At 40.5% G+C, this 215,119-nt stretch overlaps 2 protein-coding genes, 1 long non-coding RNA gene and 3 pseudogenes across 11 annotated transcripts; 1 reads left to right on the top strand and 5 right to left on the bottom strand.

Annotated features, from left to right (window-relative positions):
* Window positions 1-35,103: 35,103 nt before the first annotated feature.
* On the bottom strand, window positions 35,104-88,704 carry MPHOSPH8 (M-phase phosphoprotein 8). Of its 5 annotated transcripts, none has more exons than XM_036455592.2 (14): window positions 88,331-88,703; window positions 74,011-74,166; window positions 61,304-62,146; window positions 60,141-60,234; window positions 57,341-57,598; window positions 52,225-52,350; window positions 52,059-52,147; window positions 48,290-48,430; window positions 47,616-47,702; window positions 43,043-43,197; window positions 39,712-39,866; window positions 37,565-37,692; window positions 36,487-36,570; window positions 35,104-35,534 (listed from the first exon to the last, which is right to left on the bottom strand). In XM_036455592.2, the coding sequence occupies exons 1-14, from the start codon at window positions 88,544-88,546 to the stop codon at window positions 35,493-35,495; spliced, it is 2,574 nt and encodes an 857-aa protein (XP_036311485.1). In that variant the 5' UTR covers window positions 88,547-88,703; the 3' UTR covers window positions 35,104-35,492. The 5 variants fall into 5 exon arrangements, 4 of the variants coding, with proteins under 4 accessions (XP_036311485.1, XP_045444459.1, XP_045444461.1 ...); XM_045588503.1 differs by having other exon boundaries at window positions 61,352-62,146; window positions 88,331-88,702; XM_045588505.1 differs by lacking the exon at window positions 57,341-57,598.
* LOC118728472 lies at window positions 77,016-77,932 on the bottom strand (annotated as a pseudogene).
* An 8,610-nt stretch (window positions 88,705-97,314) lies between the features above and the next one.
* PARP4 (poly(ADP-ribose) polymerase family member 4) lies at window positions 97,315-204,030 on the bottom strand. 5 transcript variants are annotated; one of them, XM_045588508.1, is made up of 34 exons: window positions 203,933-204,030; window positions 201,437-201,569; window positions 193,724-193,925; window positions 192,829-192,895; window positions 191,950-192,025; window positions 189,705-189,818; window positions 187,952-188,101; window positions 187,268-187,405; window positions 185,811-185,984; window positions 180,538-180,698; window positions 178,674-178,811; window positions 171,680-171,775; window positions 167,514-167,697; window positions 167,169-167,325; window positions 161,624-161,748; window positions 158,449-158,580; window positions 155,309-155,395; window positions 144,886-145,050; window positions 143,888-143,934; window positions 143,653-143,731; window positions 137,027-137,164; window positions 128,724-128,919; window positions 127,142-127,209; window positions 126,363-126,550; window positions 123,008-123,107; window positions 120,793-120,963; window positions 120,228-120,308; window positions 118,171-118,251; window positions 117,070-117,165; window positions 115,964-116,086; window positions 106,486-107,538; window positions 104,496-104,595; window positions 99,168-99,297; window positions 97,315-97,524 (listed from the first exon to the last, which is right to left on the bottom strand). In XM_045588508.1, the coding sequence occupies exons 2-34, from the start codon at window positions 201,566-201,568 to the stop codon at window positions 97,347-97,349; spliced, it is 5,127 nt and encodes a 1,708-aa protein (XP_045444464.1). In that variant the 5' UTR covers window position 201,569; window positions 203,933-204,030; the 3' UTR covers window positions 97,315-97,346. The 5 variants fall into 5 exon arrangements, with proteins under 5 accessions (XP_045444464.1, XP_036311472.1, XP_036311476.1 ...); XM_036455579.2 differs by lacking the exon at window positions 203,933-204,030 and adding an exon at window positions 203,387-203,537; XM_036455583.2 differs by lacking the exons at window positions 185,811-185,984; window positions 203,933-204,030 and adding an exon at window positions 203,387-203,538.
* LOC123653234 lies at window positions 123,791-125,183 on the bottom strand. The gene is made up of 2 exons (XR_006742911.1): window positions 124,775-125,183; window positions 123,791-124,227 (listed from the first exon to the last, which is right to left on the bottom strand). It is a non-coding gene; the product is annotated as an uncharacterized LOC123653234 (long non-coding RNA).
* Window positions 176,144-177,364, bottom strand: LOC118728751 (annotated as a pseudogene).
* On the top strand, window positions 203,898-205,173 carry LOC118729579 (annotated as a pseudogene).
* The last annotated feature ends 9,946 nt before the right edge of the window (window positions 205,174-215,119 follow it).

Below are 215,119 nucleotides of genomic sequence, written 5' to 3' on the forward strand. Positions count from 1 at the left end.
AATATATTTTATTGATTTTTTGCAGAGAGGAAGAGAGAGGGATAGAGATTAGAAACCGATGAGAGAGAATCATCAATCAGCTGCCGAGTGCCTCCAACCAAGGTACATGCCCTTGACCGGAATCGAACCCGGATCTTTCAGTCTGCAGGCTGTAGCTCTATCTATCCACTGAGCCAAACTGGTTTCAGCTGTTTCTGGATTTTAGAACTGTGTAAACAGTCCTTATCACGGTGAATAAAATTTTCTGTGCTTAATTAAGTTTATTTTTTTTCCAAATTATCCATATTATCATATGTGAAAATAGAGAACTTTATTTTATTGTATATTTTGCCAGAATAATTTTCATTAATTTTCCCCCAGGGTATACAGATTATTAGATAATGTCAGTTGGTATATGTGAGACATTGCTTAGATTTACATATCTTTTTTGTAATGTAATGAGAAAAAGTAAATCACACATGAAGTGATTCTCTTAATAGTTTCTGACCTTTTTAGTTTTGAAGGCAGTAGTGACTTCCTGAGTGATTATAATGTTAATGCTTTAATTTGGTTAGAATATTTACATGTTCTTGGACTTGGTTAGAATATTTTAAACATTAGGATCACTATGGTGCCAATAGTTGGGCAAACTGAACATAATAATTGGAGTAATTGTGTACAAAGTGATACTTTCTCAGCCATATAGAATATTTGGGGTAGCCATGCCATTCAGAACTTCCCTTTATGCTTTTATTGATTGTACTAATATTTACCAAGGGGCCCTATTGTGTGACTGGATACTTTCCTAGGGTTGATAGCAAAGCAGTGGGAGAACAAAATCCCTAACTTGTTTGTTCTCTCAGAATTCCCTGGAGGGCTCATTAAAAAATAGACTTCTGTGCTTTACGAAGTAGTTTTTCATTCAGCCGGTCCTAAAGAGGGCTAAACAATGTACATTTTTAACAAGTTCCCAGGTGATACTGATAATAGGTTTAGGGACCTTACTTTGAGAACCTCTGTTCTGGTGTTACTCAAAATAGGCAATGTTTTTGTTGGTTGATTTTGTTGCATAATGACTATCCTGGTATATTATGTGTTGTTTTAGACAAAAAGGGGCCACATGGTAACCTGAGAAGCTCAGGGAATGCCTGCATAACAGCCTTCAAACTCGGAGATCTAAAGCAAGCATGTTAAACTCAAAGGCTAACATGGGCCAAATAAGGTTTAAGTTTATGTGGGTTGCAAAAAAACACAAAAGTTTCAGTTTTCATGGAAATGTAGGTTTATTTTGATAGAAACATATTGAAAGCGAAGGACTGAAATGAGTGATGGTTAAAATAATAGAACATTTTAATAAAAATATTTTTTCCTTGTACACTAACTTATTGGACACTGAACAACTGCACAAAGTAATAAGCATAATACAAATAAACTTATTTTGCTTGTTCTCAAAAAGTGAAATAGTTCTCTGTTATGAACACCAAACAAGTCAGTCCAAGACTAATGACGTGGCAATCAACTGCTAAAAGATTCGCTGATAGTATTAGTGGAGAGAAATGGTGCGTAGGGAAATGAATGCAACATAATTATAGTAATCAGTCATTAGAGAGCACTGTAGTTCATTATTAATAGTTATTATGTATAACAGGATATTATAAAAATAGTTACAAAATTTTTATTAAAAAGTTTCTCACCTACTGTTACATTGACTGGGCCACAAAAATATTCATTTTGGGTTGCATGCAATCTACGGGCCATGAGTTTTACATGCTTGACCTTAAGTAACTACAAAAGATGGTCTGAATTTAAAACCTTTTAACTAAAAGCAGTTTCTGGCCGAAGCCGGTTTGGCTCAGTGGTAGAGCGTCGGTCTGCGGACTGAAAGGTCCCAGGTTCGATTCCAGTCAAGGGCATGTACCTTGGTTGTGGGCACATCCCAGGTAGGGGGTGTGCAAGAGGCAGCTGATCGATGTTTCGCTCTCATCGACGTTTCTAGCTCTCTCTCTCCCTTCCTCTCTGTAAGAAAATCAATAAAATATATTAATTTTTTTAAAAAATAGGTACAAATAAAAGCAGTTTATGGCAGGTCTTCATGTCCTAGGCAGAATCTTCCCAGACAGATGTCTATCTTTACTTGAAGCCTGTCTGTTGTCTTTTGCAATCCAGGATAACATTCTTTTGGGATGTCAAGGTAACTCCCCCTTTTCCAGACCCCTACAGACACAACCAGTTCACCAGGCCAGAGACCTTAAATCCTCTCATTGCTATTGTTAATTGTGGACTGTTAACTATCCTGTGTCCACCTGTGTAAAAGATGTGTCTATCATTTTACCTTTTCATCCAATCTCAGAGGTTTCCCCTGCTTTGTTTTCTCCCACCTCTCCAATCTATCAGTGGATTTCATGTTATGCACTTGCATCTTTTTATTGTCAAGTAAAAAATAAGGTGCAAAACTGCCATTCTCTGGAGCATTATCCTAATCTGTTGAGATTTAGCTTCTGGACAATTGTTGACAATTTGGCTCAAATAACAAAAAATTCTCTACTTTTGAATGTTTCTTCCTTTGACATTGTCTAGGATTCTTGGCAATTTATATATAGTGCCCGCTCCCCCACACTCCTGCACCCTGCCCCAATTCTTCCAGCTATTGTCACCTAACAAGTATTACTTTTGACTAGACAGTATCATTGCCTTGGTAGAAATAGGATTTTCTTGTGCTCACAAGACTAGTTAAGTCATGAGGTAATAAAAAAGTGCATTTTGAAAATTTTATAAAGGGTTTATAACTTACTATCTTGGAAAATATGATACCATTTTGATAGATTAAGTGATGGCCTGACCCATTTTATCTTTGTTAATCACTTTAGAAAGGAATGCCCTCTGAGGAGTTCAATAAATAAGGATTAAGTGGTTTTATGGTAAAAAGTTATAGGCTCCTTGTCAGACCTTGTAAGGATTGTACTACATACAGATGCGATTCAATGTTTTTTAAATTATGCAATGTATTAAAGTGCTTAGCTGCTATATTGACAGTAGTTTCTTCCGAAAATTTTAAGAAAATCACCTGGTTTGTAGCCTTCTAAGTTATCTCAGTAGGTAGTTTCTAGAACATGGTGGTAGATGTCTGCTAAGAATAGCTCTACATAAGAAGCAAGAATAGATACTTATTTCTACTAGAGGCTTGTGCACCGGAGACAGGGTCCCTCGACCTGTCCTGTGCCCTCAGAGGCGGTGCTCTCGTGGCCTAGGACCCCTGGCTCCTTACCGTGTGCCTGCAGTGGAAGTGGGAGAGCTCCTGCCAGCGCCACTGCTCACCAGCGGTGAGTCTGATTTCTGGCTGAGCCATGCTCCCCCTATGGAAGCACACTGACCAGCAAGAGGCAGCTCCTGCATTGAGCGTCTGCCCCCTGGTGGCCAGTGTGTGTCATCTGACTGGTCGTTCTGCCATTTGGTTGACTTGAATATTAGCCTTTTATTATATAGGGTTTTAATCTAGATGTCATCTGTGTGCCTCTCCTACTTCCCAAAGTTACAATAGCTTACTGCTTGTGCTTTCAGTTGCCCAGGAAGTTCTCTTGTCCACGCTTTTCGTATTTTTTGTGTGCGGTGAAAATGTGTTTGGCTTTGGGAGGGTATATCTGTGATCAAGGGAGTCCTCTTATCAATCCTTTTATCTTTCAACTTTGCACCAACCTTCCTCTCCCTCGTTTTTTTAAATTGAGTCAAGATTCCTTGCTGCTTCTAGCCCAGGACTTTGAGTCTGCTTTACCATAAGGGGCTTTTTAACCTATTTTCCAACTGAGCAATTCTTATGAAGGCTAATGAGAGTAAAATAGTTTGTTTTATCTACTAAAAATACTTATGAGGCTAGGTTCTTCATAGATTTATTTTTATGTTCAATTATTCTAATCAAGAAATCCTGTGATTACCATGTGTTAGTCATATCTCTACAGAAGTTAGTGCTTAACTTTGTTTTTAGACAAATGAATGCAGAAAAATATAATGAATTTTGAGTTTCTCATTTGAGATAAAGGGGCAGCATTCTGTTTACTTTAGTCTGTTGGCAAAACAAAGCTGTGGTGGTATAAGTGGGTGCAGTAAAGTGCAGTGTGGAAGCAGTGCTATCCTGTATGGCGGCCTTGTGTGGCTGTTGAATCTTAGCAATAGGACCAGTGCAACTAACTTAAATTCAGCTATCAAATGTAAACAAACTTGTAATGACATGGGTGTGTGCATCTAAATTTAATGAACTCTACAAGTATCAAAGAAATTTTACCACTTGAATTAGAGGTGTAAAATAAACACAATTGCAAATGTTTTGGTGTGAAGAAATGAATGTGAAATATCTTAATTTTTAATTGGTTACATATTGAAGCAATAATTTGACTATATTAAATAAAATATGTATACTTAATAGTATATATACTAATTTTATCTTGCTTTTTACTTTCTTTAACTTAGCATTTAAGAAATTTAAAAATTTCTTATGTTTACACTTTTCTTTTGGGTAGTGCTGGTTTAAAATAATAAATTTTTATCTTTTCCTTGCATGATTGTAATCCCAGAATCTCATTATGTGGTCTGTACTGATTATAATTCATTTATTTTTAATCTGTATATCTACCTATCTATTATTTTAAAAATATTTCTATATGTATTTTATTTCAGAGAGGATTGGAGAGGGAGAGAGAGATGAGAATCATTGATCAGCTGCCTCCTGCACACCCCACACTGGGGATTAAACTCAAAACACGGGCATGTGCCCTGACCAGGAATTGAACCGTGACCTCCTAGTTCATAGGATGTGATGCTCAGTCACTGAGTCATGTTTGTCAGGCTATTTTTATCATAATTTTAAATAAATAATTTGAGGTTGAACTTTAAAGTTTGTTAAGTACATACCATTAGGATGAGACCAATTTACTCGGTGCTTGTGCAGAAGTGCGAGAGTTATTGGAACACCCAGTTCTCATTTTATTACTTTCACTTTTATTTTCCTTTGTGTTTTATATCTACTTGGTAGTCTTCATAAAATATTTAAGTAAACATAAGTCCTGAAAATTTTTTGTCATCAAGATTCTCTTTAAAAAAAATTCTCTTAAAACCTTTGTGTGAAGTTTCCATATTTATTTATTTGTTTATTTCATTTCAGGATGTCGGCTCTAAGATAGAGATATGTTTTTTGTCATTGAGTGATTTATCTTCATTTTCTAGCAAGTCTTTATTAAATGTTAAGTGAATGAATGATACTTAACAAACATTTGGACAGATGATGTTTACTAATAAGACAAAAATGAACAAAATATGGTCCCTGTGCTCTTCGGATTTGGAGTCTATTGAGTGTCTGTACAGCTGTAAGCATACTGACCATTTTGTTGTAATGAAGTGAATTGCAAATGCTCTGAAAACATACACAAATATATACCTATGTTGAGAAGACTTCAGTTAGATAACTTGAGCTGATCTTAAAGGTGAGTATGCACTTGCCAGTTACTGATTTAAAAATAATTTTATTTTATTTTTTTTGAGAGGATAGGGAGTGTGTGGTTAAAGGTTAATAAGAACATGCTGTGGAGAAGGCAGAAATTTTACATCAACTGTGATTGATCTAAGTTAAGGAGTTTTGTGCTTTATCTTTTAGGTAACTAGGAGTCAAGTGAGTTATTTTGTTTTATTTTTTTAAATATATTTTTAATTGTTTTTTTACAGAGAGAAGGGAGAGAGATAGAAACATCGATGAGAGTCATCGATCAGCTGCCTCTTGCACGCCCCCTACTGGGGATGTGCCCGCAACCAAGGTACATGCCCTTGACTGGAATCGAACCTCAGCCAGTTATTTTACATACAATAGTAAATGGAGGAAATGGAAAGCAGAGGGACCACATAGAAAAGTGATCAGCAAACTCATTAGTCAACAGAGCCGAAAACCGACTTCTGTGCATGGGCCACGAAGTTTTAGTCGCACCATACATGCATGCCTGCACCTGGTATTTTGTGGAAGAGCCACACGCAAGGGGCCAAAGAGCCAAATGTGACTCATGAGCCGAAGTTTGCCGACCACTGACAGAAGATCGACTACCCCACCCCCAGTGTGATATTCGAAAGAACCTTTAGTGTCAGGTTTGCTCAGATTCCAGACAGGAATAAGTCAGAAGTAAAATGAATTTAACATTTTTATTGGTGTGTAGATGGGGAAGAGGGAAATGCGGTGGTCTGTGAGTTTCTGGTTTGAATGGTGGAGTGAGGTGATACCGTTAACAGACATGGAAGGTAAGTATGTTCAACATTGTAGTTGGGATGTGGGTGACTGCCTGAGGGTGAGGAAGATTGATGTTGGAATCTGTTGGATTTTATATATTTTGGTTTTGAATACCTATGGTTGTTGGGATTTTAAAAACTAGACAACTTGTTTGCCTGTAAAAGCATTCTCTCTCAGGGCACTAACGTGTATTGCTGAAAGTGACTGGTGCCCTGATTGGTCCTGCTTTTACTTTTGCTCTTGCAATTTATTTTCCGAGTAATATCTGCTGCTTCCTTTAGAAATGTGAGTTAGACTATTGTTCCTTTCCTTCAGATGCAGTCACTTTCTGTCTATCAAAATCCAACTGCATTGGAGGGCACAGGGCTTTATTTGATCTGCTCTCAGTGGAGCTTTCCAACCTCATACACCTTTCATTTCTTGCTCCCTAAACACTCGGGTGGTTCCTCTGTCTCCCCGGGTATTTTGATAGGTTTCTAAAGAAAGAGCTCCCCAGTAGAAGGACATATTATCTCTTCTCGTTCTTGTCACTTTGTCAGCATGTGATATTTACTTTTTGTGCCGCATTTTATTAATCTTTTATTAATGTTCTCAGTATCATAGCACAATGTTTGGCAGTATTTTTTGACCAGGCTGAAGGAAAATTCATGAGAAAAATACCAAGTTTTGGCACAGATTTATTGTTTTCACTACCAGTTGGAAGTGTGTGGGTAAGAATTGCAGGTGGCTTATGTATTCAATAGTCATTGAGCATTTTTATGTAAACTCTTTAGAATTGCTCCCCGTCTTTGAGCTTGGGACTCTCGTGGGCGGCAGGAGGAATACGGGAAACAATAATGAATTCTCAGACAACTGCATGTTTGTGACATAGCAAGAAGAGCCAACAGAGAATATGAATCCAGTTTTTAATAAAATTGGGATGTGTTCTCCTACATATGTATAAATAGAGATATGTCTAAAAAGAAAGTACTAAGAAGTGTAGAGAGAGTGAATATGTAAAGGGATAATTTGGGATAATGGATGGAAGTCCAGATCTCTGTCTGAGGCTGGAGAGGGGATAAGTAGAACACAAGTTCTTAAAAATTGGAACAGTAATCTCAGTTTGTTTAAATTTTTAAACTTTAAAATCACAGAATATCTTTTGTGTATTGGCTATACTGATAAAACGTTTGGTGTTGGTGGAACCACAAACAAGGAGAATAGAGGAACTATAGTAAGTTTAAAATGCTTACCTGAAATATCCAAATACTTCTCTTTAGGAAAATAATTTTTTTTTAGTTGAGTGTAAAATGAAGACTGCTGGTTTTAAAAGTTTACATGTTTTTTCCCTCTTTTATCTTACATGGGTGTACATTGAAGAGATTATCAGAAGCAGCAAAAGTGGGGTAGGTTAGCAGTTTAGAGCAACTTATTAGGAAATGTTCAGAACTATCTCATTAAAATGCAACAACTTCTCATTGATGTTATGGCTATTAGTATATACTTCTTTCTGATCATCATATACACTTGTACAGACACTGAAGGTCTAATGATGGTAACCCTCCTAGTAATTGAACTTTAAAATGACAAAGTGACCAAGAGAAATAATTCAGTAAACCTTGTATGTTGTTATAAAGGGTACACCTAATCCTCTCAGAGGCTTTATAAATAAGTTGACTATTGCCCCCAAAATCATTGAAAAATCATTTTGCACAAATACTGGGAGGATGAAAAGCATGTAATGCTTAGTTTGAAGAAACATTTCTCTGACTTGTTTTTTTTTGTGTGTGTGTATTAATAGTTCCAATTTGAAAGTGGATAATTCTAATATTCTAAGAGGTTCTTAAATGTGACTTCCCTTACACCTGTCCTGTTTTATCTTGCTGCTTTTATTATGGTCTTTAAGTTTAAAATTTTCAATGTTCAATTGAATGGATTGTAGAGATTTTAAAAATTACTCATAAAATAATCATTGTTAGTTTCTCAGGATTGCCTCTAAAATTACTTGAAATGTTTCCAAGGGAGAGGTTAAATTAAGATTTTCTTAGCCATTACTGAAGTTCCTATGTTTTCAGTTTTTCTTTTACTAAGTACTAGAGGCCCGGTGCACAAATGTGTGTACCAGTGGGGTCCCTGTGCCTGGCCTGTGGGATCGGCCAATTCTGCTCTCCTATCCCCTGAGGGGGTCCCAGGCTGTGAGAGGCTCAGGTTAGGCCAAGGGACCCACAGGTGCACCATGGGGGCCAGGGAGGGGTGTGGAGAGACCACCGGAGTTCTCCAGTGCCTGTCCGGCCCATTTCGCTGAACCCCAGCAGCAGGCTAACTGACCAGTCAGAGCCTGTGCCCCTGGTGCTCAGTGCACATCAGAGTGACTGGGTGACCAGTTGACTTTCTGCCCCTGGTGGTCAGTGCATGTCATAGTGAGCAGCTGAGCAGCCTTAGTATATTATTAGCATATTATGCTTTGACTAATTAAATGGACCCCTGGACAGTTAGCATATTAGGCTTTATTATATATACGATATTTAGCATGTTTGTGTAAGTATCCTGATCTACCCTGTTTCTCCGAAAATAAGACAGTATCTTATATTAATTTTTGCTCCCAAAGATGCGCTAGGTCTTATTTTCAGGGAATGTCTTATTTTTCCATGAAGAAGAATACGGTACACATTTATTGTTAAATGAAAATAAAGGAAATTTATTACCTGTATACGGTACGGTAGTATGGTAGTTGTCAACACAAACCAGACAAACTGTGAATCCTACAGTATCAAGAATTTACTCATTTATTCAATGACAATCATGTCGTCATCTTCTGGAACATCATCCTAACAATCCAATTCCTGAATTTTCTGGTGAATTTCTTGTGACTCCATTTCTTTCAGAATCAGTGGACCAAATCTCTCATGTTTAGCAATAGCACTGTCTTTAAATGAGTACTTCTTGTCAAGGTAGCCTGCTCGCAGTGTATTTGCAATGCAACTGTCAGTGATTTTCTCCCATGAATTCTTCACCCAAGTCACAACTTCTTGCAGTTTAGGTTTCACAAAGTTTCCATGCTGATTTCTCTCCATTCTATTTTCAATGTAGTCATTAATTTCCATGTGCAGATTGTCTTTGAATGGCTTGTTTATTGCAGTATCAAGAGTGCGGAGATAGGCCGTCATTCCTGCGGGAATCATTATCTGATCTATTTTTCTTTTGTGAAGAAATGTCTTCATGTCTTTAGCGTGGTGATTTCTGGCTGCATCCCAGACTCGCAGACCTCTTTGGCTCCCTCGCATAGCAAGCGGCAGCATTAAATCAACCCACTTCCTTATAACTGCTTGTGTGGCCCAGGCTTTTTCAGTTTCAAGAATAAAAACGCCCCAAACACGTTCAATCTTTTCCTTCTTGCCCTTAGAAATGATTAAAGTGGGATTTTAGTGCCATCCAGACGAATTGCCAAAATACAGGAAACACGTGCCCTTTCGTAAGCAGTGGAGGGAATGTACACTAAGGAGGCACCCCGCTGTTCAATTGTTGTTTGAGATGATTGGCCCATAAACACTGCAGTTTCATCCATAGCAATCATGTTGGAAAGATTGTATTTAGAGAAGTCAGCATCATCAATAAAGGACTTGAATGCAAGTGCTCGCATAATAACTTGAGTATCTTCCAACCTAAACAATGTTGTACCGGTAGATCTTCTTAAAGACAGTTCACTTCTCTGAAGGAAATTAGCCAGTGTTGTGATGCTTTGAAATCTTCGGGGGGCTATGTCAAACTGTGGTGCCATTGCAAGGGCAAATTCTTGAATCTGAGCCCTATTCACAACCAAAGCCCCTGCTCTCCTGTCAACAACCCATTCACAGATCAGGTCTTCCAGCTCAGAAAATAATGGTTGGCGACCTGATCCACTCTTGCGCTTTTTAGCATTTCCCTTGTCCACTTGTTCAATGAGGTTACCATACTCTGCTCACCATTTTCGGACCAATCGGATACTCAACATCTTCTCTTTGCAGAAAGCAGTAAGATTTTGGCCCCAAGAGTTTTCCACGATTCCATTCTTTTACTCCACGGAGTACCCTAGGGGGGGGCCTTATTTTCGGGGGGGATGCCTTATATTTCACTCAGAAGGAAATCTGTAAGTAGGTCTTATTTTCGGAGGATGTTTTATTTTTGGGGAAACAGTATATATGTTACAATAAATGCAAATTAGTATGAGCAGGTCAAGAAGAATTGGAGTGCCACCATATTTTGGGTAATAACTTGTTACAGTGGTACCATCTAACTTCTTTTGGAGGACAAATGGAATGAAGTCAGGTTAGCCAAAGTTCTAATATAACTTGTTTCTATATAGCTAATATATAGTATATGAAATATAAATATATTTTAATACATTCATATACTCAAGTCATGGTAAAATTTCTATCTTTACACTTAATTGGGTAGAAAGAGGATTGTTTGTTTTTTCTCAATACTTCCCCCAATGGGTATTTTTCTATTGATTTTTTTAAAATACATTTTTTATTGATTTCTTTACAGAGAGGAAGGGAGAGAGAGAGCTAGAAACGTCGATGAGAGAGAAACATCGACCAGCTGCCTCTTGCACACCCCCTACTGGGGATGTGCTCGCAACCAATGTACATGCCCCTGACCGGAATCGAACCCGGGACCTTTCAGTCCGCAGACTGACGCTCTACCACTGAGCCAAACCGGTTTCGGCTCTATTGATTTTTTTTAGAGGGCGTGGAAGGATTGGTGTTTAAGACCATTAATTAGCTGATTGAACCCATTTGTGTAAGTTTGTCATAACATTTTTTACCCAGCATCAGTACCTTTAACATTTCCTTCCTTTTCCATGCCCTTCATAATCCTATCTTTATTTAGCTCCTTTCTGTATTACACACTTCCTTCTGGAAGCCCATTTTTCTCTGTGCTAATCTGAGCTGGTACTGTGTAGAATAAAGCAACAAAAACAAATCCCTTAGGATTCCATTCTCTCATAGACTCCAAGTGCTTTTTGCTGAATTATCTTTAAAGACTTGGATTCATTTTGACAGTTAACTATAATTCTTTCATGTTTATCTTTTAATAGTTCATTTCTTTTGCATAGTACATAAGTATGCACACATACAGTAGCATGGGTACCAGTACTACAATGAGTTCTGCTTTTAAAACTTTTACTACATTGTTGAAAGTAATTAAGGTATTAAAGTGTTAATTTAATGCACTTTGTTGCTGTCACATGATACTTGACTATATACTAACATGTATTTGGTCAATAAAATGGTTTAAAAACAATATAAAGGGCACATGAACTAATTGTAAAGGATTATAGCATTGTTATATTTGGAAATAGTGTAGATTAATGTACACCAGAACTGGTCGTCAGTTATAAATGACTAAGTAGTTCTATAGTAGGTATGGGTAACCTGGAATATGAGCTCCATTCAGTAAGTAAGTCTTTCATTTACAATTAAGGCAGGCAGTATGAGTTGGGTTCAAGGTGCTTTTCTTCTTGAGCAATTCCACACTCAGAGATAGAGGTGAGAATACAACACAGCAGTTACAATCCAATGCAGCAAAAGCCCAAAGGAAAAACCAAAGGATACACCTCTTAATAATTTATCTTGCACCACATTTGGGAAGGATTGGGAAGCGAACAGAAAGGAAGGAAAAGTTCAAGAAAGTACAGGGGGACACAGAATAAATCTTGGATTCCTGTTACTAAGAATGCATTTTGTGTGGTTGGCTTATTAAAGCATCATTTAATTGGTTATCTATTACCCATTACCCATTTGAAAAAAAAAAAAAAATCACTGGCTGTGTCCAAATCAGTAGCAGTGCCGATAAATTTGGTAACTTGACAAATGAAGCCTGTTGTCCAAAATTGAGTGTTACAAGGAGTTCAGACAAAAGTGCAGAGAAGACAAACCAATTGGGGGAAATTGCATAGGATGCGTGAAAATGTTCTCGGGTGGAGAGGGTGAGAAGGCTACTTAGTGCAATAGGATACAAATCATCTTGAAGGTGTGTTATCTTTTTTTGTAAAGTGTTTTTCTTGATTTCTAGAAAGAGGAAGGGGGAGAGATGGAGAGGTAGGAACATTTATGAGAAGAAAAAAACATCAATTGGTTGCCACCTGCACGTACTCTACTGGGGATCAACTCCACAACCTGGGCACGTGCCAGTAACCTAGGTTCATTGGTTCAGCCTCTGGCCACAATGGCTGGTAGAGTTATAACTTGTTTGGTGGTAGGTGCTATCAGACAGGAGCCATTATGAATGACGCTGAATACTAATAAATGTGCATGAAGCCGTAGTTACCTACCTGAAATGAGACTGGAAAAAGGGATCAGATCTTATTCCATGAGCTACCGGGTGTTTTCTCAAAGGAGAGCATTTGTGGGAAGAATGCATTTACAGTAAGCCAGAATGTAGAAAGGGAAGCAATTGATATGTGGTGTTAGGGTTGGAGGGGTAAAGTAGAAATCAGGATATATTTGTGATGAAAATATTAGGACATGGTGGTTAGTTGATGTGGGAGATTTATGTGGAGGAAATAAGGCAGGGATGATTAATGTTAAGGAAATGGCAGGTACTTTTGGTTCTACCACCTTTTTGGAATAGTTAGGCAGCAAGATCAGAATGGAAAGCATCAGTCAAGTTCTTATGACATCAGGTCCTTGAGCATAGAAAGTGGTGCTTAGGAAAAGGTCTTGAATCAAGAACTTGGAATGTCATCAACAAAGTAAGCAATAGTGGATAAATGAAAGTATGACACACGAGTAGTTCACCAATGCAAAGTTTATATATATATTTTATTGATTTTTTTACAAAGAGGAAGGGAGTGGGATAGAGAGTTAGAAACGTCGATCAGCTGCCTCCTGCACACCCCCAACTGGGGATGTGCCCGCAACCAAGGTACATGCCCTTGACTGGAATCAAACCCGGGACCCTTCAGTCCGCAGGCCAACGCTCTATCCACTGAGCCAAACCGGTTTTGGCACCAATGCAATATTTATATAGGGCTGGAGGCTGATATCCCCCTAAACATCTGAAGACAAGGCTGTTTGTCACATTCACTGGTTACAGAAGAAAGCATGTTTTAGAAAATGGCATTTATTGGAGGTTATTTTATTCATATTTGGTAAAAGCATGAGGAAATGTGGATAACAGAGATGGACTTACCACTATTCTTACTTCTCAAACTTAAAAAAAGTACCTAAATAGGGCCTATTTTATAGAAATCATCCAAATCCTTGAGATATAGAAATTATTTTTATCACATCATTGGACATTTACTAGCCTTCAAATACTGTTGATGCATAAACTATAGTTTTGAATTCTTTGAATAATATTTATCTGATACACAAACATAGAAATACAAATTGATATGTAATAAAAGTAAGTTTCTCTGTTCACCAGTTACCCAGCTTCTCTATCCAGGGGCGACCTTTGTGAATAATTTCTTTAAAAGTTTTTTAAAATGCTGCTTATTGTAACCATGGACAATGAAAACTTAACTTTGTTCCTTGCATTCCCAACCAAATGTATAAAGTAAATAAGGTCAGATATTGATTTAAAAGATTGTTTTAGGTAATAGTAAAAATTAGGTATAGAAATTATATGATTTTAGTAAATAAACATTAATATCTCAGAAAGTTACATGTTTGGTATATATGTGTGTGTGTGTATGTAACACACACACACACACACACACACATACACAAAATTCATACACGGTTAGAGTCCCTAGGCCTGGCTAGTGATCAGGCCTGCCTGCTGTGGGTTGGGGCCTGCCTTCCACCTGCTGGATGGGTCCTCCCTCCATTCCATGCTGCCCCCTGGTGTCAGTGCACATCATAGCAAGTGATCTAGCTCCCGGTTGAACTCCCGAGGGGACACTTTGCAGAGTAGCCTTTTATATATTATACTAGTATATAGATATATATAGGTGTGTGTGTGTGTGTGTAGCCAAGTGTCAGTCTCAACCAATAGCTATGATGTGCACTGACCACCAGTGGTTAGCTGCTCAATGCAGGTGTTGCCATGATGCACACTGGCCATTTAAAAATAAATGGCACCACGGACCTGGCACCGACAAATCAACACTTAGCTTCCCCAAGTGGGACACAGGCTCCCCCCCCCCCCCCCCACCAGAGTGACACCAAATCGCAGCCAATGCTGGCAAGACCCCATGGCGCAAATGTGGCTCACAGTCTGTCCCGGAAGCAGCCACTGTGGGCGCCAGTTAATGATGCCTGGCTTTCTTTCCCTAACGATTAGCCTCCTTGGAGTTTCTTCAGCCCAGGAAGACGACTTGCTTTATATCTATAGCCAGGTGCAAACACTGCACAGTTTGACCAAATGTCTGTGAAGGGAAGTGTTTTCCCGTGCCTCACCTCATTTGGTCCTCACAGAAATCCTGAAATAGGTAGATAGGAGACTTGGTGGCATCCTATTTTCTTTTCATTAGCCGGAAAACAGAGATTTAGAAAGCTAAGAAACTTGACCCGACTGAGAAGAAGTAAGAAATGGACCTTGAAAATGACTTCAGGTTTTCTCACTGCACAGAATATAGTCAAACACTATTACAGGTAAATATTTCACCCTTTGTTCTCCCTTCTTGCAGGAGATTTCAGGCAATATCTACAATAATAATCTGCTTTGTGTTAATATTTACTGCTGTGTTGGTGACAGTTATATCAAAAGAGAAGTTGGGGTGCTTCACTGGGCTAGAAAAGTTTAGCTAAATCAGAAAGCAGGTCTAATTAAGCAAGTTTATATATATATATAAATGGCTAAGTTGACTTGTACATGTGTGATACATATATAGCTCTCACTGGTGCAATCACATGTGTGTTTCGATCTGGCATTGCCAATTGTGAATTTGGTTGACCTAATATAAGGAAAGGGCAAATAGCAATATTTAAATATTCTAATTCCCTTTCAATGTGCATGAGTCTGTGTGTGTATCTATATAAATAAAAAATGTAAATGTTCGTTTGTTCAAAGTCTTAAATCTTCTACAGTTCTTCACTGATAGCTTTGAAATTTTGACACAACATTGCTTTAGAATACGCGAGTGTTTTTATATACCTTACACCTACTATTATATAGATGTCACACCTGTGACAGGTAAAAACATGTTTGTTTGTTTTTTTAAAAAACAGTGCCTGTTGGATGTAAAAGCAACATATGCTATACTAAATATTTTATGATTCCATTTCATTGTTTCTGATTTATGATCCATTTATGATTTCCAAATTTCCAATTTTACAATTTCATTTCAATGTTGATAATGATAGATTTGTGCTTAGAAATTGTGAACAAAGTAATCAATTGGGAATGCCATCACGGAATCGATCTGCTGCTGCTTCGTTCGATGTAGAATTGTGTCGTGAACTAAATTAAAACACAGGTGATCTTTGTCATATGTGCAATCAAATATTCCTAGGCTAACGCTTGAGCAAAAAGGCATTTATGATCAAATAATGCAAACTGTCAATGACGGGGGTGGAGAAATCTTCTTTGATGTGCCAGGTGGAACTGGCAAAATGTTCCTAATTAGATTCATTCTGGCAGCAATTCGATCCCAAAATGACAGGTTTAACTCTTGTGCGTCGCCCGGAATAGCTGGGACATTGCTACCAAGTGGAAGAACTGCTCAATCCACTTTGATATTGCCATTTAATATGCAATTAATTGGAACTCCCACGTGCAACATTTCCAAACATCCAGCATGGCAAAAGTATTGCAGAAATGCAAACTTACTGTTTGAGATGAATGCACAGTGGTGCACAAAAATTCGCTTGAGGCTCTTGATTGATCATTGCAAGATTTGCGTGGAAATATCAGACCATTTGGGAACGCATTAATATTGTTTGCAGTAGATTTCAGGCAAACATTGTAATTCCTTGATCGATACCAGCGGACGAAATAAATGCTTGCCTGAAATACTCTACTTTGTGGCGACATGTAGAGATGTTAAAATTAACTACAAATATGTGTGTTCAGCTGCAAAACGATCGATCAGCTGATATATTCTCACATCAATTGCTGGAAATTGGGAACAAAAAGGTGCTGGTTGATCTGACCTCAGGACGAATTGCATTGCCTCATAACTTCTGTAATTTAGTGATGTCAAAATAAGAATTGGTTGAAAAGGCATTTACCGTTATTAAAACCAATTATAAGAATCAAGATTGGCTGAGTAAATGAGCTCTTCTTGCGGCCAAGAACAAAGACGTCTATGAACTTAACATTATTCATTCTAACATTCAAAGCGAGGCAGTCACATACAAGTCAGTCAACACTGTTGTGGAAGCAGATGAAGTGGTTAATTACCCAACAAATTTAAAATATATATATTTTATTGAATTTTTACTGAGAGGAAGAGAGAGGGATAGAGAGTTAGAAACATCCATGAGTTAGAAACATTGATCAGCTGCCTCTTGCACACACCCCACCGGGGATGTGCCTGCAACCAAGGTACATGCCCTTGACTGGAATTGAGCCCGGGACCCTTCAGTCTGCAAGCAGACGCTATATCCATTGAGATAACCAGTTTCGGCCCAACAATTTTTTAATTCACTTGATCTGCCAGGGATGCCACCCCACATACTGCAATTGAAAATTGGCATGCCAATTATGTTGTGTAATGTCAACCACCCACAGCTTTGCAATGACATGCTGCTTACAGTAAAAAATTAAAGATACACTCATCTTTTACTTGAAGGAAGCACTTTATGGCTTCTTGTGGCCTTTGTGAATTGCCAGCATTACTGATCTTGCACCTTCGGACCATTATTAAGTAAAGTAGTGTTATTTGAACACATGTATTAGTGTTCCTGGGATTCCTCAACAGGTGTACTGATAACCTTGGCAGCTGCCAGTGGGCGGGAGCATATACAACCAGGTATATGTGGGATAAAGATGAATCCCGTTCCAGAGGGATGGAGTGGGATAGCATGAGATGTCATCATGCTACTTAGAATAGTGCATCACCCTAGCTGATGTTGCTAAATGATTAGTGCACATCAGAGGGTTTCAGGTACGGTCCCTGGTCAAGGGTATGTGACTGTGGTTGTAGGGTTTGTTTAAAAAAATATATCTATATCTATCTATCTATCTATCTATCTATCTATATATATATCTATATCTATCTATCTCTATATGTATATATATATGTATATGTATGTATGTATGTATTTCAGAGAAGGACAGAGAGAGAGAGAGAAACATCAATGATATGAGGGTATCATTGATGGGCTGTCTCTTCCATGCCCCCCCCCCCCCCCTGGGGATTGAGCCCCCAACCCATGCATGTGTTTATTTCCAGAACATTCCATTTAGTGTTTCTGGACCACTAAACACTTGTGTTCATGCCCAGTGAATTGTGGTTTGTTATTTTAGTGAATTATTACATAAATGTGAAGTCTTTGTAGTAAAGTGAAATGAGTTTTTAATTTAAAAAATTGTATCTTAGGCTAGTTATAACAATAATTAATACATTTATACGTAAGGACTTGAAGGGGTGCAGTTGGCTATTTGAAAAACAAATCTCCATATTATACTTTAATGTTCATTGTAATTGTGAATGTTATTTCCAAGTTATGAACGGAGAGTAAACATTTTTCTTCATCATATATTGTACTTACTAGTACTATGTTTACTAACAAGTATTTATTGTGCATATTCTGTAACAATACTAGGGACTGTTCTAGGCACTGGGAATATCTTCTGGTATTACTGTGGTTTGGGAAAACAAATACATCCATTTAGGTAGGATGGTCGGGGAGGCCCCTCTGAGGAGACATTTGAGTTAATATCTATAGGATCAAAAAAAAGGGCCTTGCAAAGTTGGAGGTGTTGAATTCAACCCAGTTCAATGTGAGGGGATTACCATGTAATACAGGAAGAGGAAAATTTCTAATGTGTCTGGAATTGAGAGAACATGGCAAGAGTTTCTCAAATTTTTTTTCTTTCTAATTGACCCAATTCTCTAATGAAATATTAACACCACAGACAGTTGTTTCAATTTCATCTTTTTTTCTTTTTTTAATCTGTGCTTTAAACATAAGGGATTAAAGTTTAAGATTTTTACCCTCTCCTATTCCCACCTCCAACTAATTACAATGTAGAGAATCTATGCCCTAACAAATAGTTAAGATTTTTCTTTTTTAAAATTATTTTTATTTTAAAAAAATATATTTTATTGATTTTTTTACATAGAGGAATAGAGAGCTAGAAACATTGATGAGAGAGAAACATCAACCAGCTGCCTCCTGCACACCCCCCACCGGGGATGTGCCCACAACCAATGTACATGCCCTTGATCGGAATCTAACCTGGGACCCTTCAGTCCGCAGACCGACGCTCTACCACTGAGCCAAACCGGCTTCGGCAAGACTTTTCTTGATGAAATAAAAAATGGAAAGGCTTGGGCCACATAGGGATGTGATCTAATTTATGTTTTAGAAGAGAGTTTTAACTACTCTTGGAGACTTGGCTGAAAGAGAACCAGAATAAAAGCTGGCAAACAAATTGGGCCAATAAGGTGAGGTGGTATGGTCTACAAAGACTATTGATAATGTAGACACAGAAGAGGAGAAAGGGAGGGAGAGAGAATCCTATATAATAAAAGGCTAATATGCAAATAGAACCAATGGCTGAATGACTGGTCGCTATGGCGTGCACAGACCACCAGGGCCCCTGTGTTCACCGCGGGAGGCTGCTCAGCCGGAAGCCCTGAGCCAGGCCTGTGGCTCTGGCGGGAGCCTCCTGCCTCCATGGCAACAGTAAGGATGTCCAACTAAAGGCAGAGGCTGTCAGTTGGACATCCCCTGACAGCTCCTGGACCGCGAGAGGGCGGGGCTGGGCTGAGAGAACCCCCTTACCCCCAATTACACAAATTTTGTGCACTGGGGCTTCTAGTAATTAGATATAGCATTAACAGTAATAAATAAGGTAAGTCTGCACAATATTGAGGAAAGCTTAGGGGAAATGCCCTTGGAGACCCCGAGTTTGCCCTGTGCGCACACGTTATTGTGGTAATGAGACTCGCCTGACTTTTAACCTTGGTATAATTTTCCTATTAGTTATTTGTATGCAATTAGATGATTACACACAACCTTCCCTCCCACCCCCTGATAATTTAGAATGTAAAAACTCTAGGTTCATTTAAGTTATTTTGTAGGAACATGCCCCCACCCCCATATTTTGTGCCTTCCATTCATTCTATGCCTTTTAATGGGGAATTTGTTAAAAGCCTGCTATAGTAGTAGTGATTATAATTGCTTCTGTTAGAATCAAATAATCTTTTTAAAAAAATATATTTTATTGATTTTTTACAGAGAGGAAGGGAGAGAGAGAGCTAGAAACATCGATGAGAGAGAAACATCTACCAGCTGCCTCTTGCACACCCCCTACCGGGGATGTGCCCGCAACCAACGTACATGCCCTTGACCGGAATCGAACCTGGGACCTTTCAGTCCGCAGACCAACGCTCTACCACTGAGCCAAACCGGTTTTGGCGGAATCAAATAATCTTTTTATAGTTCTTGGACCTTCTGAAATACTGTGAGTTCCACAGAACATCAGGACTCTGTTGTACATGGTGACTGCATTTTTGTTGAATCAGGAGACAAGACAGTTTTTCCAAGGTCGCACTGGAGTAATTGGAGTCAAACAGCCTGGCTAATGTTGCTGAGGGGCTGAGAATTGACCCAGGAACTAAGAGATCGCAGTTCAGTTGCCTGGCATGTCCTGGATTGAGGGTTTGATCCCCAGAAGGGGGTGTGCAATAGGCAGCCTACTGATGATGTTTCTCTCTCCTGGGTGTTTTTATCTCTCCCTCCTTTTCACTCTAAAAATCAATAAACATTTTAATTGGTTTTAAAATCAAATGAGATTTATTTATGCTACACAGTTTTGTCTCAGTTCTATGTAATCAATGCAGTGTTTTATTGTGAATATTTTAATAAGCCCTGGTGGTGACTGAAAATGTTAAAAGCATATATGGTCTACAGGGATTTCAAAGGCTCACACACCGTTTGGAGAGAATATTATGCTTTGTCATGGGAGGCATGGCATCCTATTGGGTTCTGATGAGACGTAGTGCAGATGTTGTGTTTGGAGTTTTTCATGATGGAAGTTTCTTGAATTTACTGATGAAGTGGAGGCACAGAAGTTTGAGAAGTGAGATTTATGACTGTAGTACTTTGTGTCTTGTTTTTTTCTTCTTTCAAAAATATTTTATAATTTCAAGTATTACATATGTCTCCCTTTTCTCCCCATTGGCTCCCTCTAACCTGTCCCATCCCTCCACCCCAGGCCTCCACCACTCTATAGTCTGTGTCTAAGGACTAGACATACATGCATACAAGTTCTTTGGTTGCTCTCTCCCCGCCCATCCACATCTGCCTTTCCCCTGAGTGAGATTCAAGAGTCTGTTTCATACTTCTAATATTTCTGATTCTGTTTTGTTTATTAGATCCCACATTTTTTTTCATTAATCCCCCTCCCCAATTCTTATCCAAGGATATTGATTTGAGAGAGAGAAAGGAAGGGAGAGAAAGAGAGGAACATTGGTTGGTTACCCCTCATACACACTCTAACCTGCAATTGAATCTGCAACCTTGGTATGGGCCCTGACCGGTAATTGAACCTGCAACTTTCCCGTGTATAGGACAACACTCCAAAACAACTGAGCCGCCAGCCTAGGCATTTTGTGTATTTTTAATACCTTATTTTTCTTTTAATCCTGTTTTTATGCTCCGAATTTCTCTCGATAAAGCTTAAGTCTTGTGACATCTAAAAATGTGAGTTTTTGATTGACTTGTAATAGAGAATAGGCTGATAGCTGTTGAGGGAGGGAGCAGAGAGTATTGAGCAAAAAACCCCAAACGACTTATGGACATGGTAACTGATGGTTGCTCGGGAGCGGGAGAAGGGCAAAGGGGGATAAATGGTGACGGATATAGACTTGACTTGGGATTGTGAACACACAATACAGTATACAGATAATGTGTTTTGAAATTGGGCAGTTGAAACACATAATTTTGTTAACCAGTGTCACCACAGTAAAATAAAAAAAAATAAGAAACTATATGGGAACATTGGTAATAATCTGAACAATAAAGATTTATTTAAAAGAAAAAAAAAGTATATGGGGGAAAAAATAAGTAAAAATGTGTTTTTTAATTCTCCCCCCTTTTAAATAAATATATGTTGGCAACTTGTTCTGGATAAAACATTAACACATTTAACAAAGTGCACTGGTTAGTGTTGCTTAGTGGTTGGAGCATACATCTGCCTTTACACCAAAGGGTTGTAGCTTTGATTATCAGTCAAGAGGATGTACCTGGGTTTTAGGTTCGACTCCTGGCCCCAGTCCATGCTTGTGTGGAGGCAACCATGGTTATGTCTTTCTCACACTGATGTTTCTCCTCCCCCTTCCACTTCCCCTTCTACTCTAAAAATCAATGGAAAAAAACCTCATGAGGATTAACAAGAAAAAAATTGATGTTAATGTATTTTTGTGTTTTCATGTAAATATAGTTTGGTGATACATTTCTAATTAGAAATAGGGTACCCCCACAAATTGAGTATCCCAGTGAGGACTTGCTAAATGAAGCACTAGATAAAGGAGGGTTGTGATTGATGTTCACCATCTTGTGTCAACACTGATTTTGTTTACCACCTGCTTTTACCCTATTTTTATTTTTTGTTTTTGTTAATCTTCACCCAATTACTTTGGTGCAAGGGTGAACTAACCATTGAGAACACTGATCAGAGCATGCCATCCTATTTTTATTTATTTTAGTTTTAAAAATATTTTTATTGATTTCAGAGAGGGAGAGAGTGATGGAAACATCAATGATGAAACAGAATCATTGATAGACTGCCTCTTGCTCGCCCGATACAACCTGATTATGTCCTGACTGGGAATTGAACCGTGACCTCCTGGTTCCTAGGTCAGTGCTCAACACTGAGCCACGCTGGCTGGCCACACTTGATTTTAATAGGTAGTCAATGCTGAGCAGCCAGATTGTGCTTGTTGGATATCTGAGTAATTTTTTCCACATACAACACTGTGATATTATTTACTGCATACCAGTAAGTTCATTTCATGGATTCTGCAAAAAAATGTTTTTCCTAGTAGTTACATGGGATCTTCAAAGTAAGTAACAGTGGATGCTATTTTTAAGTGGTTTTAACTATATGATCAAAAATAAGGTGTTGACTATCATTTGGTAATTGTTTTCTGTGTTGCTTCATTAAATATGAACATGGTTTTTCATTAAGTAACTAACAGGAATTATTTGATGTAGCAGTAATTTCCTAGACATATTGAACTTGTAAAGAAAATAGTGAAGGCTATACAGGTAGGTTCATAATAATCATCTGTTATCTTGAACTAGAAAAGTATTTTATTATAGTCTAAATTTTAAAAATTATTTTTTGTTAATCCTCTCCCCCCGCTTTCCATTGAGTTTTTAGAGAGGGTGAAAAGAAGGAAGTGAAGAGAGAGAGAGAGAGAGAGAGAGAGAGAGAGAGAGAGAGAGAGAGAGAGAGAGAGAGAGAGATTGATTGGAGAGATTGATCAGCTGCCTCCAGGAAGCACTCAAAGGACCTAAACTGCAACCCAGGCTTGCGCCCTTGATCTGGAATCAAACCTGAGATCCTTCTGTGTGTGGGCTGATTCTCCAACCATTGAACCACCGGCCAGGGCCCAACTTGCCTTTAAACTTAACCTTAATTATGCAGTGACCAAGGGATTTTTTATTTTAACCTTTTGAGAACTGGTGCTTGATAAATCTTAGTTTATCACAAGACCATAATACAGATTTTTAAAAATTGCAATGACTTTAAAAGAATTTGGGGTCAGGTCAAAATTAAGTTTGAAAAACTTCAGTGTTCTCTTTCACTCCCAGGTCTTGGTTTACCATCTCAATTGCTTTGCAAATATAGCACATAGAGGTCTGGACCCTTGACTCTGAGGTAATACTAACTTTTCTTAGAAGTTATTAATTGAATATGTTTGATCAAGTCATCAATTTGTACTTTATTGGATTTCATTTGAGTCCTTGCTGAACTATGATAACCACAGTAAATGTTATTTATGACCTTAGGAGGAGGAGATTGTATATATATCAATAAATTATTTTCCTGAAAAACATTTGCCACCAATAAAACTGAAAAATGTGCCTTGTGGCTTAAATAAAAAGTTACAATCTTTTTTCCTTCAGTATTTTCTAGGTTTCAATGTTGATATTTACAAATGCTGATTCTTATTTCTTAAATAGAACTTTATGTACTTGTTTCTTAATTTTGAGTTGCTTCTTGAATTTAAAATGACCTCTGATTCGTTAGTTCAAAACTTAAAATTCTGCTTTTTAAAAGTTTAGACTTCCTTGTCACTCAGAATTTGTGAGCTTGCTTGATTTGACAGTGTCAGTTTTCATATATTTCAGATCTTATGAGGTCCTTCTCAGTCCACCTCCCACATCAGAGGTAACCATTATTTTATTCTGATCATCATGGGTCAGTGTTTGCTGCTTTTGAATATCACATAAATGAAATCTTACTCTTTTGCCTGTGGCTTCTTTCACTCAACATAATGTTTTTGGGATTCATCTGTATTGTTGCATATGTCAGTAGCTGTTTCTATTTTAATTGCTGTCTATTGTAACCATTAAATATACATGCCATGTTTTGTTGTCTAGTCTTTTATTGATACTCCCTTGGAATAGCTTCCAGTTTGGGGTTATCCTATATAATACAAACTTAATATGCTAAGTGTCCAGTCATCCAGTCAGCTGTTCAACCAATCAAAGTGGAATATGGTAATGATATGTTAAGGCCACTCAACCGCTTGCTATCATGTGACTGACCACCAGGGGGCAGACACTCTGACTGGTAGGTTAACTTGCTGCTGGGGTTTGGCTGATTGGGACTGAACGAGATGGGCTGGATAGGATACACCCTGCAGCCCTCCTGGGGTCCCTCCCCAGCTGATCAACCTCCCGTGTCCCTCTCTACCCCCAGTTGTGCACCAGTGGAGTCCCTTGGCCTGGCCTGCACTCTCACTATCTGGGACCCCTTGGGGGATGCCAGAGAGCAGTGTTAGCCTGATCCTGCAGGCCAGGCAAGGGACCCCGCTGGCACACAAACTTGTGCACTGGCCTCTAGTTGTGAATAAAGCTGCTATGAACGTTACTGTACCAGTCATTTACATGTTTCATTTTTCTTTGGAAAAAAAGTGTAGGAGTGGAATTACTGAGTATAGGGTATAGGTATGTTATATATTGTCAAACAATTTTCCAAAGTTTCCTGCTTTACACTCCCATGAGCAGTGTATGTGGATTCTGTTGCTCTGCACACTTGTCTATACTCAGCATAGTCAGTCTTACTGGTTTTAGACATTGTAGGGAGTGTGTAGAGGTCTGTCATTGTAGTTTTAGTTTACATTGCTCTAGTGACTTCTCATGTGATTACCATTTCATATGCCTTTCCTATTCATCATACCCCCATTGCTATTTATAGTTAGGCTGTGTGGTTTCATTGCTCTCTGATGCAAAACATCGGCATATGTATAACCCATGGTGTAAAAGTAAAAGTGGCTTTGTTAAAATTCTGGAAAATCATATGCTGATGAGAATCCAGAATTAAATGTTCCTATTATGGATTTTTGTTCATATTATGGAAGTTATTCATTATATAATTGAATTTTCAATTCAGCAGTCTTGAAAATTAAAGTGTTCACAATTTTTTAAAAATTTCTAATGATATTGTTACATAATTTGTTCACCAGTTAAAACTATTGCTTCAAAGAGAAGAATAAACTTATTATGTTGTCAAGTATTTTACAAATTTGCTTCTTTCATGGGCATTTTCTCAAGTTCAGTATGAAATTATGGCTTTTGAGTTTTTTGCCTTAATCTTTTTGATATTATCTCCATAGACTATTTCTCTAAACTGTTGACATTCTTTGCTGCATTTAAATAGAATCTATTAACATTGTAATAAGAGTACTTCAGTGGAGAGTATCCTGCATATTTTGCCTGTTGTGAACCGCCTGTAATAATAGCATTTGGCTTATTTATTGCTTCAATCTTCGTCTTTGACATGAAGGCAAATGATCATCAGGTGTGAATACCATGATGTAGATCTTTCTGACATGATTGATAATGTGGAGCCCCGGTTCTGTTGAGCTTGTGGATAACAGTACAATTCCTTTATGGTTCCTATGATGGGTGTCTGCTTGAGAGAAAGCCTGCCTTTGAGGTTGACTCTGGCAAGTAGTCTTTCAACACGAGTCCTTATTGAAATCCTATTTCTTGGGTTCTTACAAATGTTGTAATTTGAAGATTTGCAGAGCATTGTTCTTGCCTCTGTGCATGTTGAATCCTGTATGTATTTCTTCCTTGTAATGCCCTGTTCTCAGTAGAAAAGGATACCATTTGTAAATTATAAAAGAGGGGAGAACAGTAGGTGCATTATTACTATTAAGAATGGGACTTTGTATCTTCGATGCTTTATTCTTTATGGAAAGTCTTCAGAAAAGTATATGTAGTATTGGCTGTCTACATTTCTAACTATATGAAAAAACCTTAGGGTGTGGTTAGAGATGCTTCTTCACTGTTAACAATTCAAATGTCTTGGCATAGGAGGGTAAAATGCAACATTAACTTGCACATGGTTTTCATTGATGCAGTTTTATACTAAAATTAATTAAAAATACTACTTTTGTCCAAAGTGGTGTCACACAGTCTTGTTACAGTTAAGCTTTAAGATTTTAATTAAAAGACTTTTCCTTTAAATGCAGTTATTTTTCCCCCCCATATTTGACAGTATCATTTTGATATAGAACTATTCCTTAAGATTAAAGTGCCTCTGTCTTTGTGTATGAACTGTCTCACAGATTTTAAAATCCCAATTACCAGTATCACTGGAAAGGAGGATGCACATGTGAAGGAACTCCACGTGAGGTTTCCTTAGTGTTGATTCTATTGCCTGTACAGGAGACCTGGCCACAGGACTTGACTGGCTTTGAACATTATGTTCAAATAATAACATAAGTCTCCCTTTTAAAGTGTAAATATTGGCAACTAGACTTTGGCTAAATTCTAGAGATAAGAGTTGTGGACTACCGTACTAATATTTTAGGTACCTTATAAGACACACATTTTAAAAGGATATAAAACATAAAACTGTGCCCCAATGAAAAGTGTGGGGTACACACTCTTTTAGGAGAACATTGTTCCAGGGATTTTTAGTAGTGTACGTAAAAGTCTTTCTGATGGAGGGCAACAGACATTTATGTGCCCTCCCTCGCTACAAGAATAAAGTTTTGTAAATATAGTAGAAGCCAGGATTCTGTGTAGGATTTTGGATAATACGCCTTCAAGAGAACCTATCTAAAGAAAACAAAAAGGATTTAGCAAAATTGTCAATATTTTGAAGATGTAGTGTTTAGAAATTAATAGTGTTTAATGCCAAAATGTAAAAGTGAACTGAATTTTAAGTCAGTTGATCTTTGAGGAAATGAATTAAAGAAACATCATACTGAATGGAAATAATCAGATGTGGTATAGACTTTAAATAGCATTTTAATGAAAACATTACTATTAAGACCTCTAAGGAATGAGTTAAAATCAGTGCTCGCCAACCAGTGGTCCATGGACCACTAGTGGTCGGTGAGGTCCGAAAGCTTGGCAACCACCGTTTTAAGTTATTACTGAAACTGGTATGTAAAAGGCTAAATCTGATTTTATTGCTTCCTAGGATGGAATAACACATGGATGAAGCTACCTGAAATTCTACTTCCAGCATGAATCAAGTTTAGAGATGATGTCCTGAAGTCATTTATTTTCAGGTGTGTCTCTGTTGTAATTGTTTATTCCTAACTTCCTAGTTTTTTTCTTTTTATTTTCTTTATCGATTAAGGTATTGCATATGTGTCCTTATCACCCCATTCTTCCCCCTTCCGCGCCCCCCCCCCCCCACTCATGCCCTCACCCCCCTGGTGTCTGTGTCCATTGGTTATGCTTATATGCATGCATGCAAGTCCTTTGGTTGGTCTCTCCCCCTTCCTAGTTTCTTTGGTAATTTTCCCTTCAGCTTACAGTTGACTTGGTGAACATTTCATGTTCTCTGAGCAAGGATGGAGGTTATTTTTTTAAGTTTTTGTGTTTAGTCCTTACCCAAGGATATGTTTATTGATTTTAGAGAGAAAGGAAGGGGGTGGGAGGGAGGAGAGGGAAAGAAACAAAAACATCAATTGCCTGTCTCGTTTACATGCCTGGACTAAGGATTGAACCTTCAACTTAGTTATGTGCCCTGACCAGGAATGAAAACCATAACTTTTTGGTGTAAGGAAAAACGTTCCAACCAGGTGGGCCACCTGGCCACCACTGGAAGTTATTTTTAGCTCCAAATTGCCCTTGTACTTTTCCTCAGTGGTAGTAATGTGCCTTGATTTGTCTTTATGTAAAACTGGACTGAGAATAGAAATTACATATTGTCTTACTAAAAGGAAAAAAAAATTTCCTCTTGGTGTTCAGTGATCTGAAGCCTAAAATTTTAGTCTTACGTTCCCTTGGAGGGACTGTAATCTTAAAATGGTTTACTATAAAAAATCTGATCAATGGTAGGAGAAAGGTTCCTTTCTCCCTTGTTGCTTTCCAACCTTTGTAGAGGGATCACACTTTTTCTATTGTTTTGTTAATTCACACACAAAATTTTATGTTAACATTTGTAATTCTGTGATTTTTATGACTAGAATTTGGATAATGTTGTAGTCATCCTGTCATATTTATCTTATCTGCTGACAAATTTCATTCTCTTGGGACCCAAAACACAAATATTACCTGAGCCTCTTGAAAGTGCAGAATCTCAGGACACACAGTGGAACTACTGCCATTTCAACAAAACTCAGATTGCCATGCACACTGAGGAACACTGATGTAGCACACTTGACTTTTGAGAAGTTCAACCTTTTAAAAATATCTGACACCTCATGCAGCCCCAAAATGTGACAGCCACTTTGCGTACTAGAAAATTAATGTCGGGCAATGATTCTCAAAGCTAGTCCCTAGTAGTATTATCACCTGGGAACTTGTTAGAACATGCTCGGATCCACCCTTGCTTCACTAGAGAAAATCTTGGGATGGGCAACGTTTTTGTTTTTTTGTTAATCAGCTTAACAATGACCCACAACCTTCGGACCAACTTTTTTTGTTTTTTTGAAAAGCCCTACAAATAGCCCAGCCATTGTGGCTGAGTGGTTGAGTGTGGACCTATGAACCAAGACATCACTGGTTCGATTCTTGGTCAAGGCACATGTCTGGGTTGCAGGTTCCATCTTCAGTAGGGGTTATATAGGTGGCAGCTGACCAATAATTCTCATCATTGATGTTTCTCTCTCCCCCCCCCTTTTCCTTTAAAATCAATTATATATATATATAAAATCAAGAAAGCCCTACAAATCTGGTTTCTACTAGAGAATCACCTACGAGTCAAGAAAAAAAAAAAAATCTAATATATGTAGGCTAAATGCACCACACACAAAAGCATTTGTTATTGGAACTTCGGGATTTTAAAGTTAATTTTGGTTTAAAAAAAAGGGGGGGGGGGTGCCAGCATTGCTCAGTTATTGAATGTTGACTTATGAACCAGGAGGTCATAGTTCAATTCCCATCAGGGCATGTGCCCAGGTTGTGGGCCTGATCCCATGTGGGACAGCTGAAAAATTCTCTCTCTCATCACTAATGTTTCTCTCTTCCTCTCTGAAATCAATATCCTATACCTCATATGCTAAGTGTCCAGTCATCTGGTTGGCCATTCAACCAATCAAATTATAATATGCTAAGGCCTCTAACTGCTTGCTGTGATGTGCACTGACCACGAGGGGGCAGACGTCAACTGGTCAACCAGTTGCTATGACATGCACTGACCACAAGGGGCAGACTCTCCAACCAGGTTAGTTTGCTCCTGGGATCCAGCAGATTGGAAATGAGCGAGATGGGCCAGACATGCCCGTCCATAGCCCCTCCCTGACCCATCATGACTGGTGGGGTCCTTGGCCTGGTCTGCACCCTCTTGCAATTCGGGACCCTTTGGGGGATGTCACAGCGCTGGTATTGGCCTAATTCTGCACGCCAGGCTGAGGGACCCCTCAGGTGCCCAAATTTATGCACTGGGACTCTAGTGTGTGTGGGTGTACACACACACATTACAGTAACTACTTTTCATTACAGAATTTTATTTTCTAGTCAGTGAAGATACTGGTTCATTCCAGGAAGATAATAAAATAACTTTATGAACATTAAATTAGTAAAATATCAAATACAAATTAAATACTCATAGAAGGAAGTGACATGGCAATTTCCTCTTATTTTCTTTATAACAGAATGCTTGTAATGACATGGGAGAAAAAGACGTAAAGCAACTGAATTTCATTTGCGAGTTTATTACTCCATATAAGCAATGTATACATATAGGAGCAATAACACTTAAAATTTATTTATTAAATATATTTTATTGATTTTGTACAGAGGAAGGGAGATAGTTAGACACATCGATGAGAGAGAGTCATCAATCAGCTACCTCTTTGCACACCCCCTATTAGGGATATGCCCACAACCAAGGTACATGCCCTTGACCAGAATCGAACCCGGGACCCTTCAGTTCCCAAGCCGACGCTCTATCCATTGAGCCAAACCGGTTTCGGCAGTAACACTTAAAATCAAAAAAATTAGGCCTTGTGGACAAATTCTCCATGGTTTAAATATCTATAATAGATCTAACATTACATTTTTTGTTCAGTTTTTGGTTTTATTTTATTTTAAAGATGTGTACCTACTCCTTGTGTGGTCTTTCTGGTTAAAGTTCGAAAGTATGGTAGCAGCCCACACTGAATAACTGACAATCCACCTTTTCAACTCTTTGTGAATAGGAACCATTGGAGGGATTTTTACCCCATGCAATTTTGGGTCAGTCTCCAGGATAAGGAGCCATTCAAGTAGTTTGTCATTGTCATGAGAAAAATCATGTTTTTACTAAAACATGTATCTTGGCCGAGGAAAGTAAATGGGCAATATGAGTAAGGCGGAGATAATATATTGTAGGATAATGGAAATCATTAGATTCCAACTAGGAGTCCTCTGGGAGCTCAGGATGACAGACATAACTATTTCCCAATTTTGTTTTAATTTGTTCCTGATTTAATTGTGAACCCTCTTTCATTATAATTTCCAGCTTATTACTAGGGTTCCTATGTACAGGGAGGTAGATCCAGACTGGGTTGGAAAGAAGTATTACCTACATGTTAGCACAGGATGGAGGAAGCAAGGTGTATTCTATCAGCCATCCTCTGAAATGAGCAACATTTAGTTTTAGGTGTTTATACAGTATTATGCTAGGAAACATTAATTGTATGAAAAATTTCAAAGTTCTCATTTTTGAAGTCAATTTTGGCTATTATGGTATATAAAGTTTGGCGAAAGTAGATTTACCCTTTTCTGTTTCTCCCAGTTTTTACTCCAAGTCTAGACTTTCATGGGTAAATGGCTTGTGAGGCCTTCTCACCGTTAATACTGTGTCAGCACTGGTAAGGTATCCTGTGACTTAATGCTAACAGTGTAGCTGGTTGGCATGGCTTAGTGGTTAAACCTCGTCCTATGGACTAGGAGGTCATAGTTACCAATCAGGGCACATGCCCAGATCTCTAGTGGGGTGAGTGCAGGAGGCAGCAGATCAATGATTCTCTCTCATCAATGTTTTCATCTCTCCCTCTCCCTTCTTCTTTGAAATCAATAAGTGTATTTAAAAAAACACACACAATAAACCTAACAGTGTAATGCTGAGAATTTTAAAAGCAGCACCTGAGTTTCAAATTGCAACCTCCTGACATTCCACTGAGTAAATTCTACAAATTTAATAATTCAGATGGAATTACTTGAGAAGACAGTGTATGAAATTAAGTAATTTTATATCCTTGGACTGAAACCAAATTATTTAACTATAGTCCATCATTTAGTGAGTATTATTTGATACTTCTTTTTGGTACTAGGTATTGCAGATAAAAGAATGTGAAATGTGCTGTCTATAAGCTATACTCAGAGCAGATCTGAATGGTGCAGTTAGGAAGTTAAATTGACTGAATAAACCAATTATGTGTCCTTATGTCATTATACATTGGAAAGGAGTAATGGCTGAAGAGTGATTTTTTTTTTTTTTAAGATAAAATTGGAGCAAAAAGCTATTACTTATTTTCAGTCAGTCTGGCCAAGGAAGAATGCATCCCATTTGTGATGACCTGCTTAATCATGAGATCACCTGTGGTTGAAATGATAAGCTCAGGTATGTGTTCTGTATTATTTATACATTTTATACAAGATTGTTTTGTTTTGACCTGTAGTACTATGCCTATCTGAATACCTTTTGGTAAGTTACTAAGTCGAAATTGATTTGGATTCCTAGAGAAATCATTGTTCATACCATCCTACATAATAAAGAGCTAATATGCAAATAGTTGAAAGGCCCTCACAGCATCATGCTGTGATGTCTGACAGCACAGGGCAGAGAGGAATGGGGACCAGCCAGGTTGTGGCCTGGGAGAGGGACAAGTCGCCTGCCACAGCGTCCTGAGTGCCAGCGGCTGCGCTCCGGGAGAGGGACAAACTGCCCACCCACGGTCCCCGGCAGCTGCGGCCGGCCTGGGTCCTGGGTGCCTGCGACCAGCTGGAGGAGAGAATCCCAGATCATGAGTGTGTGGCAAGGCAGAGGCGGGTAGGGGTGATCAGGCCAGCAGGGGAGCAGTTAGGCTTAATCAGGCAGGCAGGTGAGCAATTGGGAGACAGTGGTACTGGATTGTGAGGGGGATGTCCAACTGCCAGTTTAGGCCTGATCCTGGGGCCTAAACTGGCAATTGGACATCCCCCGAGGGGGTCCCAGATCAGAGAGGGTCAGGATGGCCTGAGGGGCACCCCATGCATGAATTTCATGCACTGGGCTTCTATCGGGTCTAGTAATAATTAATGTCGTTTTTAAACATTCGTTTAAAATCTTGCTTGGCGTTGACTTGTATTGACATAACCTTCAAACACGTGGTATCTACAGAACCTGTGAAGTGCAATTAACAAGTTTTGCTTGAAAAAGTTTTGTGTTGGTTTGGTTTTTGTTGCAAAACTAGGGCTAAGAAGATGGCGGATGAAGAGCATATTCGGCACTGCATGCTTTACGAGTTCCAATTAGAAAGAAAAGCAAGTGAGGCTGCAAAAAACATCTGTAGTGCTCTTGGTCAAGATGCAGTTAGCGCCAGAAAATGCCAGCGTTGGTTTGAGAAATTTCGCGAGGGAAATTTTTCGTTAGATGACAAGAGTGGTCGAGGCCGTGTGTCCAATTTTGATCAAGAAGCTCTTCAAGCTCTTTTGGTGCAAAATCCTCAAATTACCCAACAAGAGCTTGCGACAACTTTAAATTGTTCACAAAAACAATTTCCAATCAATTGCGTGCACTTGGCAAAGTCCTAAAGTTTGGAAAATGGGTTCCTCATGAGTTGACCGACAACAACCGTAATCAAAGAGTCACAATTTGCAGTTCGCTCCTCTCTCGTCAAAACCATTTGCCGTTTTTAGAGCAAATTGTTACCGGAGATGAAAAATGGGTGCTGTATGTTAATTTGAAAAGGCGGCCTCAATGGTTGGACAACAATGAGGCTCCGCAGCCCACGCCAAAACCTGACTTGCATGCGAAAAAAGTGATGTTGTGTGTTTGGTGGAATTTTAAAGGAATTCTTCATTATGAACTTTTACCATCTAACCAAACCATTACAAGTGCAGTGTATAGTGCCCAATTGGAAAGATTAGCCCAAGCTTTAAGAGAAAAAGAACCCGTGCTGATTAATCGGAAGGGCGTAATTCTTCACCACGATAACGCACGACCGCATACTGCAAGAATCACTGCTGAAAAACTGCACCAGTTGGAATGGGAAGTTCTCCCTCAACCTGCATATTCTCCTGAATTGCCCCTTCCGATTACCATTTGTTTCGTTCTTTGCAAAACTTTCTTCTTGGAAAAAAATTTAATAATGAAGAATGCCTCAAAAATGCATTGACTGAATTTTTTGCATCAAAATCACAAGAATTTTACAACAGAGGAATTAAAATGCTTCCTGAGCATTGGGCACAAGTAGTAGAAAACAACGGCAACTATATTGTTGATTAAATTTTGTTGTATTGTTTAAATAAATTCGATTTAAAGAAGTATTAGAAAACGACATTAATTATTACTAGACCTAATAGTTTACATACAAGAAACTAAAACTTTCAGTATTTTCCACTCAGGGACAAGTATGCTTTTGGAGAAGCTATAGTTTTGAGCAACTGTAGTAAATTATGTATCTCTAGATATATTCCAGTAGACATACTGTTCACATAATTTACTAGCACATCTGTTACAATGTGGGTAGAAAACTGACTCACACTTTCATGTCCTCTGATCCTGGTTCACTTGAAATAACTGACCCATTTTTCCCTCTGATGACTTTTCATAGCTCATTCTTATTTCTCAACCTAAACTCCTAAAGGAACTGTCTTATTTTCTACCCTAGATAGCCATGTCTCCTGATAAGTAGAATATATTTGTTTAATATGTTTTTGCAAAGTAGCTATGACCTAATAGAAATTTTCTTAAAAAGCCTATTCCTCTTATTTCTCTTATATGTACTGGACCAAAGTACTCTTCCCCCTTAATGTTCCTGATCTTTTGCACTGTTGCTAACTGAAGTCTCAAGTTTTTTCAAAAGCTATGAAATCAGATACAGTACTAGTATAAAATTTAGCTAAAGCTACACATTTGGTATCCCCTTGTTTTGTGATACAAAGAAATAAAGACCAGCATTGTGGTACTTTAATGCGAAAACTGGGAAAAGACAGTTTTAATCTGTGAAATAAAAATGGCTGTCTGAATTATAAACACAATGTATAGGGTCTAATATGTGACATTCTGAAAAACATGTAATTAAAATTATTAGAGGCTCGGTGCATAAAATTTGTGCACAGGGTGGCGGGGGTGTCTCTCTCAGCCCAGTCTGCACCCTCTCAAATCTGGACATCCCTCTCACAATCCAGGACTGCTGGCTCCCAACTATTGTACTTGCATGCCTGCTTCCCTGATTGCCCCTAACTGCTTCTGCCTGCCAGCCTGATCACCCCCTAACCTCTCCCCTGCCAGCCTGATTGATGCCTAACTGCTCCCCTGCCAGCCTAGATTGTCCACAACTGCCCTCCCCTGCTGGCCATCTTTTTCTTAAAAAAAAAAAAATTTGATTTTTTTTTTACAGAGAGGAAGAGAGAGGGATAAAGAGTTAGAAACATCGATCAGCTGCCTCTTGCATACGCCCTACTGGGGATGTGCCCGCAACCAAGATACAAGCCCTTAACCGGAATTGAACCTGGGACCTTTCAGTCCACAGGCTGACACTCTATCCACTGAGCCAAACCGGTTTCAGCCCTACTGGCCATCTTGGGTCCACATGGGGGTGGCCATCTTGTGTGTTGGAGCGACAGTCAATTTGCTTATTACCTCTTTATTAGATAGGATAACACAATTATTAAACTAATCAGGAACTACATTTTAAACATTTCTTTAATCCAGACTGAGCTTGATTTATCTATGGAAAAGTCCATAGGAACATTAACCCCACATGAGGTAAAAGCTGGCAAAACTGGTCTGGCCTCCCAGTATTCAAAGTAAGGGCACATGTAATATTTCTATTTCTTAGGCTCTGATCTTTTCAAATAAAGGATAACTGGAAACATACAAAGATGTCTTCTTCCAACTTGGGATGTGTGGCAACTTCATGTCAGAAATAGATCAGACCTTTCTGCTCAAATTTCAAGGGGGGGGGGGGCATATTCACACTTTATTTACAGAAATTCACCTGGGGTAGTAGAAAACTTCAAGGTAAAAAGAAAATTTCAAGTTAAAAAGTAATTTTCTTAAATAATCCTGTACCATTCCACATTGTGGAAAAGTAAGTATACAGTTCAGACACAACACCAATTTCATAGCATTGGCACAAATACTTACATTTCTGTATTTTATAATATATTACAAAGAACAAATTATGTCCCACATATAACAGATGATAGGCCTTAAAACTGCATGAGATTTACAGATCATACTTTAGATTTGGAAGAGTTAACTGTTCCAGAATTCCAAACTGCTTGGGAGTATTTAAAAATAGGTCTGAAAGCCATTCCATCCCAATTCTTTATCATTGCAGCTGCACTCTGTACGCACCTATTAGCAATTTCACCTGTAGGAAGCAAAAAAAATCATATGGATGAGCACAGAGATAGTTATCTTTTCTTAGAAGAGGGGAAAACATACATGTCCAAGACTTGTTCCTGTTATTTGTAGTATTCTCAAATCGGTTATCAATTTAAGTGGCTAGATTATCACTATTTTATTTTATTTAAAAAAAAAATATTTTATTGATTTTTCACAGAGAGGAAGGGAGAGAGATACAGAGTTAGAAACATCGATGAGAGAGAGTCATGGATCAGCTGCCTCTTGCACGCCTCCTACTGGGGATGTGCCCGCAACCCAAGTACATGCCCTTGACTGGAATCAAACCTGGGACCTTTCAGTCTGCAGGCCGACACTCTATCCACTGAGCCAAACCGGTTTCGGCTAGATTATCACTATTTTAATAAAAAAATCCAAGCGCTTATAATTTGATTTTGTTATTATATTTAATACTTTTATTTATTTTTACAGACACCAGCTTCCTTTTACAAAGAGAGTTTAGTGATTAGCCTAGAGATATAACATATGTCAATTAAATACCAAAGCCAAGACTGCTATAGAGATGCAGTGTATTTTGAATTTAAAAAAATATATATTTTATTGATTTTCACAGAGGAAGGGAGAGGGATAGAGAGTTAGAAACATCAATGAGTGTCATTGATCGGATACCTCCTGCACACCTCCTATTGGGGATGTGCCCGCAACCAAGGTACATGCCCCTGACCACAATCGAATCTGGGACCCTTCAGTCTGCAGGCCGACACTCTATCCACTGAACCAAACCGGTTAGGGCAAGATGCAGTGTATTTTATATCTGCCATATTTTACATTCATATTGCACTGACTTCTACCCCAGAGAGCACAGGTCTATAGGACAGGCATATGAAGTAGGCACAACATAATGTTGTCTAGCATAACAATTTGAGTAGGAACAATAAATATGCGGAAAGACTTCTCACCTTAGCAGAGGGTGCTTCTGTCAACCTTATAAAGAGTTTATTGAGGCCTGCAACAGGGCTGAATGAGTAAACAAAATGACTATCCTAGGGAAAGAGACAAAAAAAGGGTCAGTATTTCTTCCAAAATCTACATCTAGAAATAGCTAGAATAGCTAGCCTAGTTGTCAGCAAACTCCTTAGTCAGCAGAACCAAATATCAACAGTACAACAATTGAAATTCCTTTTGAGAGCCAAATTTTTTAAACTTAAACTTCTTCTAATGCCACTTCTTCAAAATAGACTCGCCCAGGCCGTGGTATTTTGTGGAAGAGCCACACTCAAGGGGCCAAAGAGCTGCATGTGGCTCGTCAGCCGCAGTTTGCCGACCACGGAGCAAAGCCAAATCTGAAGAGACTAGAAACCTTTAAGATTCTAAGTTTTGTATTAGAATTCATGGGATAGTAAACTGTGATTTCTTTAAATTTCCCTTGACTTATTGAAAAATTACAAATAAAAAAACACACCAATATCCAGGGAAATCTTTATGATTAGAATGCACTCAGTAACATACAGCATAAATGTTAGAGATCTTAGTAACTATGTAATTTTGCTTCATTCAGCCTAAGGAAAGAGTTCCTAATGTGCCAAGGAATTATGCATTAAGATTCTTCAAGGGCATTTTTTTTATATAAAAAAGAAAGGTCTACAGCCACTATATATTATTATTTTAAAATATTTATAATAAAAATATAAATTTTAGCATAACAAAAGCTAAAATTAAGCATAAATTAAGCACAAATACAACCAATGTCCTACAGTAGGATACTGGTTGTATTTGATTATTTGAAGCATAAACAGGTATAGTTTTCTTCTTTGTTGAATTTCCTGTAAGTGAATGTTTACAATTATGATGGGAAAAGTCCACCATATATTCTGTATGTTATTTTTGACAAAATTTAGAATGATTACAGATTATTGCCTCATTTCCAACAATAAGTTTACTGAATTATAATTAACATTTTATTAAAACATAGCCATTTAAATCATCTTTTGATTAGAAAAATGTACTTTTCAGTAATGAACTACAGGAGAGTCTTACCAGAAAAACAGGAAGTTGAAATTTGTCATTTAAAATTACAGCTTGTACACTACATGGGCCGCAGAGTCGAGCAATAACATCTTTACCCAAAAAATTCGCATGGAAAATGAACAGCAGGATGCCAGAGCCTAAGCAGGAGAGATGCACACACAGATTTTTAACCCAGTCCTTGAACCTGCACCTTCCAGTACCCTACGGGAGGAGTTGAGGGCAGGGGTAGGTAGGGTAGAAGGACAGACACAACTTGTGTGCCATGTCCATTCTCTCCTCCCTAGTGAAGGACTCCTTCAGATTTCCAATGGCTATTGTTATTTTTTTTGTATTTGTAATAGTTCCTATTGATAGCTCATGGAACAGACTTTTAAAAATGTGCTTTTCTACAGTAAAATTATTATTTTGTTTGAAAAGAAATGGCATTTGCTGAATACATAGATATCTCTGGAAGTAAAACCACTGGCATTCTATGGTAGTTGTGTTTGGGTGTGGGTTTGAGTGATTTTCTGTTTTCTTCCACATACTGGTTTTGCCTTTTCCAAATTTTGTGATTAATAGAAAAAAAAATCTCATTTTGGTGGAAAAAGAAAAAAGAAAAGCATGAGATTTAAAAAAACCTCAAGAATCTGGCAAACTGTGCGGGGTGAGGGCAGGAGGCGGAGGAGGATGTAAAGGCGGTGGATGGAGGCTGGGGTGGTGGATGCACAGTGCAGTATGTAGGAGATGTGCTGTCGAGTTGTGCGCCTCACACCTGTACAACCCGATAGATTCAATGAAAAGGAAAAGGAAGTTAAAATTAAAACAAATATTCTACAACACTAATTTTGGAGAAAGCTGTACTTTTTAAAAGAATAGTTTATTGATTTTCAGAGAGAGGGGGAGGGAGAGGGAGGTTGTGGGAGTGAAATACCACTGATCATCTGCCTCCTGCCCACCACAGTGGGGATCAAGCTCACAAGCGCATGTGCAACCCTTCAAGGCATGGGACTGTGGCCAACACAGAGCCACCCGTGCCAGGGCCCTTTGCTTTCCTGATCCTGGTCCCAGGGAGGAAGGGCACAGTCAAACTACGGTATGACAGTGATTTTGTTTTCCAGCTCTATAATGCAAACTGACATTAATAGTCAAAACTACAAATTATAATTCTTCAATGCCAACTTCACCAAATAGTGAGTAGTTATGAATGGCTGTCAATTATTGATAGGGCTAGATTTTTTAATTTTTTTTATTGGAGGGGCTAGATTTTCTTGAATACATACATTTTAAAATTGGTGATAGGGTTTTACTTATTTAAACAAAACAAGAAAAAGCCAGGAACCAGCTTTCTGTGTGTGTGGCATCTGGGTCCTAGAGAAGGCACGGTGGCCAGGAAGCAGAACTGAAGTTTCTATTTTCTGCTTTTAAAATTATTAAAGGGCAGACATTTTTTCTTTATAAAAGGCCAAGAGACTATTACCAATAATAAACCCAGAAAAGAAATTGATTCTGGGCTCAGAGTGTAAAAATTTAAATAAAAACTAGTACAATTAGCTGGGACCGGTTTGGCTCAATGGATAAAGCGTCGGCTTGGGGACTAAAGGGTCCCGGGTTCGATTCTGGTCAAGGGCATGTACCTTGGTTGCGGGCATATCCCCAGTAGGGAGTGTGCAAGAGGCAGCTGATCGATGAGTCTCTCTCATCGATGTTTCTAACTATCTCTCTCCCTTCCTCTCTACAAAATCAATAAAATATATTAAAAACAAAAAAAAACCAAAAAATTAGTACAATTATTAAGACCAAACTTCCATACTTTGTAAACAAAACAAGTTTTATAACATGCTCTGTGGACCCATCAAAGTCACCTGGGATGGTAGATATCAGCTGGTCTTTTTTTTTTTCTGCCAGAGCAACTCTGATGATAATTATTATACTAATACCCTGTTTCCCCGAAAATAAGACAGTGTCTTATATTAATTTTTTCTCCCAAAGTTGCACTAGGTCTTATTTTCAGGGGATGTCTTATCTTTCCATGCGCTAGGTCTTATTTTTGAAGGATGTCTTATTTTCGGGGAAACATGGGTAGAATTTTTTAAAAGATTAGTTTAAAGAATGAGCTAAATTAATCAGCTAACAGCTATAGGGTCACATTTCAAACTGAGAAAATGTAGGCTTACCTTCTGTTATGTTCTGAGGAGGTTTATAATTGAAATCCATTGAAAAATCTGGCCCCTCACAGAGACGATGACATGCTATTGGAAAAATTGGTTCTAGAAGCGCAAGGCGTGCTTCAAAGTAATCCTTTATGGTTTCTTCTGCTACTCTTGAAAGTCTTAACAAAAAAGTATGTAGTAAGAGTTTAAATATTAATGTAAAAAAGATCAGAAGCCATAAAATTATGAAATTGTTGAATCCATATCAACCTTAAAAATAACATGCAATTCCCTTATCCCACTACTCTGCACTCAGCATCTGACATGCCATTTGTCCTCTCCCAAGCATTCTGGTTTCATGAGCGCAATCCTTACCCCCACTGCTCTCTCCACCTCCCCATCAGTCTGGAAAGTGCCTGGCACATAGTGTTCAATAAATATGTATCTAATAAATGAATGATCAATTTGGAGAATCAGAAATGAGAATTCTGTTTAAAAATAAATCTAAGAATTGACACATACACACAAGCAGTCAAATAAAATTAGTGCTAATTTAGAAAACTTTTCTTAAAGTTTTTAATGAAAGCTGTATATAAGATTATTTTATTCCTGTGTTTTCTCAATTGTTTCTTTCTTTTATTTAGCCCCCCCCCCTTTTTTTAAACTTGGTTTTACTCTCAAGGATCTTTTTGTTGTGCTTGTCCAGATTTAGTCTAGTGATAACCATCTTGCTGGAATGAATGGACTATGAGATTTCTACAGATGGCATTTCTTCCTGTAAACCTTGAGTATTTTGCCAATTTTTAGATGGGCATGAATTAAACATTGTACATCTGCCTCAGCTCTTTGAAAACAGGAGATTTATGTGGGAAAATGCATTGAAATGATCTTTATGGGTTTTGTTCCCAACAGAAGTCTCAAAGGAATTAAACTTCATTTTTGGATGCTGCTGCTTCAGTGAAGGCCACAAAAGGGCAGAAACTATCTCACTAAGAAGCTAACCAACTCATCTGGTTTGCCCAGCATCCCAGGAATCCTTCCCTCTATCATGCAAATCAGGATGGCTGGTTGACCTACTTGCAAGCTATCTTGATCTATTACCCATGTGAACAAACTGAGATGAGCTGGCTTTCCAGAATTCCATGCTGGTCAGTCACACAAATTATTAGTTGGGCCTTGGCCAGTGTTGCTCAGTGGTTAGAATGTTGGCCCACACATGGAAGGTCTTGGGTTTGATTCCTGGTCAAGGGCACTTACCTGGGTTGCAGGTTCAATCCCTGGGCCCGGTTGGGGTGCGTGTGGGAGGCAGCCAGTCCATGTGTCCTTTCACATCAGTATTTCTCTCTCTCACTCTCCCCCTCCCTTCTACTCTCTAGAAATCAATGGAAAAATATCCTTGGGTGAGTATTAACAACAAAAATCAATGCATTAACAAAAAAGTTCTGGAAAAAAAAAAATAAGTTCTGGGTTGGGTGAGGCTCTCCTCAAAGTCTGTTAAAGGAGCACACTCACTAGGCACATAGTCCTTTATATTGACCTTTGCTGCCTTTTTTGTCTCCAAAACTGACCTTACTTTCTGCTTAGAATATAGATCTCCTACACCTGGAATTGGAGTTACCATCTTGTAGACCTGAAGATCCAAGTCAGATTCTAACTATGGTGGATGAGAAAGAGGCTATTCCTGCCTAAGACCGCCTACCTCTATACTTGGTTATATGAATAATAAACCTTACTTGTGTTTAGTTAGCTACTGTCTGTGATGTTTCTGTTATGTGTTGCCAAAATAAATGTCTTAGAATTCATTTGAAAAAGAATGGATAAACTGTGAAGCATCTAGTCAACGGAATGATTCAGCATTAAAAAGAAATGAGCTATAAAGCCAGGAAAAAACACGGAGGACATTTAAATGCATATCAGTAAGTAAAAGGCCATCTGAAAAGGCTACCTACTCTATGATTCCAACTACGTGACATTCTGGAAAATGCAAAAATATGGAGACGAAAAGATCAGTGGTTTTCACTGGTTAGACGAGGGAGGGAAGAATAAATAAGGGGAGCCGGGGACTTTTAGGGCAGTGATACTATTCTGTGCGATTCTATGATGGTGGGCATGTGTCATCTATCAAAATCCACAGAATGCACAACACCAAGGTGTCTACGCAGGTTTGTTAACCGCACAGCTTTGGCAGAAGAGGTGGGGGAGGCTGTGCATGTGTGTGGCAGGTGTTACATGGAAAATCTCTTTATAGGTACTTTCTGCTCAATGTCACAGAAAGCCTGAAAGTGTCCTAAAAATTGTGTCCATTAAAAAACAAAACAAATCAGGAATGAACTAAAATTTAAGAAAATGTTTGTGAGCCAAATTAAGAGCCTAGTCATGATTTTAAGGAGATGCTTCTAGACTAAGCCTAAAAGTTTCTAAACCTGTAAAAAAGTAATTCATATGCCACTTAAATCTGATTTTAAAAAACAAAAACAAAACCCTATAGTACATCTACACAATGGAATACTACGCTGTGGTAAAAAAGGAGTTCTTACCATTTGCAACAGCATGGATAGAACTGGAAAGCATTATGCTAAGCGAAATTAGCCAGTCAGAGAAAGATAAATATCACATGCTCTCACTCATTTATGGAATATAATGAACAACGTAAACTGATGAACAAAAACAGGTCCAGAGACCGAAAAGCATTAATCAGACAGTCAAAATTCAGATTGAAAGTAGGGGAGGGTGGGGAAAAGGGGGAGAGATCAACCAAAGGACTTGTATGCATGCATATAAGCCTAACCAATGAACACAGACAACAGGGGGGTGAGGGCATGAGTGGGGGTGTATGTGTGAGGGGGGTAACGGGGAAATGACATCTATATAATAGCTTAATCAATAAAGAAATTTAAAAAACACACACAAAACTGAAGAGAAGCCCACTGGGACCTCTACTTGACAATCTTCTGAGCAGTTACATTCCAGTGTGTGTGTGTGTCTATATGTTTAAATAATTTATATAGAGGACCTGCTTCCAGAGGGAGATAAAGTTTGATAGACAGAGGAACATAGCAAGGTGTTTCTTTCTTAATCCTCATGAGGATATGGTTTTTTTATTTTGGGGAAGGAAAAGGGGTGGGGGGAGAGAAATGTGAGAGAGAAACATCTATCATTTGCCTCCCATACACACCTCAATTGGAGATCGGACTCACAACTTAGGCATGTGCCCTGACTGGGAATAAAACCTGCAGCCTTCTGATGTTTGGGATGATTGTTTAACCAACTGAGCCACTCTGCCAGAGCTAGGCCATTCCTGTTTTGATGTGTCCAGCCCTGTAACTTAACCATGGCACAGTCACCACACACTTACGTGTCTAAATGATTCTTTAGCAAGTCGTACACCAACACGTTGTTACACTGCTTTGCAAAATACATTGCGCTATTTTGGTGCTTTGACAAAATATTACAGTCAGCTCCACATTCAATTACAAGTCGTACAATATCCAAATTTCCTCTTTTACAGGCCTAAGACAAAAAAAAGGGGGGGGGTAATAATTAGCTAAAAATAAGTTTACCACTCAGTGTTTGCCCCTTTCTTCAAACATGAGCCAGCCTGGGAGCTCTTTGCAAGAAACCTAGAGTTGGGTCTCCCCGGGTATTGGAAACATTTACATAAACAGGTGGGGTACGGTACACAAATCTGTGTGCTACTTCAAAATGATACCTCTATTCCAACACACAAGAAACACCAGGCCTTTCTAAGCTCCACTCTCCATTCCATGTCCTGTTGTCCTATTAACTAACACCTCAGGTGGCATCCAGAGGAGAAAGCCTGCTCCTCAGTCTTGGAGAGGGTATTAGCCCTGGGAATCTAAAGCACCTCTTAGCATCACAAAATCTCAGAATTTTCCTAGTAGTTGCTCTGAAGAGACTAAACAAGCACGGATACACACCTGAATTTACCAAATCCAGAATGGCCCTGACACCACTCTGGAGTGTCTGTTTAGAACTCACTTGGTGATTTCTCAGTAAGATGGTTTTAATTAATTCTTTGAATGCCCCCTCTGCTCTAAACATTGGATAATTAATTTACAAACATAATGGAAAACAAATTCAAAAGTAGGGCTCCTGAAAAAAATATTACCATGATCCACTAATGAAAATGGAAACACACGGGCCCGGGGCAGCCAGGCCCAGAGCAGCCGGGTTGGGAGCAGCCAGGTTGGGAGCAGCAGCAACCATGCTTGGAGCAGCCAGGTCGGGAGCCTCCAGGCTTGGAGCAGCCGGGCCCGGAGCAGCCGGGTCAGGTGCGGCCAGGCCCGGAGCAGCAGCTGCCAGGCTGGGAGCGGCCAGGCCCAGAGCGGCCGGGCCCAGAGAAGCCGAGTCGGGTGTGGCCAGGCCTGGAGCAGCAGCAGCCACGCCCGGAGCAGCCAGGTCGGGAGCGGCAGTGGCCAGACCCAGAGCAGCTGGTTGTGGAACGGACCAGAGCAACAGAGGCCAGGCCCAGAGCAGCCAGGCCCGGAACAGCTTGCTCCTCGCCTGGCCCCGCCCCAAGGCTGCCTCTCAGACATGGCTGGAAACTTTTGGGGGAACTTGAGGGTCTGCTGAATCAAATGAGGAAGGCTTAGATCTGGATGTGTTGAGTTAGTATAGCGCTGGGGTGTTGATCTGTGAGTGCTTGTGAGTGTTGATCTGTGGGGCCTGGATGAGGTTGGTTGATCTATTTGGAAATGTCTTTTGTATGAAGTGTATCTCTGGGCATGTGGAGGTATTATTGATTTGAGAAAATGCTAAGTAACTGATTTAGTATCTGAAAATTTTAAAGTTCTGAAAGTTTAAGGTCTCTTGCCAAAAAGAGGTTTTAAAGCTAACACCTTAATTTTAATGGAGAAAGGGAATGACAAGCCCTTCCCACCCAGAACAGGTAATCCAATTCCAACCAGCAGCTATGTTTAAACAATGTGTCCATTTACACTTGAATGGCTACATGTTTTGATAACCTAAGGGCAAGTTTACATGTAAACAAGTTTGCTCTTAATTCCCAGGGCAGAAAAAAAACAAGGTTTAAAATTATTAGATTTTAAAACTTATTCTTAGAAGTGTAAAAGTTTATTAATTAAAAAAACAAAACAACAACAACAAAAAACACCCAACAACAACAAAAAAAGGAGATTGAAAAACCTGATGAACAATAATAGCTGTTCATTGTAGTAGAGTTGGCGATATGGGAGGGGAGTGGACTGACTGTTCTCGGGGAAAGGGAGGGAGGAAGAGACTGAACATAAAATGTGCACCTATGGATGAGGACAATGGGGGGTGGGGAGGGGGCGGAGGATGGGGTGGGAACCTGGTGGAAGGGGGAAGAAATGAGGAACCTTTGCAATAATATGAACAATAAAGATTGATTAAAAAAAAAAAAAAAATGGAAACACAAACAGTGAGCCGGGTTTAAACCCTAAGTGTAAAAGCCTAAGGCTGAAGCAGTAGGTGTGCCAGGCCTTGAGTATAACGAATTAGAAAGCAGATTTAGGCAGAAGGAAACCAAGATGGCAGCATAGGTAAACACCTAAACTGCTGCCTCGCAATTTCAAAAACTACAACTAAAAGACAAAACGGACATCATACAGAACCACAGGAAGGCTGGCTGAGTGAAAATTCTACAACTAGAAGCAAAGAGAAAAGGACACTGAGACTCAGAGGATCTGTGGAAGACAGAGGTACTGAGGTACACACATGGAGAGGATGGGCGACTGAGTATGTGGCGCTGGCTTTCTCAAGAGGGAGGAAGACAAAAGCTCCCGACTGCACTAAACTCCAGTTTCAGGCGAGACTCTGGGGACCCAGACTCATTCTGACAGCAGGCTTTCAGAGGTGCATGCAGCTATTACCATAAGACACTGAGACACAGGGACCTATTAGGGCAGGGCTGACAGGAAACCAATGCTGTCTGCTCTGCCCTGAGACTCCGCCCCATCCAAGCTGAGCACAGAGGCTCTTGCAAGTCTTGTCTCATAAGAGTGTTCCTAACACAGAAGATCTCTCAGTGTAGACACAGCTGATCCTCACAGCCAATTGGCCTGGAGGTCAATTCCTCCCAGTTATACCAACAACAGTCAAGGCTTAACTACGACAAGACTGTGCACACAGCCCACAAAGGAATGTGCCAAGAGTGTCTACATCAGGTAACTGGGGAGGCTGAGCCACTGGGCCCTATAGGACACCTAACACAGAAAGCTACTCTATCAACTCAGGGAAGCAGTGAAAATACAGAAACAAAGAAACAGATCACAAATGAAAGAAATGGAGGAAAGCAAATGACTGGATATAGAGTTCAAAACCACAGTTATAATGTATTTTAAGAATTTTCTAGAAAAGGCCGATAAATTTAGTGAGACCCTCGAGGATATGAAAAAGGACCAACTAGAAATTAAGCATACGCTGATTGAAATAAAAAATAATATACAGAGATCTAACAGCAGACTAGAGGATCACAAGAATCAACTCAAAGATTTGAAATACAAAGAAGCAAAACATCCAAACAGAAAAGCAAAACAAACAAACAAAAAAAATCCAAAAATATGAAAATAGTGTAAGGAGCCTCTGGGACAACTTCAAGTGTACCAACATCAGAATTATGGGGGTGCCAGAAGAAGAGAGAGAGCAAGATACTGAAAACCTACTTGAAGAAATAATGACAGAAAACTTCCCCCACCTGGTGAAAGAAATAGACTTACAAGTCCAGGAAGCACACAGAATCCCAAACAAAAGGAATCCAAAGAGGACCACACCAAGACACATCATAATTAAAATTCCAAGAGCAAAAGACATAGAGAGAATCTTACAAGCAGCAAGAGAAAAAACAGTTAGTTACCTACAAGGGAGCACCCATACTATTGTCAGCTGATTTCTCAACAGAATATAAGGCCAGATGGGAGTGGCAGGAAATATTCAAAGTGATGAATAGCAAGAACCTACAACCAAGATTACTCTGTTCAGCAAAGCTATCATTCAGAATTGAAGGGCAGATAAAGAGCTTTACAGATAAGAAAAAGATAAAGGAGTTCATCAACAGCAAACCAGAAATGCTGAAAAGTATTCTTTAATAAGAGGAGGGAGAAGAAAAAGGTAAAGATAAAACTTATGAACAACAAATACATATCTATCAAGTGAATAAAAAAATCTGACAAACAGAATAAACTGGTGAATATAATAGAAATTCGGGGCATAGAAAGGGAGTGGACTGACAATTCTCAGGGGAGGAAAGGGAATGGGAGGTGTGGGAAGAGACTAGACAAAAATTGAACACCTGTGGATGAGTACGGTGAGGGGAGGGTGGTAAGGGCACAGGGTGGGGTGAGAACTGGGTTGAGGGGAGCTATGGTGGAAAAAAGAGGAACAATTGTAATAATCTGAACAATTAAGATTTATTAAAAAAAAAACAAAAAATCTCCTGTATCCTAATAGCATTTTAGGCCAGGAACCCAGAACTGCCCCAGGAACAGACTAGAACATGCAGAATTTGCCCCATAGATGCAAATGCAAAACCATTAACCATGGAGGGGTAATACAGGAGGCTTTAACCACCTTCCCCTTAAAACTATCTGCAAACCACAATTCCTACCATACAAAGGATGAAATGATAAATTTACCAATAAAAACTAGAGTACAGTCTCCATTTCTCCATTCCTTGGGCTACTGGAAGCCATAGGACTAAATCTTGTCTGGACTCTGATGCTTAACTCCATGCTTACTCCTCTCACGTCACTCATTACACTACATGTTAAGTGCTTCTTTGATGGTCTACTTTTCCCACTTATCTATCATGTGCAAGTCCAGAGATTATATCGTTCCCTATTATATCCCGAGACCCCGGCTGTCAGAGGCCCCAACATGCACATCTGAGACATAGAGGGAGGGAATGAGCAATCATGTGAGACATTTACCTTCATTAAAGCGGTCTCACCACTGCTCTGCTGGACATTTACAAAAGCTCCTGCTTCCAAAAGAATAGCCACTGTGGTTAAAAAGTTCTATTAAAAAAAAGAAAACAAATTTAATTTTTGAAATTCTTACATTCAAAAGTAAGGTATTTTGGGATATTTTGAAACTTTTATCCATTAGAAAAAAGACAGATTGTATCCCAAGCAGTTAGGTGAAGTTTCCTGGTTCTTTACTACGCAGATGCAGGGTCGTGAGAGAACCAGAGGTGCTGGGTGGGTTCAGTCCTCTGCCCAGCCACACTCCGTTTGTCCAGTAAGTTCAATCTGAGGGTTAACACTGCTTTCTACATAAGACCCTCTGCATAGCAATCCTTTAGGTAGATAATATATTGGAACATTTTAATTTATTTTTAATTGGAAATGATTTTTTTAAAAGACCCAATTGATTGCAATTGAAACTGATTTTAATAACTTAGAGGTCCTGTTGAATATAAATCACTTCCAACTAGATAATTATTTTGAAAGTTCAACATTCATTCATAACAAGTCATAGATAAACTGAAATATAAAATTAAGTTTCCTGTATGACTTATATTTCACTACAGAAATAGATTTTGTCTTAGTTCAGGCGCATGAATTCCTGCAAGACTGAAATGGCTGCACTGTGAGTGACCGACCTTTTCAGCTGCATGAATGAGTGCGGTGGTCCCATTCCTCTGTCTGCTGTTCACTCTGGCTCCCTTTCTGATGAGGAGCCGCAACAGATCATCCTGACCTCCAGCTGCAGCCAGCATCACCAGTGTCATCCCACTTGAATCCTTCATTAGTTTGGTTTAAGGAAAAAACGTCAATGTTTAGTCAGAAAAATTTTATAACTAAGTTCTTTTCATCTAGATTGTTTCAAAGTGAAATTATTAAAGTACATTGATTTAAGCATCTATTTAATTTTTTTTCACTAAAATATTCTTATATAAAAAATAAACTAATATCCTTTGGAATTTTATATATATAAATGTTACCCTAATCAGAGTACACAGCATGTTCAAGGCCAATCTAAGCAAGGACATAGCAATCCTAGTATATTCACTGAGCAGGTGTACTTTTCTGTAGCCCAAATACTGATGTCACTATTTGGCAAGAAGTCTCTCTTGTCCAAGTTAGTATAAAGATGTATTACTGACCAGGTGGTAGGAGGCTGTTTTTATGTAGGGCTGGGCTGCTGTGTGTGCAATGGCTCCTATGTTTGCTGAGTCTGCTTTGTGCAGCTACTACTTAGTAAGCTGCTTTAAAGAACTGCTTTGTCTAATGGCTACTTAGCAGCAATGGCTACTTGGTCTGCTTCTCATGTCTGCTCTGTCTAATACTCGGCATCCATGAAGGTCCAGTTCCTGGTAGAGAAGAACCTGTGCTCCCACTGTTAGCGTAGTCAAGCAGGATCAAACAGTAAGTACTCTGACAGTTACCATAAAACTTTACGACTTCGATGCGTTAAGTTCTAAAGGCACATCAATACTTTGCACAAATCTTGAAGTTATCTAGATGGCAAAGGTATTTATCTCAAATTTCAGGTCTAAAAGTTTCCTTGTGTTCTAGGCAAAGCTCAAATACATAGATTATATTCTTTTAGTTGCTGCAAAGATGTAAGGCTAGAAATGACCACTGGTCACTTAAGTCCACTGTATTGAGGATACAATGAAATGAATGTTATCTGGATTAAAAAACCATTGCTAACTGCTGGGAAGTTAAGAGTTTGAATGCTCTTAGGATAAAAAAGATTCATAAGTAGGGAACAACATCATATGAAAAAAGTGAGTAAAACAATTGCTTTGAATAAGATAAATAACATAAAGTTGGTGAATAATAAAAAGGTAACTATTAGCTAAAATATTTCCAATTGCTAGTTAAAATGAACAGCAGAGCCAAAACCAGTTTGGCTCAGTGGATAGAGCATCGGCCTGCGGACTGAAGGGTCTCAGGTTTGATTCGGTCAAGGTCATGTACTTTGGTTACAGGCACATCCCCAGAAGGGGTTGTGCAGAAAGCAGCTGATTGATGTTTCTCTCTCTCTCCCTTCCTCTCTGTAAAAAATCAATAAAATATATTTAAAAAAATAATAAACAGCAGATGAGAAAACAAAACTATTAATTACCATCCAATACAACCAAATTCCAATAGTGTGAATTTGGTTATAATCTGAATGTTTTAGCAGAATTTGCCAGTATGAGTTATCTGAAGAAACACTAATGTAAGAAAAATTATTTCTAGCAATAACACTTTCTCTAGATTTGTAAAAATCTAACTTTATAAAGTATCCTGCATGCATCTCACAAAGACTGGGTGAGCTGAAGAATAGGGGCCACAGGGTGGTGGGAGGAGGAGGCAGCAAATAAATGGCTCTGAGGCAGGACCAAAGCCTGAATTTCAGGAGGGTTAGTGAGTGCTGTACTTTCATAGGCCTCACTTTTTTTTAATCCTCGCCCGAGGATATATTTAGGGACTGAGGGAGAAAGAGTGAGAGAGGGAGAGAGCAAGAGAACGCTTGGAGGGAGGGCTGAACCCACCACCTAAGTATGTTCACTCATCAGGAATTGAACACTCTACCTTTTGGTGTGACCAACTGAACCACCTGGCCAGGGCAACAAAGCTGCTTTTGAATGCTGGCGGTTCTATTCCTTTGACAACTGCTCACTTTTATAATATGTTTCTGTTATATGACAAAATTATCTAATTCCTAATGCAAAAAAGGTTCAATTTAGTACATATAACTGAAGACTTATCCACTTGTGTGCTTTTAAATTGGCGCTTAAAGAGTCCATCCTTTGCAAATCATCTATATTGTTCCTTAGGCATTTAATCTTTGCTCAAATTGTTGAAAAGTGGTAGAATGTTTTATGTGTGACTAATGCACATTTTACCTTGACAGATGCAACGCACATGTAGCTGTAATTTTCTGGAAAAGTAAATCTTTTAGGAATTTTCAAATCTTCAAAGAAAACATCTAATAAAACCCGACATGTATCTCCGATACTTAAGCAGCTTAAAAAAAAGGGCAGAGTATAGGAGGTAAACCACCAGCAAAACAGAAATCAAACCTGATGCCAAGATCTTAAGGAAAAGTGCTACTCAGACCAAAAACAGAACAGATTACTTCCATTACCACTGTTGTTCAGATATCACCAATCTCACCAGACCAAAGAAAAAATACTGAAAATAAGGAAAACAAAATAGATATTTTTAGCAAGTGGTCCAACTCTCAATCCAGAAAGTAACTTAAAAATTACCACAGTAAGAGAATTTTCTAAAGTGGCTGGAGATACAAACACAAACAGAAATCAATAGCTTTATCAGTTAGAAAACAAAATGTGAGAAAAAAGATCCCAATGATAATAGCAAGATAATTACAAAATTATAACATATTTAGAAATAGATCTATAATAAATGTATAACTATGAAGAGAAAAAAAAATTTTTGCTTAAGGAAATAAAATGAAGAGCTGAATATGTTCTTAATGGAAGACTGAAAATGTAATCATGTTAATTCTCAGCCAAAATAATCTGTATATTTCATGCAATTTTAATCAAAATAATTTTTTGAAGTTTACCCCAAATGATTAAATCCAAATCTCCACAACTACAACAAGAAAACGAAATATTTTCTAAGCAAGACAAAACACCCAAAAGCCATAAAGGAAAAAAGATCAACCAACGTGACTACATAAAATATAAACTCCTCTGCCCTAGCCAGATGGCTCAGTTGGTTGGACCTTTGTCCTGTACACCATAAGCTGGTGGGTTCAATTCCTGATCAGGGCACATACCCAGTATGCCAGTTCAATTCCCAGTCTGCTTGTGTGCTGGAGAAACAACTGACCAATGTTTCTCTCTGTCTCAAGTAAAGACATTCTCAGGTGAGAAGAAAAAAATAAACAGAAATCCTCCAAGCAAGAAAAGATTAAAAAAAAACAAACCAACAAACCTAAAAACCAGGGGGAAAAGGGGTTAATATGCTTCCATATTTTAAAAAGTAACAAAACATTCAATCTTCTCTCTTCTATTTTTTTCTTGGAGGCAACCAAATTTTTGGTGGCCTTGTTTCAACAAGGCTGAAAAAAATTTTTCATAAATCAGTATAAAACCCACAGCAACAATAGGAAGTCAGACAGTTGCTGTTAATAGACAGGTCACAATGAAACACAGTAACATGAAACACCCCTAATAGCACCAGAGATTAAACTATTGACAAAATCAGAAGGATCACAGCTAAACCAAATGGTTACTTTAGGGGTGGGAATACAGGGACTAAAATTTTCTACATTCTACAGTTTTTGAATTTTATAAAATGAAAATGCATCACTTTTCTAGCTAAAATAAAAAAGTAAAACAATTATTTTATAAGAGCTAATTTACATATTCCTTTCATGAGATTTTACAAAGATGTATTTATTACCTCTTGGTCCAGGTTATATTCTTCATTTGAATTAAGTGCAACCTTCACAGTAATATAATCCCCATTTTTTACAGCATCTCTCAATAAATCTAAAATGAAAGAAAAGATATTAGGATTCTGTATCTAGATTCATGAAAAGAATCCCCATAATTCCCAAACTACTCACTAGTTGGAACAGCATCTGTTACAGAAAAGTTCTCATCTTCCCCATCAAGATGCTTTTGAAAATCTTCTAGTTTCATCCATTCCAGCTGCAGGTCCATGCCCAGACTCAAAATCTGCTGTCTGCCATCTGGAACATAGAAGGACTTTAAGATATTTTTCTTTGGTACTGACTTAACCAAAACTTTATATACACCTTTAATATATGTCATTAGGTAACTGAGTCTTCAATGAAATTTCTGATTTTCTTTGGCAAGTAACATAAACTATCCATATTTAGAAGTTACAATGCTTCAAAAGCTTGAAGATAAATTGGTAAACTATCCTATGTAATAAAAGGGTAATACGCAAATTAACCCTAACAGAGGAATGATTGGAATGACCAGTTGCGATGATGCGCACTGACCACCAGGAGGCAGACCTTCAATGCAGGAGCTGCCCCCGGGAGGTCATTATGCTCCCACAGGGAGAGCTCTGCTCGGCCACAAGCCGGGCTAAAACGTTAGTGCAGCGGCAGCGGTGGTGGTGGTGGAGGCCTCTCCCTTCTCCTCCTCCTCCGCAGCGTAAGGATGTCCCCACGGGCTCCCTGGCTACCAAAGGACTGTCTGACTGCCAGTTTAGGCCCGTTCCCCTGGGGAGCAGGCCTAAGATGACAGGTGGACATCCCCAGTGAGGTCCCGGACTGGGAGAGGACGCAGGCCGGGCTGAGGGAACCCCTGAGTGCACGAGTTTCCGTGCTCCGGGACTCCAGTTAACTATAAAATAGTAAAATATTAATTTAAGTATAAGATTAAGTAGCTCAAGGAAGAGAAAAACTAGAGAGAGTCAGAAAGAGGAATTGCTAACATTCTTTCTTTGGCCATTCTTGTACATTGCTTTCAATCATTGGAAATGTGTAAATCACACCTGTGTGTAAATAAAAGTAAGTGCCCTTTGATCCTTCCAGATTCAGCTCACACTTTTCCTCCTGAAAGCTCTCTCTACTAAGTGTACTCCAAGCCCTACCACCACCATGAAGCAAATTGCTGGTCTCAGCTGTCTGGTCCCTGGATTCAACACTAGGATGCTCATCCTCTATTGACAGTGTGGTGAGTCTTAAGCATAACTCATTCGGGAGAAATTCAAAATGACTGAAGAGCACAAACAGTTAAAGGATTTTTACCTAAAACTAATTCCTCAAATGACACAGATGTTAGGCAGTTAACCTTGCCATAGAAATGGAATTTGTAAAAGCCACGCAAATACATTTTCCCCAAAGCTCTCAACTGGAACCAGCACTGAGCATGGAGACATGACAGCACAGCCTCCAGAGTGACATACCTGGGTCTGTACTCCAGCTCCCTGTTAGTTGTATGACTTTAAGTCACAGTACTCATTGTACCTCCCTTTCTGAATAGAAAAAGCAGCTAACACTCCATAAAGATTGTGTAATTATTTCTGTGAATTAATGCATTTAGACTGTATAATGACCGGTGAGGTCATCGACGAGGAAAGCAAGCCACCTCCTCCCACAACTGTGGGAAACTACAAACCACAGGGAGCACTGGGGAGGTCATACAAATGAGAGTCCTATTAACGGAGACAATGCCATCTAATCCACAGCACTGTTAACAGAACACAGAGCTCCAAATCAAGAGCTCTCTTCCCCATGAGTGCGTCTATCTGGTTTTTAGACCCGAAAGGACATGATTCTGAGGTGTCTGAACACACTCAGTTAAGTGCTGTTATCTCCTGCTATAGTTTTATACAGCAGCCTCAATAGAACACGGGGCGATTACCACTGATGCCCGATACATGGATGGTCTAGTTACAGCTGTTATTCACGACACTGTCCGTGTGGAAACAGAGGGTCTGCAGCAGCCACTGGGCTGAACTCAGTAGTTTGGCTGATGATTAGCCAGGAGCCCTGGCCATTAATACTTTGCACTAACAGAAGGGAAAATCTAAAGGGATTGACCCTGTGGCAAAAAGTGAGCTTTTGTGGGGTCAGGGCATGTAGAAATGCATTTGAGTCCACCTGCAAGAGCTTAAGGCTCCTTCCTTTCCCACATCCCAACACATGAGGCACTGACACCCCCTGGCAATCAGGAAAGGGAGGTCCTGACAGCTGACTCTTCAGTGGATGTAACAAAGGGGTACATCTGAGTGGCCACCACAGCACCTGGGTAGGATGGGAGTATCGCTCCAGAAACAGTGACAGTATTAAACAATTCACAGGGCAACTGCACAGGCGTTGGGGACCACACACTCACTGTAGCAGAGCCACCCTCCAAGTGGGGCAAACCGAAGCTATGCAAACCAGGCTGCCACTACTAGAGAATTAGAGAAGTTGAGAAGACAGTGAGGGGGTCACGTTTCAGAGATCATAATGTGCTAGATTGGGCAAAAGAACATGACATGATTGGAGGCCCATACCCCTTATGATCTACAGGCAACAGGGCAAGGAGAAAGGAATGAGTAGTAAAGCCTCAGATTACGTTACTAACAGGTAATCCACTTTGCCAAGGCGGGCTAAAGCAGTGGTTGGCCAACTCATTAGTCAACAGAGCTAAATATCAACAGTACAACGATTGAAATTTCTTTTGAGAGCCACATTTTTTAAACTTAAACTTCTTCTAATGTCACTTCTTCAAAATAGACTTGCCCAGGCCGTGGTATTCTGTGGAAGAGCCATATTCAAGGGGCCAAAGTGCCGCATGTGGCTTGAGAGCCAGTTTGCCGACCACAGGGGCTGAAGTACTATCCCAAGCTTTCATACAGTTGAACGATCAGCCAGTAGGGCCCATTGTCCATATGACAGACTAGGGACCCCTACTGAGGCACCTAATGCCATAAAGCAGCGGTGGAGAAAGCCTGCCCTGGCTGGAAAATCTTTTGGTCTGGCTCTGCCAAGGCATTAGGGGTGAGTTAATTAAATGCTAGCAGGCTAATTTTTTTAAGTTAATAATTTTATATGGCTGGCAAATGATGTTATAAATATCCCAATAGCCCTAGGCAGAAGGGACAGTCATTGCCCTGACTCACATTGTGGACCAAAGTGCGGTGCTGCTGAGAACACGAAGCCCCCTCACACCTGGGAAAGGCATCCATCATCTCTAGGCATTCACAGTGAGATGTCCCACCAGGATGAGGGTGACTTGGCATCCCAGGTGAGGGGAATCACACAATCTCCACCGGGACCCTCCAGTCCTGCAGCTGACCAGTGGAAAAGCACCTGGAATGAAACATGCACCACTGGGAGAGAAGAGCTGGGGGTCCTGGTCTGGCATGTTCTACTCCCAGCAGTCCATCTCCTCCCCCTGTGTGCCCCAGCAGACATGGATGTTATACATGTCCTGGTCAAATTCCTAAAGTTTCCACACACCCCCGCCCCCAAGGCCAGAATCGGTTTCCCATCGATGCCATAATTCAGCTGCCATCTCTGTTTCCTCCATTGTCCAGGAGGATGTCACAACACAAAAGAAAGACACTACACTAAATTCACCCAAGCCTTGAATGTTAGCCAACAAAACCCATCTTCAATGAATACTGAAATGTCCCTAAAAACAAAGCTATGGCCTTGGACACTATTACTGCTTCACAAGGAGGCAGACCTGTGCCACTGTCCAAAGAAAATATGTTCATACCATAAGTCTGTTAATGTTTCACACTGAGCACACGAGTGAATGCACTGAGTGACCTGACCCCTAGCCTAGCAGACTTAATACGTCAGTGGTTCTGATCTTAGGGCTTAGTGAAAAAATTATTACTTGTTTTGGGGATCATTATCTTAACCTGCTATCGCTTGCATATGCCTGTACTGTTGCTGTGATGTCTGTCTCCAATGCAACCAGACAGAAGCCAAACGAGCCACCTCCATGCTGTGAAAACCCATGCTGACCCCTCAGGGCACAGTGCGGAAGAGGAGCACGTGACATTTTAAGAGCCAGTAATAAGGGCAGAGTGTTGGAGGAGGTCATTCAGAGGACATGACTATCGATTGAACAGTGAGGTGGACATAGGCAAATGGCTCCCTCAGCCCTCCCCTCCCTGGAATGTATGTCCTCACCACCGTTCCCCACAGGAGGAGCCACTTCAGGGATGCAGCCTTGAGAGCAGAAGGTGTTGTGAGACCACCTGGACTGAACACATGACTGAACACCATTTACGCCTTTCTATAAAATGTAAGACTTGGCAGGCAGTTTGGAGATGTACTTGCCTCACAGTCCCCCAAGATGAGCCTCGTAAGTTAAGTTCCTTTGCTTATTTCACTTGCCAACTACCAATATGGGATGGCAGCCTTCCCGTCTCTCCCTACCCTCTGTGTAAGAGTGATTCAGATGTTACCTGGAGATGCCCAAGGGTGTGTGTTCACTGCCCAGCCTCCCGAACAGCAGAGCTGCTATTTGACATCTGGCCTCGGGGCAAGCCATCTCCTCCTCCCCCTTGTCTATTGGTCCTAGCAATGTCCCAATTTCCTACAAGCTAAGTGATGCATCTAAAAGCATGATTTACCGGATACCCAGGGCCTAATTGTTTTGTAGTAACAAGGCAACCCAGATTATCCACTCTGTCATATATTCTGTAACATTAATTCTCTTCAACCGTTTCATGATTCAAATAATAGTTTTATCAGATTCATTCTGTCCTAGTTATAAGTGTATATATATATATGCACTCTTTCTGTTACCCTCACAGCCGGTGTGCCCAATATTCCACACATTTACCTCCCTCCTCAGCCAATCCCAACATCCTCAGGAGGGCATTTACAAATATGCCATTTAGGATGTGCCATTTACTGCAAAGTTAAAAGGACAGAATACAAGTGAGTCTGCATTTGATAACTTTCTGAAAGAAACCCATTAGATATACAGTCAGGCTATTTCACAAGAGTGGTAAAACAGAACACCTGAAATTTGTACAATTTTAAAATGTGCTGGTCACATCACAGGGTCTTATAAGACATTTGTGTGGTCAACTTAAAAACCACAGAATGGCCTCAGTCTTCAATATAAAAAGCTGTTTATTCAGGAAATTGAAACAAAATTGTCTATGCCTTTATTTTCTGATGTGAGTTACAAGGGGTGAGTGAAGTCATACTGCCCTGAAAAATCATGCAAACGGACTGCAAACACACTCACCAGTATTCTCGTCGGCTGGGCACATACCGTCTAGAACATCCTGATCACCTTCTGCAGCTATATATGCCCAGGTGTCAGCCTCCTCTCTTGTATTTCTCCTTTCTTTAAGTACCTGATTGCTTTCCTTGGCTTTGTGATCTTCTGCAAAATTACAATCCAGTAGTGTTTCTTCTCTTTTCTGATTATTCTCAGGAAGATCATTTTTTCCTTCTGGAGTTAATTTAAATAAATCAAATGCATTTCTGATGTCCTTAAGTGCTTGGAAAAAAAAATAAAAATGGCAATGAATAGGAACCACAATTTCTTTTTTTTTTTTTTTTTTTTAAATATATTTTATTGATTTTGTACAGAGAGGAAGGGAGAGAGATAGAGAGTTAGAAACATCGATGAGAGAGAGTCATCGATCAGCTGCCTCTTGCACACCCCCCACTGGGGATACGCCCACAACCAAGGTACATGCCCTTGACCGGAATCGAACCCGGGACCCTTCAGTCCCCAAGCCGACGCTCTATCCATTGAGCCAAACCGGTCCCGGCAGGAACCACAATTTCTATTGCAATCAAAAGAAAATCTGTGTTTGTGTTAAAGAAACAGGTATTTTCTTAATTTTTACCAATATCTACCTTGATTCTAAAGCATCATTAGGTTTGTACTATCAAACCCATGAAGCTGTTTCAGTTGCTCTTTCTATTGGCTGCTCAATGCTTAGAAAAGGGTTTACATCCAAAGTGAATGGCTGTTTTCCACTGTTATGAACCATTCCCAGTTTTGACAAAACAGCTTCAAAATAACCTCAGTCATGCCACCAACTGTCCTGCTTAGACAACTGCCTAAAACTGTATCCTGAAGCTAACCTTATACACAATGACCTCTGGGGGGAGTGGGGAAATAGGAGGGTACCATGCCAGCACATTGACTGTGCACTTGGTAAAATTTAGCTGATGTATGTGACACTCCACACAACTTTAAAAATATATATTTTTATTAATTTCAGAGAGGAAAGGAGAGGTAGAGCGAGACAGAAATATCGATGATGAGAGTCATTGATCAGTGGCCTCCTGCATGCCCCACATTGGGGATCGAGCCCGCAACCCAGGCATGAGCCTTGACCAGGAATCAAACCCTGACATCCTGGTTTATAGGTTGATGCTCAACCACTGAGCCACACCAGCTGGTTCAACTTTTAACTAAAGATAAAAGTGAAAAGAAGACTGGCAAAGCACTAGATCTGACATAATAACTGAAAAAGGGGCAGATACATGGAACAGGCTGGGGCCACACCCAGCTATGGCGGTTTAAAATTGTCTCTCTTGCATCAATGTTTCCCTCTCTCCCTCCTTCCCTCCACCCCCCTTCATCCCTTCCCTCTGTTCCACCCTCTAAATATCCTCTGGTGAGGATTAACAGCAGCAGCAAAAGATAGAAAATATCCCTAACCTGGTGCAAGTTCAGGAAGCACTGAGTCCCAAACAAGATGATCCAAAGAGGCCCAAACCAAGACACATCATAATTAAAATGTTCAAGACAAAGAAAGTGTCTTAAAAGCAGCAAGAGAAAAACTTGGTTACCTACAAGAGAGCTCCCATAAGACCGTCAGTTGATTTCTCAACAGAAACTTCGCAGGTTAGAAAGGAGATTGAAAAAAAAATAATAATAAATAAATAAATGAAAAAGAAAGGAGATTGCAAGAAATATTCAAAGTGACAAATAGCAAGGACTTACAACTAAGATACCCAGTAAACCTACCCTGTTTCCCCCAAAATAAGACAGTGTCTTATATTAATTTTTGCTCCAAAAGATGCGCTAGGTCTTATTTTCAGGGGATGTCTTATTTTTCCTTGAAGAATATGGTACACATTTATTGTTAAATGAAAATAAAGGAAATTTATTACCTGTATACGGTACAGTAGTACGGTAGTTGTCAGCACAAACCAGACAAACTGTGAATCCTACAGTATCAAGAATTTACTCATTTATTCAATGACAATCATGTCATCATCTTCTGGAACATCATCCTAACAATCTAATTCCTGAATTTCCTGGTGAATTTCTTGTGACTCTATTTTCTTCAGAATCAGTGGACTAACTCTCTCATGTTTAGCCTACGGGGGGCTTTATTTTCAGGGGGATGCCTTATATTTCACTCAGAAGGAAACCTGTAAGTAGGTCTTATTTTCGGAGGATGTCTTATTTTTGGGGAAACACGGTACCAGTTAGAATTGAAGGACATATAAAGAGCTTTCCAGGCAAGAAAAAGTTAAAGGAGTTCACCACCAAACCAGTATTACATGAAACGTTAAAGGGTTTTCTTTAAGAAGAAAAATAATTTTAAAAATGAACAATAAAATGGCAATAAATATGTACCTATCAACAGTTGAATCCAAAAAAACAAAACAAGCAGAACAGAAACAAACTCATAGATACAGAGAACATTTTGAAGGTTGCCAAGATGGAAGAGGGGTTGAAGGAATGGGTGAAAAACATAAAGGGATTAAAAGTACAAACTAGTTTTTACAAAATAGTCTTGGGGATGGAAAGTACAGCATAAGGAATATAGTCAATAGCATTCTACTAACAATGTATGGTGTCAGATGGCTGAGATTTATTGGGATGATCACTTAGTAGTTATATAATATCTAATCAATGGGGTACACCTGAAACTAATATAATAACTGAAAAATTAAAAAATAATAAAATCTCCAATTCTGTGACATTGCAGATTAGAAGAAAAAGTATCCCACAGTAAATTTAATTCCTTGTATAAAAGATGAAAATGTTAAGTAGTAGTATTAACACTCACTGTTTAATCCCTTCGGCTCTTTGCGGCCTTCCTTGTCCAAATCATGTCTTTTTTGATATTTTTCTTTGGGTTCGTTTTTTTTGGTCTCTTTCTCCTGAAAGAGAAACATGTAAGACCCAGAATAGGAACATGTAAGAGCTCAGACCACTTGACAGTGCCATCGTACCGATCCTCATGATTCAAATCTTGTTCATATAAACTGCTTCCCCAAGCAAGATTATGTCTCAACAATAATTTACAAAACGTCAAATTTAAAACCCAACACCAATTTCCTCAAGTCTATCTTAAGAGGTTTTTTTTTTTTTTACTATAAAAAATAAAGAAAATTAAAAAAAAAAAAATGGTGCCCTACAATCCTACTAACCAAACATGATTTTTTATTTCTGCACATTCTTACTTTCTGAGCATTCTAATTTTGCAGATAACTTTGTTGTTAGAAATTAATTTTAAAAATTTACATTGCATAGATTTTTTTACATCACTATGTTCATGTACATGTATGGTTTTCTTCACCATAAAATTTTGTACTTTTGATCTAATGATTAATATTTCTGGATATAATAGTTCTCAAATTGGTACAACATTTTCTTAATCTTTTATTTCCTTTATAGCTAGAAAGACTGGTATTAATAGTAAAGATAACTACTATAAATATATTTGTCTGTATAACTCTTTCTCCCTTAAAAATAATTTCCTTAAGTCTATAAAACTGGGAATAATGAATGAAAAAAATTTGCCATTTTTATAGCCCTTGATATGTGAATGCCTTCATAATGTATAAAATAGTTTCATTTTGAAAACCCCTATGAAAATAACTTTTTAAATAAGGGGGCAAATTATTTAATATATTTTTGTAAGAAAGACTTTTGTTAGTGTACTCTGCACTATTATTTGAGTAAAAAGTGGTAGATTCTTAAAACGGGGGGAAAATATGAAGTAGGATCTGAAAAGCTAAAAGAGACAACTAATGAAGCTGTCAGCTTTACAATACAATAATGCTGCTAGGCACACCAATAGGAGAAAAATTGTTCCTATAGTTCCATTGCTTCATCATTTATGAAACTTCCTGGCCACTCAAAAGAGTGCTAGCTAGATGGGAATATTGCTTCTCCTATCAGATTTTAACACACAGTCCTTCAACCAAACAATCCCGGACTACTCACTTCTCCAGCAGAGTCAGTGGACCGAAGGCCCTTCTCTTCCCCGCCCACCCTGGAGCTCTTTTGTGTCTGGGCCAGTCCCGATGTCAGGTTATCGGACTCAGTAATACTTCTGCTTTTGTCTTGATTCCTCAGCTTTTTATGTGCATTTTTTCTGTCTAAAGAAAGGTTCTTGTTTTCTAGCTTTTTGCTCTCTTTAAGCTCCTCAGCCTTTCTGGGTTTCTTTTTGTTTCTCCTTCCTCTGACATCAGCATCTTCATCAGCACTGCCGGAGCTGTCCGGGTGTTTGTCTAGAATAGCATCTTGAGCTGCATCTAGCCCTGCTTTGTCTTTTCCACTTTTAATCTTTAGTTTCTCTTCTCTGTTGTCAGACTGTAAATCTTCACTGTCCCCCTCCTGAAAGGAGAGATCATTAAGTACATCTGATTCAGAGTCCAACTGAGATTCAACACATCTCTCTTTTCTTGTTTTTCTGTTTTCTTTGAAATCTTCTTTTATTTTAGTCTTTAAATCTCTTATTTCACCCTTTTTAACTTTCTTTAGTTCCTTAGTTTCTTTTATATCATCTTTTTTGAGCTTTTTGGATTCCTTTAATTCTTCTTTGGCTTCAAAAATTCTTTTCTTTGTCCTTAAATCAAAAAATGAAATTTCAGAGTTCTCCAAGTCTGGTTTGGATTTCTCTTTTAGTTTCCCAGGCTTTGCTTTTTTCTTCTTCAGATCATCTGGACTTTTCTCTTCTCTCTGCCTTAATTTTTTCTTTTTCTTTTTTGGAGAAGTATCTTCTTTTGTCTCACTTTGGTCGCTATCAGAGTTTGCCTCAAATATGTCATTATTTAAAGATAATCTCTATAAAACAGAAAATATTTAAATACTCATTAACATAGTAATTCAGAAGGTATTGGAAAGTAGTACTAGTTATATATGGTAGAAATGTCTTTTTTCTCCCCAGCAATTTCTCAACTCCTTAAAATTACTTATCTAAACAGAAGTTGTTTAATATTACTTATATCTCTGATTTAGCAAGTCAGACTTGGTAGTAATGATGAACTTCAATTTAAGAAAATAGATAAACACATACAGAGGAACAAAACTGTTAGCATTGCTGAAGATCTGAAGCTAAAGGTCAATCTTATGAACTAAGAGTTCAAGGTTTGATTCTCGGTCAGACACACGCCCAGGTTGAGAGCTCATCCCCAGTGTGGGGTGTGCAGGAGGCAGCTGATCAATAATTCTCACTTACCATTGATGTTTCTATCTCTCCCTCTCCCTTCCTCTCTGAAATCAATAAAGAAAAAATAATAAACAATAAAGCAACTTCAATGGTGATGATGATGGTAGGGAATGGGGTTGTACATGATTTGAACCTCAAAATACTCTAAAACATCAAGTAATTTGTACAAACTTTCTTAGTTGCCGAAAAAGTATTTACCAATCCAAACAAAATTTTGTTTTATTTTTTTAAGATTTTAGAATGGTCATAAACTTGTTGTTTAACTTCACTGTTGCATAAGGAATGAGCTAAGATACAGCATCCAAATCTCACCTCCACAACTGATTTGTTATATAAGTTGATCCTTGAACAACTCAGGAGTTGGGAGTGGGGCCACAGACTCCTGCAAATTAGAATATAACTTTGAACCCACCAAAACTTTACAGTCTTGCTTCAGTATCCAGGGTACCCATCTCCACAGATAAAAAGATCCATGGATGCTCGTCCATTATATAAAACTAGAGGCCCGGTGCATGAATATCCATGCACTGGGGGGAGGGGGTCCCCTCAGTCCAACCTGCCCACTCTCACAGTCTGGGAGCCCTTGGGGGCAGGAGGTGACCCAGCAATCAGGGGAAGGCAACATCTCCATCACACCTCTGCTGCTGCTACAGTCAGCAGCGCAAGCCTCGGGCGGCCCTGGTTATCTGAGCCTCAGGTAGCCCTGGGAAGCTGCCATCTGAGGCTTGCCTGTGCCTTGGGCCCGCCCTAGGTGGCTGGGGAGCTAAGGGCAGGTCCAGTGTGCCTGCTGCTCTCCCATCCCCCCACTGGCAGGGCTGAAAGGATAGTGTGCCACCATTTTGTGGCTGTGGGTGCCACCATCTTTGTGACAGCATGATGGCCAATTTGCATATTCCCTCTTTATTAGATAGGACTAGGGGCCAAGTGCAAGAATTTGTGCACCTTGAAAGGAACTGTGGGCTGCCAAGCTGTGGTGGGCACAGGGGCAGGTCTCAGCCCATCCTCTGTGCCCCCACCGGCTCCTCCTGCCATGGACCCCAGTCCCCTCTCTGCTGGCAGCCCTGCTCCCGTACCACCACTCCCACAAGCTGACAGCACCAGCCCCCCTTGCTCCTGCTGATGTGTGAAGCAATTGGGGCTGGTGCCAGCAGTGGGTGCAAGCAAAACCAGTGATGTCAGCAGGTACAAGCAGTGCCTGCTGCCCTGATTATCCCTCAGGAACAGGGGGAGGTGGAGAAGCCCTCAGGGGCAATCGGGGACAGCAGCTGCCGCTCGCAACCACTGTTGGTGACAAGTGATTGGGCCGTGGGACCCAGCATCAAGTCCCACCGGTGCCTTGGGACCCATCAATGCATCCCCTGGTGACCGGTCTTTGGTCATTACGGTGTTACGACCACTGATTTTTTTATTATATAGACTAGAGGCCTGGGACATAAAATTCATGAATGGGGGAAGGGTGTCCCTCAGCCCAACCTGCACCCTCTCCAATCTGGGACCTCTTGAGGGATGTCCGAATACCCAGTTAGGCCCAATCCCACTGGGCAGTTGGACATCCCTCTCACAATCCAGGACTGCTGGCTCCAAACTGCTCACCTGCCTCTGCCTGATTGCCCCTAACCACTTCTGCCTGCCTGCCTGATCACCCTCTAGCCACTCCTCTGCCAGCCTGATCGACACCTAACTGCTCCCTGGCTGGCCAGATTGTCCCTAACTGCTCTCCCTTGTCATCCAGGTCACCCCTAACTGCCCTCCTATCAGTCTGGTTGCCCCTAACTGTCCTCCCCTGTAGGCCTGGTTGTCCCCAACTGCCCTACCCTGCTGGTTAAGTCCCCCTGAACTGCCCTCCCCTATAGGCCTGGTCCCTCCCCCCAACTACCTCTCTTGGAGGCCTGGATCCCCCACAACTGTCCTCCCCTGCAGTCCTGTCCCTCCCCCCAACTGCCCTCCTGTGCAGGCTTGGCCCCCCTCCCCCCAACTGCTGTCCCCTGCAGGTCTGGTCCCCCCCAACTGCTCTCCCCTGCTACCCTGGTCTCCCCCAACTGCACTCCTCTGCTGGCCTGGTCACTCCTAACTCCCTTCCTTGCTTGCCTGATCGCCCAGAACTGCCTTCCCCTGCAGGCCTGGATCCCCCACAACTGCCCTCTCCTACAGGCCTGGTCCCCCCAACTGCTCTCCCCTTCAGGCCTGGTCTCCTAACTACCCTCCAATTCAGGCCTGGATCCCCCCCAACTGCCCTCCCTGGCTGGCCTGGTCTCCCCCAACTGCCCTCCCCTGCAGGCCATCTTGTGTCTTAGAGTGACAGTCAATTTGCATATTACTCTTTTATTAGATAGGATTTATTATCTTTATATTTTAAAAGTAAAAAGGTATTTTTAAAAAGGGTGAAAAAATGGGCATGATTATCACATAATTTATAATCAGCAATAAATTAGAAAACTGACATCACAATCCTTTTAAAAAAATTCTCACCTGAGGACATGCTGAGAGAGGAAGAGAGAGAGAAATATCAATGTGAAAGAGAAACGTCAACTGGATGCCTTTCATAGGTGCCCCAACCAGGGATCAAACCTGCAACCCAGACAGAACATGCCCTGATGGGGAATTAAACTAGCAACCTTTCTGTGCAGGGGACAACTGAGCCATTACATCTTGATGTAATTAATATACACCACACTGAATCTAATCAAGAGAAAACAAATCATCTTATCCCAATTTTAAAAAATACTGTTTATTTGTGATTTAACATTAATATTCATTTAATTCCAATTTAAATGACCTATCAAACAACTGGCCTCGATTAATAAAAAACTGTCCACAACATGAAAGACAAAAAGCTATGGATGTTTTCTACACTAGGACAGGAAACTAGAAAGACATGAAGCAAAATGACCTGCATAACAGGAAGCAATAAAGGACCTTCAACAAGGACAATGCAGAACACAGCAATGTGTCAGCTAGACATTAGACAACAGTGTTGCTGATGTAATGCTACTGATAGGTACAGTGAATTTTCCTGAGGATGTCTCTGTTGTTATGAGACACATGCTGAGGATTCAAGATATAGTTTGCAATGTGCTCTGAAGTTATCATGTCCTCATCCTACAACGTACTTGTTTTGTTTTGTTCTTTTAAAAGGATGTGTTTTTTATTTTATGTATTTTTTTTATTGATCTTAAAAAGGGAGGGGGGCGATAGAGGAATAAACAATCAACTAAGCCACCACAGCCAGGGCAACAAATACCATTTTCTGTAACATGTGTATTTTCTGGTAAACAGCATTAACAATGATTTCTGGATTATTTTAAGAAACCATTTCCAACTTTTTGTTATACTTACTAAGTCCTAAGTAGGCAGTGCTCTCAGAATTAATGAAAGTGACAAATCAAATGTTCTTATAGATGCTACTTTGTTAAAACCTCTCCTTAAGACAAAAACTTTGGTGATTGGGAAATACCACAACATTCACAGGCAGCATATATGCTACTTATATGAATGCACACAAAGAGATGAATGAAGGCTCTGGCCAGGTCGCGCACTTGTTTGGAGCATCGTCCTATACAACAAAAGGTTGTGGGTTTGAGTACAGGAGGCAACTGATCAATGTCTGTCTGCCTGTCTCTCTCTCAAAAGTCAATTAAAAAAACATTTTCTTGCATGAGGATTAATAAAATAAATAAATAAAAAGAGAAGATGAACAAAGCAATTTCCTTCTACTTTTTGTTGTTAAACCTCACCTAAGGATATTTTTTCTGCTGATTTTTTTAGAGCATAGAACAGAGGATGGGAAAGGGAGAAGGAGGGGGAAAGGGAGATGGGGAGATGGAGGGAGAGAGCAACATCAACTGGCAGCCTCCGGTAAGTGCCCTGACTGGGGAGGGGATTGAACCTGGAACCCAGGGATGTGCCATTGACAGGAATCAAACCTGCGAACCTTTGGTGCTTGGGCCAATTCTCCAACCACTGAGTAACACCAGCTACAGCTCTCCTGACTCCTTATTTCTCTATCTACAGTCAAAGAATCACGAGAGCTTATGAATAGCAAAACTAGCAGGTCAACAAATAGTTGCATTTTTGCCATATTCCTGTTTATTGACACCACTTCAATAATTAGACCAGAGAGTCATAGCAATATAAATATTGGAAATACACTGTAAACAACAATCCATGAGAAAGCTGGCCTGATACAGGAAATTGAGATTTCATGCTTATAAAGTTTCAAAATGTTAGTAGTGCCTAAAATTTTAAAATATTTATGAAATAGGAAGGATAACTCACAAAAAGATTCTTTAAAGTGAAGAAAGTAGCTTTCTAAAATTAGGACAAAAATTTTTAAGCTTAAGAATATGCCTTATACATCAAACTAAAAAGTTTTTGCACAGCAAAGGAAACCCATTAACAAAACGAAAAAACCACTGAATGGGAGAACATTACTTTCGGACACATCAGATAAGGGACTAATTTTCAAAATTTATAAGAATGTATAAAATCCGACACCAAAAAAAACCCATAATCCAATTTAAAAAAAGGTTAAAGGATCTGAATAGACACTTCTTTAAATAGGACATCCAGATGGCTTATAGACATATGAAAAGATGCTTAATGTCACTAATTATCAGAGAAATGCAAATTAAAACCACAATTAGCCAAGGTGGTGTGGCTCAGTGGTTGAGCAATGACCTATGAACCATAGTTAGATCCCTGGTCAGGGCACAAGCTCGAGTTGTGGACTTGATCCCCAGTGGGGGAGTGCAGGAGGCAGCTGATCAATTATTCTCTCATCATTGATGTTTCTAGCTCTCTCTCCATCTCCCTTCTTCTCTGGAGTCAATTACACACACACACACACACACACACACACACACACACATTTTAAACATACTGGGGGGATATCACCTCACAACTGTTAAAATAGCTATCATAAATAAATCAACAAACAAGTGTTGGCAAGAATGTGGATAAAAGTGCACTGTTGAAGTGAATGCAAACTGGTAGAGCCAATGTGGAGAACAGTATGGAGTGTCTTCTCAAAACATTAAAAATGGAACTGCTGTAAGACCCAGCAATTACACTTCTGGAAATTTATAAAAAACAACAAACACCTGGTACACTAATAAAAAAGAATATGTGTGTCCCTACGTTTATTGCCAGTCTTATTTACAATAGCCAAGATTTGGAAGCAGCCCAAGTGTCTATCAATAGATCAGTGGATAAAAAAAGCTGTGACACGTTTACATAATGGACTACTACTCAGCTGTAAAAAAGAAGGAAATCTTGCCTGGCCAGGTGTGGCTCAATGCTTGAGCCTATGAACTAGGAGGTCAGTTAGATTCCTGGTCAGGGCCCATGCCTAGGCTGATGGCTCAATCTCCAGTGGGAGCTGTGCAGGAGGCAGCTGATCAATAATTCTCTCTCATCATTGATGTTTCCACCCCCCCCCTTCCTCTCTGAAATCAATAACAATATATCATAAAAAAGAAAATGCAACTTTTAAAACAAAACAAAAAAGTCTTAGCCGGTTTTGCTCAGTGGATAGAGTATCAGCCTGAGGACTGAAAGGTCCCGAGTTTGATTCCGATTAAGGGCACATGCCTTGGTTACAAACCTGATCTCGGTCCTGGTTGGGTGTGTGTAGGAGGCAACCAACTGATATGTCACTCTCACATCAAAGTTTCTCTCTGTCTCTGTTTCTCTCCCTCCATTGCACTCTCTCTAAAAAAATCAATGGAAAAATATCCTCAGGTGAGAATTGACAACAAAAAAGAAGTAAAAAATTTTAAAAATATGCTTTTATTGACTTTTACAGAGAGAAGAGTGAGGGAGAGAGGTAGAAACACTGATGAGAGAGAAACATTATACCCTGTTTCCCCGAAAATAAGACAGTGTCTTATATTAATTTTTGCTCCCAAAGATACGCTAGGTCTTATTTTCAGGGGATGTCTTATTTTTCCATAAAGAAGAATATGGTACACATTTATTATTAAATGAAAATAAAGGAAATTTATTACCTGTATATGGTACAGTAGTACAGTAGTTGTCAACACAAACCAGACAAACTGTGAATCCTACAGTATCAAGAATTTACTCATTTATTCAATGACAATCATGTCATCATCTTCTGGAACATCATCCTAACAGTCCAATTCCTGAATTTCCTGGTGAATTTCTTGTGACTCCATTTCTTTCAGAATCAGTGGACCAAATCTCTCATGTTTAGCCTAAGGAGGCCTTATTTTCGGGGGGATGCCTTATATTTCACTCAGAAGGAAACCTGTAAGTAGGTCTTATTTTCAGAGGATGTCTTATTTTCGGGGAAACACAGTAGACCAGCTGCCTCCTGAGTGGCCCTGATGGGGAATCAAACCACTGTTTGGTTAACAGGTGGAAGCACAATCACTGAGTCCATACTCATAGGGCAAAAAAAGAAGGAAATCTTACTCTTTGTGACAGCATGAATGGACCTGGTGAGCATTATGCTAAGTGAAATAAGCCAGTGTGAAAAAGACAAGTACTATATGATTTCACTCTTATGTGAAATCTAATGAATAACAGATTAACAAGCAAAATAGAGTTACAGACTCACAGGTAGAGAACAGGCTGACTGCTCAGTATGTATGTGGGGTGAGAAGGGGGCTGGGTGAGAAGGAGGTGGTGAAAGGATTGAGCCAAAAAGAGAAAAAACTCATGGACATGGACAACAAGTGGTAATTGCTGTGGGGAGGGGAGGTGGAGGAGGGAATAGGAGGAATAAATGGTGTTGGATGGAAACTTGATTTGGGGTGGTGAATACATAATACAGTGTACAAGTGATGTGTTGTAGAATTGTGCACCTGAAACCCATATGATTTTATTAAACAATGTCACCCCAAGCCTACCTAAGAGTAATATGCAAATTAACCATCACTTTGCTCCACAAGACACGTCCACCAGCCAATCAGAGCGAGTATGCAAATAAACCCAACCAAGATTGCTACAACCACAGAGAGCAGGAGGGAGGTTTCCCTGGCAACGGAGGAAGCCAAGCTTTCCACCTGCCCTGTCTAAGCCTCCACTCAAGGCTACAAAGTTTCAATTATAGAAGGTAAATAAATCCAAACAGAAACAGCTGCCATCACTGAGTGAGCAGAAGGCTTGGCTCCGCTCCAGGCTACAAAGTTCCAATTCTGGAAAGTAAATATATCCCAGATACCAGGGCCTCCACTTGGGTTGATTGGGGGGGGGGGGGGGGTAAGAGGGTGGCCAGCCTGCAAACCACCACAGGCCCCTCGCTCAGGCTGCCCCACACCCCAAGGGAACCCCCACCCTGATCCGGGACACCCTTCAGGGCAAACCAGCTGGCCCCCCCACCTGTGCATCAGGCCTCTATCCTATCTAATAAAAGAGTAATATGCAGCCAGGACTGGTTTAGCTCAGTGGATAGAGCATCGGCTTGGGGACTGAAGGGACCCGGGTTCGATTCCGGTCAAGGGCATGTACCCTGGTTGCGGGCATATCCCCAGTAGGGGGTGTGCAAGAGGCAACTGATCGATGACTCTCTCATCGATGTTTTTAACTCTCTATCTCTCTCCCTTCCTCTCTGTACAAAATCAATAAAATATATTAAAAAAAAAGAAAAAAAGAGTAATATGCAGATTGACCATCACTCCAACACACAATATGGCTGCCCCCATGTGGTCAAAGATCCTGCCCCCATGTGGACACAAGATGGCCAGCAGGGGAGGGCAGTTGGGAGGGACCAGGCCTGCAAGGGAGGGCAGTTGAAGGTGATCAACCCTGCAGGGGAGGGAAGTGAGGGGTGACCAGGCTGGCAGAGGAGGGGAGTTGGGGGCAAACGGGCTGGCAGGGGAGCAGTTAGGCATCAATCAGGCTGGCATGGGAGTGGTTAGGGGCGAGCAGTTGGGATCCAGCAGTCCTGGATTATGAGAAGGATGTCTGACTGCCCGTTTAGGCCCGATCCCACTGGGACCAGGCCTAAACAGGGAGTTGGACATCCCTGAAGGGGTTCCAGATTGGAAAGGGTGCAGGCTGGGCTGAGGGACACCCTCTCCCGTCTCTAGTAAACTCAATATAGATGGAGGGGGAGTATGCCTCAAATACTGTACCAGTCATCATCAATCATTTTAAATCAAGAGAGTTGATGTTGGGTTACACTGAAAGTTTAGTAAAGTGAAATAAAGGGATAAGAAAGCCAACATTGTGCAATATAAGATTTCATGGGAGAAATGTGAGCAAACATCTTACTAATAAAGCAGGAAAGTGAGAAATTGAGAAATATACATTAGGGTGATTTAAATCACAATATCTAAATTTTGGGAGTAATATGAACCAAATCACTTATTAGAACATGTGCATCCCCCTAGCCGGTTTGGCTCAGGGGATAGAACCTCTGCCTGAGGACTGAAGGGCCCAAGTTTGATTCCGGCCAAGGGCACATGCCTGGGTTGCAGGCTCGATCTCCAGTGCAGGGTGTGCAGGAGGCAGCTGATTAATGATTCTCATCATTGATGTTTCTATCTTTCTCTTCCTCTCTGAAATAAATAATATATATATTTAAAAATATGCATTTGTGTGAATATTTAGGGAAAGAATTAGGGATGGAGGGAGTAGGCACCCATTCTAAAAAAATGAAATATATTTCTAGAGCAAAAAAATTGGGCAGAAAAAAGTTTCTCCCTTAACCTGAACTCATTTTGGAAAAAGTTTCATTTATTTAAAAAATTTAAAGTACTAAGCAGAATTTAAAAACCATATTTATTAAAGGCCTTGCCACAGTAGCATAAATTTAAAACACTGATATTCCACTTCTCTAAGTAGATTTCAAGATATTGCCCAAACCAAAAGGCAACCTACAGTGGTTGAGAGTGCAGTAGCCTGGCTGCCATTACTAATGAATGAGTTTGGGCTAGTTGCCTTATCAAAGCATCAGGTTCTCATCTTAATTCATATAAAGTTCTGATCCAGTGTTCAGTAAGTAAAAGCTGCCTATGTTGTTGCTGTTATTATTATTAACAACAGTACACATAGTCAAAACTGAGCCTTTGGACACAGAGAATAGGGGGTGAGGGCATGCGGGGGGGCTGGGAAAGTAATGGAGGGATGAGGATAAATATGTAATACCTTAATCAATAAAGAAATTAAAATGCAAAAAACATACATACACACACACACACACACACACACACACACACAAACAAACCTGGGTCCTAATATTGCTTTGGTAATTTAAAAAAATACTAAATATTTTTAAAAATGCGGCTGAAAATTCAAATTTTAGGGAGAGAAGGGATCAATATTCAGTCCTTACATAAAGACCTCAATAAATAAGAATCCATTTCTTGTGAAAATTTTCACTACACAGTTCTAAGTTCAAGAACCTTTGCCAGTATTAAAAAAAAAAAAAAAAAAAAAAAAATTATTCTTGATGAAAAAGAAAACTCAAAAGCAAGTGAGTTAGAATTTAATATATAAATAGAAGCTATAAATGAAATTTATATCATAAAGAGAAACGGGAAATTCTTCCAAGACTCATAAATAAAGCCAATTCAATTATTTGTGAAATAAGAGAATCAAGGATAAAACAGTGTACAGAAACCAGTTTGGCTCAATGGATAGTGTCGGCCTGTGGACTGAAGGGTCCCAGGTTTGCTACCTTGGATGCGAGCACATCCCCAATGAGGGGTGTGCAAGAGGCAGTGATCGATGTTTCTAACTCTCTATCCCTCTCTCCCTCTCTCTTCCTCTCTGTGAAAAAAAAAAAAGAAAAAAGAATCAATACTAATAATAATAATAATAAAAGGATAAAAAGTAGACACATCATTAAACCAAATTTATGTGTTAGGGGTTTTTTCGTGATTTTTTTTTTTTTAAAATCCTCACCAGAGGATATTTTTATTGATTTTTTTTTTTTAGAGTGGAAGAAAGAGGGGAAGACAGAAACATTGATGTGAAGTAAAACACATCGACTGGTTGCCTCCTGCACATGCCTTGGTCAGGGCCTGGGCCAGGGAGTAGCCTGTAACCGAGGTACATACCCTTGATGGGAATCAAACCCAGGGCCCTTCAGTCTGCAGGCCAATGCTCTATCCATTGAACCAAACCGGCCTGGGCTGTGTGTTAGTTTTAACATTATTCCTCTGTAGCCCACAATAAAACATTTTTCCAAATTGCTGATGAAAAAATTTAACTTCATTGAGTTCCTTCCATCTTTTTATTCTTCCTTACCACCAGGAGGAGCTACAAAAAGCAATAAAGTAACTAAAATTGAAGTGGGAACAGAAGCGAAAAACAAAGGATCTGGATAACCAGACCTGTGAATAATCTGAAATGGATTAAAATTATAGTTTTATAAAAAGATTTAAAAATTGTGCTATTTTAATTAGCAGTAAAATCAGATGTAATATGCAAATTGACCGTCACACCCTCGACCAAGATGGCCACCCCATGTGGTCACAAGATGGCCACCACAAGATGGCTGGCAGGGGAGGGCAGTTGTGGGTGACCAGGCTGGCAGGGGAGGGCAGTTAGAGGCAAGTGGGCCAGCAGGGTAGGACAGTTAGAGGTGACCTGGCTGGCAAGGGAGGGCAGTTAGGAGTGACTGGGCCAGCAGGGGAAGGCAGTTAGGGGCAATTGTGCCAGCAGGAAAGCAGTTAGGCATTGATAAGGCTGGCAGGGGAGTTGTTAAGGGCAGTCAGGCAGGCAAGTGGTTGGGAGCCAGCAGTCCAGAATTGTGAGAGGGATATCCGGTTTAGGCCAAATCCCAGGGACATCCCCCGAGGGGTCCCAGATTGGAGAGGGGTACAGGCTGGGTTGAAGGACACCGTCCCCTGTGCACAAATTTTGTGCACCTGGCCTCTAGTATGTTAATAATGCGTATTAGCTTATTAGCTCTGGCCAGGTGGTTCAGTTGGTTGGAGTGTCATCCTGTGCACCACAAGGCTGTGGGCTCCATTCCCAGTCAGGGGTGAATATGGGAGGCAACCGATCAATGTTTCTCTTTCACCCCCCCCCCCCCCCCCCCCCCCCCCCCCCCCCCGCCTCTCTCTCTCATCAATACAGAAATATATTCTCAGGTAAGGATTTTTAAAAAAATATAGAAGTATGCATTATATCTGTAGTAATAATGTGAACAACATACAAAATATTCCTTAGGTATTCAAAAATAAGATGCTCATCTCATGGATAGTTTTGACATGTCTTTTCCCCACTTTCATAGTACTCTTAACTTAAAGGAAAATATTAACAAGTCCAAACTATACCTGTTTGTCAACTGCAATCACAGGTTGGCTACAAATAGTTTGGCAGAACTCAATGAAAGCATTCTGTGAGAACTAATCAGCTATATAGAGTCTGCAATAAGAATATTATCTATTCCATTATTACTTGTAAGTTCTTTACTGTATTCTCTATATCAGTAAAATTTATAAAATTATTGTAAAAAAAAAAAAAAAAGGAAGAAAGAAAGAAATGAGATAAAACACGATACCTGAATATCTTTCTTGACCAGTTTAGCTTTGTTATCCACAATTTTATTCCTAAATTCAAGAAGAACTTCTTTACAGTCTTCAAGATGAACCTCAGGCTCCCAGGTATCATCATCTGAGGTGTATCCTTTCCACCGAACTTTGTACAGGATTTTACCCTGTTACATAAATTAAAAATAAACAAATAAAAGACATTACTGACTTGATCAAATTTCCAAAATAATACAATTACTGAGAATACGAGAACAAAACTTGAAAGAGAGATTAATATCATTATAAAGTATGTCCATCTCCTTTAGTGGCTTAAGAAAAAAACAGGAGCACATCAAAAGCAAAAACAAAGCTTCTGCATAGCAGAGGAAATAACAAGATGAAAAGGCAGCCCACTGAATGAAAGAAAATATTTTCAAATTATATAAGGGGCTAATATTCAAAATATATAAAGAACTCATATAACTCAACAGCAAAAAACCAAACCAATCTGATTCAAAAACGAGCAGTTCTAAATAGACATTTTTTCAAAGATCTACAAATGGCCAACAGCTACATGAAAAGATGTTCAAAACCATTAATCATCAGGGAAATGCAAATAAAAACTATACAGGTATCACCTCACATATGTTAGAATGGCTGTTTTCAGTAAGACAAAAAATAACAAGTGTTGGTGAGGATGTGCAGAAAAAAAACCCTATTCACCACTGGCAGGAATGTCAATTGGTGCAGCCACTGTGGAAGACAGCATGGAGGTTCCTCAAAATATTAAAGTAGGTTTACAGTTGTACATATGGAAAACTAGTGGCCTGGAGCACAAATCCATTCACACTGAAAGAAAATTAGAAGAAATATTTTAATACTGCTATTCGCCTTTTCTCTATAATTGAAGGATCAACCAAATTCACCATGGATAATGACAGATCAAAACACGTGTATGACTACGGTAGCTCCAGTGAGAGCTTTATACGTATGGTGCATGTGCGAGTCAACGTAGCTTTTATATAAATTTAATTGGACTTGCTTTCTGATTTAGCTAAACTTTTTCCAGCCAATTGAAGCACTCTGTGGTGGCAGCCATTTCTGTTGGAATTTATTGAATTTGCATCTCTTTGATGATCAGTGATTTAGAGCTAAAGATACATAAATTTATAGAAGATACATAAATTCCAACAGAAATGGCTGCCGCCAGAGTGAGCAGGAGGCTTGGCTCCATTCTAGGCTACAAAGTTTCAATTCTGGAAAGTAAATATATCCCAGATACCAGGGCCTCATCTTGGGTCTCTGGGGGATGTGCCCCGCCTGCAAACCACTGCAGGCCCCTCATCCAAGCTGCCGCACACCCCAAGGAAACCCTCACCCTGATCCAGGACACCCTTCAGGGCAAACCAGCTGGCCCCCACCCATGTACCAGGCCTCTATCCTATCTAATAAAAAAGTAATATGCAGATTGACCATCACTCCAACACAAAAGATGGCTGCCCCTATGTGGTCAAAGATCCTGCCCCCATGTGGACACAAGATGGCCACCACAAGATGGCCAGCAGGGGAGAGCAGTTGGGAGGAACCAGGCCTGTAAGGGAGGGAAGTTGTGGGCAATCAGGCCAGCAGGGAAGGGCAGTTGGGGGTGACCAGACTGCCAGAGGGAATTTGGGGGCAAATAGGTCGGCAGGGGAGCAGTTAGGCATCAATCAGGCTGGCAGGGGAGCAGTTAGGCATCAATCAGGCTGGCAGGGGAGCAGTTAGGCATCAATCAGGCTGGCAGGGGAGTGGTTAGGGGTGATCAGGCTGGCAGGGAGAAGCAATTTGGGAGGCAGGCAGGGCAAGCAGTTTGGAGCCAGCAGTCCTGGATTGTGAGAGGGATGTCTGACTGCTTGTTTAGGATCGGGCCTAAGCGGGCAGTTAAGACATCCCTGAAGGGGTTCCAGATTGGAAAGGGTGCAGGCTGGGCTGAGGAACCCTCCCCCACTCCATGCACAAATTTTATGCACCATGCCTCTAGTTTAAAATGCTCAAAGTCACTTATCATCAGAGCTGAAAATTCAAATGACAGTAAGGTGTCACCTCACACATATCAGATGGTTACCATCAACAAATGAAAACTGCTGGTGAGGATGTGGAGAAAAAGGAATCCTAGTATATAATTAAAAAACTTTGTAGCCTGGAGTGAAGGCCTGAGCCGCTGCAGAAGCTTGGCTTCCTCCATCATCCAGGGCAACCTTTGCCTCCTGTTCTTCCAGCTCCTTGGATGCTGCTATTTATGTTGGAATTTATTTACCTTCTATAATGGAAACTTTGTACCCTTGAGTGGAGGTCTGCCAAGGTGTGTGGAAAGCTTGGCTTCCTCCATTGCCAGGAAAACACAAGTCTCCCTTCTGCTCTTTGTGGCTGTAGCCACCTTAGATGGGATTAATTTGCATACTCGCTCTGGTTGGCTGGTGGGCGTGGCCGAGTGATAGTTAATTTGCATATTACTCTTTTATTAGATAGTATGTCTGATGGTCATCTGTATGTGCACTTTGAAGAAGTGTCTATTTAGATCCTTTGCCTATTTTTTAATTGGATTATTTGTCTTCCTTTTGTTATGTTGCATGAGTTCCTTATATATTTTGGATATTAACCCCCCCCCTTTTTTAAAAAAATATATTTTATTGATTTTGTACAGAGAGAAAGGGAGAGAGATAGAGAGTTAGAAACATCGATGAGAGAAAGTCATTGATCAGCTGCCTCTTGCACACCCCTTACTGGGGATATGCCCGCAACCAAGGTACATGCCCTTGACCGAAATCGAACCCGGGACCTTTCAGTCCCCAAGCCGACACTCTAACCATTGAGCCAAACCGGTTTCGGCGATATTAACCCTTTATCAGATGAATCATTGCCAAATGAGTCCAACAGGGGTTTCCCCTTTCATGTTTTGTTTTTATAGAAAATCAAACATTAAAAACACTTTATTTCTAGCCTAACAGCGCCAGGTGTGATGTCTGTGGACTCTGGGTACACACATGGCTCCAAGAAGGCTACTGAGGGGGACTTACCTTCAGAGGGCTGACCCAAGAAGAGAGAAGGCCCCCAGACATGGAGTAGGGGCAAGCATGGGGAAAAGGTGCTAATTCTTGGCAAAGGAGTTCTTAATGGTGTTGTTCTGGGTGATCTTAAAGCACTGTAGGGCACTGCGAGCAGCCCCTGCCTGAACCTCATTGTCAAGCTCCACAAAGGCGATATTGTGCCACCCTGGAACCAGGTGAACCTCCTTGAAGCCAGGGAACTGAATGAAAAGCATGGACAGCATGAGCTCATTGATCTTCTTGCAGGTTGGTGAGGAACAAGATGTGATTTGGTGGGTTTTCTAAAAGAGGTTGAGCAGGTAGCATCTGCCATGCCATAAGCTGTTGTGGGGGCATGGCCCCCGGTGGTATCTGGCCAGGAGCGAGGCCTAGAGATGGGATGTTAGGGGGCGGCATGTAGAGAGACTGGCCTGTCACGTGGTACATGATTCGGGCTGCCTGAGTCATCGGTGGCATGCCCGGAACAGGCCTGGAACGTCCCCCACTACAGGGGCAGCTGCCCCACCCTGCACGGCCTTCTTTGCAGCTGGAATCTCCTGGCTCTTGGGATTCCTCTTCTCCCATTTACATTCATGCTCCATGAAAGTGTTCTTAGTTTTGACAATGATATCTGAGTCGGTGTTGGCATACCGGATACGCATGGACTTGTCATAGAAGAGAAATCTCTGCATGGAAAAGATGACAAAAGCCAGGCCCTTCATCTTCAGGGTCTGTGGCACCAAGATATCCAGAATCTGGCCAAACTGGGAGAAGATAACAGGGACTTCTTCAGCTCACCCTTCCTGACCTTCTCGTTGAGGTTGTTGATATAAATAGTACGGTTGGGATGGGTCTTTGGGAACTGCCATGGAGGAAGGTGCTGCATTTCTGAATGCCAATCACCTTCCTTTTCATTTTGTTGATTGTTTCTTTTGCTGTGCTGAAGCCTTTTATTTTGTAGTACCATTTATTTTCTCCTTAGTTTCCTTTGCCCTAGGAGATGTATCTATAAACATATTGCTATGAGAGATATCCGAGTTTTTGTTGCCAATGGTTTCTTCCAGGATTTTTATGGTTTCATGACTTACATGTCTTTTATCCATTTTGAGTTTATTTTTGTTTACGGTGTAAGTTGGTGATCTAGTTTCTTCCTCCTTTCTTTCCTTCCTTCCTTCCTTCCTTCCTTCCTTTTTTTTTTTTTTTTTTTTGGCATGTATCTGTCCAATTTTCCCTGCACCATTTATTGAAGAGACTCTCTTAACTCCATTATAAGCTTTTTCTTCCTTTGTCAAATATTAACTGACCATAATGATTGGGTTAATTGCTCTGCTCTGTTCCATTGATCTATATGCCTGTTCTTGTGCCAGTATCAGGCTGTTTTGATTATGGTGGCTTTTTAGTATATAACTTGATACCTGGTACTGTGATTACTCCAACTTTGTTCTTCTATCTCATTTGCTGTAGCTATTCAGGGTCTTTTTTTGGTTTCATAAAAGTTTTTGGAGTATTTGTACTAGATCTGTGAAAAGGCTATTGGTATTTTAATAGGATTGCAATGAATCTGTAGATTGCCTTTGGTATTGACATTCTAATGATGTTGATTCTATATGAATCTGTGCTCCCTGGACTTGTGTGACTTTTTCCTTTATCATGTTAGGGAAGACTGCTGACAATATTTCTTCAAATACATTCTCTATTCCTTTTTTCCTTTATGTCTCTTCTGATACCCCTGCTATTTGAATAGTTGCATTTCATGTTGTCCCACAGCTACCTTAAGCTGTCCTGATTTTTATCAGAAAGTATATATGCAACCCTATGTTTACAACAGCGTTACTTACAATATATAATATCTGGAAACAGCTCAAGTGCCCACTAGTAGACAAATGAATAAAAAGGCTGTGGTACATGCCCTGGTCAGTGGTTAAGAGCATTGGCCTGTGGACTGAAGGACCACGGGTTTGATTCCAGTCATGGGCATGTACCTCAGCTGCAGGGGGTGCATGCAGGAGGCAATCAATCAATGTGTCTCTTCCACGTTGATGTTTCTCTGTATTTTCCCCTCCTTTACACTCTCTCTGAAAATCAATGAGAAAAAAAATGTCCTCAGGTGAAGATTAAAAACATTTTAAAAAGCTGTGGTACATATACACAATGGAGTATTATGCAGCTATAAAAAATAAAGATCTCATACCCTTTGAGACAGTATGGAGGGACCTGGATATTATGCTAAGTGAAATAAGCCAGATAGAGAAAGACAAGTATCACATGATCTCACTTATATGAGGAATCTAATGAACAAAATAAACTGACAAAATAGAATTAGAAACATTGAAGCATGCAACAGAGTGAGGGATCTCAGAGGGAAGCGAGGGGGCAGAGGATTATGGGTGGGAAAAGATTAATCAAAGAACTTATATGCATAACACATTGACAGAAACAAAAGGATAGTGAAGTCCTGGAGAGAGGCCAGAATCAAGGTGGAGTGAGTCAGTGGGGAGAAAAAAGGGCATCTATAATACTTTCAATAAAGATAAATTAAAAAACAAAACAAAACACCAACAAACAAACAAACAAAAAAAAAACCCAGCAAACTTTTGGTACATGGGATGACTCCCAATCAACTGAGCCATACTGGTCAGAGTGGTAAATATTTTTAAGTAAACAAAAATAGAAAACAAAAATGTAAATATATTACATTTATTAGGGTAACATTGGTTTCAGGTGTACAATTCTATAATACATCTTCAGTACACTGCATTGTGTGCTCACCACCCAAAGTCTAGTGTTCTTCCATCACCAAATATTTGAAGCACTTTACCTTCTTTCACCTCCCCCCAACCCCCTTTCCCTCTATTAACCACAATTTTGTTATCTGTGTTTCAGTTAGTTTCGTTTGTTGCTTTCTGTTTTATATCAAAATTGAGGTCTGGTGCACCAGTGCGGTCCCTCAGCCTGACCTGTACCCTCACGCAATCTGTGACCCCTTGGGGGGTGTCAGACTGCCGGTTTTGGCTAAATCCCTGCTGGCCTGAGGGATACAGTAGTGTGTGAAGCAGCAGGCAGCTGGGGAGGAGCCTGAGCCCAAGCTGAGAGCCTGGCTGAGAGCCGCACCGCTCCAGCTCATCCTGGCCTCACTACCACCGCTGCTCGGTAGCAATGCTGTGGAGGCGGGAGAGATTCGTACCCCTGCAGCTGCACTTGCCAGCCATGATACTGGCATCTAGCACCCATCAACTGAGCAGCACTCCCACTCTGAGAGCACACTGAACACCTGGGGGCAACTCCTGCGTTGAGCGTCTGCCTGTGTTGGTAAGTGCATGGCACAGCGACTGTTCAAACAGTGAACCAGTCGTTTGGGTTTTATATATATAGATAGAAGTGAATCATAAGGTTCTTGTCTTTTCCATCTGACATGTTTCTCTTAGCATGATATTCTCAGGATCCATCCATATTGTTGCAAATGGCAATTTTTATGGCTGAGTTGTACTTCATTGTATATATGTACCACAACTTCTTTATCCATTGAAGGACACTTAGCATATTTCCAGGTCTTGGCTACTGTGAATAATGCTACAATGAAGATAGGGGTATATAAAAGTACTAGAGGCCCAGTGCAAAAAATTTGTGCATGGGGGTAGGGGGTGTCCCACAGCCTAGCCTGCACCCTCTCCAATCCCGGACTGCTGGTTCCAAACTGCTCGCCTGCCTACCTTCTTCTTCTTCTTTTTTTGAATAAACAATTATTGTTCATATTATTACAATTGTTTTTCTGTCCCCCTCCCCCACCATAGCTCCCTTCCACCTGGTCCCCACTCCACCCTCTGCCCGTACCCCCCCCCCTTCCCCGCCCCCCGCTGTCCTCATCCATAGGTGTATGATTTTTATTCACTCTCTTCCCATACCCCTCCACAGCCACCCTTTCCCCCTGAGAATGACAAATCCCCTTCCATTCTATGCCCCTGATTATATTTACCAGTTTATTTTGTTCCTCAGATTTTTAATTCAGTTGACTTTTAGATTCACTTGTTGATGGATATGTATTTGTTGTTCATAATTTTTTTAAAATATATTTTATTGACTTTTTACAGAGAGGAAGGGAGAGGGATAGAGAGCTAGAAACATTGATGAGAGAGAATCATCAATCAGCTGCCTCTTGCACACCCCCCACTGGAGATGTGCCCGCAACCAATGTACATGCCCTTGACCGGAATCGAACCCGGGACCTTTCAGTCCGCAGACCAACACTCTATCCACTGAGCCAAACCAGTTTCGGCTGTTGTTCATAATTTTTATCTTTACTTTTTTTTTCTTTTTCCTCTTTTTAAAGAACACCTTTTAGCATTTCATATAATACTAGTTTGGTGGTGATGTACTCCTTTAGCTTTTTCTGATCCGTGAAGCTTTTTATCTGCCCTTCAATTCTGAATAATAACTTTGCTGGGTAGAGAAATCTTGGTTGTAGGTTCTTGCTATCCATCACCTTGAATATTTCTTGCCACTCCCGTCTGGCTTTCATAGTTTCTGTTAAGAAATCAGCTGATAATTGTATGGGTGCTACCTTGTAGGTAACTGTTTTTCTCTTGCTGTTTTAAATATTCTTTGTCTTTTGCTCCTGGAATTTTAATTATGATGTGTCTTGGTGTGGTTCTCTTTAGATTCCTTTTGTTTGGGGTTCTCTGTGCTTCTTAGACTTGTAAGCGTATTTCTTTCACCAGGTGGGGGAAGTTTTCTGACATTATTTCTTCAAATAGGTTTTCAGTATCTTGCTCTCTCTCTCTCCTTCTGGCACCCCCATAATTTTGATGTTGGTATGCTTGAAGTTGTCCCAGAGGCTCCTTACACTATCTTCAACTTTCTGCATTCTCTTCTCTTCTTGCTTCTCCAGAAGAGTGTCCTTTGCCTCTTTGTATTCCAGATCTTTGACTTGAGTCTTGCGTTCTTCTGGTCTGCTGTTGGATCTCTGTATATATTTTTTATTTCAGTCAGTATATGTATAATTTCTAGTTGGTTTAATTTCTTTTTCATACTCTTGAGGGTCTTGTTAAATTTATCGGCCTTTTCTAGAAAATTCTTGAAAAACCTTATAACCGTGGTTTTGAACTCTATATCCAACCTTTTGTTCTCCTTCATTTCTTTTGTTTGAGATCTTCTTCCTTTTCCCAGCATTTTTGCTGCTTATGCAGAAGTAGCTGTGTGGAGCCTGGGCAGGTTTCTAGAATGTGCAGAGCAGGGCCTCAGGGCGGGATGGAATCTTAGGACGTCACTAGGCTGGGGCATGGCAAACAGCGATGGCTGCAGTCAGCCATCTCTGCCTTTCAGCATTTCCAAGTCTCCATGCTCCAGTGCAGTAAACAATGATTGCTGCGCGCACCTCTGCAAAAAAGTCACCCTCACTTTCAGACTCGATGGCCAACAGACCAGCTTCTTCCCGTAGGCGTCTGTGTCTCTCACGTGACCCCAGAAAGTGGATTTCAAAGTGATCGGGAGCTTGTTTCCCTTCTGGTTGAATAAAAGCTGCCCGCCCAATTGCCTGCCACCAGCCCGATTCATGTGCCTCCGTACCTAGGCTTTTCAGCGCTTGTGCTCCTTTCTCTTTCAGCCAGCTTCCCTGTGGTTTTGGGTGGTAGACATTTTGTACTTTAGCTGTAGTTTTGAAATTGTGCTAGGCTGCAGATTAGTTGCTCACCTATGTCGCCATCTTGGTTTTCCTGCCTGCCTTTTTGATTGTCCCTAACCACTTCTGCCTGCCACCCTGATCACCCTTTAACCACTCACCTGCCAGCCTGATTGATGTCTAACTGTTCCCTGCTAGCCTGTTTGCCACTATCTGCCCTCCCCTGCAGGCCTGGTCCCCCTCTAACTGCCCTCCCCTGCAGGCCTGGGTCCCCTCCAACTGTCCTTCCCTGCAGGCCCGGTCACCCCCAACTTCCCTCCTCAGCCTGCCTGGTCATCCCTAACTGCTCTCCCCTGCAGGCTTGATCGCCCACAACTGCCCTCCCTTGCAGGCCTGGTCCCTCCCATCTGCCCTCCCCTGCTGGCCATCTTGTGTCCACATGGGGGCAGGATCTTTGACCACATGGGGGTAGCCATCTTATGTGTTGGAGTGATGGTCAATCTACTTATTACTCTTTTATTAGATAGGATAGAGGCCTGGTGCATGGGTGTGGACCAGGTGGTTTTCCCTGAAGGGTATCCTGGATCAGGGTGGGGGTTCCTGAGAGAGGGGCCTGTGGTGGTTTGCAGGCCGGCCACACCTCTCAGCGACCCAAGGAGAGGCCCTGGTATCTGGGATATATTTACTTCCAGAACTTAAACTCTGTAGCCTGGAACGGAGCCAAGCTTCTTGCTCACTCGGTGATGCCAGCCATTTCTGTTTGGATTTGTTTACCTTCTATAATTAAAACTTTGTAGCCTTGAGTGGAGGCTTAGGCCGACAAGGGCAGGCGGAAAGCTTGGCTTCCTCCGTTGCCAGGAAAATGCCTCCCTTCTGTTCTCTGTGGCTGTAACCATCGTGGTTGGGTTTATTTGCATACTCAGTGTGATTGGCTTGTGGGCGTGGCTTGTGGAGCAGAGTGATGATTAATTTGCATATTACTTTTATTAGGTAGGATTGGCAAATACCAACGACAAAGTAAGAATCTTAAAAGTGATCAGAGAGAGACAGAACGTTACCTACAAAGGAGCCCCCATTAGATTAGTGACTAATTTCTCAACAGAAACACATCAGGCAAGAAGGGAATGGAATGAAATTTACAAAGTCATGCAAAGGAAGGGTTTGAATCCAAGAAAACTGTACCCAGCAAAGCTATCAATCAAAATTGAAGGTGAAATCAAGAGCTTCACTGACAAAAAAGGACTAAGGGAGTTTATTACCACCAAACCAGCAATGCAAGAAATGCTAAAGGGTCTGCTGTAAAAAGAAGAAATAGAAAGTGAAGAAGGAACACAAGGGTAAAGAATAAAAATGGGCGACAAACAATACCTATCAGTAATAACTTTAAATGTAAATGGATTAAATGCCCCAATCAAAAGACACAGGGTAACGGATTGGATAAGAAAACATGACCCATATATCTGCTGTCTACAAGAAACCCACCTCAGAAAAAAAAAGACATACCCAGACTGAGGGGGAAGGGAAGGAAATAGGTTTTCCAGGTGAATGGAAATGAAAAATGTGCTGGGGTAACAATACTTATATCTAACAAATTAGAACTCAAAGTGAAGGACATCAAAAGAGATAAGGAAGGCAACTTAATACTAACGGGAGCAATCAAACAAGAAGAAATAACTCTGGTAAACATATACGCATTCAGTACAGGAGTACCCAAATACATTTAAAAAACTCCTGGGAAATATCAAGGGAGAGATTGACAGCAATATAATAATAGCAGTGCCTTTAATACCCCACTATCACCATTGGACAAATTCTCTAAGCAAAAAATCAGCAAAGCCAAAACCAATTTGGCTCAGTGGATAGAGTGTTGTCCTTCGGACTCAAGGGTCCCAGGTTCGATTCTGGTCAAGGGCATGTACCTTGGTTGTGGGTACATCCCAGTAGGGGATGTGCAAGAGGCAGCTGGTCGATGTTTCTCTCTCATCAATGTTTCCAACTATCCCTCTCTTTTCTTCTCTGTAAAAAATCAATTAAAAATATTTTTAAAAATAATAATAATTAACAGGATAACAATAATAATGAGGGGCTATGTGGACTCCTGTTCTGATGGGAGATTGTGCTCTGAGGAGTCTGGAAAAAGAAAATTACCCTGACATTCCAAAGGTAGGTTATTAGCTGATACAAAAAGACAATAGACAGGCTCAGTTAAGTAAAGACTGACCTTTGTCAAGGAAGATACCAGGACATGCCTCCCTGCCATGACTGGCTTTTAGTTAGGAAGTTTTAATTTCAGATTATCCTATGTGGTTATTTTACTAGTAGGTTTCTGAGTTTTGTAAGGCTCACCATACAAGACTCCCCTGAGCTTGTCAGGTTTAGTGTGTGTATCCTTTTTTGTTCAGAAGTGTACAGCCAGAATGGTTCTCTGTAGTTCATGTAGAAAACTATTTGCTGAGTTTTCTTGCTCCTCAGTAAGATTGGGTGTTGAGCAAAAAAGTAAACCAGAAATCCTGAGAAGCAAAAATTTGTAATACATATGACAAAGATTGAATAGCCACAAATATTTAAAAAGAAAAATTCTTATATAGTGGAACCTTGGTTCTGGAGCTTAACTCATTCTGGAAGGCTGTTCTAGAAGCAATTTGTTCAAAAACTGAATCATTTTTCCCCCATTAGAAATTATGTAAATTTAAATATGTTTTTATTAATTTCAGAGAGGAAGGAAGAGGGAAAGATAAAAACATCCATGATTAAAGAGAATCATTGATTGGCTGCCTCTTGCATGCTCCCCACTGGGGATCGACCCCCAAACCCAGGCATGTCCCTTCACGGATTCGAACCTGGGACCTGTTAGTCTGCAAGTTGATGCTCTATCCATTGAGTTGAACCAGGTAGGGCTGGAATAATGTAAATTTAATTAATCCATTTCAGACACACAAATGATTGTTTTAACCTTTCTTATATACAGTACATATCTAATGTACTGTTTAATCTATAATTAAACACTTCTACTAGGCTTAAATCACTTTCAGCACTCATTTCAAGGGTGTTTTTCAGGTCACCATTTTTGTTTGTTCATATATCATTGCCTCTGAAATGCTATCCCTGGCTAACTGCTTTTTCATTTATCAAAATCTACAACCGTTTTTTCTATCTTTTAAATTGCCTGTGATAATTATGTCTTTCACACCCTTAGCAATATTAGCACTCCAGGCCCTTTTTATGTCTTAAAATTGACTTCCCCAACAACAGAAGCATTATCTCATTTGTTTGTGGCCTGAGAGCTCTTTGTTACACTGAGCTATCAGCACAAAAGGGTTGTCAGTTCAAAAATCTGGGAGAGGGGGGGGAACAAAGGGAGACATATGTACTACTATTTGTAATATTTAAACAAAAACAAAACAAAAATACAACTTGGAGAAATTTTTTTCTGTTAACAACTTGGTTGAGAACTAAATTATTTGAGATGGGAGACATTCAAAAAAGAAGACTGGCTGTAAATGAACAAGAAAAGGGCAAAGAGTACAACAGGTAACTAAAAATAATTTAGTTTTATATTTTTTTATATATGTATCTTAACATTTGCTATTTAGCCATATTCAAATGTATAGTTCAGTGGCATTAAATACTTTCACATTGATGTGCAACCATTACTACTGTCCATCTCCAGTACTGTTTTCATCTTCCTCTTGCCAGTGGAAGTCATGTTCTTTCAGAGTCCCAAGGAAAGCATTTGGAGAGACCTACAGTGGGAGGTTGTGGTGTGGTAAGAGTAGAAGGCTGCCCTGGGTTCCCGGTGACCAGAAATTTTGCACCATTGGTTCAGTTCATGTCCTGTCCCAATGCAGCTAGTCTGTTTCTGGCTGTGCTACTGCGGGCTGGTACTGCTATATCCAGTACCCAGGCTCGGCTTGAAGTCCACCCAATTGTTGGCCAGGGAAACTAACCAGGTGAGTGTGTGTTACTAAAGTGGGTGAGCCGGAGGGAGGTTTTAGATATACTGCCTACAGTTCTTTGGGGCTTACAAAATTAAGATTGCATGAAAAGATGAATTCTCTTAATTCTAAAGATACTACCCTCCTAGCCAAATATTTTCTAAATATTTACTATGTGCCAAGCACTGTGTTAAATGCAGGTGATGCAAAATATTTAAAGACTGGCTCTATCTCTGACCTCAAGGCATTTACAGGGGGTGTGGGGTGGCGGGAGGGGTGGGGCTGAAGGAGGGGATCTCCTTTTCTGGTCCAGCACAGAAAGAGAGATGAACGAACGGGTTCTAAGTGGAGGCGGCCAGGGATTGAGAAATACTAGAAATAAAGAGAGAAGACACAGAGATAGATTTTAAGCTGAGAGCTGGGAGGGCCGCTGACCTCCTCTGCTGGAGAGAGAGACGACTTCCTGAGCCACACAGCACATCTATTTATACTCCAATCCAACAAGGGGTTTCACAGGAAAACAAGGAGCCTGGGAGAGCCCAGGTTCCACCCACTCCTTCCTCCACAAGCCAGGAACTCAGAACATGTCTGCACTCCCAGGGCGGGAGTGCAACTGACATGATTCTGTCAATACCCCAGGCCCAGTCAGCAACAATCTATAGAATGTCCAGGCGTCTTCCCATTTGGCCCTCTACAATTTACAATGTATTTGGGGAAATTATACCTAAAAATGTTCCTATCTTTACTGTATTGTGCAACTAACAATAGTATTAATGGCACTGGACTTCAATTATTTACTGGACAGAACTGTTCAATGTCAGCAAGTGTGTATCTATAGTTCATCTCCATATCCTCAGGAACCATCACAGCCCCTAGCACACAGGACATGATTAAAAAGTTTGTTGAATGACTGAAAATAATCAAATCAAGGGAGTACAAGACGAATGGGAAGTTAATTGACAATGAAAGAATCCATTATATGTGTGGGGCCTTCGGTTATCTCTCCCCTTCACCCTGGCCTCCAGCCCACAATTCATTTCCTCATTGAATAAAGGGATATACACTAAGCGCTAACTGCATGCTGGGCACTAGATTAAGTAACATGAAACCAAGATTAACAAAATCACATTCCAAGGAGCAGGAGAACAACATAAAACGGAGCGCTGATGCTTTAAGCGCGGAAACAGCCCCGAGAGGGCCGGCTCACTGCGGAGGCGGGAAGAGGAAGCGGCAGCAGGGGCTCCGGCTGGGCCGGAGGGGCGGCGGGGGGCCGGGCGGCTGGGGGGCCGGCGGGGGGCCGGGCGGCTGGGGGGGCGGCGGGGGGCCGGGCGGCCGGGCCCGGGGCGGCCTCAGGTGATGCCCAGGAGGCGGGGTGACAGCGGGCAGTTTCGGTAAACCTTTACATGCACCCTCTAGGGTTGAGGATGCAGAAGGCGACTGGACGTGTACATTTTTGTTTACTTTTCAATTACAGTTGATAATCCTGAAGATTTCACACCGGAAAGTTGACTACAGTTTCGAAAAAAACTGAAACAACAGCTCGGACACGGACTCTGGGCAGCGGACTAATTTCAACGTCCCGTCCCCCCTCTCCAGTAACATGGTCCCAACTAGGTGTGTCAACACCCAACACTGCGAACCGGCCACCGACCCTCACCCTCCGCCCGAGGCGCCGCCGGGCCCCACTCCCACCATTCCCGGGACCCCGCTCGCCGCCGCCCCGTCGCTCACGTACCCCCTCGGTCTTCATGTCCAGGATCTTCTCCACCTCGAACACATCCTCCCCGTCCTCTTCGCTGTCCCCCGCGGCCTCCGCTCCTTTCTGCCCCGGGTTCTTCTCCTCGCCCGCCGCTTCCTCGCCGTCTCCTACAGGCGACGTGCTGGGGCTGCGGGCGCCCGGCGCGGGAACCGCATCCATGCCGGCGCCCTCCACCCCCACCGTCGCCGCCATGGCGGAGCGGACACCCCGAGGGCGGTCGCGACGCAGCCCAACGCCCTCCGCTCTGCGCGCCCTGAGCCCGCGCGGCCCGCGGACGCCGCGGAGGCTCAGCAATGGCGGCCTCGGAGCCCCGCGAGGATTCTCTCAGCAGCCAATCCCGTGGAGGCGGGCGCCGAGCCGCCGGGCCGCGGGAAGTGGGTGGGCGGGCCGAGGGGCGCGCTGGGCGGAAGAGGAGCCGGGAGGGGGCGGAGCCGGGGGCGGGGCGGGGCGAGGTTACCGCGCGGGAGGGCGGGGCGGGCTGTGGGCTGGCGGAGGCCTGGGAGGGATGGCGAGCTCCGCCGGCCTTACTGGTGGGCGGGCCAAGGCTTTCCCCACCCCCCTCACCCCTTACGCCCGCCATTGAGACCCAGCCTGAGCTTAACAGAAATTCAAGTGTAAGACAGCTGTGTGAGCTAACGCCTGCCAACAATGCAGAGTTCCGGACACTCTAGCGAGTGTACACAATTTTTATTATCTGGCTGAAAATCATGTTTCCAGATTCCATTTGGGTGTTTTATATTGGAACTATCTGATGGGGTGGGGTGAGGTGGGAGCTGGATGAAAAGATGGGAGGATTGAGAAGTACAAATTGGTAGTTACAAAATAGTCGCAGGGATGTCAAGCACAGCATAGGGTAAAGATTTTCAAAAGGGTGGCAGAGTTAGTGGATGCCGCACAGACATGCTCCCAGAAACAAGCTGGGATTACAACTAAAATACAGAAAAACTTCCTACATGATCAACAGAAGTCTCGCAGGAGAGAACCCTGATACCCACAGACAGAAAATGGAGTTTGGATAGAGATTGGTAGCGGGGGCAGGGCCTGAAACAGCTGGCTAGGTGCCCACAGAAGTTCCAGAAAGATATCTTTGCTGTGGGGGGTTGCCGCTGAGCAATCCAAGATTTAATACCCAAGCTGGATGCCCCAGCAGAGAGCACCACAACTGAGAAAGATACACACATAACATCTGACTGTGAAACGCAGAGTTGCTATCTGCCAGGGAGAGATTGCTGGAAATTCAGACACCCTCTTAAAGAGCCAATGCACAAAATTCCCTGTGGAGCCACCTTTTGCTCTGGCAGAGGGAAGGCAGAGTGGATTGGAGCTGTGTGAGCAGAAGCCAGGATTGAGGATTTGGGGATAGAGCTCAGAAGGCAGACACACCCCCAGTTTCCTGGCCTGAGTCATTCCCTCACACAGCAGAGGACAGCTTTCCCACACAGACATTTGCCTCATGAGGGGTTGACAGTTGACCCACCCTATTGGTAAACACCTTGCCCTAAGGACACTTAAGAAAGTAAAAATAACAATTAGCTTCCAGGCAGACGCAACTGCCCCAACCTGTTGAAAAAAAATTCTTGCCACACCTGAGGATGATTGCTTGGGGTCATTCAAATCAGAATCCTATCAGTCTGTAGGCAGAAGTGCTCTCTGGAGGCTATGAGTCTTTGCCTGATCTAATAAGAAACAGCATTTGATAGTGTCCTATATTAGAGATTGAGAAGTGTATAAGATCTACTTAATACATAGTCACAAACTCAAGCATACAGCCAAAATGAGAAAACAACCCTCAAATGAAAGAACAAGAGAATTCTCCAGAAGAAGAGATAAATGAAGCAGAGATAAGAAATTTATCTGAAACAGAGTTCAGAGTAATGATGTAAAGATACTCAACAGTATGAAAAAAGATACAATAACTAAGAAAAAAGAATAGTTGGAAATAAAGAATGACATAACAAATAAAGAATACATTGGAAGGAATCCATAGCAGATTAGGGGAAGCTGAGGATCGAATCAGTAAATTAGAAGACAGCATTGAAAAAAATCACCTAATTAGAGAATAAAAAAGAAAAAACAATAAAAAATTAAAAAAAGCAGGAAGACAGCTTAAGGGAGCTGTGGGACAACATGAAACGTAACAATATTCAAATAGCAGATGTGCCAGAAGAGGCAGAAAGAAAGAAAGAAAGAAAGAAAGAAAGAAAGAAAGAAAGAAAGAAAGAAATAGAAAAAAGTGTTTGAAAAAATAATGGCAGAAAACCTCCCTACCTTGGTAAAGGAAAAGTCACACAAGTTCAGGAGGCACAGAGAACCCCAAGCAAGATAAACCGAACAGGCCCATGCCCAGACACATCAGAATTAAAATGCCAAAAATTAAAGACAGAGAATCTCAAAGACAACAAGAGAAAAACTGTTACCTACAAAGGAGTTCCCACAAGGCTGACACTGATTTCTTATCAGAAACTCTACAGACCAGAAGGGAATGGCATGACGTATTCAAGTAATGGAAAGCAAGGATCTGAAAACAGATTACTATATTACTATATCAAGCAAGACTATCATTCAAAATATATGGTCAAATAAAGTGCTTCTAGCATTCATTCTAGATTTGAGATGCTACACTAAAAGGGACTGCTGTATGAGAAGATAAAACAGAGGGAGAAATCTAGGCATACAGAATTAAAATGGCAATAAGTACCTATTAATAATAACCCTAAATGTAAAGAGATTAAATATTCCACTCAAAAGGTATAGGGTTGCCTAATGGATACAAAAACATGAGCCAACTATATGCTATCTACAAGAGACCCACCAAAGACACACACAGGGTGAGAGTGAAGGGATGGAAAATTTTTTTCCATGCAAATGGAAAAAAAAAAAAAAAAAAGCTGGAGTACCAATACTCATATTCGACAAAGTAGACTTTAAAATGAAGGCTGTCACAAGAGACAACGAAGGTCACTACATAATACTAAAGGGAATAGCCCTAACCGGTTTGGCTCAGTGGGTAGAGCATTGGCCTGCAGATTAAAGGATCCCTGGTTCGATTCCAGTCAAGGGCATGTACCTTGGTTGCGGGCACATACCCAGTAGGGAGTGTGCAGGAGTCAGCTGATTTATGTTTCTCTCTCATCAATGTTTTTAACTCTCTATTCATCTCCCTTTCTCTCTGTAAAAAAACAAAGTATATATTTTAAAAAATACTAAAGGGCCGTAACCGGTTTGGCTCAGTGGTAGAGCATCGGTCTGCGGACTGAAAGGTCCCAGGTTCGATTCAGGTTAAGGGCATGTACATCAGTTGTGGGCACATCCTTGGTAGGGGGTGTGCAAGAGGCAGCTAGCTAGTCAATGTTTCTCTCTCATTGACGTTTCTAGCTCTCTATCTCTCTCCCTTCCTCTCTGTAAGAAATCAATAAAATATATTTTTTAAAAATACTAAAGGGATCGATCCAACAAGAGGATATAACCCCTGGTAAACATATATGCACCCAATATAGGAGCACTTAAATATATAAAGTACAGCATAGGGGATATAATCAATCATATTGTAGTAACTACATATCAGGTAGGTACTTGAAATATCGGGGTCACTTTGTAAAGTATGTGATTGTTTAACCACACTAAGCTGTACACAAGTAATCAATGCAAAATAATATTGAATGTAAACTATAATTAAAAATAAAATTTAAGAAAACACATCAGAATATGTGTTAAAAGTATCTTCTATGGTTTATAAATGACTGACAAAGGTAGTCACCCAAAGTTGCTGGAAAAGTCCACTTAAGAGTAAATATTTTTCTCATTTTGAATCACAAATAGTCATCATGATTTAATTTACAGGATTAACTTTTTAAATTTAACTCAGAGGTTAACTAAAAAGTACTCTATGATTGGCACATCCCTATGGAGAGGATCACTAGCTTTGAGTTGGTGCATTATTTGAGTTGGTGTCATTTGTTGAGCTTACTAAATGTACTATGATGATACTAGGCATTAGAAATACAGCAAGCATAGTCTGCCTTCCAGGGATTCAGTCTATAAAAGACAGACATACAACAATTCTAATAATTAGATATCTTTTAAAAAATATTTTAAAAATAGCCTGGCTAACATGGCTCAGTGGTTGAACATGGACCTATGAACCAATAGGTCACAGTTCAATTCTCAGTCAGGGCATATGCACCCAGGCTTGATTGCCAGGGTGGGGAAAGCAGGAGGCTGCCGATCAATGATTCTCTCTCATCATTGATGTTTCTGCTTCTCCCTCTGCTTTCCTCTCTGAAATCAATAAAAAATATTTTTAAAAAAGTCTAACCAAATAACATTTATTGAAAGGAGAAAGCTCATTAGTTCAGAAGAATTCCAGTTAATATGTATAGGAGAATCATAATATTTCCTGAAAAGGATTCAGGCAACAAAACTGGTGAAAGATGGATGAGGAACTGGATGCCAAATATCTCTCCACAGATTCAGAGGAAACACACCACCACTGTGGAAACTCACTGATCAATGTAAACATTATTAAAAGTAGAACAATAACCAGACTCAATGGCTTTGTACAAAAATGTTGATCCTTAATCTGCTCAGTCTATAAGAAACATGGAAAAGAGAAAAGGAAGTAATTGGACAAGTCCAGAATGTGCATCATCCTATAGGACAAATAACCCTGTTTCTTCAACAAGTCAGCAGAAGAGGAAACAAAAGAAGGTTCTAAATTTATAAAACCGTGGCAAAAATATTTTTAAAAATTTTTTAGAGAGAGAGAAAGGTAGAAAAAGAGCAAAATGTCAATTTTGTTTCACTTATTTATGCATTCATTGGCTGATTCTTCTTTTTTTAAATATTTTATTGAATTTTTACAGAGAGGAAGAGAGAGGGATAGAGAGCTAGAAACTTTGATGAGAGAGAAACATCGATCAGCTGCCTCTTTCACACTCTCTACTGGGGATATGCTCACAACCAAGGTACATGCCCTTGACTGGAATTGAACCTGGGACCTTTCAGTTCGCAGGCCGACGCTCTATCCACTGAGTCAAACCAGTTTTGGTGGCTGATTCTTGAATGTGCCCTGACCTGGGATTGAACCTGCAACCTTGATGTATCAGGACAATGCTCTAACCAACTGAGCTACCTGGCCACAGGTAAAAAAAATTAAGTATATATATTCATGGAAAAATTTTTCACTTAACCCAAAATATATAAGATAGAAATAAAGATCCTACTCCTCAAAGGTAACCAGTTTGTAAGATGACATGACAGATTTTTATGTAGTACATACATAGGCACCCATTTATATAACTTTTAAAGTGAGTTTTATTGCACTTTGTTCTGTGTGTGTCCATATTTCCGTAAGGTGAATTTCTAAAAGTTGAATTCCTTTTAGTGAAATTTATAGTTCAAGGAGGGCATGATTTAAATTTTGATAAACACCTATCTTGCAAAATTTTGTTTTACTAGAATGTTTCCAGTAACAATGTAAGGAATTATCTATTTACTCACTTATTCTGTGTTACCGGGTATTACCAATCATTTAAATCCCTTAATCTAATAAATAATGAAAAGACTGTTTATCAGGCAAAGATATGTATGTCAGGCCACTGTAGATTTAGGTGACTTAGTAGGTGATTTATATAGGCAAGAGGACGCGCCTAGCCAGTTTAACTCAGTGGATAGAGCGTCGGCCTGTGGACCCAAGTGTCCCAGGTTTAACTTCGGTCAAGGGTACGAACCTTGATTGCAACATCTTCCCTGGCCCAGGCCCTTGCCATGCAGGAGGCAACCAATAGATATGTTTCTCTCACATTGATGTTTCTCTCTGTCTTTCTCTCTCTCTTCTACTCTCCCTAAGAATCAATGGAAAAATATCCTCAGGTGAGGATTAACAAACAAAATTAATACATAAATAGCCAGAGGAAGAGAAGTCAAAGACCACCTCTCCTTGCCCCACACTTCCAAAGCAGCTAGATATTGCTACATGAGTTGTGGTACACATCATTGTTGAGGAGCCAATTCTAGACGCAGATAGGAGGGCGGGGTGGGGAGGTAGTCTGCAGCTGTATCCTGAGCTTCTTACCTCACCAGAACTAGGAAGTGATGAGAAACTATCTCATGACGGCCTCCCAGGGAGACATGGAGGCAGGTGGGAGCTCCTTACAAGCCTCTCATTCTTCTGGTTACCAACTTGATCACAAGGCCTTCTACCAAGATTCAATAAGCTGCAGTTCAAGCTCAAGGAATTAGGATGGGTCATACAGCAGGATGTTGGAAGTTACTCAAGATGGCAGGACTAGCAATAGAAAAGGAAATCCCAAACCATGTGAACAAGGGGAGAGATTGGGCAGTTGGTGAATAGCAGCAATGAGGACAGGTAGGAGGTAGCCAAAAGATTGTATACCAGAGAAACCAAGGTTTTATGAAAAGGTAGAGAGTAAATGGCCTAGGATGGGGTAGTGAACCTTATACCTTTCATAAAAAATAACTGAAACTGGCATAGACCTAAATGTAAAGTGCAAAACTATAAAACTTCTAGAACATAGGTGAAAATCTAGATGACCCTGGGTTTAGTGATGAGATTTGAGATGCAACACCAAAAGCAAGAGCCTTGAAAGCATTGCTTGGGAGAGAGATCCAAGATGGCTACGCCCAGGTGAACACCTAGCTGCAGCCGCACACAACAATTTCAATAAAATACAACTAAAATATAAAACAGACATTGCCCAGAACTACAGGAAGGTTGACTGACTGGAAATTCTACAGCGAGAAGCAAGGAGAAAACCAGAAGGAGGTGCGGAGGAGCTGGAAAAGCCAAGGTACGGAGACGCGGCCTGCGAAGAGGAGGGACCTGAGAGGAGGGAGGCCGAGTGCCTGGCGGGCGTTCCCCAGCGGAAAGGAGATAAAACTCCGACTGTGCTGGGCCCCCGACTGCTCTGAACCCCAGTTCTAGGCCGGACCCCGGGGACTCAGGCTCAGCCATAGGGAGCCGGGCTGTAAGGCGGAACCCCGGGGAAGCGGCGAAAGGAGGTCCCGGAGGCGCGCACACTGAGCGCAGAGAAGGGACGGTCGGCTATGCCGGGGGATTGCCCTGACGGGAAGGAGACTGGGGCTCCAGACTGCTGTGAACGCCACCTCCTACTCCACTTCCAACTGAACTGAACCCCAATACCGGGCTCATTGTGGGAGAGCATAGACTGTTTGGCAGCAGGCGAAAATCGAGGGCACCTTTCTCTCAGAGGCGCTGGCAGCGAGCACTGACGGGCCCGCATAGGGCGGGGCTGACGGAAGCCAAAGCTGCAGGCTCCACCCTGGAACCCCGCCCCATCTGTAACTGCGAAATGCGACAAAGAAATAGATCACAAATGAAAGAAATGGAGGACAAAAAGCGTCTGGATATAGAGTTCAAATCTACGCTTATAAGGTTTTTCAAGAATTTCCTAGAAAAGATGGATAAGGCCTATGAGGATATGAAAAGAGATCAACTAGAATTAATAAGGAGTCAACAAGAAATGATAAGGGATCAACAAGAAATAAAGAATACATTGTCTGAAATAAAAAATATTTTACAGAGTCCTAAAAACAGGAGGGATTATCGCAAGAATCAAGTCAAAGATTTGGAACATAAAGAGCCAGAAGACACTCCTCCACAGAAGCTAGAAGGCAAGAGAATCCAGAAAATTGAAGATAATGTAAGAAACCTCTGGGACAACTTCAAGCGAACCAACATCAGAATTATGGGGGTCCCAGAAGATGAGAGAGAGCAAGATATCGAAAACATACTGAAAGAAATAGTGACAGAAAACTTCCCCCACCTGGTAAAAGAATTAGACTTACAAGTCCAGGAAGCGTACAGAACTCCAAACAAAAGGAATCCAAAGAGGACCACACCGAGACACATCATTATTAAAATTCCAAGAGCAAAAGACAAAGAGAGAATATTAAAAGAAGCAAGAGCAAAGAAGGTAGTAACCTATAAAGGAGCACCTATACGATTGTCAGCTGACTTCTCAACAGAAACCATGCAGGCCAGAAGGGAATGGCAAGAAATATTCAAAGTGATGAATAGCAAGAACCTACAGCCAAAAATAATCTACCCAGCAAAGCTATCACTCAGAATCGAAGGCCAGATAAAGAGCTTCACTAATAAAAAAAAGCTAAAGGAGTTCATCACCGCCAAACCAGAATTATATGAATTGCTGAAGGGAGTTCTTTCAGAAGAGAAAGTAAACAAAGATAAAAATTATGAACAACAAATACGTAACTATCAACAAGTGAATCTAAAAACCAAGGAAATTAAAAAAATCTGATGAACAATATTAACTGTTGAATATAATAGAATCAGAGGTATGGAAGGGGAGTGAACTGATGATTCTTGGGGAAAAGGGGAGAGGGGGGAGTGGGAAGAGACTGAACATAAACTGTGCACCTATGGATGAGGACAATGGGGAGAGGGGAAAGGGCAGAGGGTGGGGGGGAAAGGAACATTTGTAATAATATGAACAATAAAAACTTATTAAAAAAAAAAAAAAAAAAAAAAAAAAAAAAGCATTGCTTGGGATACCAAGTTTCTCTAAGTAAAAGAAATATATCAGGGGATCTACAGACGAGGACCCACACCAAGGAGAATGCATACTGGAGGATACCTAGGACCCTGGAAATGGAATTGTGGACATTGACCAAAGACCTTGTTTCATCCCAGCTTGCTTAGTCCAACTGGACCAGTCTGCACCAGACTTCTGAAAGGGGAGAAAGCAATGACCATCCAGGACCATCCAGATGTGTACTTTACCTCCTAAAATATTTGAACACAAGAAATCTTAACACTGTAATTTTTATTTTACTATTGCTTTTTCATTAAAATAATTCTGCTTCCATTTATTTTTAAGGGACATTGCTACATTTGATAAAATCAAATTAAATTTCATTATAGGTATTAATTCATTAATGTTATTATTTTATTGATAGAAGCATGAAAAAAGTATAAAGGCCTTGACCCTAATTAAGAACTCTGAAGAAGAAAGGTGGTATTCATGGGCTGGATTCCCAATAGTTGTTTAGTGGCACAGTCCCAGTCTTTACCCAATTCAAGCCGTTGGCAGATAGATGGATATTGTCTTTCAGTTCTTCTAACCCATTCACTTGCTTTCTTTATTTTCTCAAAAGCCCAGGGAATATTCCTAGATTTAAAAAAGAATGTTTACATCAATTTCAGAATATAAGTAGATATAAAATTTAATGTGGTATCAAATCTAGCACAGTAGCTTAGACAAAATAATTCTGTCAGAAATTATATTTAAGAAAAACAGTTCTCTTTAACACTTGATTAAAGTTCTTCTACCAGCCTGACATGCTTTAACTTATTAAGTATATTTTTAAGTATATTATACCCAGCACATCCCAGCTTCCACTGTGCACCACAACTTCCTTGCTGACTCCAGAATAACTCTTCTAGCCTTTATACATCTGTTTATTGTCATTCTTTTCCACTCTTCTCCATTTAAATCCTACCCATTCTTCACATACAAGCAGAATTGTATTTTACAAACTAGGCTTCCAATTCTCTCTCCTTTCACTGAACCAGGAATTCTCAACTTTCTAGTTATTTTTGCAAAGTGTCTGAGAGTCACATATGAAACTGAAATGGGCATATATTTAATCCTATCACATAAACTAACAAGTAAAATGTGCATATCAAAGCTTCAAGTTTGTAACCATTAAATGCTATTGAATACTTGAGACTATCAAATACTTAGGTCTACTTAATTCTGAATTTTTAAATTAATATTAGCGGTTTCCTCTTTTGTCATCTTCTCAAACTTATTACTAATATATATTACAAGTAGTAATATATATTAAAGTTTTAAAGAAAATTCTGTGGGGGGAGACTAAAAATTTGTAAGATCCTCTTCATCTTCCTGATTTTCCCACCTATAAACTGGGAAAGGATCATCAGAATAGTGTGGTGGTTAAGACCTGGGTTCAAATCCTAATTCTGTAATTATACAGTGGTGCCTGTGTGATATTGGGCAGCTTTCATTCCACACTGGAAATCTGTTTCCTCAGTTATGATAATGATATGAGGTGTTGTGGGGATGAACAAAATGTATGTTTTACAGTCCCTGGCACAGAATAGGTATTCAATAAATATTTGCTGAATATCATGATGCCATGAACATACCAAATAGCAACAGGCCTGAAGTGGTTAAAAGATTTGTTTCTCAATAATTATTAGTCTACTTATAGTTACTATGGAAAGCAGCAACACTGACTTTAAATGTTCTCACTAATTCAACTAGCTTTCATTTAATCCAGATGGCCTTGAGACTTCTGACTGACCCTCCTGATAGTGTGAAAATTTTGTTCATACACCTCCATGCAATTATGTACATCATGAAGTAGGAAAAAGAGAAATAAAAGTTTTAAATAGGCAATAAATAGGAAATAAAAATTATAAGTTTTATTTATTACAGTTTCAACAAACCATTTTGCTCTCACAGTAATAGTAATACAGTAATAGCCATATTTTACTTTTTTATTTTATTGATGTTTTTTACAGAGATAAAGATAACCTTGGTTGCGGGCACATCCCCAGTAGGGTGTGTGCAAGAGGCAGCTGATTGATGATTCTCTCTCATTGATATTTCTAACTCTCTATCCCTCTCTCTTCCTCTCTGTAAAATATCAATAAAATATATTTTTAAAAAAAGAAAATATAAGTCATTTGCTTAGTAATATAGTTACATGGAAAAATGCTAGTATAGTTAAATGTTAAATAATATTTAAAAATAAAAAAAGTATATATAATTAAGTGGAAAAAAACCTGTAAATTGAGGTGTCCAATTTCATCAGGGATTTGAAGGCCATTCCAGCTTGTTCCAACCTGGTACAAAGAAATTGCAATACCAGAAATGTGGCAATCAGGTCCAGAAGTCGTTCTCTTCCTTTTATACCTAAAAGTGGAAAACTTGGTTATGTTTGCTGGAAACTACACCTCAAACTATGCCCATTTATAAAAGTTCTATAAAAGAATTATAAAATTATAAAACCATACCACAATAGCAAGTCATAAAACTCACTGTTACTTTTCAAGGTCCTTAATTAGTCTGCTATTTAAATAAAAAATGAGGATGATTTGGAACATGTGCCTGTCATATTATCCAGAAGGTTATCAGGAAACTGAATAAGATCCAGTCCTCCCCTTTCTTGACACCTATTCTATATAATAAAGAGGTAATATGTAAATTGACTGTCATGCCCTCACACAAGATGGTTGCCCCCATGTGGTCACAAGATGGCTGCTACAAGATGGCTGACTAGGGAGGGCAGTGCAGGTGATCAGGCCTGCAGGGGAGGGCAGTTAGGGGTGACTGAACTGGCAGGGGATGGCAGTTGGGGGAGACCAGGCTTGCAGGGGAGGGCAGTTGGAGGTGACCAGGCCAACAGGGAAGGGCAGTTAGGGCCAATAAGGCCCACAAGGAAGCATTTAGGCATCGATCAGGGTGGCAGAGAAGTGGTTATAGGGGGTGATCAGGCTGGCAGGCAGAATCGGTTAGGGGTAATCAGCAGGCAGGCAGGTGAGTGGTGGGAGCCAGTAGTCCCTGATTATGAGAGGGATGTCTGACTGCTCCCACAGACATCCCCTGAGGGGGATTGGAGCGGGTGCAGGCTGAGCTGAGGGACACCACCTTCCCCAGTGCATGAATTTTGTGCACCAGGTCATATATTGTGTGTGTGTGTGTATATATATATATATATATATATATATATATATATATATATGCCTAAGCAACCATCTGAAGTCTGACCAGTAACTATGACATACAATGACCACCAGGGGGCAGATGCTCTGACCAGTAGCTACGGCATGTACTGACTACCAGGGGGCAAATGCTCAACACAGGAGCTGCTGAGTTGCAATGACTTGGCAGCTGTGTTTCTCAGGTGATGACCCAGAATTAGAGAGGAGGGAGCCCGATTCTGGGGTGTATTACCTGAGAACCATCCTCTCACAATCCAGGACCCCTCAGGGGATACTGGAGAGCCGGTTTTGGCCTGATCCCCGCAGGCCAGGCCGAGGGATCCCATCAGTGCACAAATTCAGGCACCAGGCCTACTAGTTTTAATAACCAGAGAAGCATGAACTAAGCAGAGAGAAATTCAGTTTCTAGGCTTCAGCTACAAATAGCTCAAGAGAAAACCTAAATACACAATAAATAAACAATCAATATGGCAGACCAGTGTATCAATTTATTTCAACTTCTGGACTCTATACTTTGATCTTTCTAAATCTGGTAGGATATACACCTCCAGCCAAACAAAGTACTTCTTTCTTGTGTCCTGCTTGCCTCTTTCTATAAAAGCCTGCAGCTCTTTCCCTTACTTTTTTTCCCCTGAAAAGTCAGTTTTATTTCACACTTGGCAGGGGTGTGGTAGCATCAGTACTTACATTACATGAGATCACAGAAAACATGTAAAATAAAATCAATCCCAAGTTAGACCAAGCCCACACCTTCCCAGGGTCCCTCATGGACATCTTGCCTAATAATAGACAAACATGTAAGTTGACCATACCTTCACAACGCCTATAGCCAATCAGAGTGACTATGCAAATTAACCCAAAAAAAGATGGCAGTTAATTTGCATACATAGGTGCCCAGGGCCTGTGTCCTAGGAACATCCTGGCACCCACGTCATTGTGAGGTAAGGGCTGCACAGGAGCGGACCTCATGCAATTGATCCCAGGGAGCTGGGGTTTTTGATCTAGGGTTTTTCCACCACACTTCGAGAGAAAAAAATGAAGGTCCGCTGCTGGAGAGCTATCCTGCCCTAGTCGGTTTGGCTCAGTGGATAATGCCTCGCCCTGCAGACAGCAGGGTCTGGATTCGACTCTGATCAAGGGCATGTACCTAGGTTGCAGGCTTCTCCCTGGCTGGGGCCCAGATCAGGGCTCATGCAGGAGGCAACCAATCAAAGTGTTCCTCTCACTTTGATGTTTCTCTCTGGCTTTTCCTTTCTCTTCCACATTCTCTAAAAGTCAATGGAAACATCCTCAGGGAGGAAAAAAGAAAGAAAGAAAGAAAGAAAGAAAGAAAGAAAGAAAGAAAGAAAGAAAGAGAGAGAGAGAGAGAGAGAGAGAGAGAGAGAGAGAGAGAGAGAGGGAGGGAGGGAGGAAGAAAGAAAGAAATGCATATCCTATGAAAGACACATCTTGAAAATGCCTAAAGAAAGTTGTCATTTTTTCTTGGTGAAGGGACTGGAGTCTGTGTTGATGAAAACACTTTGGTGATGGTGGTGACGGGCAGTGGCTGCAGCAGTGGGGTGATGGGGCTGGTGCCTTCCCCTGTGGGGTTCGGGCCTAAGCCGTCAGTAGGACATCCCCTGAGGGCTGCCAGTATGTGAGAGAAGGCAGGTTGGGCTGAGGGATCCCCCACCCCCAGTGCACAAATTTTGTTCACCGGACCCCTAGTAATACATATATTACTGGAGTTAAAAACAACAACACAGCAGTATAAACAAAATATCCTTAGGCCAAATATATATCACGTACTTAATACTGTCCAGCATGACATTTTAAAGTTATTTAGTTTAGATTATTCCAGTAGTGAATAAGCATTAAAAATAAACAAACCATTAAACATAACATTGATATTTACACCATCAAGTAATATGAACATTTCCCAAATTCCTAACCCTCGGGAACAATAATTTTATTTGTATTACTTGTGCACATTCTTCAACTAGAATAAAGAAATGAAAAGAGCTCTGTGATATCACAGGTTATGAGTCATGCTGATTGGGTAAAGACTAGAGGCCCAGTGCAAGAAATTCGTGCATGGGGTGGCAGGGGTGTCCCTCAGCCCAGCCTGCACCCTCTGCAATCTGAGATCCCTCTCACGATCCAGGACTGCTGGCTCCCAACTGCTTGCCTGCCTGCCTTCCTGATTGACCCTAATTGCTTCTGCCTGCCAGCCTGATCACCCCCTAAACACTCCCCTGCCAGCCTGATTGATGTGTAACTGCTCCCCTGCCAGCCTGTTTGCCCTCAACTTCCCTCCTCTGCCAGTCTTGTCACCCCTAACTGCCCTCCACTGCTTGCCTGATCACCCACAACTGCCCTCCCTTGTAAGCCTGGTCCCTCCCAACTGCCCTCCCCTGCTGGCCATCTTGTGGTGGCCATCTTATGTCCACATGGGGGCAGGATCTTTGACCATATGGGGGCAGCCATCTGTGTGTTGGAGTGATGATCTGCATATTACTCTTTTATTAGATAAGATAGAGGCCTGGTGCATGGGCGGGGGCAAGCTGGTTTGCCCTGAAGGGTGTCCCGGATCAGAGCGGGGGTTCCCTTGGGGTATGGGGAGGCCTGATCGAGGGGCCTGTGGTGTTTTTCAGGCTGCCCCCCCCCCCAGGTGTCCCAAGTGAAGGCCCTGGTATCTGGAATTGATTTACCTTTACAATTGAAATTTTGTAGCCTGGAGCGGAGCCAAGCCTCCTGCTCACTCTGTGGCAGCAGCCATTTCTGTTTGGATTTGTTTACTTTCTATAATTGAAACTTTGTAGCTTGGAGTGGAGGCCTAGGCTGGTTAGGGCTGCAGAAGCTTGGCTTCCTCTATTGCCGGGGAAACCCAAGCCTCTCTCTTACTTTCTGTGGCTGCAGCCATCTTGGTTGGGGTTAATTTGCATACTTGCTCTGATTGGCTGGTGGGCATGGCTTGTGGGTGTAGCAGAGTGGCAAGAAATATTTTAAGTGATAAATAGTAAGGACCTACAACCTAGATTACTTTGCCTAGCAAAGCTCTCATTAGGGTCAGAAAGATCTTCACAAAGAAGAAAAAGCTAAAAGAGTTCATCATTACCAAACCAGTATTATGCAGTGTTAAAGGTTATTAAAGAAGTAAAGAAGGAAGAGGAGGAGAAAATATGAACAATAAAATGGCAACAAATATATATCTATCAACAATTGAATGTAAAAATTATCAAAATTAACAAACAAGAAATCTAATGAACAAAATAAACTGGTCAAATAAAATAGAATCAGAGGTATGGAAGCATGGAACAGACTGATGAATCTCAGAAGGACGGGGGGAGGGAGGGCTGAGGGAGATTAATCAAAGATCTTATCTGTGGACACAGACAGGAGGGTTGTGAAGGCCTGGGGCCTGTTGGGAACCAGGTGGAGAGGGACAATGGGGGAGGGGGATAGAAGGGACATCCGTAATATTCTCAACAATAAAGATTAAAAACAATAATAATAAACAAATCTCTTAGCCCAGCTAGTGCGGCTCAATGGTTGAGTGTTGATCCATGAACCAGGAGGTTATGGTCAATTCCTGCTCGGGTTGTGGGTTCAATCCCCAGTAGGGGGCATGTAGGAACCAGGCAATTGATGATTCTCTCTCATTATTGATGTTTCTATTAACCTTTCCCTTCCTTTCTCTGAAATCAATTATAACATAGGAAAAAATAATTTAAAACTCTCTTAATCTAGGGCTAGCATTTGGCCTTCAAACTACTTTCGGGTTTGAGGATGTCCAGGATCTTCTCATCCATCCAATTCATTGTCATAAAAAGAATCAGGTCCAGCTGAACAAGCTGCTCTGGCAGAGACTGACTGGCTGCTTATTCAAACTGTTTTCTCTTCCTGGGCACAAAGTCCTACATCTGGGTGGGGCTCTGTGACTAATTCTTGCCACATTTTCACTCTCTTGCTGATGTCTACCTGGTAAGTGATGCCAGAATCATTCTTTTTTCTTATTTTCTTCCACCAGAGTAATTTTAAAGACATGTTGATGATAGCAGAGCCACAATAAGGAAAGGGCCTGGGTCTCTAAATGACTATGTGGAGTGGAACTTCCCTGCTTCCTGATATTTGACTGTGATATGGGCAAGAAAGTAATCTTTGTGTTAAGTGACTTAAAATTTGAATTTTTAAAAATAGTTATTGCTACTTATGCCAATAAATTTGCACAGGTGATACCCTAATTAGTGATAAAGATATAACTAGCAACTAGTCCCCTATTTCCTTTTATGATTAACAAATATAATTCCATTCATATATATCTTATGTAATTATTAATTAATACACTAGTTTACAAAAATTATAACAATTAGACAATGTGATTTAATGAATAAAAAAATAGTGACTTACCTAGAGATTGAATGCCTTTTTGTTCAAGAAAACTGTTCAAAATAGTTGTATTCAGATTTAATATGAGTCCCAGTGCTGGTGTAAGTTTCCAGAAGCCATCCTAAGAAGTTCAGAAAACAAATTTAAGTAACATTCTTGAAATTTCATCACATAAGAAGTTATGTGATGAGTAAGTTTCCAATTATTTCAATTTAGTTTATTAAGACATGTCTAAAATGTTTATTACTGTATAATAGTGACATAATACATACTATAGATACTAAATATGTAGTGGCATTTATAAAAAGTCTGAAAAAAGGCACATGTTAGAGATATTTTAATAATGGTACTATATATTTTTTCTTCTAACAATGCATTATTTCTCAAAGCAATGTTTTTCAAACTTTTAAATAGTATGATTCCTTTGTTAAATGTTAAAAATGTGCCCTTATGATAGCTGAAACATGAAACTAACAAATTTTTACTAAATATAAAATTTTTAAGTTGAATATGCTCTTTAAAATTACTTCCTTATGTTCACTATCCCCACCCACCCTAGCAAAGAACCACTGTTTTTCAGGCTACCCTTTGTCACATTCTTATGGTACTGAGGTAAGCTTCCATGTGAGGATTTGACAGACTCTAGGTCTCAGGGGAACCCATACAAGGAGCAGAAAGGAGGGTGAAGTCACAGGCAAGTGCATATGCTAAAGAATCTATGGCTGGCCCTGACTGGTTTGGCTCAGTGGATAGAGCATTGGTCTGTGGACTGAAGGGTCTCAGGTTCGATTCTAGTCAAGGGCATGCACCTTGGTTGCAGGCACATCCCCAGTGGGGGGTGTGCAAGAGGCAGCTGATCGATGTTTCTAATGGATGTTTCTAACTTTTTATCCCTCTCCCCTCCTCTCTATAAAAAATCAATAATATGTATTTAAAAAAACTTTATATAAAAAAAGAATCTATGACTATAATTTGAAAATAATAGCAGTGATAATATGTGCCAACCAGTACTGAACAGGTGCTAGGTGGTATTTTATCTTTTCAGCCATTCTTTGTGGATGTATTATTATTATAGCCACTTTGCAGATTGAGGACACTGCAGCACAGAAAGGTTAAGGTACTTGTTCAAAGTTACACAGCTAAGAAGTGGCCAGGATTTGAGCCCACACAGTCTGGCTCCAGGGACCACAGATAGCAGTGACTGCTATACTGCGTTTATGTACATCCTTTCAGGTTAGGGCAGCTGGGCGCTGTTATTATCTTGTTTAATCCTGAAACCACACTATGCTGTAGATACTATTATTATTCCCATTATATGAGTAAGGAAACTGAGGCTGAAAAAGGTTATCTGACTTGCCCCAAATCACCAAGTAGCAGCCTTGGGACTCAACGTAGTCTTATACTAAATCCAGTTGTTTCTGTTACTAAACTACATCAAAAGAAATAATTACAGATGTGAAAGAGGGCCTAGGAACCTGTGCAGGAGGTAAATCTCCTTAATCATTCCATTTGAGAAGCTAATAAGCACAATCCTTGATCCTGACACATGTTCTAACACAATCTTACATATTGAGTTACATTCCCAGGATCTTCTGCAGAAATATTTAGAGTATGCTTCCTAGTATAGTGTCTATGCTTAACATGACAATGGGAAATTCATGTGACTTGCAGATCATCAGTCTTAGAACCTAGGAAATTAAGGTCTTATCCTTGGCCCATTAAGGGATGCTCATTGTCAGCTGAGAAATATTATCATTCACTAGCATGATATTCTGGCCGAAGAGTTATAAGTAGAGAGTCAAACAACAGTCATCATAGAGTAAACTGTTTTGTGCAATTGCCTTTTTTAAAAATTTCTCGGTAAGATTCTCAATGAAGGAAGCAGTGTGTTGCTACACTCTGGCACAAGTCCCTTCTTAACTCACTTGGACTGGTCACATACAGTTCGATGACCAGCTACTTGATTTATGAAGCACATTAACAACATATGTAGGTGAAATAAAACTAATACCTCGGTTTGCAGACTGAAGAGCTCAGTCCCAGGGATGAAGTTCATCCAGCTTTCTCTGCAGTCTGTGACATCCTCGTCATTTAGTACCAGAAAGCTTTCAGGAAAGTCTCTTCTTGTTATATCAGATTTTTCTACCTTTTTAAAAAGCCTACTTGCCAAAAATCCTGGTGTTTCATCACTTTCTGTTTCAAAAGAACTTAATCCTGGTGTTTCATCACTTTCTGTTTCAAAATATGTATGTGGGAGAGAATCTGATGATGCAGAAACATTTAATGGAGAAGCCTCATACGTTGGAGGAGCACCATAGTGAGCAAAGCCAATTTGATGCATTGGCTGCTTGTAACTGGTGCTCAAAGGAGCTGAGGAATTTGGAAAATGAAGAGGAGAGGAACCAGGAAGAAGATGAAAGCTAGATCCTCCGGGTGGACCAGGGGGAGGAAGTCCAGGAGAAGAGAACAAAAGATTCTGCTGAGGGGGAGAGTCCAAGTCAAGGGAATTGTCAGTACAAGCACAGAGCTCTTCATAAGCTTTAGGTGCATCAGACTTTCCCCAGCCAAGTAAGCCACCTGAGAAAGCAGAACCAGTAAAAGATCCAAAAGGTGGGTTGTGGTAAGGCAGTCTTGGAGGAGAAGCCTGATCAAGGAAAATGCCAGTAGAACAGTCCATCTTAAGGTCTTGTTCATTATTAGATGGACCAAACTGTTTGGGACCAGCAGGAGAACCAAAGAGAGAGCTCTGAGGATAGAGGGCAGCAGGACCAATAGAGGAAGCAGGTAGGGAACTGGCTGAACCAGGGGGAGCAAAGGAGTTGGAAAGAGCCATTCTTGGTGAACTGGCTTTTGTAAATACTCGTTTAATTTCTGTATATTTAAATGAATCTATCTGACTTAAGTCCAATGGCCTTTCTGCATCTCCACATTCATAACTGAATATTAAAGGTTTTTCTGGTATGTGGGAACCTTCAAAAACTTCCAGCTTAGATGATTTATGTTTTTTTTTAGTTAAACATTTAAGTCGCAGTTCTTCGTGCCATTCAGAAGATGCTGAAAGAGTCTGCCCAGAAGAAAAAAATTATGATGTCAGAGAAAATGGAATAAAATCACCAATCAAGCCAATGCCCTTCTTAGTAGCTGACTTCCTTGTAGTCAAGCAATTGCTTATCCCAGAGCATTGAAATCATTTAAATGAAACACCCTCATTTTATAGGTATGGAATATGAGATTTGGGGAAGATATCAGCAATACATTACAAATCTTAATCTCTTTTAGTTCTCAGAATCACAGAATTTTAAACACCCCTTATTTTTACACAAGAGAAACTAAATACCATAGAAGTAACTTACCCAAGATTTTACAAATAGCAGTATCATATGTGTAAACTAGCCCTAAAATAAGCTGGTAATTTGAAATAAAAATTTCTAGTACTTTGTTTTACAGCACTATTCAGAAAATGAGAAAACTGGAAACAAACCTCAAAAGCTTTAAACTAACTAAATGAATATATCTTTATACCAGAATATAAACAAAATATATAACAAAAGGAATTGAAAGGTGCTATGTTATTAGTATTGTTTGAATATAATTTAAAGAGTATTCCTTAAATAGTTACATGTAAATAAAATGCAGTTTTATATTAATTACAAGCCCTGAGGCATTTTGGAATTGTCTAGCCTCTAATTTTATCAATGTAAATGAGCTATTTAGAATTTTCAAGAATCAAGATGGTGGTACCTCCCACAACTACATCAAAATTACAACTAAAATACAGAACAACCATCATTCAGAACCACCTGAAAACTGGCTGAATAGAAGTCCTAATGAAGCATAGAAATCCCTCCTTTGGAAAACTGCTGTTTGAAACTACTGCTTGAACTACTCTGTTATTCTTAGACAGTCCCTTGTGCTATAGGTGAACTATATTATTTTTAGATAGTCCCTTATTCTGTAAAATAACTATTTTAGTTTGAATAATAGAAAAGATAAAAACTTAACTGTCTGACCTTGCAAGCTAGTCATCTAATGTAATAGGCTTATACTGATAATATTCCCATGCAAAGTGTTTGTTCATTATGTATCCAGGTCACAAACTGTTTGCAAAAATAACTTACACAGAGCTCTTTGTAAAATCTGCAAAGAACTCAAAGGGTATAAATAAGTAAAACTTCCTCTATGTGTTGGCTCAGAATTTGACAGAGACATTCTGCTCTTAGCCTGAGCATAATAAAGACTCCTAATTAATTGGCTTGTTAAGGTGTCTTATTTCTAGCTCGCTGGTTTATGATACAAAACTGCAACTAGAGAAGTAAAGAAGAAAGCACATTGAGATTGGTAGGAGACACCTAACAGGCTGGTCCCACACCCATGTTTGCCATTTTTTAAATTAGGAATTTAAAAAAAAGAGTAGTCCTTTCCCAGCTCAATCAAATTTTAAGTATAAATTTAAGTAATTAACACGGAAGAATATAGGACAAGACATACATTCTAAAATAATAGTTAAAAATAATGTTTATCTGTTAAAAAGCTTTTAATCAGATAACTAAAAATGAACAATTACAATAGCAATGGGCTAGATTTATTAAAGCATTTTGTTAAATTGCAATAATTATAACAGACAAATCATTAGGACAGAACACCTGGTCCAGCAACAGATCCTAAAGCATGTGGGAATCTAATAGATGATAAAGATGGCACTTCAAGTCAATAGGAGGAAAGGGAGAATTATGCAATAGCTAGTGTTAGAAAACATTGGCAGCTACCTGAAAAAGAATGAAGTTGGTTTCAGACTTCCTATCTTATACCAGGATAGATTCCGACTGGGTGAAAAATTCAAACATGAAACCATAAAATGCTTTAAATATATAACTAAGGGGAAATTTTAAAAAAGCATAATCTCTGAACAGGAAATTTATTTCTAAGCATGAAAAAAAAAATGATACAAAACAACACCACCATAAATGAATTTTAAAATTTATTGTGCATATAAACTGTTTGCTCCACATAAAACCACAGCACATTTACTAGTAAATAGTTATCCATTTTGCCTGGCTGGTATAGCTCAATTGGTTGGGCTTCGTCCTGTGTACTGAAAGATTGTGGGTTCAATTCCATAAATAGCTACCTGTATGTTTTGTTTTGTTTTTAATGTTTAAAAAGCTTCCTTTGGAATCTGAAAGGAATGATTCAAAACCTGGCAAAGATAACACACAAAAAAGAAAACTATAGACCAATATTTTTATGAATACAGATACAAAAATCCTAAAGAAAATACTACCAAATCAAATACAACAATACATTAAAAAAAATGATACCTCATGATCAAGTGGCATCCATTTCAGGGTCACAGGATGCTCCAGCATCCACAGATCAATCAATGGAATAAATCACAGTAACAAAGCAACAGATAAAAATCCTCTGATCTTATCAATAGATGCAGAAAAAACATTTGATAAAATACAACATCCACTTATTATTAAAACACTCAATGAAGGAAAGTACCTCAACATAATAAAGGCCATGTATTACAAACCCTCAGCCAATATTATACTCATGGTAAAAAACTATAAGTTTTTCCTCTAAAATCAGGAACAAGACAAGGGTATCCACTCTCACCATCCTTACTCAACATAGTTCTGGAAGTCTTCAGCAGAGCAATAAGCAAAAGGAAAAAATAAAAGGCATTCAAATAAGAAAGGAAGAAGTAAAAGTATCACTTTTTGCAGATGACATGATTCTGTATATAGAATACATTAAAGACTCCACCAAAAAACTATTAGAAATAGACAAATATAGTAAAGTTGCAGGATACAAAATCAATGTACAAAAATCCAATGCCTTCCTGTATCTAACAACAAAACATCAGAAAAAGAAATGAAAAAAAACAAACAAAAAACACACACAATACCTTTTGCAATTGCAACCAAAAGAATAAAATACCTAGGAATAAACAAAGGATGTGAAAGACCAAATACCAAAAACTACAAAGCATTTTATTAAGAGATAAAAAAGACACAATAAAATGGAAAGATATTCTGTGTTCATGAATTGAAAGAATCAACATAGTTAAAATGGCCATATTACTCAAAGCAATATACAGATTTAATACATCCCCATAAAAATCCCAGTGTCATTTTTTAAAGGCATAGAACAAAAACTCATCAGATTTGTATGAAGCCATGAAGCCAAAGGTATCATCCTACCTGACTTCAAATTATACTGCAGATCTATGATAATTAAAAACACCATGATATTGGCAGAAAGACAGATCAATGAACAGAACTGAGAGCCCAGATATACAATCACATGTATATTGGCAGATAATTTTCGATAAAGGAGACAGAAACATACAATGGAGTAAAGAAAGCCTCTTCAATAAATGGAGCTGGGAAAAATTGAAAAGCCACATTCAAAATAATGAAACTAGATTATTTTATCCCCATGTACAAAAATTAATTCAAAGTCCATCAAAGACTAAATATAAGATCTGAAACAATAAATTACATAGAAGCAAACATAGGTACTAAACTTATGGACAATGGTCATAGAGAAGGTTTTGTAAACTTGACCTCAAAGCAAGAAAAGCAAAAGTAAAAATAAATGAATGGGAATGTCCTATCTAATAAAAGATAATATGCAAATTGACCATCACTCCAACACACAAGATGGCTGCCCCCATGTGGTCAAAGATGCCTGTCCCCATGGGACACAAGATGGCCACCACAAGATGGCCAGCAGGGGAGGGCAGTTGGGAGGGACCAGGTCTGCAAGGGAGGGCAGTTGTGGGCAATCAGTCATCAGGGAGGGCAGTTAGGGGTGTCCAGGCCCGCAGAGGAGGGAAGTTGGGGGTGACCAGGCCTGCAGGGAAGGGCAGTTCAGAGGGGCCAGACCAGCAGGGGAGGGTAGTTAGGGGTGATGAGGCTGGCAGGGAAGGGCAGTTAGGGGTGACTGGGTTTGCAGTGAAGGGCAATTGGGGGGGACGCAGGCCTGCAGGGGAGGCCAGTTGGGGAGAGCAGTTAGGGACAATGAGGCTGGCAGGGGAGAGCAATTAGGGATAATCAGGTCAGCAGGGGAGAGCAGTTGGGGGAGACCAGGCCTGCAGGGAAGGGCAGTTAGGAGTGACCAGACTGGCAGGGGAGGGCAGTTAGGAGTGACCAGACTGGCAGGGGAGGGCAGTTAGGGGTGACCAGGTCAGCAGGGGAGGGCAGTCGGGCTGGCAGAGGAGCAGTTAGACATCAATCAGGTTGGCAAGGGAGTGGTTAGGGGGTGATCAGGTTGGCAGGCAGAAGTGGTTAGGGGCAATCAGGAAAGCAGGCAGTCCTGGATTGTGAGAGGGATGTCCGATTGCCTGGGATAGGGCCTAAACAGGCAGTCGGACATCCCTTGAGGGGTCCCAAATTAGAAAGGGTGCAGGCTGGGCTGAGGGATACCCCCCCCCCCCCCGCACGAATTTCGTGCACTGGGCCTCTAGTATAAACTAAAAGCTTCTGCACAGCAAAAGGAACTGACAACAAAACAAAGAGGCAGCTGACAGAATGGAAGATGATATTTGCAAACAAAAGCTCTGATAAAGGTTTGATATCCAGAATATGTAAAGAACTCATAAAATTTAACACCAAAGAATCCAATTAAAAGATGGAGAGAGGACCTGAACAAACACTTCTCCCAAGAAGACATGCAGATGGCCAATTCATATATGAAAAGATGTTCAATCTCATAGTAATTAGGGAAATGCAAATCACAACTACAATGAGATACCATTCACACCTGTTAGAATGGCTATTATCAACAAGAAAAATAATAGCAAGTGTTGAAGAGGTGGTGGAGAATGTAGACTGCTGTGGGAATGTAAACTGGTACAGCCACTATAGAAAACAGTGTGGCAATTCCTCAAAAAATCAATAACAAAATTACAATATGACCCAGCAATCCCTCTCTTGTGTATAAACCCAAAAAAGTTGAAAACGTGTATTTGCAAAGACATGTGCACCTTTATGTTCATTGCAGTATTATTCATGATGGCTAAGACATGGAGACAATCAAAATATCTTTCAATAGAGGACTGCATAAAGAAGATGTGGTACATATATTACTTAGCCGTAAGAGAGAATGAAATACTGCCATTTGCAACAACATGGATAGATCTTGAGAATATTATGCTAAGTGACACTAGTCAGAAAAAAACTAAGAACCGTATGATTTTACTCACATGTGGGATACAAAACTGAAAGTTGTAGAAACGAACAGCAGTGTGGTGATTGTCAGAGGGAAAGGGGTGAGTGGATCGAGAGTGAGAAGCCCTAATGTATGGTGACAGAAGATAGTTTTTAAAAATATATTTTATTGATTTTTTACAGAGAGGAAAGGAGAGGAATAGAGAGCTAGAAACATCAATGAGAGAGAAACATCGATCAGCTGCCTCCTGCACACCCCCTACTGGGGATGTGCTTGCAACCAGTGTACATGCCCTTGACCGGAATTGAACCTGGGACCTTTCAGTTCACAGACCGATGCTCTATCCACTGAGCCAAACCGGTTTCGGCAGACAGAAGATAATTTGACTTTGGGTGGTGGGCACATAGTGCAAGGTACAGAACTTGTATAATAGAAGTGTACACAATAGGGGAGTGGGGGCATGAGTGGGGGGTGGTGGGGGATTGGAATGGGGGTTGAGGACAAATATGTGATACCTTAATCAATAAAGAAAAAAAAAGTGTACATTGGAAACCTATCTCATCAACCAATGTCACCCCAATAAATTTGCATTTTAAAATTAATTAAAAAATTTAAAATAATCTTACTTAATAGAAGAGAAACATGCAAATTAATCATCACTCTGCTATGCCCACAGCCAATCAGAGTGAGTATGCAAATCAACCCAACAAAGATGGGGTTAATTTGCATATGCAGGTGCAGAGCAGAGTGAAGCCTGCTATGAGGGGAAGGGAGGCAGTGGAGGGAGTTACTGGAGAGGTGCTGCAGACAGAAGCCAGGACTTGCCAGATCTCAGGGAATGGAAAAGTGCCTGCTCCAGGGCAGCCAGCGAGCGGGGAAGTGCTGGCTCCCGGTAGGAGTGATGATGTGCCGGCTCCAGCTGCCCAGGAACAGGGAGGGACTTGCTGGCTCCAGGTGGCCTGGGAACGGGGATGTGCTGGCTCCCTGGAGGCCAGGACTTGCTGACTCCCTGGAGGCCAGGACTTGCTGGCTCCCTGGCAGCTGGGCGTGAAGCCAGGGGCCTATTCTTGCACGAATATCTAGTATGCTTATAATACCTAATTTAGTGTCCTTGTTTACTACCTTTATTATATTTTAACTAGTAGCCCTACACATGAATCTATGCACCAGTAGCTCACTGTCACCCTCCAGTAGCTCTCTGCCCGCTGCCCTGCCCTACTGTAGCTCCCCCTCAGTCCTCCCTTCATAGCTTGCTGCCCTGCCCCCTCCTGTAGCTCTCTGCCACGCCCCCCCCCCCCCAATAGCTCACTGCCCCACCCTCCTGCTGATCTGTGATCCAGTAGTTGTGCAGTTGATCATTACACTTCATGGCGTAATGACCATTTTCATATTACATCTGAAATTGTTGATGAAGATGCAGAGAAAAAGGAGTCCTCGTGCACTGCTGGGGAGAATGCAGACTGGTACAGCCACTTGTAGAGAACAGTATGGAGTTTCCTCAGAAAACTAAAAATGGAACTTCCATTTGACCCAGTGATCCCACTTCTAGGAATATATCCTAAGAAGCTAGAAACATCAATTAGAAAGGATATATACATCCCTGTGTTCATAGCAGCACAATTTACCACAGCTAAGACTGGATTAAAAAATTGTGGTGCATCTACACAATGGAATACTACGCTGCAGTAAAAAAGGAGTTCTTGCCATTTGCAACAACAGGGATGGAACTGGAGAGCATTATGCTAAGCGAAATAAGTCAGTCAGAGAAAGATAAATATCACATGATCTCACTCATCTATGGGAAATAATGAACAACATAAACTGATGAACAAAAACAGATCCAGAGACAGGAAAGCATCCACTGGATTGTCAAACCTCAGAGGGAAGGTAGGGGAGGATGGGGGTAAGGAGGTGAGATCAACCAAAGGACTTGTATGCATGCATATAAGCCTAACCAGTAGAACAGACACGAGGGGGTGAGGGTAGGAGGGGGGGGAGGGGAAGGGTTGGGAAGATAATGGGGGGATAAAGACAAATATGTAATACCTTAATCAATAAAGAAATAATAAAATAATAATTTGCATTTCTCTTAATAATTTGCATAGCCACAATGAGGCTGAGCATCTTCTCCTATTTAAGAACCGCATTATTTTCTTATTCATGATCAAACCCTTTGCCTGTTTTTCAATGGAATGACTGACTGTTCTTAATTCATAGTTCTTTATATATTAAGTAAATCAATCTATCTTTGGTGAAAATATATTTTTTTTTCTCAGTTTATCGCTGTTTTAGGATTTTTTTCTATCATATGCCTAAATTGCTTTCATTTTTTGGAAACAAATTAAAAAAACTCCCTCCATGTTAATTTTTCAGTACTGTGTTGGTTTATTTACCCACTGCCCCTCTCCCTCCCCCAACTCATACAAGGAAATATTTGTGGTTTTGTTGATGTTGTGATTTATTTACCATCTTAAAACATAGTAAACATTAGTAAAATGTATAGTACCAGGTGGGTACTAAACTTGTCAGGGTGATCACTTCATAAGTTATGTAAATGTCTAATCACTATGTTGTACTCATGAAACTAACATAATATTGTTATGTTAGTTTTTTTTAATGTCAACTGTAATTGATAAAGATATTTTTAAAAGTTATAGTAAACATGATTTTATGAGCAAAGTAAGTGACATCTCATGTGTTTTAATGTTCTTAACTGACATCATAACCTTAAAATGAATTCAAGAAAATGAATGTTGCCTATATTGTATTTTCCAAAAATTCCTCTCCTCACAAATTTTATCCCTTAGATCTAAATTCCTAAAATTTGTCTATTTTATTTCTCTAAGCTAGATACCTGGAAGCACTGTCTTGTTTCTTTGATTTTGAATATGCCTTTCAAATTTTAGTTAAGTAACATTTGTCAATTTCTAGTATATCTCTGGCTGTAATGCTACAGTATAATGCACTATAAACTTTAAAACACGTTGGTGGTGAATTTAGATTATTAGGTAAGACTTTATCACTATTATCAGGCAAATTTACTGTATTAATGAGAGTAAGTGACTTTAGCTTTCTATGTGAGAGTTTATTTGTCTATGAATGAAGCAGAACCATACTTGTTCCCTTTTTTGTACTTTATAGCTATATCTATATATAGTGACTTCCTCTGTAATTAATAGCATTTTTATAAATATACAAATGTTTGTATATATATTCTGCATACACAAGTAATAAAGTTACTATTTTAGCTAAGGGCTCCCCTCACCACCATAAAAATATGGAAACATAATACCAATCTATGTGGTCATTACCTGTTTTATACTGGTGTTGGGATGCTCTTCCTGCCAACTCATGTACGGCAGAAAATCTACGTCTTCTTTGGCAATAAGTTCCAAAATATTTGGAGTATTAGGAAAAGGTGACTCATTACCATCCTATATTGAATCACAATTAGATAAAACAAAACAGCCATTATGAAATGAAATGATTATTATACGTCCTAAAGACCTGAGAGTGTTGGTTTGGAACATGTATAATTGTCAGACTGGATCCCATGTCCTGGGCCACAGAGGGAGAGAGGAAGAGGCAGAGAAGACACGTCCTTAGTTGAGTGGCTTTTCTCTTTCTCTCTTTTTTAAAATTCTCACCTACCGATATTTTCCCATGGATTGTTATTTTTTATTTTTTTAGAGAGAGTGGGAGGGAGGGGGAGAGACACACAGAGAGAGAAACATCGATGTGAGAGAAACACATCGATTGGTTGCTGGGGATTAAGCCGGTAACCAAGGCATTTGCCCTTGACCAGGCCGATGCTCTATCCCTGAATCAAACTGGCCAGGGTGAGTGGCTTTCCTCTTTACTAAAGCTTTCCTAGGCTCGAGTGCTGAACTAAGTGCCTTATATTTATGGAGGAGAAAGGGCTTTTCAGAGAGGGTAGGGAAGCCCAGGCCTTTTCTATGTTTTGAAGGTCTTAGATTAATAAAAAATGAGAAATGCCAAAAAAGTGACAAAATTGTAGTAAATCTTAAAAGTACACATGTAACTAATTGATAATTATATCATCCATAATAATAAAAGTAAAATATGCTAATTAGACCAGACAGCTGACCGACTGTCTGGACGTCCTTCTGGATGAAGCCGGGGCTGTGAGGGCCGAGGCAAGCTGGCATAGCTGTCGGGGCTGAGCCCCTGGCATGAATTTTGTGCAACGAGTCTCTAGTTAACAACAGTAAAATATGCATCTCATTTAGAGAGGTTACCATGAGTCCTCACACTGAGGCCCTGGCTTGATAACCCTCTACCTCTCTTCTCCCTGTTTGTCACAGGCCCAGGACATGGATATTGTCAGTGACAGACTAAGAGTAATTTTGTTAATATGTATACACAAAGAAAATAACCATGAGTTAACAATACGTACCCTTTTCTCAATCGCCACAAAGCTTGTAAACTCTGTTATGAGAGAGTTTTCTTTACTGAGTTGAATAATGAGAGATTTTAAGATTTGCTTCTTCATCTATAATAGAATAAAATAAGTGCAAAGAGTCCTGTTTTATTTTTCATTAAGTGAGTATTAATTAATCTAAAAGACATTTTCTATAAAAAGCAAATCATACCCTAACTAGAATTTCAAACTAAATATTGAGTCAATAGCCCTATCTAAATATCTCAAGTTGGTGACTAAACGTTCTCTACTCGACTGAGCAGCCAAGTCATAGAAGGAATAATTCTACTTATAAAGCCCTTTGTAGACTACAAAGAACTCTCACTCTGGAGTGTGCTGAGATTCTGAAATCTTTTATAGACTGTCTGTGCCTCCTGTTTTCTACATAAGACTCTCCAGTGTGGACTCGTGGAGTGACTTGCTCAGGACTGTCTGTGGCAGAGCTGGTCAGTGACCCCAGAGATAATTGGGATGTAAGCAAAACAAAGCTCAAGGCTGCTCATGGAAGGGCAGTAAAGAAGAGCAGTGAAGGCACAGGCCACTTATCACAAGCTGTAATTGCTTGCAAGGAAACCTGGCCCCTGTGTGGCATACTGGTACTCCCTTTTGGGGATGGCACTGAGTCCTAATGCTCTTAACCTCATTTAAGATCAGAACTTGGAGGGGCCAGCAGGGCCATGATGGTGGGCTCGCTGAGAGGGATCCCCAGCCAGGTGCCTCATCAGCTCAGCCAGGAGGGAGCAAGGCAGCTTTGTCTCTGCTCTGTGTCCTTAGGCAGGTCGGTCTCCCCTCCTGCACCTGGTTCTTCATCAGGAAGAGGGGAATACGACCATCACACTTGAGAACTCCAGTGATAGACACCCTCGAAGCCTTCTTCCGGCCTTCCTGATGGGTACAATTACCAAAGAGTTCTCAGGAAGTTACCGAGCACCCCGCACCCCAGACCTGACAATGCATGCCCCCAATACTGTGTGCACCTCCATCCAGCTAGCCTCGCTCTCCACGTCCATGGATAAGTCAATTTCTAAAGAGCCAGCCATGAACAAAACAATGGTTTTCGTTATGAAAAGAGCAAACCTCATGATCCGTTTCATTTTCGTGGAGAATGCCATCTTCATAATCTCTAATCAGAGCTCGTGCTGTCAGCTTGTGAATCATCTGTTTAAGCAGCAAAGGAGAAAGAATTCAAATATCATATATATTTTTAAAATCCTCATTCTAAGGATATGTTCACCAACTTGGGAGAAAGAGAGAGAGAAAGAGGGTGAGTGGCATCGATGTAAGAGAGAAACATCGATTGGTTTCCTCCCGTACACATCCCAACCAGGGATGGAACCCAGAACCGAGGAATGTGCCCTGACCCAGAATTGAACCACAAGCAACCTTTTTGGTGTATGGAATAGCACTCTAACCACCAAACAATGGGCACCTGGCCACGGCTCATTTGCCTTTAATCCAAAGGTAGAAAAAACTAACATAGCCTCAATAAATAATGTTTTATTTAGGCTACTACTGTTATTTACTATTTTAAAATAACATATTGGGTCGGCAACTACGTAATTGCGGGTTTCGCACATATATGGCTTCAGTTGAATTTTTAGGTTTGCAGACGTAGTACAAATGTAAAACACATTTTGTTATTTGATAGTTGGCTATTCAGCTGTTAATCAGTAAAAAAAAGTTTTTTGATCTGTTTTGTAGTTTTCGTTTGGCGTTCGTTGAAAAATGGAAAATCAAAAGGAACATTTTCGTCATATTTTGCTTTTTTATTTCCGCAAAGGGAAAAACGCATTGCAAGCTCATAAAAAGTTATGTGCTGTTTATGGTGACGAAGCCTTAAAAGAACGGCAGTGTCAAAATTGGTTTGCCAAATTTCGTTCTGGTGATTTTTCACTCAAAGATGAAAAACGCTCTGGTCGTCCAGTTGAAGTTGATGACGCCCTAATCAAAGCAATAATCAATTCGGACTGTCACAGTACAACACGTGAGATTGCAGAGAAGCTTCATGTATCACATACATGCATTGAAAATCACTTAAAACAACTTGGCTATGTTCAAAAACTCGATACATGGGTTCCTCATGAACTGAAAGAATCACAGTTAACGCAACGCATTAGCAGCTGCGATTTGCTAAAGAAACGTAATGAAAATGATCCATTTTTAAAACGACTGATAACTGGCGATGAAAAATGGGTTGTTTACAACAATATCAAGCAGAAAAGATCGTGGAGCAGGCCAGGTGAACCAACTCAAACAACATCAAAAGCTGATATTCATCAAAAGAAGGTTTTGTTATCAGTTTGGTGGGATTACAAAGGAATTGTCTACTTTGAACTCTTACCACCCAACCGAACGATCAATTCTGATGTCTACATTGAACAACTAACGAAATTAAACAATGCAGTTGAAGAAAAGCGGCCCGAATTGACAAATCGAAAAGGTGTTGTATTCCATCATGACAATGCAAGGCCACACACATCTTTGGTCACTCGGCAAAAATTAATGGAGCTTGGTTGGGATGTTTTGCCACATGCACCATATAGTCCTGACCTTGCACCATCTGATTACTTTTTGTTTCGATCTTTACAAAACTCCTTGAATGGTAAAAATTTCAATAATGATGATGATGTCAAATCGTACCTGATTCAGTTTTTTGCTAATAAAAACCAGAAGTTTTTTGAACGTGGGATTATGATGCTGCCTGAAAGATGGCAAAAGGTCATTGATCAAAATGGGCAATACATTACAGAATAAAGTTATTTAGTTCCATGAAAAAATTGTCTTTGATTTTCTTTAAAAAATCCGCAATTACTTACTTGCCGACCCAATAGATAGTCCAGTTGTACTTAACTTTTACTGAATCATGGACATCTATGAGAAGCTCCCTAAAAGTCTTTCATGCATAAAATTCCAAACTTAATTAGTTATTCATGTCCATATGGACACATCTAAAATCAAGAATCCCAGGTGAAGAACTGCTACATTAGAAACTGACAGGAAGTGTCCGCTTTGTACTGAAATGTCAACATAGAAAAACAGCAACAACAAAGGAAACACACTGACCATTCTATAAAAATGTAAAATTATTATTAGCTTTCAAGCACTGGGTCCACAGTTTAAGTTTGGAATCTTACAGTTCCAGTTGTCTTCTGTAGCTCAGTAGTTGAAACTATTGCAGAAAATTCTTTCTCTTGAATCAATGCACACAGAGTTGCCTGAAACAGGAAAAGAAAATTCCTTCTTAGCTTGTTTTGGGTTTGGGTTTGTGAATCCTCACTGGGGGTATTTCTTCCATAGATTTTTAGAGAGAGTGGAAGGGAGGGAGAGAGGGAAACATGAATGTGAGGGACATGTGGGTTGGGTGCCTCCCACACATGCCCCAACCAGGGCCAAGGATTGAGCCCTCAACCCAGGTAGGTGCCCCTGACCGAAATCAACCCAAGACCCTTTAGTCTGCGGGCCGACGCTCTAACCATTGAGAAAACTGGCTAGGGCTCTACTCCACAGTATTTTGGTCAGTGATTTCCTCTCTCCTTCCAAGGGAAATTAAAAGCCTCTCCAGGGCCCTGGTTAACTATCAGAAAGAGAAAATTTGTCAGCATATTTTGATTTAGGGGAGAAAGAAAGGGGTAAAAACAGAAAAATTACTAGCAAAATACATTGCTCTTCCACAGTAAAACAAATTGTGTGCCTCTTTACCTGAGTACAATGCGGAATGAAGCTGTAGACCAGAAGCCGGTCACTGTGGAATAAGGCTTGCACCTGGGCCGGGCCCTGCAGAGGCTCAGGTGCATCAGGACTGAGCTGCTGCCACTTCACGGAGATCGAGTGGCAGCTCGGGGATCGTGACCGAGTCATCTGGTCTTCTATCTATTTGTAAAAGAAGAATTATTTCTCTTTCAATGCTGTATCCAGAAAATAGTTCCTGAACACTTAAACTTTACATTCTATTCTTTGAGACCTATAGCTCTTCCCTCCTCCTTCCTGCTGGAGGATACTTTCCAAAAAGATTTTTAAGTAGAATTTTTAATAACAGCATTAACACATAATTTAAATCTACATAACAGCCTAAAATTATTGCATTAGGCTGAAACCGGTGTGGCTCAGTGGATAGAGCATCAGCCTGCGGACTGCAAGGTCCCAGGTTCGATTCCGGTCAAGGGCATGTACCTTGGTTGCGGGCACATCCCCAGTAGGAGGTGTGCAGGAGGCAGCTGATCCATGTTTCTAACTCTCTACCTCTTTCCCTTCCTCTCTGTGAAAAATCAATAAAATATATATATTTTTTAAAAAGAAAAAAAAATTATTGCATTAGTTAATTACTAATATATAGCTCCAGCTTAGATTCCAGTTATAAAAATTAATCCTACAAAGACTTGGGCAGACAATCCTCCAAAAAAGAGACATAAATAGCTAATAAGCCTGTCCAACATCATGAGTCATTAGGGAAATGCATGTCAAAACCTCAGTGAGATACAACTGCACACCCATTAGCATGGTTATTATAAAAACAAAAAATGGAAAAAGAGGATTGACCAAAATATAGAAAAATTGGAATCCTGGTACATTGCTGGGGATGTAAAATGGTGTAGCCACTGTGTGAAAATGGTGTGGCAATTCCTAAAAAAAATTAGATATAAAATTACCATATGATTCAGCAATTCTACTTCTGGGTACATACCTAAAATTGAAATCCAAGTGTTAAACCATACTTGTGTACTAATACTCATAGCAGCATGGTTCACAATAGCCGAAGGTGAAAATAACCCAAATGTCTACTGACAAATGGATAAACAAAATGTGATAGATATAGACAATGAATATTATTCAGCCATTAAAAGGGAAGAAAATTCTGACACATACTAGAACATGGATGAATCTTGAGGACATTATGTCCAATGAAATAAGCCAGGCATCAAAGGACAAATACAGTATGATTCCAATTATATGAGGTATCTAAAATAGTCAACTTTGTAGAGACTGATAGTACAAGGGTGGTTGCCAGGGGCTGGGGAGGAAGAATCAGAAGTTATTATTTTTTGTTTGTTTTTTAATGTTTTTATTGATTTGAGAGAGAGGGGAAGGAAGAGGTACAGAGAGATAGAAACATCGATTGGTTGCCTTCTACACACCCGCTATTGGGGGTTGAGCCTACAACCCAGGCATGTGCCCTGACTGGGAAACCAACTGGTGACCTTTTGCTTCATAATCAACGCTCAGTCTCTGAGCCACACCAACCGGCAGCAGTTGTTTTATGGGGACAGAGTTCTGTTTGGGAAGATGAAAAAGTTCTGGAGATGGATAGTGGTGATAGTCGCAAAACATTGTGAATATACTTAAATCACTGAACCGTACACTTAAATATGGTTAAAATGGTAAATTTTATGTATCTTTTACCACAATACAAATTAATTTAGGCACTCTCCCTGCAGGGAGCATGCCCACACCTCTCCCCTCTGTTCCACTTCTCCACCCAAAGCAAGTTTCCTTTACTCTTTCTCTTAAGCTCCGTGGCTCTTCTTTTGCCTCTGTGGCTTGTTTCCTGAGCCCAGTTTTTCTGCCACTCACTTCTACCTCTGCGACCTTCTAAATAAACTTTATCTTATAGTTTAAAAAATTTTTAATTTTATCAAAACATGTTTAATACATCACTTTAAAAAGTTAATCTAGGACACTCTACAGAGCAGAAATCAAACTATTAGCTGGGGGAATAACCCTATTTTGCTCCCACTATTCTCCTGCCAGGTGGAAGATCAGTGGTCACCAAGGATGGGGTGCACACCTCAATGTCTCTGCTTCTTTCCAGCTCCCATTTCCATGAATGAAAACACAGTTTACTGTCAATAGATCTGTGCAAAGATAACATTTCCACAAGTAAACATAAGACTAGAAATAAGATGTTTGAGAAACGTACCTGTTTTTTCCAACTATGCTTGGATTTTGTGTTAAAATATTCAAACAGTCCAGCACCATACTGGGACAGAGTCCTTAAGAGATGACGATTTGCTGTAGAACTGATCACAATTCACAGGTATTATTTAAAAAACAAAATTGGAAACATTTTAGAAGTTCATGTAGTTAAAAAGGTCAACACAGTTCAAAACTCAAAAGAAGACATTACATGCAGAAGAATTTACTCTTCTTTTGCCAAGGCTCAGGAGACAAAATAGATGGCAGACAGTGTGAAAGATGGGAAACTTAAGCCCCCACACATCAGAGGGCTTATTTCTCTCTTACAACAGAATAAAAGCAAAAATTCTTCACTTGATTTACTGAAGGAGGGAGCAGATGATTTTGAAAACCCTCCAAAAGGTACCAGAATACTGACAAAGATCAACCTACTTTCAAGGAGTGTCAAAGCTACCTGAATTAGTTTCAAAGGCCTAGAACTGGCAAAAGTGTTAATCAAGTCTACATCTTGAAATTTGATCCACATCTAGATAGCAAAAGCTATAAAGAAGTGACTCTCATTCTAGCACAGATAATCTGACATTTACATGACAACGTCCTATTAAATTTCTCTCAATAATAATTCTACACCTATGAAGAATGATTTTCTTATAGTTTCCTCCTGAAATATTAAAGAAATGATCAACAACTTTTCAGAAAAAGAGCTTAAGAAAGTTCTCTCTGAAACATGTTTTAGGGCCAGGCGTTTTCAAACTACGGCCCGCGGGCCACATGCGGCCAGCAGAGGAGTCTGATCCGGCCCGCCAGGTTTTTTGGGCAGTGAGCGCAGCCGAGGTGTTACAGTAGGAATTAGTAGTTCATATAGTCCGGCCCTCCAACTCTCTGAGGGACCGTTATCTGGCCCCCAATTTAAAAAGTTTGAGGATCCCTGTAAATTTAGGCTATGATAACGATCAGATTTGTCTTCAGCCCTCAAAATTAACTGGTGGTGATTACAACACTGATTAGAAAATCCTTCAGCTGGAGTTTATCTGTATTTTATAAATTCCATCAGTTAATGAGGCTACTTGGAACCTTTCCTGTAGGTGGACTCTGAGATAACGTGTTACTATGGCAGGCGGGAGGGTCTCTACGCCTGGAGAACTCACAGCATCTTGCTGGAGTTTTTGAACACAAGTGGGTATGTATAAAATGAGGCAGAAACATTTAGAAAGATCCTAAAAACTAGAAAGTCAGTAACAATTCCAGCTCCCTCAGTTTGGGTCTTGTCAACCAGCACAAAGTCATCCCCTCAAAACCCCTTTCTTTCATTCCTGGCACTTAGGACCCCACCTCCTCTTGAGGTTCTGGATTGCTATCTGTCTGTATGTATCCCACACACAGTACTGCAGCCTGTGCCGAGCAGGGTCTGTCCCATGACAGACCCTCAGCAAAGACATTGTGCTTTCTGCACTGAGGGTCTGAACCCGACCACAGCACAGGGGCCCAACACACAGTTTGGGGAGCAGGCAGGTATTGCTGGGACTAGGCAGATGAAATAGGGTGCTGACTAAGGCAGGAAGAAGACACCTCCCTGTAAGTTATTCAGGTAAAATCCTGTTAGAACAATTCCTAGAGGAGTTCGTTATGGTTGCACACATTTCCTAGTTGGAATGTGATGCCCTGTTGGGCCTCAGATGACAGAGAACAGGACTAGGAGCTGGGACTGAGGAAGGGCAGAGAGAAGAGCCCTCTGTGCAGGCAAGAAGGGCCATCCAGGGGCATTGAGGACCCCGATCACTGCAGAAGCTCAGGGGCCTAGGAGCACAGTGCGGGGAAGGGTAGACGTGGTGACCGCTTGCCAGGATGGTGACTGCAGGGGGAGAGCACAGGGAGGTGCAGGTCATGCATGTTCCGTGCAAACACCAGTCCAGCCCCTTAGTTTGGTGTTTTCCTTGTATTTACACCATATTCCCAGTTCAACCAGGAAAGCTACCGTATTTTCCGTCATATAAGACAACTTTTGAAACGAAAAAAAGTCAACAGAAAATCGGGGGTCGTCTTATATGCCGAGTATATCCTGAAAAACGTCTCGATATGCCTTTAAACGAATTTTCCAACTCAATCCCGAAAATCATCTGGATATTCACAAAAGGAAGAAACATGCGTGCGCCACAATTGGATGTTTTGTGTAACTTTGTCATAAAAGCCTGGAATGATATTACTGAAGAAACAGTAATCGGGTCTTTCAAGAAGTGTGGCATATCAAATTCTTTGGATGGTATGGAGGATGACTTCTTGTGGCAAGATGAAGGGGAAGCCGAAGCTGAAGCGACACCATCTGATTCGGAATTTGATCCATATGATGACTGTCTTACAAATGTATCACAAGAGGTCATTGATGAACTTATGATATCAGAAGAAGAACATGATGAGGATTTTGAAGGATTTTAAGCTCACAATGCTCCTCTGCCTAGAAAAACCTCTTATCATCCCAGTCAGTCACAAACAAGCATTTTCTGCAAATTTTTCATGTAATTTTCTTTCCAGATGATGCCATCATTGTTAATGTTCTCTTTTGGATTTCTTGTTTCTCGGTCAAGTTCATGGCATTGCCATTTGTGAAGAGACCTTCCATTTATCGTATCAATGTACGGTATATTACGGTATGTTCAAAAATGTCATTCATTAAAAATTTAATTTAAAAAAGAACTAGTGTTGCCTCGGAAGTGGGGGGTAGTCTTATACAGCGAATATAGGCCTAAACCTACGTTTTAACTGTAAAATTAGGGGGTCGTCTTATATGCCGGAAAATACGGAACTAATGGAAGGGGGTTAATTCCAACACTCAGGTTTAACCTTCCCAGAGATTCTCTGTACAGCTCAGGGTTTGACAAGGCAACCCTCACAGAAAGCTCACCAGTGAGGTGTTGTGAGGAGCAGGGCAGCTAGGTGGGGCCTCTGAGGCAGCAGCCCCCCTCAACCCCCGTCAGAAACTGCCATGGGCTTCTCAATAAGTTGGAAATTTGGATTTTTATGCAAAATAACACTAACATTGATGTGGGGCTTGCCATGGGCCAGTCCAGTCTAAGTGCTTTCTATATGTGAGTTCATTTACCTTGATAAAAAAAAGTGGTGTTTGCATCAATACCTTAATTGTATAGAGATTAAGCAAGTTGCACAAGGTCACAGCTAATTAGTGGCCGGCTTGGGGTGAGACCCAGGTAGTCTGGCTCACAGCCCAGAGCTCCATCTGTACCCTAAACACCTCCTACTCACACGAGTCAACTTCACACCTGCCAAGAACCCTGCGCGGGCCACCGAGACGCCTGCAGGCAGGCTGCCTCCCTGAGGCCTCACAGCGACAACCTCGCACTCACCCGACGCCGCAGGAGAACAGCCGCGTGTGCTGCACGTGCCTCTTCACAAGCCGCAGAGTCAGGCTCTGCCCCTGGAGGTGACCGTCAGAAATGAGGAGGACGTTCCGCATCCCTCGAGAAGGGGGCAGTAAACTTAAATATCGGAGTGTTTTCCAGAAGTCAGTGTTTCCCATGGTAGGCGAGGCAGACTGCAAGAAATGAGAAAAATTACCTCTTTTTGGTGATATTCACTATTTACTCTAGTCATTCACTGAACAAGTCTTTCAATGAGAGTTTAGAAGTATTGTCAGTGAAAAGGTATTTTTCCCTAATTACACATTTGTAGAACAACTACATTTACAACCTTTGAGTTTATTTCATGTTACAAAGTAACTACAATACTATTAATTGGCACTTATCTGCTTTTTTAATGGTTTTCAAAGAACTATTCATCAAACACCCCTGGGCCTGTCATCCTAGACTGAAGTGGTGACTGGTTATTCTGAGCTTGCTCCACTTAAAACAAAGAAAAAAAGGGACAGAAGAAGACACTGCAAAACTGTTAATGCTGGTTGTACCTGGGTGGTGGAGCTGAGGTTTTCTTTTTCTTTTTTCTTTTTACCCTTTTTAATTTCCAAATTTTCTTTAATGAGTTCATATTGATTTTATTCGTCAAATAAAAGAGCCCACCAACATACAAAATGGAAGGACGGGGGGCGTTCTGATAGTGATCTCCAGGGCAATACCACTAGAACTGGATAGAAACGGGCTCAGAGACAAAGGAAAGTGGGTTTACTCACCATGATGAACTCAGCTGGCATGTTATTGCTTGTGATATACTTCGGAAATGAAAATAACTCCTTGTAACCTGTATAATAAGATTGGTGTGAGGTGCTACCATTAAATATTCACTTTATTGACCACCAACAAACAATAATATTTGATAACTTAAACATCGATGAGAGAGAGTCATCAATCAGCTGCCTCTTGCACACCCCCTACTGGGGATATGCCCTCAACCAAGGTACATGCCCTTGACCGGAATCGAACCTGGGACCCTTCAGTCCCCAAGCCGACGCTCTATCCATTGAGCCAAACCAGTTTCGGCAATATTTGATAATTTTAATTTTTATTTTATTTTTATTATTTTTTTATTAAATTTTGATAATTTTTAAATTATATAAAATATAAAAACTCACCACAATATTTCTTTAAATAATAAAATTCTAGTGCGAACTTAGAACTGTGCAAAAAGTTCTGAGTCAAACTATGTGTCTTGTAGCAGATTGCTTATGTAAAGCCTGATGCAAGTATCATTGTAGCACAGGCAGCTTGGCCACCAGAGGTACACCTTCTCTCTCCATGACCTATGCCGCCAGCAGGAGCAAATCCTGGCTCCCTCAGGTAGCAGGGGCTGGGCCTTCTGCTACATGACAAAGAGGAACCAATAGGACATGATATCCTCTCACTCCACTCTGTGGTCCTTCTCTCATCTCAAAAGTGTCTTCTTCTGGTGGTTAAGATGGCCCTGGACCCCTCACCTGCAGATGGCATCACTTGTCTTCTAATAGGCTGACCTGCTTCTTGCAGAGATTATTCCTTATACATTTTCTACTACTGTGCTAATTTAAAATGTTCTGTCCATATCCTTGGGACCCTCATACTATGACAACAAGGGTGCTGTGCTTGGTTCAGCTGATGACTGTTATATTTATACTAGTGGCCCGGTACAAGAAATTTGTGCATGGGGGTGGGAGTGTGGGGGGGTGTTCCTTCAGCCCAGCCTGAGGGAACCCCCCCAATTGGGGACCTCTTGGGGGATGCCCAGCAGTTGGACATCCCTCTTGCAATCTGGGACCGTTGGCTCCTAACCGCTTACCTGCCTGCCTGCCCGATTGTCCCCAACTGCCCTCCCTTGCAGGCCTGGTTCCCTAACAATTGCCCTCCCCTGCTGGGCTTATCACCCACAACTGCCCTCCCCTGCAGCCATCTTGTGTGTTGGAGTGATGGTCAATTTGCATATTACCTCTTTATTATATAGGATAGCACTTGAATGAGGCCCTGTTTCAAATCCTTTACATGCATTAGTTTACGCCTTATAAAAACACTGTGAAGTAGAGACTATTACCTTCAGAATACAGATAAGGAAACAGAGGCATGAAAAGTTTAAGTAATTTGCCCAAGGTGACACCTAGAGCTAGTAAGTGGCAGAGCTGGGATATGAACCCAGGGTCCTGGGTCAGAGTTCTTGAACACTGTGTTATGCTATGTGAGAACACACCAAAGGTGAAGTCAGGGATGCTGAGAGATGTTGCCTCTACCCATGAATATGCTGATATTGAGGAGGAAGCATACTGTGGACTCCAGTCAAAGAGCACTCACCTGAGCCAAACTTGACAACATTTATCTTCTGTTTCTCATCCACCAAGGACAGTGCATATAAGGCAATTTGCTTGGCTTGCAAGAATGTCACACCCTCCATGGAATTGGAGCAGTCGAGACAAATAATCACTTCATTCTCCTCAGCTATGTCAGGATGGGTGATGCCAAGATCTGGATGGAAAACAAGCATGCAGGCCTAAAAGGAGAAAAAGGTGCTGGATTGACACTTCTCATAACTTAAACTGGTCTGACTTTTCAAATTGGGAAGCATTTATGTGTCAAAAGACCACAACATTTTGATCCAAAAACCCATTCACATAATCTCTCTAAACACTGGGCATGTGACTGGTAGAGTAACAGAGGGTAAAGAATGGCCCCCTTGCCGGGACCAGTTTGGCTCAGTGGATAGAGCGTCGGCCTGCGGACTGAAAGGTCCCGGATTTGATTCCGGGCAAGGGCATGTACCTGGTTGCGGGCACATCCCCAGTAGGGGGTGTGCAAGAGGCAACTGATCGATGATTCTCTCTCATTGATGTTTCTAACTCTCTATCCCTCTCTCTTCCTCTCTGTGAATAAATCAATAAAATATATTAAAAAAAAAAAGAAAAAGAATGGCCCCCCCATAGACCAGAGGAGACGCCCTGGGCTGAGGCATAGTGCTTCTTCTAGGTCTCCGGCTCCATGGGAAGGGGCCACTTGCCATGGGAACAGCTGGCACAAAAATCTTACAAGCCTCATAGGGCGAAACATAAACACACTAATGCAGACACGTGTGCTTTTAATTTAAAACCCATGTACAAAAACCCACGTTTACAGAAAAGATGAATTAAATTGTGCTTATTCCTGTGACTAAAGGGGTTATTGGTTTGCCATGATCAACTGTGACATTTGGAAGATAAGTTAGTTTATATGCTACCAATATTTCAGGCACCTTTCTCAGTTACAAAGCAAGATATATACTGAGCTAGGGCTTGCAGAATTTGGCATAAACACGTGTCATTTTTATTGGAAAAGTTCTTGTAAAATTTTAAAACTTTAGCTAAGTAAGATAATACTATAAAACAAAAAGAGTAAGATTTATTCAACAATAGGAGTTCAAATAAAAAATAGAATGTGAGAACTGGAGTTTCCAATATATAGTCAGTCCATAAACCCCTGAGAGGTAAAAAATAAATATATAATTAATATCTAGAAATTTATATGGTATGAACACTGTCTGCAGAATGAATAAATAATATGTGTTTTCTCACATATATACTATTTCTCACATATGTACTATTCTAAAAGGAATATAGATACTATTGTGATTACTAAAATATACATAATTATCTTTTATTTTATTAATCAATCAATACTTAAAGTACAACCACTATCATGTAAATTTCAATTTTTAAAAATTTTCCCTTAGCTCAGTTAAAGTGTCGTCCCAATAAGCCAAGGTTGCAGGTTCCATCCTCGGTCAGGCAGGGCACATGCAAGAATCAACCAATGAATATAAATAAATAGAACAACAAATTGATGTTTCTCTCTCTTTCCCACTCTCTCCCTCTCACAAATCAACTTTAAAAATTAAAATAAATTTCCGTTAGCTTTATTGAGATACAGTTGATATATATAATACTGTGCAAAATGAAGATGTATAATGTGATGATTTCACAATACATACATATATTGATTGTGAAATGATTACCAAAATAAGGTAAGTTAGCATATCCATCACCTCATTATATATATATATATATATATATATATATATATATATATATATATATAGAGTTTGTTTTTGTAGTGAAAACATTTAAGATCTATTCTCTTGGCAACTTTCAAGTATATAATTGAAAGTTGCCAAGTCACCATGCTGTATATAAGATAGTGAACTTATTCATCTTATAATTAGAAGTTAGTACCATTTGACTAACATTTCTCCATTTCTACCCTCAACAACCACCATTCAACTGTTTCTATGAGCTCAGCATTTTTCATTTCCATATATAAGTGTTTGTCTTTTTCTATTTGACTTATTTCATTTGGCATAATAAATGGCAGGATTTCCTTCTCATTTATGGCTGAATAACTTTTATCTAACTATCTATCTCACTTTTTCTTTATCCATTTATCAGTGGAGGGAGACTTAAATGGTTTTCATATCTTGATTATTGTGAATAATGCTGCAATGAATATTGAGATGCAGATTATAAAGTTCTCCCTCCTCCCAACTGGTTATGACATTACTGACATCTGTCACAGAGACATCTCCAAGACATTGAGCCACCAATCAGCGCATGCCAAAGTGTGCTGGAGCCCACCCTTTCCTGTTCTGCCCTGGGTCCAACCCTGTCCTGTTCCTCCCCTTAAAAAGACCCCCAGACCAGCCACATTCTGCTTATCCTCCATGTCCAGGAGGCAGCCCGGCTGGGTCCAGCCCCCCTCCCAACTCCTTCAATTCTGATTTCTCTACCTCCGTAATGAGTCCCGCTCATTACTGGGGAATAAAATTTACTTTAAAATATCTTGGTGGTGCCAAAACCGGTTTGGCTCACTGGATAGAGCCTCGACTTGCGGACTGAAAGGTCCCTGGTTCAATTCTGGTAAAGGGCATGTACCTTGGTTGTGGGCACATCCCCAGTAGGGGGTGTGCAAGAGGCAGCTGATCTATGATTCTCTCTCATTGATGTTTCTAACTCTCATTGATGTTTCTAACTCTCTATCCCTCTCTCTTCCTCTCTGTAAAAAATCAATAAAATATATTAAAAAAAAATATCTTGGTGGTCAGTTTCCTGCGCCTCAAACCTTACACAGATATCTCCTGGAGGTAGTGATTTTATTTTCTTTGGATATTGATAGATCCTCCCTTCCCCCAACTGATGGACGGAGAATGACATAAACTCCACCTGCAGCCAGACATTCTTGAGCACCTAACCAGGCACCTTATATGGACTGTATATTGAACCACCAATCAGCACCTGCCAAATACCCTAAGCCCCCGATTCCTAAGTCCTTAAGCCCCTAATCATGTGCCTTACATGAAACCACCAATCAGCGTGTGCTGAGTGCCCTAAGCCCTGTCCCTTTCTTTTCCTCCCTTCAAAAGGTGTGTTCACCCCAGAACATATGCTCTCTCCTTGGAAGGAGCCTGGCAGTGGTCTTCTCCACAAATAAAGCCTGTGTCCTGCTCTCTGTCCCTCTGTTTCATCTTTCACATATATGTCCAAAGTATGATTGCTTCAGACAGTAGTGCTATTTTTTTTAATTTTTTAGAAACTCCCAACTATTTTCCTTAGTGGCTATACCAATTTTCTTTCCCACCAATAATGCACAAGAATTCCCTTTTCTTCCACTTGTCTTTCCAACACTTGTTGTCTTTTGTCTCTTTGCTGATAGCCATTCAAACAGGTGTGAGGTGGTACCTCTTTGTGGTTTTGATTTGCATTTCCCTATTGAATGGTGAAGTTGTGCATTTTTCCCCCATGTACTTATTAGCCATCTGTATATCCTCTTTAGGAAAATCTCTATTCAAGTCCTCTGCCTATTTTAAAATCAGATTATTAGTGTTTTTGCTGTTGAGTTGTATGAGTTTCTTACATATTTTAGATATTAACCCCTCATGAAGTATATAGAGAGTGAAACAACGGTTCTTGAACTTAATTCATTCTGGAAAGCTGTTCAAAAAGCAGATGTGTCCAAAAACCAAATCATTCTTCCCCATTAGAAATAATGTAAATGGCATTAATCAGTTCCGAGACCCACACGTGATGCTTTGTTTTAATCTTTCTTGTTTTCTTTCACACATCACTGCTTCTGAAATGCTGTCACAAGTTAACTGCTTTTTTCTACCTTCAATTGCCTGTGATTGTTGTTTTGTGAGTACTTTCACACCCTTGGCTACATTAGCACACGTGATGGCCTCTTTCTATTTAAAAATTGTGCTAATGATTTCACCAGCAACAAAAACATTCTCTCCTTTGTTTGTTGCCTGAGAGATACTTTTTGGCCATCCTGAGGTATCAGCATGAAAGGGTTGTCAGGTCCAAAACTGAAGTTTTGGTCAACAACTGAGACATTTTTTTCCCATGAAACCAAATTGTTTGACATGGAAGAATTGGAGAACTGAGCAAATATTTTATCCCATAGCATGGCTGCCTCTTCATTTTGTTGATGGTTTCCTTTGTTGTGTAGAAAAAAATGTTTTTGTAGTTCTACTTGTTTATTTTTGCTTTTGTTGCTTGTGTTTTGGTGTCATCCAAAAACTTGTTAGTAAGACCAACATCAAGGAACTTCTTCCTGTTTCCTTACAGAAGTTACACAGTTTAGAACTTACACTTAAGCCTTCAATCCATTTTGAGTTAGTTCTATGAGTGGTGTGTTAGGAGTCCAATTTCAAAAGATACGTAGATATCTAGTTTTCCCAAAAACCATTTATTGAAAAGACCCTTTCTTCATTGAGTATTCTTTTTTTTTTATTTTTTTTTATTTTTTTAATAAGTTTTTATTGTTCATTTTATTACAAATGTTCCTTTCCCCCCCCCCCCACCATTGCTCTCCTCCACCAGGTTCCCACCCCGCCCTCTGCCCTTTCCCCTCTCCCCATTGTCCTCATCCATAGGTGCACAGTTTATGTTCAGTCTCTTCCCACGCCCCCCTCTCCCCTTTACCCCAAGAATCATCAGTTCACTCCCCTTCCATACCTCTGATTCTATTATATTCAACAGTTAATATTGTTCATCAGATTTTTTTTAATTTCCTTGGTTTTTAGATTCACTTGTTGATAGTTATGTATTTGTTGTTCATAATTTTTATCTTTGTTTACTTTCTCTTCTGAAAGAACCCCCTTCAGCAATTCATATAATTCTGGTTTGGTGGTGATGAACTCCTTTAGCTTTTTTTTATTAGTGAAGCTCTTTATCTGGCCTTCGATTCTGAGTGATAGCTTTGCTGGGTAGATTATTTTTGGCTGTAGGTTCTTGCTATTCATCACCTTGAATATTTCTTGCCATTCCCTTCTGGCCTGCATGGTTTCTGTTGAGAAGTCAGCTGACAATCGTATAGGTGCTCCTTTGTAGGTTACTACCTTCTTTGCTCTTGCTTCTTTTAATATTCTCTCTTTGTCTTTTGCTCTTGGAATTTTAATAATGATGTGTCTCGGTGTGGTCCTCTTTGGATTCCTTTTGTTTGGAGTTCTGTGCGCTTCCTGGACTTGTAAGTCTAATTCTTTCACCAGGTAGGGGAAGTTTTCTGTCACTATTTCTTTCAGTATGTTTTCGATATCTTGCTCTCTCTCATCTTCTGGGACCCCCATAATTCTGATGTTGGTTCGCTTGAAGTTGTCCCAGAGGTTTCTTACATTATCTTCAATTTTCTGGATTCTCTTGCCTTCTAGCTTCTGTGGAGGAGTGTCTTCTGGTTCTTTATGTTCCAAATCTTTGACTTGATTCTTGCGATCTTCCCTTCTGTTTTTAGGACTCAGTAAAATATTTTTTATTTCAGACAATGTATTCTTTATTTCTTGTTGATCCCTTATCATTTCTTGTTGACTCCTTATTAATTCTAGTTGATCTCTTTTCATATCCTCATAGGCCTTATCCATCTTTTCTAGGAAATTCTTGAAAAACCTTATAAGCGTAGATTTGAACTCTATATCCAGACGCTTTTTGTCCTCCATTTCTTTCGTTTGTGATCTATTTTGTTGTCGCATTTCGCAGTTACAGATGGGACGGGGTTTCAGGGTGGAGCCTGCAGCTTTGGCTTGTCAGCCCCGCCCTATGTGGGTCCTTCAGTGCTCGCTGCCGGCGCCTCTGAGAGAAAGGTGCCCTCGATTTTCGCCTGCTGCCAAACAGTCTATGCTCTCCCCTAATGAGCCCGGTATTGGGGTTCAGTTCAGTTGGAAGTGGAGTTGGAGGTGGCGTTCAGAGCAGTCTGGAGCCCAGGTCTCCTTCCCGTCAGGGCAATCTCGCGGCACAGCCGATCGTCCCTTCTCTGTGCGCAGTGTGCACGCCTCCGGGACCTCCTTTCGTCTCTCCCCGGGGTTCCGCCTTACAGCCCGGCTCCCTATGGCTGAGCCTGAGTCCCCGGGGTCTGGCCCAGAACCGGGTTCAGAGCAGTTGGGGGCCCAGCACAGTCGGAGCTTTTCTCTCCTTTCTGCTCGGGAACGCCCGCCAGGCACTCGGCCTCCCTCCTCTCTGGCTCCGTCCTCTCCGCGCGCCGCGTCTCCGTACCTTGGGCTTTTCCAGCTCCTCCGCGCCTCCTTCTGGTTTTCTCCTTGCTTCTCGCTGTAGAATTTCCAGTCAGTCAACCTTCCTGTAGTTCTGGGCAATGTCCGTTTTATATTTTAGTTGTATTTTATTGAAATTGTTGTGTGCGGCTGCGGCTAGGTGTTCACCTGGGCGCAGCCATCTTGGATCCACCTCTTCATTGAGTATTCTTGACTCCCTTGTCAAATATTCATTGACAGTATATGCATGGGTTAACTTCTGGGCTCTCAATTCTGTTCCAATAGCCTATGTGTCTTTATAATTATTGTAGCTTTGTGAAATCAGAAAGTGTGATGGTTCCAGCTTTGTTCTTTTTTCTCACGATTTCTCTGGCTATTCATGTTGTTTTGTGGTTCCATCATGGGATATCTTTTCATTTATCTGTCTCTGCTTCAATTACTTTTATCAATGTCTATAGTTCTTAGTGTACAGATCTTGGTTAAATTTATTTCTAAGTATTTTATTGTTTTTGATGCTACTGCAAATAGATTGTTTTATTTCTTTTTTTCTTTTTTATATTTATTTTTTCTTGTTTAAAGTAGTACATATATCTCCCCCTGCTCCCAATCTCCTTCCCCCAGCCTCCCCTATACACTGTCATATGCCCTCATCCCACCCCTTGTGTCCATTGGTTGTGCATACAAGTCTTTCAGTTGATCTCTTTCTCCCCCTCCCCAACACTCCCCAGCCTTCCTGCTGTAATTTGACAGTCTGTTCATTTTATCTCCTTTTCAGAAAGTTCAATGTTGCCCTAACCATTTGGCTCAGTGGATAGAGTGTCGGCCTGTGGACTCAAGAGTCCCAGGTTCGATTCTGGCCAAGGGCATGTACCTTGGTTGTGGGCACATACCCAGTAGGAAGTGTGTAGGAGGCAGCTGATGAATATTTCTAACTCTCTATCCCTCGCCCATACTCTCTATAAAAAATCAATAAAATATATTTTTTTAAAAAGAAAGTTCAATGTTAGTGTACAGAAATATGACTGATTTTTATATATGTTGACTGAGTGTGGCGGGCCTTATCTCCAGGGGGGTCCCTTAGTGCTTAGAGCCAGTTCATTGGCCACATCTGGGTCCACAGCTGGGACCAAGTCTTATATGCTTATTACCTGATGCACAGATGGACCTGACTTCCTGAGTCCCACGGCATAGGGTGCTAATGACAGGTCCAAGCCAAACCAGGCCATAGCTAGTTTCTCAGGGACATGAAGCTTCTTCTGTTTCATCAACTGGGACCAAGTCAGTGAGTCACTACCTGGGTGGGGCTGCCTGGGTGCAAAATGACTCTCTGCAGGTCTTGGACTGCACTGGAATCTCACAGTCTCCTACCTGGATCTCAAACATTTACACAGGCAGGATGGATAGATAGATAGATAGATGCCAAATTATTTTTGGTGGGGAAATATATGCAAGGGACATTTTATTCAATCATCTTGCTGATCTCTTTTACAAATTTTATTTTAATAAGAAGAGATTCTTTGTCTCAGCCATACAAAATGATCATATGGCCCTAGCTGGTTTGGTTCAGTGGATAGAGCGTCGGCCTGCGGACTGAGGGGTCCTGGGTTCAATTCCAGTCAAGGGCACATGCTTGGGTTGTGGGCTCAATTCCAAGTAGGGAGAGTGCAGGAGGCAGCCGATCAATGATTCTCTCTCATCATTGATGTTTCTCTCTCTCTCCCTCTCCCTTCCTTTCTCAAATCAATAATAATAAAAAAAAGATCATATGGCCATAAATAATTTTGTATCTGTTTTTATAGTATCAATGTTTAAAAGCTATAAAAACTACAAAGGCAAATCAGTGTAATATGTGAAGGCAGATTTTCCTTTTTGGGGGATTAAGGTAAAAATTACAATCTTTACAAGGAACTGAGCCATATCTGAGGTTGTCTATCATGCTTGATATCATCAGTATTTTTAGTTGCAGAATCTTGGGGTGGGAAGAGCTCATTTAGTAATGCTAGTTTTCAAGATTGGCAATAATTTATAAGTTTAAATAATTTATTCTGAAATATTTTTTCAATAATTTCCTAGTTTTAAGTAAAAAGAACTATACCTCGCTTTCTTTTTCTGGATGTTTTTCAACCCACATTCTTGGAAGATATGCATCAGACAAACCGATGTGAAGAGAAAGTCCACTGCTGTCTAAGGAGCTCCCGTCCACAGTGCTAATCACAGCTTTGCAGTCTGTAACCTACAAACAAACAGCCAAGACAACAAAGTAAGTAATGGAATAATACTATACTATCAATATGCACTTATTGTCAAGTAGCAAAGCCTTGCATAAGTTATATAACTCCACTAAGAATCAACAACGTAGTAATAAATTCTAAAATTATGAATTGTAATTTTAGAAGTGTGACAATTATCTTATCACTTATCCTCCTGATATTCTAAGGTTTATATAAATAGTCAAATTTAGGTAAGTTTGAAACAATCTCAAACCCTGGGTCCAAAGATGATAGATTTGTGAATTCAGTTAGACTTCTCTGGAGATAATAGAAAGTATATCAGATGGTCATAACTTAGAATAGCAAAATGGAACATTCAACAGAAATCTTAGAATTATATCTTCTTTAAAAAATATATTTTTATAAGTGTAAAATATTTTTTTATTGATTTGAGAAAGAGAGGGAAAGAGGGGCGGAGAGAAAGAGGGAGAGAGAAACATCTACAGTATTTGTTGTTCCACTTATTTATGTATTCATTAATTGCTTCTTGTATGTGTCCTGAATAGAGATCAAACCCACAACCTTAGCATATCAGGATGATGTTCTAACCAACTGAGCTACCCATCCTGGGCCAATAAAAAATTACTTTAAACTTTGGTCAGCATGGCTCAGTTGGTTGGGTGTCATCCTGTGCACCAGGAGGTTGTAGGCTTGATTCCTGGTCAAGGGCGCATGCCCAGTTTTCAGACTTGATCCCTGGTAGGGAGTGTGCAGGAGGCAATCAATTGATGTTGCGCCCTCACATCAATGTTTCTCTTTCTCTTTCCTTTCCTCTCTCCCTAAACATCAATAAACAATTTAAAAAACCACTTTAAAAATGTAGATGTTAGGATTTAAAGTCATAAAGGCAACATGGTAACTTATAAAATGGTCACAGAGTCTTTCCATTCTGGTGTGCTTGCCCCTTTGCAATGTGATTTTCAGTTCCTCCTGTCAAAAGGTGGCATTTCTTCCTCTGCCCTAGAGTCTAGAGTTTGCCATGTGACTTGCTTTGGACAATGGGATATCAGCAGACATGAGGCAGACAGAATCTTGTAAAGTGTTGTTTGTGCTAGGGCTGTGAAATCTTCTGTTACTATATAAATGAACCTGAGCTCACCTGCTGGGTGACAAGAGACACATGGCTATCACCCCAGCTGACACCTGGCCAGGTATGTGCGTGAGACCATTGTAGACCATTGTAGACCATCTAGTTCCAGGGAAGCCAGCCCAGCAGAGAACTGCCCAGCCACCCCAAAAACTATGAGAAATAACACATGTTTGTAGTGTTGAAACACAAAGCAAAAGCTATCTGATGCCAAGGACTTCTTCTTCAGGATGGATTAAATCTATGTGGCTACCTCCATTCCCAAATGCAAAATCCTAAAATTCCCTATTATAAAAGGGAAACAATAAAAAGTGTGTAAACCCATAAAGATATTGATAATAGGAGCAAAGATAATAGCAGACAAGCTATGTCAATACATTTAAGAGGATGGGAAAATCCATAGCGGCATAGTAAGTGACCTAGCCAGTGTGGAGGAAGTGACCACTGAGTAAGAGTGACGGCAGCAATATCTGAAAATATACTTATTCTAAATGCTACTCTTGATCCCTTGGTGGGGTACTTAGTCCTGGGTTGGAAACCATCTTTCATGACATGGAAGGGCATGACCTCAGCAGTGGACTCAGTGGTCCTGCAGCAACCTGAGTGCAGATGAGGTACTGTAGGAACCAGTGTTCGTGAACACGCTGTGTACTAAACTGTTGAACTTTCAGGCCCTCTAAAAAATCAAGTAACTGGCACCAAGAAGTAGCACCCTATTCTCTCACAGATTTATTACTCAGAGAAATTCAATAAAATGGAATCCAGACATGGGTATAATAGTGGAGCATAGGAATATAGGGCTGCAAATGACATTGCACTGAGAGGCAGCATCCCAAAACATAGGACCCTTAGTTGCCCTCCCTGCCATACTTTATAAATATCCTAGAGGTGTTCTGAATAACCACAGAAATGGCTAAAACACCTCCACAATACTCACACTACACAGCTGCCAGTGGCCTTTGATGCAAGCCTTGGTACACTCACTTCACTCACCTAAGAGCATCTAACTGGCTTTCTCATGTCTCAATTAAAGATGAACACAGACAAGTCATCCACACATTTGAGGAAAAGCCTCTAACCCAGGGGTGGGGAATATCCAGCCCATGAGCCGTATAAGGCCCTTGAAATCATTTGGTCTGGCCCTGCCAAAGTATTAGGGGTGAGTTAATGAAATGTTTGACCAAACATAGTAGGCTCATTTTTAAGTTGATAATTTTGTATGGTCTACGAATGATTTTATAAACATCCAGGAAAAAGTTGTTTGTTTTTTTTTCCTGGATGTTTATATATCCCTGCTCTAACCTGACATATGTAGACCAAACAAACAAAAAGCCAGAAGGAACTAAAAGTAAAAGAAAGGAGACACAATACAGAAAATAGAAGGGGAAAAAAGTTGTAAATGCTTTCAGAGAGATGAAAGAGATTCTAATGCATCTGCGAAACACACAAAAATTCTATAAAAGAGAAATAAATACAAAAGACGTCCTATAAACAAAAATATATGAGAACTAAAATAAACATTTCAGTTAAATTTAGAATTTAGAAAAATCACCCAGAAAAAAACAAAAAGACAAGAAAATGGGCAATAGAAGATAAAACATAAGAAAATAAGGGTCTCAATTTAAGGACATCTGACTGAAAGGTATGCAGAATGGTGAAAGAGAGAGAACCAACTTACTTTTTAAAACTATAATAAAATTTCCCAGAACTCAAGTCCATGAGTTACACACAATGAATGAATATCACATTATTGTAGAATTTCAGAATACAAGAGATAAAAAGATCTGAAATTCTTGCAGAATTAAAAACACTCACACACACACACACACAAAACATAACAGACTAAAGGCAAAGAATGGGAGATACAAATATCATTTAACTTTTCAAAAGTAATGTTACCGTGTTTCCCCGAAAATAAGACATCCTCTGAAAATAAGACTTGCACATGGAAAGATAAGACATCCCCTGAAAATAGATCTAGCGCAACTTTGGGAGAAAAAATTAATATAAGACACTGTCTTATTTTGGGAAAACAGGGTAGAAGCTAGAAGACAATGTTTGCAATATCCTAAGAGAAGATGATTTCCAACCAGGATTAAGCACCTCACCAAGAGCAGCACAAGGGATAAGGATATCTCCCAACATTACTGCCCATCCTTCTCTTTTAAAAAAAATATTTTTTAAATTGATTTCAGAGAGGAAAGAAGAAGAGAGAAAAAAACCTGCTGCCCATCCTTCTTACTCAGGAAAGAAATGAGGTTGTGCTCTGCCAAATGGAGAGAACAAAACAAGAAAGAGGATAAAGATAAGACCTGATAACAGCTGTGCCACAGTAGTCAAGCTGGGTGGAGTGAAGAGAAGAGGCAGGATGTCTATTAGAGGGGACATAAATTAATGGATTCTTTGAAGCATTCAAGAGGAGTTTTAATCTATGTGTTAGCATATGTGAAGAATTGTCCTAGATGTCTAAGCAAATGAAAAATGCAATTTTCCCTAGGAAACACTATATAAAGAGGTAAAAACAAAAAAATCTAACCTAGGACAATCCAAGATGGCTGCTCGGGTAGGCAACTAGCCGCAGCCGCACACAACAATTTCAAACAAAATACAATTAAAATATAAAATGGACATTACCCAGAACTACAGGAAAGTCGACTGACTGGAAATTCTACAACGAGAAGCAAGGAGAAAACCAGAAGGAAGCGCGGAGGAGCTGTAAAAGCCCAAGGTACGGAGACATGCAGCGCGTGCGGAGAGGACAGAGCCGGAGAGGAGGGAGGCCGAGTGCCTGGCTGGCAGTCCCAAGCGGGAAGGAGAGAAAAGCTTCGACTGTGCTGGGCCCAGCTCCAACTGCTCTGAACCCCAATTCTAGGCCAGACCCCGGGGACCCAGGCTCATCCATAGGGAGCCTGGCTGTAAGGCGGGACTCCGGGGAAGTGGCGAAAGGAGGTCCCGGAGGCGCGCACACTGCACGCAGAGAAGGGCCGGCCGGCTGTGCCGCGGGATTGCCCTGACGGGAAGGAGACAGGGGCTCCAGACTGCTCTGAACGCCACCTCCAATCCCACTACCAACTGAACTGAACCCCAATACCAGACTCATTGGGGGAGAGCATAGACAGTTGGCAGCAGGCGAAAATCGAGGGCACCTTTTTCTCATAGGCGCTCGCAACAAGTACTGAAGGACCCTGAGTCTCAGGAGTCGCATAGGGCGGGGCTGACGGAAGCCAAGGCTGTAGGCTCCACCCTGAAACTCCGCCCCATCAGGAAAGCTGCCTGTGAAAATGCCTAAACCAAATAGATCACAAACGAAAGAAATGGAGGACAAAAAGTGACTGGATATAGAGTTCAAAACCACACTTATAAGGTTGTTCAAGAATCTCCAAGAAAAGGCCGATAAAATAAACAAGACCTATGAGGATATGAAAAGGGATCAACTAGAAATAATAAGGGATCAACAAGAAATAAAGAATACATTGTCTGAAATAAAAAATATTTTATGGAGTCCTAAAAACAGAATGGAAGATCGCAAGAATCAAGTCAAAGATTTGGAACATAAAGAGCCAGAAGACACTCCTCCGCAGATGCAAGAAGGCCAGAGAATCCAGAAAGTTGAAGATAATGTAAGAAACCTCTGGGACAACTTCAAGCGAACCAACATCAGAATTATGGGGGTCCCAGAAGATGAGAGAGAGCAAGATATTGAAAACATACTGAAAGAAATAGTGACAGAAAATTTTCCCCACCTGGTGAAAGAATTAGACTTACAAGTCCAGGAAGCGCACAGAACTCCAAACAAAAGGAATCCAAAGAGGACCACACCAAGACAAATCATAATTAAGATTCCAAGAGCAAAAGACAAAGAGAGAATATTAAAAGTAGCAAGAGCAAAGAAGGTAGTTACCTATAAAGGAGCACCTATACGATTGTCAGCTGATTTCTCAACAGAAACCATGCAGGCCAGACGGGAATGGCAAGAAATATTCAAGGTGATGAATAGCAAGAACCTACAGCCAAAGATAATCTATCCAGCAAAGCTATCACTCAGAGTCGAAGGTCAGATAAAGAGCTTCACTAATAAAAAAAAAGCTAAAGGAGTTCATCACCACCAAACCAGAATTATATGAATTACTGAAGGGGGTTCTTTCAGAAGAGAAAGTAAATAAAGATAAAAATTATGAACAACAAATACGTAACTATCAACAAGTGAATCTAAAAACCAAGGAAACTAAAAAAAAAAAAATCTGAGGAACAATATTAACTGTTGAATATAATAGAATCAGAGGTATGGAAGGGGAGTGAACTGTTTATTCTTGGGGAAAAGAGGAGAGGGGGATGTGGGAAGAGACTGAACATAAACTGTCCACCTATGGATGAGGACAATGGGGGGTGGGGAAAGGGCAGAGGGTGGGGTGAGAAGGGGGGGGAAAGGAACATTTGTAATAATATGAACAATAAAAATTTATTTAAAATTAAAAAAAAAGTGGGACTTAAAAAAAAAAATCTAACCTAATAATAGAGTAATATGCAGATTAACCACCACTTCGCCATGCCCACAAGCCAATCAGAGAGAGTATGCAAATTAACCCACCAAAGATGGCGGTTAATTTGCATATGTGGAAGGAGGAAGGGAGGAGTGAAGACTGAAAACAGCATAGAAGGAAGAGGAAGGGAAAGTGGAAAGCAAGGTGGCTGGGCTGCTAGAGGAAAAGCTCCGGTGTGCGCGGCCATGGAGGCAGGAGGTGGCAGTGGTGGAGGCAGTGGCGAGAGGCAGTGGGCGTGGCGGGTCATGTGGGAAGGGCGTGGCCCCAGAAGCGGTGGGCGCTGCGGGTTGGGCATGAGGCATGCAGTGGAAGAGTTGGGGGGGGGGGGCAGGAGAGCTGGCAGTGACAGAGGGAAGCCCACTGGAAGTCTTGCAGGAATATTCCTGCAACAGGTGCCTAGTATACTTATAATCATAATACATTTCTTGGTTCAATAGTGAATATCATTTAACAGTAATAATAATGTAAACATTGACTTGATTTAACCAAAAATTTTAATATAACTTTTGGAATGAAGGGGAGAGAAAAAGTGGGGAGTGAGGGGAATGCAGAAGGTAAGGGACTTAAATTTTCGTATACCATAAATTTTCCTGAAACAGATGAATCAAGAACAAACAGAAAAAAAAAATATTTAAAACTTTGGAGGCCACCAGGAAAGAGCTAAAATATGAAAGTATCATAGTTCACTGTCTTGGGACTGCTGCTGCTTGTAAGAAGCTATCTTCAGTATTTCACTTTTTAGACCTTGTACCTGCCTTCTTTTATAACACAAAATTAATGTTAAAATAAGAGCTTTTAAGAAATAAAGCAAAGATTTACTGACCTTTTTTTTCAGTTCATGTGTATCACTAGAAATGAATTCAATCACATATGGCATCTCAATAGACATACTCAGAGAGAAGCTACCAAAAACGAAGAGAAAGTTGTCTTAGTCTAATAATATCTTAATGTTAAACAGCTACTTGTGTTTATTTTACATAATTTTAAATGAAAAATTAAGCCATAAAAAAACTAATGCCCACTGTATTATTGTCAGGTTTTATATTTTAGATACTAACCTTTGCTGTGTTCCTATTTCCTTTATACAAATCTTCTCTACTGTATCCTATTAAAAAAAAACAACCCACACACATATGTATAAGTATCAAGTTTTACAGTAAGACTGAACTGAATGTAATGTCATCAACGCCACAACCTATTGCAGCAATGAGACCTGGTCTCACTTTGCAGTAGGGAGACATTGACCATTTGTTCATGAAATGTCAGTGACTTCTAAAAGATAAGTGATAATCAGGATAATTTATGACCTTTCAACTATATATACACACAAACACACATGTACATACACACACAATTTATAAATACATACAGAATAGGAAGTCTGAGTAGATAAAAACCAAAGTGTTAATCAGTAGCTTTGGGCTACAATGTCTGGCGATGGAATTAAGGATGGTTTGAATTTTCCTCTTTGTCCTAGCTGGTTTGGCTCAATGGATAGAGTGTCGGCCTGTGAATGAAAGGGTCCTGGGTTCAGTTCCAGTCAAGGACACATACGTGGTTGTAGGCTCCTTCCTGGCCCGAGTCCTGGTCAGGGCTTCAACAGGAGGCAACCAAACAACATGTTTCTCTCACTATCGATGTTTCTCTTGGTCTTTCCCTCTCTCTTCTACTCTCCCTAAAAAAATCAATAGAAAAATATCCTTGGGTGAGGATTAACCAAAAAAAACAAAAACATATTTTCCTCTTTGGCTTATTTGTATTCTGTGGGCTTCTCTGAATTCTTAATGATAAACGTATAACATAGATACAAACTTGTTAAAGTGACTAAACAGAATTAAAAATATCCCCATTAAGCATATTTGTCTTTATTCTTTTTGTTTTATAAACATTATATGGATACTTTGCATTATATGCATTTTTTCTTCCTTGTGCATAAATCACACACTCAATAGATATACTCAGAGAGAAGCATAGACACACACACACACACACACACACACACACACACACACACACAGGATCCTTTAAAATTAAATCTTATCTTAAGCACACGAACCTGGGTGTTTTCTTTCAAAGCCTTGTCCTGTTGCCAGGGTGCGACGGAGGCGGGCATGAAGAAGACGGCCACAGTACCTTGGATGCTGAGTTCCGTGATGTAGGTTATTTTGATAAGAACCTTAGCCTTGGGGGGTAAGTTTCCAACACTTACAGTAAAGACATCCTGTGACAGAAATATGTTACTTAGCTTGTGGCTCAAATGCAAATCCACTCTATGCTAGTTAACCCTATTACATGAACTACTGGAATTTCATCCTGCCAGATTCTTCCTCAGGAAACAAGAATAGAGCCTACAAGCCAAGCACTGGTGGTGCAAAAGGGGACTCTTAAAGCCGCGCCCTAGTGGTGGGACAGGGTGACGTCTAAAAGGAGCACAGGGAGAGAAGGCCCCCAGGCAGCAGGACCTGTCTGGACTAGGGAACTTCACTCAGTGGCCTCTTCACCCCAGAGGCCTCACAGACAGGGCTCTGAGCAAGGACCCCTCCACGCTGCCCTTCCTGAAAGAACCTTCCAGGTTTCTCTGCCCTATAGCCTCCAATACCAGTTCCGCCAGTGGCTGTGGAACCAGAGCAGTTTTCACTGAGTTTGGCCTTCACATAATTCTTTTCCCCTATAGTAAATTTATCACTTTATTTTTTTAGAGAGAGGTATTTCACTTTCTTTCAATAAGATATCAATAATCCTACCTAATAAAAGAGTAACATGCAAATTAACCATCACTTTGCTCAAACCATGCCCACCTGCCATGACCATCAACCGAGTGAGTATGCAAATTAACCCAACCAAAATGGCTGCAGCCACAGAGAGCAGTTGAGAGGCTTGGGTTTCCCCAGCAGCAGAAGCCAAGATTTTCACACACCCTGGCCGGCCTAGGCCTCTGCTCAAGTCTACAAAGTTTCAATTATAGAAGATAAATAAATCCCAGATTCCAGGGCCTCCACTTGGGTTGCTGGGGGGCGTGGCTGGCCTGCATACCACCACAGACCTCTCACTCAGCCCACCCCACACCCTAAGGGAATCCCCACCCTGATCCGGGACACCCTTTAGGGCAAACCAGCTGGCCCCCACCCATGCACCAGGCCTCTATCCTATCTAATAAGAGTAATATGCAGATTGACCATCACTCCAAAACACAAGATGGCTGCCCCCATGTGGTCAAAGATCCTACCCCCATGTGGACACAAGATGGCCACCACAAGATGGCCAGCAGAGGAGAGCAGTTGGGAGGGACCAGGCCTACAAGGGAGGGCAGTTGAGAGGGACCAGGTCTACAAGGGAGGGCAGTTGGAGGCGATCAACCCTGCAGGGGAGGGCAGTTAGGGGTGACCAGGCTGGCAGAGGAGGGAAGTTGGGGGCACCTGTTGCCAGTGTGTGAGCTGCTGCTCATACCCCTGCTGTCACTGGCCTTGCTCACACCCACAACTGGCATCAGAACTGCCACTCACACCCACTGCTGTTGCCCAGCGCTGGTCCCAATTGCTTGGTGCCATCTGCAGATGTGAGCAGCAGCTGCAAGCCCTGATCGCTCCTGAGGGCTTCTCCACCTCCCCCTGCTCTTGAGGGGCAATTGGGGCAGCAGATGCCACTTGCACCCACTGGCAGAGCTGGCCCCATCACACCTACTGCTGGTGCCAGCCCCAATCTCTCCACGCCTTCAGCTGGTGCAAGCAGGGTCAATGCCATCAGCATGTGAGAACTGCAGCAGGAGTGGGGATGCTGGCAGACAGGGGCTTGGGGCAGTGGCAGGAGGGGCCGGGTGGGGGTTCAGAGGATGAGCTGCAGCCTCGTGGCCCACAGTTCCTTTCAAGGTGCATGAATTTGTGCACTGGGTCACTAGTGATAACATAAAATTATATGTTATACCTATTATATACTATATTCTTACAATTAAGTAAGCTATAGAAAAGCAAACATTAAGAAAATCATAAGAAAATATATAATATAGTATGATATAGTATTTATTGATATTGTAAGTTTATGTCAATGTTTTTTTATTTCACTAAAATTGCTTTCATATAGTACCAATCCTTCTACTGTTGCTTTAGTTCTAGTGCCTATATCATAGAAGAATCTATGTCATAAAAGAAGCCAAAAGCACTCATGAATAATTGAAACTTACACCTGACAAAATAGACTTCAAAGTGAAGACTATAACAAGAGACAAGAAAAGCCACTTCATAATTCTAAAGGATAGTTACAATAAGAGGATATAACTCTAGTAAACATTTATGTACCCAATGCAGGAGCACTCAAATGCATTAAAAAACTTCTGGAAGATATGAGGGGAGAGATTGACAGCAGCACTATCATAGTAGGGGACTTTAATATCCCATTAACATCACTGGATAAATCCTCTAGACATAAAATTAGCAAAGAAAAATCAATCCTAAATGACTCACTAGATCAGATGACTTAATTGACATCTTTAGAACAAACATTCCAACCTAAAACTGCAGAATATACATTCTTCTCAAGGGCACATGGGACATTTTCAAAGTTAGACCACATATTGAGACACAGGCAAAGTCTTTCCAAATTCAAGAGCATTGAAATAATATCAAGCATGTTCTCTGATAGATCACAATGGCATAAAATTAGAAATCAACTACAGTAAAAAAAAAAAAATCACAAAAATTCAAACAGTTGGAGGCTGAATAGTATATTTTTAAACAATGAGTGGGTTGCCAAATGTTGGGAACCATCAGAGTTGATACAAGCAACTCTGTCTTAAGAAAATACAACTCCATCTTAGAATTAAGTTCCTTCTAGCAGAAGTTATGCGGTGCCCTGCAGGTTTGGCCAGAAGCTAAAGATTAACCTGCTGCTTAGCACATCTTGCTCCGGAGGATCTCTGCAACATCCCCTTCCTGATCCTCCCCCATAGCTAGCCCAGCCTTGGAATGTTACACCTTGGAATGTTACACCGCCCTGGCAGTTAGCCAATCCTGTGTTGCCAGATATCTTACCACCTTGTCACTCAGTGCCTAAACCAATTATACACTGTCAAAGACCCCGCTGCGTAGGCAACCCTGCCTCCCTTTGTTCCTGCTGTATATATACTGCCATTTCAAAAATAAAGTTTGAAGCTTGATCAGAACTTTGTCTTGTCTCCATTTCTCCATGTCCCTGTCCCTTCTTTTCATCCTCCACAGGTCCTCCCTCTCCCCACATTGCTGTGCCCTGTGGGTTGGGGCAGCCAAAGAGATCAAAGAAGACATAAAAAATATCCTGATATACAGTGAAAGTAATCCTGAGAAGAAAATTCATAGCATTACAGACCTACTTCAAAAAACAAGAAAAACTGGTAATAAACCATCTAACTCTGCAACTTGAAGAGAATTAGAAAGAGAGCAACAAGAAAAGCCCAGTGTGAGCAGAAGGAAGGAAATAGTAAAGATCAGAGTGGAAATAAATGACATAGAGACAAAAATAAAAATTAATGAAACCAGGAGCTGGCTCTTTGACAGGATAAACAAGATTGATGAACCTCTAGCCAGGCTTACCAAAAAGCAAAGAGAGAGGACCCAAATAAACAAAATCAGAAACAAAAGAGATGAAATAACAACAGACCCCACAAAAATATGAAGAATCGTTAATAAATACTATGAGCAACTTTACTCCAACAAACTGGTTAACCTAGAAAAAATGGACATATTCCTAGAAAAATATGACCTTCCAAAACTCAACCAGGAGGATTAAAAAATCTGAATAGGCTGATAACTATGGAGGAAATTGAAGAAATCTCCAACAAACAAATGCCCTGGACCAAATGGCCTCACAGGAGAGTTTTATAAAACATTCAAAGAAGAAATAAACCTACATTCCCCAGACTATTCCAAAAAATTCAAGAGGAAGGAGCAATTCAAGCTTTTTCTATGAAGTCAGCATTACCCTAATCCCAAAACCAGATAAAGACACTACAAAGAAAGAGAATTACAGGCCAATATCCCTCATAACATAGACACCAAAATCCTCAACAAAATTCTAGCAAATCAAATCCAGCATTATAGTAGAAAGATCATACACCATGACCAAGTAGGATTTATCCCAGGGATGCAAGGATGGTACAATATCCGCAAATCAATGAATGTGATACATCACATGAACAAACTGAGAGATAAAAACCATATAATCATATCCATTGATGCATAAAAAGCATTTGACAAAATCCAACACCCTTTCTTGATAAAAATGCTCAGCAAGGTGGGAATAGAAGGATCATACCTCAACATACTAAAAGCCATATATGATAAACCTACAGCCAACATCATACTCAATGGGCAAAAACTAAATCCATTACCCTAAAAACAAGAACAAGACAGGGATGCCCACTCTCACCACTCCTGTTTGACATAGTACTGGAAGTACTAGCCACTATGATCAGACAACAAGAAGAAATAAAAGGCATCAAAATTGGAAAAGAAGAAGTAAAACTGTTCTTATTTGCAGATGACATGATATTGTACATAGAAAACCCCAAAGACACCATAAAAAACTATTGGACTTAATAAATGAATTGGGCAATATAGCAGGATAAAAAATCAACACCCAGAAGTCTACAGCTTTCTATACACCAATAATGAACTCACTGAAAAATAAATTTAAAAAGCAATCCCATTACCATAAAAATTAAGATACCTAGGAATAAATTTAACCAAGGAGGCAAAGGACCTGTACTCAGAAAATTTTAGGATGCTGAAAAAGGAGGTAGAGGAAAACATGAACAAATGAAAGAATATACCATGCTCATGGATTGGTAGAATCAATATTAGAAAACTGTGGTACAGGGAGAAACCCAGATGGCGGCATAAGTAAATAGCTAAACTGCTGCCTTGCACAACAATTTCAAAACTAGAACTAAAAGACAAAACATATGTCACCCACAGCCATGGGAAAGCTGGCTGAGTGGAAGTTTTACAACTAGAAGAAAAGAGAAAGAGCACTGAGACGTGCACAAGTGCTGGAAAGCTGAGGTATGAAGGCGCACGAATAGGGCTGGCAGTGGGCTTCGGGGTGTGCTGTTTTTTCAACCTGAATGGAGACAAGCTCCCAATTACTCTGAACTCCAGTTTCTGGGGAGACTCTGGGGACCCAAACTCCTGTGGAAAGAAGCTGGATTGTCTGCCATCAGGTTGGAAAGTGAGGGGGCTTTCTTGCAGAGATATGCCCAGCAATCATTGTTTACTGTGCTGGGGTGCGGGACATGGGGACTTAGGAACGCGGAGATGCAGAGACGGCTGACTGACAGCCATCGCTGTTTGCCATGCACTAGCCTAATGATGCCCTGAGACCTCCCCCTCACAATCTACAAACCCACCCAAGCTCCTCACAGCAGTTTTTGCATATAAATGGCCTGCCCTATTGCAGTTTATCCAAACAAACTGCAGCTCTGGTCAGACAGCTCCAAAACCTCCAAACCCTAAGCAAAGAAGAGAAAACACAGTTCTCGCTGTAACTCCTGCTGGTGGCCTCAGACAGTAGCTGACCTGCACCCCATTGGAGATCAAGAAGCTAGTGTACCTAGTGGTCAGTGTGAAACGACACCAGATTTCAACTCTCACATAAATAAGTGACACATTTAAGAGGCAGACTCAGTGATCACCAAAGCCCCACTGAAGCAAGTCCTGCCCCATAAGCGAGTCTCCAGTGCAGCAGTTCTTCCATTATAGACACAGTGGGTCCTCACAGCCAATTGGCCTGGAGGTCAATTCCTCCCAGGGACACCAACAACAATGAAGACTTAACTACAAGGGTGTACACACAGTCCACAAAGGGGTGCACCAAGAGTGTCCACCTCAAGTAACTGACCCACTGGCCCAAATAGGACACCTAGCATACAAAGCCACTCTACCAACTCAGGGAAGCAGCGAAAATGCGGAGACAAAGAAACGAATCACTAAGTAAAGAAATGGAAGAAAAGAAATGACTGGATATAGAGTTCAAAACTACAGTTATAAGGTTTTTCAAGAATTTCCTAGGAAAGGCCAATAAATTCAAGGAGACCCTCAAGGATATGAAAAAGGACCAACTAGAAATTAAGCATACACTGACTGAAAAAAAAAAAAATATACAGAGACCCAACAGCAGACTAGAGGAATGCGAGAATCAAGTCAAAGATTTGAAATACAAAGAAGCAAAAACAGTCAACCGAAAAGCAAAAAGAATCCAAAAATTTGAAGATAGTGTAAGAAGCCCCTGGGACAATTTCAAGGGTACCAACATTAGAATCATGGGTGTGCCAGAAGAAGAGAGAGAGCAAGATACTGAAGACCTATTTGAAGAAATAATGACAGAAAACTTCCCCCACCTGGTGAAAGAAATAGGCTTATAAGTCCAGGAAGCAGATAGAACCCCAAACAAAAGGAATCCAAAGAAGACCACACCAAGACACATCATAATTAAAATGCCAAGAGCAAAAGACAAAGAGAGAATATTAAAAGCAGCAAGAGAAAACAATTACCGTGTTTCCCCGAAAATAAGACATCCTCCAAAAATAAGACCTACTTACAGGTTTCCTTCTGAGTGAAATATAAGGCATCCCTCCGAAAATAAGGCCCCCCTAGTCTCTGTCTCAGAATGCTATTGCTAAACATGAGAGATTTGGTCCACTGTTTCTGAAAGAAATAGAGTCACAAAAAATTCACCAGGAAATTCAGGAATTGGATTGTTAGGATGATGTTCCAGAAGATGATGACATGATTGTCATTGAATAAATGAATAAATTCTTGATACTGTAGGATTCACAGTTTGTCTGGTTTGTGTTGACAACTAACATACTACTGTACCATATACAGGTAATAAATTTCCTTTATTTTCATTTAACAATAAATGTGTACCATATTCTTCTTCATGGAAAAATAAGACATTCCCTGAAAATAAGACCTAGCGCATCTTCGGGAGCAAAAATTAATATAAGACACTGTCTTATTTTTAGGGAAACAGGATAGTTACCTACAAGGGAGCACCCATATGATTGTCAGCTGATTTCTCAACAGAAACTATGCAGGCCAGAAAGGAGTGGCAAGAAATATTCAAAATGATGAACAACAAGAACCTACAACCAAGATTACTCTACCCAGCAAAGCTATCATTCAGAATTGAAGGGCAGATAAAGAGCTTCACAGATAAGAAAAAGTTAAAGGAGTTCACCAACATCAAAGCAGGATAACACGAAATGTTAAAGGGTATTCTTTAAGAAGAGGAAGAAGAAGAAAAAGGTAAAGGTAAAAAATTATGAACAACAAAAAGGCATCAAATACATACCTACCAACAAGCGAATCTAAAAATCAAGAGAATAAAAAAAAATCTGAAGAACAAAATGGACTGATGAATATAATAGAATCAGGGACATAGAAAGGGATTGGACAAACAATTCACAGGGGGAAGGGGTCTGAGGGGTGCGGGAAGAGATTGGTGGAAAATCTTACACCTATGGATGAAGACAGTGGTGGAGGTAAGGGCGTGGGGTGGGTTTGGGAATCAGGTGGAGGGAAGCTAAGAGGGGGGGAGAGGAACACCTGTAATAATTTGAACAATAAAGATTTATTTAAAAAATAAAAAAATTATGAACAACAAATACATATCTATCAACAAGTGAATCTAAAAATCAAGTGAATTAAAAATCTGAGGAACAGAATAAACTGGTGAATATAATAGAATCAGGAGCAAAGAATGGGAGTGGATTGATAATTCTCAGGAGAAAAGGGGTGTGGGGGGTACGGGAAGAGACTGGACAAAAAGCGTACACCTATGGATGAGGACAAGGGTAGAGACTGGGGTGGGAATGGGTGGAGGGAAGCTATGGGGTGGGGGGGAGGAGAAACAATTGTAATAATCTGAACAATAAAGATTTATTAATTTTTAAAAAAAGAAAAGAAAACTGTGGTACATCTACATAATGGAATACTGAGCTGCTGTAAAAAAGAAGGAATTCTTACCATTTGCAAGAGCATGGATGGAACTGGAGAGCATTATGCTAAGTGAAATAAGCCAGTTAGTGAAAGAAAAATACCTCACTCATTTATGGATTACAAAGAACATTATAAACTGATGAACAAAAATAGATACAGAGGCAGAGAAGCATCAAAGAGATTGTGAAACTACAGCGGGAACGCTGGGAGAATTGAGAGGGAGGAGGTAAGAGATCAACCGAAGGACTAGTTTGCATGCATATAAGCATAACCAATGGACACAAGACACAGGAATAGGGGAGGGCATGTATAGGTGGGAGGAGGGTGGTGAGGGGAAGGTCAATGGGGGAAAAAAGGAGACTTATGTACTACTATTTGTAATACTTTAAATTCTAAAAAAGTTACTTATGTCTCCTGATGGCTTAGAGACTTGTGTCTGGGGAAAGTAGACTACGCTGACACCGGCCGAACACATGGGGTTCTAGGTGGCCAAGGGCGTTGTCTGTCAAAAGGACTTTAAAGGCAGCCCCTTTGTCGCTGAAGCACGGTCCTTCCCGACTTCAGAGACAAAGTGATGAAACCAATCCAGAAAGGAGTCCTCATTATCCAGGCGTTTTTTTTCTTTTTCTTTTTTTTCCTGTTTTAAGAGCAAAAACTGGCAGGTGGGTTTTATCTTTTCCCTTCAAGGCTCATGGTTAAGCAGCTTTATAGCTAAGGGCAGTCCTTATCATAAACGCGGAGGAATTTGCACAAAATAGTAGAGTTAGCTTGCTGTCACTTCTTCCGTAAGTCCTGCTGTTTACTCACTTCTCTTCCTCACCTACATATACTTTATGCATTCATGACATACCTAACTTTCTTTTCTTTTTTCTGTGTTCTAGGCTACATGGTTCACCTGTGAGTTTTTTCAATTGTCACAAGCCTCCAAAATTTTTTCAATATATTTACTAAAAAAAAAAAATCTATGTATAAGTGGACCTGTGCAGTTCAAACTCATCTTGTTCAAGGGTCAACTGTATAATAATTTATAATGTTTATTTGTTATATATATTATGTTATTAATGTAATATAGTATGAGAACATTATATTCACTGGATGGCAAAATACACTCTACAGTAACCAAAGGCTTGGGTTAGCAATGGTTCTGATTAAACTTTACCTATAAGAAATATCCTTTGTGAAAACGTTTTTTTGTGGGTCATATTCCTGGGGAAATATGTTAGCATCAAGGAGGAAACATGCAGACCAATCCATTTGTGACAACCCCACACTGTTCAGTGGCAGTCTGTCAAAAGAAGCCTGGCTTTTTAAAATACATGCACTTCAGCAAGGGGACTGTAACTGGTTAACAATTATCTCTTCCTTGCTTACCCTCCATTCTGCAAACGGATATCTTAGATGTGAAAAGTAGTCATTTATTCCTTAAATCTATTTTAATCTTAATAACTTTCCCTCCCAAACATCAAATTTTCACAATACTATGGCAATGTGCACTACTCAGAAGTGATGCCTAAAATCTATGGCCTATCTTTAAAAACTATCTATCTACTCAGGAGATACTAGTTAGAAGCTGACTGCTTGCAATCTAGTATCTCCCAAGGGCACATTGAAAACATTTTATATATAGGAAAAGAGACCCAGTGGACACGATAGCAGTTTCTTCTTCCAGATTCTCCATATTTAATTCCTATGAAAACAAATAATCAGAAAGAACAGAACCTGGACATATCTCAGGATCCTGCAGAAATGCCTCCCTGGGTTATGATTTAATGAAAATAGAATAAATTACTCGTGAGCTTAGTTCTAGGAAATGTGTAAATATATTAGAAATTTTATAAATTATTATTTTTAAATGTATATATGTAATTGATTTCAGAGAAGAAGGGAGAGGGAGAGAGAGATAGAAACATCTATGATGAGAGAGTATCATCAGATGGTTGCCCCCTATACGCCCCTCACTGGGGATCAAAACCCCAACCTGGGCACATGCCCTCCAGGTTCAAAGGTCAACACTTTAATTACACCAGCCAGGCTTTCTCACTTATTTTAGAAAAAGAAGAAGGAAGAGAGATAAAGAGAGAGAAACATCAATTTGTTGTTCCACTTACTTATGCATTCATTGGCTGATTTGTGGGGATCAAACCCACAACCTTGTATTACATGGGTCAATGCCCGACTGAGTTGCACTGGCCAGAGCTATATTACACTCTTTTATCAGAAGGTGAAAATTATATATCTCAAATGTGTGTGTGTTTTTTTTAATTTTCACTTCTGGGAAATTCAGTTCCCAATGATAGAAACGGCTCTTATTTGTTTGGTCACATTATTTAGATAAGTCCAATGGGTATGATCAGCTTGACCTCCCCTTGCTAATAGCATCTGAAAGTGTAGAGTGAAAATAATTTAAATTATCCTAGTTTCTAGTATGAATTTTATATTTCAAATAATTTTCCAACTCATTTTCCTTTTCTAGTAAGTGTGCTAGATTAATGGGTGAATGTCCAGCCTTACAGGTGCATCCTGGTCCATCAGGTAAGCGCCATGGCCTTGGCTGATGGCTTCTCGGTATTCTCGGTGGGCAGCCTCCTTCTCTTTGATCTGTAAAAGATTATTTTTATACCAGTCATAATATGAATAACGACTTCAGACTTTGCTAAGGAAAACTTCATCATTAAAACCTATGCAAAAAGAGAAAACTAAGTGTTTGTCTAAGATGAAGGGAAATATATAAAATGATCACTGATATTTCTTTTTTGTTTGTTTTGTTAATCCTCACCCAAGGATATTTTTCATTTATTTTTAGAGAAAGTAGAAGGGAGGGAGAGAGGGAAAGAGGAGTGAGGAGAGAGAGAAAGAGAGAAAAAGAGAAAGAGAAAGAGAGAGAGAGAGAGAGAGAGAGAGAGAGAGAGAGAGAGAGAGAGAGAGAAAGAGAGAGAGAGAAAGAAAGAGGGAGAGGGAGAGGGAGAGAGAAATGGAGAGGGAGAAAGAGAAAAACATAGAATAAATGTGAGGGAGACACATCAATTGGTTGCATCCCACATGTGCCCTGACTGAGGCCAGGGATTGAACCTGAAACCCAGGCAAGTGCCCTTGGCTGGGAACCAAACCATTGACCCTTTGGTGGATGGACCAATGCTCTAACTCCTGACCAGGCAATGATCATCTTTATCTAATAAGAGTTTGAATCAGAAAAGTCCAACTAATGAGAATTCTCTTTAAGTTGGGATCCAAATATTTAAGTCAATAGTGAAAAAAAGAGTTTGGGACTTTATGTTGGACAAAAAGGTAATAATTGAACATCTTAAATTTAATGAAATGTTTGTTACTATTGCAACTATGAGCTAAAACTTTACAATAAACAAAGAATGAATCAATTGTTACTTCTTTTGTTATAATTTAAAAATATATATATATATATATTTTTTTTTATTGATTTTGTACAGAGAGGAAGGGAGAGAGATAGAGAGTTAGAAACATCGATGAGAGAGAGTCATCGATCAGCTGCCTCTTGCACACCCCCTACTGAGGTTATGCCCGCAACCAAGGTACATGCCCTTGACCGGAATCGAACCCTGGTCCCTTCAGTCCCCAAGCTGACGCTCTATCCATTGAGCCAAACTGTTTTCGGCATGTTATAATTTTTCTTTACAGTTATAACAATAGTCTTCACTTGAGTTTGACTTTTTTTTTCCCCCTGCAAAAAATCATTTCCATTTAGTCCAAGGCATGGGAAAGAGCTCCAGGGTGGTTATAGGGATTTTAGTGGTTTCACGGAGAGACTCAGGCAGAAGCCAGACACCAGTAAGATGCAGAGTGCCCCCTGAAAGTCCTCTGGCAGTGGCTTCTAGTCATGTTTGAAAGTGAGCCTTCAGAAGAGATATTTGTCCAACCCAGCCTGGGGACCAGCCAGCCTACAGAGATAGGTCAGATGTTGTCTATCTTTTTGATGAGTTTCACCTCCTCATCCAGGTTCTCCAGGAAACTGAGGGTGTGTGCAGATAGAACCCAGAGCCCAGGGCATGGCAAAGGACTTGGTTCTGGCTCTTCTTCATGGCCGTGCTCTCATAGCATCCTGAGTCTTGGGAAGGCTTCTGCATGTCCTGGGAGAGGTGAGGCTGACACTGGTTATGGATCCTAAAGAGGCACTTGGTGTGCTCAGGCTTCCTTTAGCCAACTCCTATGCCCCCCAGAGCCACATTGTTGGGGTCGAATTAGAAGCCCAGAGAGAAGTATGTGTAAGAGATACACAAATGCAGGTTGACCAAGCAGTTGACAGTGGCTTCCACCTCAATAGACTGATGAATTTTGGAGCTCATGGTTGCTTAGCAATAAGTTAAGCTCAAAACACAGTGTAGGCTGATTTCAAAGGCCAAGAATGGCTGAAATGGTTCTAAAGGTGGTGACTGGAAAAGAATTTGGAGGGTGCGTGGAGGCTGAAAGAAGGGGTGTCCTGGGTCTGTTCTGTCCAAATACTATTGAAGCAAGAAACAGATGTGTGAAGGGAACTGAGAGCCCAGCTCAGTTTGACTTTTTATTTATTTGCTAGAGGCCAGTGCACAAAATTCATGCACTCAGGAAATCCCTCAGCCCAGCTTGCACCCTCAGTCCAGGAGCACTCAGGGGATGTCCGACTGCCGCGGAGGTGGGAGAGGCTCCTGCCACTACTGCTGCACTGGCCCGCTGTGAGCCTGGATCCTGGCTGAGGCACTCCCCCCGTGCGAGCACACTGACCACCAGGGGGCAGCTCCTGTATTGAGTGTTCATCCCCTGGTGGGCAGTGTGCATCACAGTGACCAGTCGTTCCTTCATTTGGTCTATTTGCATATTAGCCTTTTATTATATAGGATGCTTCATTTTACCACTGAGCAAGTTTGCATCTGCTTTAAATATATATACATATATATATAATTTAAAAAATATATATCTTAAATATATATATTTAAAGCAGATGCAAACTTGCTCAATGGTAAAATGGTAAACTTGCTAAATGGTAAAATATATATATATATAAATTGCTAAATGGTAAAATATATATATACACACACACACACACAAAAGTATATATTGATTTCAGAGAGGGGGAGAGAGAGAAAGAGAAACATCAATGATGAAAATGCTTCAATGGGCAATCTGATGAACAAAAAGATAGATACAGAGGCAGTAAAGCATCGAACAGACTGTCAAATTACAGCGGGAATGCTGGGGAGTGTTGGGAAGGGAGGGGAAAGAGATCAACTAAAGGACTTGTATACATGCATATAAGCACAACCCATGGACACAAGACACTGTGGGTTGGGATGAGGATATGCGATAGGGGGTAGGGGAGACTGGGGGAAAGTAAAAAAAGGTAATATATATATATATATATATATATGTAATACTTTAAACAATAAAAAATTTAAAAAGTGCCCAGGCAAACAATTTGCAAGGCACTGACTAATAAAGAGTGGACAAGTTCGAGTGAAACGAGGTAATCAAGGAGGGATTAGTGAAAAGAGGCTAATTGCATAAGTACTTAGATCTTCAAAGATTCCTTTTGTTTTATAAGGCTGCTACTCAGTCACACACTCTAGAGATGCAAATAAAGATTTGGGTAAATGGAAAACTGACTTTAGAACCAAAGAGCAGCCACATGCATTTTCTCCCCTTACCTCTCCCACTATGTGTTTGTCGTTGATGAATGCTTGGAAACCACATACGGCGGCCTTCTCATCCAAAGGAAAAATATACTTTGCCTCAATGGATACAGGGCTCTGATTTGTGTATGTCTGAAAAACAATGACCTAAAGAAAAAAAATCCATAAACTTGATGAAACCATATGAAACCATTTGCAGAACAACTATGAATGAAAACTATTATACATATCTTCTTCGTATGCACAGGCATTCAAAAAGTAACTCATTTTAGATAACATTGACAACAATATTTTTACTAAGACTGAGAACTAGTATACTGTACAAATTTGTGAATTCTTAATCTTTCTCCCTCAGATAAAATTATTATATAACTAAACCAAAAACGCTGAACTCATTCCAAGAAGAGTCAATTATGTGAGCCATTGAACACACAAGGACTGTGCTGCTGGGCTTCTGCCTGGAGATTCAAGGTCATCCTACCGGCCAGCTGTCTCATCACAAACAGTGAAAAAGCCACTGCTACATAATTAGTTTATTTTGGGGCAAACTTCCCTGAGAAAAAAGCCTTATGGGGTTTGAAATATCAGATGGTACAAGTTGTCTAATCCACAGTAACAAATGGAGGGCACACATCTCTCCTTGTAAAATAGTCACTGTTGCCGAAACCGGTTTGGCTCAGTGGTAGAGCGTTGGTCTGCGGACTGAAAGGTCCCGGGTTCGATTCCGGTCAAGGGCATGTACATTGGTTGCGGGCACATCCCCAGTAGGGGGTGTGCAAGAGGCAGCTGGTCAATGTTTCTCTCTCATCGACGTTTCTAGCTTTCTATTTCTCTCCCTTCCTCTCTGTAAAAAATCAATAAAAAATATTTTTTAAAAATAGTCATTGTTTGTTTTGCATCTACTGAATATGAAAAAAAAATGCCCTGGGTACTTGTATCTAATAGTCATTGACAAATATTATTATTTCCATTTTATACATGAGGCAACTGAGGCACAAAGAAGTTAAGTAACTTCCCGCAGGTTACAGTGCTAGAAAGGAACAATCAAGGATTCACAGCTAAGCCTTTCAAACTCCAAATCCTTTGCTTCTTACTGTCCATACAAAGCTGCATTATAGCACAGTGGTTAAGGGGAGGAAGATCTGGGGGAGATAATAGATCAACCGAAGGACTTGTGTACATGCATATAAGTACAACCAATGGACATAAAACTCTGGGGAGGGAGGGTATGTATGGGAGGGAGGGAAGGGGCAAAAAAAATCAATAAAATATATTAAAAAAAAAAAAAAAAAAAAAAAGAAGAAGCTGGACTCCAGAAGGAATTCAGGTTGGTGACAGGGTTCTACCTTAGGGAAGGATGGGGGCACCGGGTTGCTACCATCTCAAATTCACCCATAACGTCTTTTCACTCTTTCCCACCCAATCTCTTTCAAACAACTGCCCAAAGTTAGAACTCAATCTTTCCATGTAAGGCTTTGACTCTTGTTAAAATGTAGAATACTTGCACCGAAGTCTAAACAATGATCAGTTGTTTACACCTTGGGAGAAAAATACAACCTGGATTCTAGAATCAGTTCAAATCTGTGCTTTATCATATCATGAGCATCTGCATCCTCAGTATGGATCAGAGTGGGACCAGTGTAGAGGTCAGAGAGATGCAAACTGGCATACATATGGGTAGCATGCTCTGCCTATTCTACTACATCTCATTTTCACAGGTCAAAGCAATAATTAAATTTAACTTGATTCCCTTCTGAAATGACAGTAATACCACAACCCTGGACTAGGTGTTCTTATTCTCCTAAGATGTCTTTAGTGTTTGTTCAGTGTAATCTTTAGTGTTAGGAGCCAATGGTTAGGTCAACTCTTAAAAAACAAATTATTTTAGAAAATTAAGCACTTTCAGAGCTCCACCATGACACTTGGCCAAACTATGTCCATGTTCAATTTCTGTCTTTCTCTCAATCAGCAAATCTTATTGGTTCTACCTTTAATCATTTGTCATGCCCAATCACTTCTTACCATCCCCACTGCTAACATTTTGGTCCAAATCACCATCATCCTTGACTGAATTACTCAATAGTCACCTACATTTGACACTGTGGTGTGCCCCATGGTCTTCAGGACCAAGGCTGCAGGGAGTGTTACTTGTGTCCCTCCCCAGTCACGTCCTGTTCCAGGATGAACTGCCTCACTCAAGAGAATGACCCCTCCAGAAGGGGCAGCCACATCCAATGACTGGTCCCTGTGGGATAGAAGGTCTGTGCCCCTTGCCTCATCTCAGAACATCTCAGAGCTCCCCCTGAAACTGTCTGAGGACTCTGGTGTTCCTGTGTCACAGTCCACGCCTCCTTCTGCGAGGTTCTGCCTCCCATGTTCTCTTACAGGTGTTGCTCCAGAGAGCACTTCCCAACAAGCTTCCTGAAAACAGATTTCCATCAAGAGTCTGTTTTCCAGAGAATCTGACCTAAGTTGTCTCCAGTCAATTGTCAACCAGGTGGCCAGTGTGATCCCAATCATATCCTCTGCCAAACATCTTTGAAAGGTTTCCATTTTACTCAGAGTTAAAGATAGTATGTCCTGTGTCCTGATGTGAGCTGCCCTCCCCAACCCAACTCTGATCCAATTTTCTACCATGCTTCCCCTTTCCACTAGGCTCCAGCCACCGCGGAACTCTTTGGTGTCCCTTGACTACATTAGACCCACTCTTACCTCAGGACCTTTGCACATGCTGCTTCCCCTGCCTGGAATGAGCACCCCTCAGAAGTCCATAGGCTTTAGTCCCTCATTTCCTACAGATCTGTGCTTAGATGTCATCTCAGTGAGGCTGTTCCTGGCCATGCAACTTGCAAGTTGAAATCCTTTTAATCTGTACAGTTCCCATCCCTACCTGCTTTGATTTTTGGCTCTAGCACCTACCACCATCTAACAGGGCATGCATCTTATTTACTGATCATGTTTGTTGCTTCATCCCCCAATGCAATGTATGCTCTGTGAGGGAAGAGTTTTCATACTGTTTATTGCTGTATGCACAGAGCCTAGAACAGTCCCTAGCATGTAGTAGATGCTCAATTAATAAACAAATTTGGAAAATGTACATGTTTTGTTGAGTTCATGCAACTGTAATCCAATGCTCATTTATGATTGACATCCATTTGGCTTAAGTATCATAAAACTACGAAGAGCTCACCTGGGCTACAAAGTCTATTATTTTCCCCTTGATGTGCAGGTCCTCAAGGGGAACTGAATTCCCACAGGTGTCCTGGAGACCAGCCTTGATGCTGCCAAAAGGTTTGGTGTCTGGTAACTGGTAATCTACACATTAAAAATATTAATCTTACTTTTAAAGCCATTCTTTTTAAAAATATATATTTTATTGATTTTTTACAGTGAGGAAGAGGGATAGAGAGTTAGAAACATCGATGAGAGAGAATCATCAATCAGCTGCCTCCTGCACACCCCCCACTGACGATGTGCCCACGGTACATGCCCTTGACCTGAATTGAACCTGGGACCTTTCAGTCCGCAAGCCAACGCTCTATCCACTGAGCCAAACTGGTTTTGGCTAAAGCCATTCTTGAACTGTATTTTTACTATCTTGATTTTTAATCCTCCTCCTCCCCTTCATATTAATACATGATACTTCAGGAGAAATGGACAAACAGCATTTTATGATTTTCAGTAGGCAATGAAAAGAAAGAGGTCAGCATTGTCAACAGATGCTCTGCCTTTTAAATCTATAGATGTTGAGAGATCATCTTGAAAACCTAGTCATGCCACTACTTGAAAGGCATATGTTTAAGCATACACACAAGTACATCAAGGTCTTAAGAAACTCTGAATGAGAGTAGCTTAGGCTAACTCTAGACAGCTGCACTCCCCAGCTTGTACTTTTGAACTCATCAGTCACTATTATTTATTGTTCTACAAAAATGTGTTGGAGAAATGGGAGATTCCCTAGACTTTTGATCCAAGGAAGACTAAATCAAACTCCTAATACAGTATATTGAAAAACTGTTCATATACTATATTAGGTAGTACAAAAATACAAATATAGTTAGAAGTATATTCTCTTCCCAGACTCATTTTTCCCCCCTGTTTGTTTTTAATCCTCACCTAAGGATATTTTCCCATTGATTTTTAGAGAGAGGAGAAGGGAGAGGGAGAGACACACAGAGAGAAACATCTATGTGAGAGAGGCACAATTGGTTGGTTACCTCCTGCACATGTCCTAACCAGGCTGGGGATTGAGCCTGCAATCAAGTAAGTGCCCCTGACTGGGAATCAAACCTGCAATCCTTGGTTGGCAGGCCAACACTCTAACCATTAAGCAAACTGGCCAGAGAATCGAGCATTGAACAGACTGTCAAACTACAGTGGGAAGGCAGGGGAGATGCAGGGTGTGTGTGTGAGTGTGTGTGTGTGTGTGTGTGTGTGTGTGTGTGTGTGTGTAAGAGATCAACCGAAGGACTTGTACACATACATATAAGCATAACTAATGGATACAAGAATCTGGGAGGGGGGCATGTACTGGGAGGTAGGAAAGGCCGGGGGGAGGTCAATGGAGGAAAAACAGGAGACATATGTACCACTATTTGTAATACATTTTAAATGCATTTTAAGTGGCTAGTTCTTAATCCTTCAAAAGTACACTCTATTCTGTTTTTTTATTTTATTTTAAATAAACTGTTTCCTACAATGTATCTTTTTTTGTTTCCAAACATAAGACATTTTCCTTAACCTACAATATGCATCAGCTGTTAACTTTCAAAAAGGAGGGAGAACGTTATTTACCTTTCATTTTTGTTATCATTTATTCCATCCCTAGTAACCCATCATTCTAACATGAAAAACTCATTCTTTCAGTGTCCTGGCCTACTCTGTTTTCTAATAATCTGGAAGAGTAATCCTTTCCTGTGATCATCAATGGAAACCCTCAGTCATACCAAAAATTTAGAGAAGAGGCTGTGACCACAAAATGCACTATAATTTAGATAACAGTTTTACATTTATGCTCTGCCAACCGCCAGACTCTCAAATTTATATAATTTTGTATCTTAGAATTAGTGTTATAATTTTACCTAGTTATGTGGATCTGAATAAACCTCAACTGATGAAGCAGGTTCTTTCATTCCTAACCTTGAGGCCATCCTAGTGAAATTTGAAAAGCATGTAATAAAAGCATAACATCAACAGATTTCAAACTTTATGTTGTAAGTCATCAATAACCATGTAATCCTTCCAAGAAACCTCAAGTAATTGAATAAAAACATTGTATAAACTCAAAATAATTATACATTACCACAAATTTTCTTGCTCTAAATTGACAGACAAAATTCTAATGAGTTTGACTTTTAAATAATTTTAACTTTTAATTCTCTCTGGAATTTAACATCTGATATTGGTTAATTTTCAAAAGTAATAGAATTAATATGATTTTTTTAATGTAATTCATTGAGAAAATTTATTTAAACATATCACTTTCATTACATTTGTAATGTTTCTGTCCAGTAAGAATTCTTTGGTGTATCTAGTTCATTGCTAAAGGTCTTGACATATTTGTTTAGTTTCAAACTTATGTGAATTCTGTCTTTACCATAGGTTGTAGATTTTTTATAAGCTGATCACACTCAATACATTTGTAAATTTTTTTCCACATAAGAATTCTGTTATATTCTATAAGGCTTAAAGTTTGATAAACATTGTCATATATTTATGTGCTTTCTCTCAAAGATGTATATTCATCAAGTGAGGTTATAGGCTTTGATTATAGCCCTGGTTATAGGCTTTGTCTCATACATGAGTTTTACAAGTTTTCTCTCCACAATGGAGTCTATGGCTTTGAATAAGGCCATAGTCTAAGTCTATGGCTTATGCATAGACACTTGCATAAGTTTTATTAATATTTCAATAATATGTATAAAGGTTTCCTTTTACTTTTAAAAAATATTTTTTTATTGATTTCAGAGAGGGAGAGGGAGACAGATATCTTACCTAATAATACACAAACATGTAAACTGACTGTACCTCTGCTACATCCACCAGCCAATCAAGAGAAAGTATGCAAATTAACCCAACAAAGATGGCAGTTAACTTGCATACGTAGGCGTGGAGCAAAGACTGAAGACAGTGGAGAAGGAAGACAACCCCCGCAGAAGGGAGCGAGTGAAGCAGCAGAGAAGGGAGCGAGGCAGAAGACACGGAAGGAAAGCGAGGCATCATGGAGATAGGAGGGAAGCGAGACAACAGAGACAGGAGGGAGAGAGGCAGTGGAGAGGGATCAAAGCCTGCCTTGGCTTTCCTCCAGCCACAGGAAGCCCTATTCTTGCAGGAATCTTCCTGAAACAGGCCTCTAGTAAATATCAATAATGAGAGAATTACCGATCAGCTGTCTCCTGCATGCCCCTGCAAGCCCACAACCCAGGCATGTACCCTGACTAGAAATCAAACCATGACCTCCTGGTTCATAGGTTGATGCTCAACCACTGAGCCATGGTGGCTGGGCTCCTTTTACTTTTATTCACAGCTTGAGCTTGAGCTTTGAATAAAAGCTTTGTCACATAAATTAGTCTATAATGTTTCTATTTAGTATCTACTTTCTGATGCTCGGTAAGGCTTGCAAATCATGTAAAAGCCCTGACACATACACTACATTTGTGAGATATCTCTCCGGTATGACTTTTCTTATGCTGAGTAAGATTTGACCTCCGTGTAAAGGTTTTACTACTCTCACCACATTTTTAAGTTTTCTCTCCTATATAGATTCTCTTATGACTCCAAAGTTGTGAATGTCTGGAAAAACCCTTATCACATTTCTTACATTTTTAAGAAATAAATGTATGAGTTCCCTGATGATCTGTAAGGCCTTACGTTCAATAAAAGTCGCACCGCACAATTACATTTATGTGGTATCTCTCCGGTATGTACTTTCTGATGCCTAGTAAGGCTTACAAATTGAGTAAAGGTTTCTCTCCAGTATGGATTATCTTATGTCTAGTAAGGATGGAACTAACAGCAAAGGCTTTTATGCATTCATGATATATATAAGGATTCTCACCTGTATGAATCTCTCACAAGTCTAAATTTATGAACATTGAAAAAAAAAAAAAAACACCTTATGACACTCATTACATTTATAAGGTTTCACTGCATCATGCATTCTCTGGTGAATTGCAAGGCTTGAATGTTTACTAAACAATTTGCTACATGCTACATTTATATGGTATCTTGCCAATGTGGATTTTCTGATGTGTATAAGGTGTGAGCACTGATTAAAATCTTTGCCACTCATGATGTTTGTATGATTTCTGTCCAGAATGAACTGTCTCATGATTCTTGATGTTTGAACTTTTGCTGAAAGTCTTCCTATAGTCCTTCAGTTGATAAGACTTTCCCCTAATGTGTGTTCTCCTGTACCATTTAAAAATCTTCCTACATGTATTAGACATATTTTTGATACTGAGAAAAAAATTTTTTGTGGTGAAGCTGAGGAATAATTGTTGACAGTTTTCTCAACTTTATTGCAGTCACAAATTTTCTCCTCATTTTTAAACATTTGCATTCACAAGGTGTACCTGCAAATGTAACCCAATTCTATTTTCCAAACACTTTATATACCTGTTTCCTGCATTACTGATGTTATTCTTCAGTTTTAACCAATTCCTTGTAAATGGCTCGTCATGCATAGAATATTATGTATGTATTGTTTCTTATAAAAACACTGTGCTTTTGAGGAAAATTAATTGAGAGCTTATTATATTGATCTTTTGTACAACTGAAATTTTTGCTATAAGTAAAAGACACCCTTTTGTAATTTTCTACATATACTACCACTCACTCTCAAACTCATGTATATTTTCCCAGTTTTTCTTGAGTCAAAATCCTTGGTGCCATAGCTTTCATTTTTTTTCTAATATCAATGGATTGTATAGCTCTTCTTTATTAATTTCCAGTCTGGGTAATAGCTACTTTACTGCAAATCAGCAGGAAGTTGCCAGTAAAAGAGTCATTCCTTTGCTTCTGTCCTTTTCCTCTGGAATTTTTTTTCAGGAAAGATTATTCTCACTAGGCCTGTTTCTCCCCACTCTGAAGCCATACATTTCTGATTAAAAAAATACTTTGATCACAGTTAAAAATGTCTGTGTGTTTTACAATGTCACTAAGTAATGTTATAGTAGTTAGGGCTTATGATTTCCTAAAAAGCTTTCACCCCCTCAGTTACTTGTACTACTAACAGGTAAGCTGCACGTTACATTTTGCGGGTGCCTTCGCGTGTTTCATGCAATCCTCACAGCAGCACTGTGGCATGGACATTGGTCTCATTCCCCTTAGAGAGAAGCTGATGCCTGGAGATGTTATATGGTTTGTCACAGATCACACAGCCTAGTAAGTGACACGAGCCCAAGCTTCCTGATTCTAAAGTTGAACCTTCTGTCTATCCTATCAGCCCCCATTACACTTTTTGCACACTGACATCTTAAATGTACCAGTGGGTTTTTGTGGCTATCCTGAGGTGGATGAGCTCAACTTTGGTGTGTCAGTGAAATAGCATAATTTTGAGATCATTTTAAACTCTCACAAGCATCCTGGTTTTCATTTTTACAAAATAAAAAAGGAAATGAACATTTATGTCTGAGGTCATAAGTAGCTACCAAACATGAATATAAATTCCATTGAAAATATAATATTAAGCTCTATAATATTACATGAAATAGCATTCAAGAACATTGTCTTACCTTCAACCTTTGAAAAATTCAAAACCTCAGGTGTGTGTTCCTCTAATTCAATATTATTATCAGGGTGAAAGTCCTTTACTTCATCTCCAGGTATGCAAAATTTAATAATATATTTCATTTTAACCTGACTGGTTTTATATACAACAAATTCATCATCCTAGAGCAAACATAAATAGATGGGGAAATAAGCTTTATTGGTACATGTCTTTATAAAAGCAGAGTTTCATGTTTGCTAATTATTGAATGTGAAAATATTGAATCCAGAGATTAGATATACAATAATTATTTAAACTCAACCATGTTTAGTAAAACAGAAGCCTCTCTGCCTGTTTCTCGATACAGTACCTGGAAGTCTGTGGGGACAGTGGCTGTTTCAGGAACCCCATGGACACTGTCATAACCTGGTGGCGCTTCTTTTAAGGAGAAATCTTTCTTGTGTAAGTCCATGAACTTCCCGAGGGCGACATCACAAATGACCAAGAGTCTACTGCCATCTGTCTCTCCTGGGTGTGAGTACTTAATACTTGTACTGCAGGTGAAAGGAATTAAGTACAAATTTACAGTTTATAGTAACATGACTACAACATTTTATTATATACATAGAAGACTAAAAAAAAACTTTGCTTGTAGAACATTCAAAATTTTATCTCTGAAGATTCATTTAGAATTGTATTACTCATTTATTTATTTAAAAATTTGATGTAGCCAGTGTGTTCATTGGTTAGAGCATCAACCCACACACCAAAGGGTCACAGGTTTGATTCCCAGTCAAGGGCGTGTACCTGGGTTGCAGGTTCAATCCCTGGCCCCAGTTGGGATGTGTGCGGGAGGCAACCAGTCGATGTGTCTCTCTCACATCAATATTTCTCTCTGTGTCTTATCCCTCCCTTTCACTCTCTAAAAAATCAATGGAAAAAAATATCTTTGGGTGAGAATTAACAAAAAAATAGGACTACTAAAAAAATAAAAAGTAGGTTAACTCTCTGCACTAAAGCTCAGAAAGGACATTAAATACCAAGTATTACTAAGAACTAATTATAGAAAAACACAGGTGCTATATTCTCAGGAGCCATCTGAATCTAAAATAAAAACAAAAATTTCCAATGACACCCAAATGAATGATTCTGTAACTTTCTTCAGGAACCAGCAGGTTTAATAAAGCACTTTTTGCTATGAGGAACACAGGTTGGGACATTGGGGACAGCTATTTTTTCAAAGATCAAGACCAAAATGTAAAAGCATTGCCTAATGACCATTTGTTCTATCCTCTCTAAGACTTGCACTTTACAAAATGAATTTGCCCCATTCCTCTTATTCACCTCTCCTTTCCGAGGGCTCTTTTCTTGTAGCTACAAACATGCTAGCTCCTTCCCATGGAACCTGGACCTAGACTTTGTCTTCTAGACCTTCTCCACATTGCCCCTCTGTCTCCTCCCTCCAGTCAGGGACCATCTCTACTGGCTTGTTTGCTGACCATTTCTCAGTCCACTTAGTTTGGCTCTATTCATGTGTCTACACCAAAACCACTCTGTCAAAAGTCATGAAGGACTTCATTAAATTCAACTGAATGTTAATTAATTTTTGAATCAAATTTCTTTTATTATTATTTTTTAATGTTTAAAATTAAATTTTAAAATGGGCAGAGGAGCCCTAGCTAGTGTGGCTCAGTTGGTTGAGCATTGTCCCATGCACTGAGAGGTTGCTGGTTAGTTGCGGGCTCAATCCCCAGAAGTGGGTGTGCAAGAGGCAATTGATCAATAGTTCTCTCTCTCTCTTTTACTCTTTTTTTCTCTGTCCCTCTCCCTGCCTCTCTCTCTCTAAAAATCAATTAAGCATCTTTTAAAAATGGTCAGAGGACCTGAACAACACTTCTCCAAAGAGGACATAAGGGAGTTCCATTTTCAATTAAAAAATATTTTTTATTGATTTCAGAAAGGAAGAGAGAGGGAGAGAGAGAGAGAGAGAGAGAGAGAGAGAGAGAGAGAGAGAGAGAGAGAGAGAAATAACAATGACGAGTGAGAATTATTTATCAGCAGCACTGTTTTCTGGTTCACAGGCCAACCTATAGAATTCCTGAATCATGCCATCAACTCTGTTCTTCAATTATACCAGAGAATACAAAAACTGAAGTATAAGTTTATAAATTATACTCTTATTAGCAGTGTTTGAGAGTTCAGATTGTTCTAGACAGAGACTGCTACCTTGAGGTGTTAAGCTTTTTTTCCCCCCCCCAAAGTGATAAGAATAAAAAAAGATAGCATTATGGTTTACTTTTCATGTTCTTGATTACTTATGTTACCTTTTATACATGTTTTCTCTTCTGTTAAGTTCCTATTCATGTCTTTTGCCCATTTGCTTACTAGGTTGTTTATCTTTTTCTTAGTGATTTGTAGAAACTCTTTACATATCCTAGATCAGGCGTCTTCAAACTTTTTAAAGTGGGGGCCAGATCACGGTCCCTCAGAGAGCTGGAGGGCCGGACTATATGAACTACTAATTCCTACTGTAACACCTCGGCTGCGCTCACTGCCCAAAAAACCTGGCGGGCCGGATCAGACTCCTCTGCGGGCCGCATGTGGCCCACGGGCCGTAGTTTGAAGACGCCTGTCTAGATGATTAAATATCCTGGATAATTATCTTTAAATATCCTGGATAATTATTCTTTATCCCAGGTTCCATCTTTAACTAGCTCAGTGACCTTAGGCAGGTTACTAAATCTCCACAACTCTGTTTCCTTTTTATAAATGATGTGCTAATACCAATTGTGAGGTTTACAACAATATGCATGAAGCATTTAGCGTGGTGCCTCACACAGGGCAGGCACACAATATATCGTGGCTATTATGAGGACAGATTTAACTATTAACAAGTATATTCAAGATGAGATATTATTCCAGGCATATAGAGTTCATATAAAATAAATCTTTTAGAAGAGAGGTCATGTGCTGTAGAAGTTAAGATTCCTGGCTCTGGAGACAGACAAAATGCTGTGTGACCCTGGGCAAGATATTCTCACTGGCCCTCAATGTTCTCACCTGTGATAAGGTGATAATAATTAGACAATCAGGAGGTTTTTAAGGATTAAGTGGGTACGTATATGTAAAAGTTCTTAGGGTAGTGAAATCACTAAGATGATTTCAAATATAATTTTCCTGCCTATCCACCACAAAAGACATGCTTCTACAGTATACTGAGAAAACTGGCTGCTTTTAGTGACCTGTTTCTTTCTTATTTTTTTAAGTTTTCATGAATTTTAAAAATTGAATTTAGCGGCTAATAACATTATATAGGTTTCATGTGTACAATTCTATAATACATCATCTGTATATTGTGTGTTTACCACCTTAAATCAAGTCTTCTTCCACCACCATTTATCCTCCCTTTATCCTCTCCTACTTCCTCCCATCCCATCCTGCTTTCCCTCTGGTAACCACTATACTATTGTCTAAGTCTATGAGTTTTTGTTTGTTTGTCATGTTTGTTCATTTGTTGTTTTCAGTTTTATAGCCCACATATGAGTGAAATCATATGGTTCTTGACTTTTTCTATCTGACTTATTTTGCTTAGTATGATATTCTCAGGATCACCCATGGTGTTGCAAATGGAAGTATTTCATCCCTTATGATGGCTGAGGAGTATTTAATTGTGTATGCGCCACATCTTCTTTATCCAATCACCTACCTAAGGCAGCAGGAGTCACGGACCGCTGGTGGCCCATGAGGTCTGAAAGGCTGGCGGCTGCTGATCTAAGGACACTTCCGATGTCTCCACCTCTTGGCCACCGTGAATAATGCTGGTGCATGTGTGTTTGCGAATAAATGTTTTCAAACATTTCAGGTAGATACCCGGAAGAGTGGTGAGGCAATCAGGTGAGGGTCATATAGTAACTATTCTTAATTTGTTGATGAACCTCCATGCTGTTTTCCATAGTAGCTGTACCAGTTTACATTCCCACCAGCAGTGAATAGGGTGCCCTTTTATCCACCTCTCCAACACTTGTTATTATTTGTCTTACTTGTAATAGCTATTCTATCAGGTGTAAGTGGTATCTCATTGTAGTTTTGATTTGCATTTCCCTAATAACTAGTGAGATTGAGCAACTTTTCATATATTTTTTTTGGCCATCTGTATGTCTTCTGGGAAGAAATGTCTGTTCAGGTCCTCTGCCCAATTTCTAATTGGACTGTTTTGTGTGTTTTTGTTGTTGTTGTTTGTTTGTTTGTTTGTTTTTTGTGGGGGTGTGTGTTGAGTTGTTTGTGTTCTTTCTATATATTGAATATTAACCTCTTGTCAGAACTGTTGTTTGCAAATGTCTTCTCCCATTTCGTCCGTTGCCTTTTTGTTTTGTTGGCAGTTTCTCTTGTTGTGCAGAAGCTTTTTAGTTTGATAAATAAATGAGTAACCTGTTTCTGGGTGAGAAATCCCTCACCAGGGAAGACAGAGGAAAACATATAGCAAGAATTCAGCAATGATTCCTTGAGTAACATGATTAAGGATATAATAATACTAACCTGAGTGAATTGCTGAAATATATTCCACTCCCAAGATTTCCAACATCTGTTCTTTTCACACCACGATCTTCAACTACTTTGGGCAAAAGCAACCCCCTAGAAAGAAAAGAACATTATAATGTTTACTAGAAAGAAGTAACTTTTTATTATAGCCTCATAATTCTAGCAGAAGCAGGTACTATTTAAAGGATATTATGCTAAGTGAAGCAATCCAGACACTGAAATACTGCATGACCTCCTTATTAGTATATGTGGAATCTTAAAGAGTCGAATTCATAGAACCAAAGACTAGAATGGCTGGGAGACAGTACAGAGAGACAGCATCTGTGCATCGCTGAAGGATGCCTAGGACCAAACCGGAGACAGTTGGACCTGCATCACCACCATTTGTCCACCATCTATTGATAGAACTGAAATATCAGTGTTGACATCTACACATAAGGAACTGTTTGACATTGAAATTGGGACTCAAAAGAACTGTTGGCCCAGAAAGAAACTCACTACAGACTGATTCATTTGTCTCTCAGTATAGCCATTATGGCTGGTCTCCTTCTCGGTCCTTACAAGTGTATTTCTTGTAACACATGATCTCACACATCTAGAGGAAATAATGAGCAACATAAACAGACTCGGAGACAAGGAAGCATCGATCAGACTCTCAACCTCAGAGGGATGGTAAGGGAGGGTGGGGGAAAGGGGAAGAAATCAACCAAAGGACTTGTGTGCATACATATAAGCCTAACCAGTGGTCACGGACAACAGGAGAGTGGGGGCATATGTGGGGAGGGGTTTGGGGTGAGAATGGGTGATGAGGACAATTATGTGATACAATAATCAATAAAAAATAAAATAAAGTAAAAAAAAAATAGAATGGCTAGGAGAAATGAGAAGAATTTGGTCAAAAGGTACAAACTGCTCTGGCTAATGTTCTCAGTGGCTACAGCATCAGCTCCAGCACCACAGGATCATGGGTTTGATTCCTGGGTTGCAGATTGCATTCCCAGCCAGGTTGGAGCGCTTGCAGAGGCAACCAATTGATGTCTCTCTCTCACATCAATGTTTCTCTCTCTCTCTCTCCCCTCCAGCCTCCCTCTTCCACTCTCTCTAAAAAATAAAAAATAAAAACAATGCAAATGTTACAAAATTTCAGTTATAAGATGAATAAATTCTATATTTGCAATGTACAGTATGGTATCTATCTATCTATCTATCTATCTATCTATCTATCTATCTATCTATCTATCATCTATCTATCTGCCTATGTGACCATCACAACCGAAGTGATGACAGAACAGACTGCATGGGGCGACCGGGCCAGCAGGGGGGTTAGTGAAGGATGACCAAATGACTGGGCAGCAGGCTGCGTGGGGCGGCAAGGGCAGCAGGGGCAGGCAGTTGGGGGCAACCAAGCCAGTGGGGGGAGGCAGTTGGGGGTGATCAGGCCAGCAGGCAGAGGCATTTAGGGGTGACCAGGCTGGCAGGGGGCCAGTGAGGGGTGATCAGGCCAGCAGGCAGAAGTGGTTAGGGATGATCAGGCTGGAAGGGGGGACTGTTAGGGTTAATCAGGCAGGTGAGAGGTTAGGAGCCAGCAGTCCAGGATTGTGAGAGGGATGTTCAATTGCTGGTTTAGGACTGATCCCTGGGATTGGCAGTCAGAAATCCCTTGAGGGATCCCAGATTGGAGAGGGTGCAAGCTGGGCTGAGGGAACCCTCTCACCCCCTGTGAATGAATTTCATGCACTGGGTCTCTAGTATATACATTGAGTGGCCTGATTATTATGATCTCTGAATGCATAATAATCTGGCCACTCAGTATATATCTTCATGCACTGGGCCTCATATATATATATATATATATATATATATATATACACACACACACACACACACACACACACACACATATATATATATACACACACACACACACACACACACACACACACACACATATATATATATATATATATCTCCTACCTAATAAAAGAATAATATGCAAATTAATCATCACTCAGCTACACCAACAAGCCATGCCACCAGCCATGCCCACCAGCCACACCTACCAGCCAATCAGAGTGAGTATGCAAATTAACCCCTGTGACCACAGAGAGCAGGAGAGAGGCTTGGGTTTGGAAGAAGCCAAGCTTCTGCAGCCCTGGCCAGCCTAGGCCTCCACTCCAGGCTACGAAGTTTTAATTATAGAAGGTAAACAAATCCAAACAGAAATGGGGGCAGCCACGAAGCAAGCAGAAGGCTCGGTTCTGCTCCAGGCTACAAAGTGTCAATTGTGGAAGGTACCAGATACCAGGGCCTCTGCTTGGGTCGCTGTGGGGCGTGACCAGACTAAACCAACACAGGCCTCTCACTCAGGCTGCCCCACGCCCCAAGGGAACCCCCACCCTGATCCGAGACACCCTTCAGGACAAACCAGCTGGCTCCCACCCATGTACCAGACCTCTATCCTAAATAATAAAAGAGTAATATGCAGATTGATCATCACTCCAACACACAATATGGCTGCTTCCATGTGGTTAAAGATCCTGCCCCCATGTGGACACAAGATGACCACCACAAGATGGCCAGCAGGGGAGGGCAGTTAGGAGGCACCAGGCTTGCAAGGGAGGGCAGTTGTGGGTGATCAACCCTGCAGGGAAGGGCAGTTAGAGGTGACTAGACCAGCAGAGGAGGGAAACAGGCTGTCAGGGGAGCATTTAGATATCAATCAGGTTGGCATGGGAGTGGTTAGGGGGTAATCAGGCTGGCAAGCAGAAGTGTTTAGGGGCAAATTAGGAATGGAGGCAGGTGAGCAGTTGGGAGCCAGCAGTCCTGGATTGTGAGAGGGATCCCAGATTGAAGAGGGTGCAGGCCAGGCTGAGGGATTCCCCCACTCCGTGCAAGAATTTCGTGCACCGGGCCTCTAGTTATTAATAACGAACTACAATGTTCACTAATGACTGATTGCTATAATTGTGTTGCATTCATTTCCCTTATGCACCTTATGTGCAGGTGCACCATTTCTCTCCACTAATACTAGCAGTGAATATTTTAGCAGCTGATTGCCACATCACTAATCTTGTACTGACTTGTTTGGTGTGTACAACAGAAGACATTTCGCTTTCAGAGAAGAAAAATAGGTTTATTTGTGTTACTCTTATTAATTTGTGCGATTATTCAGTGTTTGGTAAGTTTAATAGAAATATTAATTTTTATTAAAATATCTATTATTTTTTTAAAAATAAAAACATACTGCCGAAACCGGTTTGGCTCAGTGGATACAGCATCAGCCTTCGGACTCAAGGGTCCCAGGTTCAATTCCAGTCAAGGGTTTGTACATTGGTTGCGGGCACATCCCCGGTAGGGGCTGTGCAGGAGGCAGCTGGTCATTGTTTCTCTCTCATTGATGTTTCTAGCTCTATACCTCTCCCTGCCTCTCTGTAAAAAATCAATAAAATATATTTAAAAATAAATAAATAAAATACAATAAAAATAAAAACACTAATTAAAGACAACAAATAAATAGTATAAAATGAAAAAAAATACATTTTCAAAGTAATCCCACAGTGAAGTTCCAGGTGCCATGAAAATGACCCAGGGTATGGCCTGTTCACTGGTGAATGGTTCTCATCACTGTCGTGAGTAGCCCTGATTTGCTGGCCATGTTTCCTGTCCTTGGTTCAGCATCCTTCAGGCCCAGCCCCTCAGTGCTCAGCCAGACCATGTGTAAGCCCAACACAACCTGCACTTTCCCCGCTCAAGACCATGTAGTTACTATTGGATTTGTGGGCATTCAGACAGTTTACATTTTTCTCTGGGAAAGTGGGAAAAGGAGATGTCTGCTTTTTATTATACAAATACCTACAGTTTGAATTTTGTATTATGAGAGGGAATTAATTTTGTATTAATTGGTTAAAATGGATTAAATGGATTAATTGGATAAAATGGCTTTGAGTTTTAGTCCTCCTTAGAAAAGCCATTCCCACTCAAAGATTAATATTTTTTATATTCTCCTGTTTTTCATTTAGTATCTTTACAATTTTATTTTTAATATGTAAATCTTTACCCCATGTGGAGTTTATTTAAGTAAGAAATGAGATAAGGATCCAATTTTCTATTTTTTTTTCCAGGTGGTTATCCATTTATCTTAATACATAGCATTGAAGAAATGATGTTTCTTCCACAGAAATAAAAGCTACTTTTATCATACACTAAATACTCTGCTTTTGTATATTTGTGGACTCTTTATTCTGTTCATGCATCTATTTATACACCACCTCATATTTTAATTAATATAGCTTTATAATGCATTTTTAATGTGTAGTCTGGTTAATCCTCCCTCATTTCAATCCTGGCAATGTCAAATTTTTATTGGGTAAATTTTGTTGTTGTTGTTGTTGGAAAACAAATATGCAACTTAGAATGGATTTGAAGCAAATTGTGCCATAAGCAGATTATTTTTAAGAGGCAAAACAAAGTTTAAAAAGCAAGTAACAACAAAAGAAAATGTTTCTGGTACAGGACCAGCAGCACAAAAACATAGTGTACGAGTACCTGGATAATACACCCGTTTTGCAATAGTGCAGCTTTTAAGTACATATTGTTGACTGTCCATAGTCCACGCAGAGTTACGACTCCACACTTCAACAGCATGCTGACAGTTCCTACAGAAAACTACTTAAGAAAATGCATAACCAGATGTTCCCTTATTTGACCAATTCCATCTAAGTTTAGATATGCAGAAGGGGTTAGATATATCCAGAGCAAGCCACATGCAACATGTTACTTGATCAATTTTCTAAAATAAGGTTTCAGGACAATAACAGTAAAATAAGGGAAGAAAACATGGAGGAATGAAGTCCGAATTATTATATGTGCATATATATTTTTTAAATAGGTGGAACCTTTTACAGATAAGTTACAAAGAAAAGACAAATAAACAATTTTGTACAAGAAATTTAACACATTCTGTACACTATCTTCACTTTGCTGTCATCATTTGTACAAACTCTTCATAGTTTACTTGACCATCACCATCAATGTCTGCTTCCCTGATCATTTCATCAATCTCTTCATCTGCTAACTTCTTCCCAAGGTTTGTCAGCACATGGGAAGCTCTGCTGCACGAAGATAGCCAGTGCCATCCTTAGCAAACACACAGAATGCTTCTCGGATTTCTTCTTCACTGTCTGTGTCTTTCATTTTTCCTGCCATCATTGTCAGAAATTCTGGGGAGTCGATTGTGCCATCACCATCAGAATGCACTTCATTTTTCACGTCCTGTAACTCTGCTTCTGTGGGATTCTGCCCAAGAGACCTCATTATAGTTCCCAATTCCTTTGTTGTTATAGTTCCATCACCATCCTTGTCAAATAAGCTTCTTTGAATTCTGCAATCTGCTCTTCCATCAGTTGGTCGGCATGCTGCAAGCGCTACTGGTCTCCGAGACGCAACTACACAACCAGTCAGCTCGCTCGCTCCACTCAGACTTAACAATGTCAAATTTTTAGAAAAACATGTGCTGTAGAATCAGCTTTTTATTTCTTCTAAGGAAATCTTGTTAATACTTTTATTGTGATACCATTAATTTTACAGGTTAATTCAAGAAAAATTGGCATCCTTCTGGTAAGTGCAAGTGTCTTCTGGATCCCTCAAAGACTGTGGAAAGTTTTTTCCTGATGGATCTTGTATGTTTCTTTTCTTTCTTTTTTTTAATAATATATTTTATTGATTTTTTACAGAGAGGAGGAGAGAGGGATAGAGAGTTAGAAACATCGATGAGAGAGAATATTGATTTAGCTGCCTCTTGCACACCCACCACTGGGGATGTGCCTGCAACCACAGTACATGCCCTTGACCGGAATCGAACCTGGGACCCTTCAGTCCGCAGGCTGACGCTTATCCACTGAGCCAAACCGGTTTCGGCATCTTGTATGTTTCTTTTTAAGTTTCTTATTACGTATTTAATTAAGGATCCAGATTAAATCATATTTTCCTTTGCTTCCTATGATTTCATTTAAGTCTTAATATAAAGTGTTTATTCAAAGCAAACAGAAAACTATAGTGGTATTAAGTAGTATCTGGACATTCTAATTAGGTCTTTCTCTTTAAGTTTTGGATTATCCTTAGATTAGATACACATGGAAAACTCAATCATTTTTATTTTTTTAAAATTTCATTTATTGAATTTTAGACAGAGAAGGAGGAGGAGGAGGAGGAGGAGGAGGAGGAAAAGAAGGAGAGAGAGAGAGAGGGAGGATATGGATTTGTTGTTCCATTTATTCATGGGTTGATTTTTGTATGTGCCCTGATGGGGATCAAACCCACAACATGGGCATATATTAGGATGACACTCTAACCAACTGAACTACCGGCCAGGGCTGATAATTACCTTTCTTTAATGATACTGTCTTCAAGAAGCAATTCCTATCCATACACTGTACTTAAAGTATACTGCATAGTAGAGTTAATTGTCCCCTTAACCAGGAGTTTGACCAGGGGGCAGGGCTGGCCTGCCAATTGCCCGCAGCCCCTTCCCCTGGCCATCCTGCCCCTGATTGGCCCCCAACCCTGATCGGGGGTGGGGCTGGCCGGCCAACCACCTGTGTCCCCTCCCCACCGCCGGCTGGACCCCACCCCACCCATGCACAAATTCATGCACCAGGCCTCTAGTATATAATAATAAACACATTATTTAAAATATAGACCAGGTACTTATAATGCAAAATGTTAGCTGGCTGATTTTAACTGACAAGACCCATGTCATATATTTAAAAAAATGAGACCGACCAGTGTGGCTTAGTGGTTGAGTGTCGACCTATGAACCAGGAGATCACAGTTCCATTCTCTCTTATCATTAATATTTATATCTCTCTCCCTCTTCTTTCTTCTTTAAAATCAATAAAAATATATATTTTTAAATTTTGCTTAAAAAAAAAAGTAAGACACTCCACGTTTGTGAGGCTGAAAAGCTTGGCAAGTGAGGATGGTGCACTCTTACCGAGACAGGATTCCCACGAAGCTTCTCACAGGAGAGCCATGCAACAAGGGCTTCACGTTGCCAAGCTGGCTCAAAAACTCTGTGGCTTCATTCACTCTGCCAACTCGAAATATCTGCAGGATGTTCACTGGACTTTTACTGTAAGAATTAGAAGAAAAACAAAGTGGAAAGGCATTATGAGCAGAAACCACAAAACAGCCCAAATGTCTGATGCAATGAATCATAACACATTTTATCTTCAAAATATTATGCAGCCATCCCAACCATTAAAAAAAAATCACACTAAAAAAATAAAGCTATGAAGTAAAACTTATAGTAAAATATAAATTTTAATAGTAGGTTACAAAACTATATGCATATAGTATGATCCAAAATTTTATCATATATTGTACATGCTATATATTGATAGAATACACAGTTTGAATAAGCTCATTCATTCACTCATGCATTCAATTATTAGACTTCATGCCCAGCATCCTGCCAGGCACAGGAAATAAGATAACATGATCTCTGGGGCTTCATGGAGATTACATTCTAATGAAAGACAAAAATCAACAAGTTAACAAATGCCTGATTTTAAGTGCTACTCAAGAAACAACCAGGTTGTTCAGTGGCTAGAGGGTCAGTTTGAGGACTTAAGGGTCGAGGGTTTAATTCCCTGTCAAGAGCACACACCTTGGTTGCATGTTCATCTCCGCCCCAGTTGGGGCAAGTGTGGGAGGCAATCAGTTGATGTGTCTCTCTCACATTAATGTTTCTCCCCCCACCCCCCAACTCTCTCTAAAAAAAAAAAAGTCAATGGAATAAATATCTCCAGATGAGGATTAAAAAACAACAAACCAACCAGGTTCAGAGAGAGGTGGTCAAGAAAGGCTTCTCTTTGGAGGTGACATGTGTGGGAAGATGGCATAGTACATAATTTAAAGATCTAACTGCTAATTATGGGAAAACATATGGGATAGGGCAGGAGTGGCAAGAACATCAGGAAGGGTGGTTGGTATAAATGAGATAACAGTGTTCTGCACTAAAGATGGCAACTTTGTAAAAGAAAACCAGTGAATTAAAGATATTTGGAGGCAGAACAGACAGAACATGTGGGGATGCGGGGATGTGGGGATGCGGGAGAGAGAATCATCAATGGCTCAGGGTGGGTGGCTGAAATGGGGAAACGAAGGGAAAGACTGGGGGTTCTACCAAGGGAAAGAGCTGTAAGGCACCAACGGGCTATGAAAGCTTGTTAGCATGTCTCCCCAGCTCCACACTCAGTGGTGTCAGGTCAGTAGCTTGATATGAGCTATTTACACTACAGAAATCAGCGAATACTATAAATCAGGACTTTTATTCAGAGAGCTGGCCTACTAGGACACCACTGGGTGAAGAGGAGAATCAATAATTCAATTTGTAATATATACACCAAAGTATTTACAGTGGTTATATAATCTCACGGTTATCTCTGGGTGGGAAGTTTTGGAGTGATCTTTGATTCTCTTCATGTTTTTAAATGTTAATCTTCATCCGATGACAGTTTTATCTGTGTTTGTTGTCACTCTTGCTGCCCCAGAGTGCAGAATGCACACCAGCTCAAGAAATAGGAACGTGCACAGTCGATGAGGCAGCAGATTTGATGGACATTGAGGGGAGCCATAGCTTTTGACAAGTTTGCCAGGTGTTTATGCCAGAGTGGTCATGTTAGAAACTGCCATACACATTTTTTTTTTTTTTTGTAATTAAAAATCTTAATTTAGGTGAATTTTCTTATGTAATACCCTTCAAACGCAAACATAAATACCCTTTGATTTAAATTTTAAAAATTTAGTTCTCATCAAGATTGGATAACCTTGAAAACCCATTTCGTTATGCTTACCTGCAATTATTTTGCAATATCTCTTCTCTAACTCTTAAAAATTCCTCTGAGTTCGGTTCCACATGCTCAATCTTGCATCTCAAAGCTCGGTATTTGGCAAGAAATGGCGGGTTGGGTTTGGACAGATTAGTTTCACAGACATTAACCATGTCTCTTATTAGCTGTGGATAAAAATGACACACAGATGTTAGAATTATCACATATGTAAATATTTATATCACGTTACACTTTCTCAAAAAGATTGGAAAATAACCTTTATTCTCCAAAGCTTTTTGTTTGTTTGTTTGTTAATAGTCACCTGAGGATTTATTTATTTGTTTTTTTAAGAGAGAGAATAGAAGGGAAGAAGGGTAGGGGAGAGAGAATGAGGGAGAGTTCATCAATGTGAGAGAAGCACATCAATTGGTTGCCGCCTAGACACGTGCCCTGACTGGGGCAGGGATGAACATGCAACCAAGGTATGTACCCTTGATTGGGAATCGAAACTGAGACCCTTTAGTGTGTGGGCCAATGCTCTTACCACTGAGCCACAACAGCCAGGATTATTAGCAAAAACTCTTTTTTGTTTGTTTGTTTGTTAATCCTCACCTGAGAATATTTTTCCATTGATTTTCAGAGAGAATGGAAGTGGGAAGAGATGGAGAGAAACATCTATGTGAGAGAGACACATTGATCAGTTGCCTCCTACTCATGCCCCAACTAGGGCCAGGATCAAGCTTGCAACAGAGTTATGTGCTGTTAACCAGAATTGAACCCAGGACCCATTAGTCCATGGACCAATGCTCTATCTACTGAGCCAAACTGGCTAGGGCCAAAGCTCTTGATTAATATCTGCCTGTACTGTAAGTGGCATTTTTTTTTAGGGATTTTTTTTCTTTATTGATTAAGGTATTACATGTGCCCTTATTCCCCCATTCCTCCCCACCCCACTCCTATTCATGCCCTCACCCCCCATGGTGTCTTTGTCCATTGGTTATGCTTATATGCATGCATAAAGTTCTTTGGTTGATCTCTCCCCATTCCTAGTTTCTTTAGTGATTTTCCCTGGTGCTGACACCTTCTATTTTTACATAAAGTAATATGCTATGTTTCATTCATATGGAGTTTTCATAAAGAAGCTATTCAAAGACAAACAAGAAACTAGTAAAAATGGTTATCTATTAGGGTGAGGAATAGGAATGGATCAGAATGGAAAGTGTAGAATAGAAATTTTCTGAGTGTACTTTTTTTTTAGTATAATTTTGACTTTTAAATTATGGAGATATATGATCTATTGAATATATAGAATTTATTTTTTATTTTTATTTTTTTAATATATTTTATTGACTTTGTACAGAGAGGAAGAGAGAGAGATAGAGAGTTAGAAACATCAATGAGAGAGAGTCATCGATCAGCCGCCTCTTGCACATCCCCTACTGGAGATATGCCCGAAACCAAGGTACATGCCCTTGACCGGAATCGAACCCGGGTCCCTTCAGTCCCCAAGCCGACGCTCTATCCATTGAGCCAAACCAGTCTCGGCTGAATATATAGAATTTAAATTAAAAAAATATCTGATGGGCAGCATACATATCCTCTAGTAGCAAAACCAAAGACTAAGGTTCTTCATGCTGGATGTGAGACAAATTGTAGTATTAATATTTACATTTGGAAGGGTCTTGTATTATCTCATTTACTGGTTCATCTCATTTGTTGGTTCTTCCCTTATTTTGCTTTACAGACTCCTCTGAGAAAACAAAGTTAGACTTTGCCCCAAACATGCAAAATTTCAGATCTACAAACTCCTCTGAAATCTAGGTCACTCATCTCTGACCTTATCCCACAGTTTGAGGGGGACTAACCATTTCCAAGCAGCCACGTAACTCCATTCTCCTGGCCAGGGACTGCCTTAGAAATGTACATAACTCAATTCTTACCAAAGAAATAAAAAAGTCTGCCAGGGGCTTCCTCTAAAAGACATAAAAACATATATTCCTGGTGGGATAATACAAAATATATTGTACCTATAAGCTGATAGCAAGGGGAGCCAGGCAAAGGGAAGCTGCCAGTTCACCTGTAGGTCCGAGGTGTAACCTGGACCAGCAGCCTCCCTACATCTGGACTCCTTGTTATACGGGGAGATAAATGTCCTCATTGTTCAAGTCAGTTGCAACTTTCTGTTTCTTTGCAGAAAGAATCCTAACTCATCTCCTTATGTGAAAAATCATTTTACAGGGTAGCAATTCTAAACATATTTGCAACTGTACTACTATTCCAATACATTCCAGTTTGGGAATATAGTTCAGAAAAACTCCATTAAGGACCCAAAGCATTCTAAATTGGCTCACAATTTATTTTTGAGTAAACTCTATAGATAACGTCTATGATTCGGGGTTATCTTATTCATCAGATTTGAAAACACCTTTCCCAATGTATTTTATTTTTATTTATTTATTATTTTAAAAATCTTTATTGTTCAGATTATTACAGATGTTCCTCTTTTCCCCCCCTATAGCTCCCCTCCACCTGGTCCCACCCTCCCCAGGCCCTCGGCCCCTCCCCGCTACTGTCCTCATCTATAGGTGTAAGATCTTTGTCCAATCTTTTCCAGCACCCCTCATTCCTCCTTCCCCCTGAGAATTGTCAGTCTGCTCCCTTTCCATACCCCTGATTCTATTACATTCACCAGTTTATTCTCTTCATCATGTTTTTTATTCATTTGATTTTTAGATTCACTTGTTGATAGATATGTATTTGTTGTCACTTTGTTGTTCATAATTTTTTATCTTTATCTTTTCCTTCTTCCTCTTTTTAAAGAATACCCTTCAGAATTTCATATAATACTGGTTTTGTGGTGATGAACTCCTTTAGCTTTTTCTTGTCTGTGAAGCTCTTTATCTGACCTTCAATTCTGAATGATAACTTTGCTGTATAGAGTAATCTTGGTTGTAGGTTCTTGCTCTTCATCACTTGAATATTTCTTGCCACTCCCATCTGACCTGAATAGTTTCTGTTGAGAAATCAGTTGACAGTCATATGGGTGCTCCCTTGAAGGTAACTGTTTTTCTCTTGCTGCTTTTAATATTCTCTCCTTGACTTTTGCCCTTGGCATTTTAATTATGATGAATCTTGGTGTGGTCCTCTTTGAATTCCTCTTGTTTGGGGTTTTCTGCGTTTCTTGTACTTGTAAGTCTATTTCTTTCACCAGGTAGGGAAAGTTTTCTGTCATTATTTCTTCAAATAGGTTTTCAATATCTTGCTCTCTCTCTTCTTCTGGCACCCCCATAATTCTGATATTGGTACGCTTGAAGTTGCCCCAGAGGCTCCTTACACTATATTTTTGGATTATTTTTTCTTTTTGCTCTTCCAGTGGGTGTTTTTTGCTTTCTCATATTTCAAATCTTTGATTTAATTCTTAGAATCCTCCAGTCTACTGTTGAATCTCTGTATATTATTCTTTATTTCAGTCAGTGTATGCTTAATTTCTAACTGGTCCTTTTCTTTTCTTTTCTTTTCTTTTTTTTTTTTTTTTTTTTTTTTTTTTTTTTTTTTTTTTTTTGGTATTATTACTAAGATCCTTGAAGGTCTCATTAAGTTTCTTGGAGGTTTCTAGAAAATTCTTGAGTAACCTTATAACTGTGGTTTTGAACTCTATATCCAGTATTTTGCTTTCTTCTACAATATTTCTTTCACTTGTAAAGTGATTGTTTGTCTCCACATTTTGGCTGATTCCCTGTGTTTGTTTCTATGTACTGGGTAGCTGCTAAGTTTCCTTGAGTTGATAGAGTAGCCTTGTGTGGTAGGTGTCCTATAGGGTCCAGTGGCTCAGCCTCCCCAATCACCTGAGGTGGACACTCTTGGTGCACAGTCTTGTTGTAGTTAAGCCTTGATTGCTGTTGGTATCTCTGAGAGAAATTGGCCTCCAGGCCAATTGGCTGTGAGGACCAGTTGAGTATACAATGGAAGAGCTGCTATGCAGGAGACACTCTTATGAGGCAGGACTTGCTTCAGTGTGGCTTTGGTGGTCACTGAGTCTGCCCCTTGAGTGTGTCACTTATGGATGTGAAGAGTTGTAATCTGATATGGTCTCACAGTGACCACTGGTACACTGGCTCTTGGATCTCCAAGGAGGTGCAAAGTCAGCCATTGCCTGGGGCCACCCAGCAGGAGCTACAGAGAGATATGCAGATGCCTCCTCCTTGTAACTGGTTTGGAAGTGCCTAAAGGAGGCCCAGCTGTGAAGCAAGGCAGGCTGTTGCTGTTTGACAGGTTTTAGGCTGAAAAACGACAGGCCACTCATATGCAAAAGCTGCTGCACACAGCTGGGGTGGGGTTGTAAATTGGGTGGGGAGGGGTCCATCATGGTGGAGCAACCAGCCCTGCACCAGAGAGGTCCCAACACAGGAAAAAGGATCGCTATGAGCACCTCCATTTGAAAGAAAGTTGCCCTTGTCTTCCTGTCCAGATGCCAGGCAGTCCAGTTTCTCCCTGTATGTGTCTGGGTCCCACAAAGCTCGCCCAGAACTGGAGTTCAGAGCAAGCGGGAGCTTGTACCACCAGCCTGATTAAAAAAGCAGCACACCCGGGTGCCAGCCCATTCTGTGCCTCCACACCTCCTACCAGTCTCAATGTTCTTTCTTCTTTACTTCTCTCATTATAATATTTCCACTCAGCCAGCTTTCCTGTGGTTCTGAATGATAGTTGTTCTGTCTTTTAGTTGTAATTTTAAAATATATATTTTATTAATTTTTTTATAGAGAAAAAAGGAAATGGCTAGAGAGTTAGAAACAGCAATGAGAGAGAAATATCAATCAGCTGCCCCCTACACACCCCCTACTGGGAATGTGCCCACAACCAAGGTACATGCCCTTGACCAGAATCGAACCTGGGACCCTTCAATCTGCAGGCCGATGCTCTATCCACTGAGCCAAACCAGTTAGAGCTAGTTGTAATTTTGATGTGGTTGTGGGAGGCAGCAAGTACAGGTATTTACATATATCACCATCTTAGTTCTCTCTCTTTATTATTTTTTTTAATTCTTACCTGAGGACATGTTCAGAGACATCGAGAGAGAGAGAGAGAGAGAGAGAGAGAAAGAGAGAGAGAGAGAGAGAGAGAACTGATGTGAGAGAGAAACATTGATCAGTTGCCTTCTCTATGTGCCCCAACTGGGGATTGACCTTGCAACCCAGGTGCGTATCCTGACCCATAATTGAACCAGAAACCCTTCTGAGACACTCCTGCTGGGTTTCCCCAATGTATTTTAAATGGAATTCTATATTCCAGAGATTTACCTGGCAGAGGTCCTCCTTCTTGGCTAATAGTCTCAGGCTAACTTCTTCAGTAGTTTTATCTCGGTGAGGTATTAATCTGTAGAAGTCACTCATCATCTTTTGCAATTGTTCTTCAGTCTCTCCATTTTTCAGTGCTTCCTTTACTAGAAGGAGAATTCCTTCTGCCTTGCTCACCTTTAAATAGAAGATGATTCAAGCTTATTAAAGTTAGATATTGATAATCATAGAGACAGTGAAGAAATGTATAAAAATATCTAAAATAGTTGTTATATATGTTGCAATAGTTAGTTTTCTGGACATCGGTCATAAAACAAATGCAGAGTTTACTGGAGATGTATCTTGGTTACGATGATAATGCCATGAGGAGTTTTCCAAAACTGAGCTTGGATTAACTAAAGGAAAGAACCAGAGTCTTCAATATCTAATATATATATATATATATATATATATATATATATATATATATATATATATATATATATATATATGTCTCCACAGAGAGAGGAATACTCATGAAGTAGTAGGAAACTTGCTTTTCACATAAGACATTTAGAAAGATGTCAGGATCAAACCAGGAGCAAAGCCCACCAACCATGTTTCAAATTACACAAGTACTTTTTGGAATATACCCCAAGAGACATTTTTACTGTTTGTTTGTTTGTTTGTTTGTTTTTTGTCCTGAAATAAATTCATTTAATTCCACAGAGGAATTGTCTGTATTAGTTGAATATCACCACGTAGTTACACAAGTTGGACCACTGGGAACATTTTCTTTCATTTGCTCTTTCAACAGCATATAAATAAAATGAGCAAGTTCTGAAGGGCTGGGAACCTGCCTGCCTTACCCTCGGGTGGTCAGAGGCACAAGGTTCTAAAGTAGGCACTACAGAGGATATTAGGGGCTGAGTATCTAATGAAGGACCAAGAGCATCCACATCTCTCAGGCCTGGTACAAGTCTCTTGACCCAGAGGAACAGGCCTCCTGATGAGCTAAGCTTTGTTCAGCTTTCATGCCTGACATTTTACATGTGGAAATGTCTGGTTTTCCTTTATTTTTTAAAATATTTTTTTATTGATTTTGGAAATGAAAGGAGAGGGAAAAATAGAAACATTAATGATGAGAGAGAATCATTGATTGGCTGTTTCCTGCACCCTCCACTGGGGATCGAGCCTGCAACCCGGGCATGTGCCCTGACTGGGAATTGAACCGTGACTTCCTGGTCCACAGGTTGATGCTCAACCACTGAGCCACACCAATGGGGCTGACTGGTTTTCTTAAAAGCTCATCTACCCTCAGTGTTCTTGGTGCCCCCTACTCCAGCATAAGAAAAAAGAACAGGAATGCATCCAAAAACGACTGAAGTGGTGCTCAAACAGAAGTGGTATCATTAAAGCAAAGAAACCAGGAGAGCAGTTTGTCAGGTTAAGGCTCTGTTTCAAGGACACGCATGACTTACATCGTTAAGACTGATCCTGCTCATGGACTCCAGGAGCGTATGTTCCAGGTGGCCGAGAGCCTCTGCCCAAATCATCTCCACTAAATCGCTCACCTCTTGGCTCAGAGTGCTTGACTGTATTACCTCCTCCAAAAGCAACTGCAACAAACAGCAAACAATACCAATAGAAAGTTTTCGTGCGTACGTTTATTTTTAATGGAGATTATTAGACTCATAAGATGAAATAATTATAACCAAGGAGAGTCACCCACACTCAAATAACTGTTAATACTCAGGCCTCTCCCTCCACCTCCTCCCTACACCCTTTCTCTGTCCCCCTTCTCTTTTTTTAATCCCATATTATTTCTCTTTTTGCCTTTTTCTTCACCCTGTCAACTATAGGCCTGCCATTGGAATTAGAAGTTAAGTGGTATTAAGGGTTAAGGGCCCCTGATTCTTGGCCTCAGTTATAATAAAATCTTTTGAAATTTGTGATGGTTTTTTTGCTGAAATAAGCCATAAGTTTTGGGGTTTATCCTGGAACTCACTCCTGTCTCAGCTTCCATGCCTTTCTGTGGGTTCACTGTTCCTTTTCCTAACTCCAACTCTTCTCTCCTGCCAGTTTTTTATTTGCCATAAAGAAACATTTTTCTTAAAAAAATATTTAATCAATAACACAAAATAACATGGATAAACCAATCTTACTGCTTGCAATTTTTCAGATGCTAATTGGGTGGCTTCGGGGGTAAACAATTCCCTTAGTAGAAATCCTTGTTTCTTCAGCTCTTCAAGGTAACTTTCATAGTACTCACTTGCATCTTCAGAGGTTTGCTTTACAGAGCACTGCTTTCGAGGCTGTGAATAAAGTGTTAGGATATGAGGATACAGTAACTTAGTATCAGTCTTTATTGGACACGGACTATGTACCAGGAACATAAACAAAGCATTAGATCCCTGCCACTGACAGGAGAGTCATAGACTGGTGGCTAGAGGACACCCCTCAAACGTGGCAAAAAGAAGCATGTCATGTTCAAGCTACTTCATTTAAAAAGGTAGAGGTTAACTTATTCTCCATCAAAAGGATTTAATAAAGGAAGAGTGAGCTACAAGAGTCTCTTCTGGAGCAGCTCCTTCTCGCTGGTTAAGTGAGGATCATTTCTATCAAGGCGATCAGACTTGCTGAGCAGACTCAGGCTCTGCAGGGGGGAAGGCACCCAGCTCCAGCTCTCATACAGAGGCAGGAAGGGGCAGCTGGCCTAGGCCGCAGCCTCGTTCTCTTTCTCAGTGAAGAGAGAAAGTGGTAACCTATCTATCATGGTTTTCAAACTTGATTTTTACTTAGTTTTTACCCACATAACTAAATTCTCCACCAAATACAGTCCACATTTTGGGGTAAAAGGTAACGAAAACTTTTCCTCTTCATGAATACATCTGATCCTTCGGTTAAAGTTTATAGCTGCTCCCATGGAAACCTGAAAAGGTGGTGTGTAATATTAGGCAAAATTGCCTGGGTAATAGTAACCTGTCATTAATCAATTGCATTGGAACTGGGAGTTCAATGAATGAACTATAAATAGAAGGTGGGGAGCCTGCACCTTGGGCTTCCCTGGGAGCGGGGACTCTGACAGCGGGCACCTCCCCTAAGGGCATTTTGACCCCAGGCCCCTGTTTTAAGAGGTCTGACTCCTGTGGGTGGGCTTCTGAGTCAGTGGACCTGCACCACCTGATGTGAGTCTCCTTCCCGGCCTAGAACTGACCCTGGCATGGGAACAACGTGCGTGTGTCCACAGCCTGAGGGAACTGCTCCTGGGACCACTCCCCTGCTGAGCAGCCCCTGTGCACCTGCTGTTTCTTGTCGATAAGCAGAGTGTTAGACTCTAGATAGAAGCTGGCCTGATGGTTTTGTAGCACTTTCTTTGAACGTTAGGTATTAGTTCTGAATTTATTTTTGTTTCATTCTGTTTTGGGTTGGTTTCTGCAAAGCCTTCCTTGCCACTCAGAGCCCACAACCATTCATAGACATTTCGCCGTCTCGGTGGATTAAAGCCATGAATGTGTTGTTTCCTCCCAAGAGCTGACTTCTGAGTTTTCTCCCAAGAGCTGACTTTTTTATCTTTGGGTTCCAGCCTCTAGCAGACTGCTTGGTACTAAGTAGGTGCATAATGAGGTGTGTGAATGAGTTGCTTTGAGAGGTATATACATTAGCAAAGTTTCCGTAAGGGACTCAGAACAGGAGCAAGAACCCTACACAGGGTCTTCCTCTAATGAGCCCCCTGTGCTGCTCTGCTTGCTCTCCTCTCCGACACTTTCCAAAAGGGAACATGTTCCCACTTTTCAAACCTATTTATAGGCAAGATGAAAAAATATGAACAGGTTGGCTGGCTCACTGGCCAATGTTAAGGGAACTAGTTATGAAAAGGGTGGATAAGCACATGGGAATCAATATAAAGATCATTACCTCGGTGCCTCCATCTGGGAGGAAGTGTGCGACGATGAGGAAGGCTGGGCACGCGGGGTCCTGGGAGCACTGCAGTTCCACCACTGCCGTCTCTCCACCTCCCTCTGGCCCCACCTGGGAAAGAGCCTGGTCTTTCATTAACTGCATTCATTAAACAATAAACTGCACACGCCACTTTAAAAGGCTGATAAGCCCGGCCTGGTTGGTTCAGTTGGTTGGAGCGCCCCTCCCGGCCCTCCTATCCCCGCCCCCCGCCTTGTGCAGCAAAAGATGGCAGGTTTGATTACTGGTCAGGGCAAATGCCTGAGTTACAGGCTAGAGACCCAGGTGCGGTGTGCATGGGAGGCGATCCGTAGATATTTCTCTCTCTCTCTCATTTTCTTCCTCCCTCTAAAATCTATAAAACATATCCTTAGATGAGGATTTTTTTTTAAAGGTTGATATAGAACTAATATATGCTCATTTGGAAATGTAATGTAGAAAATATAGAAAGTACTAAGTAAAAATAAAAATCACCTGAAATCATATTGCAGTTATATAATCACTATTAATATTTCAGTATTTTTCCTTCCCATATTTTTACTATAGATATATCTGTATATGTTTAAATGGTACCACTTTTCAGATCTTCTTTATTACAGAGGGAATGTTATTTTCAAGTTATGTTTTATTATAATACCTAAAAATACAAATGGAGCATCATTTTGAATGCTAAAATTAATTTGTATTTGTGTGACGTTGGAAAAAAAGTTTTTCTTTTTCTTTTATTTATTTATTTATATTTTTTAATCCTCATCCAAGGATATTTTTCCTTTGATTTTTAGAGACAGTGGAAGGGAGGGGGAAAGAGAGAAACATCAATGTGAGAGAGACATATCAGTTGCTTGCCTCCTGCACACTCCTGAACCTGCTGGGGTTTGAGCCTTCAACCGAGGTATGTACCCATGACCAGAATCAAACCCAGTTCAAGGGCCGACCCTGTAGTCTATCCTCTGAGCCAAACTGGCCAGGGTATGTTTTTCTTTTAAATGAAAAGTAATGATGTCTTAGCTGGTTTGGCTCAGTGGATAGAGCATCAGCCTGCTGACCAAAAGGTCCCAGGTTCGATTCCGGCCAAGGGCACATGCCTGGGTTGCGGACTCAATCGCCAGTGGGGGGCGAGCAGGAGGCAGCTGATCAATGATTCTCATCATTGGTGTTTCTCTCTCTATCCCTCTCCCTGCCTCTCTAAAATCAATAAAAATATTTCTAAAAAAGAAAAGAAAAGTAATGGAAATTCAAGATGGTGTAAATACTTGTATCAAATATACCCTTAAAATATAAGAAACTAGCCAACACCGGTTTGGCTCAATGGATAGAGCGTCGGCTTGGGGACTGAGGGGTCCCGGGTTCGATTCCAGTCAAGAGCGTGTACCTTGGTTGCGAGAATATACCCAGTAGGGGGTGTGCAAGAGGCAGCTGATCGATGACTCTCTCTCATCGATGTTTCCAACTCTCTATCTCTCTCCCTTCCTCTCTGTACAAAATCAATAAAATATATTTTAAAAAATATATGTAAGAAACTATTAAAAACAGGGATGACTTTTATTTTATTTATCTTTTAATTGATCTTAAAAAGAGGAAGGGAGAGAGAGAGAGAGAAACATTGATTTAAGAGAGAAACATGATTGGTTGCCTCCTGTACACACCCTAGGTATATGCCCTGACCAGGAACTGAACCTGCCACCACTTGGGTGTACAGGACGACACTCCAACTGAGCCACATCAGCCTGGGCAGGACCTTTATTTTTAATATCATTAATATTTTGTACTGTTTACACTTTTATTATGAACATGAATTATTTAATCAGTAATTATGAGCAATTACTCTTACACTTAAAAATTAAACATTAAAAATTTTAAATTAATTTGACAGAGTGGAAGGGAATGTGAGAGCAAGTGTGAAACATCGATTTGTTGTTCCACCCATTTATGCATTCACTGGTTATTTCTTACATGACCAGAAGGGATCAAACCCCCAACCTTGGCATACAGAAATGACATTCTAACCCACTGAGATACCCAGTCAGGGCCATTACATTTTAAATGTAAAAATTTTCTTGATTATTAAAAAGCAACTCATATATTAAGAAATGTTATTCAGGATATGCGCAATTTTTCAAAACAACAAGAAAATTATCAAACAGAAATAATAATCACATGACATTCAGCTTTTTTTCCAAATAGGAATCAAACAAACTCTTACTTTTTCCAAGATATTATATTTTGCAACTTCAAAATCTTGAGGAAAATGAGGAATTTCGACATTCTCTGTATAAAACCTGAAATTTTTATAAGAAAAATTGAATATTAAAATCTACTTTTAGACTACATAGGATTCTCCTAGAATTTTTCTTGTACGTTCCCTAACTACATTCAAACTGCATTATAAGTCCCCAATGCCTCCTTACAAATTCTAAAAATGGTCAAAAGGTCTTCTACATAATTCTAGAGCTCTGGTGCCAAATATTGTGTCTCCACTGGACAGCGGGGAGTGGTACAAAGCACGGGTATTAACAGAAAGCACATCGCCTCATAGACAGGCAGCCTGCTTCACTCTGCGTTGTACCCTGAGACACCATATCACCTCAGACAGGCACTCACCTCTCTGAACTACAGTCAAGCCCTCTTTATTTTATTAATCTGTACTTTTAATTTTGATACTTGTTCTCTCTTTTAGCACTACTATTAAAAAGTAAAATAAGGCAAAATGTGATGCCTAATTAATACTATAGTCTTGGTTATGCTTCAGACTTGAATACTCCATTTGGAAGGTTGTTATTATATTTTAAAAATATCAGGTTGAGATTAACAAAGTGTTTCTAAAGGCTATTCAGTAAGGTAATAGAGTGAGCAGACTACCCAAATCTTATCTCCAGTGGTTTTTCTTTTTACAAATCAATGTCGCAATTAATTATCACTCTACTAACTGAAGTAAAAATATTAAATAAGAATGTAATAAAGAATTAAATAAGCAACATAAATTAAAATACTACAAAAAATACTGATATATTAACAGCATTTTAATACCATGCTTGAGGTTTATAAAAACTCTGTCTAGTCTTAATGATCAAAAGTAAATTACTTAGGAAGTGTTATGATGTTTTCTGTCTCTGTGGCATTGTCCAGGCTTAGCTTGTCTGTTTTCACTTCTAGAATAAAAAAACACAAAAAACACTTGTTAATTACTCAAAGACTTATTAAAATAAGCTAACAAGGCATGGCTCAGTGGTTGAGTGTCGACTTGTAAATCTGAAGGTCATAGTTTGATTCTTGGTCAAGGCACATGCCCAAGTTGTGGGCTCAAACCCCAGTGTGGGGTGTATAGTGTGCAGGCAATGGATAAATGATTCTCTCTCATTATTGATGTATCGCTCTCTCTTAGAAATCAATAAAAATATTTTTAAAACAGTAAAGGAGATATACTACTCTTGGAGAAATTATCTTTTGAAAAAATCTTCTTTAGTCAAATGCTGGTCATAAAATGTCCAGTCATTAAGTTGTGATGATAACTTTTTAACATAAAGATTCTTCCTCTCCCCAGTTAAAATTACACAACAAGTTTTCTTAGACTATCTGTGTGTCTTTTTATTTTTTATTTTATCAATTTCTAGAGAAAGACAGGAGGGGACATGGGGGGAGGGAGCGAGAGTGAGAGAAAGAGATGTTGCTCCACTTAGTCATGCATTCATTACTAGTTGATTCTTATATGTGTCCTGACTGGAATCGAACCCACAACCTTGGCATATCGGGATGACACTTTAACCAACTGAGCTACCCAGCCAGAGTGAGACTACCAGTATTTTTGGTAGACATTCTGATTCTTACAAATCTACTTTGCTAAAGTAATCTTTGTCCTTTGCTATTTTGTTGCCCATTTTCTGAGATAACAACAAGCCTAATTTTTAGGTAGTATCTCTGGACCATACTTTGTCTGTAATATCTTTGACAAATTAAAATGTTTGATATGAAATACTTACCAGAACTGCTTGTCTCTTGATAAGGAGGTAGTGTGCTATCCCGTGACTTGTTAGGATTGTAATTCTTTACGTCCAAGAGTCTTCCTTCTTTGATAGATTCCCATATAAAATCCAGGTTTGCAATATGGATATGGTTCTTTTGGATAGACTTCAGTTGGTACTGACTGAGAACATCAGCATTGTCTAAGATTATATGTGTACACTAAGAAAAAACAATCAATTCATTATATATTAGTAGAAACAAAATTTAAATTATTTGTATCTGTAATTTTCACCCTTGAAAAGTCTTGTTTGAAGGTAATTTGTAACAATTTTTCTCAGATTTCTAAAACTCCTATAAGTAATACAATTTCTTGCTACCATTAAAATTTTTTTTACATCAACAATTTTTAAAGATTATGGATATGGATGTACTATAATTGATTAACCAATCCTGGAGTTTTTTCCAAATTTTCACTCCTCTAAAAATGCTGTACTGAATTTCTTCACATGCACTTCTTCGTACAACTTTGTTTTTTCTTTAGGAGTGGAATAAGAGGCTTAAAGTGTATTCATTATTATTTTGTTACTTTGCAATTTTACTCACTTATTTTAAAATAAGTAGTATATGCATGTTGTAGAATATCTACAAGTAAAATTATAATATTAAGTTAATTTATTCCTCACCATTTTCCAGGTTCCTGTCGGGAGGAACTTGAGCTATTCTATGTAGACAACATGCATACAGGTACACAGCCCTCTTTGTGTCCACAGATGGCAGCATACTAAACATACTGCTTTTCCACTTGACAATTATTTTGGAGATCATTCCTCATCATTACATATTGTGCTATCTCCTTCATTATAATAGCTGGTATCTATTCTTTTGTTTATATTATTAAACACCTATTTCAAATGTTTATAGACACTGGCAAACATCTATTTCAAATGTTTATAGACACTGGCAAAACTGCTGAAAAGGTTGCAGTTTTGTATGTGAGAAATTCTATAAGTGAGAACCTGTGTTGGCATTCTTTAACTGAAAGAATATAAAAGGCATAAATTATTCATCATCCATAGAAACCCTAAGACAGGTCAGTGGCTAACCTGGAGGAAAAGAGGGCCATTCTGTATCTGATATTCAAGGATAAACTACTAAACTCCCGAGAAGTACCCAGCATCCAGCTAGGGTTGCCTGTGCTTCACAGAACAAACCCAGCTCCTTCCATTGCCAAGCCCAGGGCTGTGGACCAGGAAGGGACAGACCCATCAGCTCACCATGAGGGAAGAGCCTGAAGAGATTAAGATGGTGATGCAGTCCTGGCTGGTTTGGCTCAATAGATAGAGTGTCAGTCTGTGGACTGAAAGGTCCCAGGTTTGATTTTGGCCAAGGGCACATACCTGGGTTGTGGGCTTGATCCCCAGTGGGGGGTGTGCAGGAGGCAGCTGATTAACGATTCTCTCTCATCATTGATGTTTCTATCCCTCTCTCCCTTCCTCTCTAAAATCAATAAAATATATATATTTTTTAAAAAGATGGTGACTGAAAGAAGGTAGGAGGGAGAGAGTGTGAGAGAGTGAGGGAGCAATGGAGAGTGTGGACATGGGTGGTGTGTGTGTGAGAGGGCTAGGAACAATTAGATCCTGCGGTCTTCCAAGGGGCTGCTGTACCAGGCACTCTTAGACAGTGAAACCCCACTGCCACCACAGACACTCCAGGGGCAGCCAGTTCGGGCACAAAGACCACGTCATCTTGACAAACAGAACTGCTTGAGACTAGGATCCTAGCCTCAGCACCACCCAGTATGGTCTTAGATGCAAACCGGGACACTACAGCCACTAGAGACAAAGACCTGCAACCACAGCCACAGACCCACAGACAGGTTTGGCTGAAACCGGTTTGGCTCAATGGATAGAGCATTGGCCTGCGGACTCAAGGGTCCCAGGTTCGATTCTTGGTTGTGGGCACATCCCCAGTGGGGAGGGGGGGGGGTGCAGGAGGCAGCTGATCAATGTTTCTCTTTCATTGATGTTTCTAATTCTCTATCCCTCTCCCTTCCTCTCTGTAAAAACTCAATAAAATACATTCTTTTAACAACAATCCAGAAATTCTGGCAGCAAATTTCTGTGAGTCACAGAGTCCCTCCTTCTCCCCACAGGCTCACTGCAGCACCATAGGGACTCCTGGTCCTGCCCCATGCAAGCAGGCCTCCTGCCCAGACAGGGCATCCGCTACCTGAATTTGACAGTGGGAATCTGTTCCCTGCAAAGTGCAATTGCACAACCAGATCCCATGCACACAAAGTGCAACTGTGCAGCTCGGTCCCCCAAGCAGACCAGGGCCCTGATTCTCCGCGTGAGAGGCAGCACTGATTCCCAGTGCATTTACACTAAGAGCCAGTGACTCCATTCCTTGGCACATGCTCACACAGGGACCCTGATTCTCAGCATGAGGTCACACCCAGAAACAGAGACTCTGACACTTGATTTTCAGTGTGGGCACAGGGAGACTCTGACAACTGGCACATGCTAGGTGACTCTGATTTTTTACACACTCCAGCAGGGTCTCTTTTTCAGCGTGTTGCAGGTGGGTCCCTGATTCTAGGTGTATGCACAAGGCCACACTGAGCTCCGGTGACTCTGATCATGGGCGAGCATGGCTCCCACCAACCACCACAGCCACACATCTTGGTATCAGAGCTCTTTAGTGACACTTGGGTGGTGCAAAGCTCCCACTACACACAGCCCAAGCCCCCGCAACTCAGTGTTTGAACCTTCTGGTTAGAATGGGGAGACAACAAAACAATCCCCAGGGGGGAAAAGAAGAATCACCAAGAAAGGAAATAAGTGAAATGGAAGGATGCAACATGACAAAAAAGGAATTCAGAGTAATGGTCATACACTTCATACATCAGATAGATGAGAAAATCAACAACATGTGCAAAAATCAGGAAGAAATCAAAAGTGATATAGCTAAAATCAAAAACACTATGGAAGGTTTCAACAGTAGACTAGAAGAAGCAGAGAACGAAATTAGTGAGTTAGAAGATAAGGTAGAAAAACAAGCCCAATCTGAACAGCAATAAAAGAAAAAAATTAAAAGATAGAAGAGCCTATGGGAGCTTTGGGATAATACAAAACGAAGTAACATACATAAAATAGGTCTGCCAGAAGGACAAGAAGAGCAGCAAGAATTAGAAAATCTACTTGAAGAAATACTAACAGAAAACTTCCCTGATATGGGGAAGAAAAAAGCTACAAAAGTACAGAGAGTCCCAACAAAGATAAATCCCAAAAGACCCACACAAACACATGTAATAATTACAATGGCAAATGTTAATGATAAAGAGAGAATCTTAAAGGCTGCAAGAGAGAGTCAGAGTTATGTACAAAGGATCCCCTGTCAGATTATCAAATGATTTCTCAACAGAAACACATCAAGCAAAAAGGGAATGGAAGGAAGTGTACAAAGTGATGCAAAAAAAAAGTCCTGAATCCAAGAATACTCTATCCAGTAAGATTATCAATCAAAATTGAAGGGGAAGTAAGGAGCTTCACATACAAAAAAAAGCTAAGGGTGTTAATCACTACCAAGCCAGCAATGCAAGAAATGCTAAAGGGAATTCTGTAAAAAGAAGAAATAGAAAGGGAGGAAGGAACACAGACAGAAATGGCTACAAACAGGTCCCATCTGTAACTGCGAAATGCGACAACAAAATAGATCACAAATGAAAGAAATGGAGGACAAAAAGCATCTGGATATAGAGTTCAAATCTACGCTTATAAGATTTTTCAAGAATTTCCTAGAAAAGATGGATAAGGCCTATGAGGATATGAAAAGAGATCAACTAAAATTAATAAGGAGTCATCAAGAAATGATAAGGGATCAACAAGAAATAAAGAATACATTGTCTGAAATAAAAAATATTTTACAGAGTCCTAAAAACAGAAGGGAAGATCGCAAGAATCAAGTCAAAGATTTGGAACATAAAGAGCCAGAAGACACTACTCCACAGAAGCTAGAAGGCAAGAGAATCCAGAAAATTGAAGATAATGTAAGAAACCTCTGGGACAACTTTAAGCGAACCAACATCAGAATTATGGGGGTCCCAGAAGATGAGAGAGAGCAAGATATGAAAAACATACTGAAAGAAATAGTGACAGAAAATTTCCCCCACCTGGTGAAAGAATTAGACTTACAAGTCCAGGAAGCGCACAGAACTCCAAACAAAAGGAATCCAAAAAAGACCACACCAAGACACATCATACTTAAAATTCCAAGAGCAAAAGACAAGAGAGAATATTAAAAGTAGCAAGAGCAAAGAAGGTAGTTACCTAAAAAGGAGCACCTATACGATTGTCAGCTGACTTCTCAACAGAAACCATGCAGGCCAGAAGGGAATGGCAAGAAATATTCAAGGTGATGAATAGTACAAACCTACAGCCAAAGATAATCTATCCAGCAAAGCTATCACTCAGAATCGAAGGTCAGATAAAGAGCTTCACTAATAAAAAAAAGCTAAAGGAGTTCATCACCACCAAACCAGAATTATATGAATTGCTGAAGGGGGTTCTTTCAGAAGAGAAAGTAAACAAAGATAAAAATTATGAACAACAAATACGTAACTATCAACAAGTGAGTCTAAAAACCAAGGAAATTAAAAAAAAATCTGATGAACAATAGTAACTGTTGAATATAATAGAATCAGAGGTATGGAAGGGGAGTGAACTGACGATTCTTAGGGAAAAGGGGAGAGTGGGAAGAGACTGAACATAAACTGTGCACCTATGGATGAGGACAATGGGGAGTGGGGAAAGGGCAGAGGGTGGGTTGGGAACCTGGTGGAGGAGAGCAATGGTGGGGGGGGGGGGGGAAAGGAACATTTGTAATAATATGAACAATAAAAACTTATTAAAAAATCATATCACATAATGGGGCAATAAATTTTTTGAGATTAAAAAAATAATTAAAAAAAGAAAAAAAGAAATGGCTACAAACAAGTACCTATCAATAATAACATTAAACATAAATGGATTAAATTCTCCAATCAAAAGACATTGAGTGACTGAATGGATAAGAAAGCCTGACTCATATATATGCTGTCTACAGGAGGCACTGCTCAGAACAAGGGACTAACCCAAATTGAAAGTGAAGGGATGGAAAAATTCCTATCAGAAAAGTGGAAATGAAAAAAAAGCTGGGGTAGAAATACTTATATTTGACAAAATAGACCTCAAAGTGAAGACCATAACAAGAGACAAGAAAGGCCACTTCATAATTCTAAAGGGATTGATACAACAAGAGGATATAACTCTGGTAAACATTTATACACCCAATGCAGGAGCACCCAAATACATAAAAAAGAAAAAACAACAACACACAAAACAAAAACAAACAAACAAAAAACTTCTGGAAGATATCAGGGGAGAGATTGACAGCAACACAATCATAGTAGGAGACTTTAATGCTCCATTAACATCACTGGATAAATCCTGTAGACATAAAATTAGTAAAGAAACGTCAATCCTAAATGACTCACTAGATCAGTTGAACTTAATCGACATCTTTAGAACATTCCACCCCAAAACTACAGAATTTACATTCTTCTCCAGGGCACATGGAACATTTTCAAAGTTAGACCACATATTGGGACACAGGAAAAGTCTCTCCAAATTCAAGAGCATTGAAATCATATCAAGCATGCTCTCTGATAGATCACAATGACAAAATTAGAAATCAACTACAGTAAAAACAATCACAAAAATTCAAACACTTTGAGGCTGAATAGCATATTATTAAATAATGAGTGAGTTGCCAAATGATCAAAGAAGAAATAAAACACATTCTGGAAACAAATGACAATGAAAACACAACAATCCAAAATCTTTGGGACACAGTGAAAGCAATCCTGAGAGAGAAGTTCGTAGCATTGCAGGCCTACCACAGAAAACAAGAAAAACTGGTAATAAACCATCTAACTCTGAAACTTGAAGAATTATAAAGACAGCAACAAGAAAAGCCCAGTGTGAGCAGAAGAAGGAAATAATAAAGACTGGAGTGAAATAAATGACACAAAGACAAAAACAAAAAAACAAAAAAATACAAAAGATCAATGAAACCGAGAGCTGGTTCTTTGACAGGATAAACAAGATTGATGAACCTCTAGCCAGGCTCACCAAGAAGCAAAGAGAGAGGACCCAAATAAACAAAATCAGAAACAAAAGAAGTAAAATAACAACAGACCCCACAGAAATATGAAGAATCATTAAAAAATACTATGAGCAACTCTACTCCAACAAACTGGTCAACCTTGAGGAAATGGACATATTCCTAGAAAAATATGACCTTCCAAAACTCAGCCAGGAGGAGTAAAAAATCTGAATAGGCTGATAACTATAGAGGAAATTGAGGCATTAATAAAAAAAAAAACTTCCAATAAACACATGCCCTGGATCAGATGGCCCACAGGGGAGTTTTATCAAACATTCAAAGAAAAAATAAAACCTATCTTCCTCAGACTTTTCCAAAAAATTCAAGAAGAAGGAGCAATTCTAAGCTCTTTCTATGAAGCTAGAATTATTCTAATCCCCAAACCAGATACAGGCAATACAAAGAAAGAGAATTACAGGCCAATATTCCCTCATGAACATAGATGCCAAAATCCTCAACAAAATTCTCGCAAAATGGGTCCAGCATTACAGTACAAAGATCATACACCATGAACTCCTACTATTTGCAAAGCAAGAATGGATCTGGAGAGCATTATGCTAAGTGACATTAGTCAGGCAGTGAAAGATAAATACCACATGATCTCACTCATTTATGGATAATAAAGAACATTACAAACTGTTGAACAAAAATAGAAAGAGGCAAATAAGCATCAAACAGACTGTCAAACTAGATCCGGAAGGCAGGGGAGGGTTGGGGTGAGGTAAGAGATCAACTGAAGGACTAGTATGCATGCATATAAGCATAACCAATGGATGCAAGACACTAGGGGTGGGGGTGGGGATGAGGGCAAGTGCTTGTGGGTGAGGGGCCCTCGGGGAAGGTCAATGAGGGGGGGAAAGGAGACATATGACTATTATTTGTAATATCTTAAACAATAAAATAAAATTTAAAATAGATAAATAAAAAAGAGGGAAGAGCCTGTACTGGGCAGGCCTGTATGGGGCAGGGCCTGTACTTGTAGGCCTGGCACCTAACAACTTTGAATTTCAATTTTTAGTTCTTATGATGAGGTGGTTAAAACAGAACAGGGTGATCTTAGTTATTTTTAAGATTTCATCCAGCTGTGAAATTCTGTATCTAAACTGTTAGTCCTACAGTTCATTTCAAGAGAGAAGGTAGCTTCCTTCCACCTTTAAATGAGCAGTACAAAGATCAGTTTACAATGCATGGTTTTTTCCTGTCCTAGAAAAATCACCATTACAGGTATCCCTCCAGTGCTGACATACTGGTGAGGGACTAGAGTGCTTTTGGCAAATGAGAACAGACTTGGCTGGTCTGACATTAGTTTTTCGGTGTCATTGGCTGTGCTCTACTAATGTTAGGTGCACGTGGCCTATAGGATTGTCCTACAGCTCACAGGAATAGGAGAAGATGGAATGGGATGGTCTTCACCTGCCTCCCCTGACTTCCCTGCTCCAGTTCCTCTGCTGACTTTTCCCACCATACCCTCGCCCCGCTCAGGCACAATGGAGTATCATAGAAGAATTCTTAGGATATTTTACCTGTGGATTTAATAAAACAGAAACATTTCCACCATTTTCCTTAATGTCAGTTTGTAGCTTTTTCTTCTGTTGACCAGGTAAGTGCTTGACTTTCAAACAGAAAGTACAATTTGCGAAGATTCCCACAGTCATCCTGTTGGGAAAAGAAGTTTCCAAGTCATAACTTTTAAAGATTTTCTTTTCAGTGAATATAAATGACAGTGACTTTAGAATTGTTCTACATGCAAACTGTGGGAAAGTTGCGCATAATTTTTTCAAAAAAAGATATTGTAATCATATTATAATCACAAAAATTAGATATCACTTGAGTTTGCAATATGTATATTGGTTTTAGAATAATTTTTCACTTTTATGGCTGATATTATGACACCCAAAAATCCTTTGGTATAGATTCATAATATACATGTTTTTTTTTTTTTAAAGATATGTGATTTAAAAAGAAATATTTTTTTTATTGATTTCAGAGAGGGAGTGATAGAACATCAATGATGAGAGAGAATTATTGATCCATCATGAACCCCCCTCACTGCCCCCTCACCCCCTGAAATCAAGCACTCAACCCGGGCATGTGCCTTGACCGAGAATTGAACTATGACTTACTGGTTCATAGGTCAATGCTCAACCACTGAGCCACAAGGGCCAGGCATTTTAAGGAAAACATGAGAGATTTTAGTCACAGATCAAATATAGAAGCATTGCCCTGGCTGGGTAGCTCAGTTAGTTAGAGTATCTTTCTGGTCTATCTAGGTTGCAGGTTCAATCCCAGGTCAAGGCACATACAAGAATTAACCAGCGAATGCATGAATAGGTGAAACAACAAATCAATGTCTTTCTCTCCCTCTTAAATCAATCAATAAAGAAAGAATATATAGAAGTGCCCTGGCCAGTGAGGTGTGGCTCAGTGGCTGGAGCATCAGCTCACGCATGAAAGGATTGAAGGTTCAATTACCAATCAAGAGCACACACTGAGTTGCAGGTTCAATCCCTGCTCCAGTTGGGTCTCCTGTTGGAGGCAACCAGTTCACGTGTCTCTTTCACATCGGTATTTCCCTCCCTCCCTTCCCCGCTCTCTAAAACAAACAAAATCAATAGAAAGAATACCTTCGGTGAGGATTAATATCCTCGGTTGAGGATGGGGGAAAAAAAAAATAAAAATAAAAAAATATATATATATGCATTAATTTCTAAATAAAATTTAACATTATGTGAAAGTGAAACCATGGACTTTTATATTTAAGTCCTGGAAAACTTTCAGCTTCTCTCTCACAAATTCTGGCCACTCTATCCAGAAACTGTGGGTGTAGTTGGGAGACTCCCTGGAACCCTTGGCTCTGATCCAGGACAGGCTGCAGCCTCCCCTGGGCCCTCAGTGGGCAGCTGTAGTCACACACATCCTCATAGCCACTCTTCACACTTTTAGCTTCTCCAGTAGAATAGATCTCATGCGCGGGCTGTGCTTTGTTGATTTTTACCTATACTCTAGTGCACGCAGTAGGCACTCAGTAAATGCTTGCTTACTAAAAACTCCCGCATCCATTAAAACCAAGGATTACAGAATATCCTTTGGCACCATTGCATATGTGGACTCAAATAGCATCAACTCGGCACCTTTCTAATGGGACTAGTGAGCCCCTGAGAAGAGAGGCCCCCACTCTGGTCTGCTCCATCTCCAGAGGCCTGTCACAGCTCTGAGCACACGATCCACAAGCACACATTCGAGTGCACTTCTCCTTTATTCTCACGCCACATCTTACAAATCTTCGTGTTTACTGTCATTTGTAACCCAGAGCGTGAGGCTGAACACCGGGCCGCGCCCTGTTTTTCTAGAGCCTGAGATTTAACGTCTCAGCCCCGAAGAAGGATCATTATTAGACTCATTTCCAAGTTTTCGACTTTGAACTTCAACTGGTGGCAAATGTTACCATCACAAACGGCTTTCCCAGTCCTCTCGGAGTTCCTTGATTATCCATCAAAATCCTGAACTTTTTGCATAACCCAGCTTTCAGAAGACAGATACGCCCTTTGGCACGGAGACAAGGAACGCAGGGCCCCGGGCGCGACCGGCTACTTCCGGAGGCCCGGCCTGAGCGCCGCCCCGCACTGCCCTCCCTCCGCGATCTCCCCTCCCTGCCCCCTCCCCTCCCCGATCTCACCCCCCATACACACACACACACACACACACACACACACACACACTCCCCACCCTGCCCCCCACCCCACCCCGCCCCCCACCCCCTCCCCTCCGCGATCTCCCCTCCCTGCCCCCTCCCCTCCCCGATCTCACCCCCCATACACACACACACACACACACACACACACACACTCCCCACCCCGCCCCCCACCCCACCCCGCCCCCCACCCCCTCCCCTCCCCGATCTCCCCTCACTGCCCCCTCCCCTTCCCCACCCCCACACCCTACACCCCTCCCCTCCCTGACCCTCCCACACACCTGTTCCCACCGGCAGCAGCCGAGGACGGAGCCTCCGGCCCACGCACCTGCCGTCAAGCGCTCCTGGCGCCTCAGGTCCGATGGGCGCTGCCCGCGGGGCCGCCGGGGGAGGTGGGACCGGCCTCGGAGCCCCGCCCCGCCGCCGCCCCGCTCCGGACAGGGCGCCTCCCTGAAGACCTATGAGGGGCGCTGGAGTGGCTCCTGGGGACAGGGAACAGAAGAGAAGGAGAAATTGATCAGAGATTTTGATGAAAAGCAATAGGAAGCAAATGAAACATTGGCAGAGATGGAAAAGGAACTACATTATGCACCCCTATCTTTTCATAACCCTATGATGTCTAAGCTTTGAAACTACTGGAAGGAACTTGCCCAACTCTACTGGGAAGTGAGAAGGACACCTTTGACAGCCACATCTGGGGACCAAGGACACATGAAATATGGCACACACTGTAGAGAATGAGCACATGATCAACTACAGTCTCAGAGGGTGTTGCTTTTGCAAACCACTAACAGCCTGCACCAGGCCACCTGGAGTACTGAGCATTCTCATCCGATTGCCACAGAGACTGACCAAATTGGATCAGAAATTACAGAAGAGCTGGGAGAGCAAAGTAACCTGTTGGAACATACCAAAAATAGACTGGTAAACACAAAAGAAAACTTGAGCAAAAGATTATCTGGTCAATGTCCAGAGAAATGACAACTAACAAGTTGCTGCTTTCCATTGTTATATTACTGGAGATAGCCTGGAATACCTGATTTATTACAAATTCTTTCACAAGCATTGAACTTCCTACAATGGAAGGGTTTGTGGACCAGAACTTTAACCCTGAGAATGAAAGATGTTAGAGACGTGGAATAAGCATATTGCTGCTGTGAGCTAACAGTTCAAGAATGCACTGTGTAAACAAAATATGGGAAGAGGGAGGGAAGACGGAAAGCCAGTTAATGTGAAGGAACAGCAATAAGACCAGTGTGACATACCAAGGTAATAAATGCTGTTTATGACTTAAAAAATGCCAAAGGTAAATGTTAGGTCACCAAAGGAGGAACACACGGGGCCTGAGTGGTGAAGGATTACAAATTTATTTGATCATCCACACACCAGGTGGCTGAGCCTGGATGGCTCCTGCACCCAGTGAAGGGAGTCAGCAGCCATTAAAGGATTTTTCTGGGCGGAGACTTCTTTATGCATAACCGGAGGGGAGGGGAGAAAATGGAATGTGGTCAACACAATTGAAAAGTGGTCTCCAGCAAAGGGACTGTCCATAGTGAAATGACCTGAAAAGCCAGTTGCTAGAGTAAGGGTATCAACTACAATAAATTGCTCCATCAAGCCTAACATTCCAGCCTTTTTGTTTTATGGAACAGGGATGAAGGTCATAATATCTTCTGTAATCACTTCCTGCTGAATCAGGATGTTGAGATCGCAGTGGAATGGACTTTGATAGTAATTGGCTGGACAAGGGGTGCAGCGGCATGATCTCCCCAAGAGAATGGTTGGTGAAGGCTCAAGAGTGATCCTGTTGAGTGAGTTGGGAGGTTAAAACTGGTCCTGAGGCTGCCGTAACATCACTTGTCTGGTTTTTGCTTCTTTTCTGGGCCTGGAGCTGAAATACAACTGAGACCTAGATGTTATTATTAGGGGGGAAAGAGTAGGGGTCTCAGTTGCCTCACTAGTGATATAAAAGGGGAGAATAGATTACCCTGGGGGTGAGGTTCTTGTTTTCCAAGTTTTGCCCCTTGTTGGGCATCCACCTGTTTCTTGTAGGTCCTGAGACAGGGTTTCAAAATAGGTAGAGCAGTGGCTAGGCCCCATATGGCAGTTTTAACCCCTGCAGTGATGCCCAGAGTTATGAGCAGAGGGGTTATCTGGACTCCTCTTTCAGGTCAGATATGATGGGTTACTGGGACAGGTAAAGACTGGTTATTGGGGGCTACATCTACATTGGGTGAGAGCTAGATGATAGGGAGACATATGCATGTGTTTTCCCCACAGAAGAAAAATCCCTGATCATGGAGACAAACTGAAAGGTGTAAGGAGAAGATGTGGACTAAAGAGTATGAAATTCCCTTTCTCGGTTCCAAGTTCCAAGCTGAGAAGGTAACCACCATGGCACTATCGATAAGGGGTGACAGATGAGTGACTGAGTGAGATTTTATTGCAGTGAAAGTGGGAGGGAATGTTAGAATGGGCTGTTATCCAAGGGAAAAGAGAAAGGGAAGAAAAGGAGCAGTGGAAGCCAGGGACCTGGATGGTTGGATAGGAAGTAAGACACTGCACCCAGACCAGCCAAATTTAGTACTTTAATTTTCCTGAGGTTATAATCTGCCACTCTCTGGCTTAACTTCTTATTTTTACTGAACCTTAATCCTTGCTGTTTTTCTGAATCTTCTGGTTTAGCATAAGAAGTATCCAGCAACCTTGTCCTGCCAGGCTTGGAGACTGAAACTTCACTTACTTGCTCAGAGTAAAATGGCCCTTTTACAATAAGGTGACCAGATGACCTGCTTTGGTGGGATAGTTCCGCTTTTTAACAATTTGTCCCGCGTCCCATTTTTTAAAAAGTCCCGATTTTTGGAAAGAATGCACGACAAGCTAGGGAACGGTGGGAGAACCAAATTTTTTAATCAAGATGCCCCTCCCTCCCCAGTCAATGGTGTCCCGCTTAAAATCTGGTCACCTTATTTTACAATTCTTGTAAATAGTTAACTTTAGGACTTCTTTCTTTCAACATTTCTCTTTTCTTTCTCATTACATACACAACCTTCACAAATTTCACACTTTCAAATTAGCCTTCAAACCTTCCTTCAAAAATGCATAAATATGCTTCAGACCTTCCATTAAGTATTTCTATTATAATATTCTTTCTTTTTACTTTAAAATGTATTCAAATTATTCACTCTTAGAAACCTTAAATTTTCAATTATAAAAAATAAACAGCCAACCTTTCTTAGCTTGACATTTTTCAGAGCACTAAAGGGGCCTTGGGACCTAAAGGCTCAGAGAGGGGTCCCTCCACCATGTCATGTCATAGAGGAGCTTTGCCAGAAGAGTAAAGTTGTGAACCTGGAGGCGAGAGTACCCAGTGAGCCAGAGAAAAGAGAAAATATATTGTTCAGAGGAGAGGACAGTCTTAGAGGCGATAAGGAGATTAGGCATTTTCAGTCCAAGGAATGGCTCGGCCTTGTGGGGTGAGAGAGTGAACTGAGGTAGGTGACTGTGGTTTGGGACAACTGGGCTTTATGAGGAGATGCCTGGTAGCCCTGGCCGGGCACTGAGGTAGGGTGAGAAAAGAGAGAATGGGGGAATTTAGTAAGATGCAATGTAGAGGTGAGGTGGCTAATGGCTGTGAGACTAATCCATCAATCCCCATAACAGAGACTGAGGAGGGATCAAGGGTCCCAGCCAACTTGGGGAAGACAGAATAAGTGGCCCCAGTGTCGATTAAAAAAGAGATAGGCTTACCTGCCACCAAAGTCGTTACCCGCAGCTCTGTCCTGGTGATGTAAGACTGTGGGGCCCTGCCAGGACCTAGGCAGCTTCTTCGGTGGCCAGTCCCAGGAAGTCTGGGAGCTCCAAACCGGATCCAGAGGGTGGCCATACTGGACTGGCTGAGGCCTGACCACGAGGGGCCAGACTCCAATCTGATTTCCAGTGCCTTCCCTTCCGCACCTTGGGCAGGGCTCAGGCAGGGGTCTTGGGTTTGAGCAGGACTTGGCTCAGTGTCTTTCTTTGCTGCATTTGAAACATGGGCCCAGAAGGGCTTAGCCCCTGACTTACCCGCAGTTGGAGGATGAGCACTTTGTTTGGGGTTTGAAAGCGGTGGCTTGGAGCTGGAAGGCCTCCTTCTGGGTCTCAGCTTTGGCCTGATCTCGCCTTTGTTTTTGGATTTGGTCTCCTCATCTCTATTATTAAAGACCTTAAAGGTCAGGTTAACGAGGTCTTTTTGAGGGGTTTGTGGACCTGTATTTTTTGAAGTTTGTGGTGTATGTCGGGGGCTGATTGGGATATAAAATGGGTGTTTAGAAAAAGGGCTCCCTTTGGGGAGGTGGGGTCTAAGGTGGTAAATTTCTGTAGAGGAGGACGGGGGACATAGATATCATGCCAAGTCAGGACGTAGGACTGGGTCAGGCTTCTTAGTAAAGAGGGTCGGGTCAGTGGAAGAAAAACAAACCTGAGATGTCTCTTAATCTGTGTGAGGCTGGACACAGAGGATGGGACGTGGACTCAGACTATGCGCTCAGTTCCTGCTGCCTCCCTCAGGGGTAGAATGGACGTGGGAATAGAAGAGGCTGTTGCGGAAGGCAGTCGTTGGGCCTGAGAATGAGTGTTAGATGGAAAGGCTGCTTTGGAGCTCATGTTCTCAGGATTTGAGCTCTCAGGGACTGGGGAGAAAGCAGCTGCTTAAGAGGGACTGGATTTTGGAAATCTGCAGGTGAGGAAGAGAATGTATAAGGGGGCGGAGGTTGGTGGTCTGCTGGGTCAAGAGTAGATTCAGAATCAGGATTGTTAGGGGTAAGATTTTCTGTGTGAAGGAGAAAGATCTGATGGGTAGAGCAAGACTGAGAGAGAGGATTGGGATTGAAGGGGAAAAAGGCCTGGACATGGAGGATCTTTGACCATTTTTCATTGCAGTGACAGCAATTATGTAAACTGCTCAGTGTGTTAAAAATTTGTTTCTTTTCTCTTTTTAAATTGATTTCATAGAGAAAGGGAGAGGGAGAGAGAGAGATAGAAACATCAATGAGAGAGAATCATTGATTTGCTGCCTTCTGCATGCCTCAACGTAGGCATATGCCCTTGGCCAGAATTGAACCCAGGACCCTTCAGTCTATAGGCCGACACTCAATCCACTGAGCCTGTCTGCCAGGGCAGTGTGTTGAAATTGAAAGTGTTGTTTTCAGGCCACTGAGACTTATTATGTAGGTTATGTTGTGGCCAAACAGTGTTATAAAAGAAAGTAAGGCGCTTGGGCCTGATCTCCCCTGTGAGTCTGAGGTGATCAAGATTTTTAAGGAGACAGCCAAGAGGCATTGTTTTGAGGGGTGCAGAGGAAGTGTTCCCCATGATAAGGAGAGTAAAAGTGACCCAAGAGGGGAGGAGTGAGTGACAGACCACAAATCCGAAGGCGACTGTTTAGGGCAGACATCCCCGATGCTAAACAAATCACGAGAAACAAGAGGTGACCCCCTGGACGGGGTGTTCCCAATCCAGAAGGACCCAAAGCCAAATGGCTGAGGAGTCTTCTGGCCTAGTGCTAGGACTTTTGAGGCGAGAGACTTCTGAGAAGTCAGAGAGAGAGTGGGCAGAAGACCTGAGACTAGGGGAATTGTGGAACATCACTCACCTAGAGAAGATTGGCTGGTGTGAGATGGAAGGTCAGGAATGGAGAAGGAGAAATCCCCAGTCCAGCATCCTTCTTGGCTGGCTGGGGGGGACTCCATAAAGGAAGGAAGCCTGATCGAGGCTGACAATTGAGTCACCCAAGAAGGATTCGGAGGTAAGCCCAGGATGAGCTGCTGCTGCCTACTGCTCTGAGTAGCAAACTCAGGGTGACTGAAGACAGGACGATGGCTCCCCATCCCCGTGGAACCCTCCTGGGTTTCAACACCAAATGTGAGGTCGCCAAAGGAGGAATGCAGGAGGCCAGAGTGGTGAAGGATTACGAATTTAGTCGATCATCCACACACCAGGTGGCTGAGCCTGGATGACTCCTGTATCCAGTGAGGGACGTCAAACCTAACATAAAAGACAAAGAGAGAATCTTGAAAGCAGCAAGAGATAAACAGTTAGTGACCTACAAAGGAATGCCCATATGACTGTCAGCTGATTTCTCAACAGAAACATTGCAGGCCAGAAGGGAGTGGCAAGAAATATTCAAAGTAATGAATGGTGAGTAACTACAATCAAGATTACTCTACCCAGCAAAGCTACCATTTAGAATTGAAGGCCAGATAGAGAACTTCACAGATAAGAAAAAGGGAAAGGAGTTGCCACCACCAAACCTGCATTACAGGAAATGTTGAAGGGAAGAAGAAGAAGAAGAAGAAGAAGAAGAAGAAGAAGAAGAAGAAGAAGAAGAAGGGCTAGAACTATAAAAAATGGCAATAAATATATATCTATCAACAATTAAATCTAAAAACTAAAATAAATGAAAAAGCAGAACAGGAAAATGTTAGGATTTGGCTGGTGACATAGGCTGTGAAAGAATTCACAACTAAAAGAAGAGATGTAGAGAGGAAGTTTATTTTACTTTCCAAGAGAGGAAAGGGCCAAGTATTGCTAGTGAATACAGGGAAGGGAACAAAGGGTGGCCTGGTCTTTTAAGTAGTGACTGTTGCCAATCAACAAGGAAGGAAGGGACACTGTGTTTGAGTAGATACCAGGGGTTGTCTTGAAAAGTCACAGCTTGTTTGATTTCCAGGAGACAATCCAGCAGATATCCTAGGGAGGTGTCTTATTAGTATTTTTCCCAAGCCTATGAAACATTGCTTAGAGCAAAAGGTATGAGGAGTTCAAAAGAGGCAAGTTTGAATAGGATGGGGAAGGGACTTTCTACTAACTGGAGACTCCTTGGTGTGAATTATCCCTGAGTTGTGAAAACAGTAGGGAGGAGGACCATGTAAGAATGTGGCCTTGAGAGTACCTTATTTTGTCTTACAGTTTGAACAGAGGGGCTATTTGAATCAGAGGAGTTGAAACCAGACAACAGATAGATCTAGGCTACCTGTCACTACTTAAGCCAATTAAGCAGGGACAGGATTGAATCATGTATAAGCATTTATTCTAATAATGCTGGCAGAATGAGAGAGCAACAGTTCACCCACAAAAGTCTGCTTTGTACCTCCCCATAAGCCAGCTGCTTATATGGGGTAGAAGGACAAAGACATCAGGGTTGTGGTATCCACTGATTGGTCAGCACCAGGGCAGAGGGTCATGGATATCCAATGTCCCATTTTTCTCTTTCTCGACATGGAAAAAGTCCAACTGATGTCAGTTATGGGATCACTTATCTGATTTTGCTGCTTTTCTGGTCTTGGAACTGAAACACAACTGAGGCCTAGATGTATTTAATGTGGGGTCAGAACCTCTTGGACCTAACATGGAAATAGGCAAGAGGAATAAGAATGGGTAAACAAAATAAAAATGTTTATGCAGGTATGGGGATGTAGGTAAAAGGAATCAAAATGGGTATAATGATTAGAGATTAAAGGCACTTCAGGCTGGGAGTTTGCAAAGGGCTGGTTCCTCCACAACAAGGTTGTTAATCTTTCCATGATAATAGGCAGCTCTTGGATGTGTAGGATGGGCTGCATTTTCAGGTTAACTCCCAGCCAGGTTAGAATGTGCTTTCTTTAACCAGAACAAAACAATCACAATTAACAAAGAATGATTATTATCTTATACTAGAGGCTCCTTGCAGGAAGATTCCTGCAATAGGGTTTCCTGCTGTGGTCTCCGCTGCCCCGCCGGCTTCTCTCCCTTTTCCTACCCTGCCTGCGTCCCTTCCTCCTCCACCACCCTGCTTGCTTATTTCTCTGCAGCTTCACTTCCTTCTGCAGCACTTGGCTTCTTTCTACACTGTCTTCAGTCTTTGCTCTGGCCTGGATATGCAAATTAATCACCATCTTGGCTGGGTTAATTTGCATACTTGTCCTGATTGGCTGGTGGGTGTGGCTTGTGTGTAGTGAAGGTACAGTCAATTTTCATGTATCTCTTTTATTAGAGAGGATAATAAAAGGGTAATTTGCAAATTGACCCTAACAGTGGACCTACTGGGAATGACTCATCACTATGATGCATATTGACCACAAGGGGGCAGATGCTCAACACAGTGTGCTTCCACAGGGGGAGCACCACTCATCAGAAGCCAGCTCATGGCTGGCCAGCACAGTGGCTGTGGCGGGTGCCTTTCCTGCCTCCATGGCAGCACTAAGAATGTCCAACTAAAGTGGGAGTGGGCCTAAGCTGGCAGGTGGACATTCCCTGAGGGCTCCCGGAGGGATGTCTGACTGCCAGCTTAGGCCTGATTTCCCGGGGTGTGGGCCTAAGCTGGCAGGTGGAGATCCCCTGAGGGGTCCCAGACTGCAAGAGGGCACAGGCTGGGCTGAGGGACCCTTCCCTTCCCCCCCACCCCCTGGCCAAGTGTGTGAATTTTCATTCACCAGTCCTCTAGTTTCTTATAACTATAGCTAGTCTCTACTATTCTATTTCTCCTTCCAGACCCTAACAGAGCTAATAATAGTGTGGTTTAATTACCAGGTGCTCTCATAAATTGTGAAAGGCCACAACAAAGAAAAGTAGAGGCCTTCCTCTGTTCCTACAAAACAGACTCATAGATACATAGAATTTTGCCAGATGGGAGTGGGGTTGAGGGGATGGGTGGAAAAAGTGAAGATCTTGGTGGCAAAATGGTACCAGCTGTTAGACTGGTTGAGTCAGACCAGATCTTGGCTTAGCAGCCTCTATACTTGAATTCTGGTTAAGAAATAAATCAGAGTCAAGATTCAAACTACAAGAATAAGTTTATTTAGAAAGACATAGCGGTGGAAGAAATGGGATCAAGAAACATGTTACCAAGGCAAAAGAAGGGCCCTTGGAGCCTAGGAGAGAGAAAGGGAAAGGTGATGGGCCTAGGGGAAGAAGAGGCAGAAAGAAAAAGCACCTGCTTGTTCCAGGAGGGAGAGAGCACTGGATCCTTTTTCTTGAAGGCTTTTTAAGAGTGGGATTCTAGCTGAAGCCGGTTTGGCTCAATGGTAGAGCATCGGTCTGTGGACTGAAAGGTCCCAGGTTCAATTCTGGTCAAGGGCATGTACAATACATTGGTTGTGGACACATCCCCGGTAGGGGGTATGCAAGAGGCAGCTGATCGATGTTTCGCTCCCATCGAATTTCTAGCTCTCTATCTCTCTCCATTCCTCTCTGTAAAAAATCAATAAAATATATTTAAAAAAAAAAAAAAAAAAAAAGAGTGGGATTCTAGGGGAGGCCCCAGGAGAGGATCTCAATAGAAAATTCATCTGCTTTCCTTGTGTACTTCCAGGGTTGTGGTCTCTACTGATTGGTCAGCACCTAGGTAGGGGGTAATTAGTCAATGTAGCTGATCCTGACCTCAGCCATGGGATTGTTTGTCTGGTTTTGCTGCTTGTCTGAACCTGGAGCTGAAACACAACCGAGATGTAGATATATTTGATGAGGGTCAGAACCTCATGGTCCTGGGGCTTTATGCTTAAGAACTATTCTCTGGACCCCTTTTTTGTTCTTCCTTTAAGAAGATCTAACTTGAGCCGAAACCAGTTTGGCTCAGTGGATAGAGCGTCAGTCTGCGGACTGAAAGGTCCCAGGTTCGATTCCGGTCAAGGGCATGTACATTGGTTGTGGGCACATCCCCGGTAGGAGGTGTGCAAGAGGCAGCTGGTCAATGTTTCTCTCTCATCGACGTTTCTAACTCTCTCTCCTTCTTCCTTCCTCTCTGTAAAAAATCAATAAAATATATTTTTTAAAAAAGAAGAAGATCTAACTTGTATTGTTGGAGATGGATTTCCAATATCTCATCTCTCTCTGCCTCACCATGGAAAAAGTCCAACTATGTCTTCAGCAGAGTCAAAATAAAAGCCACTGTCCAGAGTTTTTGCTTCATATTGTTTTGGAACCACACAGCCTTCCTTGGGCCCCAGGTGGCCATGAAACCCCAATGTTTGCGATTTCCCAGGTAGGTGAGAATATGGGGCCCATGAGGAAGAAAGAGCAAGAGAGTGAGAGTGAGAGTGAGAGCGCTCTTTGTTCCCCTGGGTTTTAAGCAGGAACTTTTTCACAATTAGCATCTCAAGTTTTCACAGCCTTGCATTGGGGTCCACTCCTTAGCCAACAATCTTTTTTATTTTAAATAAATCTTGATTGTTTAGATTATGACAGATATCCCCCCCCATAGCTCCCCTCTACTTGATTCCTCCACTCCCACCCCATGCCCTTACCCCCAGCCACTGTCCTCATCCATAGGTGTAAGATTTTTGTCCAGTCTCTTCCTGCACCCCTCACACTCCCTCCGCCCCCAAAATTGTCAGTCCACTCCCTTTTTATGCCCCTCATTATATTCACCAGTTTATTCTATTCATCAGATTTTTAATTGACTTGATTTTTAGATTCATTTGTTGATAGATATGTATTTGCTGTCACTTTGTTGTTCATAATTTTTATCTTTACCTTTTCTTCTTCTTCCGTTTCTTAAAGAATACCCTTCAGCATGTCAGATAATACTGGTTTGGCAGTGATGAACTTTTTTAGCTTTTTCTTGTCTGTGAAGCTCTTTATCTGACCTTCAAATCTAAATGATAGCTTTGCTGGGTAATCTTGGTTGTATCGATAGGTTCTTACTATTCATCACTTTGAACATTTCTTGCTACTCTTATCTGGCCTGCATAGTTTCTGTTAAGAAACCAGCTGACAGTCATATGGGTACTCCTTTGAAGGTCACTAACTGTTTTTCTCTTGCTGCTTTCAAGATTCTCTCTTTGTCTTTTGCCCTTGACATTTTTTTTTTATTTTTAAAATATATTTTATTGATTTTGTACAGAGAGGAAGGGAGAGAGATACAGAGTTAGAAACATCGATGAGAGAGAGTCATCGATCAGCTGCCTCTTGCTCACCCCCTACTGGGGATGTGCCCGCAACCAAGGCAGGTGCCCTTGACCAGAATCGAACCCGGGACCCTTCAGTCCCCAAGCCTACGCTCTATCCATTGAGCCAAACCGGTTTCAGCTGCCCTTGACATTTTAATTATGATGTGTCTTTGGATTCCTTTTGTTTGGGGTTTTCTGGGTTTCCTGGACTTGGAAGTCTATTTCTTTCACTAGGTAGGGAAAGTTTTCTGTCATTATTTCTTCAAATAGGTTTTCAATATCTTTCTCTATTCTTCTGGCACTCCCATAACTTGGATGTTGGTACACCTGAAGTTGTCCCAGAGGCTCCTTACACTATCTTTTTTAAAAACTATATATTTTATTGATTTTTTTACAGAGAAGGATAGAGAGTTAGAAACATTGATGAGATAATCATCAATCAGCTGCCTCCTGCACACCCCCTATTGGGGATGTGCCTGCAACCAAGGTACATGCCCTTGACCGGAATCAAACATGAGACCTTTCAGTGCGCAGGCCAACACTCTATCTACTGAGCCAAACCTGTTTCGGCTCCTTACACTATCTTAGTATTTTTTTCTTTTTTCTTTATA

This window comes from Pipistrellus kuhlii, unplaced genomic scaffold (genome assembly GCF_014108245.1).
Source record: "Pipistrellus kuhlii isolate mPipKuh1 unplaced genomic scaffold, mPipKuh1.p scaffold_m20_p_3, whole genome shotgun sequence".
Classification (NCBI taxonomy): Eukaryota; Metazoa; Chordata; class Mammalia; order Chiroptera; family Vespertilionidae; genus Pipistrellus; species Pipistrellus kuhlii.

What these genes read in the sequence shown, in the direction of transcription:
- MPHOSPH8 (XM_036455592.2), bottom strand. Translation starts at nt 88,546, where the DNA reads ATGGCGGCGACGGTGGGGGTGGAGGGCGCCGGCATGGATGCGGTTCCC. An exon ending in AGAGCCGAAGGGATTAAACA is followed by an intron (nt 57,599 to 60,140) that starts GTGAGTGTTAAT and finishes TTTTTTTCCAAG; the next exon opens with CACTTAAGGACATCAGAAAT. An exon ending in TCATTCATGCAGCTGAAAAG is followed by an intron (nt 47,703 to 48,289) that starts GTCGGTCACTCA and finishes TTTTTTTAATAG; the next exon opens with AACTTTTTAACCACAGTGGC.
- PARP4 (XM_036455579.2), bottom strand. Translation starts at nt 203,406, where the DNA reads ATGGATAATCAAGGAACTCC. An exon ending in CTGTCCCCACAGACTTCCAG is followed by an intron (nt 167,326 to 167,513) that starts GTACTGTATCGA and finishes TGTTTGCTCTAG; the next exon opens with GATGATGAATTTGTTGTATA. An exon ending in ATCCAGAAAAAGAAAGCGAG is followed by an intron (nt 128,920 to 137,026) that starts GTATAGTTCTTT and finishes TTCTCCTTTTAG; the next exon opens with GCCTGCATGCTTGTTTTCCA.